General features: G+C 41.1%; 9 protein-coding genes across 23 annotated transcripts in view; 4 read left to right on the top strand and 5 right to left on the bottom strand.

The window, feature by feature from the left end:
* Positions 1-49,010, bottom strand: part of b3galt1b (UDP-Gal:betaGlcNAc beta 1,3-galactosyltransferase, polypeptide 1b) — a 79,147-nt gene extending 30,137 nt beyond the window's left edge. The window contains exon 1 of the mRNA XM_015966546.3: positions 48,888-49,010. The gene's annotated coding sequence lies outside the window, so the exon portion shown is untranslated. The remainder of the gene's footprint in view (positions 1-48,887) is intronic.
* A 5,908-nt stretch (positions 49,011-54,918) lies between these two features.
* xirp2b (xin actin binding repeat containing 2b) lies at positions 54,919-74,153 on the bottom strand. 5 transcript variants are annotated; one of them, XM_054746960.2, is made up of 10 exons: positions 73,928-74,069; positions 73,719-73,791; positions 71,909-72,071; positions 69,965-70,093; positions 69,319-69,405; positions 69,193-69,241; positions 68,973-69,061; positions 56,591-65,819; positions 55,231-55,361; positions 54,919-55,118 (listed from the first exon to the last, which is right to left on the bottom strand). In XM_054746960.2, the coding sequence occupies exons 3-9, from the start codon at positions 71,957-71,959 to the stop codon at positions 55,270-55,272; spliced, it is 9,726 nt and encodes a 3,241-aa protein (XP_054602935.1). In that variant the 5' UTR covers positions 71,960-72,071; positions 73,719-73,791; positions 73,928-74,069; the 3' UTR covers positions 54,919-55,118; positions 55,231-55,269. The 5 variants fall into 5 exon arrangements, with proteins under 5 accessions (XP_054602935.1, XP_015822033.1, XP_015822034.1 ...); XM_015966547.3 differs by lacking the exon at positions 73,719-73,791 and having other exon boundaries at positions 73,928-74,153; XM_015966548.3 differs by lacking the exon at positions 73,719-73,791 and having other exon boundaries at positions 70,001-70,093; positions 73,928-74,153.
* Positions 74,154-92,147: 17,994 nt separating this feature from the next.
* On the top strand, positions 92,148-119,453 carry csrnp3 (cysteine-serine-rich nuclear protein 3). Of its 4 annotated transcripts, XM_070544434.1 has the most exons (7): positions 92,148-92,402; positions 93,024-93,058; positions 96,741-96,844; positions 113,555-113,723; positions 115,858-116,117; positions 116,329-116,625; positions 116,735-119,453. In XM_070544434.1, exons 4-7 carry the CDS (start codon positions 113,561-113,563, stop codon positions 117,812-117,814), a joined length of 1,800 nt encoding a protein of 599 aa, XP_070400535.1. In that variant the 5' UTR covers positions 92,148-92,402; positions 93,024-93,058; positions 96,741-96,844; positions 113,555-113,560; the 3' UTR covers positions 117,815-119,453. The 4 variants fall into 4 exon arrangements, with proteins under 4 accessions (XP_070400535.1, XP_070400537.1, XP_070400538.1 ...); XM_070544436.1 differs by lacking the exon at positions 96,741-96,844; XM_070544437.1 differs by lacking the exons at positions 92,148-92,402; positions 93,024-93,058; positions 96,741-96,844 and adding an exon at positions 109,576-110,090.
* A 151-nt stretch (positions 119,454-119,604) lies between these two features.
* galnt3 (UDP-N-acetyl-alpha-D-galactosamine:polypeptide N-acetylgalactosaminyltransferase 3 (GalNAc-T3)) lies at positions 119,605-128,575 on the bottom strand. Its single transcript, XM_015966551.3, has 12 exons — positions 128,425-128,575; positions 127,753-128,018; positions 127,046-127,585; positions 126,326-126,498; positions 125,065-125,214; positions 124,663-124,897; positions 124,473-124,590; positions 124,162-124,362; positions 121,355-121,486; positions 121,022-121,123; positions 120,785-120,937; positions 119,605-120,690 (listed from the first exon to the last, which is right to left on the bottom strand). The coding sequence occupies exons 3-12, from the start codon at positions 127,540-127,542 to the stop codon at positions 120,577-120,579; spliced, it is 1,875 nt and encodes a 624-aa protein (XP_015822037.1). The 5' UTR covers positions 127,543-127,585; positions 127,753-128,018; positions 128,425-128,575; the 3' UTR covers positions 119,605-120,576.
* Positions 128,576-134,906: 6,331 nt separating this feature from the next.
* On the bottom strand, positions 134,907-145,661 carry ttc21b (tetratricopeptide repeat domain 21B). The gene is made up of 29 exons (XM_054746966.2): positions 145,490-145,661; positions 145,128-145,257; positions 144,941-145,051; positions 144,680-144,846; positions 144,468-144,590; positions 144,065-144,222; positions 143,436-143,520; positions 143,244-143,342; positions 142,572-142,767; positions 142,391-142,488; positions 142,052-142,252; positions 141,736-141,865; positions 141,506-141,663; positions 141,086-141,310; positions 140,759-140,997; positions 140,509-140,581; positions 139,445-139,555; positions 139,226-139,364; positions 138,556-138,662; positions 138,236-138,424; positions 137,933-138,043; positions 137,758-137,839; positions 137,333-137,483; positions 136,426-136,587; positions 136,155-136,350; positions 135,820-136,044; positions 135,622-135,742; positions 135,464-135,531; positions 134,907-135,379 (listed from the first exon to the last, which is right to left on the bottom strand). Exons 1-29 carry the CDS (start codon positions 145,511-145,513, stop codon positions 135,302-135,304), a joined length of 3,957 nt encoding a protein of 1,318 aa, XP_054602941.1. The 5' UTR covers positions 145,514-145,661; the 3' UTR covers positions 134,907-135,301.
* An 8,274-nt stretch (positions 145,662-153,935) lies between these two features.
* scn1laa (sodium channel, voltage-gated, type I-like, alpha) lies at positions 153,936-191,338 on the bottom strand. Of its 2 annotated transcripts, XM_054746967.2 has the most exons (27): positions 191,002-191,338; positions 184,125-184,432; positions 183,922-184,040; positions 182,424-182,513; positions 182,211-182,339; positions 181,009-181,103; positions 180,631-180,822; positions 180,273-180,330; positions 179,986-180,127; positions 176,936-177,142; positions 176,595-176,861; positions 174,653-175,027; positions 174,328-174,460; positions 173,979-174,217; positions 173,724-173,897; positions 171,588-171,941; positions 170,969-171,445; positions 161,682-161,838; positions 161,453-161,607; positions 161,163-161,336; positions 160,948-161,070; positions 158,332-158,613; positions 158,189-158,245; positions 157,612-157,749; positions 157,426-157,530; positions 157,068-157,338; positions 153,936-156,985 (listed from the first exon to the last, which is right to left on the bottom strand). In XM_054746967.2, exons 2-27 carry the CDS (start codon positions 184,377-184,379, stop codon positions 155,820-155,822), a joined length of 5,934 nt encoding a protein of 1,977 aa, XP_054602942.2. In that variant the 5' UTR covers positions 184,380-184,432; positions 191,002-191,338; the 3' UTR covers positions 153,936-155,819. The 2 variants fall into 2 exon arrangements, with proteins under 2 accessions (XP_054602942.2, XP_054602943.2); XM_054746968.2 differs by lacking the exon at positions 174,653-175,027.
* Positions 191,339-193,752: 2,414 nt separating this feature from the next.
* Positions 193,753-198,709, top strand: slc38a11 (solute carrier family 38 member 11). Of its 2 annotated transcripts, XM_015966562.3 has the most exons (10): positions 193,753-193,827; positions 193,920-194,054; positions 194,186-194,251; positions 196,480-196,586; positions 196,662-196,741; positions 196,802-196,872; positions 196,995-197,156; positions 197,250-197,362; positions 197,492-197,623; positions 197,717-198,709. In XM_015966562.3, the coding sequence occupies exons 1-10, from the start codon at positions 193,767-193,769 to the stop codon at positions 197,954-197,956; spliced, it is 1,167 nt and encodes a 388-aa protein (XP_015822048.2). In that variant the 5' UTR covers positions 193,753-193,766; the 3' UTR covers positions 197,957-198,709. The 2 variants fall into 2 exon arrangements, with proteins under 2 accessions (XP_015822048.2, XP_054602947.2); XM_054746972.2 differs by having other exon boundaries at positions 196,995-197,362.
* A 161-nt stretch (positions 198,710-198,870) lies between these two features.
* Positions 198,871-241,661, top strand: cobll1b (cordon-bleu WH2 repeat protein-like 1b). 4 transcript variants are annotated; one of them, XM_015966560.3, is made up of 14 exons: positions 198,871-199,587; positions 199,789-199,872; positions 233,818-234,006; positions 235,562-235,766; positions 235,838-236,063; positions 236,157-236,201; positions 236,309-236,406; positions 236,530-236,763; positions 236,836-236,965; positions 238,900-239,116; positions 239,203-239,282; positions 239,357-240,759; positions 241,113-241,168; positions 241,243-241,661. In XM_015966560.3, the coding sequence occupies exons 2-13, from the start codon at positions 199,811-199,813 to the stop codon at positions 241,140-241,142; spliced, it is 2,919 nt and encodes a 972-aa protein (XP_015822046.1). In that variant the 5' UTR covers positions 198,871-199,587; positions 199,789-199,810; the 3' UTR covers positions 241,143-241,168; positions 241,243-241,661. The 4 variants fall into 4 exon arrangements, with proteins under 4 accessions (XP_015822046.1, XP_054602945.1, XP_015822047.1 ...); XM_054746970.1 differs by lacking the exon at positions 198,871-199,587 and having other exon boundaries at positions 199,742-199,872; XM_015966561.3 differs by lacking the exons at positions 198,871-199,587; positions 199,789-199,872 and adding an exon at positions 203,203-204,258.
* Positions 241,662-245,799: 4,138 nt separating this feature from the next.
* Positions 245,800-272,041, top strand: grb14 (growth factor receptor-bound protein 14). 3 transcript variants are annotated; one of them, XM_054746971.2, is made up of 14 exons: positions 245,800-246,154; positions 247,002-247,119; positions 263,562-263,718; positions 264,743-264,864; positions 264,954-265,028; positions 265,098-265,235; positions 266,409-266,519; positions 266,632-266,727; positions 267,055-267,117; positions 269,482-269,598; positions 269,704-269,755; positions 269,845-269,932; positions 270,460-270,553; positions 271,510-272,041. In XM_054746971.2, exons 1-14 carry the CDS (start codon positions 245,976-245,978, stop codon positions 271,654-271,656), a joined length of 1,557 nt encoding a protein of 518 aa, XP_054602946.1. In that variant the 5' UTR covers positions 245,800-245,975; the 3' UTR covers positions 271,657-272,041. The 3 variants fall into 3 exon arrangements, with proteins under 3 accessions (XP_054602946.1, XP_015822053.1, XP_015822054.1); XM_015966567.3 differs by having other exon boundaries at positions 245,802-246,154; positions 269,704-269,773; XM_015966568.3 differs by lacking the exons at positions 245,800-246,154; positions 247,002-247,119 and adding an exon at positions 257,733-260,447 and having other exon boundaries at positions 269,704-269,773.
* The last annotated feature ends 16,317 nt before the right edge of the window (positions 272,042-288,358 follow it).

Genomic DNA, 288,358 nt, shown 5'->3' with positions numbered 1-288,358 from the left:
TACTACCGGCTATGCGGACCAAACTCACGCTCCTCTGGTAAAGGGACTGAATGGCCCTTAACAGAAAGCCACCCACCCCATACTCCTGGAGCGTCCCCCACAGGGTGCCCCTGGGGACACGGTCATAAGCCTTCTCCAAATCCACAAAGCACATGTGGATTGGTTGGGCAAACTCCCATGCCCCCTCCATCACCCTTGCAAGGGTATAGAGCTGGTCCACAGTTCCACGGCCAGGACGAAAACCACATTGCTCCTCCTCTATCTGAGATTCAACTATCGATCGGACCCTCCTCTCCAGTACCTTGGAGTAGACCTTTCCAGGGAGGCTGAGGAGTGTGATCCCCCTATAGTTGGAACACACCCTCAGGTCACCCTTCTTAAAGATGGGGACCACCACCCCGGTCTGCCACTCCCTAGGAACTGCCCCCGATGACCACGCAATGTTGTAGAGACGTGTCAACCATGACAGCCCTACAACATCCATAGCCTTGAGATACCCAGGACGAACCTCATCCGCCCCCGGGGCTCCGCCGCTGTGTAGTTGTTTGACTACCTCAGCAACTTCTGCCCCCGAGATCGGACAGTCCATCCCCAGGCCTCCCAGCTCTGGTTCCTCCTCGGAATGCGCATTGGTGGGATTGAGGAGCTCCTCAAAGTATTCCTTCCACCGTCCGACTATAGCCTCAGTTGACGTCAGCAGCTCCCCATCCCCACTGTAAACAGTGTGAGCGAGTTGCTGCCTTCCTCTCCTGAGGCGCCGGACAGTTTGCCAGAACCTCTTTGGAGCCGATCGATAGTCTTTCTCCATGGCCTCACCAAACTCCTCCCACGCCCGAGATTTTGCCTCGGCAACTGCCACTGCTGCACCCCGCTTGGCTATCCGGTACCTGTCTGCTGCCTCCGGAGACCCACAGACCAGCCACGCCCTGTAGGCCTCCTTCTTCAGCCTGACGGCTCCCCGAACCTCTGGTGTCCACCAGCGGGTACGGGGGTTGCCACCACGACTGGCACCGGCCACCTTACGGCCACAGCTAGCAACAGCCGCCTCGACAATCGCAGAGTGGAACAAGGCCCACTCGGACTCAATGTCCCCCACTGCTCTCGGGACGTGGTCAAAGCTCTGCCGGAGGTGGGAGTTGAAGACCGTCTTGACAGGTTCTTCTGCCAGGCGTTCCCAGCAGACCCTCACTATGCGTTTGGGTCTGCCAGGTCTACGCGGCATGTTCCCTTGCCATCTGATCCAACTCACCACCAGGTGGTGATCAGTTGACAGCTCCGCCCCTCTCTTCACTCGGGTGTCCAAAACATACGGTCGCAGGTCAGATGATACGACTACAAAATCTATCATCGACCTGTGACCTAGGCTGCCCTGGTACCAAGTGTACCGGTGGGCATCCTTATGTTCGAACATGGTGTTCGTTATGGCCAAACTGCGGCTTGCACAGAAGTCCAATAACAAAACACCGCTCGAGTTCTGATCAGGTGGGCCGTTCCTCCCAATCACACCCCTCCAGGTCAAGCTGTCATTGCCCACGTGAGCATTGAAGTCCCCCAGCAGGACAATGGAGTCCCCTGATGGAGTACTATCTAGCACTCGTCCCAGGGACTCCAAAAAGGGTGGGTACTCTGAACTGATATTTGGCCCATAAGCACAAACAACAGTCAGGACCCGTTCCCCGACCCGAAGGCGCAAGGAAGCTACCCTCTTGTCCCCCGGGGTAAACCCCAACACACAGGCAGAGAGTCTCGGGGCTAACAAAAAGCCAACCCCAGCCCTCCGCCTCTCACCCGGAGCAACTCCAGCAAAGTAGAGTGTCCAACCCCTCTCCAGGTCTCGGGTTCCAGAGCCAATGCAATGTGTCGAGGTGAGTCCGACTATATCAAGCCGGTACCGCTCAACCTCTGCCACAAGCTCCGGCTCCTTCCCCGCCAGCGAGGTGACGTTCCATGTCCCAAAAACTAGTTTCCTTGTCCGGGGATTGGACCGCCAAGGCTCCCGCCTTGGTCTGCCACCCGATCCACACTGCACCGGACCCTTCATGTTCCTCCTGCGGGTGGTGGGTCCACAGTTGGACGAGCCCATGTATCCGGTTCGGGCTGGGCCCGGCCGGGCCCCATGGGCGAAAGCCCGGCCACCAGGCGCTCGCTCACGGGCCCCAACCCCAGGCCTGGCTCCAGGGTGGGACCCCGGTAACCCTCCGGGCCGGGTACTCCGACTCTTCGTTTTCACCGCCATGAAAGATCCTTCGAACCGTTCTTTGTCTCACCCTTCACCTAAGACCAATTTGTCATGGGAGACCCTACCAGGGGCACTAAGTGCCCCAGACAACATAGCTCCTAGGATCATTAGGGCACTCAAACTCCTCCACCACGATAAGGTGACGGTTCAAGGAGGAGAGGGCAGCTTCTATTAGAGCAATCTCACCGTTGGCTGGCTGTTCCTATGTTGTGTTTCTGCCCATTGCCTTGCCATTAGCTGCAGTGTTTTGGAGAATTGGTCAGAATGGCTGAGCTGATTTGTCTTAATTAAAGCTGCATTTATATTGTAAAAGGAGAGGGTCAAACACCAAAAATTAGGCCATTTATTAAGATGCGGTTTCTTCCAAAACTTTAGAACTTTTGAAACATAACAACCTCCCTTTGGAGAAAAAATGTTTATATCTAACTGGACTGATGAGCTCAAAAAAGGTCAAATTTATTGATGCTGCCATAAAACGGCTCTAATCACAAAAATTCTAAACTGATACATAGTTTTAGGTTTTTTAATTTATACATTGCCTCCAGTGCTACATTACACAGCTATTTTGGCAGAAAGATGAACAATTTCAGCTTGAATTTTTACTCTTAAGCCTGGTTCACACAGCAGGGTGTAGCAGTGAGGATTAGCTACATTTATTAAATGCCCAATAAGATGTGATATTTCATATAATATGAATCACCAATCTGCAATGGACTGGCTCTCTGTCCAGGGTGTACCCCGTCTGATTGCCCATTGACTGCTGGAGATAGGCACCAGCCCCCCCCCCCCCCCCCCCCCCCCCCCCCGCAACCCTACGTGGACAAGGGGGTTCAGAAAATGGATGGCTGGATGAATTATCAATCTGATTGGTCTTTGAATATTTGATTTAATATTACCTTAGGTTCTTTGGCTATTCAGGGAACACACACTTCATTTTAATTTAGACAAAGTCAAGTATATAGTTTATAAAAATGAATTTAATTCTATATTTCTTATAGTGACTGTGACCTTGGTCAAAAGAGCGGATGGTCCCAAACGCGTTGCTCACCCAGTCGGCCTAATCAAGTGAAATGGTGAAGAATGGAGGGATCAGGAAGTGACCTCCATTTTTATTAAATGTTTGTTGACAAATTTAGACAAATCAGAATTTGACAAGCTTGAAGGGCGTTACCAAAGACCTCAGGAAATCACTCCCTCACTCCGATACTTAGAGGTTAGGATAAGGGAGTCAAGAGTAGGACTTATTATGGCTCCCTACAGGTTGGTTTATGCTTGACGCGTCCGCGAGGTCCGCACGGCCCCGCGCAGCGAAATTGCGTCATTTTAACAACCACGCCCCTCCACCGCGTCTCCGCACGGCCCAAAATTTCCGCAACGCGCAACTAGGAAAATTTCTAACCACCCGGACGGTCGGACGCGGAAAAACATGGCGGACCGGCAAGAGCTAGTTATGGCAGAGGTTCGTAAATACAGACATTTGTATGATTCAGCTCTCAGAAATCACAGTGATCAACATGATGTTAATAATTCTTGGAGAGAAATAGCTCGCACTGTCGGAAAAGACGAGGATGCTGTTAAAAAATGCTGGAATGCCATGTTGTAAACAGCAGTCATTTTTACTTCTACTATGGTGTAGTGTTGGATGCATGCCGTAGAGCTCCATGCTGCCCCCTACAGTTTGGGAGAATTTTGGCTCACCGCAGAGACAAGCCGCATGAACCATAAACGCTGCGAGTTGTGAAGCGCGTTACATCCGCGAGCCGCATCACCAAGCGGAAAGTGAATGCGTCAAGCATAAACCACGCGTTATCTGGTAACAAGGTCATAGAGCAGTGTTTTTCTGCTTTGGAGACCAGACAGTTAAGATGTGGCACACCACTTCATTACTTCAAATCGGCACCATGGTTTCAGATTGACCTGCATGAAGAGGTAGTTTGGTCCTGCAAGTTAAAGGTTAACTTCTGGTCATTTTGATGAAATACTTGGCCTTTTGGTACGCTACAGCATTATAACGATTTTTAACTTAACCTTAAGGTTGGACACGTTCCTAGTGATGCCTCTAAAGGTTGTCCTACCAGATAATCCTACATTTTGTGGTGTGTTCTGGGTTTTCAAGCATGTTGGATTGTTTTGATCTGGTTTTCAGGAAGGTGCTGTCTATTGAACTTGACGTCTAGCACATAAAAGTGATGTGAAGGAAGTGTGCAGTATGCTCCTCCTCCACCATGTCTATGTTTACTTCAAAGTTACGTTTTATCTCCCAAGATTTCCTGTCTGAGCAGGGAACATCCGTGAGTGACAGTGGTTTGTGTGTGATGGGTAGTATTTGCTGCGTTTCCGTGATTTATTTTATCACCAAGTCTTGTGGTCTCTTGCTCCAACTATTTAAAAATCCTGCCGTGTGCTTAGATTTAGCTTCTGCTGGTGACATTTGCACTGAATGATATGGAAATAAAAATATTAATGGCACTTTGAAGGTTTACATGAGTTTTTGGTAGATATGAGCGAAGGTCCACTTTGGTCTTAGCTGCACTGGTACTAGCCATTAGCCTATCTATCTTGTAGTGTTTGAAAACTTTCTTTTAACAAAGGTCATTGTTGAAGCTTTGAACAAATAAGATATTAAAAATGAGACTTTTAGACAAAAACACACTTTTATATGACTTGCATATCTTTTCAACATTATTTATTGGCTTCAGCTGTTTGCTGTTTTAGTTGAGGTATGAGAAGGTCAATGTCGAAGAAAAAAAATCTGCCTTTTCTTGGGCGAAAAAAACAAAATGTCTTCAGAATATGTTAACAGACTGACCTTTTTTCTAACTTTGCAATCTTAAGTAGACACCAGCATGCTCTCAGCATGAATAGCTTCCTGCATAGATATTGAGCTAAATGGCAGGCAATTAATTTAAAAATATAGCAAGATTGCAGAATCTATGTTATAGCTATGCCTGCAAAATGACAAGTAAGCAAGAGAATGTCTGTGTCGGTCTAAGCTAAAATGTTTTAGCAGAAAAAGACCAATTATTAGGACACATATGCTCTAGACCCAGTACTTTATTGATGTGGCACTGATTATGTCACAAGCTGAACCAAATCTGCTCCAGCCGAGTGCAAACTGTTCATAAAACATTCCCAAACAAGATGCACACTTCTAAATAAACATGTGCTCAAAATCACACAATACCACATCTAAGTTAATAATGCAGCAGGTGAAGGTGTTTATTTGCAGCAGGTGGTGCAGGGCCTGTCAGGGTGCAGCATGACCTTCTGGAGCTTGCAGAATAAATACATAACAAATATGCTTGATAAGGCCACCTTATTGTATGAGATAGGTTTGTGTGGAGCAGCTCAAGCTAATCCAAGTGTCTCAATTTACACTGGGTAAACCACAGTCAAAGAGGAGAAACACTATAGAAAACTGAACATTGTGAAGCAACAATCAAATGCTAACAAGGAGTCAGGAGAGCTTTACGGTAATAGTTGTGCAGTTGAATTTGTCAGAAAAGTTTCTGCTCTGCAGGGAGACTCAGTCCCTCTTTAACGACCATTTAAATCATAGTGAAGTCAACAGAAGCAAACATAAGGAGGAGGATGTGTGTGTGTGTATGTGTGTGTGTGTGTGTGTGTGTGGGGGGGGGGGGAATGGAGTTGCAGCAGCAAACTGTTGCAATGAAAATGTCTGCAGAAAATTCAATCGCTGTGGTAAGACATGTAGCTGGATCCTTTGCACTTTTTGCACCTTTTGCTCAATTTTCTTCTTATTTTACTATGTTGTAATAATGCAGGAACAGTTATTTTTTAAATAACAGAGCATGCATGTCAGATCTTGAGGATGCAACCTAACCTGCTTCTGAAATAGCTTGTTGCGTGCAGGACTTCTCCTGACACAGGTGTGGTGCAGAATGAACAAGCAGCTTCTTTCTGATAGAAGAAAGTCAAGAAACTTCAGCTTTCCATGGGTGAAGGCTGAATGCAAAATTTAACATTCACATAATTATTCCCACACAGATGTGTTTTCAGAGTCAGTGGGTCATTTCTCCATATGGCCACTGAGCTGTCGAGTGACCTGGATCATTTAAACTCAGGGGGGCAACCACGCTTTTCTGCTGCATAAAATAGAAGCGCTGCCACCACTGCAAAATGGGAGAAATGGTCAGGGCTCAGAGGTGAGAGAGAGTTCCCAAAACAAACTTCAGTTTCCTGACTTGATTTAACTGCACAAATATCTTTGAGAAGTGTTGCCATTTTCATCAAACTGTAAACTGCTTTGCATTTTGATTACATGTTGAGGATGGCAGCAGCAAAATCTAATTAAAGTAGATGATTCTGCACATTGGCATGCAAAATCTGTTCATGGTCTGCTCAAAAGACGGCCATAAATGTGTGTTTTATAAACAACATTGATAGGTCGAAGGCAGCTGTGGGAGTTGCACGAGACAGGAAGACATCAAGCTTCCATTAAACAAAGCTGCTCATGTCTGCACATCACTAATGCACAGCGACGATTAGCTTTTTGTCTGCTTCAAACACGTATGGACAGTAGAAAGCCGAGGTTGACCTTGCTGCCACCGTTGCATTCCTCCTCTGTGGCTAACATCAGCATTAATAATGAATCATCATGCAGATAAATCAGGCATTACCCATCTATCCTAATCGTCCTGCACTTGTGCAAGACAACCCCAAAAAAAAAAAACATTTTGAAGTTATTCAGCACTCCCTCTTATGCACCCACACAGATCAGAAAATGCAAAACAAGCTTTGCAGCAACACTTTTCTGCTTTCCTGCATGCTTGCTGCTCAAAAAGCACAGGTGCTCTTCATTGCACTGACCCCTCTCCCCTTTGCCACTCCCAATGGTCTGTCATGAAATATGCATCCAAATTCATTAAGTCAGCTTTCAGAGTCAACACACAGCCCTGTTTCTAGGTCCAGCAGTCAAACATGCTTCATATGTTCTGGGGCCTTTATCACAGCAGCAGAGTGTTTAATTTATGAAACAAATTAAAGCAGTGGGGAAAACAGTTACATCTGACTATCATGAGTCATGCTGGCACAGAATCAAACCTTTTACCTCCATCTTTATTGGAACAGAAGACTGAAACACTCTGATAGCAAGCTACCTTTCAATGTCCTTTGTTAATTATCATTTCCATTGCATAGATTTTACAAAACTATGCTATATAAGTTTGTTCAATCCAATCCAATCCAATCCAGTTTATTTATAAAGCACTTTAAAAGACCCAGCACAGGAACAAAGTGCTGTACAGAAAGTACATTAAAACAATTGACTAGACAGAAAACAGCAAAGATAAATAAAACACATGATACATAAAATTAAACTAGCCCTATATTAAAAATAAAAACTTGATAAAACTTGATAAAACCGCAGTTCAATGCCCCTGAACTGTCACGCTGGGTGTGTGTTTGACTCAGCAGGAGATGCAGCAGGGATTTAAGAGAATGATTCAACTTCAGGGCTCTGATTACACATAGGGATCTTTACAAGACACATGGCAGTGGGGCAGTTCTTTCCTGAATAAATAAATACATGAAAATATAGTTAATGTAAATCCTCAATGAGAAATTTCAGTGTTAAAAAAGAAAATACAAATATTTATATTAGCTTCTCCGTGCTTCTTATTTTAAAGGGGACATATTGTGCAAAATTCACCTTTTGCATCATTTTATGCTGTCATGTGGGTCCCTACCACCTTTATAAACACTCCAAACTTGAAACAAAACAAACAAACAAACAAACAAAAACCATCCATTCATTTCTCAATGTTTAGTTCAGGAATTATGTACCTAAAACAAGCAATTTTAAAAAAGTCTCTTTTTGTGATGTCACAAAAGGAGAAACTTGCTCTCACCTATCCAGGCTGAAGGAACGAACAGCTGCTCTACTCCAGGCACTTCTTGAATATCGGTGCTTCTCAGCTTATAGAGACCTGACTTGGGGATGGGTGTAGCCAATTACAGCTTGTTTTCTTAAAGTGAAATAGCCCTGAAATGGTTCATTATGGAAGGTACTGAAACTGTTAAAATATAAAACATAATTTTATGTCAGAGGAATTTTTCACAAAGAACTTACAAGTTTTGTATTAACCATCAAACTATTATAAAATAAAGGTGTGAGACACTCATTTAATCAATACATTTTCAGTGATCTCTAGTTGGAACGAATGCCTTGTCAGTCCTACTCTGGGGAAAAAAAGCTCAGATGCACTAGTTTCAGGAACTAGAAAATTTGGAGTCTTATTTCTTGATATTTGGACATCTCGTCTTGGATTACCTAAAAACAACACATCTCTATCTATTACTCTGATGTGTTATCCAAACACAAGCCTGGAGGAGTTCTGCCCTGTGGTAGAGTTGCTAACGCTAATAGTCAGCTTCTACTAGTCGAGACGTTCCCTGCTGTTTCCTGGATGCTAAAACAACAGCCTTCCCCGTCGAGATGATTGAGTCCATGCATGTTAAGTGACAGTGTGACGTAGATCTGTCAGGTTTTTCTAATCCTAGAGTTTCACTGTTTATTTTCTACCAGAAACTAATCCTGGAGAAAGGTGTAGGAGACTATTTTCACATTCAGCTTGCATGAAAAACTCCGTGACTAATTATAATCCGAAATAATAATTAAAGAAATATTTTTCAGTGTTTCACACCTTTAAGAAATAAGTCGTATGTCTCCTTTAAAGGGAAAAGCAGTGTGGTGGTTGTCACTGTAACCTCACAACAAGAAATAAAAAATATCTTCAGCAGAACTTTGCTACAAACATAAAAAAAATAATAATTGGAAACCACTGTGTGAGGGTCCAGGGTTTGCACTGCAATGGAAGTGTTGTCAAAACACAAACCACACGTTCTAAATGCAATTAAAGAGCACCATTTTCAGACCATTCAGAATAACTGTTGAGGATGTTCTTACAAAACCAGTCCACACACTCCTAAAACCAATGTGTTTTAGAATTGCAGCAATGTTTTAAGCATTACTGCAAAATGTCACCTGCGCTATCGTCAAGAAATCTAACAAACTCTATAATTTAAAATCAGTCAATATTATTGAGGCTCTCTGGAATGAACCGTGTGATTTATATCCACATCATAGATTCTCATCATAGAAAATGCTTGTACACTTTGAAGTGTTGTTCAAGGTGATGCATTTAGTTCAATGTGCCCAGCAGCTTTTGATGATGAATGAAAGAAATCGTGGAGACAGACTTTATAAATGTTGCACCAAACCTGCACGCCTTATTCTGTTTCAAGCGTTCTTTCACTTGAGACATCGATGTACAGATGCACACAAATCTCATGACTCAAAGTAAAAGAACCTGGATTTTAAAAAGGGTTTTATTTGTTATTTTTGCAAGGCTGGTCGAGGCGTGCAAACCCTCCTCTGCTGCTTCAGAACTGCAGCTACTAATTTTGGAGTCAAAATGTGCATACACTGATAATAAATACTTCAATTGAGCCATTTTGGCGTGCTGCTTCAGCTTGTAATGTGGTGTGCTAATAGAAAAAGTGAAATTTTTTTCTAAAAGAGACAGGTGTAATGTCCAATAATGGTCAGTTTTCATGTACAGTTTGACCCCTTCAGTATCTGGTCGACATGGAGACAGGAGTCTGCATGTGTTGCCTTTAATCTTCCGGTTCCTGCTATTCCATCAGCTGGAGCTGGGCTCTCTGCAGCTCGAACACATGATAACAAAGAGTCAACAAACTGTTCCCTTCCCAAAGCCCTTCTGTGCCAAGCCTTCCTGGGTATCTAGGCCGGACTGGACTGTTATAAGAGTGGCTGTTTTCAGCTTATATGAGTTAATCATTTGTTGAATAATAATAATAATAATAATGTTTTGATTAATCTGTGCTCAAATCAATAAGGTTGATTGATCTGTGCTTGAATTACTGAAATGAAATTAATTATTACATTGAATGGTGTATATGGTAATCAGTAATGTTTGATATGACAAGGCAATCGTCACCCGAACTCAGACACAAGGACAAATTAAAGTTAAGTTAAACTCATGACACATAGATATTTCTTTACCCCAGATCAGAGCATCCAGTATATTAAGAAGGTGTGATGTCTGAGGTTGTCTTGGTAATATCCCTTAACATGGCACGTTCCGATTGGCCAAGAATTCATAACATGAGAATATTAAAACAGAATCACTCTGGTGATTTGAGAGTCGCATTCCAGCTTCCCATCATCCAGCCTAGAGTTCTAGAGAGCGCTTCGGAACGGCCGGCCAGAGCGACACCTCTTTAACCCTGAGCATTTTTGGCCAGCTGCCAAAACCCTGCTAAAAGCTGCCTACTGCTGACATAGCAAACAGTTCCTGCATAACAAAGCTGACATTGCTCCGACTCCTTAAGAGTCCTCCTAGAAGCAACGGTTCCATCCATCTGTCGTGACACGGAACATCTCTGGACTGGAGGGTCAGTGCTATGGGTATTCTACAGCCCTGGGTGCCTAGAGGTCATCGGACCTCCCTGACCTTCGGATCCACGAAGAGGGTCTCCAAAAAAGGGTGAAGTAGAAACACAGATAGCGTTTGTTGCTTTTTGATAATAATCAACTCCAGAGCTTAACGCAAACCAAATTCTTCCCTTTTGCACCCAGAACTCAGCTTTTCTAGATACGAAAGTTCTTCTAACATCATATTCACACATAGCACCATACATCACATTTAATAAATTCTTACTTTTATAAACCTGACTCTTTCCTTGAATCAAGACTAAATGTTCTACAATCGCTGAATAAACAAAGAATCCTAGAATCTTCTGATTAAACATCCAAAGACCAAGCAGGTTGATATTCTATATTTATATAGAGTATCACAGCTTATCGGCCATAAGTAAAGGTAAAATATTAAATTCTTAAAGCACTAAATTTACCAACAGTAGAAGTACAAATATGAATGTGGAAAGCTGTTCAAAACATGTAAAATGTACAAAAGGTAGAAAACAATCTAACTGGATGGTCTTTGCAATAACCTATATGTAAAAAAAAGAATATACTATAATTTGTTTGTAGATTTACGATAAATAAACTACCTTCCCTGAGTGCTAGAGAGCAACAGAAGCGCATTTTGACTAGAATGCTAACAAACTTTTGCTTTTGAAGTGCAATAAATCACAAGTATCATCATCTAGCAGCAGACACAATGAACAAATGGATAAGTTATCAGTTTTTCTTTTGCAAACATGATTAGACTACAGAGGTCACAAAAATCCAAATGAAATAGCAATCACAAAAGCCAGAGTTTGATTTGTCGATTCTGGGCTTCTGTGGAAACATCACAATGCAACGTGGACTCGTGCAATGAAAGAGTGTTAAATATTTGTAGGTTAAATTAATACATTTTCTTCTTATTTTTTCCCCCCGTGTCCTGTCTGGCTGTGAAGCAAACAGAATTGATGTCTGAATGCTGGTAACATTCAGACATCACAGATTTACTCTCAGGTGGAGCATCAAAGCTTCTGCTAAATAAACAATCAATGATGAACAAGAGTCTACTTCAAGACCTGCAGAAGGAGAGAGAGAAAAAAAAGAAAAGGGACACACAACAATACAACAGAAGCAAACTAACTGCGTCAACCTGATGAGGAAATATAAAATCAACATTGATTTACTGAACAATCACGATAATAAATCACAGTGTGTTAAGTGCCAACCACAGTCTTAAGACATGTGTTGAACGTGCCCAAGTCTATACTTATGAGAGCACCATGTGAGCACCTGTGTGTGTACACGCGCTTGTATATGTAAGGTTTCTCTATAGGAGCGTCCAATAGAGAGTGTGAGGGGCCACGGATCTGCCCTCCAAAGATGCGCAGGAGATGGAAGGAGCTCCAAGTCTCAGAGATCCAGGAGTTGCCCCAGAGCACAGGGAACCCAGGGAGACTGCGACCAGAAAAGCCCCTGCCCCCCCTTGAGAGGCGCAGAGGATTGCCCCAGGGGCCACAGCCGGCAGCCGGCAGAGTCCCGGGGGATATCAGAGGCAAGCCCACAGGCCCGCACGCAGCCTCCCACCCCCAAGCTGGCCGAGCCCGGAACCCAGCGACCTGGGCCCCAGGGGCGACCGGCCCCGTCGGGGACCCAACAGAGCCCAGGGACTCAGATCCCACCAGGCAGCCTGCGGGATTAATCAGGCAGACGCCAAAAATCTTAAACCCCCCTGACCCGGGAGCCACAAACACTGAGGCAGACCAAGGCACCACACTCCACACCTAGTGTGGCAGGGGGAGGGGAGACAAAGATGTATAGCAGCAAAAGAAGTCCCAGGAGAGGGTAGGAGTCAAAGGCCCAACCTGACATATACAGTCATACACAAACACAGTCACACACTCCCTCCCTCATGCTCACACATACACATACAATCTAAGACGTACAAAAATGCACTCCAGACACCCACTCATGCTCCCCATACACAGCCTAATCACTCTGGTCCCGGTACTGCTGCAAAAGTGTACAACCATCACCGGTTCCCAGAGTTCGACCCTTTCTGCTGGGGTGCTGATGAGCAGGCCCCCCCCGCCCAATGCTGAGCAAAGCAACCCACCACCCGAGACCCCAGCAAGATGGCCAGATCCCCCTCCTAGCCTCCAGCCCCGGAAAGCCAAGCGAAAACAGAGGTGTGCCAAGTCCCCTAGTCTCCCTCCGCCTGCTCCAATACTGTGTTGGTGCGTGTTGATGAGGCGTATTCGTGGCTGTGGTGAGCGGTTAGTGTAGGCATCGTCTGGCCGATGCCAGCTGATGCCAAACCCCCCCCCCCCCCCCCCCCCCTCTGTGTCTAAGTGCAGTTTAAAATTGGAAGTGGGCACTAGCACTTGGGATGAGGCTGAAAGATCCCCTTGCCAAATGCTGTTGAATGTGCGTGGAATGTCGTTGGTGGAAGTGTTTAATGTGCAAATAAAATTGGGGGGCAGATTGCCACAGGAATGCGGAAATGGGGTCCATAACCACACCCCAGCAGGAGGAGAAAAATGTGTGGGGATGGGGAGGAATGGCTGGTTGGCCTAAGGCCTCCAGGAAGCCAGCTCCCCCACTGGCCCCAATAGGCACCTCTGATGCCAAAATGCCACCCAGGGCATGGAGACCCCAGCCCATCTCGCCAGGGCCCAAAGCAGCAGCATTGCAGAGCTCCATGGAGTTCGAGGGAACCAATGCAGCCCCACCCCAGCAGAATATCTACTCCCATCCCTGCATTTGCACAGCTTCCAGAATATATAAGACATAGGACATCCAGGTAAGGTTGGGTCCTCCCCCTCCCGGACATCCCCCTCCCCCGTGATGGGACAGCAGAGGAGCCAAGGTCTACCCGAGGCCCCTGAGCTTGGGTCAGGCACTGCAGCATATTCCCACCTTCTTCCCAGCAGCATACATGTCAGGACCCGACCCCCAAGGGTCCGCCTAGATCCCCAAATTTATGTAAAGTTGCGAATAAGAACTTCCAGTTAACTCTATCAAAAGCCTTTTCTGCATCTAGAGATAATATACTAGTTTGATTCTACTGCAACAGAAATCTATCAAATTAAGTAATCGACGTGAGTTTGTGGATGACTGTCTACCCTTAATGAAACCAGTTTGGTCAGGGTGTATTATGAAAGGAGTTACCTTCTCTAATCTTTTTGCCAGGGCTTTACAAATTATTTTGAGATCAACATTAATAAGAGAAATTGGGCGATAACTGGTAGGAAATGCAGGGTCTGTTTTCTGTTTTTTTCTTATATGATGAGAAAGAGATTATTTTACCTCTCATCACTGCCTTTCCTGCCTCCCAGAGAACAGATGCTGATGTTCCAGGCAGGTCATTATGTTCTAAATATACAGCCCACTCCTTTAAAAAAAAATCCTATTAAACGTGTGTCTTTCAGCAGTGATGTATTGAACCTCCAGTTTTTGCTTGGTGGGATTGTCTTCTTGTTTACCAGAGTTAAAGAAACCGGAGCATGGTCGCTGACAACTATGGGGTGTATCTCAGTGTCTGAAATGTCAGCCAACAATGAGCTGCTGACTAGAAAATAATCCAAACGTGAATGAGAGTGATGGACGTGTGAAAAAAAGTATACTCTCTACGGTTAGGATGAAGAGATATCGCCATGCATCACAACGTCGCCCATAATCTCTCATGTATTGTTTAACTATGTTAATGGATTGCCAATTTCGCTGAGGTTAAATTAATAAATTTTCAAATAGAGAAATTTTAACAAACCCATTAGCAGCATTTAAATCTCTTCTTTCCAAAACACTTATTAGGAAAATATTTAAAAGTTTTAAAATGGTACATTCTGACATATAAAGTAGCATTTGCATTCATGAGGCTTGCATTAACATGCATCCAGGAAGACCATCTGATCACAAGAGGACAGCACTAATTGCTGGTTTAAATGCACTCAGGGTACATTAAGAACACACCGAGACGAGACAGACTCACTTAAGGCTGCATTTCTAAAACAATGTATGAAGTGTCCTGGACTGAGCAGATAAATGACCTGGAGGCAAGTTCCCTGTTTAAAATGTTTCCTTTTAATGTAAAAATAAGAAACAATATTCAGAATGATTCCAACACACACTCATGATAAATAGAGGCTGTTTTAAAGTTTGTCCAACCTCATTCATGGTAGGTGACTTTGAAATAAGAAAAGGCAAACCCACACAAAGTTTTAAACACCTCAGATTTACAATTGTTTAAGACAATTAGCCAACTCAGGCTTTGGTTGGCTGGTCAATAACATAAATGCTTTTTTATTTTTGGTCTCTGTTTTGAGGACAATTAAAGAAGAACATTGCTGGTACAGTTGTGTACATTCACTCTCCATGTAACTTCATAATCCATGACTTTGTTCTTTTTTTACACAGTAAAAAAATTAAGAAAATTGTTTTTTATCTCACATAAACGGAAACTGAAGTGATGCCAACAACACCGGTGAACTCCGATGATGGATAGCATCATGTAAGGTAAAAAACATTTTTTTTTACTAAGTTGTGATTTAAAAAAAAAACTACGTAATGAACTGCTGATACAGTTCATTTTTTAAAGATGTAACAAAATTAGGACGGAAAAAAAAATTGTAGAATTTTCTAGATTTTTTTGCTAAACTGACATTTTTCACTTTCCTCCAGGATTTTTTGTGATCTTTTGGGTAAACATGTGGTAACTTCATATACATGTGGGGTAAAAGATATAAAACTACCTCACTAGTACATAAAAAACTCAATGGTAAATAAAAATTATGAAAGAAAGTCATTTAAATATGTATATGCAAATGAACTAAGATGCATAAATTACACAATTAAATGCACCCTCAGCATTTTAAATCTGAAGGGCTGCTTTACACACTCAGGTTTAGCTATACTGTTAGTGAGCTTGAATCTTCATGATGTTTTGGATTATGATTTTAAAAAAACATTTCAAACTGAATTTCTTTTCTGAACATCAGGATCAATTATTAAAGCATTAAAGAGATGTTCAGTCTCTTTTAAGTGAGATTCATTGTAAAATTTACTGTTGGGAAATAACTTTTTTTTAACAGACTTTGTTCAGAAAAACAGAGCTTGCTTCTGAGTGAACTCATCGGTAGTCTAATTTGGATTTGTCCATGCTATTTTACCAAACAAGGGTCATTCAGGATGCTGTTTATGACTAACGTAGAAATGTTTTAAATTGAGAACTCTATGCTGACCAGAAACCCATGAGGTCTGGGCTCATCCTCAGCTTCATGGCAAAAGCTTTTTCTGCGATTACGCCTGTTTAGCAGAACTTCAAAAGCTCATCAGTCGTATCTCATTTCTTGATTAAGCAAGTCACAATAAACAATTATGTAATCACAACTATCAGAGATACTTATAACCAAATCTGTATAATTATCCTAATCATCTACACCTGTGCAATGCGAATCGGGTGGCAGACCAAGGCGGGAGCCTTGGCGGTCCAATCCCCGGACAAGAAAACTAGTTTTTGGGACATGGAACGTCACCTCGCTGGCGGGGAAGGAGCCGGAGCTTGTGGCAGAGGTTGAGCGGTACCGGCTAGATATAGTCGGACTCACCTCGACACATAGCACTGGCTCTGGAACCCGAGACCTGGAGAGGGGTTGGACACTCTACTTTGCTGGAGTTGCTCCGGGTGAGAGGCGGAGGGCTGGGGTTGGCTTTTTGTTAGCCCCGAGACTCTCTGCCTGTGTGTTGGGGTTTACCCCGGGGGACAAGAGGGTAGCTTCCTTGCGCCTTCGGGTCGGGGAACGGGTCCTGACTATTGTTTGTGCTTATGGGCCAAATATCAGTTCAGAGTACCCACTCTTTTTGGAGTCCCTGGGACGAGTGCTAGATAGTGCTCCATCAGGGGACTCCATTGTCCTGCTGGGGGACTTCAATGCTCACGTGGGCAATGACAGCTTGACCTGGAGGGGTGTGATTGGGAGGAACGGCCCACCTAATCTGAACTCGAGCGGTGTTTTGTTATTGGACTTCTGTGCAAGCCGCAGTTTGGCCATAACGAACACCATGTTCGAACATAAGGATGCCCACCGGTACACCTTGTACCAGGGCAGCCTAGGTCACAGGTCGATGATAGATTTTGTAGTCGTATCATCTGACCTGCGGCCGTATGTTTTGGACACCCGAGTGAAGAGAGGGGCGGAGCTGTCAACTGATCACCACCTGGTGGTGAGTTGGATCAGATGGCAAGGGAACATGCCGCGTAGACCTGGCAGACCCAAACGCATAGTGAGGGTCTGCTGGGAACGCCTGGCAGAAGAACCTGTCAAGACGGTCTTCATCTCCCACCTACGGCAGAGCTTTGACCACGTCCCGAGAGCAGTGGGGGACATTGAGTCCGAGTGGGCCTTGTTCCACTCTGCGATTGTCGAGGCGGCTGTTGCTAGCTGTGGTCGTAAGGTGGCCGGTGCCAGTCGTGGTGGCAACCCCCGTACCCGCTGGTGGACACCAGAGGTTCGGGGAGCCGTCAGGCTGAAGAAGGAGGCCTACAGGGCGTGGCTGGTCTGTGGGTCTCCGGAGGCAGCAGACAGGTACCGGATAGCCAAGCGGGGTGCAGCAGTGGCAGTTGCCGAGGCAAAATCTCGGGCGTGGGAGGAGTTTGGTGAGGCCATGGAGAAAGACTATCGATCGGCTCCAAAGAGGTTCTGGCAAACTGTCCGGCGCCTCAGGAGAGGAAGGCAGCAACTCGCTCACACTGTTTACAGTGGGGATGGAGAGCTGCTGACGTCAACTGGGGCTATAGTCGGACGGTGGAAGGAATACTTTGAGGAGCTCCTCAATCCCACCAATGCGCATTCCGAGGAGGAACCAGAGCTGGGAGGCCTGGGGATGGACTGTCCAATCTCAGGGGCAGAAGTTGCTGAGGTAGTCAAACAACTACACAGCGGCGGAGCCCCGGGGGCGGATGAGGTTCGTTCTGGGTATCTCAAGGCTATGGATGTTGTAGGGCTGTCATGGTTGACACGTCTCTACAACATTGCATGGTCATCGGGGGCAGTTCCTAGGGAGTGGCAGACCGGGGTGGTGGTCCCCATCTTTAAGAAGGGTGACCTGAGGGTGTGTTCCAACTATAGGGGGATCACACTCCTCAGCCTCCCTGGAAAGGTCTACGCCAAGGTACTGGAGAGGAGGGTCCGATCGATAGTTGAATCTCAGATAGAGGAGGAGCAATGTGGTTTTCGTCCTGGCCGTGGAACTGTGGACCAGCTCTATACCCTTGCAAGGGTGATGGAGGGGGCATGGGAGTTTGCCCAACCAATCCACATGTGCTTTGTGGATTTGGAGAAGGCTTATGACCGTGTCCCCAGGGGCACCCTGTGGGGGACGCTCCAGGAGTATGGGGTGGGTGGCTTTCTGTTAAGGGCCATTCAGTCCCTTTACCAGAGGAGCGTGAGTTTGGTCCGCATAGCCGGTAGTAAGTCGGACCTGTTCCCAGTGAGGGTTGGACTCCGCCAGGGCTGCCCTTTGTCACCGGTTCTGTTCATCACTTTTATGGACAGAATTTCTAGACGCAGCCGTGGTGTGGAGTGTGTCGAGTTTGGTGGCAGGAGAATCTCGTCTCTGCTTTTTGCGGATGATGTGGTCCTCCTAGCTTCATCCAGCTCTGACCTTCAGCTCTTGCTGGGTAGGTTCGCGGCCGAATATGAAGCGGCTGGGATGAGGATCAGCACCTCCAAATCTGAGACCATGGTTCTCGACCGGAAAAGGGTGGCTTGCCACCTCCGGGTCGGGGGAGAGGTCCTACCTCAAGTGGAGGAGTTTAAGTATCTCGGGGTCTTGTTCACGAGTGAGGGTAGGAGGGATCGGGAGATCGACAGGCGGATTGGTTCGGCGTCTGCAGTGATGCGGACGCTGAGCCGATCTGTCGTGGGGAAGAGGGAGCTGAGCCAGAAAGCCAGGCTCTCGATTTACCGGTCGATCTACGTCCCAATCCTCACCTATGGTCATGAGCTTTGGGTAATGACCGAAAGAACGAGATCGCGGATACAAGCGGCCGAAATGAGTTTCCTCCGTAGGGTGGCCGGGCTCAGCCTTAGAGATAGGGTGAGGAGCTCGGACATTCGGGAGGGACTCGGAGTAGAACCGCTGCTCTTCCGGATCGAAAGGAGCCAGTTGAGGTGGTTTGGGCATCTGGTCAGGATGCCTCCTGGACGCCTCCCCGGGGAGGTGTTTCGGGCATGTCCTGCCGGCAGAAGGCCCCCGGGTCGACCCAGGACACGTTGGAGAGGTTACATCTCCAATCTGGTCCGGGAACGCCTTGGGGTCCTGCCGGAGGAGCTGGTGGACAAGGCCGGGGAGAGGACGGCCTGGAGCTCCCTAAATGGGATGCTGCCCCCGCGACCCGGACCCGGATAAGCGGAGGAAGACGAAGACGAAGACGAAGATCTACACCTGACTGAAATCAGCTGAATTTACGTTTTCACACTATTACCCCTCGTCTGATGTCTGATGTTTGATATTCTGCTGCAGACATGCCATGTCGGCTATTATCCATTAATATGAAAAAAAAAACAAAGTTTTTCATTTCTTCTAAAACTAATGTGTTATTTAAAAAAAGATAGATTCATTACAACCACAAAAACACCATTAATTAAAATTTCATATAAATGAGAGAGACAATAATAAATCATAGTTGTTTATGATAATTAGGACTGTGACAAATTAATGAAAAACTTCTAAATCAGAGCTTTTATTTTGCCTCTTTGTTTCCAATAAGGTTTGTTCATCTCACTTTAAGCTATTCCTATATTTTCATGTTTAGACACTAGAAAAAGTCTAATCGTCTTTTCTCTTGACAAAAAAAGTTTCACCTCATGTTTTTTTGTACACATCTCACCAAATTAAAATGTGATCTTTAAGATTTCTACATGTGAAGCTTAAAAAACTCAATTCTGATGGCTCCACAGAGAAAATCTGAAGTGCATCCATCACAAGATGAAACTACTCCCAAAAGGAATAACATGCAGAACATAACAACCTCCCATTCATCAACAGCTAACGCTCGGAGTTCAGAAAAATGTGGTTTCATGTCAGGGGTGAAGGACGAGGCAACTGGTTTGTGTACCTCAAACAAAAAGCTGAGAACGGATGCACCTCAGGGCTGTAACATAAAAAAAGAATCTAAACTACAGATGCAACATAGGAATAAAACATCCTTTTGCAACTGCATTTCCCACCATTTTTAACACATTCTGCTTGTACCCAGTAGAGTGACACTGCCCCTTGTTCTTGGAAAGGCACTGCAATGTTTGCTTTATTAAGGGAGTTTGGCAGGCTTACCTGCAAGAACAGCTAGAATTTACTTCCTCTGCAGACTATGTACCTCTGAGACCTGGCATATGGTGAATCTTTTAGGATGTGTTCAGCTGATAATTACGGAAATCTGCTTTGTGCAGAAACTTCTTTTCTTTTTAATCAATTAATTTAAATCTAGTTTCAAAACTGAGCAAATGTGCACAAACCAAATAGGGACAGACATTAAACCTTTAAAGAGCAAGTCACCCTCAAATCAACTTTTTTTTGTTAATAAACTATATAAATGAGTGTCTAATTGCTCTGTAGACACGTTCAGTCAATAATTTGTCACTTTAGTTAATCTTAGTTAAAATTTAAGTAATCTGCCTAAAACTGTCAGCGATGTGCCGTTGTCAGGTTAAAACTCTGCACTGTATTTTAATTTAAATCTGCCACCACTATTGGCTAAGTGGTATGCTATGATGTAAACTGGTACATTATGATGTCACAGTGCTGTTGTGAGCCTGTGTGTGTGTGTATTTGTTAGCAGCTCCGCCTTCTCGGTCTGCTAGGCAACAGCATGTGTTGCATTTTTCAAACATGAAGTGGGAGTGGAGTTAGACTCTGGTAGGGGTTGACTTGCTCTTTAACTTTGCTATGAACATGAAATGCAGGACATTACTCCCACCAGGTGTTTTATGCCTGCTTACATATATGTTCCATATTCCATTATACAGCGTGTGAAAAGGTGTCATTCACTCTTTTTTTTTTCAATAAACCTGTCATGGGCTCTAATGAATGCCTTGTGAGTTGTTTTCTGTGGAAAAAGCTCTGGTGCTCCTGTTTTAGGAAGTAGAAGTTATCTAGAGGAGTAAAGCCAGGCAGACACTGTGCAACTTTTTCACTCATATCATTCAGCTCCATCTCAAATTGTACGACTTCCTTGCAGAGCAAAGCTCATGAGTCATGTTCACACTTTACAAAACAGTTCTTGGATGCGACCTGACTGCTCACACTGTACGTCTAGTAGCAACACGTCGAAACTAAAATGTGCTAAAAATAGTGAGTCCGAAATCCCGGAAGACCCGGAGACTGTTAGGTCATTTGTCCTTTGGGCTTGCCGTAGGATGGGCGTGCAGGGGTACATGGGGTTTGGAGAAGGAAGACAAAAGAAAGGAATTATAAAAATGTTTTGGGGTCCGTTTTATTTTACATAAATACGGAAAACTCGCATTTTTGATCATCCTCGCCATTGTGTGTGGAGTAAAGTTAAAAAATAACAGGAAATGGCATGTGATGATGCAGAAATACCAGTGGAGCCGGGTTGGCGCCTCCTGTCACCCCCTGTATACACAACGCACGGCGCAAAACCCGCCCCGATTTCAAAGATTCTCACACAGCTCAAAATAGTCAAAAAGTTGCAGTGTCTGCCTGGCTTAAGGAGTGAAGAAGATGGCAGGATTTGGAGTTTTGCTAATTTATAATCGTGATATGCAAACAATTTGCTTCTGATTGGCTAAAGCGACACAACTAATTTGCTGCCTCTGTTCGCAGTCTTTCTTGAGTAAATGTTATAACCTTGATGTGTTCTCTTAATAATTAACACAAGCTTGAACAGTTTCTGCCACATTGTGGAGATGCAACTACTAATGGTTAGCTTCTACTAGCCGACACAAGCTCTGCTCTCTCCCGGCTGCTAAATTAACACAACCTTCCACGATTGCAACTAAGGTGGCTGAGTCCATGAACTTTTCCCTGTGACATAGAAGAGACAGGCTTTTTCTGACCACACCATTTCCCTGTCTTTTGGTGGCTAATGCAGAAAATGTGGTTTAAGACTATTTTCATGTTCACCATGCACATGAAACTCAGACTGACGATCGTATTTCAAAGAGAACAATTATACATCTCTCAGGGAATCTCGTTAAAGGTGCAGTATGTAAGAATATAGTGAGAAATTTACAGCGAGAAAATCCCAAAAGAGTCCAATGTTTCTGTCATTTTGGAAGGAAAGTTACACTGAAACATATTTCATATCCAGCTGGCTGTGAGGATTGTCAGTTTTTGTCAGAAGGAGGGACATAACGACTTTATCATCAGTGAGTGTGGGGTAGCCCTGTGTCCTGCGAGCTAATACTGCAGCGCCAACAATTGTGTAGCGTCATGAATGGCCTCTAATTTCTGACAACGGTCACATTTTCCCAGCTGGGTCAAGCTGGGTCGACTGTAACTTTGCCCCACGGATTAAACATGCAAGTAGCCATGATGTCTGCTGAAAATCATCTTTATCTGCTGCTGTTCTGTCCCAGGATGAAGGACACTTCAAGTTCACAATAATAATTTAAATAATAATTTTAATAAACTTTTGACTTTATTACTGTTATTACAATCATCATAAATAATCTCTTGGTTCAGTATAAATGTATTTTAATTACTGAAATGACTTATTATGCATTGGGTATAATAATGATTATGGTTGATAATCCTAATGTGTGTTCAGCAAACCAGAAGGTCAGCTTTTATTTATTTATTTATTTATTTTTTGTGTGTCCTGTCTGGCTGTGAAGCAAACAGAATTGATGTCTGAATGCTGGTAACAAGCCTTACAGATTTACTCTCAGGTGGAGCATCAAAGTGTCTGCTTTTATGTCACGCCTGATGCTTAAAACTTTATTGTTATTGTTTTTGAATGCTTTTTAATTCCGACCGGACACGGAGACAGTGGTGAAAGAGAAGGGAAGAGACAAAAAAAAAAGGGGGGGGGGGGGGGGGGGGGTTGTCCACAAAAATAAACAATAATGAACAAGAATCTGCTTCTAGACCCGCAAGAGACAAGAAAAAAAGCAAAAAGAAAAAAAAGGGACACAACAACAATACAACAAGATCAAGCTATCACTGCATCAACTTGATGAAGTAATATATAATCAACATTGTTTAACTGAACAGTCACATGATAATACATCACAGTGCATTAAGTGCCCACCATAGTCTTAAGACCTGTGTTGAACGTCTCCAAGTCTATACTTATGAGAGCACCATGTGAGCACCTGTGTGTGTACACGCGCTTGTTTATGTAAGGTTTCTCTATAGGAGCGTCCAATAGAGAGTGTGAGGGGCCACAGATCTGCCCCCTAAATACGTGCAGGAGACGGAGGGAGCTCCAAGTCCCAGAGATCCAGGAGTTGCCCCAGAGCACAGGAACTCCAGGGAGACTTCGACCAGAAATGCCCCTGCTCCCCTTGAGAGGCGCAGAGGATCGCCCCGGGGGGCCACAACCAGCAGCCGGCAGAGTCCTGGGAGATATCAGCGGCAAGCCCACAGGCCCGCCCGCAGCCTCCCACCCCCAAGCCGGCTGAGCCCAGGGGCGACCAGCCCCGCTGGGGACCCAGCAGAGCCCAGGGACCCAGACCTCACCAGGCAGCTACCGGGATTGATCAGGCAGATGCCAAAAATCTTAAACTCCCTGACCAGGGAGCCACGACCCAGGCAGACCAAGGCACCGCACCCCACCAGAAGGTCATCTTGCACGTAACCAGCCTCACTCAGAAGGGATATCCAGGGTAAAGGGTAAGATCATCACATGTCTTTACTCATGACCAAGCTTCCTGATGCTTAGTGGGCGTGTTCTGAGGGTTTTGTTAAAACCGAATTCCAGCAGCAAAAGTTCAGTTCTTGAACCCACCAGGAGACAAAGAGACAGCCCCCCGAGTCTCTACTAAGCATTCTGTCACACTGATAGAATTGCTCTGAATAAACGCAACGATAACCACCTGATGCAAAACTCCTTCAGAGTTATTGATTTTGAGACTTAAATAGTTCCACCAGTCGAGTGACCCAAGGAGACATCGCAGGACCGATTTGGTCTCACTAAGGTCCTTCTACCAACCTCGTACCTGGAGGAAACCATCTCCACCTGACATCTCGGATCCAGCAGAGGGTCTCCTATACTGGGTGAGGTAGACATTTTGACAGATTGTGTCTGATGCTGTTCTTCCTAAGAAACGACTCAGTTAGCTGCAAAACATCATTTCCAACCCAAAATGCGCTTCTCTCGCTGAAAGAAACCTTCTGATATTCATTCACACATCCAAAAACTCTCATTTTCATTTTTAGCTTTCATTCAGTCACAGGTTTGCCTTTAAAACAAGTTTTAATATCAAATTGTCCGTTCAAAATTGTCATTTCTAAATTGTCATTTTTAATTGTCATTTTTTTAAAAAGTGTTAGTAATAAATTCTTAACTTTAAAAACTTGACTCTCTTCTTGAAATTAAACACAGAATGGTGTGTATTTCTGGTTATTGAAAAAGCAAAGATTCCTTTAAACTTCTGATTCAATAAATAAACTTTTGCTATTAAATTTAATTATCTTAAATTAAACATTATAAAAATAGACCAAGCTCGTTGGCATATGAACTTCTATCGAATATATAATATCCTAGATATTTATATATAATAGAAGCTTCATTGTTAACTCATTTGGATCTTTTCTCAGAATCCAACAAAACTGATAGCAAACAGTGTTGATTCTAATCTGTAGTTAAACACGCTACAGTGGTAATTTGACGAAGGCTGATAAAAGCTCCAGAGTGGTTTAAAGTGGTTGCAGTAACCAGATTTTACCACATGATGGACTTTTTACTTCATTTCGACGTAATGCACCTTTAAAGTAATAACAGAGGCAGCCAAGAAGCTAGCCAGAGTGGAACCACTTAAAGCCCTGGAAGATTTGACCTTTTTCTCAATTTATTATAACTTCGATTCCATCATTATCTCAACAAACTGCTTCATAAAGATCATCAATCCTCAAGAAACATGTACTGAAAACAGGAGCTAGGTGCATTCAGAAAGCGATGCATGCTCCTCTCAGATAAGAGAAAAGAGGACTACGTGATGGAAAAGTCCAGCTTAGAAACTCCAGACCTCAATTTGCTCAGCTTCTGTCCACCAAGCCGAGCTCAGTGATTCTGGATCTTTCTCAGCCTCTATCAGCTCTGTCTTGTTCTGTCTATTTACGGCCCTTTATATGTCTAAACAGCTTTGGGAGTTGGTTAATTTTATGAAGCGTTTTAGTTCATGAGGAATAGAACCTGATTTACAGAACTGCATTAAGTTTGAGAGTGTAACCTACATTTCAGTTTTAGTGCAGCAGTTTACGAGCCACATAGTCTAGTTTGTGATAGACTGAAGAGGAGAAATTGCCATCTAAAGTCTGGTCTTCATCCTGAAGTTAAGCCTTCAAAGCTTTGAAGTTTTAGCTCAAACATCTGAGACCATTTGGCAGATGCTTCATAGTATGTTGTGTCACATTTTTATTCAAACATAATATAGGACAAATGACAGTTTTTCATAGATTGTACAACATCCAGTTGTAAATCCAAATGTATACAGTTTTATGAAAGGTGAAGAAAATGTTTGGTTGTTTTCAGTTTAATTCTTAGTGTAACATGACTGAGGCATAAATCTATTAGGATTTATCCTTTTCACCTGCTGTCCGCTACTCATGGGAATGCCTCTTTCACCCTGACGGACATCAAAATAACTATTTAAGGTAATAAAATTTTTTGTAAAGCTAGTCCAAAACAAGCCAGTTTGTAGCCCCATATTGCCTTTATTTTGGTGATTTTCATGAATGATAATAGCTTGTTGTGCAGTTGGTTGCACTAACATTCAAGGGTGTAAACCCAACTTGCCTTGCGATGGATAGCAGCTTTCAATCAATCAATCAATCAATCAATCAATCAATCAATCAATCAAAAAGACTAGCAACCCTCAAAGTATGTGCAGATTAGCAGCAAACTCTTTTAAGGTTAGGGTTAGATTAGGGTTCATACACTCAACAAAAATATAAACGCAACACTTTTGTTTCTGCTCCGATTTTTCATGAGATGGACTTAAAGATCTAAAATTCATTCCAGATACACAATATTACCATTTCTCTCAAACTTTGTTCACAAATCAGTCTAAATGTGTGATTGTGAGCACTTCGGCTTTGCTGAGATAATCCATCCCACCTCACAGGTGTGCCACATCAAGATGCTGATCCAACATCATGAGTAGTGCACAGGTGTACCTTATACTGCCCACAATAAAAGGCCACCCTGGAATGTGCAGTTGAGCACAGGTGCTCACTATCACACATTTAGACTGATTTGTGAACAGTGTTTGAGAGAAATGGTAATATTGTGTATCCGGAATGAATTTTAGATCTTTAAGTCCATCTCATGAAAAATCGGAGCAGAAACAAAGGTGTTGCGTTTATATTTTTGTTGAGTGCATATTTCATGAGTAAGACAGGGACTGATAAAATCATGAGAGCACAGCAGCAAGAAGAAAGAAATGGTCAGTTTTAAAGCTAGCTAACTAACTTTTGTAGATGTGTTCTACTTTTTCTAATAAGTGAACTGGGCTTGAAATAGTAGAAAAAAAGAACAACCTTATTTGCCACTTTTGCCCTCTGTTCAATACTCATGTAACTCACTGAGGGCAGCAGTAGCTCAGGAGGTAGAGTGGGTAGAGCAGGGGTGCCCAATCCTGGTCCTGGAGGGCCGGTATCCAGCAGGTTTTGTGGTTTTTCTGCTCCAACACACTAGATTAAATGGTTGAATCACCTGTGCAGCATCTCATCAGGCTCTGCAGAAGCCTATTGATCACCTGCTGATTGAAATCAGGTGTGTCGAAGCAGAATTAAAACTAAAACATGCTGGATATCGGCCCTCGAGGACCAGGATTGGGCACCCCTGGGGTAGAGTAATCATAGGGTTTTAGGGTCGATCCTGGCTCCCTGCAGAGAATGCTTATGTTTATGTCACCCATCCACACTACACAACATCGATGTCCATTGTCCACATTTCAATCAAAGTGAAAGAAAAATCCTCCCGTGAAGAACAGGATTTAATTTTGACAAGACAGGTTCATGCAAGAGGGGCAACGTGTTTAAGAGGAAGGCATGGTGCTTTTGGCTACTCTGCCCCCTTTTCAGACACATCATGCAGCAGTTTGATAAGAGCAACAAGCTCCCCGCTGATTTTCCCCAACCAAAAACTGATGCCTGCATCTGCTGCACAGTGATGTGTATACTGACATTTCCAGTTTCAGACCAGAGTTGATCCAATGTAACACCATGGACATGCACATGTATAGCAGGATTCCTTCTTCATCACAAGACAAATCATTACATAGATAGAAATCTGAGCTGACAGTCAGTGATGAGTGAATTTCAACTGCAGGGTAATTGCATAAGTAGATTCATCTTACTTACTGTCCATAATGAAGTATTGGCTGTGTTACAGTTGCTCTACAATGAGGCACATTACAGAGAAGAAAATATGCAAGAGGAAGTAGAGAAATGTGTGACAAAACACCTTGTCCAATTAGAAAGCACTTTCAGGCCATGCAGTGACACCTAATGACATGTAGCGTGAAATGTGTGCTTAGTGTTGAAATCAGTGGCTTTTATCATTTTTTGCAACTTCTGCTGCTTTTGTGTACATTGTAATCCCTTTAAAGGTGTGGTTCACTCATTTATTTAATACATTTGCAGTGTTCTTTAGCGTACATCAATGCCTTATGAGTCATTAAAAAAAGCTATGATACTCCTGTTTTGAGATGTGCAAGGTTGCTGGTGCAGAGGTGGGCTGAAAACAGCAAAATTACTCATTAATATTGATATATGCACACAGCTCGCTTCCGATTGGCTAACAGAACGCATTCCGTCATGTTGCAAAGTCAGAAGCTAAAGCAGGAAATAGGTGTAGAAGACTGTTTTCGTATTCAGCCTGCATGGAAAAACTCAGCGTGTCTGATTATAAACAGAAATAATTTAAAATTTGTCTTTTTTCAGTCAGCTACCCCTTTGAGTTCTAAATAATTTGTATCTGATATCCTAATCAGATAGAATTAGAGGAGATGTCTGATCTTTCCTTCAGGCCAAATCAAAATGAAACAGTGGGACACAAGCTGGTGGCAAACTGAGGATTGACACAAGATTCACCTCTTTGTTCCAAAAATAAACCAGCCAAAAACCTCGAGGGCATGTTGGTTCCCCACCGACATTTCAATATGGAGTCTTTAAAGTCAGTTACAAAAGGAAAAGCCTGAGGTTAGAATAACAGTTTTACGTAGAAAATGCAGGATAAAGTTTAAAAATGTTGTTTTTGTACAACTTTTTGAACACAAGCCTAAGAAAACTGGTAAAATCTTAGTTGCAGTTTATGCAATTACAGTGATCCCTCGCTACTTCGCGGATTCACGACTTCGCAGATTTTTTCTTTGGAGCCTTATTCAAGGGAAATTCGCCGATTCGCGGTATTTTTCTATGCGAAATATCAAGAAATTCCTGTTTTTTTCATCAATTTCATCATAAAATACACTTTTTGTAATAAAACTATAAAAAAAAAACAAGTAAAAATACAGTACTATGTAAAGGGAGGGTTTTAAAAGTCTGAATACTGAATACGTACCTGTTAAATAAATACTGTAAATATGGTGTCCCTACTTTGCGGATTTTCACCTATCGCGGCCAGGTCTGGAATGCATCTGCCGCGATAAACGAGGGATCACTGTATTTCAGATTTAAACAGCAGCTTTATTACTGCCTGAAGAATAAATAAAAGGAAACAGCACTGGGGTATAATTAGGTGCAGCCCTTGGATAAATGAATTAGGAAGAGAAACTGTTCGGCATCCTTGAGAGCAAAATCCTTTAACACTGCGGTCATTACCGACACAACAACGTATCCTTTATCTTTACCGTTCCTGAAACATAACCCATCTACTAAACAATTAGGGAGGGAAATGAGCAGCTGCAGGTACGCTCCTGGAATACTAACAACTTCACTGCAGGAAGGACTTTGGTCTTTGAGCATATGGACACAGAGTAATTAACCTTTATCTGTCAACCTATCGGGCATCAACGCTGAGAGGATGCTCACAGAGAAGATAACCAAAAACAAATAGAATGCATGTAGAAACACACATTTAGTCAGCGTTTAAAGATAACATTGTTGCTCAGGATTCAACTGATTTCATGTCACATTTTCAAGCCATTGTTTTGTTTTCATTTCATTAAAGAGAAGTTTAGTTTTGTCTCCGTATTCAGAGCATGGGTCGTGAAAACCATAAGCAGATTATGCTATGACTTGAATCACATATGACAAAAAACTCACAGGCACAAAGAAGAATGCTAATAAGGAAACGGTGGCAAATAGACAGCTTATTTTACTCAGAATGATCTCCTTGGACGTGCTGGTTGTAAATCAGTTGGGTAAACATGTTCACTAAGAGGCCATCTTCCTACAGAGTACTTTTTATGCTGCATCTCTGTCCACTACTGCTCGTCTTTAGAGAAGACAGTGGAAAATCCCGTCTGCCCATTGAGTTCTACTGTTTAATATTACTTTCCCAGTCAGTGAAACCGACGACACACGTGTAGAAATCCTCGCGGGCCTCATTTGACATTTCCCGTTTAATTGAAATCAATTTTCAATTAAACTTTTCAACATTCTTTTTTCTCCTCGTATTCAAAAAGAACAAGAGCAGGTCAAAAAGGAACGTTACATAAACTCGTTAAGGTTTATGGATTTTTCTGTAAGGCTTTAATCATTTCTACTATGTCTTTGGTGAATTCCACTTCACATTCTTGTTTCACTTTCTATTTTCTGAGAATGTGTCTTGGAAGTTTTCTTATTCAAGGCAAAGTCTTAACTGTCAAGATTCAGATAAATAAAGGCCTTCACCACCTGTCTTGGCAGCGTTTAAAGATCATCTCATGTTAAGATAGAATAGAGTCAGAGGAGCTGCATGCTAATAGGCAAGGCAGGAAATTGCTTTGAATTACTGCCTTAAAAAGGTCCTTCATTTATATTTTTAATGCATTTGCAGTGGTCTATAATAGAAATGAATGCATTGTAATTTGTACTTTGGGGAAAAAAGCTCCGGTGCATGTTTATTTCCTGATATTTGGATATCTCCCCCCAGATTGGATAACAGCAACAAGTCCCTACCACTGACTCAGTTTGCTCTGCAACTTTGATGTTTTCATCTCCACAAATAACACAAGCCTGGAGGAGTTCTGCTGTGTGGTGAAGTTGCTTATGCTAATCGTTAGCTTCTGCTCATCGAAACATTCTCTGCCATTTTCTGGACGCTAAACAAACGACAGCTTTCCCCGTCACAAGATGGGCGAGTCCATGAATATTAAGTGAGATCTGACGGGCTTTTCAAATCCTAAAGTGTCTATTATCTATCAGAAGCTAATTTGGGAGATAGATGTAGGAGATTGTTTTCACATTCAGCCTGTATGTTAAACTCGGAGTGACCGATTATTTTCTAAAATAATAAGTAAAAAATGGTTTCTCAGTGAAATTTCTCTTTATATAGACCGAATTCGGATTTTTAAGATGTGTGTAAAAACTTTAGTCTGGCTGAAGTCAAACAGAATCTAATCGAGCTGAAGTAGCCAGATGATGCAGTTGGAACCTGACTTCCTCTGCATGTAAACGGCTAACCCCCAAATTCCACTACCTCCGCTCCGCTCCGCTCCGGTCCGCCCCCGCCTTCCGCAGCCGCTCGCTTCCGAACTCAATTTTTACTGGTACCCGCTCTACAACGGCTCCGCTCCGGTGCGGAGACCTGAGGGGGGCAAACAAGCATGCGCGGGATTTTCAAGATCTTGCGATACAGTCCGAGCAATAAACGCGGAAGTTAGATCCAAACACCCGTTGTGTGGGAGAAGCATCGGCATGAGCTGTTTAATCTGCCCATCATTTGTGTAGAGAGACCAGCAGTGTTTGGATCAACAAAGTGTGACTACTTTGATAGTGGAAACTGTATTGGCTTACTTTTGTGCATTTAAAGTTCAGCCGCCATTGATAGTTGTTAAAAGTTGTTAAACCTGTGCATATGAAACAAAAAACGCCTTTTGTTTATCGATTTATTGTGAAAAACGGAAGTTGTGCTTGCTCCTTTTCCTGTTGGGCCGTTGTGATTTCTGTCCATTGACTGCGGAGGTGCTCCGGCGTCCGGCAAAAATAGGATCGATTCTATTTTTGCCGGAACAGAGGGCAGCGCACGGCGCCGCACTGCCGGAGCACGGCCGCAGTAGTGGAATTGCTCTGATTGACTACAACGGGACCGATTTTGCTCCGGCGTTCGTGTTGGAGCGGAGCGGAGGTAGTGGAATTTGGGGGTTAGTCAAGCTGTGATCAGTTGGACACTCATCTTCTGGAAGTGACGAGACCACAGAAGCAGTCTTCTAATAATGCACAATGTAACACTATCAAACCGTACGTTATCTACCAAATAAGCTGTGCTGCATCGTTGCTGTTGTCCTTTGGCCACTATGCATACCCAGTTTTTCTCCGTCTGCTTCACGTCTGCCAGTGTTTGTTTGCTATTTGTGTCGCTATAGGTAAATGAGAAGAATACCAACGCAAAAGAGTGCATTTAGCTAGCTTGGCCTGCCAGACTCATCCTCTGTTTAATTCTTCACAGAGAACTACAGTAATCTGGTAACTCGTCAGGCAGAGAGGAGCATGAATGGCGGGACTAGACAGCTCAAAAATAACCAATCAGAAAAAAGGAGGAAATGCCGACTGTACCGCACGATGCTGTAGTTTTTTTTTATAGCTGTAGTCAAAAATGGCATCTGGCAACGGCTCAAACATCTTTTTTAGAAGAAAGGCTTTTAGCGCTTCTACTTGTTGTGGTTAGTTGCTCATGTAAAGGCAATGAGTAAAAAGCTGTAAATTAACAGCAATGTTGGCCTCAAACCCCCTGATGAGGCCCTCCCCCATCATTCTGACTATCAGACAAAGAAACAGCTGCACAATTCCTCATTTCTTAAAATCCATTCAGATACTTTGCAGACAATTAAATGATTGTCTCCTAAAGTCCTGGAACCCCCCAAGGCGCTCTACAACACAGTCAGCCATTCACACATTCACACACACATTCACACCCTGGAGGGGATGAGCTACAATGTAGCCACAGCTGCCCTGGGGCACGCTGATAGAGGCGAGGCTGCATAGCACTGGCACCACTGGTCCCTCCGACCACCACCAGCAGGCAAGGGGGGTTAAGTGTCTTGTCCAAGGACACAACAGCAGCAACAGACTGACCGGGCTCAAACCTGCAACCTTCCGATTACAGGGCGAGCACTTAACTCCTGTGCCACCGTCGCCTACATCATCATCCATCAGAGAATTCACAAGGACTCTTATAACTGAACAGTTTTCCTCCATGAAACTGCTCTGAATGTAACTTCCTCAAGCCTCCTTGGCTTTTTCCGTCTGCATCCTTAAGTGTTGAACATGTTAATGAACAATTCATTGATCTGTAGAGGTTTTCCCCATTCTTAAGTAAAAACAGCAGGAATAGTTTTTTTTGTTTGTTTACTATTTTTGTACCTCAGGCTGGTCAGACAATCAAGCCTTTCAAAAATATTTTCAGTTTTAAAAATTCCTTCCTTGAAGCTCAGAGTAACAGTCACTTCTTCACTCAGTCTCAGACTTAATTGTTTAATCCCCGCTTATAATAGTTCACATCAGCTCTCAATATCTTGGTAATGCATAAAGCATTATAGGAGAAGGCAGCAAACCTACTAGATTATTGCCTCATAAAATACATATAGCTTAATGCCTTATAATACACATTTCAACTGTAAATGTATTCAGTTCTTCAACAAATCTAAAAGGACTTGAAGAATTTTCCCAGGCTAGGTCCAATTATTTCTGGAGCAGAGGCCTTTTTGGCGAAACCTGAAGCGACAGAATACTCAAGTTTTGTACTTTTTATTTAAAGACCAAGTTCACTTGTTTTTTCAACACATTTGCAGTGTTCTCTTGTAAAAATGAAAGCCTTATGAGACAATGTCAGTGGGGGGGAAAAACTCTGGCGCTCCTGTTTCAGGAAGTAGAAGCGAGTCAGAGCAGAGGTGAGCAGAAGACGACATTATTTCCTTATATTCAGAAATTTTGCTTCTAATTGGCTAACAGCAATGCAACTACCGAGTGGTTGATTTGCAATGATGATGTTTTATTTCCACACACAACACAAGGCTGAAGGATTTCTGCTATGCTAACAGTTAGCTTCGACTAGCTGAGACATGCTCTGCTCTCTCTGGGACGCTCAATCAACAACAGCCTTCCCAGGTCGTGAGCCATAAGTGTTAATTTTCAAAGTGACGTAGATCCGAGTGGCATTTCTAATGCGAGCGCTTCTATCAATGGCTAATGCAGGAAATGGGGTAAAAGACTATTTTGACATTTAGCCTGCACGCGAAAATCAGAGTGATTGATCGTATTCCAAAAATAACAAGTGAACGTGGTCTTCAAAAACTGAAAGTTATTGAAAGAAAACATGCATGATAAAGAGTTGTTATTGATTGGTTGTGATGGTCCGTTCTGGAAATAATTGTTTAACGCTGACAATTTTTTGAGCAAATCACCTAAAAAATTGGCCACACGAGTATTTTTATCTCAGTAGCTTCGAGTATGAATCTTCAAAAACATGTTACATTTGATTATGTTAGATTTTTTCTTTCTATATTTGTTATATTATGTTATAAAGCAGTCTTTGCAAGAGGAAACTTGACTGCTTAAATGTTTCCCTTTACCTCTAGCTTCTGTAGGAGTTTTTCTTTAAGCAGTTAAACCTTTTTTTAACCCTCCCACCAATTTACAGATTAAACACATGAAGTATATGTGAGACTGATTGTCTTCCTTCCAAACTAACGTTTAGATGTTTTATGTATTCACCTCTAATGCTTAACATCAGTTATTGCCAATGAATTCTGAGAAAAATCAATGCCAGCCAGGCGGTGGATTTCTTTTTCTTTCTGTGAAATGTGTTGTATAGTGTCACTTCACAGATTGTGTTCTTGCTCTGTACCCCTGATAGATAGAAATACCACTAAAATGATCCCTTGATAGTTTTTTTGTGATAAGTGTCCTGTTGGTAAGAGAGGAATCAGAGGACAGCTTTCTTTAGTAACAGTGCAACGTGTAGCATTCCTTTATCTGGCTTTAGAAAAATCGACAACCATGTCTGTGAGCCAAATGACATGTGCAGCGAAAAACACAAAATATTTATCACCTCTTTATCACCTTTGGAAAAGTCATTTGTTCATTGACAGATTCTGCTCTGTGTGCAGCTTTGCTTTGTCTAGATGTCAAGTTGGGCCCTTAAGGACACCATCCTTTGAGAAATCAGGGTGCAGCATTACCCGGAATGTAATGAATCTCCTTTAGACCGTTTTGTTGAGGTCAGAAACCTACAAACTCATAACTGTTGGTGTTTAATAGATCTCAGGATGAATCATTTTGTATTATCAGGTAATCTATATCTGAACCTCTGAACAAAGACATTTATTTGGCAATAAATACAATTACTGCTGTGTGTGGTTTACCTTGTAATGTATTCTTGGTTCAAGAGATAATTTAATGGCAGTAAAGTATCTTTACGAGTCATTGTTTGGCTGTAAGTACTTTACAAATTAAATGGTATTTACCCAAATTCTGGAAAAAAAAATGTCTTTAATATTTTTAAGAGGAAAAAGTGTGACTAATCCTGATCATTTCTTGGTCAACTATCAAAACATGACCCATGTTGAGGAGAAAATTCAAAAACTGATGGCACTCGTCCTTTTTTAAGCTTCATACAGCAGGGTTTCCACCGGAGGCATAAGGGCTACAAAACATAATAGATGTGTTATCCCCACAAGCTCAGCAGCTCTGCCCACCAGGAGCGTTTCCGACGTGAATCGGCAATGAAAGTGTTCCGAGCAGCTGTCCGCAAGGTCATGAAATCAGCAGGGAATTTCAAGATCAGGCGTGATTTCGGCTGTTCACATGACAACAAGCAAGGAGAAAGATGGCAGCATGTAGCCAAAAAGTCCGTTTCCCATGTGATTATTATTTTAAACTAATTAAACAATTCAAAATCAGCAGATGCCTTGTTTTCAAAATTGCCGCATGGTTTACACTGGTGAGTTTGGCGTGATCTGGAAGCATTGCATGTAAAAAATAAATATAAAAAAGGCCCAAAATGCACATTTTGCAGAGCTAAACAAGAGTTTATTCCTGGTATGTGGTCAGTGGAAACACACCCATTCATTATAACAGCGGCTATTAGATGTACTACGTTTTGTGGACCCCATGCAACGATTACGCAACTGGTGGAAAGCCAGGGTAAGACCGTGCCCACACTACTACAGGTAAAGCTTTTGAAAAAACAATGTTTAGTTTTTACCATTAATCTCTGGAAATATCCACTAAAGCATTGTTGAAAATAAATAAAATGTTGTGTAGTTGTTGAAAAATATTGGCGGCTTTGTACCATACAACCATAAAAATCTAGTCTAAAGTACACAGGGTGAAGGGGTCTAGCGTCTTTGGGGGATGCCATTTTAGACACCATGTTTCCTTCTGGTCGGCTCGGGGTCCTGCGTCCCTCGATGACATCACCCAAGACGATTGGCTGGACACATAGATATGTATATAAACACTAGATGACTCATCCCCGCTGTTCGCCAATGGGATACAATATAGCAACGAGGCGGCCATCTTCCCTCAGACAGCTGCCCCCTTTCTTGCCATTGGGGTGTATGGTGCATGCACTATTGAAATAACTCTAACTTGCTCAATTTTCAACCGATTTTCAAAAGGTTTGATTCGTTATAAACGCCACAGACGTGTCTATGAAATGGGATGGGTTTGGCCCAGAAATTCCTGTTATTTCACTCCACAAAGCATTTAATCTTTCATAGATAACACATTTAATTGTAAGCTACAGTAATTTAAAGTATACATAGCCTATTATTATATTATATAGATTTATCTATATCTATATATATATATATTCCTGGTTTGTGAAATAAGATTTGTTTAGAGATTAGATTTCAAGGTTCTTTTGAGGTAAAGCCCACATTAACAGAACACAGATACAAAATGTGCACCCCAACAAATAAGACAAACAACACCCAAATCACATCTGTCAGCCAGAACCGGCCCGCCAGCAATAAAATTTCACCCAGCAAATTATTTTGTATTTTCACAATTTCTTAACTTTTGTTTTCTTATTTATTGACTTTCATTTATTAATTATAAGCTCTTTCGAAATACTTTCTGAAAAAGTTAGGAAATAATCAAAAGATAGATTAGGTTTATAAATAAGATGGATTACAGTAATAAATAAGATAGATGGATAATGGATTGATATTGTGAAGGAGATTTTTAACATTCATAAATCCAGATAAACAATGTATAGAAGAAGGTAGCAGCAGCAATGGAACAGCAGTTTCAAACAATTTTATTTACATAAAAACAATTAACAGACTGAAAGATGTACAAGTCTAGGTTTTCTTTGCAACAGTTACAGATGAAAGGTGATCCCACATTGTCTCAGTTTGTCACAGCGGAGATTTGAGCAACCGCAGGCTGCACGAAAGTCAGGCATGTTGACCCTCGAGCTTCACAATTAATAAAGGTGTATTTCTGCAAACATAAATCCAGAAATGTCCTGTTTTAATATATCCCAGTATAAGTTTTGTGTTACAAACCAAGATGTTTGAAAATCACAGGCAATTTAGCATTAATTTATTTAAAATAAAACGAGTGACTCCCACTGAGGTAAATAGTTAACTTTGTTTTGCTAAGCAGTGCACACCGTAGCATCGTCATCTCTAAGCCAAGTTAGACAGCTAATAAATACAAAAACATTCACAAACACAGCCATTTACACAACAATTGGGCTGTCATGAAATCGTTATTGGTTTTGTAGAACCACATAAAATATTGATTGTGGTCTCAACCTGAATAACATGCAGAAGGCCTAGGCGGGACACATGGTTCACAATTAAGCCACTTCCAAAAGCAAAAGCGTTACTTTCAACATGTGCAAGTATGTTGTCTCAAGCCCATGTGTTCTAAGGTTTGTAATACGGCAAACCGCTTATAAATCCTTTAATATTTCATCGAGTTAAGAGTGCTTTTGTTTAAGCTGATCACTCATCTTTCAGCTGCTACCATTGAGAGCGGAGGGGTCTGTTGTCTGAGGTAAGATGGCCACCGTTTAGCTATGCCATCAACTCCCGCTTTTGTCATCTAGTGTTTATATTTATACATGGCAGAACGTACAAATTACGGAAGTTACGTTACCGTGTTTGAGCACGAAACACAAATTTAATAACAAAACTGCTAAACTCTTTCCAAAACATATGTGAAAGAACAGAATCAAAAAGGAGATGCAATATATTTTGGCTGAGTGGCATTGCCGTCATATGATGTCATCGGCAAGTGCGGGACTCTGAGCAGATCTGGAAAGTACAGCGCCAGAAAACTACAATCAGCACAACATTTTATCGATGGAATTAAAGGGACTCTAAGGAAGTTTGACAGTGAAAACATGTATAGAAATAATACATTTCTTCTTCATACATTCTGCTGCAATGCCCTGGTCCTGTAGAATGAGCCCTGGCATTTTTACTGTGATTGCGTCTGTTTTTCTGTAAAATCACAGAAAAAGAGAGATGCTTGGGACGAGCAGGCTGCTTCATGCACGTTCACGCTCAGGCATAGCCCGTAGCATTTGCTATCCGTAGCTTTAGCAGCTTTTCCTAGTGACAAATCTAGCTACATTTCTGAGGGCCCTTAGTTACTTTCTGTAGAACTTTCTTCTAGATATTTTGTGCAAATTAGCAACAAAATAGCCATTTTCGCTCCGAACCGTTCTTTGGATTGACGCTGTCATCAAGGATATAATAGTTACCCCAGAATTCCACTACCTCCGCTCCGCTCCAGCACGAACTCCGCAGCAAAAACGGTCCCGTTGTAGTCAATCAGAGTTGTTCCACTACCGCGGCCGTCCGGCAAAAATAGGATCAATTCTATTTTTGCCGGACGCCGGAGCACCTCTGCAGTCAATGAACAGAAATCACAACCGCCCAACAGGAAAGGGAGCAAGCACACCTTCCATTATTTCACAATAAATCGATAAACAAAAGGCGTTTTTTGTTTCATATGCACAGGTTTAACAACTTTTAACAACTATCAATGGCGGCTGAACTTTAAATGCACAAAAATAAGCCATAAATACAGTTTCTACTATCAAAGTAGTCACACTTTGTTGATCCAAACACTGCTGATCTCTCAACACAAATGATGGGCAGATTAAACAGTTCATTTCGATGCTTCTCCCACGCAACGGGTGTTTGGATCTAACTTCCGCGTTTATCGCTCGGACTGTATCGCAAGATCTCGAAAATCCTGCGCATGCCTGTTTGCGCACCTCAGGTCTCCGCACCGGAGCGGAGCCGTTGTAGAGCGGGTACCAGTAAAAATTGAGTTCGGAAGCGAGTGGCTGCGGAAGGCGGGGGCGGAGCGGAGGTAGTGGAATCTATGTCACTCGTGCTTTAGCTCACCTAGTAAGATGTCTGACTTTCATGCAGAAGACCTGGGTCCGATTCCAGGTGTGAACATAATTTATTATTTGGAGTTTCTTTTTTACATTAATGATATATTTTTTTTACAGTAATAAGACACCCAAATTATTATTTGAGACTCGCCGAACGGCATTGAATTCACGGATAAAAAATATAGACGCGGCCGACTCGCGCTGCTGACGGCTCAGGTGGAAAAGGTTCTGTTGACCACAGCGGTTCCTATCAGCAGCTATGACGTGTTGCTGCAGTAACGTGCTGCTGACGGCTCCGGTGGAAAGAAGGGGTAAGGAGGAATAGGACTTGGAAATGAATGGCTGAGGGGTGAATCCATTAATACAACATGTCATTAGTTTGAAAATGACTTAAAGTTCTTGAGATTCAGTGGGTTTCAAGTCATTTGATGGTAACAGTTGGTTATAAAAGTAGTTTAATCATTCAGTCAGAAATTATTTTGTTACCTGAACATACACGTCGGGTTTTGAGACACTCAGATGTGTTAAAGGAAGAATAAAATAGCTTAGCCTGAGTTCAGACTGTTGAAAACTAAAAATGTGCTCATCTGAGACTGTTCGTTTCAGTCAGATGAGCAAATATGTCGACGGATTACAACACAGCTTAGTTTTGGTAGACTATACACATGGTCTCAACTAAAGACGTCAATTCAGAATTTCTGTGTGTCGAAAATAGAAACTGAACAAGGAATGAAAGAATAACAACCAAAATACAAACGTATCTCAATGTAGGCGTTTTTAAAATTATCTTAATTTGGAGTCAGAAATCACTTATGTGGTTCGTTTTGACCCCAAAATAAAAAACTTTCTATTTGACATTAAAGGAAAGACAGAAAATCTGTCAAGACTTGAGCTGTTAAAGCTGGTTTAGAAACTTTTTGTCACTTGAAGGTCATTGTCGTTTGAAGAATTTGTTCTTGGTCCTTTTTGTTACGGCAATAAAACGGGAGTCGTTTGTGGGTCACTAGGGAAATCAAGTCACACTACAATGGGCCCCAGTTCAGACTCGTTCCTATAATAAGGTGCCTCCAAACAACTTTTTTCACTTCAGAGAAAAGCAGACTACCGTGATTTTAAATGGTTTAATAAATCACCTATACATATATTTTATGACATATTTTAACATAATCTTGCAGCCATTGCTGTAATTCAAATACCTAAAGCTGAATAAACAATCATTATATCTATTCGAACACTGTATCATTTTGTGGACCATTTATTTTAATAAATGATTTTCTGCTAATCAAACAAAAAACGTTAAAATGCTAAATGTAAACCACAGAAATGCCTTTCAGATTGTGATGGCTTGATACACTTTTGTGGGTAAAATGTCATTAACGTGGGAAAAATGAATGGCTGTGCCAGAGTTTAACTAAAAGCTTGAAAACAAAAAGTAATTACAGAAGATGTGTAGGAGGATCTGAATGATTAAAGATGGGAACACAGTCAGATACAAATGCATTAACTAAACAATATAGAGCAAATGCTGATTGTGATAAAAAGGTCAGGAACGTAATTAAATATGCAATTACCATGGATCAGATTAACCAGGCATGGTTTCACTAAAACAGCAAGTTTCTATATTTGTCTCTAAATGAGACCGTCTGTTCCATCAGTGTGCAACATTTGAGTAATTTAGATCTCTGAAAACAGGAAACACTTCTAACTGTAATTTCACATTTCTGACTCACAATAAACAGGTTTGAATCTTGGCTCTTCAGGCTGACTGATGTTTTGATGATCTTTCTGTAAACGTGTGGGTGTTTCTAGCTAAAGGAGCTTGTTTTTATCTTTGCCGACACGTTTCGTCATCTACTGCAAGCCTTTGTCAGAGCAAATGCAGATGGTGGTGGTGTCATTTCCGTTTATCTGCGGGCAGCAAATGACTATATCACCCTCTACTGCCCACGCCTTCTCCGTTGGAAAGAGGGATCAAAGAAACGATTGCGATAAGGAGACCTGCACCTAGGACCATACACGCTGGACCACTCATGGGACTGGGTCATCAACAAAGAAGGCGCAGGCAGTGGAGGGCGATATTGCTCGGTGTTTACACTGACGAAGGCTCTGACGAATGCACTGGGGACGAATGGAGACCCATCTAAGATGGCGGCCAGCCACTACGGCAGCTGTAATAGGCAGCGCCAGTCCATGGGACACCTATGTACATAGGAGCTTAAGACCCACCCATATACTTCTGTGCCATGGGTCCCAGAAAAAAAAAAAATGGATACAAGTCAATGGGGCTAAAATTGCTATTTTCTAATCCTGTTTGTTTTGTGCCATGGATTTCACATATGATATTTATGAATTTTAAAGACGCATTTTGATACCAAGAACGCACTTATTTTCAAACGGGGGGAAACAATATTTTAGGTTTTGTGTGAAAATAGGTCCAAGACTACAAATACGCTTCACGAAGGTGACGTCATCGAGCCAGACATGGAGAAAAAAAAGGGAAAATGGCTGTAAGTTCAGCAAACCTCAAACCATTCCTTCAGAAGGAAAGAACTACCGTAACTTCCGGACTATAGAGCACACCTCAATATAAGCCACACCAACAAAAAAAAAAAAGGTTTTCTACACACACACACGCCGCACTCGAATACAAGCCGCGGCGCAGCAGCCACATGCAGGTCTGCGGCACACAGCGCATGTATGGCCATAACATAAGATAATTAGACAGGAAGACGCGACACGGAGGTTTTTCGTTGTTGTTTTAATTCAACAAAACGAATTTTAAACACGGGTGAACGTGCCTGCAAGTTTAGAAAAGAAAACAGCACTGATAGCATTCATATTTCTGGATGGTTATAAAATAAAAACAGAACTGATACGTTATTACCAGTAATTTGCATGTTTAGAAGAAAAGAACAGTGCTGACACAGCATTAATGAGCCCTGGATGATTAGAAAATAAAAACTGCACACAAAACTTGCCTGGTTAGGAAATAAAACACACTTGCCTACCAGAAAAAGTCATTCGCTCTCATCTTCCTCTTGCACACTAAAGCCATTAAAGTTCTTTTCTTCAGTGTCGGAGTCGAACAGCCTCAGAAGAGCTTCGTCACATACCTTTTCTGTGGCGATGTCAGTGTCGCTGTCCATGAGTTCTTCCCGCTGCCGTCTCCAGCGCCGAACCATGGATTCATTCATGCCAAGCTTACGTGCGGCAGCACTGTTTCTCTCCTTTACTGCCAGATCGATGGCCTTCAACTTAAATGCAGCATCATATGAACTCATTTGTGTAGTTACCATGATGAGGGGGTATTGATTTGAAAAAAAAAATACTTTGTCGTGCCGGCTGCTTGCATGTGCCAAAATAAAATGAGCACTTTCTTCGATTTCCACTTTTGACTTCCACTTGTTTCACTTTCTGCTAAAGCGCTCCGTGGCAGGTGAAGGAAAATCGTCAGTAAAGCCGCACCTCATTATAAGCCGCACGGTTCAAAGCGTGGGAAAAAAGTAGCGGCTTATAGTCCGGAAAATACGGTACTGTAAATATGGCCATTTGGTAAGTAGCAGCTACGCTAGTGGAGAAGAGAATCTGTGGTGATGTCATATACAGTATGCAACATGCCGATTTGTGGTCATGCTAATTACGAACTTTTACAAGCTGATAAATCTCAAAGTACATGACAGGCGTGGTCAAAACAACCACCATTAGTTTTCATTTAAATTGAAGTACAGCATATGTGTGATCCAGGCCGTAAGGCAAAGCGGATTAAAAAATAGCGTTTTTAGCTCCATTGACTTGCATTCATTTTTTCATTTTTCCAGGGACCTATGGGCTGACCAGAAAGGGAGGAGACTTAGGCTCGCTATAGGTCTGTGGATAGTGCCCCTGCTACAGGAAATAGCCAGCTATGACATTCTAGAAGGTGCTGGATCTCCTTTATCCTCTCTCTCACGCCCTCATTCACACTCACTCACTGTTGAAATGAAATCATATCTGTAGCTGTTTGTTTATAAATTTCTTTATTTCTACTCATTTTATGTAATTAGAATGTTCAAAACAGTGTATAATTAATTTCCATGTCATGTTAGTGACACCTAAAGGTGGAATTGAATATTGCACTTTGAGATGTACACACATTTTTGGAGAATGATGGAAAACAAACTAAGGACAAAATTAAATGTGAATAAGGCCACAGTCTAATTTATCTATTAATTTGATGTTTTACTTCTTCAGCAAAACTGTTTATATGGAACAGGAAAATAAAATATTGCTTTGGAATTGTAGCCATTTTCCAACTGTTCATTTGAATATTTATGATGGACTAAGAATGATAGCCCCACCCAGAAGAGCCGTTGGCTATAGGGGTAGTGATTAAAGTTATTGAAGGTGAATACTTTGTGTTTTTCTGTCATTCTGCCACCTTATCTAAATTTTAGGTTTAAACAAACATGTGGGATCAAGCTGTAAAAAGGGAGAAAATTACACTTTATTCGACAGACAAGACAAAATAAGAGCATGTTGAGACCAAATTATTTTAAATGACCAGCCCTGAGTCAGGGGGGTTGAATTTTTCTGTTTTATGCACCTTTGCAACGGTTCTGTACTTTTGGGAAAAGATGCTCGGTTAAAATACGTTTTAAAAATGAGAAAAAGAAGTAGGAAAACTGGCTGAACTAGCACAGACTGTGTCTACTTGGAAGTGTTACAAAATGCAAAAAAAAATAATAAAAAAAATAAATGTAATATCAAAACACGCACAGAACTATGTTGACTCTGTGCCATCATCACTAAGAGAATCTGAGCTGCAATAAAACTGAATATTTTCAGAGATGGGAGCTAACAGCCCTCTGAAGTGTAATACATGTGATCATAATGATGCCTGAGAAAGCGCACTAATCACTACTGTGACTGAAGAGAGTACGCACTCATCACCCCTGCTAAAATAAACATGTTGTGGGGTTGTTGCTTGCCTTTTCAATAAATATGTCTATTTGCTTCCTAATAAGGTAAATTACAGCATGGATGATCATTAAACTAAGAAAAACACAGTAGGTTCTGTCCTTTTCATGCTGAGAGAAACATGCAGCTGCTGGAGAGGAGCTGAACACCACAGATCAGAATTCTTCTGACAAATACGCTCAAAACAAGATAACCCAAAAGATCTACTTAAATGCAAAATTGAATTTAAGTTGTTTTCTTTACAACAGACTTGTTTTGTGGGCTTAAGAAAAAGAAGAAATGTGTTTAATTGCTTATTGAAATCTACAAAAGATCAAGAGATGTGTTTCACCTTTTGAACATGCATGTCAGCCATGATAATTAATTAAAATTTAAAAATAAAAGTTGTTTTTTATACAGTTCTACGAGAAAAAGTGCAGTTTTTAAAAACATAGGTACCCAAAATGTAATTTAAAATAATGTTTATAATTTTGGCAGCACTAACATATAATAAATAAATATATCAAGCAACTTTTTTCCATTCTCCTACATTTAATTGAGTAATTAAGTCTCTCTTTTCCAGTTACTCCGCAGTTTTCTTAATAATATTACAAACCTAATTTCAAAGCAATTTTGCTTTTTTTTTTACTGCAGATCTTAAACCCAATGCAACAATGAAGGCAGCCCTGTACCTTAAACCAGGGATTAAAGCTTTAGACTCCTCAGACACTTTGCTGGAAAGTGATTAGTGAGCGTTAACACACACACAGACACAGACCTGCAACCCCCCTTGAATGATGAGGTTTAGCATAAATCATTAAAATGGTGAAAATTCAGTCAAACATGAGCAGATTGAACACAAAAACATCACAATGTTAACCAGGAAATAGAGCTTAATCTCAAAATAATAAGTAAACACTCATTGAATTGATATAATTATGCAGAACTAATTTATATGAACAAAAATAAGATTTTAAAACATTCAATGGGATGGCGATCTAGCTGCATCTGCAAATCAAATGAATGTCCATCATGAATACCTGCAAAAGCTCTCCATCTTTTCGAATCTGGCATCAGCAGAATCTGTATGTTGTTGCAAATACCACCGTATGCTGAAGTCTAATCCAAAAAATATTTTTGCTTTATTTCTGCAGCAATTGTAAACTTTGCAAGCACTCGGACTTAGATTTTTGACAACAAAATATTGATAAAAGGAGAGAAAAAAAGTCCCAAATTGGCAGATTTTATACAGTAAGCCTGTTCGAAGTTGGATTGCGGCTCATTTGGTTGTCGCCCAGCAGGACAATTAAAGCCTTTTTTTCCTATAACGGGCAGCAGAGGTGACAACGAAGAGGAACCAGGACAAAGATCAGGGCGGTCAGATTGCGTCCAAGTACCCGCATCACCAAAACCCCAAATGTGTACAACCCCAACGCACTTAGTTAAAGATCAAAGGTCCACAATAGAGGAGACGCCCGAAAATCTCCGGATGAGCGCGCTCAGGAACAAGGACAGACACATGATGTGGAAATCAATGAACCCCTCACACTGCAGAACAGGGCCGTGCAGAGACCTTTGGCGGGGCGGGTGCTCAAAGTATAAAAAAGGGCACCTATAGAGCAATCCAACAAGTTAGAAAATTCAGATAATGAGACCCTTGGGTTCAAACAACATAATAAAAATATATAAATTAGTGTCATTAGTGTTAATGTTAGTTCATAAATAATAGTTTTAGTTTTTAAAGCTGACTAATCTAGAGATGTTACAACCACATTTTTGCCCCTGATCCGAGTCCAAGTTGTTTGATTTTTGATTATCTTCCAATACTGAGTCCTGTTCTGATACCAGGTGGTGATGCAACGCATTATAAAAGAAGAAAAAAGTCGTCCTTCTGTATTTGTCATTTTGTTGTTTTAGCCTGAAAAGGTCACTCATTCAGTAAGTACATTTAACAGGAATCAAGATACTTTATTGCTATTGCACAGGTGTACAACCAAAGATATTTTGTGCTTACTAAAGACAGCTCTAGTAAGAGGTAGTAAAATAAATGTAAAATAAATGCAACCACAGAGACTTATCCATGTGATCTACAGCTATGTTAGCTGAGATCTTTTTCCTGTCAGTAGAAAATTCTTGATCCCGTTCTATGATCTCACTGAACTTAACACTAAACATGAGAGCTCTGCTACCAACCCAACAACAACAACCTTCACACAAAGGCACCATCATCACATACGTGGCAGGAGTCGCAGAGAAACTTAGAAGAATCTTCTCCAAACACAACATCCCGGTAAGCTTTAAACCCAACAACACCCTCAGACAGAACCTGGTCCATCCAGAAGACAAAACACCCAAACAGAAGCACAGTGGGGTCGTTTATGCAGTCCAGTGTAGGAGGACTGTCCAGATGTTTACATTAGAGAAACTAAACAACAATTACACAAGAACATAACACAACACAGGAGAGCCACCTCTTCAGGTCAAAACTCTGCAGTCCACCTTCACCTGAAGGACAAGGGACACCTTTGAAGATGACAAAGTCCACATTCTGGACAGAGAAGATAGATGATTTGAGAGAGGAGTAAAATAAGCTATCTATGTCAAAACGTAAAACCCCTACTTTAAATAGGGGCGGGGCTTAGATTTCACCTTTCCAGAACCAATAATGCAGCTTTGGTCAAGGTCAAGGTCAATTTTACTTACAGAGCGCATTTACAGCAGCACAGCTACACCAAAGCGCTGTACAAGGTAAAACAAATCAAGATACAACAAATCAACAATAAAAACCTAAAATAAGATGAGCACACAACAGTCACAATCTATGATAAATACTGTTAAAAACTATTAAGATGCTCAAGTCAACCTGCATTAAAAGCCAAATCAAAAAATTGCGTCTTAAGAAGGGATTTAAAATGCTCTAGATTCTGTGTGGTCCTGATGTTAAGAGGTAGCTTGTTCCACAGTTTGGGCCCAACCACAGAGAACGCTCTGTCGCCGCGAGTCTTGTGGCGGGTTTTTGGAACTGTTAAAAGAGCTTGAGAGCTGGACCTCATGGTTCTGGCAGGGACGTAAGCGGACAGCAGCTCAGAGATGTAAACTGGGGCCAGGCCATGAAGGGATTTAAAAACAAAAAGTAAAAATTTGAAACGGATCCTGTAAGAGACAGGAAGCCAATGGAGAGAGGCCAGAACCGGGGTTATGTGTTCCCACTTGCTGGTTCCAGTCAGCAAGCGAGCTGCTGCATTTTGGACCTGAAGTCGGTGTGGGGAGGACTGGCCCAGGCCAGAATACAGGGAGTTGCAGTAGTCCAATCGGCAAGACACCAACAGGTGGATGACATGTTCGAGGACATTAGCAGGAAGGTATGGCTTCACCTTTGCTATCTGCCTTGAATGATAAAAACCTGATTGGACCACTGCACTCACCAGTCTGTAAAGATTAAAAGAACCGTCTAAAAACACACCAAGGTTTTTAACACAGGGTTTTAGAAAACCAGAACAAGGACCAAGAGGACCAACAGCGTTGTTTAAAAGATTAGAACTTTTTTTTTGAATCTCATTCAGTTTCAGTCTAGGTCACACCTTCCTGCATCTAATCAACACGATGACTCACCATCAATAGAGGCTAACGACTCATCAGGAGATGGAGAGGCGGGGTACTCAGAGTAGTTTCTGCTCTTTAAACAACAACAGACAGCTACAGCTTATGAGCTTGACTCTCCCATATTCCAGTTAGAACTGACAAAGCTCCTCAGAGGAGAAGTGAAATGTTTTAAAGAAACCAAAGAAGTCCAGTTGCCTTCATCTGAACTCTTTGGAGTAATAGTCAATAATAAAAAATACACAATAAAGTAATAAAACGTATATAATTATGCTCACATTCACTTTTACCATCTCTTTGTGGGAGGCAGAAAATTTATCACGTTTAACCCTCTTATGACCATAAATATAACAAGTATTTTTTTGTTTTATGGCTTTAAAATTGTAATAAAATCGTAAAATGTTTGTAACTCTGCTCCTTTTTTCAGAACAACCTCAGCTTTCAGTGTCTGGTTTGTATTTAGTGTTTATGTTTATTAAAGTCTGTAAAACTGCAGCTTAAATGAAAAAAAAACAGATTTGAATTTTCTTTACATTTATTACTAAACAGGAACTTCAAAATGACTTGAGCAAACTATGTCAGACGAACTTCCGGTATTTAAACCCAGAACTGTGTTGCAAACACTCAGAAAACAGTGTGACCCCTGACCTCATGTTAACCAGTTTAATGACTGCAGCCTGTCTGTGACCACAGGTCTACGCTCTGGTTCAGAGAACGGGATACAGTAAAATAAATACTAGGTATCATAAAATAACACTCATAGGCTACTTCACAACTGTAGCTGCATTTCTACCAGCATTATGAAGATCAATAAGCAGATAAAAGGTTAAATCTAAACATTTCATTACAAAAAGTAAACTAATAAAATTCTGCACTGATAAAATGATATTTTCAGCTAAATAAATATTTATTGTACGTATAAATAATGCTGGAATGAAGCTGAATCATTTAGTAAACAGTGGAGTGTTCAAATAAAAACCAGTGTGACTGTAATCCGTCCCTCCTCATGTCACCATCTACAGAAACAGCCTTCTGGGACACCTGACCAACCAGGTGGATTTTATTTGTGACGTTTCCATAACTTTATAAAAGCTGCTGATGAAGAGGATCAGATCATCTCCTCCTTTCGGTTCTCGCTCTCCCGTCGCGGTTCGCTATGTTTCTTTCTGTGACGCTGCAAAGCTGGTTTCCTCCTAATAGCGATTTTTGGAGTAACATGAATTACATCATGTAATACCTCATTGGAAAGCTCGTTTTATGTACTTTTAGAACCCGTTTAAGTATTTTTATTCGATTAGTAATTCAGAAGTTATGACCTGGAGAATCTAGAGTGAGACATTGATTCTTTGAGTTTCTGCAACACTTCAGGAGAAGTCTCTCTCATGTCTCATTTTCTGTCCCAGACATGCAGCTAACTGACTCTGCTCCACACACACTAACCACGGACTCAAACGCGCGTAAACAAAAGCTCTGATATTAAAATCTATCCAGCTGACGTGAAGCAGGCAGAAAAGAAACTTACAGGTAGATGAACGCAGACTCCTGTCCGCAGGGAAAACACCGGTCTGTCGTCTCCATGGCTACAAGGTAGAGCGACAGCAAGGACAACCAATCACGCGTTAGTATGATGCGGCAGAGCCAATCAGTGAGCTTGTAGGCGGGTCTAAGGGAAAATAGCCTTCAGCTTGAGGCGGCTGCCTCTGCATGGTCCTAGTGCCCGATTTGTATCACAGTATAACAGTTTTGTACGTTAAAATCTGACGAACGACCGGAAAAAGGGCACTTTGGGCACTTCGGACAAAAGGGGCAGGGTCTCAAGCACCCTCCGCACCCCCCTCTGCACGTGCCTGCTGCAGAAATTCCACAAACTAGTACGATCATCCCCACGCGCTGCATTCCACCAGACAAAAACAGCACTGCGCTCGCGGTGTCGTTTGGGTTTAAATCCGCATCTCCATCTCACCTACCTCGCTCCGCATCTCCATCCCACTCACACCCGTGGTCCAGGGCGATCCGCGGCTGCTTTGCCTCAGCATCTCCAAAAAACACTGCTGCTGGTCTGCTGGAGGTGGGGTAGGGTGGAGGGGGGGAACCATGACGGTGACGCAATGAGGCTGACTCGCCGCTCGACGAGGAGGAGCCGACCAATGAGAAAGTAATCCAATAAGCACCTCGCCAATCCAATCAGAAGCAGGGAAAGTGAGGGCTGCGCTCAGCCGCGACCTGGGCAGCAAGGTAGATTGACGCTGTGAGAGAATTTCTGGTCAACTTGTTCAAAATGTTTCCAGTCACGTTAATGCTGCAGATGGAGGAGCTACAGTAAGTTAATCTCATAGGTGGGTGATGAGAAAGCATCTTAAAGTTTAATCAGTAATGCTTACTGAAGCTGATCATTGCAATAATGATCTATTGCAGAGCAAAATAGTTTGCATGAACACATTTATTGCACATTCAAGGAAAAAGGAAAAGGCTGCAACACACATTTTGCAGAAAAAAGTCTGTGAATTTCTGCTGAAATCAAGATTTTAGACTCTCAGCCCTCTGATTTGTTGGATTATTTGTGTATTATTTGTCCTGGGTCACTTTGCTCCAACCTTTGATAAACTAGTTAAAACTTGCTGGAATTGCCTTGATCTCACCTAGGCCTATATCAGGCGTAGACACCATATCTATTCAAAGCATTTTTTGTTTCCTAATTCAATCTGGGATTGCCATGACGACCTGGGGTGAATTTCCCCCACAGGGTTACATCAGATGTCGGCCGCATGAGAGACTCTTTTGGAAAACTTCAAAGAGCCGTGAATTCCTATATTTGTGCTTATTTGCTCTGCTTTTTATAAGATAAAACCGAATCACTGCCTCATCTTTTTATTGAATTAAGTCAGTTGCCATACTTGAAATAGTTCAAAAGCTCTGAGTTTCTCTCCCCTGTGAGGAAAGAACCAGAGGTTTCGCAGTGCCGTTTTCTGTTTTTCTGACCATCTGCTGAGATTTGTTCAAAGAGAATTCAGCAGAATTATATAATTATATTACTGAGTTACCGTGAGTTTCCAGTGTTCTCCTCCCATGTGAAATAACTTTTAAGGTCAAATGACTTAGGATTGTTTGAGAGTTATTTTCCTGGTTTTTGTATCATTTTGTTGGAGGTTGTCTGCCTGCTTTCTTTGTTTCTGGCTGGCACAACTGAATGAAAACCATGAAACTCTTTAAAACCAAGGCCTTATTGTTCTTGTTTTAAAGCGTACACGTTCTTGGTTTTGGCTTTGTTTCCTTTCATTAGGAGTCCCCACTTGTACTTTTGTTTTTTGCACTTTTTCACCACCTGGTTCCAGGGGCGGCGTTAGGCCCGGCTACTTGGGCTGAAGCCCCGGATGTTTAATGGAAAGCCCCAGATCTAAATCGCGGAAGTAACATGCAGTACCAAAGTCCAACAGAGAGGGAGCAGCTGGCAGTAGTTTTTATACAGCTTGCCTGAGCCTCCACCACTGAAGAAGAAGCCCTTCAGCAGCCGGCTTCTTCTGCAGTCTCTGCCTGAAACGCATGAGTGAAGATGGACATAAGGACGTTTTTTAGACCAAAAGTACGGCAAGTTCTTGAATCACCTGCTGATTTAAATCAGGTGTGTTGAAACATCTATAACATGCAGTGTGGTTAAGGGTTTCTGATTTAGGCATGAGCATTTTTATGTAGCCTTGCAATCCCTAAAAGATTTTCACAATAAAATGCACAATGTTGAAAGACTTAGGCTGCACTTGGAAATATCTTTGTAGCATAGCAGCTGATGGAAGAAATATATTGAGCCATGATCCGTCCTAACCCGGAAATAACAGATTTGCTGTGAGTGCTTGATTAATCCAGACACAGCCTTTCATCAATTGTGTGTGTGTGTTCTATAATACTGTCTCCTCTAACGCTCTGTTAGAGCATGACATTTAGATTTGTTGTTTACATTTTCCACACATGGTGTAACAAAATGAACTTGTTAGGGCATCAAGTTGTTTTGCATTTTAGAAACTTTAATAACAATCATAAAATGCGTCTATGTTTGTGATTTTTCAAATGTTTGTCATCTACTTCACATGCTTAGCTTAACGAATCACAAAATTAAAGTTTATGTTTCATTTTGCAGGTGAATCAGAGGTCAGCACCAGGACACGGTAGTAAGCAAACAGGAACAGTAAGAGGATGAACAACTTCATTTAGACTGAACCTATAGATTTGCTGTGTAATTCCATTTAAGCACTTTATATTCACTGTTCTGCTGAAGGTAACCATTATCTTTTTTATTATTTAATTCTCCAAATCCTCATATGAATGCTACAGCAGCCCAGTCAAACTTCTACAGCTTGTGCTCTAAAATCCCTGTCAAGGAGAGGATAGCGTGTAAATGAGATTATACTGATGACCTGAAAGGGATCGGGTGGCCTCCACGTATCAACTAAAATCATCTTAACACACTGAACTAAATCTATAGCACTACTTCCCCTTGGTGACCAACATAGTTGCATCACATAGTTACAACTACTAATCTTCCCAAAATAAACCGGTGATTGCTAGGAGTTATATTTACTGTAAGGAGCAAGAAAATGCTGTCGTTTTGCATTTGTTTTAGTTCAAAAAACATCTCCATTTAGCAGCTTAATCTAAAATGTCCTGTTGGAATCCTGCATGCCATTCTAAATGATCTACTCTTCTGACCATTTTTGTACTATTAAAGAGATAGTTAGCATCTTTTTCATATTTTTTAATCTTTTTCTTGAGCCAGTGTGTGCTAAAATTACCCTTTACATGGTTAATGAAATGTCACTCAGACCTTTATGCTGTCTGTGACCAGAATACCGCATTTGCAACTTCAGAGTGCCACTGAAACCTGTTGGATTTATGGGAAAAAAAACATACCTGGAGCTGCAGTCTGCTTCCAGCACATGTTCTACATGTTTCATTTTAGGGATAAACTGCTCCTGTAGACACTAATGAAGGCTGGGGAGAGATTTCAGCTCTCAGATTAAAGTGTTAAGAAAAAAAATAACACACAGTTAGTAAATACGTTTTGCTGTCTGTTCTAACTGGCACGAGGGGGTGCTAAAAGCAAGCCAAAACTGCCTAGTTCCCCTTTAATGCATTTATTAGCCTGGCAAGCCATCCCATATATCATACCCAATCACACAAATTCTACAGTTGCCTTTCAAACTGTCTGCATACAATTGGGTGGCATTAGGGCCAATCAGAGCAATGAAAAATGTTATGTACTCAACCCTGATCCTAATCCCATGCACAATGGGAAGACAAAAATACATAATTTTTCTAAATCAATAACGTTAGTATCTCTATCTGCTCATAGAAATCATGTCTCAAAGAAATGCACATGTCTAAATAGTCTACAATTGACACCAAAACTGTTTCAAACAAGCTCTGTACCTGAGCTGACACAATCTTTGTTGTTGCAGCTCTAGCATTAGGTGCACCTAACAAACATTGAGCACTTTGATTGGCAAGACACATAAGTGTTTGGGCCAATGGGAGACCTGCTGGGGGAAAATAATTTGCTACTGCAACAGTTGGTCTAGATCTCTACTTTAAAAAAATCTCTTAAAACAAAAATTGAATTCTTTCAAGGCACATGAAGTAAAAATGGCATCATGTGGTCAAATCTGGGTACTGCAGTCCATGTTTTAAAACAAACAAATGACTCTCCCCCTCCTGTTCCGTGAGTTTTATGTATGTTACCGCCCAGCACTAGAAAATTCTAGAAAACAAGTGAAGACGAGTCATGCAAAGTAAGCTGATAATTAGGTAAATACATTTCACTGTAATATCAAGTTTTTGCTAATTTGAAAAAGTAGCTTGAATATTTTTAGAGCTGAATGTGTTTCTAATTCACCGTTAGCATTTTTAGCTCAACGTTAGCCGTTAGCCTTCTTTACCCGATATTAGAGTAAAACAAAAAGATGCAGTGGCTTCTTAAGGGTACAAGAAATAACTTCTGGGTCGACTCCTTTATCTGGTATCGGCTCGTTTAACAACTCTGGATCTTTTTGTCGGCAAGTGTCAAATTACAAGCATTGGTGCAGCAGCATTAGACTCGGCAACCCTGCAGGCTGACAGATCAAAGACTACATCCCTCTTTGGCCTTTTTAAAAGGAGAAAAACTGGCCTCCACCTGACTGACAAGGACATCTTCTATAACTGAGACATTAGACTGTTTTGTGATGATTTCACTATAAAATTTGTACATTTAAATAAAGCATTTCACTATAAAATTTGTACATTTAAATAAAGTATAACCATGTAACAAACATGCAAGAATGTTGCCTGGATAAAAATATTTCTTACAAATTACAACAAGCAGATCTGGGCCCCATGAAAGATGTTAGAACACCATGCAGTATTAGACTTAAGCAGAACCACAGGCCTACATTAAATCTGAAAATGAAGAAAGGAAACAACAAAACTTAAAATTTTATTGCACCAATATAAGCAATTTAATAAGTGATCCAGTCTGACAGTATGACATTATCAGAAATTTTCTTGTTCAATGGAAAGTACAGAATGATGTCTAATCTAAAAAAATTATTTATCACTGAAAAATATTTCTTGCTGAAAAATAGGACACAAATATCGAAAACAAACATGATTTCCACCAATTTACTCATGTATATTATATACCTTTAACGATACAAATAAAATTATTCCAAGAATATTTTAGTAACTCTGCACACCAGGTGCTGAAAAATATGCAAGATTGTAAAGTTGAAACAGAATAATAAAAAAACAACCTGAGACCATTTTAATAAGCCAATTCATTTATGATCCACATTTTGTAGGTTTAAAGTTCAGGAGCAACAATATGATTTTTCCCCAGTTATTTTAAAAGTAATCCAACTTAAACCTCATTTAAAAAATGCCAATCAAATCCTAATTTTTGTCATAATAATTAAAGGTGCATTATGCAGAAATGAAGTAAAAATGATATCATGTGGTAAAGTTTGGTTACGGTACCCACTTTAAACAACTCCGGAGCTTTTTGCCCGTCGTCATCAAATTATAATTGTCGGCGCAGCAGTGTTAGCTCCCAGATGTGGCCCTGGAGATTAGGTTGGTACCAGAGGGGTAATATGTGGCAGGGTGAGCGCCCTGGCTACTTGGCCTCGGGGATATCCCTTTGGCTGACTGGTTAGCATGAATGACTCTCACCCGGCAGTCTGGGGATGGGATCCCGCCCTCGTTTCTCCACCTTGCCAAACTTCCAAAATAATTGAAACATCAGACTCTTTTGGGATTTTCTCACTGTAAAATTCTCACTATATTCTTACATACTGCACCTTTAAAACCAAGTTCCTAAACCCGATGAAATAAGACTTTTAAGACAAAAACATTTTGTCACAGCTGCTGTAAACTTTGACTTAATCTTGTTGCATTAAATACCAAGCGATGTGCCAGCATTAGCTGTGATAATCAGACAACAAATCTAAGATAATTTAGAAACTGATACACTGGATAAGCCACACTGCTGCACAGGTACACTTTTTCAGTTATACATCCACTTTTTACACTTTGTCCAAAACCACCTTGCTCTCACAACCTCTGTTTCCTCACAATTTACAAATATATACATAGTTTACTTTCCTTTTCTCACCTGCACGGTTCCCTTTTTAAAATCACATAACTGCATGACCTTCAGCTAAACACTTTCTCATTTGTATCAACAAACTTCCTTCTCTTTTACCATTAAAGCATCCGTGGTTCTTCTTAGAATGTATTTAACTAAACTCTGTCTGTGGGAGATGATATTTCAAAGGACACTTCTGGGAACAGCCTTTCTGTGTTGGTGTTTGGGAGATGAAGGGGCGTTGTCTCGAGGTGGCCACTGTGGTTTTGTTAGCTGAATATCTTCCTCCATTTTAAAGGCTTTCTTGGGTGGATCGCCCTGCGGGGGCCAAACTACTAATATTTTGTTGCTGTGTGGTTTGCTTTCATTAAATGTTTTTGTTATTTCACCTCTGTGGATTCTGTCTACTGAATTTCTGCTGCTCATGGAATATTTTTGTTCGAGGGTGTCATCTAAGGGAATGGATCTGCCGCTTCCTGTGGGAGGTTTCTGTCCAAGACTGTTGCTGTGATTCCCTGTGGATTTGAGGAGTTGTCTGTAATGGGGCAGGCAGTACAAATGTCCATGGAGAGAGACGTAGTTTCCCAGGCTGCAAAATAAATAAGTAAAAAAAAAAAAATCTTTAAACTGTTTAAACAATAATGACCAGCACAGAAGTTGAGATGTCACATGAAAAGACAAGTTGATGGATGTTTTTTTACCTTAACTTGTTGTTGCAGTGTTCACAGCAGAAACAGGATTTATGGTACTTTTTTTTGTCTACTATCACAGCATCCATCGGATAAGCTCTCCTCCGGCACATAGTGCAAAGCTCCCACTTCGGGACTCGAGCCTGTGCCCCCAAAGACATAAAGTGCAAATCAGTCTTGAGCAATTTAAGCAACATTTTTGAGATGCAACTCCAGTTCAAGTCCAGGTAAAAAAAAGCAAAGCAGCAGGTTTCACAGCGGATTGAATTTACATATTTTTTTATTAGTGATACAAATACATGTATGAAATCTCTTTTTTCATTAGTGAAACATGCAAATTTATTAATGCATCTCTCAAACACACCGTGGAAGAAGACTGAGGCCCTGCACTGCACTGTCTAATGAGCCATTCCCATCTGTACCGGGTCGGCCCGGGCCGGGTAGCGTAGGTTGTTTACATATCTGGGTGGCCTGGTATTTTTCCGGGCCAACCAAGGCTCATTCTCAGCTCTCTTCTCGAGGGGGTCTGCTTCAGGCCGACCAGGGCCAACACACCCACTGCTGACAGAAAATTCACACCTTCCATTAGAGCAAGCCTCTGATTGGTGTGTAGAATCAGCCCACATGGGCTTAAGACAAGGATGTGTGGAATCAACCGGGCCAGGCTGGGGCCGACTGGGGCTACCCGGCCCGGGCCGACCCGGTACAGATGGGAATAGCCCATTAGAAGCCTGTCTTGTTTTACACATTTAGGTTTAAAGAGGTCAAATCAAGAGAAGCACTGGAACATGGCAGCACATAGAACATTGGCCTGTGTCAATCTGACCTTCAGCAAGAAAAATATTGTGGCATTTAAGCTAGACAAATGGACTTTCATGCCGTTTTTGTTATAGCTAACAATGCTTTCAGAGCTAATGCTATAGCCTACACTGGTTGAATTGTAAGCAAATACAGTAATAGTTTGCACCAGCAGAGATGGTCTGATACAACAGATTGAATCTCAAACTAGGCAAAGTAAAATAACAACGAAGTGGTGCAATTTGCAGTGGGGAGTCTTAATCTTTTAAATATTTTAGCTTCACTCAATTGCAAAGCAAAATGTCGTGGGTCATAATTTGTGTGTTCAATAGCTATAAGATAAGCTCCAAAAGCAAAACAACGAAGCAGATTTGGGCCAACGCACCTGGTTGCCTCATACATTCTGGAGACTTCCTCCAAGTGGTGGCAAAATGCAATTACTAAAATGTGTTCTCCAAGGTTTTTACATAGTTTTATTATACAACAGCTTGCACAAACATCACTTTTCTTACAACAGAAAACACACTCATCCATGCTGTCAGTTTTCTGCCGTTTCATGCTGTGAACTTTTTACCCGAGGAGGCCTTCTCCATCTGACGTGACTCAGCTTGTGACGTTGCCTCCTCTGACACCGTGTACCCAAGATTCTTGAAAACCACCTCGCTTTCTGTCCATGTTTTGTGGAAATTTCTCAGTAACTGTTCAGTAGCGTCTTCATCATACGTTTCTGTTCCCTTGGCAGCTTTTCTTTTCACCACATCGGCATAAGAAAATGGGACTTGCTGGGTTGAGATGCTTTCAGAGTGTTGAGTGAAAGCAGTCAGTGTTCCGGTGACCTTGTTACCAAATTCATCAACATTTGAGAAATGCTCTGTGATGGTTTTGGTTTCGGAGAAGGGGCCTGGCGGTGCAGGAACAGTTTCTGCCTTGTTTTTCTGAAACGGGAGAGGGGTGCTCTGCCTTGAGCCTCTTTTTGACTCACCTGGACTTTCCGGCTTTGAAGTGTCTGCTGCTGTTTCACTCAGACTCGATAAAAACTCCTCCTGATCCTTTTCCTCCACTTTGAATGAAGATATTTGCTCACCCAATTTAAAAACATCTTTAAGAGCCTGAATGTTAAAAGACGGCTTTTCCTTTTGTAGGATGTTTGTTCTTTCCTCATCACAATCTGCGCTCTCGGTGCCGCCGTGAACACGCTCAGCGAGTTTCTCCTCTGGGAATTCAAATTTGTTTACAAGACCAGACAAGTCTTCCCTGAGAGGTTCATCTTTTTCTTTGTTCTTACTGTCATCTTCACATAGCTCTATCTCAGGGCCCAATCGCTCTGTTATAGTGATGGGTTCTTTACGCACATAAACCTTATTCCTTTCAGCTTTCTGTGCTTCTTCAAAGAAATTCCTCTTTTCTTTGACAGATGCAGCAGATGGTTCAAAATCATCCGGATCTTCAGCAGGATCTGACTCGTTTTGGTCTTGTGTCATGTGATTGTTTGAACTACTCGGTGTACTGTTTAGCTCCAGCACATGGAATTCATTTACCCTGGTGTCAATCCTCTGAGTGTTAGTCAAAGTCTCTGAAGCATCTAATGTCTGGGAATCAATTTTGATTTGCCGGTGGAACGTTGTAGGAGATTCCACAATCTCCGATTTCTTTTCTGGAATTTGATTGGAGAGTATTGGTGGTGGGGTGACGACCCGCGACAGTTTCATAGTTGTGTCTTTAAGCCGAGCCAGATTCTCCGCCTTATCAAAAGTTGGAGAAGGTGTGATTCTCGTGATGCGTGACGTTGGGGTGTCGCACCTGCGCGGCGGCGGTGTTGGAGGTGTGGGAGGCCTGTGCAGCAGCGTGGGGGACGGAGTGACTCTCTGGGGGGAGTCTGTTCTCCGCATGGACTCGATGGTGATAAATGTTGGAGAAGGAGGCCGCACCCTGAGTGAAGGCGACGGAGCTCGAAGGTCAACCGATTTGCAAAAACTCATCTCCTCCTTCCTGATTTCGTGTGAGGTTGTTTTCTGAATTTGTGTCTCAATTTTGGTCGAACCAATGCTAATCTTGGATATTCTGGTTGCTTCTCCAAATGCTTTCTCAGAACCCAGCTCCCATTCATGCTCATCTATTGTTTCATTTGACAAAGGCACCACATTTTCTTCTGCAAGTGTCCTCTCATTTGAAATAATGTCTTTGTTTTTCTGAGCATCGCTTTCTGCAACACTTTGCTTCATCTCACGTTTGCTTTCAGGAGTCAGCAGCCAGTCTGGCAGCGAGTTCAGCAGACCTTTCACAGATTTAGACTCCGTCTTCTCTAAAGTACTTTCTATCTCTGTGATTTGAGAGATTAACACTTGGACCTCTTGTGCCTGAGGTTCCTTTGTTCTTTCTGTGGTGGATTTTACGAGTTCATTTAGTTCTGGCATGGCTGTCATTGTAATTGGGGCATCCCTGATTTCTTTTGGTTGTTCCTCTGTGCTCTGCTGAGTAACCGTCCCTTCTTTTTTTTGAGTTTCCCTCTCTAGCTTTTGAAAGTGTCTTTCCTGGTGGGAATTCTGATCATCCTTTCTATCAGCGGTTTTAACGTCTCCTCTTATTTGCTCTTCTTTGAAGCTTTTTTGAAGTTGTTTGACTGCAGTTGTTTCCTGGTTTTGTTGGATTGTTTCAGATGTTTCTTTCTTGGCCTCTTTTGTTTCTATCTTTGAATCCGACAGGGTTTCTTTAGGCGGACCTTGCTGTGCACCCCCTTTAGACTTTTTAGATTTCTTTTTCTTCTTTGCTGGAGTCGGGGTCCCTGGTTGGTTGTCAGCATTGCTTGCGGGAGGCGCTGGAGTAACTTTGTTTATCTCCTGTTTTGTCTTTGCAGCTTCCTTCACTTCTACTTTCAAATCTTGGGAAACGCTCTTTTTCTCACTCTCAGTAGACACTTTTATCTCTGCTTGCTTCTCTTGTTTGCTGCCATTCTTTTTCATCTTCTGTTTGCCCGATTTCCCATTTGTATTGAGAGTTGTCTTCTCTGTTTGAGTAGGCTCTTTAGAAACAGTTCCTTGTCCATTGGAGGAAGCGTGTGTTTTCTCCTTGTCATCTCTAGGTGATTTAGATGCATTTTCGTGTTTATCAGTTTTTCTCGGAAAATTGTTGGGTTTTGTTTCTGTTTCAGGTACTTTTTGGTGATGAATGTCATCTTCATCTTTTGATTTGCTTGAGTCTTTTGTTTTATGACTTTTAGACTCTTTCTTTGCAGCATCAGTGACTGAAATCAGCACTTCTTCAGAGAGGCCAGGCTGAGCTGATTGTTTGGATGAAATAGAAAGCGCTTCCTGTGTGCTGATTTGCATGCGTTGTTTAACAGCAGAGACGGATGACGTCTTTTGAACGGCAACAACTCTTGTCTCGTTTGTTAGGATTTGCTGTTTTGCAGAAGAAATGGCCGTAGATTCTGCAGCGATTTTCTTATTGCTTTGGGTGTTATTTGAGGCCACAGCCTGCTTGGAAAAATCGCACAATGAAGTGTCCAAATGAGCACCTGCTGTTACTGTTTCATCCCCTTCCTGTGCGATTCCTGCGGTGCTGTAAATCGAATGCTCTTTATTAGAAAGCATTTCAAGAGCAGCACTGACGGAGTCGTGCATGAAGGTGGGAGATGGGGTAGTTGGAGGTGTGTTTTCCTCCTTTAGATTCCGGAACTTCTCTTCAGCTTTTATTAACGGTGTGTTGAATTTACTGCTTTTCCCTCTCATTGAGGGAGGAGGGGAAGGTGGGGGAGTAAATTTCACTGGAGTGATGTAAACCTTCTTCAAAGGCTGTGGTGATTCGGACGATAGAAGCGGGATTTCATGCAGAATGGTTTTAGATACATCTGTAGTTGTTTTAAGATGATTTAGGTCAACTTCCACTTTTTTCTCTGTTAATTCAACTTTTGTCTCCAGCTTTGGAACTTGGTGCAAAACTGGAGCTTTAACTTTCTTGACTGTCATTTTCGTTGCTTTCATTGGTTGAGCTGGCATACTCTCCAGCTCTTGTTGGGATGGAGGAGGTGGGAGAAAGTCCTGCTCACCTGTTAGAGGTGGCGGTGGGGGAGGAAGGAGATCAGCATATGTATCAACAGAGGCAGGAAGAGGACTGGGAGGTGGAGGAGGAAGAAGGTCAGTGTCTGTCATCGGTGGAGGTGGAGGTGGGAGAGGCAGATCAGGCTCTGGTGCTTGTGACTTGAATGTGTAATAATCAGTTTTGACCTTGGTTTTTCCCATTTTCATCCCCTTTGGGTTGGATTTCAGATTGCGAAACTCTGTTTTTACAGTCTTGATGCCGTGGTTTTGGGTGATGGTTTTGTGCTCCACCACCGTTGATTTCTTAGCAGATGTCTCTAGAGAACATACATTTATTTGGACATCAGTTTCGTTTGTGATGGAGTGATTTTCATTAGTTGCAGCCTGTTTAGCTGTTTTTATCTTTTGTATGTTCCTTTGTCCGTCAGGCTTCATGTTTTTCGCTGAAGGACCCTGCTTAACTTTAACTCTTCGGTACGCTCCATGTTTGATTTTGGAAGCTTCACGTTGGGCCGTTTCCAAAAGTGATTTAATAGTGCCTTTAACGTCACCCTTTATCACTTCTTCTTTCTCCATCTGGGTCTGCTCCTGTGTATCATACAATGACTTGATTGACATTTTGATGTCACCCTTTATGTCACCCTCGAGGCTCAGGCTCTGCTGCATCGTCGGCGAGGGTGGAGACTCCATGAAGAGCTGAATCGTCCCTTTTACATCTCCTTGAACATCTATTTCCTGTTGATACTTTCTCCTCTCAGTGGAGGCATCTTGTAGATTTAGCATTGCTGTTTGAATGTCCCCTTTCACAATTTCTTCCTTTTCAAATTCCTTCACAGTTTTCGTTGCCAGTTCGAGGGATTTTAGTGTGGCCTTCACATCTCCGGGAACCAAATCCTCAACAGCAGCTTCGACTCTCGATGTTGCTGATTTCTCAAGAGATCTTAGAGCCCCTCTGATGTTTCCTGGAATTATGTCCGGCTTTTCCACCTCCTTGTAACTTCTCTGAGCCTTCTCCAAACACAGCAGAGCTTTCGGGATGTTGCCTTTCACCACCTCCTCCTTTTCCACTGTAACTGTCTGCTTCACTGAGTCAGACAAAGAGTTCAAAGCAGCCCTTAAATCTCCTTTGACTATCTCCTCTTTTTGGATTCTTTCCAGTGAGACCGTTGGCTCGGACATGAAAACTTTCAGTGCATTGTGGACATCTCCCGGGATAACATCCTCTACTGTGCGCTCAATTTGCGATTGATTGCGACTCAGGATGGATTTAGTGCCCTTGATGTCTCCTCCAATGATCTGCTCTCTTTTTGCTGCATCAAGTGTCTCAGGAGTGTCCTCAGGGTCTAATTGGAGCTGTTTAAGATAGTCAAGCGCCCCAGATTCAATGCATGTTGAGTAAAAATTAACATTTCCTTTTTCAGTGTCATCCACCTTTATTTTCAGAGCCTCGTCTGGCTTGTCTGAGCTTGACAGCCTTTCAAGAGCGCTCTTTATGTTTCCTTTTACAATTTTTTCCCTTTCAACATTAACATTCTCATGTTTATGCAAAAGGGAATATATTGTCATCTGCACATCTCCTTTTTCATCTTCCTGGATGAGTATCCCCTGTTTTGCTGATCCACGCTCATTGAAGAGGTTTGTAAGAGCGTCTTGGATATCGCCACGCAGTATTTCCTCTTTTTCAACATTGCTAGCTCTTTCTTGGCTGAATAGTTGTTGCACTGTTGAGCTGATATTTCCCTTCTCCTCCGAATCAATGACTATATGCTGCTCCTTTTGTTCGTGTCTATCCAGGAGGTTCATCATTATTGTCTGCAGATCTCCCCTGATAATTTCTTCCCGTTGAATCTCTGGAGCCTCCTTATTCATTAGCTTGTACTTTGCCATTCTTATATCACCAATTTCATCAGCCTCAATTAGTATTCCCTTTGACTTCACCATTTTCTGACTATAAAGTTCCTCAAGAGTTCCCTTGATGCTTTTGCCCAATATTTCAGTCTTTTCTATTATAGTCTCATTAAAGTCATTTAATGGTGTGGTTTCAAAGAGCCATGTTGTTGTCTTCACATCCGCTTTGGGAATCTCCTTTGGATTAAGAGTTGTGTTCTCATCCTCTTCTGACTCTTTAATGTGGTCAAGAGGAGTTTTCTCAAAGAGCCAGACTGATTGTTTGACATCTCCCTTTGCCACATCCTCCTTTTTAACCGTTTCAATAAGATTTTCAGAGCTCATGCTTCTTATTTGATCAATGGACTGGGTTTCAAATCTCCATTTTGCTGTCCTGACGTCACCTTTTTGAATTTCACTGACATTAACTGTCCGAACAGATGCCTCTGACGTGGCGTCAGCCTCAAAACGCTGTTTATTCACTCTAACGTTGCCTCTTTGGATATCCTCCACTGTTTTTATTAAAGGCTTGCTTTCATCAGCAATCTTGTCGAGAGGTTGTGTCTCAAATTTCCACTTAGCAGACATGACATCTCCCTTTTGCATGTCCTGTTGTGTTACGGATTTGATTACGTAAACTTCGTCGGTGTCTTTGATGGCATCGAGTGGCTTGGTTTCAAACAACCATCGCGTTCCAACGACATCTCCCTGTTTTACCTCCTCGCTTGTGACAGTTGTGACCTCGTGGTAATGGCCTTCTTTGTCCTGAATGGCATAAAGAGGCAGGGTTTCAAACATCATCGTATAATTTCTCACGTCGCCTTTCTCGTCCTCATCGCAGACGATTTTTTGGATCTTCATCCCTTCTGTTTCAGAGGAAACCTCATGGATTTTATCCAAGGAAAAAGTCTCAAAAATAAACCGACTCTTGTCCACGTCTCCTCTTTGCACATCATTCACAGTGCGGTTAATCATATCTTTCTCTTCACTGTCATGTATAGTGTCAATGGACTGGTTCTCAAAAAGCCATTTGCAGTTTACAACATTCCCTCTTTGTATGTCCTCATTCTGAACTCTCTTGAGCTTTTGCATCACTTCCTCAGATGTAGAAGACATGATATCAAACGTTTGGTTCTCAAAAATATACTTTTTCCGTGACACATCTCCAGACTCAATGTCTATCTCTGTGACGCGTTTATAAGACCCTTTCTCTTCCCCAGATAGGTCCTCCAGATTCTCAGTTTCAAAGAGAAAACAGGCCGTTTTCACATCCTTTCCTCTGATCTCCTCGTCATTTAAAGTCCGTGTTTGCAAAACTGTTTCTGTTTCTTCATGGATCGCATCTAGTGCTTGCGTCTCAAACAGCCACGTGCAGGTTTTGACATCTCCCTTGCGTATTTCCTCAGATTCGCCTTTGCCTTTTAACTCCACTCTTTCATACAGGATGTCCATTGGTTTCGTTTCAAACAGCCACTTACAGGTTTTCACATCCCCCTTCACAACATCAAGGTTTTTAGTCATTCCCACAGTTTCTTCTTCTTCAATATTGCTGAAGTACTTGATAGCATCAAGAGGCTGCGTTTCGAAGAGCCACTTAGCAGTTTTAACGTCTCCAGATTCTACTTCTTGCTTTGATATACCCTTTATAATCTGGTACTTTTCAATACCATCATCAAACTGATCAATTGGCCGTGTTTCAAACATCCATTTGTAGGTCTTTACATCCCCTTTCACAACCTCCTCACGACGCACAGTTTTAACTTCGTGGAAATGTCCAGAGCTGTCTTGCATGGCATACAGTGATGAGGACTCAAACAGGTTCTTATTTGACTCAACAGAACCTGATGTAATACCCTCAATGTGAATCTTTTGAGATTCTACATTAGTGTTTAAATGTGTGCTCTCAAAGATTTGCTTGTAATTTGACACATCCACTTTATCAATTTCTTCCAAATCAATTGTTCGTACAATTTCTTTCTTTTCCTCTCTAATTTCCTCCAGCGGTTGGCTTTCAAATAGCCACTTTTGATGCCTAACATCCCCTCTCTCCTCATTAAGATCAAATGTTTTCTTTAATTTGCCCACTTCTGCCAACTCCTTCATGTCTTCACCCGGAACCATTTCAAAGTATTCTCTGGCCGATCTCACATTACCCGCAATGACTTCTTCTTTTGTTGAAGGACGGGTGTTTGAATCGTCTTTTAACGTATCCATCGGCTGTGTCTCAAACATCCAACAGTTCCTGCGAACATCTGCCCTGCAGCTTGTGCCATCCTCCTGTGTGAGGTCTTCACTGACATTTATCGTACGGATTATATCTTTCTTCTCCTCTCTTATTTGCTCCAGAGGTTGACTCTCAAAGCGCCATTTTTGGTGTCTCACATCCCCTTTCACTTCTTCACCTTCTGATGCCTTCTTTAGTTTTCCGACCTCGGGGCAAATTTTCCTGGCTGTTTGAGGGCTGCTTTCAAAAAAGTCTCTTGCCGATCTAACGTTGCCCCCAATAACGTCTTCAATAGACTGAAGTCTGGCGTTGGAGTCATCCTTAAGAGAATCAGCTGGCTGTGTTTCAAAAATCAAGCAGTGTTTACGCACATCGGCTCTGACGATCTCGTTAGTCTCCATTTGTAAATTTTTCCATTCACTGAGAGAACTTAAAGTCTTTATCTCAAAAAGCCATCTGCCCCAGTCTCCTTTACTGTTGTCCTCCATGGAAAGACTACACACAAGTTTCAAAGGAGCAAACTCCCCGTTTGCCAAATCTAGGGGTTGGGTATCAAAAAGCCACCGTGAAGCAATTGAGTTTTCCAATTCTGTTTCAATTTTGCGCACAGACTTTATTTCCAGCATCTGGCCCGATTGCCCCATGATGGCACACCTAAACTGAGTGTCAAATGTACTTGTTATAGTTTTAAAATCTCCAGTAATTTCCTCTAACTCTGACCGTAGGTTCAGAAGGTGGCTCTCATCAGTGGTCTCAGTGTGGCCAAGACCTTCCATGAATTTATTCTCTATCATGCAAATAGTAGCATTTCCATCCTCTTCAGTAAACACAACCTCTTTTGTTAAATCCTCCTCCTTGTGCATTTTGTTCAGAGTGTCCATAGTTTGGGTCTCAAACAGCCATGCTGCAGCACGGACATCACCCTTGTCAAATTTGTTGAATTTGTTTCTATATTCTGTTGAGTTGGTCTTCAGTGAGCCCAGCTCATCTATTGACTTAGTCTCAAACATCAGTGCTGTGCGTCTCACATCTCTTCCAACAATTATTTCCTGTTCGGTTATTTTCTTGCCGTCTCCATCCTCATCGGGAGTTTCGTCTTTAATGGCATCCAGTGGTTTATTTTCAAACATCCAGCGCATAGCTTGTACTTCCCCTGGAAGAATCTCCTCCCATTCCTCATATTCCTCATCATTCATTTCGTCGGGGCTGCCGCCATCATCCTCGTACGTGTATTCCTGGTTGTCTGCTTGGTTGTTCTCACCTTCACCGTATTCACAGTAGACCTCTTTCTCAATATTTTTACGAACCTCTGGATGAATGTGTTTGTAAAGACGTTTCAGCTCAGACATACTCTGCTGCTTAAAGTAAGCTTCTCTGTTGAATGGTTGTCTGGGCGGGTTTACCGGCTCTGGAGGCTCGTGTGAGTAATGGCCTGCTGGACTATTTTCACTGTCTGATGGCATTTGTAATAAGTCTGGAGGAGGGGGTGGAAGATACTCAGAGTCCTCAGCTGGAGGGGGTGGAAAGTCTTCATCCATCACTGTGACTACGCCTTGTGTTGCTTCACTAGTGAATTCTTTGTGTCCTTCACTGGTCCCTGTGTTGCTTTGAGTCACATTTGAGGACCACTTAGATTGACTGATGTTGCGTCCAATCTTTGTGAGGAACAAAAAATATTTTTTGTATAAATGAATCGAAAACCTGTTCATCACATTTGAATGAGTGTGGCAGGTTAACCAACAATCAACATAGCAGAATGTTCTGAGAAGGTTTAGTCCGACTTGTATTTTCCCTGCCCTCTTTTCAGCAGCAATAAACTTAATCTCCAATTGAACATCAGTAAAAATATTTGAAATTTCAGCTCAGGAACACAAAAGTGTGTAATAGTCTAGTAGGTGAACGACAGGAAATTGTGTTAACATCACGTTTAGTCTCTCTGAGACATTACTTTACTTTACATTACTTTAACTTTATTATTTACCAGTTATTTAAGAGGGTTCAGACTTTTTTAGTGGGTTTCTGTGGAGAGGTTACAAACAGACAGTAGCTACCCTGCAGTGGACAGCTGTTAAAAAATCTCAATTTGTACATCCATGAATATTTTTTATGCGTTCATTCCATGTGTCTCTTCTAACTGCATTACTTTTATTTATTTATTTTTAACACAGAAAGGAGTAGTTTAACGTTTTTTTGCTGACGTTTCGACTACTGCTACAGTCTTCTTCAGAGCTCACCAGAGAAGGAACGGAGAAGGAAGTGGCGGCGAGCTCTGAAAAGACTGCAGTAGTAGTCGAAACATCAGCAAAAACAGGTAAAAACTCCTTTCTGTGTTAAAAAGAAAGAACCAAGTAATACATCCATGAATATTTATAGATCTTTTCATTGTTCTTAAGTAATGAACTGGGAGTTTTTATCCTAGTTTACATGTACGTTAACTCTCAAATGAAGTTTGTTCCACTCTGCTGTGGTAGTTGACGACCTGCGCTCTTTTGTGTCAGCATTCTACCAGTTGGCTTATAGACCCTTTTACTACCTACGTCATCAAAAGTTGCGCGAGCAGCCTGGCAACGAGAGTGAAGGCTTCCTCATTCACACTCGATACTAAAACAGAGTTTTAAACCCTTTGTTTTGAAGTTCTGAGCACATGAAAATGTCGGGTTGTTGCGTGTATGGAGGCCAGAATCGCTTCTCTTCAAGCAGTGGACTGAAACTTTACAGAATTCCGAAGGGAGCACATCCATTTCAACAGAATCCGAGGTGTCTGTGGCTGCAGGCCATCAAAAGGAATCAATGAAAACTGGAGTGAAAACACGATCCGAAATGCTCGAGTTTGTAGCGCCTATTTTATATCAGGTAAGGTAATTATGTACTAAGATTACACCAGAAAGCTGGTGAACGTGTGTTCTATTAATTAAAGTAAGTTGCGTTAGCTGGTTTGCAAATGAAATTAACATTTCATTCTAATTCATCTGTATTTTCCCACTGCATATTAGTATAAACTGTATTTCTCTAAAAATTAACACGGTTGTAGTCTGAGCACGCCAAAAAAAGAAACCTATGCTATACTCACCCTGCCATGCAGGTACGTAGTTCTCTGGTTTGTTTACTATGACCCAAGCCTCGTACATAGCAGTCTTGTGTCCTTGTCTTTGGCTAGGAAGGACTTCTGCCGTCAAGACGCAAAACTCAGAGTCTATGTCGTGATATTTTACTTTCTGTACGTGGCCACAGACAATATAGTTGTATGCATCTAACGATTTGTATGCCCGTAGCTTCTCACGTGTGTACTTACTGGGCCTCTCCACTAAAAACGTATTTATATATCGGGCCACTGGATATCTGGCCACGCACCTACATCTTCCACCCATTCCGTAATGCCACAGGGATCCGGGAGTCTGTTGCCATTCGTTAGAGTTTAATAATATAACATTCAAGATTTGCCGGTGATAACCCCGCAGCGTAGCTTGATAAAGCCCGACACAACGCCATTCTCTGTTGCCAAGCTGCGCGCGCATTCTTGCTGACGTCATATTGTTTACAAACAGTAAAAGGGTCTATAGCAACACAAATAGTAAACAAACACTGGCGGGAGTGAAGCAGATGGAGTAAAGAAAGGATCTGCACAAAGGCCGATGGAATGGACAACAACAAAGCTAAAGCACAGCTTGTTTGGTACGTACTGTACTGTTTGATGGTGATACACGTGGCAATTTGTGGAAGTGACATTATCAGAAGTCCACTTATTCAGTCTCGTCACTTCTGGATGTAACCAGTACCAGCTCAACGGAGCTGTTTACATGCAGATGAAGTCAGGTTCATTCCCACTGCATTTTCTGGTTACTTAAGCACAATTAGAACCAGCTCATCTTAAGCAACACTAACGCGTTTGCATGCATCCTCACTTCTTCAGTTACCGTGTGGTACGCTGGTGCTACCACCAGGAACGAGAAGAGGCAGCAGCATGTCATGCACTCTGCTGAGAAGGTCATTGGCCTCAAACTCCCCTCCATAGGACCTGTAGACCTCCAGGACATTGAGGCGTGCAGGTCAGATCACAGCTGACCCATCTCACCCTGTCTGGATACAGTCTCTTCGACTCGCTCCCATCTGGCAAGAGGTTCCGATCCATTCGGACCAGAACCTCTCTCCACAAAAACAGTTTCTTCCCCTCTGCTGTCAGACTCCTGAAGGACAATCGTAGACCTGCCCACTCCAGCTGCTTTGTTTTAGTCACATGACCCTAGTGTTGTGTTAGCAACCGAATGCTATTGCCATTTCATTGTGTTTATTTCTTAATTCTAATTTTGCTTATCATTTATTTTTTCTTGCACCAAGTACCACAGCAGTTTCCTAATGTTGTGATTCTTGCACAAATGGCAATAACACTTTTCTGTTCTCATTCTGATTCTATTTCTTTTAAAGAAAAGACGCCAGTCTATGTGGGGCAATAGTCTGGTTTTCTGATGCACATGTAAACACACTGAGTCTCTCATCCAATGTTTAAGAAAGCAGTGGGTATTTTCATGAAAGTTGCCAAAGTGTTCCCAAAATACTGATCTGAGTACTTGTGTGAAGCATAAATAATGAGGTGCAGCAATCACATGAACTAGCATAAAAATTCTAATATTTTCGGAAGTCAAACTTCTATTAGCTTCCCTTTACTGTGAAATGTTCTTCCCAATTTTTCTTCCGTCTGCTGCAGGTTAGACACTAGCTACTCACAACCACACCACCAAAAATCCAGTCTGTTTCATAGAGATGTCACAGATGAGACACAGAATAATAAATAACACAGGCAAAAGAGTTACCTTCATTGGTTTTTGAGAAGCAGCTTCTTCTATTGTTCTTTCAAAGTGATCTCTTAGCTCTTTAGTGGTGTACCTGGGAATCTCCTCTTCTAAAAGAAAGCACAGCAACAACAACAAAAGCCAAGTTTAAAAGAGCAAAGCGGGTACAATCATTCTTCAATCCTAGTGAAGATAAGTGGTGAATGAGGGTGATGTAAGAATGTTTCTCATAATTTTCTACCTGCTTCATTTTCATAACTGGATACCAAGGCGTTGCCACCGCTTGTCACCTGTGTGCGTTTTAAAAGGAAATGTTAAAAAAAGAAATGTTGCTGTATAATCCTCAATGTGTTGAATAAAAGTATACCATAGTTTCTTGGAAATGTAGCTGTTGACTGCCTGGGATGACCTGCCTGCTGCCACCTGACACCGTCACCTCTGAGGTTGACATTTCCTGTGAGGACAAGAGTGTTTGTCAAACCCAAAAATGTACATGCGTCACACTGAACACAACTCAAATGGCTCAAGCCCCCACATTGTTTACACTCTCTTTATGGCCACTAATTTGCATTTACTTCAGTCCAATTTCCTGTGCCAGTCAAAACGTAGCCATGCACAAGAGAACGCCATGCAGAGGAGATGCTGGACCAAATTGCTCACTGCACATTCAAACGACTGATCACAGATGGAGGCAAAATGACAAAGAATGTTCCAATCTGTTCACTCATGCTGTTTTGTTGCTAAATTAGCAGATAAAAAGTTATTTTATCATGTTTTCTTAACTTTCTGTTTGCAGGCTTGCAAGTCTACAAATGCTGCCTCGGGTGCAACAAGAGAAGCAAACCTCACTGTTTTTTATATTTTTACCTGCATAATTCCCATGCATTTAAATATGGAATGCCAAATGTTAGAATAGAGCAGAATCCAGCCCAGGTCCTGACAAAATGTTACCAGTTATCCCTCTCAGGCACTTTGTGGGCTCCTAACGAAGCTAAATGCTGTGAAATTTGTACCTGTTGTGTTCTGTGGTGGAAATGAAACTGAGTTACATTTTGGGATGTTGCCGTTTCCTGGCTTTGAAATAGTTTCCTCACGCTTGCAAATCCCCCAGGCAGAGAACAGACGTCTGACTCCTCCATGACCTAATGAAGCAGGAAGCATCATTATCTACCTCCACTTCTACACGACCTGAAATCAAATGCTCGATAATTGCACCTTTTTTGAATGGGCATGCATGCAGTGCAGGCTGCTGCATGGAGAATTGTTTTTCTACTGTGGATTAATTTCAGAACGTGATAAGAGTTGCTGGAAGCTTTTCTTAAACATGTGGTTTACTCATTTATTTAACACATTTGCAGCAGAGCCCTGCACTGAAGCCCTAGGCCCGCGGGTCGACCCAGCCCGACGGCCCGAGGGCCGGGCTTCGGGCCAGCGACTGTGTAATTACCTCGGACACGGGCCGGACCGGGCCGGGCACCTTTATTTTTAATCAAATTCATTAAAAAAAAAAACACTTAAACGCAGCAGCATCTGCCTGCTTTTCACGCACCGTCAGCTCAGTTAAGGTCTGTGTGGTTTATAAACGCACCCATATAAACGAATTCTCAAACTGCTGATTGAAACATGTGCCCCTTTTCTAATATGCCATTTTATGTCCACTTTGATGTCAGAAACCATTCGTTTATTCTCATGAAAACGGCAGCATTCTATTTTTTCTGTGAATAAATTCGCTCTGCAGTAAAAAAAAAATACAGCTGTCATTGCTGGGGGTTTTTCTAACTGGAGAGCGCATTTTCAGAGCGGCAGATTAAATTTACAAACGCTTTATTAATTGGGAAAGTTCTGAAAATGTGCTCGCAGTTAGAAAATTAGAATGCTGCTTGTTTTTCTAATTGCACAAGAGTGCATTTTCAGAGCAGATTAAATTTACAAACGCATCCAATTAATATAGTGTTCGTAAATTTCATCTGCCGTTCGAAAAATATGCTCTGTTAGAAAAAATAAAGCTGCATTGATGCTGTTTTTCTTTATTTTCTTTTCTTTTTCTTTCTGTTTTTTTTTTACTGCAGAACGCTTCCCACGGATAATTAGAATGCGGAGCATTCTATCACGCTAAAACATTATGAAAGGTTAAAAAAAAGTCGGGCTCGGGTCGGGCCAGAGAATCCTGAAAACCTTCTCGGACCGGGTCGGGCTGGGGCTCCACCCCCTCGGGCCGGGCCGGACACGGGCTCAGATTTTAGGCCCGTGCAGGGCTCTAATTTGCAGTATTCTTTAGTGTAATTCAATGCCTTATGAGTCATTAAAAAAACTATGATGCTCCAGTTCTGAGATGCAGAAGTTTGCTGGTGCAGACGTAGGCTGAAAACAGCAGGATTACTCATTATTATTATTATTATTATTGATATGCACACACCTAGCTTCTGATTGGCTAACAGAGCGTGTTCAGCCATGTTGCAAAGTCACAATCACATAGACACACTCTGCTCTCTTTCTTCTCTGCAAAACACTTTTTAAAAAGCCTTCCCGTGGGTGGGAATGAGCCAAGATAGGTGAGACCATGAATGCAAATTCTCAGTGTGACATCACATTGTGAGGATTTTCAAATCCTAGCATTTCACCATCTATTTTGTATCAGAAGCTAACGCAGGAGATAGGTGTAGACTAGTGTTCAGCCTGCATGAAAAACTCAGAGCGACCAATTATAATCAGAAATAATCATTAAAACTTGTTTTTTTAGTCAGCCACTCCTATAAATAAATCAAGCAATAATGTCCGTTTAATTCCATTTCATTTAGAATACAATGACACAACACCTTTTTATTTGTGTCACACGAAAATAGAACAAATAAAGCTGATAACTATGAATAGCAATGAAAAGTTGAGGTTTTGCTGCAGGTTGCTTTTTCAGGTTGCTGGAATTGATGCAATGCTAATTCATGCAGAAGTCAAAGTACCCCGCTGGGGATGGTGTTGTCTGCTCGCTTGGAGACAGCTGCCCGGTACATGGCCTCGCAGTTAGCCAGTGGGATGACGTCTGAGGCTGCAGAGTGAATCCTGATTCCTCTGGCTTCAAACTTTCAGGATGTCCAGCCCTGGTTTAACCTGTGCTGCCTGCAGCTGAGGCACAAAAAGCCAACAGTTGGAGGAAATGTGTTTTTGAATCTATATTTTTAAGAGCCAGCTCTCTGTACACTACTGTTTAATTAGCACGTTCAAGGGAAAGCACAGCTGACGGTGTCAGTTCACTGTCATAAAACTAAAATGATCACAGAGAAACTCATGTAAAATTCATTCAGCTTCTGATTACTAACTAAAAGCACAACAGCACCAATCTATCAGTTAGAAAATCTCTAACTGAGTGATATCAGAGTCGCTGTGATGCAGGAGGCGCTAACACGCACAATGTTCCCCTGAAACATCATTTAGATCAATCACACGCCTGCATGTGTCCTGACATTTAGTTTCTCTAAGGGTTTGTGGAATTCATTCAAAAGGTTGTAAACAACTAAAGTCAGCAGGGATTTTTGATGCGTGCATTCGGAGGGTAAATATTTAGTCAGTCATAAAAGATGTGAATGCTGTCTCCAATTATAGTTTTTACCTTCAAGGATTCATGCATGCTTCAGTAGTCTTCAGACTTTTGATCATTTTAAGTATTTAAGAAGTTTGTGATGTTCTTTTGGGTAATCACTTATTATTGCCCAGTTCATAGATAATATTTTATTCCCAAATAAGAGCAAATATGGAGTATTTCTTTAATATTTGACCCTTAAGACAAATTTATTTCAATTGTCTGAAAAGAGAACTGAGCGATCATCCCTGCGGATTCTACCGGCAGCAAGCCCTATTTATCTATTCCAGGAATTTAAAGTATTCACTCCCCAGTTCTATTTAACATGAAATGTGCTGATGCACAGAAACTGACATTTACATTCAGACTCTCATGTCTAGAGAAAGACTAAATATTCCCGTAATACCAAAAGGAATTTCTCCTGCAAAACATGAAAAAGAAAATATCTTTAAAACACCAAGAATTCATTCAATAAATTATCTGTACTCATCTTTAAATGATTAGTGGCAGAAATTAGCATTTTTAATCAGAAAATATATTGTTAAACTCTTTAAATTCAGCACAGAACCAAAGTCAGTGATACTCTAGTAGGCCCATAAATTTGATTTAATATATAACGTTATATGGTTGTGAGCCCGCTAATCATACTAATTCAAGCTTATTTAATTTCGCTCTAATTGCCCTACTTGGAGTAAATTTTTGCACCGACACATAAATCTGTGGATGACTTGTAGGAACTACGCATTTCAGTCGAATCCCTCAACAAGCTCGAGCTATCGCATGATGTGTCAGGTTGGGTTGAGAGCTCGAATAACAAGAAAGTGAATTTATCTCGGCGCCATGCACTTGCGAAAATAAATCAAGCCTATTTTAGACTTTACCATGGTGGGTCGTGTTTCTCTGTGAATTACAGAGGAAAGCTGGGAGGTCAAGGTTTTACTTTCTCCAAAAAGCGCTCAGAAAACTTGTGCTGATAACCTTCTGCTTGAGTCTAAATTTTCAATTACTCTTTAGATTTTTTTGTTTGGTGACCCAGCACTGAGGAGATTAAGCTGCTTGACAGCTAGCAGAAATGGCCTTTGTACAAATAGCTTTCTTTGTTTGGAATGGCTGAACAGAATGAATCTAATCTCTCCTCGAGCCAAAAGTTCACCCAATTTAGCATTTTAGTCACAGCTTGATTTATGTTTTACCTCCAAATCCTTTAAAATGAGAAAACGTGCGCCAGTATCAAGGATTCAGACATAGCCCTTTAATCTTGTCTCCCTGCAAATGATATAATTCATCTTTATTCAAAGTCATTAACATAAAAATTGAACCTCAAGGCCAAAATCTTTTTTCGAATGTTTGCAAACTTTGCAGATCTGTGACAAACAGCACTCTGAAAGTGTTGATTACCTACCAGGAAAGATGCTGATTTAAAAAAACAAATTCAGAAAGTAGAATCCCACTTTAAGGCCGCTGTTCCAGCAGGGTCTATCCAAGCCAAAATCCCAAATCCCAGACAGGGATGGAGACCAGCTCCAGTGTTATGCGTTCACCTCTGTCCATCGAGCAGACAGTGACAGCTGATTTTATTTTAGACCCTCCGCCCACTTGCACAAGATGGTCCTAGGGTGTTTCTTCCTTCTTTTTTTAGGAAGTATGCCTCCGATGTCCAGTCCCAAGAAAATCCATACAGAGATTCTTCCTCTGACTCCTTTACAGACGGTTGTATAGTTAAATCAGGTTACGCTAGTTTCATCATCACATCTTGACTCCAGCGCATACCAGCCAAACTCCAGCAGCTGCTGCCGCCTGTCACGATAAAACTACAAGCACATACCATCCCAAAACAAATATTCTGAGAATCTACCATCAACCTACAGGCTCCTGGTAACCCTCGAAGCAGAAGAAACTGCAAGTCAAGCAGGTGCAAATACACGAGACATTAAAGGGTGTTTTATGTATGTTGAGCCCGTGCCTTTGCAGCTGGTCTGAGCTGGGATCGGTGATGTAATGCCATGTGTTTGGGAGTTAGGAGGGCTGTAAATACAAGAGACACCTCTTAAGTGTGGAGAAGCGGGCTGCTCGTCTTGTTTAGCCAAGCTGCAGACGGAGGCGCCAGTCTGGCTCTGGTATCTCCTGGAAGGTGGGTCAGAGTTTGGAGAGCAGGCGTGTGTGCCAGGCATCCGGCACGGCCCCGATCACCCAAGGCAAGTGTACCTCATACCTGCATTTCAAATGACCACCTCTGAGGAGAAGCTCTAGAGTTTTGGACTTTGGTGTTTGGGATTCATGTCATGACTTCTGTCTCGTTTGAACAGAACTTAATTAGCTCAACAGCTTTTACATCTGCTTTGCTTTCCTGTTTCAAAATATGCTAATAAACACATTTCATCTGCGCAACATGCAAGCTTTTTATAGGTGTGAAAAACTATTGTTAATGATTATTTCTGATTATAATTGGTCACTCTTGAGTTTTTGCATGCTGGCTGAACATAGCCTTCTACACCAATCTCCTGCATTAGCTTCTGATAGAAAATAGACGGTGAAGCGCTAGGATTTAAAAAGCCGGACAGATTTACATCACACTGCCACATAGCATTCATGGACTCACCCATGACTCATGGCGGGGAAGGCCATTGTTCGTTTGGCATCCAGGAAACAGCAGAGAACATCCCGACTAATGTCAGCTAACCATTAGCAATAGCAACGCCACCACACAGCCGAATTCCTGCAGACTTGTGCTATTTGTGGAAATAAAACATCAACGTTGCAAAGTAAACTGAGTCAGTGGTAGAGTTGCACTGCTGTTAGCCAATCCAGGGCGAGATGTCCAAATATCAGGAAATAAATCCTGTACTTCTAGTACCTGGAACTGGTGCGCCGGAGTTTCGTTTCCCCAGAGGAAGACTTACAAGGCATTCATTCCTACAAGAGACCGCTGCAGATGTATTGATTAAACGAGTGAACCATACCTTAAAAAGCAAAACTTTGATTTTTATATATAGCTTTTAAATGTATGCCTTTCTAAACATTTTTTCAATCAAATAATTATTAATTATTATCATTATTACCTGATGAAAGGGGCACTATGGATGGCTATTAATAAGTCATAGAAAAAATACCAGTACGCACCACGTGCAAGATAAAAGTTCAGATTCACTGAGCGTTAACATTTAAAATTGCCAGTACTGTGTACTGTTGCATACTGAGGACTACAAAGTAATCTATTCATCCTAGTTACTATTTCATGGTCTCATATTTATCCCATAAATGAGATTTATGTCTCAATCCAGTGTGGAAGGGCCTTAATGTTTGCAGCCCAGTTGCTTAACTGTATGCATGTGTTAAAAATGTATGATGATGTTTATTTTTGTTATTTTCTATCATTTTCTAAACTTTTTAGCTATGTTTTTGGGTTGTCCGAAATATTGGCTAAAATTGGTATTATAATATAAAATCGGAAACTATCAGTATTGAATTTTGACTCGTTTAAAGGCGAAGTTCACTTGTTTTTTCAACACATTCGCAGTGGTCTCTAGCATAAATGAACGCCTTGTGGGGCGATCTGTTTAGAAAAAAAAAGCTCTGGCGCTCCTGTTTCAGGAACTAGGAGTGAGCCAGAGCAGAAGTGAGCAGAACACGGCAGGATTTGAAGTCTCACTTCCTGAAATTTGAACATGTCGCCTCTGATTGGGTAACAGCGACTCTACCACTGACTCTGTTCACTCCGCAACATTGATGCCTTTGTGGTGGCGTTGTTAATGCTAACGGTTAGATTCTACAAGTCGACACAGGTGCTCCGCTCTCTCCTGCATGCAAAATCAGCAGCCTTCCATTTTGCTTGAGTGAGTCCATGAAGGCAAATTTTTGATGTGATGCACATTTGACAGCTTTTCTTATTAGAGGGTTTCCTCCATCTATTTTTTTATCAGTGGCTATTGCAAGAACAAGGGGTAGAAGACCATTTTCACGTTTAACCTGCATGTGAAACCGATCATATTTAAAAAATAACGAAAACTCATCACCCTGCAGGTTCTTGCTGTAAATGTCTTTGAGCTTTTTGTGTGAGAGCCTGATTAATTAACTGAAAAGCCTAAAGCGGAAGTCTGAGCTGTTTACTTTATGGCGTTTCATTAGTTTCCAAAAGAAACAAAGAAATTGTCACAATAACAAAGGCTGGTACGCATCTGTGTGAAGTGAACAATCAAAATCAGCACAGTTATAATGTCAAAGGCAATATTAAGGCTCTAAATAAACAATGTCCTGACCTGAAGACACAGAAGCCACAATTTAAATGTAAAAACATCCGTATATAGTCACATACTCCCTTTATATATGAACTATATGATAAACTTCATAACTTGTTTGATAGATAATACACTTTTTTGTAAATTCAGTAGAAATGTTACCAGCAATTTTCATTTCAGCCCTCTTCTTAGCTCACATCAGCGACTGCGTGTGGACCACTGGCTGATACAACCACGGGGTGCATGACAATGAGCCACGAGCCTATGCTGAGACAAGGATGCACACAAAGAAACACTTTGTATCTGACGAGTCTTCAAAACCATTATACCTAAGCTATCTCATAGAAATGAAACAGTTTTTAGCTCTTTTATTATTTATGTGACTCTTTTCTACTAATTTGCTTTAGTTTTGGAGGTGCAAAAAACACATTTTACAAGTGAGAGGATATGCAAAGGGTGATTAAACCCTAGCAAGTGTAACAGATGAGGTCAGATATTAAAAAGCAGTACGATTTCAAAGTGGATTATGTGGCTTTTTGCAGAGTAGCATCAGCTCTAAGCCCGTTCTTCTTGTGTTTATGCCCACCTCTCAGCGCTGATGGCATTCACACACTTACCAAGCCCACTAGAAGAGACATAAAAATGCAAAGATGAGTTTATTCCAAGAGGCTCATAAAAAACTTTTAATTCAGCAAACTAGAAGAGTTAAGTAAGAGAGAGTGAAATGAGGAGACCAGCTGGACAAACTTAATAAAGCAGGCAGACCCATATGAGAGGAAGTTGTTGGCTCATTATCAGCAGGTCATTCTCTTTAACAAGCTCTGCTGTTGTCCACAGAAAACATCATAACACGACACTCAAAGCTGCCCACACTAAAGAGTCTCCTTTGGGGGGAGACATGTGGACAATAAAAACAACTTTAGGTTCATAGACTCCATTGTTTAATTAGTCTGCGGCGTTAAGATGATGTGAGACTAGTCCCATCATCTGGTGCTGATGCAGATGGAGATGTTCTCACATGCAGATTATTATGTTTATATAAACAATATAAAATTTCCAATTTTTAAATCAACATTTATGATCAATATGTCAAACGTGCATAATTGCTTTAGCAAATTTTAGTTAAAGCTACTGAAAATCCCATAAATAAGGAAAAGTACCAAAACAGAAATGACCACATCTGACAAGCTAGATGTGCCTAAACCACAAAGAGACGGTCGTTTTTCATAGACAATAATGTGCATCTTTCCTTGTGTGTGTAAATTCTCTCAGGGAGATCTGACAATAAGCTCTTAATCATCTTCACAGGGTTTGTAAAACATCTTGACTTGGCATTTAGAACTGTTTGCAAACCAAATGAGACCTTCAAAGCACTTCCTTTGCTGCTTCTTTGGAAAATGAGCAAGAATTCTCAACCTGAAGCAGAACCACGCCTTTATGGGATGTGTGTTAAAGCTAAAGCCTTCGCAGCAACATGGCTGGAATAAAGAGGAGTTTTCAAACAGGCCACTTTCAAATTGATAATTCAATCTCATATCTGTCATTTTTAGTTAAAGTAATGCAATATTAATCCATACTGGGAGCATTCAGACTGAGTGTCTTGCAGAACATCACACCAACATGCCTGTTAGTTACATTAAGCTGCTGCTCGCAGCTCAGCTGTTCGTTTTAGACCCAAAGTAGTTTCAGTAGTTAAAACTTTCCAGACTCTAAGTTTGTCCCTGATATATTTAGTTAGGAGCTGGCTCGTTGGCTGCTGTAGAAAGGTGGTTTCCAAGAGGATCATTAAGTCACTGAATATAAGCTGTTTACAACGGCTGAAAATAAAAATAAATGAAAATTTGTTTGGGTACAAGTGGTAAGTTTAGTCATTTGCACAAATTTTGTGTGTTCCTGACAAATAATATCACATATTTTAAAAGTAAGTTTAGCAATGTTTAGCTCTGACCGTCAGTTTATTTAAAAACTAACATTTGTGGCGACTTTCAAACATTCGTGCCTGTTGTTTTAACCGAACCTTGGTCTCAGCAGGAACAGGATGCAGCGATGAGCGTAGCAGCTTTGTCCCCGGAGACCCACAGCTGTTACTGCTTTACTTTACATCACAGCCAGACTGAGCTGCAAGAGTTCATGCCTCAAAAGACACTGAAGACAGAGGGATTTCTGTGAAAGCTCTCATTTCCATCTGTCAAAAGCTGGTCTGCAGAAGAAAAAAACTCACTGGAGGATTGTGGTACAAGGAACTCGAGAAGGAATCCTTAACAGTAGCGGTCCAGATTTATGTAACAGCTTTTATGTAATATTTCATGTTGCATCTAACATTCGTTTTGTTCTGTGCAGAAATTTAATTTGGTTTACATTTACAGAATGAACCCACTAGTGTACAAGACAAGACAAGACTACTGTGTTGGATGGAGACAGGGGCAAACAGTTTGGGACCGTGCTGAAGCAGGCTAGATGATGTTGGAGCTTACAGAAAGAATTGGTCAGTGGTGGGCAGTCAGGGCCAGCAAAGCCTTCTCTGCTGGCCTAAACGTACTCAAAAACGTAAATGTATATATTTTTTTCCTTTGGTAAATATTTTTAAATAAAAAAATGAAATAAAACGGCTAAACGAAATTATTCTGTGTTCTCTATGCAATTTATATCGTGTATAACGTGGTGTGTGCAGCTGCGCCAACATGTTCAATTGTGCCATTTTCTCCAGAACAAATGCAAATAATGTGTTTGCTTTACTTATTTATTTTATTGTCTCATCACTTAAACCCGTCTTTCATTTTTGAGATTTGACAGTATCCGTGGTCTTAGTTTCCTACTCTCAATTGGGAATGCGAGTTTGATTTTAAAGGCTCCGGAAATTACGTGTCTTGACCAGCCACTGGTGTGTGTGTGTGTGTGTGTGTGTGTGTGTGTGTGTGTGTGTGTGTGTGTGCGTGTGTGTGTGTGAGGTTTTTCCAGCTGTGATGTCCTATTGATGGTATTTTAAGGTGTATTCATTTAAATTGGACTGAATAGGAAATCACTGAAGGCCCAGGGGTGGAATGCACTGTCCGCCACTGGAATTGATTGACTATGGGAACAAATGTCAGATGGAGCTGTAAGAAAATAAAGAAAATAAAAGAACAAGATTTTATTTCACCCCACGCGTCAACTGTTCTGTCCTCTTCCATCACCTGTGGTGGATGGGTTTCGTTTGGAGAAGCTTTGGCCCCACACAGAGGCTTCTTCAGTTTCGCTGCAACACTGACCGCTACTCGAGATCCTTCCTGCCAACAGCCGTTGTAATACACAACAACTCTTTGATGACTTGATTGTTATTATTATTATTCTGAGCTACTACAGCAATCAATTTCCCTCTGGGATTAATAAAGTATTTTTGAATTGAATTGTATCAACGAAAAAAAATCAACATAAACAAATTTTTTTTCCCATTTTTCAAATTAAAGGCATCACAGTGGCCCGCGAAGGATTTGATTTCACGATGTTTGCCCTCATCTTCCAAAGTTTGGACACCCTTGTAACAGATGAGTAACATCCTTTAATTGGACCGTCAACAAGAGTTTTCTATGAAATAGGACTAAATTCTCTACAGAGCTTCTATTAGACTCCGCCCACTGCCGTCCCTCGTTTAGTCACGTTTCAGTAAAAAATCCATCAAAAATGTTTTCTTAATTGCTCAACATTGTGTTTTTAAAGTTGTGATCATATAAAAAGCAGTCATGCAACAGAGGGTGAAAGAGCCCAAATGTAAACAAGTTGTGTTAATTGACCTGAAAATGTGCCACATAATAAACACAATAGTTGATCCAGTCCTGTTAAGACTCAGATTCCTGCTCAGGAACCGTATGTGTTGACTAAGCTGCTGAGACAATGGCACAATGCAAAAAAAGCCTCGCCGACATTCACAGCAACAGGGCATAAATTTAGCTGCTGCTCAACCTGTGACATAGTAACGCCTGACACCCAATCTTGGCACCAAGAGCCACGACGGAAATGCAAAAAGTACCTAAAAATATCTGTCTCAAGTGACAAAAGACGAAGGAGCGTGACTCAAGGAAGAGTGACCTACATTAGAGTCAATAAAACGTTTTTCCTGAACTGAGAATTTTTTGTTGACCTGAATGAGGATGGGTTCTGGATTAAACAATATACAATGTTGAATGAAAAAAAAGTCAAAAGCATGATTTTAAATATATCAATCCTAGTTTTTTACCACTTTAAAAGTTGTTTTGACCGCTTACTTATAAAGCTGACTTTCTTTGACTGTTTGACCGTTTCCTTTCTTGATATTCTGTTTTGCCCTTTAAATCATCAAAAATCCTTTTAGACATTGTTGATCTGTTTTATTGCAGTCATCATATACTAGAAGCAGTCAAAGGGCCAAACAGCTCACATCCTTTTATTCTGTCAGCTTGTTTGTTATTCAGCCTTGCTGAAGAGAACATGAAGCTGTTCATCCAGATAATAATTATACAGAGTTGATGTTTCCACATGCAATCTAATAAAGTTTTTTCAAAGCTTCTTAGTTCACTGGGGGTTTGACTTCAAACAAGAACATTTCAGTTTTGTGCCCCTGCTGTGCAACAGGCCAACGTGTCATTGTGATGGACATCATGTCCACACTACCAACATTCCTGGTGTGAATGAGAATGTTACAAATCTCTTTATATCAGGAGTGGGAAACCCTGGTCCTCGAGGGCCGGTATCCTGCATGTCTTTGCTCCAACCCTTCTGATTCAGTGGTTGATTCACATGTTCTGCAGCATTTCAGGCTCTGCAGAAGCTTGTTAATCACCTGCTGATTGACATCAGGTGGGATGATGCAGGGTTGAAACTAAAATATGCTGAATAGCGCCCCTCGATGGACCAGGGTTCCCCACCCCTGCTTTATATAAAGATTAAAAATACTATATAAAAAGAAACATGTTGTAAATGCTTTTAATGGAACATGGATAAAGTAAAAATGAAAATGGCAAAAATTCACCAATTTACTGTTGTTTTCCTAGATGAAGAAACTCCCCAAATGTCTAAATACACTATTGTTTTTTGTTAATGTGCATTCTTTTTGAACAATTCCATAATTTGCTTTGTGTCATAAGATAAAAATAAGGCAAATGTTTGCTTTTGCTAATTCAAAAAGCATAAACAATTCAGAACACTGGAAAAAAGGTAAAATCTGATGATAAAACATGGTATTTCTTACTAGAATGAGATTTAGAATTTATTTTTTTTATAAAAGTTGCCAGGTCTGTTCTTTGTCACACATCGTGCCATGTGTCATTTATCAACGACTTCCACCTCCCGACCGGCCTCCATCTGGCCGGCTTCTCTCTAAAACTTCATTTCCCATTCTCTGCCAAATCTCCCCACAGACTCAGCCACGTCATCACGCAAGTCCATTTCAGGAAGTCAACCACGTCAATTCATCACTCAGTCATTGTTCCAATGAACCCATGATCAGAATTCTGAGCTGACAAGCAAATTCAACCTACGAGTAAGTCGGTCTCTCTTACCTGGAACATCACTGCGTTCCCGTTTCCATTCGGGTAACACACGGGTGTTCCTATTTTAAACCGTTTGCCGGCCATATTCCAACGCATAGCCAAGCACACTACAGCTCAACTCCAGCCAGTCACCCACTCAGCCTGACACAAATATGGTTCACTTATTTGATTTATTTTAAGTTGACCAAAAATGTTTAAAGGGAACATATAATGACTTTTTTTCATAAGTTATAATAGTTTTATGTTACCAGGCATGTTTATGAAGTTCTTTGCACAAAATCCCTCTCATAAAATGATTTCAGCAGTTTTGTTCTCGACATTTTCAGAACATTCCAAAATGAGCTGTTTCCAAGTCCTGCCACTTTAAAGAGTAACTAAACCCCAAAATAACTTTTTTTGCTCATAAATTGTATAACTGGGTCTTTAAAAATACAATCTTTCTGTTTCTGTGCATTCTTTGACTTGTTTGTGTAAACTTGATCAAATCTAGAATCTAGGTCTAACAACGTCTCAGTGCTGCCCCCTGTGAGTTGAACTGTGGCTACTGCATTTTAAATTTGTGATTGACTGTGGCTGGTACAATTTCACGTCATGGGTACAGTCTCCTCCCACTCCCCCTCCTTCCCAAGATGGAAATTCCCCACACTTGGCCATGCCACTCTGTGCCTCCTGGCAATGCCCATTTTCATGGCATTTTTCAAACTGACTAGAGGTGGAGTTACATTTTCTGATGGTGTGCAGTCCTTGTTTAAGAAAACAAGCTGGAGCTGGCCACTCCCACCCATCTCCTGCTCAAGTCTTTATGTGCTGAGCAGGGGCGGCGTTAGGCCCGGCTACTTGGGCTGAAGCCTCGGATGTTTCATGAAAAGCCCCGGATCTAAATCGCAGAAGTAACATGCAGTACCAAAGTCCAACAGAGAGGGAGCAGCTGGCAGTAGTTTGTATACAGCCTGCCTGAGCCTCCACCACTGAAGAAGAAGTCCTTCAGCAGCCGGCTTCTTCTACAGTCTCTGCCTGAAACGCATGAGTGAAGATGGACATAAGGACGTTTTTTTAGACCAAAAGTACAACGACAGAACCCCAGCTTTGATGGGACTGGTGTTGACTCAGGTTTGTGAGTCTTATTTGAAAATATTTGTTGTGCTGCTGGTTTGCCTAAAGTTAGCTTACTATCAGGTAACGTTGTTGGAGAAAGAAAGGGAATATTTACTATCATCTCACACTAAACACTAACAGGAACAATACTCTGCCCTTAATATGCTTAATATGTAGCTTCAGATTGAAAATTATGTGGTACAAGACATATATGATGTTGACTAGTGCGTGTCACGTGTGTGTGCGCGCGTGCGTGTGTGCATGCGCGTGCGTGTGTATGTTAAGCCCCGGATCTTCTTCAGTCCTAAATCCGCTCCTGGTGCTGAGAATCTTCGATATCAGGGAGGGGCTTGAAGTAGCTGCAGCTCCTCCTCCAGCAGCAGCTCTCTCTTGCACGTAAGAGGTGATTCTACACTAATTTCCCCGTTTGTGATGTCACAAATGGGGACTTTATGTGAAATGGCTTGTTTTTAAGCAGGGGCAAGACTGTGTGTTTCTCACCGGTTGCAAAGGACTGCTTCATGTCTCACAGTGCAGACTCTGGAGAGATGGCACACAGCATGGCCCAAGGTTTCAGTGAGTCAAACTGCGTGATGTCTCACTCTAGCAGGACACGCTAACATCATGAGCATACTCACCAAAAAGCATACGCAACATAAAGCCGACAGATGCCCAAGTCAATAAAGAAAAGAGATAAAAGTGCTACGCGAACACTTCTTTCATTGGACTCTGAACCAAATTTCAAAAAGGAGTGGTCCACATGTTCTTAGGTGGGGCCTCCACTGTTCCTAATGTTGCTAATGCTACTCTCATCACTAGTTTTTCTCGTCATTCCCTGGGTGTAGTGGCGATTCCTTGTTCTTCCAACCAATTTCCTTGTTTGTTTGTCCAGCCAATTTCCTTAGTGTTTAAAATCCTTAAGCCACTGCTGCACTGAAATTATGTCTTGTACGCAGGCAAAAGAAGTCCAATGTACAAACGATCTTGACTGTTGAATATTTTGTGTTTATTCATCCAACTTGGAAAGTACATACATCTCCATTTCCTGCTGCTTCTCCTGCTCTGATAAAAAACTATAGGCCCACCCCAGTGCATGCTGGTCCAACACCAGTCCCCATATTTATAGAAAACAAAACACCTCTTTTCTTCCTGACGGATTCTCACAGGCAAGACTAAAATAAATAAATAAATTCATCATTAACCAACAACCAAACCCAATAAATAACCCAACAACTGTAGCTAACCCAAATAGCTCCAACAGTGGGTATATTTGTATTGGTCAATTGCAGACTGGAGTCATAGGTTTTCTGACATTACTTGAAGTTTGTCAGAGGCAGGATTTGTTCGTGAGAGTGCTGAGCTGTTGCTGGGCCAGTCTCACTAGATGGCCACAAACCAGCAAATCACATTCACATTCAACGTTTTTATCACGACTCTGCGCACAAGGAGAGATTTGTCTAGAGAAACTGAAAAATGCAAAGTGTGGTCCAGGCTTAAGGTACGTATCTCCTAAAACCAAACACTAAAAGAAAATGAATGGAGGTGGGTTTTTTTCACAGTTGGAGCGCTTTTAGAAGCAGTAGAGACCTACGAGGTAGCACAAAAGGATGTGAAAGGTGAATTTTTCATAATATATCCCCTTTACAGACCAAACGAGGGACTTTATGTGAAAACTCAATTTGTAGAAGTGATGTAAAGTTATATATGAGCGACTCTTTAAGAGCGATAAGCCACTTCAGTGTCTCAGTGGTACAAATCTTAAAATTAGAAATCAAAATGGGTTCAAATGAATGAGTAGTTATTTAATGCCTTCATTAAAAAGGTTAAATTGAAAGATTTGATATCATAAATACATCACCGCTGATTTACAACACCTTGGCCCTCGTTAGCCGTCGCACGAGGCTTTAATTTAATGCAGCATTAAACTGTTTTATATAAGAGCTGCAGGGAATAATTGGAAATAATTTTCAGTGAAAGGTTTACTGCTGATCCACAGTGGCTGGAGCAAACTCAAAGATACTCAGAAGTCAGATTTTTCTTCCTACATCAATTATCTGACTTCCCACAGTGAATTGTGCTTAACTGAATTTGTTGGCTAAACACAAGAGCGCATTATGCAAAATGCATCACACCAAATTAATCTTTGTTGAGGAGCTTTTGCATTAAAGTTTAAAATAAGGAAGACTCAGAGGATTAGACATGGGCTCTAATGCATGTTTTAGTCGTGTTTCTTTTAGAAGTGCATGTTTACTTTCATTAAAATGAAAAAATAAAAACTTTTGATTAATTAATTTTAGTGTACAGTGGTGTGAAAAACTATTTGCCGCCTTCCTGATTTCTTTTTCAAGTCTTGATTGAAACAGGTGTGGCAGTAATCAGGCTTGGGGGTGGCTACAGAAATTGAACTCAGGTGTGAAACACCACAGTTGGGTTATTTTTTAACAAGGGGGCAATTTCTTTTTCACACAGGGCAATGTAGGTTTGGATTTAGTTCTCTCACTAAATAACAAAAACCATCATTTCAAAACTGCATTTTGTGTTTACTTGTGTTATCTTTGACTAATGGTTAAACGTGTTTGATGAGCTGAAACATTTTGTGTGACAAACATGCAAAAGAATAAGAAATCAGGAAGGGGGCAAATAGTTTTTCACACTACTGTATTCAACGTTTTGTGGAGAGTGAGAAAGATTGGTAAAGACAAGATCTGGTTTGTAATATTTAAATAAATATGGGCAATCAAAGCACACGATCCGGTAAATAAAAACAACATTTTATTCAGCAGAATATTCTTCCAAGGCAGGCTCTGGTGTCTTTGGTTAGTGGAGAACGAACAGCCATCTTGTGGTAAAACGCAGCTGCTGCACCACATTAGGGCTTTCTTTCTCCCACAATATTTGTAACACAAGAAAAATGGAAAGCTGCACTTTTATGAAACTAAATAAATAAATAAACGTATTCCTAAGAGATGCTAATTCCTGAATCTAAAAGCTAAATCCCCTGAGTATAATTATAGGTAAAGTTGATCCTCGATCACAACATCAACCAGTCATGAAATGACGCATCTTACACTAACATGAAAAGCATTTCCTATTGCGATCACTTACATACATATCAGATTGATCAGAATGTGTCTGTTTATCATGGACATGTTGCAAATAAACATGCGTGAAGTCGGCCAGCCTGCTGAGAATAATCCACTGCTCTGCTGCATCACAGTTGTGTTCGGATTGTTTCATTTTTAAAAACCACTCTGGCTGCACACTGTCAGGCTAGCTAGCTGAGTGCTCGGGGTGGGGGTGGGGGGGGGGGGGATATCCATAACATTCATATTCTGCACGGTCCATTTCACATGCATTCTTTGAGCACAAACCAAATGAGGATTTAAGCACTGTGCACAATCTCGTTTGTAATAGTAATCACGGACACCCTGTCATTCAAATTCATCAGCAGCTTACGGCGGTGGAATATTATGTTCAGGCTCCGACAGGACGCAAAATCCCGTCTCTGCTGTCTCCCAGATGGTCTCCTCAATTTAAATCACCCGTGTTGGACTGATTGTGTCCATTGTTCTTTTCACTGTGTGAAATTACAAGAAGCCACTCACATTTTGAAAAATTAGTATAGCAACATGTCTACAGCTGTGCAGTTCATTACAACTTCTACCTATTTAGCTTCGACGTAAATTAAAATGTATATGTGAGTTAAAGCAGCTGCATTCTTTTTTATTTCAAAGCAATGCTCTTTTTTTTCTTGATGTAGAAACTGAATGCAATGCATTAATTCCCTGTAACACACTTCTGTTCCTCACTTTTAACCCAAACTTAACCTCCTACCTGTTTGGGTGTAATGTGGTCAGGTCCACTTAAACCAACAGGATGAAGAAAGTGTTTGGTTACTTGTTTGGTTTGAAAAAGACAAGAAATAGTGGCAGCTTCATCAGCAAATGAAGCGTTGTGACGAAATCCTGATTTCCAATATTATTCAAATTTTTTTTGCAGAAAATTAAGTAAATGATGTAAAAACAACAATGAGAAATATTTAAAGGAAAAAGTGTCATTTTCACTCCTCTGTTGCTAGTGTGTGAATATAAATGTAGGCTCTATTCCAGATTAATAACAATGATCCTTCCATTTTATTGATAACATCAGAGATTTCCACTCAAAGACAGCTGAAATGACCCACCTTTATAGTGTTACTCCTCAATGAGTGAACCTTTTACAAAGCATTCGTTTTCTCCTATTTCAAATGTTGTACCTAACTATTTCTGTGTATCTCTGCCTCGTTCTGCTCTCTTACATGAGACGTATTAAACCTTAAAGCAATTTCAGCTGTTTTATTCTTAACATTTTCATTACTTTCCAAAATAAGCTGTTTTAGGGTTCTGTCACTTTAAGAAAACAAGCTGGAGCTGACCACGCCCACCCACTTCCCCGCTCAGGCTGCTATAAGCTAAGAAGCTCTGATATCCAGGAGGGGCTTGGAGTAGAGCCTCTGCTCTGCCAACTCTCTCTTGCTTCTATTCCAATTTCTTCACTTGTGACATCACAAAAGGGGAATTTTTGAAATGGCTTGTTTTAGGCACATAATTAACCAATCTCTGACAGAAAACAGATGGAAACATTTTTTTCATGTTTGGGGTGTTTATAGAGGCAGTGGAGACCCACTGGTGAGTTTTGCATATTATGTCTACTTTAAATTAAAGCTTGCTGAGAAAGATGGCAGCCCTTTGTTCTCAGTTAAAGGAAGTTCTCTGATCCCTGCTGCAGCATCTAAATGTAATAGTCTGAACTAATTAGATCTAAAAAGGTTATAGTTAAACTGCTTACTTGTGCCATTGATAAATGTTTTTATTTATCTATATGTGCAGAATATTTTCCATCTGCGGATATTATTAACACATAAAGTGTTCATGAAATAACTCAATAACTGATTTTCAAAGCCTCCATCTGTGTGCTTGTTGCTTCCAAACAATGGTGGAGCGCTGCACTCATGTGTAAATGTGAAGTGTCTTCCACAGCTGCTACAATCATTAAAAAAAACCTGCTTCTTTGCAAGATGACAGCAGGGAGAGAAAAATGGTTTGGATGAGAGCAACTAGATGGGGCTGGTGGTGGTGGGAGGGGAGGGGAGTCGTTCCGGAGACAATGACAGGTGAAAATTCCTGCTGACAAACAGCCATGTGTGTTTCTTCCTTAAAAGCTGCCCTGCTGCTCTGTTCTGTCTGGTTCTTGTTACAGTTTTGACAGCCAGTCTCCAAAAGTCCCTCTGACAACAAAACTCGTGTACATACAAAGCATTTCTGTCACAGACAGAAACATGTCAAGCCAGCCAGCTGCTGCAGCATAAACCCCAAAACAAAAATATTTTCACTTTAGTGAAGATGATAATTACCTCAATGGCTTGCCCTTGCAGCAGTTTTATCCAGACACAAACACACACACACACACACACACACACACACAGAGGCATTTAACGCCGTGATTGTACTCACAATGACAGAAAGTGGGTTAATTCTGCAAACCGTCCTGAGGCTTCTTTATTCCAGATGTGTTTAAAGTTTCCCTTTTGATCGATTACTAGCCGAGCTGAAGAGGGACAGGGCAGCAGCTTCTACTCTCGCTGTTCTTCCATCTGTTGATTGAATTTCCATTGTGGTGCAATTGTATCGCCAGGAATACAGGAGGGAGTGGACACAGGTCACCACACTCGAGAGGATTCTACTTTCTTTGCAACCTTTGGGGGCCTCTATCAGCAGCTCTGTGAAGGCAGAAAATTGGCACAGAAGCTTTCTAGAGCTCCACAAAGAGGCACACTGAGTGACTCTGATGCTACAAGTATCATAAACTCTCACACTCACATACGCAGCCTGACAAGCACACACACATGAAATTATGCGGCACAGAACTAGGTTTCTGGTTGCAGGGTGAGAACAATTTATTTTTATTGGTGGATCTGAGTTTGCTGTGGCATGTTGAGTGAGTGACACTGGATATCCTCTGTTAACCTGAGAGGAATGCATAATTCAGACCAGGGCCAAGAGCTGAGTGCCACATGTTACCCGTGTTTCCTTTTTATTTTAGTTTTTGCCCACAAGCAGCCATCTGATTACACCAGAACTTCCAACTCACAGCTGATCACTTTCCTTCACCTTAGCTGGCTTTACCACAACCTTTCTGTGTCCTGCTGTCAAAGAGAGATGAAGAAATAAATGTTTATTAAATCAAAATGCAAACTAAGATGATTATGTTTGAAAGTTTGAGTAGGATGCTTATTTTATTTTGTAAAAAGGGGCAGATAATAAAAGATATTTTCTGCTATCTGCTCCTTTCCTTTCCATTCAAACTGTTTTATGCTGATATGCATATTCTGTTGTTTTCCCTTTGAAATAAAGAAAGAAAGAAAGAAAGAAAGAAAGAAAGAAAGAAAGAAAGAAAGAAAGAAAGAAAGAAAGAAAGAAAGAAAGAAAGAAAGAAAGAAAGAAAGAAAGAAAGAAAGAAAGAAAGAAAGAAAGAAAGAAAGAAAGATATTAGGGAGTTTTTCTTTCCTTAATTGAATGAAACAATTTCTCATCAGCATATTTGAAAATAGCAAAGAGGTTCATGGTAAAAAGAAAACTGAATGAAATTTTCTAATAATGTCTTTTTGGATCATTGCTTTATTCTTCATTTTGTGGCCTTGTCAGTTCATTTTATTAAGACATTTTTTTTCCATTTGAAAAAATAGTGAAAATTCTTAGAAAAAAAAAGGAAAAATAAAGTCAATTTCTGTTTTGAACATGCAAATATGACATTGCGTGTATTCAGTGATTCGTATTTCAGAAAAAAATATCAGATTACATACAAACGTATTTAAAAACACTTTAAAAATTCCAACCTGGAATATTTTTAAATACAAATATTCTAATCTGACCAAAAAAATATACAGTTTTCATTTGTTCAAGAGTCTTAAACCATGAGTTTGTCCTGTAGTGATCAGTCTTTGAGTGTTTCAAATTTTAGGATATCTTTACTAAAATCAAACCTAATTACAAACAAATTCGGAATATTGTGTGTGTGTGTGTGTGTGTGTGTGTGTGTGTGTGTGTGTGTGTGTGTGTGTGTGTGTGTGTGTGTGTGTGTGTGTGTGTGTGTGTGTGTGTGTGTGTGTGTGTGTGTGTGTGTGTGTGTGCACGCGCTCTACATCTTTAGCATCATCTACTGTTCACTGTGTAAATCAGACACTAGAACACCCAGTTCTGCTAAATTATTTAGATTTCAGTGGAAGAGTGGGGATTAAAGCGCTTACAGGAGAAGAAGAGAAGCAAGTATCTGACAGGTGAAAGTCCATGATTTAGAATGATCTGCAACAAAAACTACATTTTCACTGTAAAATTTCTGGCAGAAAATCAGCATTTGTGTATAAATGAATTATAACTGAATAGCATCTAGCTGCTTCAATTTTTAGACTTTTTTCATGATAAATTTAGGAAGATTTTCAATGTATAGAATAATATTTATATCTTTTTCAACAAACTGCTCACCACAATTAAAAATACATGTTAAAATGACCCAGCTTAAAAGCTGATTTTGAATAAATTACAGGCAGACTGGACAACAGGAACTTGCAATAATGGAAACCTTCACAAGATGGTGCTCCCGTCCCAGCATGCAACACAGCAGGATAAAGCTTCACACCATTTGTTTTATGGAGAATGTCAATCTGGCATCCAACTGCCTGAAAGTGGCAACCTTTTTTGTGCAGCACAAGGTGCAGAACATGCTCACTGCTGGAGGAAACAGGTCAGTGTTGAGATAAGGAGTCTGCAGCTTGATAGACCAATGTTCATAAGATTAATCAACCAAACACCAATAAATAAATATTTTTACTATAAAATGCTCAGATCTGCACAATTTTTGCATATCTAGTTTTATTCATTTTTTAAATTCTGACACAGTAAAAACAAGACTTTATTCTAACAACAGATTGTAAAATAAAATCGCACACCAATGTACAACGTTACAGCTTCATTTTATATTTTATAAATAAAATGAAGTTGTAGTTACTGCAGATTCCTTAGTTTATTTATCTTACTGAGCTAAACTTTGGGAAATTTGTGTTGGTATATTGTTTATTTATTTTAAAAACTTAACTACATTATATCTTATACATTTTATTTAATCTTCATTTTATGATATTTAGTCTGTTTGTCTCTTGCATGAAGTTTTTGAATAAACTGGAAAACATGTAGTTTCAAATAATGTCCACGAGGTAGCAGAGTGCACAGTTACACTTTTTTCCTCAATCTTTTTTTGTTCAATCGTGTCGTGTGCTCTTTTATTTAGTGTGTGAGATGGAACAATTTATGTTCACTAAGTTTTTAAGCATGCTTATTTTATCCTAATGTAATAAGAATAAACATTAATAATAAACTATGTTTGGAGCTTTGATCCTTGAGTATTTTCAAATAAAGTGATGCCTAAGAGCCCCTTCTTATCATATTAATCATGCAAACATGACATGTACTCATATCTAGGTGTTATTTGATGATATGTCATTATTCTGTTTAGTTTTTAGGGAAATAAACAAAGGAAACAAATTGAAAACAGATGATAAAAGAGAATCTGACATAAATTTACAAAAATAATACATGATATCAACAGAAATGCAATCTAAACTATTCACTTATGGATGAAAACGGGCTGAAATAGTGACGCACATGATTCAGTGTGATTTGGCTCCGCTGCGGCTGATTCCTGCTTTAATATCTCCTGATTGGTCGGATAGAGTCACGTGGTTCATAAAGACATCGGTCTGATGCTGCACCATTGTTCCCTGAGCAGCCGGAAGCGGGGCTGGTTGGAGTCCTGCTGAGGGCTGCAGCCGTGCCGGTTATTCCAGTATTGTTCCGGGAACCGGTACCGGGGGGAGGATTTAGTGGGTACGCATCGGTGGAGGATTTACGCAGAGGAACCCTGATCACGGTTAAAGGGGGGGAGCTGTAAAGTCCACTGAGAGCTGCGTGGGTAGTCAGGCTGGAGACTGATGGGAATAAAGAAATGAATGGTGAGTAGCCCCAGGTGACCGGCCTATTTCACACGCAGATATTAAAGATAAAACAATAAATTGTTTTTTCCACATTCGTGGTGTTTTTGTTGTTGTCTGCTGCTGTTTTATAACTTCCAAATGCTGCAGAGAGCATCTGCACGAGTCAAACTCCACTGGAAACACCACCCCAGCTGTCACTGAAGTGCAGCATCTGCTACAACTAAGTAATATTTAAATTCATTCTATTATAGTCAAAGGTTAGGTTTATGGATCATTGGAGCATCCACTAAACCAACTGGACCATGCATACCGGTCATACAATTAAAATAAAATAAATCCAGCTGCGGTTTTAATAGATTCAGACACAGGAAGAAGGCCCGGGAGACACCAGCTCCCCTTTACCGCTCCCGTGTTGTAGAATAAAGGTGTCATATCACTTCTGAAAAGGCGAAGTTTCTCTGACGAAGCTCACGTGATAACAACAAGCTTTACAGAACAATAACTTTTGGTTACTGCAATTTTTTCTCTCGGATGATGCAGGAAACAGTGCAATCCATTTTCCTCCTGAGGCAGCAGTGTGTGTGATCTCTTATGTTCAAATTTGACTTCTTGTCTATTTCTCTTCTTTGTTCTTCACAGAACTGAAGCGAGCTGATCCAGTTTAACTCGTAAAGGTAACCTTCAAAAAATCTATTTTCTGTGCCTTTTTTGTTTTATGTGATGTCTTTCTTTTTAGTTTGGAGAAAAAAGATATAATAATTTGACAATTTAGAGCTCCTAAAGTGAACAAAAGAATGAATAATATGTTACCTGTTATGAGTAGTCCCCAGTTTGGAGAACCACTTAAGTCTAACAGGTAAGATTTTTACAGTGACATGATCACAAACAGCCTAAGATCTCTATCGTGTTAGAAGGAAACAGATTTCCTTCTCAGCCTGCTGGGGGTTGTCACCTTTTCTCCTTTTAAAAGGGACAAAGAGGAATGTGGACTTTATTTAAAATCGTTTCTACCTTCATACTTCCTGGTTCCAGAGCCAATCATATTTGAGCCCATGGGGGTTGCCAAGTCTACGCCAGCAAATGCTGCTGCACTGGCATTTGCGCCTTGTGAGTTTTGTCTTGAGAACTGCTAAATAATTTTTTTTTCTTCTTCTAATTCGACACCAGCCAGCTAAAAGCAGCGGCGTAGTGGAAAAAGTGGAAGCCCGTAAAAGGAGTGGCCCAGAAGTTATTTTTGTAAACCTTAGAAGCCACAATGTCTTTGTTGTTCTTCTCTAATATTGGAAAAAGACGGCTAACGTTGAGCTAACAATGCTAACAGTGAATTATAAACAAATAGTTGTTACTTTTATCATGAAATGTATTTATCTACTCATGAACTTACAGTGTATGACTCGTCTTTGCTCGCCATCTAGAACCTTTTGGCGCTGATCTGTTTTGACACCTGGACTGCAGTACCCATGTTTGATCTCAGGATGTCATTCTTGCTTGCTGCACCTTTAAGTGCTGGCTGGATCAATGAGTGCCGAAGACAACTAGCGGCAGACCCAGAGCAGAACGATGTTTTGTGAAAAAAATTCTAACAATATGAACGTTAATACAACCATGACTTAAGTACAAAGATACACAGAAGAATTTTTTGTGTGTCAGGAAAGTAGGGGAAGCGTGGGGTTGGGGGTGGTGGCTGAATAAAGAGGTGGAGGAGAATGACAAATTTGTTCCTGTTAACACAATCTAAACACACTTGAGACGTGACTGTAATGATGGCAGGTTACCCCAGAAAAGAGCTACACCCCATGTTGTCCTGGGAGAGAATTCCTTCACAACACTGCCACCAGCTGAGAAGTCTAAAAGGAAAATGTCTCTGTCTATATGTGTGTGTATGTGTGCAACTTCTTGACGGAGAAGTATAAACTAGGCTGTATTTAGAATATAAAATGTAGGGATGGGTACCTTTGACATTTGAATCGATTCGGTACTATTTCCCGGTACCTACGAATCGATACCGGTACTTAACGGTACCAATTTTCGATACTTTTGAGTGTTTATTATTTTAATTCTCTTTTATAATTAGATATATATTAATTCTCTTTTATAATTAGATATATATTTTTCTCAATATATAACAATATTTGATATATATCAACATAAATAACATTCAACTGTTTGTATTTTAACATCGTCCTTGTAGTTTTATAAGCTGATATTAAACTGAAGCAAACATCTTTACTGTGAACTAAATTTACTGTGTATCTTCATTCCTTTTGCCGTCCTTTTCAATTGATTTTTCCTACTGGAAAGTTAGAATTTCCGAGGAGAAAGTGAACGCACCATTAGCTGATAACAATGGTAGCAATGGAAGCTAACATACCAAGCTAACGTTATCTTAAACAATTTATTTAGCTGCTGGAGCAGATTAAAACGATGATGCCTCACACTTAGATCGTTGTCACTGGTTTCGTCTTCACCCGTCACATTTAGTAAAGTGAAGCCAAACTTTAGAGCGTGTTCATGTTCTTCTAGTCGGGAATTCTGAGTTCCGAGGAGAAAGCGAACGCACCATTAGCGAAACGGAAGCTAACATATCAAGCTAATTATATTTACCTACCGGAGCAGATTAAGATGAGGATGTCTCACTTAGATCGTTGTCGCTGGTTTCATCATCACCCAGTTACCCATCACATTTAGTAAAGTGGACCCAAGCTTTAGCCTGCGTTCTTTCTACCATGCTGCTCTGTTTACAACTGGCTCGCAGCGAACGACGACATATCGCTCTTGCGCATGCACAGCTGTCTTGGCAAGTTCTCGTTATGATGGACGGGTACTGAAACGAGGCACCGTTTGAAATGACGTGAATCGTTGCTCGGTCGGTACTTTGGAATTCGGTCGGTACCTTAAAAAGAACCGAATTCGGTACCCATCCCTAAATGTATGAGCATCACATTTACATGAACATCTGTAATGGGAATTATCATGTTGTACCACTTTTGACTGGAATTGTATCATATTAATGCTAAAATACTTATAAAAAGTGTATAAAAAAATATAACCTCAGCAATATGTTTCACATGAAAGGTTGGATATGGAACACGAACACCAAAGTGGCATCTAGTGTGTGTAGGTTGTAGTTGCAACAATAGAACAAGGTTTCTAGCCATCTGGATATCGGGTTCGCTGCCGATACGTGACCAGGGTTTCTCCCAGCGCTTTATAAGCCCACCCGCCAGGCTAAGCATCAAGCCCCGCCCTCCTCCCCGACCCTACCGTGTCCGCTGACACGACAACACGAACGGCGCAATGAAACTAGAGCCCTCCATCAGCTGATACTAGGGCTGGGCGATATGGCAAAAATAGAATATTACTATTTTTCCAATATTTTATCACGATTTCGATTTTATCACGATTTTTTATCCATGAATAGCATAACTTCAATTGCGTATTAAAGAAGAGAAACATTGAATAAATAAACATTTATTCATATTAGGGATAATCAACACAGTGCTTACACACTGCAGCCGCAGGCTTTTTAGCTTTAACTGCCAGCTGGCTCTCATTGTATTGTTTGGGATGCCTTCTTTTCAAGCAATTAAACAAGTTTGTGGTGTTGCCATCACTTGCCTTGACGCTCTCCTTGTAAATGACGTTTCGCTGCTCTTTGTCATCTGGTGAAAAACCAAACCAGTTCCATATAATGGACGAGGCGTTCCTCTTCGGAACGAAAACCTCGCTGTCGCTCTCAGCCGCGGCCGATGCCATGTTTGTTCACACACAGGTGAAAACAAGCGGGCCACTAATATATTACTATGACTCACTCTGATTGGTTAAGGGTCAAACAAAGGCGTGCCATTCGCCTGGGGTAAGTTCCCTTTTCATTCAGAGGCAGAATTTCAACAGCAGAGCTGTGAATCGTGATAAAAAGGTCTCTCAAAAATGACAGACCATCAGATGTGTAGATCGTAAAACGGTCTAAAATTGTCATATCGCCCAGCCCTAGCTGATTCTGGTGAGAAACGGCAGCAGAATGTGTGCAACCACCCCACCCCCGCTCTCACAGAGGAGCGCTGCGGGACGCCCCCCCCCCCCCCCCCCCCCCACCCACCCCCCACCCGGCTTGTTTGTCCAGTCAGAATGAATCTCAAATTCCCCAAACTGAGGCCTGTTAAAGAGCCATGGTCTCAAATGACTAAATAACCCAAATAGGAAACATTTTAATATTCAAGATTTAAGTACAGAAACTGTGTTGTTATTGTAGCTTTTCAAGTCCTTAATATCAGTTTTAGGTTTTTAACACAACAAACTTGAACATGGACACATAATTCATTAACAGGACCACCTTTTGTGTTGTTCCTTTCCCAGTGTCTCCTGTCAGAAACAAGGCAGGCCAACGATCCATAGCTGCAGGCACCATGCAGACGTGCATTTACTAAACCATCCCTGTGTCCATGGTTGAGATCTGAAAGGTGAGGAGCTGGGCTGTGCGAGTTTGTGTTATTTGATTTATTTATTTAGGAGAAATGGGTTCTCTCTCATTGTAACTGTTTGGTTTTGCTTTTTTGTTTCTTCAAGTCTGTCAGCACCCAGCGCTTTACAGGGAGCAGAGTTTAATCAGTACATGTGGCTCAGAATTAAAGGACGTTGAAACATTAAGGAGATGTGTTTGCTTGTGAAAAGCTGCAGGCTTGTGAAGAAGTGACTCGGCAATGCTGGTATTGATGGCTCAAGCTTGATGACAGTAGTCTATTAAAGATTCATGGGGAAGGTGGCGTTGCTTAGCGGCGTCAGGAGGCCAATGCGGGTGAGTTGTTGGCACAAAAGTTCACGCACATAGACGGTTCCTCTTTTGTTTCCGTTTACAGTAGAGCAACAAGGAGCTGGAGTCTTGGTGTGACCAGGAGGTTCAGGAAGGGAGGTCAAAGGTCAGATTGAAGTCGTGGTTAGAGAGAAACATATAATTTAGTGTGTTATGTGTGATTATAGTCTACTTAAAATTTTTGCAGTTTTCTCAGTGAATATTTGTGTAAAATATCACATTCTTTTCATGTTTTATAAATATCACCATAGAAAAGACTAGAATTTAAAAAAAACACAGAATTGAGTTTATTTGTGGGTTAGAGGCCAAGCTTCATATCTGACCGAGTGGAAAAATAATCTATGAAAATTTCCATAATATATAAAAATGTATAATAAATGTAACCCTAATTGTAAACCTGATCTTTTGTTCTCATCATAATTTCATCAACTCGTTAGGCATCGCACCAACTTTATTGACATAGCGCTCTTTAACAACGTGACATAAAAAAATGAATGATCTCTTTCAGTAATTCTTCCTTTCATATTCCACACCGTTAAGTGGCTTTGCAGATTTTATTGGCTCCTCATAAATATAAAAGAAGTATACCATCAGCTGGAGTTGAGTGTGAACTAATATCTGCCTTTTAGATTACACAGTAGCTTTGCGGGACTCTGCAGGGTTCATGTTTCCAATTTAGGAGCTTTAGATGTGACTCTTTTTGTGTGTTTGGCTCCTTCCTGGCTGAGCGCTTTCTGGGCTTTCATGCTTCAGGACTGAGCTCACTTGAGTTGTTGCCATGACACCTATTAGGAATGTTTGGTCTGCCGCCAGCTAATCAAATGTCGAGGAGAAAAGAAGGGACACATTCTCTAATGGAGTTTGTTCTTCTCTTCAAGATGAACTATATTATGCTTCATATAGGCAGTGTTTAAAATAGATCAAATGAAATTAATTTGTGTGTTTTGGAGTTTTTTTTTATTTTAACCAACTGTAAAATGCGATTGTAGAACACAGAAAACCCATTTTTAAAATGTTTTTTTCTGATTATTATCGGCCACTCTTCATGCATGAACATGAAAATAGTCTCCTACACCTATCTCCTGCATTAGCTTCGGACAGAAAATAAACGGTGAAGCTCTAGGATTTGAAAGGCCTGACAGATCTAGGCTAGTAGAAGCTAACTGTTAGCATTGGCGACTTCACCACATGGCAGAACTCCTTCAAACTTGTGTTATTTGTTGAGATAAAACGTCAGAGTCGTAAGTCAGTGGTAGAGTATTGTAGATTCAACTATTATGTTGAATCCATTCCACAGTTTTCATTGGTACACTCAATCCATCCACTCAATCCAATTGTGTTTCACACATTTGTATTTTACCGGAATGTTTCATGTATCTTGTTATTTACATTTTGTATTTTGTAATTTGTATTTTGTAATTTGAATTTCTTTTATTGTTTTATTCAGTATAATTACTTACAACTGTACCATGTTCAGCGCTTTGGGCTTCCTGACAGGGTTGCGGAAGGCGCTTTATAAATAAAGCTTTGATTGATTGAGAGTCGTGTTGCTGTTCATTACTCTGGGGCGAGATGTCCAAATATCAGGAAATAAGACTCCAAAACCTGCCGTCTGAAGCTCAGCTGTGGTGTGGCTCATTTCTAGTCCCTGGAATAGATGCACTGGTGTTTTTCCCCCTACGACTTACATTCATTTCTATAGAGACAACTGCAAATGTATTGATTAACCCTCCCACTGTCCTAATGGGGGTGACCCCGCGAGGAAAGTTGACCATTGAGCAGGATTGATGGTTTATCCCTTGAGGTCCACGTGGCAGGGGTGAGGTGGTGCTCACTCCTCAGACCAACTTTCCTCGCGGGGTCACCCATAAAGGCAGTGGGAGGGTTAAATGAGTGTTCCACATCTTTAAACTGGATGTATTTTGTTGAAGAGATCCTTTCTCACATAGAAGTATACATTATATGTGATGAGCTTTAATTCTAAAATGTTCTCACAATCTTGGAGCAATAATCACTTTCCTTTTATATCTGAACTACTGTGCAGTGGCAGAGACGTGCTAAACTCTTAAGGATGTCTTCAGTCTTAAATAATCTACAACACAGTTCTCCACGGTCTTTAATTTTTGCATCAGACTTCATTAGAATCATAGAAATTTGAAAGCGTCTGAATGAAATTTAACATAATCTGTTATCCGGAACAGTTTTCACACGGCTTAAGTTCATAATGAAATGTGTCCATACGCAGATCTGGCCTACTTTACCTTTAACTTAGTTTAGATAAGTATGAACAGTTTCCATGTGAAATAAAATCAAGTTCACTACATAATACTGGTGTTACACACACACTCACACACGCATGCTCTCTCTCTCACACACACACAAACACACACACACACACACACACACACACACACACACACATTAAGGTTGGTTTATGCTTGACGCGTCCACGAGGTCCACACGGCTCCGCGCGCCGAAATTGCGCCATTTTAACAACCACGTCCCTCCACCTAGCCTCCGCACGGCGCAAAATTTCCGCAACGCACACCTAGGAAAATTTCTAACCACGCAGACGGTCGGACGCAGAAAAACATGGCAGACTGGCAAGAACTAGTACGGCAGAGGTTCGTAAATACAGACATTTGTATGATTCAGCTCTCAAAGATCACCATGATCAACATGTTGTTAATAATTCTTGGAGAGAAATAGCTCACACTGTCGGAAAAGACGAGGACGCTGTAAAAAATGCTGTAATGCCATGTTGTAAACAACAGTAATTTTTACTTCTACTATGGTGTAGTGTTGGATGCATGCCGTAGAGCTCCATGCTGCCCCCTACAGTTTGGGAGAATATTGGCTCACCGCAGAGACAAGCCGCATTAACCATAAACGCTGCAAGTTGTGAAGCGCGTTCCGGCCGCGAGTCGGATCACCAAGCGGAAAGTGAATGCGTCAAGCATAAACCAAGCTTTAGGCATGTTACAAAATATTTATTCACTGAAATATCACAATACTTCGTGTTATGATACTGAATCAATATTTGAAAGCAGTGTGTCGATCATGTTATTCCGAATTTACATGCAAACATTTACTGTATTTCTGTTGTGTGGTGCAATTAGAACTCCCAGCACTAGGTGGCAGCAGTTGTTACTGCATTTCTTCTGATAGAAAAACGAGATCTCCCGATAACACTTGATGTGTAGAAGCGTCTGGCTAGCTGAGTTTTCTAGTTAAATGCAGTTATGCAAACTGCAAATATCAGTTATCACAACATATGATTGTATCGTCTCCCCTGTATTTGGTATCATATTGCCAGATTCTTGTGATATATGTACAATATTTATTTTTATAGAATTATTTATTTATTAATTATTTATTTTAAATAGGACGTGTCTGCAGAGTTGAAGCTCCACACCTCACAGATTCCCTCAGCCCGTGTGAAAGATGAAAGCAGAGCCCCGTCTTCGTTTGAAACTCTTTGGCATCTCTGTTTCTGCCAGCGAGTCGGTTATTCCTAACTTTCGGGTGGCATGGGAAAATCTCGTCATAAATAAATTACTGAGCTATGAATAATTTAGGTGTGCGTTGTGATTGACGTGAGGGCGAGAGGAGCTGATTACGCCTCAGCAGCGTGAGACTCGAATTACAGCAAATCAAGACATCAGTCTGAACCCGAGCGTCTGCCTTTGCCTGCTTGTCAGCTGTTGTGGATTTTGATCACTGCTTGTAACAACGCAGGCGGCTGAGATGTCGAAGGAAACGCCGCGTAAAGATTACGCGTCAGTTGAGGCACCTGTCATTAAAAACGCCGCCGGTGTTGTTTGATGTGAACGACTGAAAGGAAACTCATAAGTGTGGAAGCTCTGCAGCTCAGGGCTTTGCAACCAGGCTGTTAATTTCCAGAAGGACTGGTGGCTACCTTTGACTCTTAATTATTTGATGAGATGTTAGCGGCGCTGATGCTGTAACACACGAGTGCCTTCTTCCTGGTTAATCAGGAGCTGCACTTCTTTTATTGTTGTAAGATGAGAAAGAGAAGATCAATCAGAGGAGAGGCTCCAGCAGGCTTCACCAGCCTGCAGCTCATATGTGTGCTGAGTGTGGAACCGGGGGGGGGGGGGGGGGTCTGCACTCCCCCTCCACCCCCACACCCTGCCCCCTCCTCCCTTTCATGTGTGTGTGGAGCGGAACTGTCTGCAGCCTCAGGCAAGTGCAAGTTAACAAATGTACAGCGTGCATGTGAAAGCTCATTTGCATAAATCCATGAGCGTCGCAGCGTTTCCTTCAATGGATTTCTTTGTTTAATTGAGATTTTTTTTCTCACGTTTGCATATCCTCATTTATATAATGAGTGTCTGCCTGCAAACACTCTCTCGCCTATGCAATGAACAATAGCAACAAATGGTTTGTAAATAGATTTTTTATATTCTTGCGTCTGCCTTTTGTAGAAAACGCTCTTTATAAGATCTCTATTTGATCTTAATCACTCACTGCTTTCATATTTGCTGCATCTGCGTCCTCCTGAGACAGAAGAGGAATGTTTTATTAAGTTAACCGTAAACGTGACGACTGCACGAACACATTAGAGCTGACAGCACCCCTGACCTCAGTGGCCTTTTCATGCGTAGCTTTTAAACCAAACATTTAAAAAAAAAGATGCATTCTTTTTTACTAAACGGAGTCCTCTGACATCATCTGCAGCTCTATAATCATCCAGGCCACAGCCTTTCCTCAGGGGAGTCCAGCTGAGACCCTCTGCTCACTCTCTCTCTCTCTCTCTGCTTCTACCCCTCGTCTCTCTCTCTCTCTCTATTTCGCTTTGCCGTTTACGGCCGAGTGTGACACTCCTGATGGATGAGTCCAACGCACAACCTCATACCGGCGGTGTGGATGAGCAGCTTTTGTGGTTGCGGGGTTTTTCTTTGTGCTCGCAACACTTGGGTTTACTGGAATGCATCCTCTGTTATTCTGTTAGTTTGAGAAAAATCATGTTAAAAAGTAAGAAAAAAATGAATATACAGTAAAGGCTATCTGGGAGGGGTGTGCTGCATCACTCTGGAAACACCGTGTGATGTGACCAGCTTGAATGACACCGGCGTTTAGAAGCAGAAAGGACAAAGAAAATACCATTTCTACAATTTATACCAGTCCTTATGTCCTCCGCCCTTCCCCCACACAGGCACAGGTTGCTTCTTAATGTGCAAACAGTATGTGTAGAAGTCTTGGGCAATTTATCAGTCTTTTGTTTAGAAATGCAAGTTTTTGGTGTAATGCTTTTTAAGTTTGCCAATTTTCCTTCAGTTTCAAGTTACATTTGTTTCCCCCTCTTATGAAAATTAGGGATGCACCGATCAGGTTTTTTGCTGCCGATCACCGATACCGATATCAAAGAATGCTGATCACCGATACGATCACCGATACCGATCACGTGGATTGGCCAGAAATTTTCTACAACATTATAATGAGTGCTACAAACTACATAATCTGGGAATAAAGGAAATGTAACCTAATCTAAAATGGTCTGTATTAGGGTTGTCACAGTGTGAAAATTTAACCTCACGGTTATTGTGACCAAAATTACCACGGTTTTCGGTATTATCGCGGTATTTTTTTTAAACGTGCTACATTTTCACACAATTAAATAAACCCTGTATGTCAGGAAATATTGTCCTCACTTTGTGTCTAAATTTTGCCTAAATGTTGTTTATTTGTTTACATTTTTTCCCTTTAGTCTTTAAAATACCAATATTTGCCCATAACTTCTTATTTTATGTCTGTTTGATGTCATCATTTTAAAAATATTAGATCAGATGATACTCAGTACTCAAGTAGCCTTCTAATCAGATACTTTTTTTACCTTTACTTGAGTAATAAACCCTACATCAGGAAATTATTGTCCTCGGTTTGTGTCCTTCCGGTGAGCTTTGCAGATGTGGGAAAATGTCATCAGGCAGTAATCATTGTTAAATTCATAATTATTCTCAGAGAGAGACCAACTCTTATCTGCCCCTGGGAGCCCCGTAATGCATAGCGTCATTTCAATATGGCGGTGTCCGCGACACGGTTTATATGCAGGTAGCGGCGCTGCGGCTGCTTTATATAGCGACTCGTTGCATTCTCCCTCAACCCAAATCCTCGGATCATGCATTTTAGCTAAGACGCTAACGTTAGCTTGCCTTGCGTTTACTGTAGAGTTGTGGGTGATGGTCACGCAGATTTGTTATGAGATTTGAAGCGTTGCTGCCTTTCACAGACACTTTTTCTGTACGTGCTGCAAACAGGATAGCCGTCTTCTATAAACTCCCTCGGCATTCTTCAAATATCTAAAATATGCCCGTACTTCCGACTTTGTCTTCTTTGAGGGATAATAAATGTCCTCCTGAGCGCTGCCGTCTCCTCCTTTGGCCATTATTTCAGCTTTAGCTTCAAGAAAGTTTTGGTTGTAAACAACAAAGTGCGCATGTGCCGCCGGCAACTTCAGCAGATGATACGGTGGCTGGTAAGGGTCACCGCGCCTACACCGCAGCCACGGTAAACCCACCAAGATAATATAGTTTTTTAAAAAACAAGACGGTTATTATTATTGTCAACTTTTTTTTTACCGGGGTTTACCGCTACATTGGTTACCGTGACAACCCTACCTGATTGGTCTGCTTTGATCTATTTTGAAAATTCCGATCAAAACCGATAGGGGCGCTATCGGCCGATTACGATCAAATGCCGATCCATCGGTGCATCCCTAATGAAAATGCATATTTTTGTTCCTGCTTCTTTCATATAACTCTACAACAACAAAAAAACAAGCAACAAATCAAATCTCTTTGCACCATAAGAGCGTTTCGATGAATAGCTGGCATATCTCAGCACGACGGGCTGTTTGTTCATATGAAAAAGGCAGAAACTGGACAAAAGAAGAAGTGGGAGGCCAGGAAAAAAAATATTTTATACCGAAAGCCCTTCTGAAGTTATGTTTTGAGAAAACTGGATAGAAAAAACAAGTCCAGCAAAGACCTGAAATAGGAGCCGAGAGATGCAGCTGGCCTTTGAGCCGATGCATTTCATGTTTGCTGGAGCTCATCAGGAGGTGGTAGAGGAGACGGGAAAGGTTTGGTTAAGCAGCAGAAGAAATGGACTGAACATCGAGGGCAGCAGGCTTTACGGGGTGTTTAATCTACATTAGAATTTTTTGGCTCAGATTAACCAAAAAAAAAAAAGGCGTAAGACTTTTTTTCATATTAGTGCAAATATTGCAAAAACAATGAATGAGGAATTACTTCAGAATCTCATCAGATTTCTGTCTTTACGTTGAACGTGAGTCCAGTTTTCAGCAGTCTGTGTCCTTGGGTTCTCAGCTTTCCAAACCTTTTTTCCATTGTTTACTTTTGGATCTCTGCTTTTTCCTGCTAGACAGGTACTGTGCACCTAGATTACCCAACGAAACAGCAGTGAGTGTCACAAACAGCCCACGCAAAGCTTTTTATTATGAGAACTCTCTTCAGAGCTTAGAAAGACTTTAAAATGATTCAGTTTCTATTTCCAAATCCCACAAAACAATCCATCTCACGGGTAGATTTAATAGAAAATATCGGGTCTTTCTTGGACTTTGCTGGAGATTTTTTGTTTTTAGCATGATTTGTCCTCAGGCCACTTTTTCTAATCAAAGAGCCTGTTGATGAAACTTTTAACAATCAAAGGCAGTTGATGTCCGACCTGGAGCGTTCTAATGTGCTTTAACACAACGCCAAGTGTCAGGATTATTGATTTTCTGAGAACAATTTGGATTCCATCGCTCTACGGTTTAAAGATGTATTCATGAGTGAGAAAAAATTTAAATTGTGAAGTTTTGCCGCAGGTCAGACTGCATTGTGCTCAGAGGAAATGTACAAAAGCTTCATCTCAGACTTTGCAGGACCCAGTGTGTGTGTTAAATGTCAAAGTTCATGGTATAAATATGTAAACTTTGGTTTGTTTGGAATGAAAGTGGCAACACCCCGTAGGTTTGCAACTAAACAAACCTTTCCACTTTCAGAGCTACATTATCGAGCTGATTAAAGTGAAAACGTTCAGAATAAACAGCACACCAGCACAAAACATTTGTTAAATTAGCCCAGATTATGAGTATTCTGAGGCCTAGTCTACACGTAGCCGGGGTTTTTTGAAAACGAATATCCGCCCCTCCAAAAACTTGCATCCACACCACCTCGTTTAAAAAAATAACTCTGTCCACACGTACCCGGATAAATACGTTGTTTAGGACATGCCAGACCTGTAGGTGGCAGTACTTCCCCCGTTCTTAACCTCATCCTTCGTCTGTGGTCTTCCGCAAGGAGCAGTAATTCCTCTTGCAAAAACAAACAAGCAAAAAGCGCTTGGACAATTGATAAAGCGAGCGCAGCTTTGAGGGCATCATGCTGTCGGCTAGTGTAAACACAGGTCGCACACGTGATGTCAGCATTTTTTTGTCACGGAAAGTGACGTTGCGGACCTTAAAACTCCAGTTTTGTCTGTCCACACGCAGACACCCAAAACGGAGAAAACGCAGATCTTCACTTTGGCCGGAGTTTTTAAAAAGATCCGTTTTCGTGTGAAAAAACTCAGTTTTTGTGTGGATGACAGGCCAAAACGTAGAAAAATATCTACGTTTTGGCAGATCCCCGGCTACGTGTGGACAGGGCCTAAGTCTTTTAAGGCTAGTCACCAGTGGGTTTAGCACTGCCCTGTGCGGACGTGTGGGATAAACACACTGGCAACTAGCCTTAAAAAGTGAAGCTGATGTGAAATGGAACTACTGTTAAAGCAGAAGTCCAGAGTTTTTTTTAGAGGGCACCATCTGGAGGCAGAAAAATGTATTGCACCTTAAGCCCCACTACCTGCTGGAAACAACACCTCTCATTAATGAGCATGCACCTCTAGCCGGCCAACAGATCTTAAACATGTTGCTTTATTTATTATTATCATGTGGTGCTGTTTATTTATGGGAATATATTTTAAAGAATTACTTGTCTATAAAAAAAATGTTGCCAACTCTGCATCAGTCCAGGTACTTCCGGATAAACACACACACACACACACTCTCTCTCTCTCTCTCTCTCTCTCTCTCTCTCTCTCTCTCTCTTTGCTTGTCAGCTTTATGTAACTGAACGTCTAACTCTAGTGGCTAATGCAGAGCGGCACTCAATTCAAATTGCATGGAGCTGTATGGGACAGGAAGTGGGCTTAGCAAAAAAAATGGAAGTATCGTCTACATTATATCCGAGAACAGGGTCAGACTTTCACTTGAACGAATTTCTAAAAAAAAAATCATGCCTAATTCTTGAAAAAGGGAAAAGTCCAGATTGCTGCTTTCAGCATGGGGGTGGAAAGACAATGATTTGTGCTGGCTTCGCAGGATCTCAGAAGGAACGTCTCTCTGCACCAAAGTGTCTAGATTCAGATGTGAGGACATCTCTCATTTAGATTAAATTTGAACCAAACCATGTCATAAAAAAGGACAGAGCACCTAGCATGCATGCGGAATATCTGAAGGATACAAAGAATGATGTGTTGCTATGAGTCTTTCAAAGTGCAGACTTCAGTAAAAATTACCCGTTGTTAAGGTAAGGATAAAATTAAATGTCCTTGGAGCTGGATAAGGTGCACTTGCTTTTAGCATGACTCAGTGCAGAGGATTAAATAAAATCTCCCATCTGGACTTTATGATATTTGAACATACTGTGAGATTGTCATGTTCTGCACCGAGTGGATGGACTGTAATGAAGGTGATAAACAAGGTGGGTGCAGTGACTCAGAGCTGTTCCATTCCAGTTTCCTTCTCTGCCGCTTAAGTAGCATTCAACTGTTGAATTTTACCCCGACACATGCACTCTCTGGCCCAGTTTCAGTAATGTTATCTGAAAGATCTGGCAAAGCCAACTCTCTTGTTTGCCCTAATAGAAAATAAACTCTGCTTGACAATGTCATATTTTTTCAGTGTACTTCGAATTTGCTACATCTTGAAAATGACCTCAATTAGGCAGCAGCTTCACGCGTAAAATATGATCATTTCTGAACCTTTCTTAGTTTATTTTTGCTCACTGTCTTCAATTTCCTTCTTTCGGATGAGGGAGCCTCTTGAAGTCAGAGCAAATATAGGTCACCGTTGCTGGTGCGATGGTGTAACAAATGCCACCACCCCAGCTCACGTGTTGAATTTTTATGTAAGAGGGTAGCGTATATGTTTGAAGTAAATCCTTAAAGGAATGCCGACATAAGACGGTTTATTAATAAATATGGCCAAAGGTTCTAGAGAACATGATAAGAACAGCAAACAGCATACAGAAGCATTAAAGGTGATTTTATTGTAGTAAATCTTCCTTGTAGTTTTGGAGAAAAGTAAAAAAAAATCCACCGTAAATCTGGGATTCGTGGTGTTTTTTTATGCACAATGATGTAATTTAGGTTAGAAATTGCTTGAAATGTAGGAACTTAGCTTTTCACGATTTGCCAGGGTAATTATTAAATCCAGAGGGTATGAATCACTGCTGCTCACCTGTCAGTAAGACACTGGTTTTTACAGAAAATGTTCGAGTGGAGAGAGCAGCACTCCGATTTAAAATAGATATAGTTTAGTAACAGTAGCATGTGACCATTACATCAAGCTTGTGTGAGGAAATGAATAAAAGCCAGTTTTGATTATTAGAAATTAGGAAATTGTGAATGACATTAGAGCATGCTTTCATTGTGTCTGTGCAGCACTTGCATTTGTTCCCTGCTCCCTTTGTGCTGAGCTCGTTCCATGGTCACTCTGATTTCGATGCAGTGAGCTTTACAGGCTCAGCGAGCTCGTTCAGAGTACAGGCTGTACTCTTCCTCACGGCTTTCTGTTTGCAAGTTTTCCAATTGTGATCGCCAGATTTAAGTCTCTGAATAAATACTGAAGTGTTTTACTTTTTAGTCAACTGCTGCTACTAAGATGTCCCCCGAGACCAACCCCTCTGCATGGACACCCCCTCAGCTCTTCAAAAACCTAGTGCAGGGTCAGTCTATGGTTCACACAAACCACACATTCGTCTTCTTTATTCATTGCATAAATGTAAAAACCCAATAAATAATCAGTAAATACATAAATCATTATGAAACATATATACGATGCTGCTGCTCAGCGTTTTCAAACGGAAGTATAAGACAGCAACAGGTGAATAAGCGGATGAATAAATTAATGTTGCTATAAAATCTAACTTGAAATGACTGAAATGTTTTAGTTTCTGAAATTTGAGGTAAAGTGTTGGATGCGTCTTGTGTTTGAGCCCTAGTTACCACAAGGACCACGTTGATATGCCACCCTACAATTTTCACTCGCCCCCCCAGAAAAAATTCTAGGGGCACCACTGGCCTAATGCTGTGAGCTTTGCCAGACTGTTGCAGCGCTGACTGCTTAAAGCTGCATTTGAAAGGTCTAATGGAGGCACTCTTATGTTTCTAATATGACTCATCGGCTCGGTGACGTTGAAAGGATTACGAGACAGAGGTGGTTTGAGGAAACGTGGATGGGGAAGTGCACCGAGAGAACCAAGAGCAAATAGTTATCCTGCGGCTGAATTAAAGAAACAACGAATCCGCTCAGATATTGATGACTTTTCTCACCAAAGATCACGCCTCCTTTAAAAGGCAAAAGCAGGATCTTTAAACAGTGGTATTAAAATATCCTTTCCTGGAATAAACTGTAGAAATTGCCTCTATTTTCTGCTGCTTTGCACTGTTCCGTGTGCTGCCTGTGTGCTCAGAAACTGCAGATTGTTTTTAATGACTGGACGCTGCATTAGCTGTCAGGGAAACAAAAGGTCCTGCTTAAAGCGATCCTAAGAGGAAGTGCTGAGCCTTTTATGTTGACATATGATCCTACGGAGTGTAAGAATGGGCTTGTGGCTGTTTGGCTGCATAAGATGAGGCCCCACTAACTCCATCGCATAACTTCCTGGCATAGGAAGCATCAGGAGCTCATGCGTTTCAGTGCAGACAAATCTTATTTCCTGTGGATGAGGTGCTTTATGTGGGTTTGTCAAACTCCAACAGCATTTTAGCAGAAAACTTTCCCCGCGATGCGGTTTGCCTTACTGATGTCACTTTGCAAATATTTTTTTTAACGAATGGCATGCAGCGATGAGTTAAATTAGAATTTTTTACATTCAGTTTCCCTTGTTTGTTTTCTTTGTGGTGAACCCCCACCCCCCTCCCAGTCATCTCTGTGGTGTTGTGCTTGGCATTTCTTTTCCACTCCTTCCCTTTTCCATTCGTCTTTTAAATCCTCTCATCTGTGCATTTCTGCCCCGTTTTCCCACACCTCTCTTCATCTGTTCCTCTAACATTTTGTTTCTCCGACCCCCCCGTACCCCTCCCTTCTTTTCCCTCCTCCTCTCCCTCCCCATGTTGGTAAAAATATCTGCAGACGGCAGTAGCATGCCTGACTCTCTCTCTCTCTCAGACATCCCACCCATGTGATCTCACAGGCTGCCTCTGCTCTGCTCCAGTCAGACTCCTGCCTTTCAGCCGGCTTGCAGCTAATGAGCCTTTGTGTGGCCAAAGATAGAAAGAGAAGAAGAGTGCAACACAGTGACAGAGAGGGAGTTAAAGTGAGAAAGACTGTCGTCCCGCAACAATAAAGCACATGTTACCGACAGTGCAGCCAGAGCTGGAAAATTACCAGTCTTCCCTCTCACTCTCCTGCACACTTCTTTCTTTCTCATGGCCGCGGAGCTCAGGGGTCGCTACAAGTCAGTGGACTGAAACAGAGAAGAGAAAGAAATGAGAATCTCTTCATTCATCACGTTTCGGCTCTTTTGAATAACCACATTTGTGACTGTGAGGCTGTGCTACTGTGAGAAGAGGTGAAAGGAGTCACTCTCTGCCAGTGGATACAGGTCAGTTGTTCCTGTGAGGGCACACACACACACACACACACACACATGCACACACACTCAGAGACATATAATGTGGTCGCTGTAAGATTGATGTGTGATGACTTGCTCCAGATGCTCCAGGCTCGCCGGCATCACTCAGGATGAGCGTTTTTGAGCCTTTCCTGGTCACTTTTATTGGGATGGTTTGTAAATAAGCTGCGTTTGATCTGAACATTTGTTGATCACGGATAAGAAGTTGGTGTCCGCACTTGCTGTGTGTTCACTCAGAGGCAAACACAGGGAGGGGCTTTCCAAGCTGGATTTTTTGCTGCATTGCTTTCTCTGGGATTTTCTCCCCCTTATATTTGTATTTTTTCACTGTGCTCTGCCCAGCCGTGATTAGTGGCGAGGCAACAGCCAAGACAAAGAAGGAGCTGTTGCTGGAAAAGGAGCAATAATGTCAGCTTTTTATTTAGCCCCGATGAAAGAGGTTGTCCCCAGATTACCCACGGCCTCTGTGGTTTCCGATGTCATGTGCATTCAGCGTCAGGATTTTAACTTTTCACGCTGCCGCACCAGAATGCAGACGAAGCCTTGATTTCTGGAGGAATTCTAAATTTCCTCCTCAGTCAGCGCTTCATCGCTTTGAGCCCTCATGCACAGTATGTAACACTGGAAGCTCGGCCATATGGGGAAGCACTATTTGTGAGAGTACATTAGAATCTCCATGGAAACCACTTTTGATATCAAAGCCTGGTGCAGCATCAGCTATGGGCTGTGCATACAAAAAAAAATTCAACAACGGTATCTAATTAGGACTCCGATTAGGAAATGGAGTGAAATTGCACAGGTCATCTCTGGTGGAAAATTCCACTCCTGTTTGCCGAAAAATGGAGTGCACCATGAACCGAGTCCATTTTTGATGCAACTGTCAGACAGAATGACCATTTGTCAAGCACATCTGAAGACACTTCTTCTAGTTCAGGAGACATCTGTGTGTTTTTCATCTAAATTATTATAAATTCCATTTGAAGAGAAATCTATGGCTTTGCTCTGAGGATGCTCCACATTCCTTAGTTACAGATAGAGCTGTTGACTCTGGAGATTCTCCAAATGCAGCCTGTGCCATGTCACTGCACGGAAGAAGCACAGCCTCCGGGGAACAATGACCCTCCTGCTGGCAGTGCAGCTCCTCTCCAGGTTGTGCACCTCTCTTTCTCTTTTAAGCAGCATTTGCATCTGTAATGACTCTATAGCGGAGCCCAGATGAAACGCAGAGGCTGTCTGTGAATGAAACTCCCCCCCACAAGCTGCTCTGGCAGATAGGCAGCGTGGGACTGGCTGGGGATGCAGGCCATCTTTGCTGATTCCAGGTTCTGAGAGGAAAATCAGTGAAGGAGGAGCTGCCAGTCTTTGCAAACCCTAGCTGTGCAATCGCAGCGCTGCTTTGCTTTTTCATAATGTGACACAATGTTCAAAATACTTCTGTAAAAACCGAACACAAGGCTGCAAACTTTCAACAAAATGAAACCAGTTTTTAACAGTGATAACAGGAAGATTTTTGAAAAGAAGCCTATGAATAAATAATCTGTTTGCAATGTTGTTTTTTTTCTTAGAGGCAGATTCACTGTGATTGCAGTTAGTTTCAGTGCGTTTGACTGATGGGTCTGTTCTTGTTTATATGTCTAATTGCAACACCAGTCAGGGGACTTAATGGACTATATTTCACTAGACGTCAATGCAGTTTTGCAAGAGTATCCTTTGCATGTCACACAAACTAAAAACATTTAACAGGATATGAGGTAGGGCTGCACAGTGCATCAAAGATTTATTCTCATTGCAGCATCAATATTGCAAAGAATTGCAATTCAAATGCAGAAACAAACACCAAGTCAGCTATATATATGTATATATATATATATATATATATATATATATATATATATATATATATATATATATATATATATATATATATATATATATGTATATATATATATATAATGTGTATATGTATATATATATATAATGTGTATATGTATATATGTATATGTATAGACATGTATATATGTATACGTATATGTATATATATATATATATATATATATATATATATATATATAATGTGTATATGTATATATATAATATATATACATATATATACATATATACGTATACATATATACATGTCTATACATATACATGTATATATATATATATATATATATATATATATATATATATATATATATATATATATATATATATATATATATATATTGTGTGTATGTGTGTGTGTGTGTGTATGTCTTTGTCTGCCTGCTCTATCTTCTCGATCCCCAGTGAGTCGTGGAGGATGGCTGCTTATACTGAGCCAGGATTCTCTGGAGGTTTCTTCCTGTTAAAAGGGAGTTTTCCTCTCCACTGTCGCTGCATGCTTGCTTAGAGATCTGTATTGTCACTGACACTAGTCAGTGACTTGATGCAATTTGCTGGGTTCCTTATATAGGAAACATTATTTCTGATTGGCTTAATGAACTGTGAACTGGAATGTTTATTATGTGAAGTGCCTTGAGACGACTCTTGTCGTGATTTGGCACTATATAAATAAACTTGAATTGAATTGAATTATATATATGTATATGTGTATATACATATACATGTATATATGTATACATGTATATATATATATATATATATATGTATATATATATATATATATATATATATATACATGTATATGTATATACATTTAATAAAATTAAATTCACATTTAATAAAACACATTATCATGTCTATTACATATAAACTGCCCACTATAGCACATAATAGTCATTCTTCCTGTAAATGTAATCCTGATAGGTGGCAGAGGAGGATAAATTGGTTCAGTTTCTCTTTCCTAAAACATTCCAATCAAACTCCAAGGAATGAACTTCCTGTGAGCCAGATGTAGTTTGTAATTAGCAGCTATATCGTTCCCTCTTTGCTCCTTTGTGCCAAGGTGATCAATGGCCCAGGGAACGCTGGGAAGCTGGGATGGCAGAGAGAGAGAGAGAGAGAGAGAGAGAGAGAGAGAGAGAGAGAGAGAGAGAGAGAGAGAGAGAGAGAGAGAGAGAGAGAGAGAGAGAGAGAGAGAGAGAGAGAGAGAGAGAGAGAGAGAGAGAGAGAGAGAGAGAGAGAGAGAGAGAGAGAGAGAGAGAGAGAGAGAGAGAGAGAGAGAGAGAGAGAGAGAGAGAGAGAGAGAGAGAGAGAGAGAGAGAGAGAGAGAGAGAGAGAGAGAGAGAGAGAGAGAGAGAGAGAGAGAGAGAGAGAGAGAGAGAGAGAGAGAGAGAGAGAGAGAGAGAGAGAGAGAGAGAGAGAGAGAGAGAGAGAGAGAGAGAGAGAGAGAGAGAGAGAGAGAGAGAGAGAGAGAGAGAGGATTATGAAGGTCCTAAACTGGATATTTAATAATGCGTGGCCCCCTTTTTGCTGTGTTTCGGTTTCAGGTGCAGATGCGACGGGCCATGAGTGGAATACTGAAGAGAAAATTTGAGGAGGTGGAGGCCTCCTCCTCCCCGTGCTCCTCTGTGCGGGAGTCTGACGATGATGTCTCCTGCAGTGAGAGTGGGGATAGTAGCGACAGCGTTAACCCCTCTGCCTCGGGTCCTTTCACCCGTGAGTGCGTGGTTCTTTTAAATGCGTGCATTTGTTCCATAAAATGACAGCAAGAATAATGTCAATGTTTCATGTGAAGGAAAACAAAGGAGAAAACCCCAGAAAGGGATTTTTTTTTAATTAAGATGGGCTGCTCAGAGCCAGGAGTATTTTGTAGCTCACAATTATTACAAGACGAAAGTCAAAAACAAAGGGAGATATTATATGAATTTGAAATTACAGCTGTGCGTTGGAGACGAGAGGAGGCACGGTGCTGTGATAAACGGGAAACGTGCACTGGCAGCCTCCCTCATTAGGAGCAGCATCAGTGAGCAGGTCAGGCCAGATGAATGAGCTGATGTCAAGCTGTGTGTGTAGCTCCGCTGCTACTGTACACATCTTGTAGATACACACTGCTCTCTAAGAACAGTCGATCGATCTAGGGTTTGGGACTTGATAAAAAAATAATCAGAGGCTTTGTAACTAATTAATCTTGATTAGTCACATTTTAATTATTCAAGAAAAAATTCCTCTAAGCTATTTTTTTAATTAAAAATAATGTTAATTATTACACAGATGACATACCCACACTTAAATGAGTAAATTTAATTAACCACAAGGTCTATTTTATAAATTTGGTCTCATTATAAAGTTAAGCATTGTAGAATTTTGTTGGGAGGTCTAAATATTAGTATATGTGTTGCTGATGAAGTGTAAATGAACATGGACCATTGTAAATGTTGTGTACTGAACTGAACACTAGGTGGCAGCAGAGCAAATCTAATATATAAAGGTGTAGTGTAGAGTTCAGGGAAAGTTCTGCTGAGGGTTACAAGATGAAAGCTGTGTGCTTGTCCCTCCTGCTGTACTAAAATTCATATGGAAAAAGTTACTTCCTGCCTGCTTTCTACCAACTACAAAACATAACAGTTAAAAAAACGTTTTTTCTTTCTTTCTTTTCTTCTTGAAGAATGATTTGTCATAATTAATATAATTGTAGTTGTATTGTGTTTGGAGCTTGCCAGACAAGGTCCATATGGTCTTGTAGCTCAGGCTATGCAGTTTTGTAAAGGTGCAGTTTGGTTATATTTATTAATGGGGCTAAACTTCTTCACCCCTCTATTGGGGGCACTCGGGCTCAAGTGCTTTTTTTAATGTGTTACTTTTTTCTAATGAATTAATCATAATAAAAACATTAGATTGCAACCCCTAACACACACACACACACACACATATATGTATATGGGCCCCTTAGTGCCAATTGATCATCGTTGCAACGCCACAGCCGACCTAAGTTTGTTTGCTGACCATGTCCATCCCTTCATGACCATAGCGTACCCATCTTCTGGCTACTTCCAGCAGGATAATGCACCATGTCATAAAGCTTGAATAATCTCAGACTGGTCTCTTCAACATGACAATGAGTTCACTGTACTCACATGTTCTCCAAAGTCACCAGATCTCAATCCAAACGAGCACCTTTGGGATGTGGTGGAATGGGGGATTCTTACCGCGGATGTGCAGCTGACAAATCAGCAGCAACTGCGTGATGCTATCATGTTAATATGGACCAGCATCTCTAAAGAATGTTTCCCGTACCTTGTTGAATCAATGCCGAAAGGATTAAGGCAGTTCTGAAGGCTAAAGGGGGGTCCAACCCTGTTCTAGCAAGGTGTGCCCAATAAAGTGGCCAGTGTGTGTACATGCTCTATGCTGTGTTAGGGTCTAAAAATATCCAAAATTTTAAATCAATACAACAGCTCGACATCACTGATGAACGTGGTCGTTTTTACTGCCCTGGGTAGAGAGCTGATAACCAGATGGTTTCTATTTGTCCTCCCTGTCTGGGAGTGTGTGAGACTGGGAACACTGTGTGAACCGGTGCTTTTCCTCTCCTGCCAGGCAGGGGATTATTTATGCTCCAGCGTTGCCCTTCTCTTTGCACCTCCCCCCGTAGAGTTCTCCTTAAAAAGTCACTGGGGACTCTCCTGGCAAGCAGAAGGCCTGAAAATCTACGTAAAAACTTTCTGTAAAAGTGGAACTTTTAGCTTTTCCCCTGCTGTAGCTTTTATTTTTCCACTTGCGTTTAATTGCGTGTCATAAATTATAGGACCTAAATCAGGAATCCCATGCCCTGTCCCATCTTTGTTTGCAGCCGACTCAGTACTGAAGCGGGAGAAGCGCCTGCGGGCGAGGAGGGTGCATTTTGAGAACGTGACGGTGTACTACTTCTGCCGGCGGCAAGGCTTCACCAGCGTGCCCAGCCAGGGGGGCAGCACACTGGGCATGTCCAACACGCACACCTGGGTCAGGCAGTACTCCCTGGGTGAATTTGCCCTGGAGCAGCAGAGGATCCACAGAGATATGCTCAGAGATCACTTGAAGGAGGAGAAACTCAACTCAATCAAAGTCAAGGTAAATGGAAAAGAAAACGATTAAAATGATTAATACAAAAGCTGAGATTACCTCCACGCTGAAGCGGATGCTCATAACCTGAGGCTAAAAAGAGACTTTAAACTGTTTTCCTTTCTCTAAATATCCCTAATAACTCTTATTTCAGTGCTTGTTCTTCAGATTTGTATTTAATTTTAACATACAGGTACGCATCTCCCGTCTTGTTTTTCAGCTGACTAAGAACGGGACAGTGGAGTCCGAGGAGGCCGACACGCTCACGGCTGAGGACATCTCCGATGATGACATTGATCTGGACAACACTGAGGTGGACGAGTACTTCTTCCTGCAGCCTCTGACCACTAAAAAGCGGCGAGCACTGCTGCGCTCCTCTGGGGTGAAGAAGATCGAAGTGGAGGAGAAACACGAACTCAGAGCCATCCGCGTGTCCAGGGAGGACTGCGGCTGCGACTGTAGGGTTTTCTGCGACCCAGAAACTTGTGCATGCAGCATTGCAGGGATCAAGTGTCAGGTAAATGCATAAATCTTCAGGGTTGGTTCTTTTTTGTGCACTGGAAAAGTAAAGTGGGAATTCATTTAAAATAAACATGCATTACATGATGAATATCGTGTTTTTTTAGGTGGATCGGATGTCATTTCCGTGTGGCTGCACCAAAGAAGGTTGCAGCAATTCAACTGGAAGAGTGGAGTTTAATCCAATCCGTGTTCGGACCCATTTCCTTCACACCATCATGAAGCTGGAGCTGGAGAAAAGCCGTGAGCAGCAGCAGACATCCTCGGCCAATGGTTACTGTGGTGAGGCTAACGACCCAGGAAGTGGGAACCTTTTTGCTCCGTCACAGCACCGTTTGGAGTACTCCCTGTCTGACACGGTCCCTCAGACGACCGGTGTGCACTTGCATGCCTCAGATGAGATGGAGGAGCCACTGGATGATGAGGAGGAGGAGGATGAGGAGGAGGAAGATGAAGAGGATGAGGAGGATAGTAGCAGTGTTTGCAGTGGGTTATCTGACTCCAGCACACAGAGTTTGGCTAACAGTGACTCTGAGGAAGAGGAGGAGGAGGAGGAGGGTGCAGGGAAGAGTGAGAGTTTTGAGGACGACATCATTCCTCTAGCGGTTTCTCACACCGAAGTGGTCCCGTTGTCCTCGGCGATGTGTTACAACGACAACCACATCAACGGAAACCCTTACTTGATGAACTCTACCTCGGCTGATTACTATCAGCTGGGGGGCTCCAGCGCCGACTCAAATGGTCAAACCAGTCAACCCAACGAATCCTACGGAGAAGCCTTACCATTCCAAGATCTGGTCAGTAACGAAAACGCGACGCAGGGACCGTTCAGCATGGCTGCCGAGCCATACACCAGCTACTCTGGTCAGGGAGAGGAACAGTACACAGCCGGTCACCCTTTCACTCTGAATGGTGGCGCTCCTCCATCCTCTTTGAGCTGCTACACACCGGATCAGAACAAGGTCCGGTCCAAGGCCGCCTTTGTGGAGCAATCCAAGAGCCAGACTCCGTTTCAGGACTTTCTGAACAATAACAGTCAGAGCTCCTGCAGCAATCACAGTGCATGCACGACAGCTGATCAGCCTCCAGAGGAGGCGAGTGCTAATGGACACTCCGACTTAACCTCACTAGCTAACACCAAGACCCTTCCTTTACCAGACCATTGCCCTGAGGTGGCAGCCATTTGACGGACGCCACCTTCCTCATTAAGTGTTCTTTCATGATTATGTCTTCACTTGAGCAAGTGGCACCTCTCTGAAAAACGATCGTTGCCTTTTTGTTCCATTATCTAACCTTGAAAAGTGCAAAGCAACTTACAAAGAGGCGCCGCATTTCCATCTGTAGCTACAAAGCTGCAACAGGTTTGGGCTTTAATGCCAAAATGCCACCGATTAGAAGAATAAACATCAAACTGACGTCGTGCTGTGCAGCATATTCTGTATTTTTTGGGATGTAAAGTTCTAGTTTAAAGCAGATGTTGTACTGTAGATTGAACTTTTCTATGTCTGCTATGTGTCAAATGTGCAAAACAAAGTTTAATGTCAGTTTATTTATTGTAGCTGAATTAAAGTGGAAAAGGTTTTGATAAAAAGTGCATGCTGATTTAGACATTTGTGATATTTGTGAAATAAAATTTTTTTTTAATATATATGTATATATATGAATATGAAAAAGTAGTTTTCCTGCATTAGTCGTCATAATTTAATGTTTTTTTTGTGAATTCGAGTACAAAAAGCCTGAATACTTTTGAATCCAACACGGATATCAGTTGGTTTACATTTTGCAACTATAGGGGTTCTGTAGCATGCATTTGGTTTTAATACTCGTTTCCAACCTTCCCCTTTAACATTTACAGACACGTCATGATGAGTAAAAGTGATTCTTTCAGGCTTTTTGTGAAAGTGATAACGGAAGAGATGCAGCTCCACGGTAGAGCAGAGAATGAAAATGTTCACAAAATCCTATAATTACGATAAATGTTTTAATTTGAGATGCATTCCACTAAAATCTAACAGGGTTATTCACGTGGGTTTATTATTCATCCCACTGATGTACAACAGATATTATATATTTCTTCTTTTTACAGTACTGAAGTTTTTATCTAAAGAACTGCAGTTTTTCTTTTGCTGTTTTTAACAAAGATTGGTGATTTAAAGACTTAACTGTCAAATGTTCAATCTTGACAATCAAAGCTCTTTTTTTAAACATATAAAACTGCCGAGTCGTGTCAGGCGTTAAAGACAGAGTTGGAGTGACAAGAAATCTCCAATAATCAGTGAAATGCTCTAATCTTACAAAAATTGGAAATTTTCCCTTATTGCTCCTGCATGAAAGCAAACATTTGCCTTTTTCAAGCATGCAATAACTACCATGACGAGGTGACTGCTCAAGTTTTCGTCATTCTTTATGTTCATTTATTATATCATATTTTCACATAAAAAGGAACCACTTTCAAGTGCCCAACGGCATAAACACGACCTATAATAGATGTTATTTGTGCCAAAAGGTGCAGTATGGAGGCTACTCGATGACATAAGAGCATCCAATTGGAATTTCGAGTTAAGATTCATTTACAAGTGTTTATTATGAATGAATTATTGAAATGTGTATTTACTGTGGAAGTCTGTAATGAGTAAATCGCTTCACTATCTTAAGATGGTCTTTTGTTTCATGCTTGTGAGTTGTAACGCTTCATGTGCCTGATTATGTAGTTCTGTTTCATATTTAGTGAAATGCAGAAGATTTGCACACACTTTTTTCCCCCTCCGATGTGTTTCAGCTGTAAATAGAACGGACATGATTTTCAAAATAAATTTTATAAACCTGTTTTTTTTTCTTTTTTTGTGAGGTTTGTCCATTTATGGAGCATTTTCATACCATGAGCTCCATCACAGTTGAGTCAGTGAGGGTCTCCAAGTGGTCACTTTTAAGTGCAGAGCGCCATCTGCAGGTCACAGGAGTAAATGTAAGACAAAGATGAAACTCAAGAGAATTTATTGGACTCAGCATCTCAGAATCATGGCATTCTAACAAAATGGTTTCCATTGAGAAAAGCAAACACATTCATTGAATCTGATCTCCAGCCAGTCATAAAGAATACACACAAAGAACATTTCACAGCCATCTAATCACTAGTGCCTGCACCAGAAATTCATTTGTTGACTCGTGCCAAGATGCACACAGAGAGAGTTTGAGGTGTTTGATGAGATACTTGGATGGAATAAACTTTAAAAGTATTATTTTTTTATTATCTAAACACAGAAAGGTAGAGGTTTCAATTATACTTAAAGATGTTGAGTTCTTTTTCTTATTTTCTTATTAAATTTGGGTTAGACACCAGCACCTCAACATTTTAATCCAAACCGACAAAAACGATCCATTCTGTTCTCCCGAGACTTTTTAAAATAACCTAAAAATTAATGTATTTGAACAGTTTGATCCGAAATCTGAAATCACCCAACCTCTGCCACGTCCATTCCCCAAACCATAAATAAAACATCCTAAACACTGGATGGTCCCAAATAAAACATGTTATACTGACAAAGAAAAAAAAAGCACACGTATCCTAATATTTGTGTTTTTGGTGCGTCTCTTGTTCTTTTGGCATTTTCCATAAAATTCATATCAAATTCTCATTAAATGGGTTTGAAATAACTGATACTGCATTATTTTTTGACTCAAAGGAAAGAAGACATCTAAAACAAAAAAGAGGCACTTGTTTTGATGTGCATCTTAATTTCTACAAGAACTGTGTGCTTCCTTGCAGCAGGGGCACACGACGGTTTCTTCCAAAGACCGGTTTCCAAGCAGCAGTAGTTACGTATAAAAATAAATAAAAAAATCTATGTGGTTATTAATCTAAAAAACCCCTGCATGCATATTGGAATACGCATGTCCTCGTACGCTCGTGTATACAAAGTAGATTTTCGTGAAGACGTGCTTCGCACACTCAGATGAAGGTCCAGTGCTGGTATTTGTCGGAGGGGTTGCAGTGAGTCAAAGAGGGGTGCTCATGGCGAGCACTCAGACACAAGTTCCATCCTATCAAATGAAGTAACTGGTTCTGGAAGGAAAAGAAGTAAACAAAATGAAAATATTGATAATCTAGGCATCTGAAATCATAAAATTAGCTCACAGGAAATGGGAAAATAACTCACATCCTTCAATCCCCATTTCTGTTCTGCACCTACGAACGTATTCCTGCCTTTATACTGGCAGTCCTCCAAGCTCACAGCCGCGTCCGAGCCGTGCAAACACAGCTCCTTCTGAATGTTGTGTCTAATCTCGTGACGTGTGGAGTACTCAAAATACTGAAGGATTGGAAACATTACAAATGGAATCAAATGATGAGGTGAAAGTAAACCAAGGGGTTTTGTCAAAGGCGATAGGCTGACCTGATTTCCTCCTAGTCCATGACATGGGTACATAATCAGCGGTTTCCCACCCTCGTTGCTCTCGCCAGCATCCAGGCATGAGTCTCTGCCCACATTTTTAACCTACAGAGAGAGAGAGAGAGAAGGGAAGCAGAGAGTGGTAAGAGGAAACAAAATGAAAAACTAACATCCAGCCCAAGCTGTTCAAACAACTTGAGCCCCTGAAGTGCTTTCAGTGGTGTTAAATTGGAACAGCCTTGCACCCTCAGGAGGTCCCAAGTGGAAACCCGCGGCGACTAGACAGAGCTGAGGGGTTTGGAAAGAGGAGGGATGTTGGTACGCGTATGATCTTACCGAGCCAAAGTGGACTGGGTTGAGATCAGGCATGAAGACTTCTGGATAAACGTTATTCAAATACCACGAGAAGTTTTTGCACTGCAGCCGCTCTCGGAGGTCTGTGCGTTTGGAGATGTCACCAAAAGCTCCCTGGAAAGAGCAAGACCATCCACGTTAGCACTAATGTGTTGGTTACACGGTGAAAAATGATACTCGATATGAAAATATTTGTGTTCTAAACTTCTACAGTTAATTAAAACTCCAAAATGTATGTCCTCAAAAAATGGAAAAGCATATTTTAGAAAATTTAAGATCTCACAAACAAGGTTTTCAACAAGTGCTCATGTGTTGACTTTGTTGAGTAAAACACGTGTTCAACAAAATGTTGGCCTAGAAATCTAGACAAACCGTAGCCAATGGTTTTTTCGGCAGGTTGGTCTAGCCGTGCTCCATTGTAGCCTCAGCAGGTCTGCCATTGGCTCGGCGTAGTCTTAGGCCTAGTCCACATGTAGCCGGGGTTTTTTTTTAAAACGAATATCCGCCCCTCCAAAAACTTGCATCCACACCACCTCGTTTTAAAAGAAAAAACTCTGTCCACACGTACCCGGATAAATACGTTGTTAAGGACATGCCAGACCTGTAGGCGGCAGTACTTCCCCCGTTCTTAACCTCATCCTTCGTCTGTGGTCTTCCGCAAGGAGCAGTAGTTCCGCTTGCAAAAACAAACAAGCAAAAAGCGCTTGGACAATTGATAAAGCGAGCGCAGCTCTGAGGGCATCCATGCTGTCGACTAGTGTAAACACAGGTCGCACACGTGATGTCAGCATTTTTTTGTCACGGAAAGTGACGTTGTGGACCTTAAAACTCCGGTTTTGTCTGTCCACACGCAGACACCCGAAACGGAGAAAACGCAGATCTTCACTTTGGCCGGAGTTTTTAAAAGACCTGTTTTCGTGTGAAAAAACTCCGTTTTCGTGTGGATGACAGGCCAAAACGTAAAAAAATATCTACGTTTTGGCAGATCCCCGGCTACGTGTGGACAGGGCCTGAGACCGGGCCAATCACGGAGCTCTGTTTGTAGAGAGATGTTGAGCTGGCTTAGCACCATCACATCAGAGCTGTGACCAACCAAAACAACAAAGATGGAGTCGATTCAGGAACGGCGCTTGTCTGAAACAGTCCTGGCATCAACTTTGGACAAAATACACTTGGCCATTTCCTAAGTCTTTTATTTTGAAAAGGGATGAATGCCATACTCTTTGACAGTGTATAGAGGACTACCCCATTGACTGATTTCCATCTCTACATTTTTCGTTCTCCGATTGGTCCTAGTGCTGTGTGCAGAGACCGTTTGAAAAACAACGGTAGATTTCAACTGAGCTCTGTCTATGGGTCATGGTGGGACTATATATTTACACATATAGGATGGCTTGCCAGGCTACAAAAGCGTTAAACTAACCCATAAAGTTCAACACAGTTGTTAATGGAGTTTCTATTCAACCAAAACATTTTTGGAGAATTATTCCCAAAAGACATTAAGATAGAAACTGAGATGATGCAACAAATAAGTTAGGCTTTTTTGGGACATGTCATTCATTTTTTAATTCTTAATCTAATAAAAAAAAATACTGTTTTATTTAAGCCACATTTTTAACAAGTGGACATTAAATGGCCTGTACTTGATTTAGCTCCTTCTAGAGTCCTGGAACCCCCCAAGGCGCTGTACAACACAATCAGTCATTCACCCATTCACACACACATTCACACCCTGCTGGTGATGAGCTACACTGTAGCCACAGCTGCCCCGGGGCACACTGACAGAGGCAAGTCTGCCGCACACAGGCACCACCGGCCCCTCCGACCACCACCAGCAGGCAAGGGGTTGAGTGTCTTGCCCAAGGACACAACGACAGCAACAGACTGAGCGGGGCTCGAAGCTGCAACCTTCCGACCACGGGGCGAGCACTTAACTCCTGTGCCACCGTCGCGCCGGTGCCATTTCATCACAGAGAAATAAAAGAAGCAAACACAGAGGGAAAATAATTAACTTTTAGTTTTAAAACGAGCAGAGTTGTCAACTGTTTCTCCGGGTACCGCTCTCTGTTCCAGCGCTACAATGACTCATTTGTGTAACTGACTACACAAGACTTTGATCACCGATTCTTTTAAAGCTGAAGTGCAAAAGCACATTTTAAATGATCTGGAGCCACCTTATGCTCCCGAGAGCCCTTAATTACTATAATGAGGAGAAATTCTGCTAACACCAATGAGCACCGACGGCCCTGACAGCAGAATCTGTGGATGGCAGCGTGTCTGTCTGAAATAGCAGGACAGGGGCTGGCTTCATCTGAGAAGCTCAGCCATGAGGGGAATGTTTATGACCCTTATGAGACCGCACGTTGGCAAACGCCGAGAGGCTGTCACGTACCAAAGCTGACCCCCTTTAGAGCTTTTCTTTGTCAGTTAATAGCGTTCAGGCCTTTGATAGCTGATCTAGGTCTCCTGGTTTTGAAGGATGTGTTTAATTCCTGCTGAGATATGTGGAGAATGGTAAATAGTTCTCCTGGAGCACGTGTGCGTCTCCCTGCAGAGCATGTTAAGTAACTTATAATCAGACCTAATGCTTGTTGTGTGCAATTCAGGGACAGGGGTTGGATTTGTTCAAGCTTGTCTAAAGACAGGATAACAAGTAGCCTTCAAAACACTTATTTACAGCCGTGAGTAAATGAAAGACCATGCCCTGAAGCAATTCTCTGCTCCTTCAGAATAAGTAAATTCAGCTAATTCAGTTTGAGAAACTAATTAGAGCTGAAACAAGTGCTTACATCTTTGGCGATCTGTGCAGCTTGCTGGTTACGTCGGTAAAAGAGCTCCTTGTACTCATCCATCCAGACCTCGGCCAGTCGTACCTGGTTTCGAGCGATCACCTGAGTGCCTTTGGGGAAGGTGTGGGGGCTTTTGGTGCGGAAAACGTGGCCGACAATGGAGCAAGGGATGATCTCCAGCTGTCCGCCACACTGCCACACCTGCGGGTTGAAAAGAAAAGCTGGGTTAAAGCCAATAGAGGAAGACATGCCTTACACCACACCCATTAAAACGAAAAGAGAAAAGGTTTGGCAACTCTGTGGCATCTTACCCGGAATGACATTTCAATATTTTCACCACCCCAGATTTCCATTTCTTCGTCGTAGCTTCCAATGTGGTAGAAATAGCCTTTGGAGATGGAAAACAGGCCGCCAGCAAATGCGGGAGTCCTGTTAAATCAACACATTTGGTTAGTTTAAAGGTTCAGTGAAACCTTTATTTGCAGTGACACTGATGCAAACCTAATGGGATACGTTTCATCCTTCCTCCTTTGTTTCTCGTGATCCGGTAAACTCTCCCAGCCAAAAGAAAGAGCCCAATCAAAGTTCCCTCGGTTGTGATTCTGTCCAAACGGGGACGGTTTTATGAACTCAAATGTGTTGAGATCAATGGTGGTGATATCAGGGCTCACTACGGCAGTGTAGTTCTCAGCTATCCTCGCCAACAGAGGCTCCAACCATCCATGAAAGCATTCACCTGTTGGCACACAGGCACAGGACACCGTCACAACAGGATCCTTAATAACTTGTATTGTGTCAAGGCGTTTAGAAAAGAGCAAACATTTAGTAAGGATGTGGGTGTGTGCATCAGAGGGCGTGTGAAATATTTTAAATGAGTGAGTAATGTCAGAGGCGTGGACTAACAATGGGCGTCAAGAAATGTGAGCGTGTCACCGGTGGCCACAGAGGCACCCAGCAGCCGAGCGGTTATGAGGCCTTTCCTTTCTCGCTGGCGGACCACTCGGACAATGCCCAGCCTCTTCAAATACTCATCCAGCTCATCCTTCAGGACATCTGAAAACACATTAATCAGACATCACTGTGTATGGTTTCATTCGTGGCACACACTCCTTACAAATAGCTGATTTTAAAGTGACAGCGTTCCCTAAAACCTAGTTTTCTTATGCATTTATTGCTCCCTTCCAAATGCTGCATGCATGAACCTGTGCAGGTCCAAGGTCATTAACTTTAGACAACACTGATGGAGTCCACCCAACAAACTCAAAAGAAAGCCAAATGCCCTCAAAGGACCCCACTGATTTCTGTCTAGGGATGCTTGATAAGTCTTTGGACATTTTTTTGGACCTCGTTTTAGGAAACTAACACCATGCACACCTAAACTTTAAACATCTATGCAAGTTCGACCAGTTGTGCCACATAAACAAAAATATCTCAAAACCTCAGATCCGTCATATTTTGACATTCTGAGTGAGAGTAGAAATAGTTGTAGACTTTGATGTATCTCATATATGTGCATAGCAGAGGTGCGACCAAGTCACTGCTTTGCAAGTCACAAGCAAGTAACAAGTCTTTCCAGTCAAGTCTCGAGTCAAGTCCAAGTCAAATCCAAAGTCAATGATGTGGAAGTCCAAGTCCTTAACTTTGAATTTTCAAGTCATATTCAAGTCATCTGTCCAACTTCTATTTAATGACAATGATAATAAATAATTTCCAAAATTAAAGCTTCTTAAAGCTTCATTGATTTGCTCAAACAAGCAGGAAGTGCGACTGAAATGGATGATAAACAAAGCGCTGCTGCATTTAGCAGTAAATCAAACCCAGAACCAAGAATGATTTATGATTTTTGTCCTTGTCGTGCTACTTTTGCGCTAAAATATCAATTATGCTCAAGTCATCATCAAGTCAACAGATGCGAGTCGATTCAAGTCGCAAGTTATTGGCGTTCAAGTCCGAGTCAAGTTGTAAGTCTTTATAGATTTTATCAAGTCAAGTCAGAAGTCATTAAAATAATGACTCGAGTCCAAGTCATGTGACTCGAGCCCACACCTCTGATGCTTAGTATGTAAAAGTTGGCTCATTAAAAGAGAAAAATGCTGATACAGATATTTCTGACATTACGTTTTAAAGCCAACATCGGCCAGCGATATCGGATATCGTTTCTTACCGTCCACGCTGGCATCATCCACAAGAATGATCTCCTTGAGGAGAATGGCGGGGGAGGTGTGGAGGACACTGTACACCGTCCTAAGCAGAGTGCTCCAAGCTTCATTGTGAAACACAATAATCACACTGGTGGTGGGCAAGGGGGGGCATCTCTTGAAGGTTTGCGCGACGCATCTGCATCGAAAAGAACAAACAACAAACAAAGTTCTGACTAACTTGAGTGGTTTCTCAGAGGTGTACTAGTCATGTTATTACATCAGCAGGCTCTCGTCTGCGGGGGAGTCCATTACAGCTGTGACACTGCATGTGTGGCAGCGTTTGAAATACCTGCCATGTTGCGACTAGAGCAGATTTAGCAGTTCAGCCCAGAACGTGGACGGGCATTGTATTGAACTCGTTAAAATAAAAAGTCATGCCAGGTTTTGATGTGCTCAGATGTCAGAAATCAGCGTTTGTGTCTGAATCTAGGCGCAGTGATTCAGCAGGCGTGCTGAAACAAAGTCTCAGTCAGCATAATCATCTCTGCGGTTTCTCACAGACTTTTCATTCGGTTACAAAAAAGCAAATCTGAGAAATTTGTTTGTGTTAGGCTGTCATGTCATATTACCTTATCTACATTACAACAACGCAGAAACTTTTCTGTACTCTGTGCAACAATGAACTGGATGGGTTTGTGTGAGTACAGATTAATGTAGATTTAGAAAGCATTAAGGTCACGTACTCTGGTGGTCTTGTATCTGCCCCCAGGTCTCTGCTTAAAGAGATGCGGTCGCTTGCGTAAACGTTAAAGCAGTGCTTCTTTTCCCCCCTGTCCTTTTCATTCTTCTCTTCTGGGCTCAGGGAGTCCGTGTGAAAAGGCTTCCCAGCAGCTCCAGGAGAAAAGGGGTTCTGGGACGGCCTCTCCAGAGCCGGTCTGAGCTCGGCAGCTGAGTAGTGACCCGGCAGACAGGAGGCCCTGCCTGCTTCGCCCTGCTGCCGTACCGGAGCTTTGATCTGCATCTTTGGCACTGCATCCCTTAAATTATTGACAGCTCCCATCACCATCCCAAACACGGTGTCCCGCTTCACTGCCATCTCCTTCAGCCAAGGGTCATCCTGTTGGCTCTGGATCCCAACTTCCCATTGTATGAAAAACAAAAATGTCACAAACACCAGGGCCACCGCCAAAAATGTGAGCGGGTGTAATTTCCTCCGGAGAACTCTGTGAAGAGCTGTCATTCTTTTTTAAAGGAGCCCTGGCAGGATTTGGCCTGAGATTGAGCTGCAACACATATTTAGAAACAAAAATAAGGTTTTAAAAGCAATACTAAGAAAAACGTGGAACATGATGTGCTCAAAATGAGCGTCATTAGAAAAAAAACAGCACATTATCCAAACACCTTCTGCTCTGGATCCCATCAGATTAAAGAAAGGGGGAAAAAAACGTACCATGAGTCGTTGAAGATTACATTTGGCAATCCCTTAAAAAGTTTTCTGAAAATCCACTGAACGACATCCTGGTTTGGCTTTTTTTTTTTAGTTTGCCGCTTCAGTTCCAGGAAAATCAAACGCTGGTCGAAGAGACAGAAAGTTTCGCTCTGACTTCACTAAACTTCCGTTTTGTTGGACCCAGGTGTGCTCCTCTCAGGTAGAAGGCGGTGACGCAACGCGGCGCTTGCGCACTGAGGACTTCTGCGTCCCAAAGCAAGTCATACCTGGAAGACAAACCAGAAATCACTAGAGATTAGAAATAATTTGTTGTTGTGACTTTTTTTCATCATTAAACTTCAGTCAAATGATCGCGACAAACCCCGATAAATAGAAGTTATTTTCGGCTTAAGGAGAAGAAGCGGCTGTAACGGTGTCATTAACAGGATTTGTGCAACTGGTCATTGACTGGGACAGTTGCTGGGCTACAAAAACCCAGAGGAACGCGTTAAAACGCCGTATCCACTGATCCAATCAGATCCGCGAGGAAGCACATCCTGCTCTCACGCAGATTAACTTTAATGAGCGCGCGCCTTTAAAAAAAACAGGCTAAGCATTGAGAAAATATTACATTTCAAGTCATCGTCTTGTGGGCGATTTTATGGTGAAAGTTGTGGAAAGATCTGCACTCACCGCCGACGGTGGCTTCCCTGAAAAAGTCCTCGGCTGAAGCTCACAATGAGCTTACAGAAGCGGCTTCCACCCGCGGTGCGCCTATTGGAGCCCGATCGTCTCGCTGTCTCTGACTTGCACGGTGACTCCTCCATCTGTAGGGACCGTGTCCCCCCATCGCTTCCGCGGCGGGCGGCCGGTTTATTATGGCCATTAAAATGCTCTCTGTGTCCCCAAAGTTGCGCCCGTAACGTGGCTGTGAGCTCATCCTTAATCAGGACGAGCTGGGAGGTTTCTATATAAAAAGTTAATGTAGGCTATAAGAAAAAAAATGCATATTGCATCTATAAACTGTAAGAAGTGCAACTGAAAATCAAAAGAAATGTTAAAGCTGCTGTCAATGACTGATTATGGTCACTAAGGTAACCAAGCATCTTCAAGCAGCAATCTGGAGCTTTCTCCCTTTCAGGACTTATGAATAGAAATCTGTAAACATGGACGTAATTATCACTTTAGAAGTGTGTGTGTGTGTGTGTGTGTGGGGGGGGGGGGGGGGGGGGGGGGATCTTTACAGTATGCTCTAATGGGGAACAGGCTTCAACACAAACTGTTGTTTTCCGCTTGGTCCTAGTGCTTAACCAGTGTCAATTTAATATAGCGTAATATTGTTTTTGGATGGTAAAAAGTGCAGGGGTCAAACCTTGACTTTGGAAAAAGTGGGGGGACATGCCCCCCCCCCCCCCCCCCCCCCCCCATAAATTACGTCCATGTCTGTAAAAGTGGTAGTCTTACCATTTTCTGTGGAATAATGCAGGAAATATCTTAGGTGTGTTCTTGCTGTGTCTTTCTAATTCCATGCTTTCGTTCTTTTTAAACACAGAAACAGTTTTGTTTACCTGTTTTGTAGCTACAGTTTCGCCGACGGCTGCCGGCTTCTTCAGGCTGACGCTGATGGTGGCGCGTCACTTCCTTCTCCGTTTATCTGCGGGCAGCAGAGGACGTTGTCGCCCTCTACTGCCCGCTCTCCCCTCTCCGACGATGCAGTCCCATGCGTGGTCCAGCGTGTAAACTCCGTCGTCCCTGTTCATGGTCCCACATCCACGTCTCCTTATCTCGATTGCTTCCTTGATCCATCTTTTGTATTTTTGTTGTTCAGTGGTTTAGATCTGTGTGCTGTCCCAGTCCATTATATGGTTTTCTCTTAAGCAATGATCTGTTACGGCTGACCTTTTTATTGTACTTTCTGCTTCTTCTTTTGCTGCTCTTGTGTATTTTCAATTTGCCTCCTTCTCGCACTCCTTTCTGTGTTCTATTGTCCGTGTATTGAGTTGGCGTCCGGTTTCTCCTATGTATGTTTTATTGCATATTTTGCATGGGATTTCGTAGATGACTCCACATTTTTGTCCGGCTGGTATCTTGTCTTTTGGGTGTACTAGTCTGTTTCTAACTGTTGTGTATGGTTTTGATGGTGTGTTTATGTTGTGTTTTTCATTGTTGCTCTTATTTTTTCTGTTATGCCTCTGATGTATGGTAGGGTTATCACTGGTTTTGGTTCTTGTCTTTCTGGGTTTCTGGTTCTTTTTTTGGTTTGTTCTTTGCTTTCTGTTTTTGTTTGTTGTTTTCCTTTGTTTATCGCCCATGTCGGGTATGCGCAGGTCTTTAAAGCGTGTTGTATGTGTTTGTCTTCCTGTTTACGGTCTCTCTCTTCTGTTATTATGTTTGCTCTGTGATATAATGTTCTGATTACTGACATTTTGTGTATGGTGGGGTGTTCTGATGTCCATAACAGATATTGGTCTGTGTGCGTTGGTTTCCTGTATGTGTTTATGTTTAGGGTCCCGTCGGTCTGCCTGGTGATTTTCATATCCATAAATGCTATGCTGCCTTCTGTTTCTGACTCATAAGTGAATTTTATGTTGCCCGTGTCGTCAATGTTGTTTAAGTGTTGTGTTAGTGTTTCTGTTTGACCTTTTGGTATGATTTCCAGTATGTCACGTAGCGTTTCCATCGTTTTATTTTGCAGTTTGGGGGGGGCGGTGGCTATGGCTTTTTGTTCCAGGTCTTCCATGAAAAACTCGCACAGGGTGGCTGATAACGGGTTGCCCATGGCGAAGCCTTCCAGTTGTTTGTATATTGTGTTATCGTATGTGAAGTAAGTGGAGTTAGCTACCAGTCCTATCAGTTGTGCTATGTCATCTGCTGTGAGGTTTGTTCTTTTGTGTAAAGTTTTGTCTTGTCTGATTCTGTTAACTACTATGTCTATGGTTTTTTGGGTTGGTGTTTTTGTGAACAGAGATGTGACGTCATGTGAGATGAGTATGTCGTTATCTTCTATTGTAATTTTCTTTAGTTCTTTTGCCAATTCTATACTATTTTTGCAGTGTTGGTCTGTATTTCCTAATAATGGGCTGATGATTCTGCTGATATCTTTTGCCATGTTGTATGTTGGTGTACCTATGCTGTCAACTATTGGTCTAAATGGGGTGTTTTGTTTATGTATTTTTGGCGTTCCATATATTCTTGGTGTTATATTCGCCGTGGGAATCCAGTGTTTATACATTTTTTCTGTTATTTTGCCTTTTTCGTGCAGTGGCTTCAGTAATTTTTTCATGTTTTTCTTAATGTTTTCTGTTGGATCTTTTTTAAGTATTTCATATGTATTTTTGTCCTCTAGCATCTGGTTCATCTGTTGTTTATATTTTTCTCTGTCCATAACTACTGTGGTTCTTCCTTTATCTGCCAGTAGAATAATTATCTGTTCATTTTTGGATAAAGCTGTCATGGCTGATTGTTCTTCTTTTGTAATATTGCTGTGTTGAATTTGGCTGTTTTTTAATATCCCAACTATGTTATTTCTGAGTTCTGCTTTCTTTCCCTCATCTGTGATCTGTTGACATGCTAGTTCTGTTGCTACAATAAATTCATCATATGGTATTTCTTTTGGTGTAACTGCAAAGTTTAAACCTTTCTTTAATATGCTTTCTTCTGCTTCTGTTAGTTTGTATTGTGAAATGTTACGTACCCATGAGTTTGGTGTGGAGTTGCCTTGTATTTCTCCCCTCTTTTTCTTGTTTATGAGTCTGTTTAACTTCTTTATGTGTCTTTCTTTTACTTTTATGAACTCTTTTTCCTGTTTTTCCATCATGTGTCCTTTAATTAGTTCCTCCATTTGTTTATCAAGTTTGTAATTCCTTTTCAAGTCCAGGTGTCCTCTTTCCAGTTCGTCCTCCACACGCCTCTGTTTGGTTATGACGTTCCTTATCCTCTCCTTGAGCAGTGCTCTCTGTGCTCTTTCTATTATATTTTGTGCTGTCTTGGTCCGGATCGGTGTTTTCAGCTGTAGGCTTGTGGGTGTGATGTTTTCGTCCCGGCATCTTAAACAGAAGCGAAGGTGGTTTCTTAGACGTGCGCGTTTCTGGTGTAATCGCTCCAAACGGCGGAAGTCCTTCGTTCCTTCTTGTCCGTATTTCTCTTTGAACATCTTAGCACAACTGATAGGACTGGTAGCTAACTCCACTTACTTCACATACGATAACACAATATACAAACAACTGGAAGGCTTCGCCATGGGCAACCCGTTATCAGCCACCCTGTGCGAGTTTTTCATGGAAGACCTGGAACAAAAAGCCATAGCCACCGCCCCCCCAAACTGCAAAATAAAACTATGGAAACGCTACGTAGACGACATACTGGAAATCATACCAAAAGGTCAAACAGAAACACTAACACAACACTTAAACAACATTGAGGACATAGGCAGCATAAAGTTCACATAAGAGTCAGAAACAGAAGGCAGCATAGCATTTATGGATATGAAAATCACCAGGCAGACCGACGGGACCCTAAACATAAACACATACAGGAAACCAACACACACAGACCAATATCTGTTATGGACATCAGAACACCCCACCATACACAAAATGTCAGTAATCAGAACATTATATCACCGAGCAAACATAATAACAGAAGAAAGAGACCGTAAACAAGAGGACAAACACATACAACACGCTTTAAAGACCTGCGCATACCCGACATGGGCGATAAACAAAGGAAAACAACAAACAAAAACAGAAAGCAAAGAACAAACCAAAAAAAGAACCAGAAACCCAGAAAGACAAGAACCAAAACCAGTGATAACCCTACCATACATCAGAGGCATAACGGAAAAAATAAGAGCAACAATGAAAAAACACAACATAAACACACCATCAAAACCATACACAACAGTTAGAAACAGACTAATGTACCCAAAAGACAAGATACCAGCTGGACAAAAATGTGGAGTCATTTACGAAATCCCATGCAAACTCTGCAATAAAACATACATAGGAGAAACCGGACGCCAACTCAATACACGGACAATAGAACACAGAAAGGAGTGCGAGAAAGAGGCAAATCGTAAACACACAAGAGCAGCAAAAGAAGAAGCAGAAATTACAATAAAAAGGTCAGCCGTAACAGATCACTGCATGAGAGAAAACCATATAATGGACTGGGACAGCACACGGATCATAACCACTGAACAACAAAAATACAAAAGATGGATCAAGGAAGCAATCGAGATAAGGAGACGTGGATGTGGGACCATGAACAGGGACGACGGAGTTTACACGCTGGACCACGCATGGGACTGCATCGTCGGAGAGGGGAGAGCGGGCAGTAGAGGGCGACAACATCCTCTGCTGCCTGCAGATAAACGGAGAAGGAAGTGACGCGCCACCATCAGCGTCAGCCTGAAGAAGCCTGCAGCCGCCGGCGAAACTGTAGCTACAAAACAGGTAAACAAAACTGTTTCTGTGTTTAAAAAGAACGAAAGCATGGAAATGAAGGAAATACGTTGATTTATTTCTTGCTGAACCTGCTGCCCATCCCATAAAGCTCAATTTGAATTGAGAGCCACTCAGCATAAGCCAGTAGCGTTGGACATGGATGTCGGTTGTGAGCCTCAGTCACGCCCATCTATTTCTGGATCATGGGTCCCCGGAACTAAGAAAAAATGAAGGCAAGTCAAAAGGGCAAACAAAGCGAATCCCGTTTGATATGTGCCATGGAGTTCACATATGATGTCTATAAATTTTAAAGACACATTTTGATGCCAAGAAAGTGTCTCTCGTCTCGTCTTATTCCGCCTATCCGGGTCCGGGTTGCGGGGGCAGCATCCCAACTAGGGAATTCCAGACCGTTCTCTCCCCGGCCACCTCCACCAGCTCCACCGGTTGAACCCCAAGGCGTTCCTGGGCCAGTTTGGAGATGAACTTTCTCCAACATGTCCTGGGTCGACCAGGGGGCCTCCTGCCAGCAGGACATGCCTGAAACACCTCCCTGGGGAGGCGACCAGGAGGCATCCTAACAAGATGCCCAAGCCACTTTAACTGACTCCTCGATATGGAGGAGCTGCGGCTCTACTCCGAGCCTCTCCCGAATGTCCAAGCTCCTCACCCTATCCCTAAGGCTGAGCCAACCCCGCGGAGAAAACTCATTTTGGCCGCTTGTATCCGCCATGTTGTTCTTTCTGCCATTATCCAGAGCTCATGACCAAAGGTGAGGCCTGGGCGGTAGCTCGACTGGTAAATCGAGAGCCTTACTTTCCGGCTCAGCTCCTCCTTCACCACAACAGACCGGTTCAACGTCCGCATCACTGCAGGCGCAGCCTCAATCCATCTGCCGATCTCCCGCTCCCTCACTCGTGAGTTCAAATGGCAGCAAAAGTTATATAGGTTATTTTAGGGAGACTTAGGTTCCCTATCAGTGTGTGCGCGCGTTTGCAAAAGTACCTAGACTGATGCAGTTGGCAACATTTCTTATGGAAAAAATAAATATATATTTATACATAACTGAATAAATAGCAGAGAATGTGAATATTTGTAAAACAATGTGTTTTAGCTCTATTGTCTACTAGAGATGTGCTTTCACCAATGAGACATTGCTTCCAGACTTAACCAAGTAGGAAGAGGGGCTCAAGGTGCAATACACAATTTCCGCCTCTAGATGGCGCTCTATAAGAAGAAACTGGATTTCTGCTTTAGATGCGAAGCATGAAAAAGCCTTGAACAGTCATTATGCGAAAACCAACGCTTTCATGTAGTTCCTAAACTACACATGCAGTTGTCACATGTCAATTTGAACATGTTTACTTTGTTTCCTATGAACTACAAGTGGCTTACAGATTTGAAGAGAAGATTCAGAGCTCAGACTATTTAGGTTTATGGGGCTTTGCAAGATTAGAGAGAAACGGTAATAAGAGGCACTCTTGCTGAAAGAAGACAAACATGCATACTTTTGAATGGAAAGAAACCGTTTATATCTTATTTACACTAAGTTGAACATTATCTGTTGAAAAAAACACACTTTTCCTGATTGAGCTGCTCATCTTGATGTTTTTTGGTCTTTAGCTGTCTGACAAATGACAGAAACAAAAAGTACGCAGGTAAATTGTGGAAAAGGGGCATTAATACTTGTGCTGCTACTTCTAAAACATATCGTTAAAAAGGACAACCACAATCTTTAACTTGAACATTTATTAAAATACAAATGAATAGTTAACAGAGATCACACGAATACCTCATGTAGGAAGTAAAAAGGTAAACAAACACAATGATAAAAAAAAAAAGCTTAAGATTTTCCCCACATGTCCCTCCTTAATTTCCTCTAAAAACATTTACTTAGCTGTTTTATGTCTATGGGCTCTCAGATTTGTCCGCATGTCTCAGGTCTGGATTTTCTCTTTGGACTGCCAGCAGCCTAGTCTTCATACGCTCAGAAGACAAGAAAAAAAACCTACGCAGTAATGTGTTTGAGCTTTGTCCCAAAGCATGACTGTACATTTTCAACTTGACAGAACAAATATTCAAACAATAAAATCTTTGCTCTCACACACAAATACCCACGTCCAACGTTAAGGTCTCAAGGCAGAGCGAGCTTTGTCCAGGATCTCCTTTCGCATTTTGGGATAATTTGGATATGTAGCCAGAACCTGTGGACAACAACAGAGCCGGCTCTAAACAGAAAACCACACGGAAGGTATTAGAGCAAAAACATCCACCTGCAGACGTCTCACCTTATGACACACATCTATGGCGTCAACGTGCCTCTTTGCTTTTAGGTAGTTAAACGCCAGCTTGTATCCTGAATAAAAAGCAGATATTTGAATGTTAGAAATATGACTCCTTTAATGCTATTAATGAAAACAAAGAAGCAAGAATCAGATCTTCATACCGATGGTTGGGTTATTCTGATTTCCATATTTCCAAGCCAGTTCATAGCTGACAGCGGCATCGCTAAACGCCTGCTCTTTTTCCATTATGTAGCCCTGATATTCATAAGCCTTGCAGCACGACTGAAAGAAAAGTACAGTTTATATTAGATTTAAAGAAAACAAAAAAGATGTGTTGATGTGGCGCTTTAAAGTCTGACCTTGTTGTGATTGTGGCATCTCTTTAAGAGTTCCCCAGCCATGTCGTACTTCCCCGACTGGATGTAAATATCTGCCAGGAGAAGCCAGCTCTTCTCGAACTCGTCGGCATCTGCGATGTTCCAGTTCATCTTAGCTATGCGTTTCAGCTGGTTCCTTGCTTGAGGAGTTTGCTTTTTTACCATGTGAGCTGTTGCCAAGGCCAACAGCGCGGGTACGTGGTCTTTCTAAACGAAACCAAGAAAAGCAGGTGAAAATGAACAGCATATAACCAGCCGGTGCTAGAGCATGGAACGACGCACAACTCCTGGTGCGGGCACTTTAGGAGTTTACTTACATCATTGCTTGCGATCTCTGTGAAAACACTGAGGGCAGCCTCTATATTGTTTTTCTGTTTAGTTGCAAGCAAGCAGTAGTTCTCTAGGATGCGAAGCTGTATGTATCCGCCCGGCGTCTGAGGCTTTATCTCCTTGAGCAGCTTCTCGGCTGTTCTCACAGCAAGCTGCTCGGACTCCTGCTTCTCTGTGGAGTTGCTGCGGGAAGACAAAGAGGAAGCATCAGAATACAGTCTGTATGCGTCTCAGACTAATTCTGTTGGGTCCACTCACCCGATTTCACCGTCTAAATTCTCAAACACTTCTCCACCGATGGTGTCATTGTCAGGATTTAAGTAGATTTCAATCATGTTATAGACAGCGTTCTGACCCCAGTCGTTGTCTTTCCGAGCCTTGTTAAAGTGTCGAAGAGCATCGATGGGGTTTCCTGTGTACCTGAGGGGGAAGCACAAATGTAGCCGTGTTTCCACTAAAGGAGTTCTGGGGATTTACTGGGAGGGGGGGAAAGGTTACAGGAAAAAAACAATGGCTCGGTCCTCTCAGCTGTTGTGTCCAGACGAGATTGCGACCGTTACTGCGGTGAGTGACATCTCTGATCAGCTCCAAAAGGCATCCACGAACAAACGCTTTATTCTGTCAAAGTACACCTTCTTTTAATCTATTTGAGGAACTGAGAGGGAGGTTGTGTGACATAAAAAGCCTTCAATGACCAGAAGATTTGCAGTTTTTAACAGCGCTCCATAGAAGATCACTAAATCAGCAAAAAAAAAAAAAAAAACGGTGTTGCCGGGGGGATTTCCACTGCATTTTTCAGCGTTGGGCGGTTAGAAGCTGCTATTTTAAGGTAACGTGGACATTATGTTTTATTTTTTTGCTTCTTTCTGCTTCACCAGCAACCGTTCCAATTTTACAAACATCAGTTGTCTTGGTGACGTCTGCAGATATAATTGCATGAGTTAAGCACAAGTCCCGCCCAGCAACGCCACTGGGCCATTTCCGAGTGCATACCCCAGTTCAGGGACTCGGTTCCTGAAACGGCCCAGAAAACGTTCCTTTTGGGAGGCCAGGTGACGCGGACACATGTACACAACGTGAAGGTCCGGTCCGATAGCGGAAACGGGCCTGTAGCTTGTGAGAACAAAAGAGCCCATAATCTCAGATTAACAGAACTGTGACTTACCAAAGATAAAGGCCTTTGCAGTAGTTAAAGCCAGGCTCCAATCTAGTCCTGGAAGAATGCTTCTCAGCCATTTCAAGAAACTTGGGGACTTTTTCTAATTCCCCAGCCCTCCTTAACAAGTCTATAAGACGTGCCAAAGTTGGGTAGTTGTCTGAAAAAACAAACAAACAAACAAACAAACAAACAAAATGAATATCTTAGGTGTGTTCTTACTGTGTCGTGGTTCTAATTCCATGCTTTCGTTCTTTTTTAAACACAGAAACAGTTTTGTTTACCTGTTTGTAGCTACAGTTTCGCCGGCCGGCGAAACTGTAGCTACAAACAGGTAAACAAAACTGTTTCTGTGTTTAAAAAAGAACGAAAGCATGAAACAAAATGAATCATTTAGCTAATTTTGCTACTGAAAATGTAGAAACCAACTGTACCTGGTTTGCGCCCCAGGAGTTGTTCAAAATGAGTTAATGCTTTGACATACTCTTGCTTCTGAAAATTAATGTCTGCCATCATCTAAGAACAAACACATGCAAGAAATAAATTATTTTTAACATATCATAACGATTTTTGATGAGAGAAAAGAAAGAAATACAGCAAAAAACCAACCAGGGTTGCTTCTTCATTAAACTTATCATTCTTCAAAATTTCCCAGCATTGCTCCTGGCATTTATCAATGTTGTCCAGAGTAAGATACAGCCGCGCCAACTCCAGCATCACCTAACGAACGGGAGGAGACGTTTGTCTAAATGATGCTAAAGTCACAGAATTCAACTTTCTAAAATTAAATCAATTCATCAACAACTGACATCAAGTAATGTAACAAAAAACAGGGTCAAAACAAAAACTACCACTGCTTGCCAAGCACCGCTGGAGTTAGTACACAGGATGGTTTGATTCAGCTGCACTGACCTTGTGGTCTGTCTCACAATACACAAGAGCTTCTTTGTAGAATTTGACCGCTCTCTCATAGCCCCTCTGACTTGTGTAGTGCTTGGCGATCTCGGCACAGATCTCAGCAGCAAGTTGCTTCTGCGCGGGGACAGCATCGGGCTGCTCCACATGCACACGCTTCAGCACCTTGGCTTGCACATCCCGGGCCTTTAACAGGAAAGAGATACAGCATCAATATGAGAACAATAGAAAAAGCGAGCATTACCACCGTTGGATTAAATTATTAAAAAAAAACAAACTATGAAAACTGAAATGTATATACTCCTAGAATAACTTACTTTTTGTAGTGAAAGCAAAGCTTCTTCGTTTTTTTCAACTTTATTTTGGATTTTTGCCAACAGGACCAGATAACGGCAATCATCTGAGAGCGAAGGCAGCTGGTTTACTGGATTTAACAGAACAAAGAAGGAAAATACAGTAAATACATTTAAACAAACATCCCTGGAAGCAGTGGTGCACACTCAACAATAAATGGGGAGAGTTTGTGAGCTACTAGAAATAGGGTGCATACTGCAGCTCCCCCTAGTGGATCCTTTTGTATGAGCAGCATGATGTTATTTGGTATGAATAAGATACAATAATTAATTCACAGCTTATCTGGCTGATTTACTCGCAGTTTTAAATAGCTTTGGTAAATCAATGGCCTTTTTAATAAATGCTGACGAAAATAGTTTTTGAAAACTCAAAAATAGGTTGATCTAAGACAAGAATGAATAAAATCCTTTTTAAATAAAAGGTAAATATGTGAAATAATAGGAACACTCTAGAATTCAACAGCTACAAAACACGCGGTTCCTTAAATTCACTGTCAGAAACAAAAATTTGCTCTAGTCCAAAAACTGTTTCAAGTATCCCTTGAATGATGCCCCTGCTTGGCATTTGGGAGTTGCAACCCTCGATTCGAACACTTGTGAGGCTCAGTCCTGACATCATAACTGGTTTAAATACCTGGTTCGTGAGCCAGAGCATCATGCAAGACTCTCTCACAGCGGTCGTACTGCTTCATCTTCATCAGAAGCTCAGCCAGGTCGTAGCGCAGGAATTTCTGTTGCTCAGTCTTCAGAGCTGCTTCATAATAATTAATTGCCTGTTTGATAATGACACACTTGCTTCAGCGTGTGTTTATCTGAGTGTAAGTTGTGTTTAACCTTTCCAAAACAGGCGTACCTTGTTGTAGTGGTGCGTCTTGACCAGAGCTTTTCCCATTTTGCTGGCTAAAGTACCATCTTTGGGGTTTTTCTTCAGGGCCTGCTCGTAAACCTCGATGGCTTTCTCTGGCTGAAGATAAACACAAGCGACGGTAAGTACGACAGAAATTTATTGCAGCTTTTTGGTCATTGTAAATATTATAAGTAGCTGGGAACATGAGGTAAACAGCTCTTCAGCTCTTGCATGACTAACACTCAAGCTGTTAAAATATAATTACAGATGGTCAGAAGAGGGCTGACTCATACTGCTGTTGTAAATATCATCACAACCAAAATATGTCAACATAAGGAAGCCTGAGTTACCGTCTATAAACTCATTACAGTGACAATATGTCCTGGCTTTTGATGCAATGAATTCTCTGAAACCTATTTAGCAACAGTCCGTCACTTAGCTGCAGGTGCATGCGGTCTGTTTCCACTCTCTTCATTTACTATTTATTTCATTCTTCTGTTCTTTTGGCTTTTTTGAGGTCCAAAAAAACATCCCGATTTCAGATTCGGGACTCTGCTGCATACACCTAAAACCCCGAGTGCAGCTCACAGGGAACGTAAACGGCACGTTTTCTCATAATGAAACAATAACAAAGCCAAAATGTACATTTCTTATACCTGCCTGCTCATTAACAGCCTTGCACCGGCTGAATGAATTCTCACATATTGCTACAAGATCTCGAGTAACAGTCAAAACTTTTAAGAAGGTTTTGTGAAAATAATATTTGAGCTCAATATCTGTAAAATCTGAGTTTGAACAATTTTTGTATTCACTAAGCTTGGCCAGCTGTGGTGATAATTACAGGAAGGATGGCTAAAGTGTATGTTAAAATGAAAATGACATTAAAAAGAAGAATTTCTTTACTTTAAATGAATGTGTTGGTGCTATTATTGAATAGAGTACCTCGTTTAACAACGTGCAGATGATTAAAAATGAAGTTGTGGTTTTTAGCAATAATGTTTTTTTTAATAATAATGTACAACAAAGATGTTTTGAGATGAGGACAAAGTTGAATCATATTTTCCACCCACCTCCTGAATGTTCATGTAGGCATCACCAAGTAGGAGATATGTGTGAGGGCTGGGCAGCTTCTCCACCATTTCTCTGTGGGAAAGGACGGGTTTGAAAACGCTTAACTTAACTTAACCAGATGAAAAACGTGGGCATTATTTAATGACCGTGTAAAATATAGATTGTGTATTTTTATGCAGGCTTGAGCAGACAGAGTAGCAGTCTAATAAACTGATGGATTTCAGTGGTATATTTTTGGTGATTGCTCACCTGTAACAGCTGGCATACAGCCATTTCTCTCTCCTGTGTTTCAGATAGATGTCTGCCATTTTCTCTTTGGCTTGGACATAATAAGGCTGTTCAGGGGTAATGTTTCTGAGCATACTCAGCGCCAGCTCCGCGTCCCCACGCAGCAGGGCTAGGTCTGCGTTAGCAATAGTGACACGTAGCTCCTCAGGTGTACCAGAGAACTCGTTGATGGCATCCTGCATCACCTTTGCTGCTTCGTGCTGAATTACGAAAGAAATTCATCAGATTAATTACTCGTCGTTTCAAAGCCAGAAACATGTGAGAACTCTTGATCAACTTTCATTTCACCTGTTCGCCGTTGAGCCACAGGGCCTCGGCTAACTCCAAGAACACAGAGACACAGTCTGCTGAGCTCAGTTCTGTTTTCTTGTGCTTGGATTTGGATGAGGATCCTGCTCTACGGACACCCGGGCGATTCATGGCCATGTGCAACGTCTGAATGGCCTCCACAAGTTCGCCTGTTTTCTTCTTAGCTTGAGCTTTAATCAGGTGGTACAATGGGTGATCTTGAATCTAGGAAACATTACAACTTATGTCTTCTTTCAACATCACATCAATGGATCAGCTGGTACAGGGTCGGGAGGGTCAACCCCAAATAGGGTTCAAATTTACAAGCATTAGGCTCATGCAGACAAAAGGCTTTAGCCACAATTTAGCCCAAAGCTGCAGATACAAACATTTATAAACTGGTTTCATTCATGTTTTTACCTCAAAATTGTGGCTGAGGCAGACTTCCAGCGACTGAGTGCACAGCGTCACATTACCCTGCAGCAAATGGATCTGAGCCATTAACAGGTGAGCCTCTGCGTGTGAAGGACACTGTTCCAGGCAGTGGGTCAGACTGCTCTGAGCGGCATTTATGTCACCTGAAGGAACACAGCCACCAAGCCGATTAAAACACCACCTACATTAATATGGATGTCAAGTGTGAAACTCACCAGACTGAAATCTAACTTTGGCTAGCAGGAAGACTGCCTGAAGGAGGCCTGGAACAATTTTAACCACAGTATCCAACAGTGTGGCACAGTGCTGCAGCTGAGGAGCAGGAGGCTGGCCAGGAGGAGGAGGCTAAACCAAGATTAATAAAGTTTTTTTTTATTCATGGGAATCGTTTTAAATGATTCGTACATGACAATACAAAGGAAAGAGAAAAGCACATCCAGATATAAAAAAATCATGCCTAATTAACTAAGATCCTTGGTTTTCTCTAAATTTGACAAGCCATCCTATCAGTAACGGTTCCTTTAATTGTACCTTAGCAGGACAAAGAGCCAGATACTCCTTCACAATCTCCAACAGGAAGTCCGGATTCATCTTCTCTAGATACTCCACTCCCAGAGGCAGACCCTGCAGAGAGGAGAAGTGTGTATCCACCGCGTCGTTCAGCAGGTTGGTCACTTCTGTTGGAGGTCGCTGCTTTTTTCCTGCCAGCACTGCCTGGAGGTACAACAATTCCTAAAGGAGTGTGGAAGAAAAACAGATAAATAAGTGAAGCACAAACAGTTAAACGCACAAAAAAGTGAGATCAAGGGTGTCTGTGGAAAAACAACTAATCTGCTGATTCAAGTCAAACTTCTAATAAATAAACATTACCCCCGATTTTCCAATAGACTGTTGAATTTCTGCAAGAAACTCCAACTGTTGTTCTGCATCTTCAAGCTGTCCCTCGTGTAATTGGCAACGGGCTATACCTGGATAAATAAAAAACAGTAATTAATGATCTGCAGAAGATTTCTGGACACAAAACTGAAGAAAAAGAGCTCAAACATGTTACCGATAAAAGCTGACACATTAGTCTTCTCCTTGTTGGTGACAGCAATCTTGTACCACTTCAGAGCATCCTTCATTTTACCCTGAAGCACCATCTGGTAGCCCAACTCTGTGGCAAAGTCTGGGTCCCCCGAGGACATAGAAAACGCCCGTTCCACCATCTTGAATGTTTGCTCGATCACTTTCTCACTGCGTCCACACTGCAACAATAGATAAAAAAAAAGAAAAACATGTATTTTCATGTAAAAAAATAAAAGGTATTTTTAATCTAAATGAGATCTATTTGAGTTCAATTCATGACACAAACTTAACAAATAAATGATCCAAGTGTTAAAAGTTATTGAAATGTACATCCTAACTTTTTATTTCAAGCATCTTTTGAGAAATGATTTATAACAGAGCAGTTTGTCGTAGACTTCACTGAAAGCTATGAGTATAAATAGAAAATCATTTATTCTAGTTTATTCTAAAAAATTATTTTATTGAAAAATATATTTTAAATTTGATGTTCGGTATAATATTTTCATCCAAACAAGTGATGGCAGAACAATTCATGGAAACTTATAAAATACATTTTTAACCTTTCAGAAAAAAAAGATCAAAAATTGGGAAAACTTAAGAGATGAATTCGTGAAATATCAAAAAATTTAAATATCTAAAAAATAAATGGTCTTACAACACGTGTGAAGGCAAGAGACATTCTGTAGAAAAGGTAGGTGTTGTGTGGCTCCAGAAACTCTAAGCTGCTGATCAGTTTTGTGATCTGCTTCCCTGCCTGTTGACATTCAAAAGAAAATAAAAACATGAATGCACATTAATCTTGTTTTGTAAACCTCAAAGAGAAAGTATGAAAAAATGTGTGAGTTACCTCAGCGACGTCACCATCTCTGCATAAAGAGTGGAGAGCGAGCATCTGCTGAGCCTCCAGGTTATTTTTATCTTTCTGTAAAAGCCTGAAACATGACACAAGGTACTGTGAATACAGTCCATCTCCAACACGGACAGGCTAGGCTTTCTTTGATTTCAATACTCTTGCTGTACTGTGTTAAGCTGCCAAACAAATACTGTTAAAACTAAAAGGAAAGGAGAAAGTGGCTAAAAGATGGATAGAATTCTGTTGGCAACTTGTTTCTCATTTTAGATCACAACATCAGGCATAAAGGAGGCCCTGAACCTGATGTAATTAAAGAAATCATCCTCCCGGTTGTTTTGTTAATCCTGATCTTAGATCTGTAGTGGAGTCTAAAATTTTGACTCCTGCTCTTGGTACTCAATGTGGTACTTAGAAGCAAACATAAGCAATACTTTAGTATGTTTTTATGAAAAAACAACAATCTTTTCATCTTGGGTGGATGGAGAAGGATGCAAATAAATCTAGAACTTCCAATCTTACTGGAAAAAATCCAAATATTCACGAGTTGTTAAAGAAAAGGAAGCATAACAATGCAAAGAAGTATGATTTGTAAAATATTAGTGATTAACCAGATTTGTTTTTACCTGTGTGCTGCATCTATTGTTTGGTCCCAGTCCTGCAGGCTCAGCAGTAGTTTCATTTTCTTGATGAGAGCCGGTGGAAACTCAGAGAAACTTACAATAGCTTGGTTAACAATTTCCAAGGCTACGGAGTAGTTCTGGCGATATTCATTGTAATGTGCCTAGAATGCAAAAAGGAAAAAGTCACAACATTTAGAATGAGCTGGTTTGCTTGAAAACACATCAAATGTTTTAGTAGTTCTCTATTTCACAAGGATAGGTCCCGGGAATAACCTCTCCTCAGGGAGTCTTGACTGAGATAGGACCATCGGACGGATATTTTTGACAAATAAATAACTTAAAATTGAAAAAAAATAATAATAATAATAAATAAAGGGTCCATTGAAATCTTTATTTCTCATGTCACCTTTCCCATTAGAGCAAAAACATCGGTTTTCTCTTTAAGGGCCTCATCAAAGTACTTCCCAGCCTTCCTAGCGTACGCATCCTTCCCCGAAGTAACATCAATCCAGCCTTTCAGAATTGTGCCCTGAACAACAAAGATCAGTGTCGATTAAAGAGCACTTACAAGCCTACTTTCTTTACATAAATTTGTAAAAAAGTGAATACAGAACTCACTTCTGTAGAGCCATTAGAAAGTTTGATCATTCTCTCTGTGTACTCTCTTGCTTTATCATTTCGCCCTAATAGCCAAAGGAAGGTCCCTGCATGGTACAGACTCTTGGGAGGTGCACTTTTACGATCCTCTTTGACTTTTGCTTCAAGTTCTTGAATAACATCTTTATCTGTGAATAAAAATCAACAAGCAACAAATATGCCCAATCCATTAAAGCGATTAAAGATTAAAAATAATTAAATACAAGGATTGATCGGACTTACCTGGGTTTGCTTTTCTTTTCTCAGCATAAGAAATGCCCATTAACGCACAGAGAGACAGGTTTCGGTCATCTCTAATTGTGTCCAGCTCAGCTATAGCTTCTTGAATCTGACCTGAGGTGATAAGGATCACCTTATTGCATGAATGAGATTTGGCACAATGATCACACACAATGAACGGAAAACTAACCCAGCATAAGAGTTCCGTATGCATGGAAAAAAACGTAGACGGGGTCGTTGCTATACTTCCTTTGAGCAGAGTAGGCAGCGTCCACGGCGTGGTTAAAGTACTTTTCATAGCAGTAGTACTTGATCAAAGACTGAGAAAACAACGAGGGTAAAACCAACAATAATAAATGACATACAGTAATAGTGTTCACAGCGACTAGTCAAAGAACTAACATGCGATTTTTGTAGTCAACAGGTCAACAGCTTGTTTTATTGCTAAATGTTTACATCTACTAATACTGTTCTCATAATTTACAGCGAGTCCCTTGACATTAACTAGCTACTATGCTAATGCTACGCGTGTTTTAGCTACGGTTAGCTTACCAGTACGGTGTCTTCATCCTCCATCTTGGCGACAGCGTTTTGTCGCGTTAAAATAACAAATATAACTCTAACAAATCTTCATCTTCCCCGACATTCTTTTAAAAACGGACACAGAAACTGCCTTTTATTGTGAACACCACTGCGTTTTCGCCATCTTGAATCAACAACTCCTTTAGCGTTGCTTGGTAACGTAGAAACGGTAAAATGAGAATATTTTTCTCCCCGCCTTGACTTTCAGGTCGTAGAGTTCGCACTAAAAAAATCTACTTTTTCGGTGAACCGCTGACTAAATTTCACGAGTAAAGTTTATAGATAATTATTAGGATATTTTGATATTTCTAGAAGACAGCGAACGGATTAAACAAACCAGATAGTGACTGTTTGTAGCCTAGCAGACCAAACTGAGGGATAATTACTTATACCTAAATGGGATGTAATTTCCTCTTTCTATCCATAAGTGTCACAATCAACCTTTAATTTTTTTGTTTTATTTTTAACACTTTGGACTTCCATATTTTAGATAAAAGAGGGTAAAATAGTATTTTTTTAAATAGCTAAAATTAAAGAGCAAGTCAACCCCTACCAGAGTCTAACTCCACTCTCACTTCATGTTTGAAAAATGCAACAAATGCTGTTGCCTGGCAGACCGAGAAGGCGGAGCCGCTAACAAATACACACACACAGGCTCACGACAGCATTGTGACATCATAATGTACCAGTTTACATCATAGCATACCTCTTGGCCAATAGCGGTGGCAGATTTAAATTAAAATACGGTGCAGTTTTTACCTGACAACGGCACAGCACTGCCAGTTTTAGGCAGAATATTTAAATTTTAACTAAGATGCACTGAAGTGCCAAATTATTGACGACACGTGTCTGCAGCACGATTAGATACTCGTTTATTTAGTTTATCAGCAAAAAAAAAGTTTATTTGGGGGTGACTTGCTCTTTAAATTGTAGTACCACGTTCCAGACACTGAAGGGCAGCAACTCCCCATGTTCCCATCTAGTGTTGTTCTGTTTGTTGCCAGTTAAGGGCGCAAATTCCCCATTCTGTCAAGGCAACAAAGCAGTGTTTGGAATAATTTAAATGAAATGTTCTATTAAGGAACTCTTCGTTCTTATCCTTTTCCCTCTTCTCCTCCTTAATATTAATTCTCCCAAGAGGACAAAAAGAAGGATTAAGATTTTTTTTTGTTTTATTGCTTTATCATTGCCACTGACATCTATACGTGTTTTTCTATGAAAAAACAAACAAAACCAGTATGAAGTATTTTACTGTTTACATATTTTATTCGAAAATAATACGTTATTGTGTACAGTTTAGGAACTCTGAGTTTGAGAGACTGTAAAAAATTTTCCATTGTTACTTACACATGACAATACTTTTATTATTTTAATTAAATTCAGATATTTTTATGTAAAAATTTCAATTGCTACAAGATAATCTATATGTACAGAACAAACACAAGTATATCAAGAACAATAGTTTCACACATCAAAATAAAGTAGGTGCTCTGCATCTTTTTACCAGCAGCCGATTTAGCTCATTTTACGACTTTTTACTACTACTTTTTGTATATTTTATTGCATTATTTGTATATTTAAAAAATCCACATATTCAGAAGAAAATATAATAAAAACATCTGACAGGCATATATTTAATAGAGTAAAAATAACTTCATTCTATAATACAAGTTAAACAGAATTATATTATGTAGCTGAAGTGCTTAATTTACATGGTTTAACAACTGTCCAGTGCTTTAAAAATACACAGGACAAAGCATGTACAGCCTAGTTTGAATGAATGCAAACGATGTGAACAAAGTCACAATCTCAAAGGTTGGGCAAAGTGAAAGGCTTTTTGTGTGACTGATGATCTGACTGCAGATCAGTTCAGCACAACCAGAAAGACTTAAGACATCCTCATTCAGTTGTGTAGTATCAACTGATTTATCTGCCCTCAGTGTCAGTCAGTGACACATTTCATGGTTTATTATGCAAAATGGAAACATATTTCTGCCCAGTCAGTGGTAACCAGAGGCTTTATGTTACGCAACACCATGCATTGACTGCTAAGTACAGCACAGTATCTACAGTGATGATTCCCTGCTGCAACTGTTCCAACAGAGACCTTTCCATGCCTCGTCAGATACGATTTAGCACTAATCCTGGCACATAATCATTATCCTCAAAAGAACACATCAATGGGCGAGTAAATCAAGTTGATATTGAGCCTCGTGTGCAGTTATGTGCCACACAAGTTATTTGGCAGTTTTAGAATCAGTAATGGAGACTGTTTATCAGGAATAATGTCAAGCTTGTATTTATTTACACTCTTTTCACAAAGTGAATTAATTTTAATTTTCAGTAACAAATACATATCAGAGCCACATGGCAGACAACTGAGGTGTTGTAGTTTGCAAAGAAGAATAAATATTGCATGTGTTGTTGCACTTCTAAAGAATGCATCTTAAAACCTATTAGAGGACGAGGCAGTACAGATCCCCTGGGATGCTTCGCTCTAGCGTTTTAATGGCAGTATCCATTGTGGTTTGTACAAACCGTTATTGATCAAAGCAATATGACCAATTATACAAGCTGCTCATTTGCTAACAAGCTCTTTTATTTCAACTTGCATTGGAATAAAATACAAATGTCTTGCTATTCGGTTGCTTTTCTAGATGCAATAAACAACTAGAGAAAAGAAAGAACGAACGAAAGAAAGAGTGATGGAGGAAATAGGTCAGTTTTTAGCTCTTTTTCTTGTCTACATTTTGATGTTTTGATCACGTTTCATCAGGAAACTGAGATCAAAGAGCAAGTCACCCCCTGCCAGATTCGTACTCAACTCCCACTTCCTGTTTGAAAAATGCAACAAATGCTGTTGCCTAGCAGACCGAGAGGGCGGAGCCACTAACAAATACACACACTCACGACATTGTGACATCATAATGTACCATCTAACAGCATAGTGTACCTCTTAGCCAATAGTGATGGCAGATTTAAATTCAAATGCAGTGCTGAGTTTTTGCCTGACCACGGTGCGTCGGTGATGGTTTTAGGCAGATTATTAGAATTTTAACTAAGATTAACTAAAGTGCCAAATTATTGACTACATTTGTCTACAGAGCAATTAGACACTCATTTATATAGTTTGTCAACAAAAAAACGTTGATTTATGGGTGACTTGCTCTTTAAGCACCGTGTGTGTGTGCGTGTGTGTGTGTGTGTGTATTAGCACGTGAAAAAGTAGAGTAGAACTCCCCTCTGTCTAATCTAATAGGATTTTCTGTCCATCCATCTGCAGAAAATAAAATTACAGAGCTGTTATCAGTAGCATTCTCAGATTTCCTCTTGAAATGCTTCCCCCCCTTTACTATGCCCACCTTGCACACCAGTGGCCAAATCTACATCTTTTCACATAAACATGATCACAATTTTACTATCCTGCATGCAAGACTCATGATGGGGACAGCAGACCAACACCTGACCTTCTACCCTGATGTCATTGAAACAATGGAGTTCCCTGTCATGTTGCTGGGCAACCAGCAGGAAGAATCTGCAGAATCATTCCTGATTCAATGATCATTAAAACTGTTGCCAGTTGTAAGTAGTGAACCGGTTTCAGCTGCATCTCACAACATGCCATGTTGGGTTTTTGCTTGTGGCATAACAATAAACGTCACTGAGAGCACGCTCACAATCATCCAGCTCTAATGTGCTGTGGGTGTGGCACAAAGAGATTATCACAGTTTGACAAAACTGCAGTAATAACGAGCACTCTGCTTTCAGCATGTTGTTTACCTCCCACACGGTTCAGCAACCACAACTGACAAGCACGGTGATGGGCTATATCAAATATTTGGATTGTTTTAAATAATTAATAAAAATGTTCCATCCACTTGAGATGCTAATAGTTTCCGGCAATGCACGCCCATAAAGCAGATCCTAACCTCATGCGTTTGCCAGAACACGCTGCAATGCAAAATGAAAACATTTCTTAGAACAGGTTTTCATTTCTGATCATCCAATCTCAACAAGAACAGGGTGAAATCTTTAGAGGATACACGGGTTTTCATGAAAAAGCAATTAGATAAAAGTCAGAGAATTCTAAGTGCTTTCTACATTGCTGGGAATTCAAGAACATAATGCGCTGTAAGTTGAACCATTTACAGTTTGAGTGCTCATTAACTGTTGCACAAGAAATGGACACTGACAACTTTTACAGGTTCTGAAATGTCACTAATGCTAATTGTTTGGTTGTTGAAAGCATTGCAAGAGTTTCACAACATTACAGTAAAAGTTTGTGATTATTGCCTTTGAGTCCTTCATCAATCGTGATTTTTGATTTAAAGATCGTTGAAAGTTTCTGATCTGAAACAAACGCTTATCTTGGACTGCTTGATTCTACCCCTGAAGACGATCTTGACGTGCGTTAGGTCATCAAAACGTTGGAACAGATCACAAAAAAAGCATCAAAAGCTTTGCATTTTTAATGTTTTAGAGATTCTGAGTATAAGGACCAATTTAATGTAAATTCAAATCAATAGCAGCACATTCTTACTTGTTCCTTTCCACAGATATCTGATTCTACATTTACCTTCAAAGTGAAAACCCAACTCCTTCAAACTTATCTTCGGTTGAGATTTTTGCAATGTATATGATGCATAATGAAACAAATGTTGTCTAAATGTCTTCCCACAGCCCAACATACAGTTTCAAAATGAAAGCCTATCTTCTATTTAAAATTCTTTTTATTTGTTATTATTTTTTATAATATTTATTTGTGTTTTTAATCAAAAATAAAAACATTTTAATTTCACAAATATTTTTATTTAATCTTTTTAAATTCTTTATTGTGCTTGTGATGCACCTCGTGATTTTCGTGTGGAAAGGCACTATTTAAAAAAAAAAGCATGTTTGTCCTAAGTTAAGGTAACACTCAACATAGCCTGTATTTGTATAGCACCTTCTTAGGGATCAACAATCCCCCAAGGCGCTTCACAACACAATCACTCATTCACACACACATTCACACACTGGTGGGGATGACCTTCGATGTAGCTCAGCTGCCCTGGGACACACTGACAGATGCGAGGCCTGCCGAACACTGGTGCACCGGTCCCTCTGACCAGGGGCGTCGGACTGGGGGGGGGAAGGGTACTGTTTACCCAGGGCCCACTGCAGGGAGGGGCCCTGAGACAGCTTTAAATAAAAATGTTTTATTGTTATTGTTTTTTTCCCCCAACTTACTTAATGTCTTAATAAACTTCCCGTTACCTGGATAAAGGGGTTCAGAAACAGAATTTCGCCTTAAAAATAATAACTGAATAATCTCCGAGGCATCTATCACCCCTTAAAAATGTGCAAAGTGGTTTAGTCCACACCAGCGGCCAGGGGCTGCACGGCCGCATGTACAGCTATGAGACATCGCAGATGCCGACAGCCAGAGCTGGAGGCAGGAGAGTCAGGCATGTCTTTTCCCAAGAAAGGGAAATCTGGCTTCCAGAAAAGAAAAGAAAAGAAAGGAAAAGAAAAGAAAAGAAAAGAAAAGAAAAGAAGGAGAAAAAGTTAACTGAACAGAAGCAAGTATTGACTAGGGTTTTCAAGAAGGAAGGTGAGCAGCCAGCAGCAGAACACAGTTTTAGCTGATATTAGCTAGCTCTCAGAAGCTGCATTCATGTTAGGTGTTCAGTGTTAAACGCCTTTAGTTTCACCATCAAGATCAAATATAAATTAATTAGTGTTATCAGTGAAAACACTAATTTATATATATATATTAATCAGAATTATTATCGTGGGCGGCCGCCGCCAATTAATTCGCGGACCTCGCAGTAAAAACAGGTTCACTCTGTGTGGATATTTCAGCTCCTTCCCAGTCATGGACCAGGACAAACTTGGTATCGATGGATTCGTGGTAATCTCAGGAATGAGAAGCTGCCACTGTTTTTCGTATAGCATGATGACACTGGTGTTAGAGGATTGTTATTGACTTGGTTAGATATTTTAAGCCTATTTTAAATTTCTTTATATTTGATCTTGAAAACGGACAATCTTATAATTTGGCTGATAATGCAGGGATTATAAAATTTAGAGTACATTACATTCACAGAGAGAACCTGGTTTATTTCATGTCATATGTATTTAATATATCAATGCATATCAGCAAAGCTTAACATCATGAACCATGACAGACATGACTGAAGAGCAGATGAAGATATCATGCCAGGCACTGATGAGAAAATATTACAAGGATCTCACAGCTGAATTTGAGAATGAGATGCTACACCTGAGAACAATATATGGTGCCACATTTCCACACATTTGGTCTCCTCTTGAGCTGCTTAATGCCATACAGGATGCAATTACAGAGCATTTTTGGAGAAGTTTGTATTGGACTGAGGATATTTTGCACACTACCTGTGACTGTTGCTGGGAGTGAACGGGCTTTTAGCAAACTGAAACTGGTGAAAAATTATTTGAGATCAACAATGTCCCAGGATAGACTGAACAGCCTAGCTCTTCTTTCTATTGAAAGCCAATTAGCCAAAGGACTGGACTTTAAAGATCTCATAAGTGATTTTGCTAACATGAAGACCCGTCAGTGGGCATTTACTGGAAAATAAATTCCAGGATTTTTGTTTGAACACATTGTTGGCAAATAAAAATAATTATATGTGAAGTCTGGGCATTTCACTTTTATTATGCTGGCATTTGTATTTGCTCAATATAGAGGTTAAACTAAGATCATATTTATTATCTTGTCTTATGGCATGACAAAAAATGTTTAAGAGAGATATTAAGTAATTGAGCATGGGGGCCCACCTAGAAGACTTGTACCTAGGGCCCAGAATTTGGTGCTACGCCCCTGCCTCTGACCACCACCACCAGCAAGCAAGGTGGGTTAAGTGTTTTGCCCAAGGACACAGCAGCTTTTTCTAGTCAGAGCCGGGATCAAACCTGCAACCTTCTGATTACTGGAGAGCCCTGCTCTACCTCCTGAGCTACTGCTACTTTTTAAAACTTTAAGCTAGAGCTTTAAAATTGATCTCAGCGATAGTTGGGTTAGAAACTTGACCAGTTTCACATTTGACACCCCTCTACAGCCCTCTGCTGGCCACAAACTGCACCTAATAGTTTTGCGCAGTGGGTAGGTGTTTTAGCAGGCGCTCTTATACCTGCATCACGGCTGTTAGCTGTTTTTTGTGCAGCTAGCTATTTCAGTTTTCTGATTGTCAATAAAAGCACAAGTAGAAGAAAAAAGTTAGCGTTTCTGTTGGCACCATGGCAGAACCTGGTAGTAAGTGAGTGATGTCTTTGGAGATGAAGAAGAGTGCAGCCTACACTAGTTTGAGGAAGCTGAAAAAGGCTATGAAATCACGGGTGGATGTTGACCTGGCTTTGTTGCTACTGGACTTAGAATTTTTAATATTGTTTGTTCAGCAGTGAGGATCTTTTTGATTTGTGGCTTATTTAGTAAGAATTGGCTCGAGTTAGTGTTAGCTTGTTGGTAGCGCTAGCCACAGCAGGCTGCTGTAGGGTTGTTTACGGTAGTTGTAATTCCAACTTCAACCAGTAGGGAGAAGCAGGAAACTGCTCTGTGTTACTTAAATATACTTTTAAGTGTAGCATATCAACCTATCATTTAGAAAAATATACAGTTAATTGAGCTATACTTGATCCAAATTTGTAAAGTTGCTAAAATTTCGATTCAATCAAAACATTATCTATTATTTCCTAGAAATTGCATTTTTGGTTATGTAAATAAATCAACGAGAAAGAATAACACTTGAACTCTTGAACATTCAGTCCCTGGTGTTAAGCTAAAGTACAAATACATTGATAATAATACTGACATGGTGTCAGTCTGTATTTGTCCTATCACACGAAACAACATTAATACCTCCAATGAAAGTATACCTTTATTATGACGCCGGTGATGTAATGTTAGTCTTGTTAGATAAGCTAAATCACATATTTGGCATTTTGTTAAGGGAATATAAGGAACTTTAAAGCATGGGCATACAAAATAAATAGGGGAAGCAATAATGTTGAAAAATAACAGTTGGTATTTCAAAAATGCATTGTCAGGGGGAGGTGCTCAGTGGCGTGTCCAGATTTTTAAAAATGGGGTGGCCCAGATAGGGTACTCTTATGTTTTTTACCCCAAGCTTTTGTGGACAAGTTAATGTCTATTTAAAGGTAACTCGGTGGGGTGGCCAATCAGATTCCAAGGGTGGCATGTGCCACCCCAGTTCACTCCCTGGACATGCCCCTGTAGGTGCTGAAGAAAAACGAAGTTGAGTTTGAAAGACTTAAAAAGCTTGTTTGAACAAAGAAAGCAAAACAGAAAGAAATCACACACACATTCACAATTGTAGACTGTCCCAAGTGTCACATTCAACTCAGACAAAAATAAAATCATTTGTAGGCAAACACGACACTTGTATATTCTTTATTCAGTCTACCTTTTTAATAAAAGGAGTTATAACATCATGCATGTAGTTTCTCATACACCACAAATATTATGCATATAAACAATGCTACTTTATTTAAAAAGCATTCTTTAACTGTGCATAATGTGTAGCATAGGTGTGGGACCTTTTGATGACATGCAAAAACCATCCCATGAATGGAGTTATGCTTTCATAACATACAGCTCACCGTTTAAAGTAGCTGTTGCCGTCAAAGACAATAACACATGTAAACAGAGGCAGGAAATAGCACATGGGTGAAGCCATTTCCGTGAGATCTTTCATAAAATCCTGAGCCATCTTACATCCATCTTTGATATTTATCAAGATACATTTTTTTAAGTCAACGGGAAAATTAAGCTTACAAAGTGCACACGTTCCCAACCCCACCTGTAATCTAATGCAGAGCTGTACCATCACTTAATACATTTCTTTAATCTTATACAACAGAACAGAGTTCTCTAAGTTTTATATTAGAAGAAATTAATACTCTGACAGTATGAAATGATTTAGTGATTAATACAGAATAAGTACTAGTCAACAAAAGACAAAGACAAAAAATTGACATTAGAGATGATTTTCTACTTGTCAACAGACATTTTATCAGTAATACAAATGATAGTCTGACAACAGTTTACATTTACAGATGTAAAAGCCACAGAAGACCATTGTTTTAGAAAAGTTTTAGAACAAAACACAATAAACACGACTGTAAATAGTACACAGTCATTGTTTTTAAAATTTCTTTGTAAAATTATCCATTTTAAATGTTCAAATATTACCTGACTGATCTGTGTATCATCCAACTAAAATGACTGATGAAAAAAGCATTATTTAGCATGCATAGCAAGGGAGAAACATTCATGCAGACCTAAATGTGGGTCTTAAGCACAATCAGTGAGCACGACAATCATTAAAGCTGTGCATCCAATAAAAAAAATTAAAGACCAAGTTCACTTGTTTTTTTAAGCATTTGCAGTGGTCTCCAGAATAAATGAATGCCTTTTGAGTAAATTTATGTGGGAAAAAAGCTCTTGCTCTACTGTTTCAGGAACTAGAAGTGAGAGGCTAGCAGACAACAGCAGGTTTTAGAGCCTCATTTTCTGATATTCAGTCATCACACCTCTGATTGGCTAACAGCAACGCGACTCTACCACTGACTGTTTGATCTGCATTGTTGATGTTTTTGTCTCCAAAAATAACACAATCCTGAAGGAGTTCTACCATGTTGCTAATGCTAACAGTTAGCTGTTACTAGCCAAAACGTGCTCTGCTCTCTCCTGGACACTAAATCAACAACAGCCTTACCCGTCGCCAGCCAAGATGGGTGAGTCCAGTTTTCAATGTGACACACAATTGACTGGCTTTTCTAATCCGAGCATTTCCCCGCCTATTTTCTATCGGTGACTAATGCAGAAAATAGGGGTAGAAGACTATTTTCATGTTTAGCTTCCATTTTAAACTCAGAGCGAGTGATCAAATTTCAAAAATAACAAGTAAAAAACAGTTTCTCAGTGAACTTGGTCTTTAAATGAAAGGGAGTGTTCCTCAGCAATAAAGAGAATTGTATAAAAAGGTAACTGACCAGAAACAAAGTCCTAAATAATAAACTTTATTTTGTTTAAAAAATAAATCTGGTTTGTAATCGTTTTTAAAATTCTGAGATATAACAATAATTTATGAAACAGGACAGCAAGACTAGCTGTTCTGAGTGTCTGCGAACAGTCAGGAGGAATCACACATCTGGAATTAGTTCAAGTAGTCCAAATAAAGGAAAGGAGGCAGTTTAAAAAAATGTAAACTTTTTTCTCCTCTTTCTTTAAAGTCTTTTCTGTGCCACCAACATTTGCTCATACATCTCCAACATCTTTTCCCGTGACCTCCTTTTGGCTTTTGTCTTTTTTGTGTGTGTGTTTCCCTTTTGGTGTCTCACTGTTGAGCGTGGACTGGGAAGCAGAGGCAGGCGTGGGTTCTGTTTTACCAGCACTTTCTTTCTGTTTTCCTTTCAAACGGCCTTGTTTCTCAGTGGCCGCTTTTTCATCTTTCAGGTTGAAAGTGAAGTTGTCAGTGAACTTACTCTTACAATAATATCTGAATGCTCTCTGAATCACGGCAGCTGATGTTTCTTCCTGTTTGCGGCGGAAGGTGGTGGTGATGGGTTCGTACGACAGCTTGGAAGGATTTGAGGCCATGAAGCGCTCCTCCATTTGTCCTCTCAGATTGTCCATTTCTGCGCTCTCACCCAGGACACGTTTTGTGAAGGCAAACAGGATATCCAGGCAGTGGATACGATCCCCACTCACAATCGGTAAATCCATATTCATGAGGTCCCTTTTGTTAGGTTTGGGGATGCGAAGTGGCGGGTTTAGACTGTCAGCAAAGTCAGAGAGCAAATTGTACGTAACAAACTGAGTCGCACGGGGATCAAACCTCTCCCAGACCTCATAGAACATCTCAAAGTCATCTTCACTTAATGGGTCGGCGCTCTCCTCAGTCGCCACGCCAAAGTTCTCCAGAATTACTGCAATGTACATGTTCACCACAATGAGGAAGCAGATAATGATGTAACTCACAAAGAAAGCAATTCCAATGGAAGGATTTCCACAATTTCCTTTAACTAAACTCCCAGGATGCTCCATTTCTGGGTCACAATCCTCGTCTTTGTTGAGTATGGGAGCTAAAAGGAGATCCCACCCCGCTGAGGTGGTAATCTGAAACAAACAGATCATGCTGTTGCCAAAGGTTTCAAAATTGAAAAGGTCGTCGATGCCTTTTTCTCTCTTGACATAAGCAAAGTTCGACATGGCAAAAATGGCATAGATAAACATCACTAAGAAGAGCAGGAGACCAATGTTGAACAAGGCAGGAAGTGACATCATCAGGGCAAACAAGAGTGTGCGGATTCCTTTGGCACTTTTAATAAGGCGGAGGACACGGCCAATTCGAGCCAATCGGATGACCCTGAAGAGGGTTGGTGACACAAAAAACTTCTCTATCAAATCAGCTAGAAACATGCCTGAAGACAAAAGAAAGAAAAACACATTAGATACCACAAATAAAGCAAGAAAACAATCATTTTGAGCAGGGGAGAGTCATACCAGCGACTGATAGGATGACCACTATAAAATCAAATACATTCCAGCCATTGATGAAAAAGTACTGACGAAGTGCAATCATCTTCATCAAACATTCTCCAGAGAAGATGACAATAAACACTAGGTTGATGTTCTTCAGGACTTGCTTCTTTCTATCATCGTCTTCTTCTGTTTCCACCATCATGGTTACCATGTTAAGCCATATTAGAACCATAATCACAATATCAAAGGCTTGCTTTGTGGTTATGTCAAAGATGAATCCTTGGAATTTGTTCTAAAATCAGACATACAATAAAAATGCAATTAGACAAATATAAAGATTTTATACTGTCAAGTTGAATGTATTATAGATGTCCCATACTGATGGCCTAGGGATAGGTTTTTGTGGTTTCTTGGATCCCAGCTTTTTCATTGCATTGTAGTATTTCTTTTGTTCTTCAGTCATAAAGATGTCCTGACCTCCAAAGTAAAGTAGACACGCAAGGGATGTTAGATAACAGAAAAATAGAAACAGAAAACGTGTTTAGAGGGAAAACACAATACTTATCTTTTTCTTCTGCTGATTGAAATTGTCTATAATGACACCAATGAAGAGATTGAGGGTGAAAAATGCCCCAAATATAATAAAAATGACAAAATATGCATACATCACAAAGTTTTGTTCAAACTTTGGTTGATCTGATAGCTATAATGGAGACATAAAACAGAGAGATTTTAAATGCAAAGTTTAGATCATAAAATGTTTCAGCTCTGGTTGATTCAGCAACTGGCAATAAAAGAAATGCAACACCTCCGAGGAACAGCAGCTTTCGTCATATTAAATGAATTTCCTTGAAAATGAAACTTTGTTTTTTTTTCAATTGTAGCTAAAATGTATAAAGGTAGAAAAAAAGTCATTAAAATTCTAAAACTAAATTAAAAAAAGTTGATTTTAGTGCAGTTAGTGACAACCTCAAATAGTCAAATAACCATTCAAGATGTAAACAGTAAAACCAATTAATATTAGTAAAAATATCAACTGTTATATAACCGCAACCCCCAAAAAATCAAATAACTGTAGTGTACAATGCTTTTGCAATTTGCACATATGTGTTAATGTTAAAGTAAATAAAATATTAAAGTACTTTGCTCGGAGAGTCCACAGCAGCATACATGATATCCATCCATCCTTTGAATGTAGCCTGGAAAAGAAACGATTGCAACAAAAAAGCATCTATGAGTAGGAAAATGGTCTTACTTGCAACTAGCATTTTATCTAGTTACTTACAACTTGCAGAAGTGCAAGGTAACCCATGGCAACATTATCATAGTTGACTTTGATTTTTTTCCAACGGGTGTTATTATCTTCCATAGCCAAATCCATGCAGACTGATTTGTTTTGCACTTTTGATGTGTTGTAATTGATTCCTGTGGTTGTGTTGACACAACCGTAGAACTTTCCTGCAAACAAGTTGACCCCCATGATGCTGAAGATGAGCCAGAAGATGAGACACACCAACAGCACATTGAAGATGGAAGGAATTGCTCCCATTAAGGCATTGACAACCACCTGCACACAACACACACACACACACACACACACACACACACACACACACACACACACACACACACACACACACACACACACACACACACACACACACACACACACACACACACACACACACACACACACACACACACACACACACACACACAACCCCACACATGAGTAACCAAGGTAGGCAAGACCATGTAAAAATGATGCATAGAAAAAAATAACCCTTGTAATTGTAACAAAGGAGCACACAATAGTGAACAAATCAATGACAAATAAAACATAATTAAATCATTAAACCAGTAATGCTTTGGTGAGTGCATGGTAAAACTGGGAAAAGAACAAGGAAAAGAGACACAAGACTAACAAAGATATGCTAAATCATAATTCTATGAGTACTTTTAGACAAACACCAAAAGCGAACACCTTGTAGAGGACGTAGGATGTCACAAAATTTGATTACTGTAAACTGAAACATAAAATAAAACATAAAGAAATCATGTTAGATATTGCATAAAACAATAATCAAAATGAAACTGGTGTAGAGCTGATATATCTTAGAATACGTGCATGCAAATAGGCAAATTCACTGGAAACCACGTGAGGAAAAAAAAATCATAGTACTTATATAAAACTGGACTACAAAATGACAAGAACCAGTCAATGCATGCTTTATAGATTCTAGCAGCTGACAACTCAGTGGCGTTTATTATGCAAGTCATCCTCAGTTTAGACTGAAAACTGACTGAAAACACAATTAAACTAAGGGTTCTCACGCCTGCTAATCATCATTAACCCCTTAGCATTCCAGAGTCCCGCCCGTGGCACAAAACCCTATTGTGTTCATTAAACCTGGAAATTTAAGGCTTTAATATTAAGTCTACATACAATGATAAATACCACATAATTTAATGGCAGCAAGGCACAGAAACATAAGGTTAACTTGTATTTTGGACAGTAAATGTTGCTTAGGAGCCACAAATTCAGTCATTGCCTCTCAATGCAACTAACCTATCCAGAGAGAATCAAACTTTTTGAAGCTGACTTGCAGCAAAAGCGAAACAAAACAACAGAGAATATAACATTACAGCAATTTATATCACATTTCATTGCCTAAGTTTTGATTACATGCAACACATTTTTGGAAATTGCAAAGCGGGACACACTTAAGGGAGCTCATTTATAAAATTTTGCTTAAAGGTGCATTATGTAAGAATTAAGTGAAATAAATATTTTTGCAGCAGTAAATGATCTGAGTGTGTGGTGGTGGAGCAGCAGCGAGATCATGGGTGGACTTAAAAAAAAAAAAAAAGAAGTGATGGAGGCAATGAGAAAGATGGCAATAGTTTTGTTAATGATGCCATCTAAAACGGTTGCATTGTGGTGCTGAGGGACTACCGAGAAATTCCAAATCTGAGGGTGACAGCTAATTTAACCCAAACAGGCTTTAGGCAACAAATTCCATAGTTTGTCCATCATATCCGAGAAATATCAGCCTGTCTGTCAGCTAATTACTGCTAGAATGAGCCGATTGCCGGAAACCCAAGAGAGAAGTAGCCGCAGGTGTGCAGGGGCCGTTCCAGTGCATTTCCTCTGGTAATAAAAGCTTATTGTTTTATATTTTGATTAGCATAGGATGCATAACACAATTAATGCACCAATAAATGATTTCAAGATGTATGTTTGAATGTGGTGTGCTATCTTAATAGCAACATATTTTCATTCTAATTCTCATTTTTTATCTCCGTGCAGAGACGGGAGTAGAGGCTGACGGTTTGTTTTGTGATGGTCTACAAGTCTGAAAATGTGGCTCAAATTGACCACTTGCCATCTAACCGGCTGCAGTGCCTGTTTTCAAGTCTCAAAACTGTGCTTACGAAAGGTCCGAAGTTAGCTTAAAGTTGTGCACATTTTCCTTTATAATTCACAAAGTTTACATTAAGAATCACTTACGGAATACTCAGACACTGTTTCATGCACAAGAAAGCTTTATAAATGAGTTCCCAGGTCAGTTTTTATAGTTGTTAATAGTTTAGTATCAAGCCCAGTATGCAATAATCCTAAACCGTGCTGATCTACAAAATGATCTGTATTCTAAAGAGACCATGAAAAGATGTTCATTGATTCTATGTGGGTGAATTATGGAAGGATCGTTGTGTCTACACCTCTCAGGAGCTAATTCACAAAGCCATACATTTCTGCCACACCTAATTTAACAACATTCACAGAGTAAATCCACCCCATGGTGTTTAATTACTTCATGGTGTACTCAATCTATCAGTAAATTTAGTTGGTGGTTGAAAGTTTCCTGAGACTAAGAATGGGATACTATAGTATTCTCACCCTCATGCCCTCAAACCGGGACAGGGCTCTTAGGGGCCTCAAAGCTCGCAGGGTCCTTAGAGACTTGATTGCACCAATATCAGAATACTCCAAAGCATTGGCCACCAAACTGACCAGTGAAACCTGAAAGAAACAGGAAGAGACGACACATCATACAAATGGAAGGAACAAGTTTAGTTTATGTCATCACATTAATTGCGTGTATTTCAACCTACATCAACAATAAAGAAGTCCAACCAGCACCAAGCGTTTGTGAAGTACTTGGCAAATCCATACGCCACCCATTTTAGTAGCATCTCCAAAATAAAGATGACAGTGAAAACTTTGTCCGCATACTCCAACATTATTTTAACGGTCTTCCTTGTCTCAATGTTGACATCTTCAAAAGCCTGGAAAGAAAACGTGGTGTGTCATAATTTGCACAAATGGAATATTCAACGGTGACAGAAGCAGCCATTCGAGCAGCCTGACTTTAACTAGCAGAGAACGACTCTCCCAGACTTACTAGCGCTCCACTGCTGAGCAAAATCATGAAGATGATGAAACTCTCAAACCAGTTGTGCTCCACGATTCGATAGCAGGTTTTTCGGATTGTCCACCACACTCTCCACCAGCCCTTTTTCACATTCACTTGACAACACTTATACTTTTGCACACAGCCTGAGAAGAGATACAGACCTGTTAATGTAAAATGCAGAATGAGTTGTACTTGAGAGTTAGTTTATGGTTTTCACCTGCAGGAAAGCAGTCCTTCGGTTCTTTGATTTCCTCAAACACAAGTTCAATGGCTGGTATCTCTCCAGGTGGCATACCATCCACTGTGCTACCTTCTGAAGAGCTGGACCGGCCATCGTCATTGTCATCATTGTCCGCACCATCACCCTCCACAGCCTGTGGGGGAAAACATCCATGGCAAATGTGACACTGAAATGACACAACTTGTTTCTGTAATGAAGCCAAACTTATGGTTAAGGCTTAGAGGTGCATGAAGTAAGAATGAGGTCCTGTGGTCAAATTTGGGTAGAGTAGTCCATGTATCAAAACAAACAAGCCTACTCTAAGGATCTCTTCTCCCCATTGTGAGCTTCATAAGTTTTATGGCAGTTGCCAGTTATTAATCAATGCCAGAAGATTCTAGATGAGAATGAAGACAAAACAGGTCGTACACAGTAAGTTGGTAGGTAGAAAAATACACAGAAGCAGCACCAGAATTTTTTTCCCTACAGCTGCTTTACAGTTGCTTTCTGAGTGTAAGGGGTTGCTGGTCTCCATCAGCGCGGATTGAAGAGCTGGGGGTGCGGGTGTAACCCATCCGGTGTCCGTCAGCACAGAATTAAGAGCGGGGTAGGGTGTTCAGGATAGGGATGGGTACCGAATTCGGTACTTTTTAAGGGACCGACCGAATTCCATAGTACCGACCGAGCACCGATTCACGTCATTTGAAACGGTGCCTCGTTTCGGTACCCGTCCTTCATAACGAGAACTTGCCAAGACAGCTGCGCATGCGCAAGAGCGTTATGTCGTCGCTCGCTGCGAGCGAGTTGTAAACAGAGCAGCATGGTAGAAAGAACGCACGCTAAAGCTTGGGTCCACTTTACTAAATGGGATGGGTAACTGGGTGATGATGAAACCAGCGACAACGATCTAAGTGAGACATCCTCATCTTAATCTGCTCCGGTAGGTAAATAAAATGTTTAAGATAACGTTAGCTTGATATGTTAGCTTCCGTCTCGCTAATGGTGCGTTCGCTTTCTCCTCGGAACTCCGAATTTCAGACTAGAAGAACATGAACGCGCTCTAAAGTTTGGCTTCACTTTACTAAATGCGACGGGTGATTGGGTGAAGATGAAACCAGTGACAACGATCTAAGTGTGAGGCATCATCGTTTTAATCTGCTCCAGCAGTTAAATAAACTGTTTAAGATAAAGTTAGCTTGATATGATATGTTAGCTTCCATTGCCACCATTGTTATCAGCTAATGGTGCGTTTGCTTTCTCCTCGGAAATTCTAACTTCCCAGTAGGAAAAATCAAATGAAAAAGACGGCAAAAGGAATGAAGATACACTGTAAATTTAGTTCACAGTAAAGATGTTTGCTTCAGTTTAATTATCAGCTTATAAAACTACAAGGACGATGTTAAAATACAAACAATTGAATGTTTTTTATCGTGATATTTATCAAATATTGTTATATATTGAGAAAAATATATATTTAATTATAAAAGAGAATTAAAATAATAAACACTCAAGTATCGAAAATTGGTACCGTTAAGTACCGGTATCGATTCCTAGGTACCGGGAATTAGTACCGGATTGATTCAAATGTCAAAGGTACCCATCCCTAGGAGTTCAGTCATTACTTGGCCAAATCTTGCCGTTGCTTTAGCAATTCCAAGCTACTGCCTGGTGCCACCCATTAAATTTCACTGTAATTAATTTTTAGAGACGACTACTTTTTTTCTAATTCACTGTTAGCATTATTAGCTCAATGTTAGCCTCTAGCCTTCTTTACCCAAAAAGTAAAGAGTAAAAAAAAAATTGTTTCATTGGCTTATGTTCTTAACTTCTTTCTTTTTGTTTTGGCCACTTCTTTTACCGGCTTCAATTATGTCTACAACGCTGCTGTGTTTCGCCGGGAAGTGTCAAATTACAAATGCTGGCACAGTTTTTGCCAGCACAGACTTGGCAACCATGTTGCAGGACATATTGTAAACAAGGACTATGTTCCTCTTCTGCCATTTCAAAGTAGAAAACCTGGAAACCACCCGGCTAGCTGATATGGAAATCTGTTTCAATGTAACCTTCCTTCCAACATGATTAAGACATTAGACTGTTTTATTCATTTCACAGAAAAATCCTTACTATGGAGGTGGCATTTTGGACTCTAATTAGGCTTAATGTTTCTATTTTTTGGCAGGGTGTGTCTCATCATTGATTGTGTGTGAACAGCTTCAATGCCTTCTTAGAGGACGTTGGCTGTCCTGGGACCAGCTAATGCAGTGCAGGCAGTGGCGTAAATATGCTTGTGCAATATTCTAAATGCACTGTTGATGTAATGATGGTGTCTTCCTTAATCCTGTCATTCGGACGCTATGAGAAACATCATGCTAGTACAGAAATAAAACCGTGCATCGGATGCAGTGGAATGTTTTTGAATACATGTACAGAAATCTGTGAGTGAATGCTGTCATCCTTATTAAAACAAACTTAAACACTCCACTAGGAACACTTTCGCAGAACATTCCCCTTTTTATTTCTGAAGTTGTGGAATACTTGTTTGCCCTAGATAAAATGTTTTGTTTTAATGTTAACAAGCTCTACAGTACAGAAGAGGATTGGGGCCACTAAAACAAAAACAAAAAAGAAAAGAAAGATAATTGTTTTGTCTTTTGTTTCTTCTCACTTGTTTTTCTGAGATTAAAGTCAGAATTCTGAGGAAAAAGGAAGAATTCTGAGAATTAAAATCAAAATTCTGAAAAAAAAGCCAGAATTCTGAACATTAAAGAGCAAATTGCAGGTATTTTTTTTCTAATTCATATAAAATGCTGTCCAAAAAATACTATTTTAAATGCTTGTGAATATTTCGTTTTAAAATACATAACAGCAGAGTTTTTCTAGTAGAACGTGACCTTTCTCAGCAAAGCTTTTTTCTAAATCTGAACCTCTGACGTAACCAGAGAGTTAGAAGCTAGGACAGGGAGGTCCGCGCTGGGCTCCGGAGACCCGAGGCGGGGTTTAAAAAGTGAAATGCAGATTTCTGGAGCTCAGATCACTGTCAGAATCAGGTCAGAACTGACCACCAGAAGAGATGCGCGGCTCAGCGGGCCAGCTGGTTTCCGGGTTGGAACCGGATCAGAACCGCCGCCTGGTGGTTGGGATCCAGCTCACCTGGATGAGCTCCATAATCGGATGACAGGCGTCTCTTCCGCTCACTAAGAGCTAAGCTAGGTTAGGTGAACGGATATTAACGAGTATGAGACAGCTGACAGACGCTCATTCGTATTAATGTTGTATTAACTGACTGATGCTATTTTAATCGTCTGGTACACGATAGTAATCTGTACAATATTGTGATACTAGCACACGAGTTTAGGCTAACATGGTTAACTCACCAGACACCTGCTGCTCCCCCGCTGCTTCTCCTCCTTAATCCCTCTGGTTTGTCTCTGCTCTCTGAGGCGTGCAGCAAACTCATACCTTTATGGTTTTGGTCCATCACGAGTAAAATTGTAAACATTTAAAGTTTCCTCTGTGTCAGAGCTGGCATTATAATCTATATTTTTTACTGGATTAAGCTAACAGGACTCCATCAGATGACGTCAGTTGGTTTGGCCAAAAAAAAACTTTCTCACAAAAATGACTCTAAAAGCCTAAATAATTTATGTTTGTGTAAAAAAAAAATGTTTAAAACGAGTTTACATTATGTTTCTCTAAACATTGGTTTATGGGAGTCTCTAACCTGCAATTTGCTCTTTAAAATATAAATTCTGAAAAATAGGGCAGAATTCTGAGAAAAAAGGCAAAATTCTCTTTCTTTTCCTTTTTTATTTTCAGTTTTTTTCTTTTTCTTTTGACTTCTGAGAAAAAAAAGGCAGAATTTTGAGGAAAACATTGTTGTTTAAATGTTAACAAGCATTAAGTGACAGGTTCGTTGGCAGATCTGAAGCGTGACTGAGAGTTCTGTTGCCCAGACGCGGAGAGACGGAGATAACCGGCGTGGTTATCTCCTGTAGGTGTAGCTTGAGGGTTTAGAGGGCTGGTAAGCCTGGAGACTCGATGCAAAGTCTGGTGAGAACGATGACTGAGCAATGAATGAAACGCCGGCACTTCCTTAAGTAGTGTCGGCGTGATGACGTCAGTCGCCACGTTAGTGGCAGGAATGAATGGAATGCAGTCAGCTGGAGGAGTTCGTGACAGGACCCCCCCCTCTAGGGACGGCACCCGAAGTCCCAGGACGGCGGGCCCAGAAGTCTGTTAGCAGGGCAGGATCGACAAACGAGCTCGTGGGCTCCCAAGAGCGTTCCTCAGGCCCGTACCCCTCCCAGTCCACGAGGTACTGCCAACCTCGTCCCCGGCGGCGGGCGTCCAGTATCCTGCGGACCGTGTAGGTGCGATCCACCTCAACACCGCGGGGCGGAGGCACCCGGACCGGTGGAGGGTGGAGAGGAGAGGAGATCACCGGCTTAAGCTGGGAGACGTGAAAGACCGGGTGGATCCGGAGAGTAGCCGGGAGGCGTAGACGGCAGGTGACTGGATTGATGACCTTGAGGACAGGGAACGGACCCAGGAAGCGAGGAGTGAGCTTCCGGGAGCCAGCCGGCATCCTCAGGTTAGCGGAGGAGAGCCACACCTGGTCGCCAGACCGGAAGACGGGGCCAGGCCGGTGGCGGCGGCGATGCTGACGGGCATCTCCGTGTTGGCCCGGGTGATGGCCGCACGGGCCCGGATCCAGGCGAGCCGACAGCGGCGGACCAGCGTCTGGGCAGCAGGGACCACCACCTCGGGCACCTGATGATCAAACAGAGGAGGCTGATAACCGTAACAGGTCTCGAAGGGAGACAGACTCGTGGCAGAGGAGGTCTGGAGGTTGTATGACAGCTCCGCCCACAGGAGGAAGCGGGGCCAGGAGGTCGGCTGGGACGAAGCGAAGCAGCGCAGGTAGCGTCCAAGCTGCTGGTTAGCTCTCTCTGTCTGACCGTTTGTCTGCGGGTGGTATCCAGAGGACAGACTGGTGGAAGCACCGACCAGGCGACAGAACGCCTTCCAGAAGCGTGAGACGAACTGGGGTCCTCGGTCGGAAACCACGTCCTGAGGGAAACCATGGAGCCGCACCACCTGTTCCAGGAGCAGTTCGGCCGTTCTCTTGGCAGTGGGGAGGCCGGCTAGGGCCACTAAGTGCACGGCCTTGGAGAAACGGTCCGTGATAGTCATTATAGTGTCCAGGTGGTCGACCACCGGCAGTCCCGTGACAAAGTCCAGCCCGATGTGTGACCACGGCCGTTTGGGCACAGGGAGAGGCTGCAACTCTCCAGCGCCGGGTCGGTTGGAGGACTTGGAGCGAGCACACACATCACATGCAGCTGTAAACTCGCGGACGTCCTTCCTCATGGACGGCCACCAGAGAGCCCGACGGAGGAACTGGAGGGTACGGGCTTGTCCTTGATGTCCCGCGAGCCACGAACAATGCCCCCACGTGAGCGCCTCTTGCCGGCAGGAGGCGGGAACGTAGAGACGGTTCGGTGGGGTCTCCGGCGGCGCTGGATCGCCAGGAAGTGCCGCCTGTATGGACTGCTCCAACGGCCATTGGAGGGAGGCCAGGAAGCGTTGAGTCGGCAGAATGGTCCGAGGCTCCGGGGAGGCGGCATCTGGTGCGAAACGCCGAGAGAGAGCGTCCGCCTTGAGTTTCTTGGAGCCGGGCCGGTAGGCGATATGGAAGTGGTACGGCTCGAAAAAGAGGGCCCACCGAGCCTGACGTGGGTTGAGCTGGCGGGCAGTCTGTAGATGAATGAGATTCTGGTGGTCGGTCCAGATCAGAAAGGGATCGGTGGTCCCCAGGAGCCACTGCCTCCATTCCTCCAGCGCCCATTTTATTGCCAGCAGCTCTCTGTTGCCGACCCCGTAGTTCTGCTGTGTGGGGGAAAACTTCCGGGAGAAGTAGGCACATGGGTGGAGCTTAGAGTCTGGACCCCGTTGCGAGAGAACGGCCCCCGCTCCCACATCTGAGGTGTCCACCTCCACGACGAAGGGCCGGGTCTGGTCCGGGTGGAGGAGGATGGGTTCCTTAGTGAAACGTCCGACCAGCTCATGGAAAGCACGGACAGCCTCTGGAGTAAGGCGAAAAGGGCGAGGCTGATTGGTGGTTTTGGTGAGTGAGGTCAGTGGTGCTGCGAGGGAGCTGAAGTTGCGTATAAACCTCCGGTAAAAGTTCGAGAAACCCAGGAAGCTTTGCAGCTGCTTCAGGGTCGTGGGTAGAGGCCACTGAGCTACGGCCTGAACCTTCTGGGGGTCCATCTTCAGGCCCTGGGAGGAGATGGTAAAACCCAGGAAGGAGGTGGACTCCTGGTGAAACGCACACTTCTCCAGTTTGCAGTAAAGTCCATGGTCCAGGAGGCGGGACAGAACCGCTCGAACATGACGGATGTGCTCTTCGGCCGTGCGGGAGTAGATGAGGATGTCATCTAGATAGACAAAGACCCAGCGGCCCAACATGTCTCTCAGCACATCTGTAATGAACCGCTGGAAGACGGCGGGGCTGTTGCAGAGTCCAAAAGGCATCACCAAATATTCATAGTGGCCAGTGGGCGTGATAAAAGCGGTCTTCCACTCCTCACCTTCCTTAATACGGATGAGGTTATAGGCGCTGCGCAGATCCAGTTTAGTGAACACTGCGGCTTGTGTGATGGCGTCCAGAGCGGTGCCCATGAGAGGGAGAGGGTGACGGTCCCTGATCGTTATTTTATTTAACCCTCGATAGTCTATGCAGGGCCGGAGATCCCCCTCCTTCTTCTTAACAAAGAAAAACCCCGCGGCCCTGGGGTATGTTGAGGGTCGGATGAATCCCTTCTGCAGGGCATCAGTTATATAATTGTCCATAGCCCGGGTTTCCGCCGGAGAGAGGGAGAACAGGCGACCCCGAGGGGGGGTGGTGCCGGGCTGGAGCCTGATCTCCAGGTCGTAGGGTCGGTGAGGAGGTAACCTGGTAGTGGGTTCTTTAGCGAAGACCTGAGCGAGGTCGTGGTATTGAGGAGGGATGAGCGTCAGGTCTACGTCTGTGGGAGTGGCTGCTCTGGTCCGAGGTGCAGGGGAGTCCCGGTGGTTATGGCAACCCGTGCCCCAGGCCAGGACTTTACTGGTGGACCAGGAGATGTGAGGCTCATGGCGGCAGAACCAGGAATGACCCAGGATGAGTGGCGTGGCCGGAGCCTGGATGACCAGGAAGTGGAGGGTCTCCCGGTGTTGGTCAATAGTCATGTGGAGACCCTGAGTTCGGTGGGTGAGAGGGTACGGCATGATGGGCCGGCCGTCCACAGAGGTCACGGGAATGGGTCGGTCGAGGGCGGTGAGGGGTATCTTGAGCCGAGTAACCAGTCCGTGATCGATAAAACACTCCGCAGCCCCAGTGTCTAAAAGTGCCTCCAGTCTGGTCGGGCCTTGGTCCAGGTGGAGGGAGACCGGGAGAGTGGTTCGGTGTGGAGCCGGAAAGGTGGAGACTCCGGGTGGGACAGCTCCCACTCCGACCCGGAGGGACCTTTTCCCGGTCGTTTTGGGCACGTGCCACGGTGGTGACCCAAATCCCCACAGTAAGCGCATCTTCCCTCCTGGTAGCGCCGTGCCCGTTCCTCAGGGGGAAGATGTCCCAGCTGCATCGGCTCCTCCGTCAGTTGGTGAGCCGGCCGGCGGGGTGACGTCCTGGTGTGTACGGGGGCTGACATGGTGCTCGGCCGGTTCAGGATGCAGCGGTCCAGTTGGAGAGCCAGATCCACTGCCAGGTCCAGGGAGGTTGGGACCTCGTGCCCAATCATGCCCTCCCGGATTCTCGGTGACAGTCCCTCCAGGTAAACGGCCTTTAGGGCGGCGTCATCCCACCTCAACCGAGCTGCTGTCGTCCGGAAGCGAGAGGTGTACTGAGCCGCCGTCTGGGAGCCCTGGCGAAGCTGAAGCAGCCGCGTCTCGTCCGAGACCTCGCTGCTGGGGTGCACAAAAGTCTTTTTCATCTCCTTTACAAAAGTCTCATAGTCATTGCAGGCAGGAGATTTCTGATTGTAAAGAGCCGTCGCCCATTCACCGGCTCGACCTGTCAGCAGTGAGGTCAGCAGGGCGACACGAGAGCAGGGTGTGGGGTAACGTGCTGGTTGGCACTCGAAAGTCATGGCCAGGGTCGCCAACATGCCCTCCGGGGATCCCCTGGTTCCGTCCCACTTCTCTGGAAGGCTGAGGCGTGGTTCCATCCTGTCAGGAACAGCTGCGGTCTGACGTTGCAGAGCGGTGGTCAGCTGGAGTACTAGCTCGGTGAGTGACTCGATCTTAGTTGCTTGGCGATCAGCTGTGGCGCGGAGCTGGTTCATTTCTGCCGTATGCTGATCCAAGGTTGCGCGCTGTTGAGCCACTTCGGCACGCAGACGCGCAAACTCCGCTGGGTCAACTTTGGGCTCAGTCATCCTGTCAGGTTCGTTGGCAGATCTGAAGCGTGACTGAGAGTTCTGTTGCCCAGACGCGGAGAGACGGAGATAACCGGCGTGGTTATCTCCTGTAGGTGTAGCTTGAGGGTTTAGAGGGCTGGTAAGCCTGGAGACTCGATGCAAAGTCTGGTGAGAACGATGACTGAGCAATGAATGAAACGCCGGCACTTCCTTAAGTAGTGTCGGCGTGATGACGTCAGTCGCCACGTTAGTGGCAGGAATGAATGGAATGCAGTCAGCTGGAGGAGTTCGTGACATTACGTATGGAAAAGTAATGGGACTACTAAAAATAAAAAAATAAAGATAATTCTAAAACTGAATTGAGAAAAATGCAGAATTACCTTTCTTTTCTTTTTTCTAATCGGGTTTTTCTGTTTTCTTTTTGTTTTACTTCTGAGAAAAAAAAGTCAAAAAATGTATTTCTTTTTTTTTTCCTTTTCAGTGGCCCCAATCCTCCTTCATAATAAAGATATAAACCCATATAGCAGCCCATACAGGGTTTAATTCATGACAACGTCTTTCATTTTTGACTCTCTAACCATAAGCTTACTCTTCCTAGGAAGATTCAGCTCCCCAGCACTCACACTTAAATGGTTCATAATGTAATCTATACACTGGCATTTCCTTGTCATGATAGCTTCTCCTTGGTATACAGGATCTTCAGCAAAAGCCTTATGACGTGTCATGATTTCACTTTGGCTGCAGGATGCTTTTTTTTTACCAGAAACATTTACAACACCATTTCTTAATTCCAAGTTCTGTGTTAATCCATGAAACATTATCTTGATTATTGAGCAGAGTAAGCTAGTAAAAATTATTTGATCAATACACAGAAGTCCTTACCACATTACATTCTGGCAGGTTAGATGATGCGCTGCTGAAGTCTTCAGTGTTGAGCATTTCAAAGTCAGACTCTTCTGCAGCAATAGGAACACTAACAGTCATACTTGGGTTGTTTATGAAGGACATGATAGAGTCATCACTCTTGCTGTAGACTATGTACTTGTCACCAGCTTTGTCTACACCAGTCACATCTCCGTTCCCATTCCCGGTAAAGTGTTTGATGGCGCTGTTTGGTGTACCGTTTTGCCCAAAGTTCATGTGAAGTTTATCTATGGATCCATCCTCACTCTTCTTCTCCTTTTTATCCCTGAGACATGAACTGCTGCAGCGACTTCTAATCCATGATTTGATGAAAGCAATGCCTCTGCGAATCCGTTCAATTGCAACCTGCAAATTGTTCGTGTCGTCATCTTCTGCAGCCGCCAGATTGTCTGCGCTGAATGAACTCAGCAACAGGGCCAGGAACAGGTTCAGCACCTTCAAGAGGATGACATTACAGAAAACGAGGTTAATCTTTAGTCTGCTGCTCTTGGACGATAACTATAATATTTAGACAGCAAAAATGAATTTTGTAGTTATTTATTATTGTAATGAATTCACTATAAAAGATGCAATATACCACAAGATTCCCAATAACCATGACCATCATGTAGAGGATGAGGCACTTGGTGGTCCCAGCCACCTCCATACAGTCCCACATCGTCTCTATCCACTCTCCACAAAGCACTCGGAACACAATGAGGAATGAGTGCCAGAAGTCTTTCATGTGCCACCGAAGATTATTGTCCTGTGAGATTTTTTCCAAATTGTCCTTGTAGCTTTTTCCAAACAGCTGCATGCCCACAACAGCAAAGATGAAAACCACAATGGCCAGAACCAGGGTAAGGTTGCCCAAAGCTCCCACTGAATTACCAATTATTTTGATGAGTTTGTTAAGAGTGGGCCAAGATTTTGCCAACTTGAAAACTCTCAGCTGTAAAAAAACAAAATAAAAAAATTAAAGAAATAAAGTAACAAGAAAATGCATGTAATGCCATCATCAGTCCAAGCTTATGAACTTTACAATTAAAGCATATTTCATCAATCTCTCTTGAACAAGTGAGATTATGCATGCTCTGGAAAAAAGTTGAAACATTTAAGTAGTTAAACATTGTTAGCAAAAATAGAAGAAAAAAAAAGAAATCGTGAGTCAAACTCAAGTATATCTATCTTTTCAAAGTTTAGGGGGGAAGTTTTACTTGGCAGCCAGCCAACTTAGCATTAGCCTAAAAGACAGCTTGATTGAAAGGGAACTTCTTTTTTGAGTTAGCGGTGATGTTGATGAACTATACAGACCCACTGGCACCAAAAACATGCACTGAGACCAAATTCAACAGTTTTTTGCTGTTGTCTCTGGTATAAACAAATGCCGTGTGAAGGCAAAAAGCTCTCATGCTCCTGTTTCAGGATATGGAATTTGGTTGGATCAGAGGGGAGGTTGCCTAGAAACCTAGACAGCCCCTAGCAAAAGGATTTAGCTCTGTAAGTTGGTCCAGTCATGCTCCATTGGAGCCTCAACATGCCCAAACAGGCTTGTGTCTTGTCAATTACAGCGCTCTATCGGTTTGGTGGGCAGGATGTTACTGCGACAGAGTGAAACAACAAAGATGGCGACGGCTCATTTGAAACAACTTTGGCATGAACTATTTCCTTTAACTCAAGAGCTGATAGGGGTACTTAAGTTCTTTATAAAAAATGTATTTGCGTCTTTTTTGACAGTGTATAATGGACTGCCTTGCTGACCAACATCCGTACCGGTGAGTACATCACAGTTTGAAAGACAGCTGCAGATTCTGCCCAACAACAGAGCTCTCTTTATGGGTCGTGACTAGACTATTTATTCATATATGGCTTGTCAGGTTAGAGGGAAGCAGAAAAAGGCATGGTTTGTAGTCTTACTCATCATTTTTTCCATATGTTTGGAATTGTCTCCTCTGATTGGTTAACAGCAACACACCTCTACCATCAACTCCATTTGCTTTGCAATGTTGAGGTTTTATCTCCACAAATAACACAAGCCTAAAGGGGCTCTGCCATGTTGTGGAGTTGCTAATGCTAATAGTTAGCTTTTCTTAGCTGATACGTGCTCTGCTCTCTCCTGGACGCTAAATCAACACAACCTTCCCTGTTACGAGCCATGATGGCTGAGTCCATGAATGCTTATTTACAATGTGACGTAGATATACGTGTGGCCTTTTTTTTGACTCAATCGTTTGTCTATTTTCTGTCAGAAGCTAATGCAGGACATAGGGGTAGAAGGCAATTTTTTATGTTCTCCACAATGGTTTAAATATGAATGAGTACCTTTAAAATCTAAATTAAACAAAGGTTCAAGATACATACCAAAAGGATTGGTACTTTTAACCCCCAGAGACCCACGGTTGCAATATTACATCAGATTTAAGTCTACAAAAATAAACCTTCCCCATTTTTTTTTCTTTTTAAAACCACATTTACATTGCTAATAGGTCCTATTGTTCAGTTCTGCAACACTATTGGCTGTTAAAATGTGTAAATAGGCCCGCTTATCTGGCCTCCTAGAACAATATGTGAAAGGTTAAAAAAAGATTTTGCAGTTGTTTTCTAAATTTGGGTCTCTGGAGGTTAAGTGCATTTTTAAGTTCCTTTTTCAAACACAGGAAATGTTTTCTTACGTTAAGAACTTAAAAATGTATTCAGAAGAAAAACTTTTTTGAATTTGTAAAATTATACTCACCAGTCTGAATGATCTCAAAATGGACATGCCCTTCACATTAGTCAAACAAAGTTCTACCAAACTTAAACAAACAATAACTGCATCAAAAATATTCCAGCCCACTTGAAAGTAATAGTACGGATCCAAAGCTATGAGCTTGAGGACCATTTCTGCTGTGAAGATCCCAGTGAACACCTTCAAGAGAAAAAAGAAATTACATTTTACTTCGTAAACCAGAAACAAAACTAAAATCATAGAGGTGCACGGCTGACTTACCAGATTGCCCACATACAACATGTAGCTGAACGATGCATTCATTGGATCATGTTCCATGGCCATAAATAATGTGTTGAGGACAATGCAGATGGTAATAGCCAAGTCCATGAAAGGGTCCATCACAATAAGACTAATGATTTTCTTGATTTTCAGCCAACATGGACAAAACTCCCAGATGAGGAAGGTGTGAGCAAAGTCATACCAGCAAGGAGGACACTTTTGTCTTGATTCTTCAAGTTCTAATGTCAAAGCAAACAAAACGTTTTATAAAAAAAATAACTGTTAATACTTCCATAGATCCATAACGATAGGTAATAAAATAATTAGGCATAGCATAAGAAATACATACCTTCCATGGTGCTTGTTATGACACTAGCGATACTGTGAATTCTCTGTCTGGCTTCTGGGCCATCAAGTACATCCAAAAACTCCCCATAGTTTTGTCCACTAGCCTCTCTGTACTCTGTATCAGTTGTGTCAGCCTTGATAAAGAAATGGTTGTTATGAATGGATCAGTGTCACAGAAAACAGGCTGCAAAGTTTGCCAACATTTAACTTAATAGCTACATAGAACTTAAAACAAAGTGTTTTTCTTCTTGATTTGGAAGAAGGTCGTACAATAAAGTAAATTGCAAAAGAACCAGTGTGTTCTCAGCTAATTAAATGTTTCTTACATTTTCTCCAGTGTAGACCATATCTACTGACAATTTAGGCAGATGGAATCCCAAAGGTGATGATGATGGGAGTGAATCCCCATCCACTAGAGCGACTACCCCATTGCAGTCTACAGAGCTGTGCCTGATACTATTTGGTTGAAATCGGAGATGAGGTAAGAAGCTGCACTGACTCATACTGCTGGTGCGTCGATCACACCTCTGGGAATGAAACAGGGATCCCCTCCGACTCAGGGTGCCTTCAAAAATGCTGTTCTCATCATCTGCAAACTCATTTTCTGAGCCCACATCTTGCGGTTGGCTTTGGAAACTGAAAAAGCTGGTCTTGCTGTTTCGTCTCGATGAAAGCAGCGGTCCACGAAAGCTCAGGAAGGACTAGGAGAAAAAGATATTGATATCGCTGATCTTCAAAAGGAAAGAAAAACAATGACAATAGGATTTATATATGAATTAAGGGAAAAATGACGACATGTCAATAAAAGGGTGTTGACGAAGATGAACACCGCAAGGAAATTGACAACTTAAAAGTTACATTGTGAAGAAGAATGAGATGGTAAAGAAGATGATCATGATGACGATCACTGAGATGAAGACAAAAAATGACGATAATGATGATTATGATGGTCATTCATACTGCATGACAGTGACAAGAACAAGCAAGAAATAAATGATGATAATGATGATGATGATGATGATGATGATGGTGATGGTGATAATCAAGATGATGTGAAAATGATGAAAAAACACAATTGCACCTGTGGACCAACGTGAACTTTCTGACATCTCAATGTGTATCCTTTTCTAGACTCACTCTAATCAGCTGTTTTCAGCCAATAACAGCTTCATTTCCTCTGATAAATTTCAGGTCTGCCAGCGTTTGAAAAACTCAATCACTAATATATTTTTAGAATTTCCTTATGCTTTACTGTCTCATTTATTATACTGTTGACAAATAAAAGCTCATCAAAGATAATATATGAAATTGTAATCGACCTTAAAGCAATGAAGATGACTTTATACGCCTTTTTCTTGACTTGTCATGAAGTACTCATTAAAAACTGTAAAGTTCCATCATTGATAGGCAAGTAAATGAATATAAAACAGACAAAAAAAAACTAGAAACAAACATTTCCTAGTATCAGTTGACGTATTTAACCAGTTCAGTGGCCTAGTGGTAGAGTGGACTGAGAGATCGGGGTTCGAATCACGGTCTGGTCATACCAAAGACCCTTCCTGCTTGACACTCATTTTAAGGGGTTGGATTAGGGGGTTAAACCACCAAATAGTTCCCGAGCGTGGCCGTGTCTGCAGCTCACCGCTCCCCACGGGGATGGGTCAAACGTGGAGGACAATTTTCACCACACACCAGTTTGTGTGACAACTATTGGACTTTAACTTTTAATATATCTGAAGTGCATTTCTGCAGGAAGGTTAAGAACAAAATATAGCCCATCTGCTGCTGCTGGTTCCTTAAACAGTCTCAGTTTGGATAAATAAAAATAAGTTACAATCAAATTTTAAAAACTAGCTCGTTCAAGTGGAGCCTGAAGTTGAAATGTTAGGCAATTCCCGTTGTAGATGTCTCTAGATGCACGGGAAGTGCCTCATCTAGCTTTAGCTATTTGTGCAGCAAATAAGAAAGTGAAGAGAGTTTGCATAAATCAACCTGATGTTTTTGAAACTGGAGTTGTAATTCAGCAACAATCCAGTTTGATTTTGGCCACACAGACTTGTGGTTAGATCCCCACTCTGGTCAGGATTAAATTATTTGCCCACAAAGAGGCTTATCAGAGTGCTACCAAGAACAAGCAGGATATTAATTGTTCAGAATATTTGACAGAAAAGAACTCTGCTTCCAAACATCTCATCATAGCTGAGAGCAGAGTTCAGGATGAAGGGAGAGAAGTGTAGCATGTCATAGTCAAAGTATATAATACTGCACCTGGTGCATGGATGAGCATTTCATGTCATAGTTGAGCATGTTTGCATCCACAGAGAATCTGAAACGAGCCTTCTTTATGCTGTCCAGAGAATCTGATTTAGGGATTTTTTCCACTTCTTTTTCCTCTGAATCCTTTTTTTTCTTCCTTCTGTTGCGCCTCTCTTTGGCACTTTTGGAGCTCAGCTTGGAAGCATCAGAGGAACTCTCAGTGGCCCCACCTTTGCCGAATCCATCTCCACCTTCTGCCAATGCTGCTTTTGCTAATGCCTAAAAAAGGGAAGGCAAGCCTGTGAGGATAAATAGATGGAAAAAACCTTTCTGTCTGTGTCCCGTCCTCATACCTGAGCATCCTCTTGCTGCCGTTTCAGCTGCTCAAGCATGGCCTCAAACTCCTCCTCTTTCTCTTGAGCTTTCTTTATGCTGGCCTGGCACTGCTCCTCGTAGGCCATAGCTACCACAGCCAAAATCAAGTTGACCAAGTAGAAAGAGCCAAGGAATATGACCAGGACAAAAAAGATCATGTAGGGTTTTCCAGCAACTCGCAAAGTCTGGAAATAGAGAAAAAACAAGGTCATTTGTAAGCAGACTCATGCTTGTTAGGCTTTCATTCACACAAGTAACTGACATGAAAGTTGCTTTTGAGAATCAGGGTTTGAATTATCACGGTGTTTTGTATAATGAACAGAATATGACTCTGAAGGGAACTGTGTTGTGTTGTTTTAAAGACCAAGTTCACTCATTTTTACACTTAAGAGTGGTCTTTAGTATAAATGAAGGCCTTGTGATTCGAGCTTTGTGAGAAAAAAGCTCTGATGCTTGTGTTTCAAAAACTGGAAGTGAGCCAAAGTGGGGATGAGTAGATCACATCAGAATTAGGAGTCTTATTTCCTGATATCCGGACATCTCGCCTCTGATTGGCTAACAGCAATGTGACTCTACCACTCACTCCATTTGCTTTACAATGTTGATGTTTTATCTCCACAAATAACACAAACCAGGAAGAAGTTCTGCCATGTCATGGCATTGCTAATGCTAATGGTTAGCTTCTACTAGCTGGGATGTGCTCTACTCTCTCCTGGATGCTAAACCAACAACAGCCTTCCCATTTAGAAGCCAAGATGGGTGAGCCCATGAATGCCAACGTGACAATGTGGCTTATCAAATCCAAAGTTTCCTCATAATAAACTCTAAAACTAGTAAAAAGGAAATAGGGGTAGAAGACTATTTTCATGTTCAGCTTGCATGTTAAAGGTGTGGTTTACTCATTTATTTACCGTATTTTACGGACTATAAGACGCAACTTTTTTCCCACGCTTTGAACCGTGCGGCTTATAATGAGGTGCGGCTTTACTGAAGGTTTTCCTTCACCTGCCAGGGGGCGCTTTAGCAGAAAGTGAAACAGGTGGAAGTCAAAAATGGAAATCGAAGAAAGTGCTCAATTTAATTTAGCACATGCAAGCAGCCGGCACGACGAAGATTTTTTTTCAAATCCATACCCCCTCATCATGGTAACTACACGTATGAGTTCATATGTTGCCGCATTTAAGTTGAAGGCCATCGATCTGGCAGTAAAGGAGGGAAACAGTGCTGCCGCACGTAAGCTTGGCATGAATGAATCCATGGTTCGGCGCTGGAGACGGCAGCGGAAAGAACTCATTCAAGCCAGCTTCAGCCGGGGATGATGATAGCAACACGGACAGCGACACTGACATCGCCACAGAAAAGGTGTGTGATGAAGCTCTACTGAGGCTGTTCAACTCTGACACTGAAGAAGAGGACTTTAATGGCTTTAGTGCACAAGAGGAAGATGAGAGCGAATGACTTTTTCTGGTAGGCAAGTGTGTTTTATTTACTAACCAGGCATGTGTTGTGTGCAGTTGTTATTTTCTAATCATCCAGGGCTTATTAATGCTGTGCCAGCGCTGTTCTTTTCTTCTAAACATGCATGCAAATTACCGGTAATAACGCGTCAGTGCTGTTTTTATTTTATAACCATCCAGAAATATGAATGCTATCAGTGCTGTTTTCTTTTCTAAACTTGCAGGCACGTTCACCTGTGTTTGTTTTGTTGCATTAAAACAACAACGAAAAACCTCCGTGTAGCGTCTTTCTAATTATCTTATGTTATAGCCATACATGCGCTGTGTGCCGGAGACCTGCATGTGGCTGCTGCGCTGCAGCTTGTATCGAGTGCAGCGTGTGTGTGTGTGTGTGTGTGTGTAGAAAACCTTTTTTTTTGTTGGTGCGGCTTATATTGAGGTACGCTCTATAGTCCGGAAATTACGGTAATATATTTGTAGTGTTGCCAAGATGGGCGGAGCCATTAATGCAAATTCACAGTGTGACATAGATATGTGAGAATTTTCAAATCCTTGCATTTCACTGTCTTTTTTCCATCAGACGTTAATGCAGGAAATAGGTTAGCCTGCCTTAAAAACTCAACTGATTACAATCAGAAATAATAATAAAAACTATTTTTTTCAGTCAACCACACCTTTGAACTCAGAATAACCGACATATTTATAAAACAAGTGAAAAACATTTTCTCATTGAACTTGGCCTTTGTTGCCAAGCCTTTCAATAGTCAGAACAGAGTCATTTTTCATGCGTCATTCAAGTTGTTTGTCTGAGCCACATAGGGACTCCTCATATAACCTTTGAGCAAAATGCACCTGCACCGATGCTTGTTTAAACAAGATGCTTTGTAAATTTCATTCTGTTATTACACTCGACAGAATTTCAAAGAAGGCCTGGTTCGTGTGGCAAGTAACTATTCAAAATGTTACCTGATTCAAATAAGATTTTATTTTATTAATGTTCATTAAAGTCATGTATACTAACAATCATTTGCAAACCAAAATTTCAAGGTAAAGCATGAGTGATGTGGAAAATCATCCCAATAAATGAGCCATCTGTAAATGGCCTGTATTTGTAAAGCACCTTCTCAAGTGGGTCCTACAACACCCCCAAGAAAATTCACAACTAAATCAGTCATTCACACACACACACACACACACACACACACACACACACACACACACACACACACACACACACACACACACACACACACACACACACACACACACACACACACACACACACACACACACACACACACACACACACACACACACACACACACACACGATTTTGAGCTAATGTAGCCACAGCTGCCCTGGGGCGCACTGACGAAAGCGAGGCTGCCGTACACTAGTCTCTTTGGTCTCTCTGACCACCACCAGCGGGCAACATGTGTGACAGACGGTTGAACCTGCAACCCTCCCGTTATGCCACTGTCGCACTAATTATTTAAAGAACCTACACACCAAGTCCAGAACATGACAGATTTTATCGTTGTTCTTTAGGTTTACCTTTATCCACTGCTTACCTGCTGGTAAAGGTATTCCCAGTAATCCTGTGTCATCAGCCGAAACAAAGCAAGGAAGGCCCAACCAAAGGTGTCAAAGCTGGTGTAGCCATAGTCTGGGTTACCTCCGGCCTTAAGGCATTTATACCCCTCTGGGCAATTCCTGTAGAAAACTCTGTTAGGCTCATAGCAGATCGTAGCTTTTATTTCCTCTGCTTGGTTTTGTTAATACTGTACAGCTGCCCATAACAAGGACTGTTTCCTACTTTAAAACTAGAACTCTAGGAGATGAGGAGCAATTTAGTTACCCAGCTGAACTGCTGTGTCCACAAAGCAATGGCTTTCCAGAAACATTATAATAATTATCTGAGAATACAAGAGGGAAAAACAGTGTTAAAATTCATGTAGAGGATTGTGGAGCTCAGTAATTGTAGCATAGCAGCCCAACAGTCAATCTAAATTAAATTGATTATTTTGATGGGTACAACTTTGTAATGAATTGAATAAAGCAAATAACATCTGCTTGTCATCTCCGTGCAAGTCTTAAACAATCTTTTCTTAAACAAACACAAGTAACACATATTATTCACTCATCCAAAGATACTTCGATACTTTTCTCTCCTCGGTAAAGCCACAGAAGAAGCTACAATCACATCTAATACTCACCCGCGTCCTTGAGATAACTCTCAGTCAATAATGTCTCGTTATCGGCGTCCTTTACACACTTATTCCTTAAATTGCCCATGAACAGCTGTAATCCTACAAGTGCAAAGACGCTCAAGCAGAAAACAGTCAGGATCATTACATCAGCGAGTTTCTTTACTGACTGGAACAAGGCACCAACGATAGTCTTCAAGCCTGTAAAACAAACACAAAACAACTCATGCTGCTGTTTCTTCGTACCCATCGATTCCGCTTAACATTATTCCATCTCTTCAGTTGGATTCATATTCTATCTCTACTAATCATCTTTTGTTCTTATTTTGGCTGTTGCAGAAAGGCAGGAACTGCAGGGGAATAAAGCAGCATGTGTGTACAGCTTACCTGGGATGACTGAGATTGCCTTAAATGCTCTGAGCACTCTGAACGTCCGAAGAGCCGACAAATTGCCAACTTCTTTAGAAAACTCTGTTAAATACCTGCAGAAAAACACAAATTGTTGTGGGTTACATGCTTCTTAAGGGTGGCTACAAAACATCAGAAACCATCACTGTTTGTTGGATGTATGTAAGTTACAAAAACAATCGATAAAAATAGGCAATGAGAGATGTTATTTGTCCAAATTTGGGTGGAATGCAGGGGTGGACTGGGACCAAAATTCGGCCCTGGCATTTTTACGAATCGTCGGCCCTCTCCATTGGGAGAGCGGTGGGGGTGGGGGGTGTTGCCGCCTGCGGACTCGTCTCTAGGCCGAATGTGAGATCTAATATGGGCTGGGACTGTTAAATTACAAGCAGGGTCCGACCGCTGCGACCGGGAGCCCTGACCTTCAAGATCAGCTCATTCTCCACAGGCGGAGATCAGCAGGACATTAACTACATGCTAACTCCTACGTCATCGCTCTACTGCGCTTTTCTTGCTAAAAACACCTGGAAAAACTCTGTTAGCTTCGGGTTACCATGTAGCTAATGTTCTGCAGATCACCAGCTGTGGAGTAGTGTCGGCCCATGCTGGGCAAGCAGCCCACTTGGCTAAGCGGCCCACCGGAACACTGCCAGAATGCCAGATAGGCCAGTCCACCCCTGGTGGAATGTGTTGACTTTAAACGTCATCTTTATTCATAATACATTTGCAGTGGTCTCTGGTAAAAAGTATTGCCTTGTAAGTCATACTCTGGGGGAAAAAAAGCTCTGGTGCACCTGTTTTAGGAACTGAAAGTGAGCCAGATCAGAGTTGAGCTGAATACAGCAGGATTTGGACATCTCACCTCTGATTGGCTAACACCAGCAACTCTACCGCTGACTCTGCTTCCTTTGCAACGTTGATGTTTTATCCCCAAAAATAACACAAGCCTGAAAAAGCTCTGCCATGTGGTGGAGTAGCTAATGCTAATGATTAGCTTCTGCTAAATATAAACTAGCCAAATTATTTGAGCAGTAAATGTAGGCTTCAAGGTATAGGAACACATTTTATCAGTTACCAACAATGAAACTAATACACAACAACCACAAACTCCAGATTAATTAAATAATAAATAAAAAGATATTTCCAACATTTATCCATTGTTCCTTCTGTGTTGCACTTACGCCAGGACAATGACAAAGAAGTCCAACCAGTTCCAGGGATCTCTCAGAAACGTGAACTTCCCTACACAGAATCCTCTGGCTAGAACCTTAACTAGGAACTCACCAGTGTAGATTGCAGTAAATGTGTACCTGTTTGAAAACAAAAATTTTCTTTTTAACAAAATTAACCATACAGATATGAAAAAGTATATATTGATATGCTGGTGAACTTACTCTACATTTTTCGTCCATGCAGGAGGGTCATTTAGAGTCATGAATCCACAGTTGATGAGGATGGTGCACATGATCAACATGTTGAACCATTTACAGGCAGTTGTCAAGGAGGCAGATAATTCACTAATGGAATTAGCTTTTTATTTAATTTCATGTTTAACATTCACAAGCTTTGGGTACTTTTTAAAGGGGACGCATTATGGCATTTTTGTTCAAATTGTTCTATTGTCATTACAAAACTTGTACATTAATTTCTTTGCTTAAAATCCCTCTCACATAAAGCGAGCGCAGTAGCTTTTTTCTTGACATCTTCAGAGTCTTCCAGAGCCAATTTAGGGCTCTGTCACTTTAAGAAAACATTGGTAGCCACGCATACCCATCCTGATAGGCCGCTTTGAGGTGAGGAGTTTGGACATCCAGGAGGGGCTTGGAGTAGAGAAGCTTTTCCGGCTTCAGCAGGTGGAGTAGATCTATGTTAATGTTCCTTATTGTGACATCACAATAAGGGACTTTAAGGAAATGGCTAATTTTAGGCATATATTCGGAGTGTTTATAGAGACAGTAGAGGCCCTCATGGCAGCACAAAAAGATGCTAAGTCAGATTTGCAAGATATGTTAACATTTTATGTAGGGCTACAATGAGTCATCAAATGGTTCAAATTTGATTCAGTAAATTCCTCAAATCATTTTTTACTGATTCGATGTGTGCGCACCACTGTCTGAACATAATTTACTGGTGCACAATGTGGTAATCTAGGGGCTGTAGAGGAAATAGAGAAACCAGCAAAGACACAAACCTTTGTAAAAGGCAGAAACGGTCCAAAGTTTGGGATCAAGAGTGAATTACGAGCAGATTCGCTAATGCTAATGACACCACGCTCGATGATACCACGTTCGATCAAGGGGTTCCGAAAAAAACTAAAGAATGACCAAAAAGATACAAAACACTACAGTCATGAGCTTTCTCCTCTGCGGTTTGGGGTATATCAATTAGCGGCGCAATGCATTACAGGCTACTTTGCTGTCCCAAGTCCGCAGAAGGATGCATCAATAACCCTAAACTTAACACGATACAATGGGTGGAGCAAGAATACATCCGGGAACTTTGATCAAACTTGCCATGATGCATACTTAGAACAGTACTTGGGCCATCGACGGTGTTTCACAAAGATGTGAGTACACAAGTTCTGATAAGTATTCATTTTGAGAAACGGTCCAGCTCTGTTTTGTGTGAGTTAGTTCTATTCTACTTTTCCTGTTTGTGACATCACAGGGACCTTTTGAAACAGCTTGTTTTAAGCGCATAATTCCTAAAACCAAGCACTGACAGAAAATGGACGAACTGATTTTGTTTTTCTGTTTAGAGTGTTTATAGAAGCAGTAGAGACCAACATGGCAGCACAAAAGGATGCAAAAGGTGAGTTTTGCTTATTATGTCCCTTAACTAAAAACAGACCTAATCAATGCTTATGAACTCCGTTGCTTATTGAAAGGATATGAGTGTACCAGGATCTTGATTGATATTTTTCTTATGAGATTGAAAGGACTCAGGATCCACAAGGCAGGAGTGGCGTTGAAGCGAAAAATGTACTTACCCTTATTTACTACTATAAAAGTCTGAGAGAAAAAACAATTTAATTCATCCAGAATTATTTGGTATACTTGACTTTGGCTTTAATGCTGGGGTTTACATGAACCTACTTTCTGGTTTTTGTAGTAGGGATCTAGGTCTTCCAACAACTTAAACACCAGGCCTTCAGGAATGTCGTACATAAAAGAGAGAGGCTTGCCCGCTTCAAGGTCATGGCTTGGTTTGGGCTTGAACTCCTTGCGTTTCTTCTTTTCTTTAGGTTTCTTGGCTTTCTCCTCGGCAATCCGCTCCTCGATGGCTTTAAGGGACTCACGGGTAAAGGGACGGAAGCTGTCTGGACCTGGTGGTGTAAGGAAATCCTCCATCTTTTCATCCTGCAGCTTCAGCGATAGTAATTGGCCTCCAACTTGAGAAAAGTCTGAAAGGAACATTCCAACAAGTTAATAACATTCATTGTTTCAATGTGACATTAAATGGCATGTATCGATTCACCTCTGGCCAATACAGATAAATAACTCCAAACAGTTTAGACGGGAGATGAAAATGGTGAGAGATCACCACCCTGAGAAAAGCTAAAACGAGCCATGGAAATGGCCGTCATGAACATAAATTCCTTCGGTGGTAAAATTAGATCTAATTATCCTCTCATCTGGAAATAAAATGAAAGTTTGACATGACATTGATCAATTCCAGGTGAGATTCTTGCCCCATTCCACCATCATTCAAAATGGAAGCAGTTTTTTTTCACCCATCGGTGCCTGACACAGAGCAGACCTAGGAAAAGATCCATCCTGCTAATAGGCCTGACTGGTCAGATGTGTTACGAAGACCTATGCAGTATTAAATATGAATGCACTGCATATTGTACTGCAGATCTCCACCTCAAAGAGTTTCTGTCTGATCTGATCCTCACAAAACGCTACGGAACCACCACGTCAAAACATAAACCACAAACACACTTAAGCTTAATTAAAAATGAATAAATAAGTGCTAATTTTGCTACTGACAGTTTTAACTGGCATACAAAAATCCCAGTTGATTGTTTTTGTGATGAATAAGCAAGAATGTAAACTTCACACTATGTTTATGTGATCATTTCTTACAAGCTCGTGTTTCTAATGTTTTCTGCTCTATTTTACACTTTGAGCGAAATAGAAACTAGTGTCACATTTGTTTATGTCATAATTTGTTCTACGTATTCTTAGAAGGGATCATATGCCATCATGTCATTTATTTTTATAACCAAGCAATTACAGATTCAGCAAAACAAATTAAGGAGTTGCAGAACTTGTTAATGAAATCTAACAAATCTGATTTCTTCTTGACAGCCTGCAATGTTTGTAACTGACACGATGACGTTTACAATGAATACGACTTATTGTAGGAGCTGAGGAGAGGATCTCCATTGCTGGCTCACAGCATCCAACACATTTAAGACACATTATTTTCAATAAATCTGCTGTGGTCTTTAGTATGAATTAATGCCTTGAGTCGTTTTCTGTGGAAGAAAAGCTGTGGCTCTCAGGTTCAGTTTCAGGAAGTAGAAGATAGTTGGAGGAGTGGGGTGGAAAACAGCAGGATTTTGGGTCTAACTCGTTTATATATGTGCAAACATCTTGCCTCTGATTGGCTAACAGCAATGTGAATCACATTGCCTCACTTTATTCCTTTCTTGGGTGAAAATGCAACATTAATGTTTTATCTTCCCATATAACACAAGCCTGACGGAGGTCAGTCATGTTGTGGGGTTGCTATGGCTAACGGTTAGCTTCTACTTGCCAAGATGTGCTCTGCTCTCTCCTGGATGCAAAATCAACAAAGCCAAAGAACAATTAATGCAGAAAACACCCTAAAAGCATCTACAGGAAATGTATTTTTCAGTACATTTTTACAGTGAAAAAATAAACAGAACCAAGACCCACTTTCAGCTAATTCACCCACATTAAAAATATATTAATCAGAATTAGCAGAAAATGTCTTCTATCATGTTATTCATCACATCTGGATAGAAACAACCTATATTAGAAAATACAAATTTGGTCATGTTGTACAGTCCTATTCTTCATTACAATCCTCTGTTTTCCTGAAAGATTATTTTGTATGGTACACTGAAACCAAGGGTCAGCCAAAAAGGTAGACTATGTAATTTAATTACTTGTAAATTTTCAATGTAATTGTATTACATAAAGTCAATAAAAGATCCACTTTTAAGGTATTATGTTCTTATGTTTGTTTGACTTGTCCTCGACTATTTTAATATACAAGAGTTGCAATTTTAAAAATATTATTACATGGACATTTTAGTTGGTGACTACTAGGGACAAGAATTTTTTTAAGGATGCATGTACAGTTTCCTTCTTTTCTCCTCTTCAGCCAAAAGGAAGAGCAAATGACAAACTTTAAAAGTTGCAAAATGGGATTCGATAAAGAAAGATTAGGAATGCTCGATATTGCATTTTTTAACCGATATCCGATACAACGGTATAGTTAACTCTTAATTTCCGATACTGATATAAACCGATATTTGCTGTGTTCCACTCTCATAAAAAAAGAAAAGCTTAAACATTTTAGGTTACTAACATCACATATCTATCATGCATGCTTAAATTTTAAAAAAATTCTGATCAAAATGTAAACTACCTGAATTTAAATTAGTGATAGAGAAAGTGGCATGTTTAATCGATCTCCAGCAGCAGCTGAATCTCATTTTCTCTAAGCGTGACATTAAGATGTATCTAATAATGCATTTTTTGTCTTATTCTGTATATTGCAGTTACGATGATAAAACAATTATAAAGATCTTCAGAACAGTGTTGCCAACTGTTTTTGACTGAAAGTAGCTGAAGTTCCCCCAAAAGTTGCTAGATGTCGCCAGGTGAGGTCACGTGCTAATTTGCATATTGATGAAGTCATTACGCCACATAGGCGTTCATTTTCCCCATAGCATAACTCAGACCTTCTGCTCTCCTCATTCTCACAGCCATTTTCCTAAAAAGCACTTTTTTTACACCTCATAGTTTCTCAACTTCTCCGTTGTGTATTCTCTCCATCGTGATAATAACGGCGCACCGAGCAAAAGGGAGCGGGAGTCTCATAGTATAACCATCCCTGTGTCACTGAAGGAAATTCAGATGAGCCACAGAGCTGCGTGTGTAAACGGGACGGTAGTTGAAACTCCTGTTGACTTTATTTGCCAAATGCAGGAAAAGCCAAAGTGTCTGACGGCTGCAGAACCAGAGATCGCAGTTTGACGCCTGTGCCGTCTCTAGTAGAAGCGTGAGTCTGCAGCAGCAGCAGCAGACGTCGGCGGTCTCCAGCTCTGCAACTGTACCTTTGTCTTCGGCGAATCAGCCCGGCCGAAAATGGTTTATGATTGGTCAGTCCTCATGCACATGTGCAGATTATCGTTCTCTTTCCTTACTCCCGGAAGAACGGTTCAGAGTGCAAATGGTTTCTTTGTTGCTAATCTGTGGGGAATATCTACATGAAAGTTCTACAGAAAGTAGCAACGGGTCCTGACAAATGTCGCTAGGTTTGTTGCTAGGTGCTTTTTGGAAAAAAAGTCGTTGAGGGGGGTCAAAAAGTCGTTAGGAACAGCGACGAAGTCGCTGAGTTGGCAACACTGCTTCAGAAAAACGAGCCTTTTGAAGGTTCTTGTTTTTGTTTTAGTCGTTTGTTAGCTGTTAGCTACACATAGCTAGAGCTGTGAGGACAGCATACGTTCACTACAGATGGGAAATTTCTACTTCACAAGTTGTGTCGAATAAACTAAAATATCTCAAATGCTTTACCTCAGATCTTTCATATTTTGACATTTTGAGAGAGAGGAGATAGCTGAAGAGTTTTATATATAATATGTGTATTGTATGCAAAAGTTGGTCATTAAAAAACTGAAAACCGATACTGACATTTTACGATATTAAATTTTAATGCCAATATCGGCCAATATTAGTGGTAGTCCGATAATATCGAACATCTCTACTAAAGACGCTTAGTTTAGCGTTCCATTTAGTACATTTGATTTTAGTTGAACCATTTTGATGAATCACAGATGCGATTTAACAATTTTTGTTAAATCTTTAATAAAAGTCTTACCTTGTGTTTTCTTGTGCCAAGAATCATTTTTGAGTGTACTTAATTTCTTATGTGATGCATTGAAGTTTTTCTTTTGCTAAGTAGTGATCTTCATCTTCGATTTAAAGACTTTGACTACAAGAAAAGCTTTATGAGCCAAAAACAATCAAGTAAAAGTTCATTTCTGAGCCTCTGAGGAAAAAAAAAGAGATGGTACACTGAAACCAAGGGTCGGCCAAAAAGGTAGACTATGTAATTTAATTACTTGTAAATTTTCCATGTAATTGTATTACATAAAGTCAATAAAAGATCCACTGTTATGTGTGTGTGAATGGATGAATGATACACTGTAGTGTAAAGCTCTTTGGAGTCCTTACTCTGAGAGGCGCTATACAAGTGTGGGTCATTTATCATTTAACTAAATAAAAACCATTTACGTGCAGCTTTTATTGCAAAATACTGACATTCTCCTTATCTGCATCAGTTCAACAGATAAAAGTCTAGCTTCTTGTCCTAATGGGTTTGAAAATTTGTCAAATTAGAGCTGATAAATTATACTGTAATTACACAGCAAAAGCAAATGACAGCACTCTTTGATTAACCCTTTCAGACTTAAGACGTATTTGTTATCTTTAAAATGTTACAAAACATAATGCTTTTGTCTACAATTTGGAATTAAGTATAAGAAAACGTAAATTTAATTATTAAACAAAAAAAAAAACAACAACAATTATTTTAATTTGACAATCCTCCATGAATGTAAAATGTCATTTGCAACATCTGAAGAGGTAATCATCATTCAGTCAATCTGTCTCAATACACCCTGCTTTAGATATGAACTCCCACTTTGAAGCCTCAAATAGGCCCACTTCAAATTATCTACAACCTGTCTGCATCATGACCTCGTGCTGAACGACCTGACATAAACACATCAAGTTGTGTTGGAACAGAACACCATCAAAACTACTTTTGTTATGCATCACACTTTAAACCGCCTGATGATGGCCTTTAAGCCATAACCGACACTGGCCTTATGAGCCAAAGGGTCAAATGGAGACAGAAGCTTTGCTTTAATATTTAATGTCACATCAATCACTTTAAACTTTTGTTTCTTTGACCTCTGAATGCTCACTGGTGCTTCAGTGTGGCAAGAAATAGCTTTTGGCAGATTGTTGCCTAATGTGTCTGTGTTTTAGAAGAAACTAATGGAATCATCGGCTAAAATAATAAAAACTGTGTTTCAACAGATTTTTAAAAGCTGTAAATTCACTCTTAAATTCTGTTGTGAGCTTAGAGGCTTGAGAACTTACTGACAAAGTCAGAAGAATAACATTAGGTGTTCCATGGCATTTTAAAAGAACCAGCCAGCATAGTTCAACTGGTGCACCCTTTCCAGGAGCTAGAAGTGAGCCATATCACAGCTGAGCTTCAGACAACAGGATTTAGAGTCTTATTTCCTGATATTTGGACATCTCGCCCCTGATTGGTTAACAGCAATGAGACTCTAACACTGACTTGCAACGCTGATGTTTTATCTTCATAAATAACACAAGACTGGAGAAGTTCTGCCGTGTGGTGGAGTTGCTAATGCTAACGGTTAGCTTCTACAAGTCGAGATGCTCAACAACAGCTTTCCTTGTTGCGACTCAAGACGGGTGAGTCCATGAATGTTAAGTGACAGTGTGATGTAGATCTGTCGGGCTTTTGAAATCCTTGAGTTTCACCGTCTATTTCTATCAGAAGCTAATGCAGGATATCGGTGTAGGAGACTATTTTCATGTTCAGCCTGCATGAAAAACTCAGAGTGACTGATTATAGTCAGAAATAAGAATTTTAAAATGATTTTTTTTGTGTTCCACACCTTTAGAATAAACGAAGAGAGGTTTCAATATGCTTTAGATCTGAAAATGTTCTTATTTCAATAGAAAGAATTCACATTTTTTCCATTGGTGCATCACATTTGGAGATCAGGATGCAAATATAGGGAAAAACTTCATGGATAAAAAAAAACGTTGTCCTAAACCCTCAAATGTCTACTCAAATAGCAATATGTCTGAGTTGTCCTTTCTTAGTTGCAGAAAGAGCAGGGGTGGTGCTCAACACAAACACATAACACTTTTGACCACTGTTCATTTGCAAAGCTGCTCTCCAAGAAGAGAAAGAAAGCCTGAACAAAGATTAATAAAGCTGAATTATTGCTTTAAACAATATGTGAGGTCAAATTTTTATATTTTTTCTCAATTTTTTGCATCCAAAGTGAAAACAGTTCAATGCCTGTGGCTTCCTGTGGGACCAGCACACTCAAAACACTTAAGTGCTCCCAACTCATACATGGATCTGCCTCGTTCCATCAACAGAATCAGAACCCTGTCTGGCCCACTCAGGGCGTTGGCGTGCCATGGTGAGAGGCCGTTCTCATATAGTTCTCCGGAACCAGTTTATGCTTTTATGAACAAGCTGCTAGGCTGCACTGTTTGCTCACTCATAATGGAAACAGGACAGTAATTTCTAATTGCCAGCAATCTAATAAAGATGTGGACAGCCATGCAGGCAGGAAGTCATCTCAGATGGAGTGTGGGATAATAATTGCTGCCTTGTCCCATTATCTTTTACAGGTGACTACAGCTTGTAGTTTAGTATTTGTCAAAATGCACATAAAATCAATCACATCTTTACACACACACACACACACACACACACACACACACACACACACACACACACACACACACACACACACACAAACTCCACCTTTTATTCTAGCATGTAATAGTCTGAAATCCAATGGTCACACCTGAATGAAAAGACTAGAACACCACTGGTAGGCTTATAAATAAAAAAAGAAATACTTTTCGCTCAGTTGAACATCAGTCAATTTGCCACAAAGGCGATCCAAACGCTGTTTCCACTCACCAGCAGTTTTCCATCCTCGACACTTGTTAGGAACAGCCTAAGCCTGAGTAAAATGTTTGAAAAATTAATACTAGAAATAAAATAAAATAAAAACTAATAGATAACAAAAAGTTTAAGGTGTTTCAAATCCTTTCAAGGTGTTGGGATCTCCTTCCGGTGAAAAGCTGCCCATTTCTACAGTTTCTAAGAGGAATACACCGAAAGAGAGAGAGAGAGAGAGAAAGCGAGAGGCAACGTCCACCCTTCCTGAGCACTTGGAGTACTCTGCTGCTGCGCTTCCGGATGTTCCTGGGCACCTGATGGTTTGGTTCCAGTCAGAGAGCCTTCAGATGCTGTTGTCGGAAACAGGATGTTGCTCTGTTGGCAACTAAAAAATAACCACATCTCTGACTGTGTGTGAGGGTGGCTGTAGGCAGTAGGGCAATGTTTTTTTGTATGTTTGACATCATTAATTGCCTTCAAAGTCGCATGCGTAATAGACATCACACCAACTTAAAGTGCAATAGAGGAGTAAGTTGTCTTCATTCATAGCGACTTCTGTGTTTTTGTAGCCTTTAAAATATATTTTAGTTTCAAAGTTTCGGTAAAGAACGTGAGAGTAGTTAGGCATGCTGCCCCCTGGTGGACACAGATAAAACTAGGCAGACTAGAGAGGAAATCATTTTTATTTTGACTAAACTGTGAAAAAAAATACAAATTGAAAGGAATAAAATATCTAGCTAAAACTAGCATGAACACCAAAATGATAAAAAAAAACAACAGCGGAATATTAAAATAATCAGAAAACTAGCAATAGTAAATAGGCCAGTTGCAGTGGTAATATTTTATTTATTTATTTTTATAAATTGGCAAATCTATTTCACAGTATTGTAAACAACAAATATAATAATAATAATAATAATAATAATAATATTACAAACAATAACAAATAAAATATAAGAAGCAAAGAAAAACATGAATTATATCACATATAATGTGAATGGAGCTATTCTTGAATATATTAACAATAAAGTTAAAAAAGTAACTAAATAAAATTTGTAGCACAATAGAAAATGGCAGATACAACTTCCATATTTCTGTTCTTTTCCAAACATTGTTACATTTTTATTCAATAGTTCAAAAACATTTTACATACTAAGCAACTCTGCAAAAAAGAAAGAAATCAGTGTGAAAGTAAAAACGTTGAAAGAAATGCCTTAAAAAGATGCTAGATGTAAAACAAATTTTCAGAAGACAGATTATTGTAAAACACTACCAAATCTAAACAGTTTGTTAGCTATTAATAGTGTAAAAATAAAGGAAAAATTAGTTTTAAAGGAACAAATAAACATCTTTTTAAACATTGTTAAAACGCATATAAATGTCGAAACATGTAAATTAATAGACACATAAAACAACAATGCATTGAGACAGAACAGAAAACTGATGTGTATCATGTCATCAAATTATTTACGCACAGTGTGTTATTGTTTTGTTTTTTAAAACCGTGAGTTGAACCATTAAGGTTGGTCACATTTAGAACCAACTGATAACCTTTTACCGAGACTCACAAAAGATCCTTGTAAGGGTTCAAAGTGGAAAAACATCATGTGTTAATTTTCCATCTCCTATTCGCGACTTTTTCCATCTGTGAACAAAAGAGGCTTTTAGTAATCAGCTCCTAATCTGCTGATAAACCCTTGGAATCCTCCCCCCAAATGTTCCATCAGAAAGCCCAGACGTACTTTCGGGATCAGGTGTCAAACCTATTTCTCTGACGTTGGAGGATCATATATAAAAGTAGTATGAAACTATGTGGGCTTCAGTCACAGATCAGCACTTGTGCTGCAGATCTTCCCCGCCTGTTTGTTTCGTTTGGACCAAAAGAGGCGCTGTTGAGTTGCATTTTGAAGTTTTTTTTGCCTGAATTGAAAATATTTTCTCTCACACTTTCTCCAACTCTTGTCCCAACGCCTAAAGTTAAGAGCTTAGCCTGAGAGCATATAGAGACCAAGGATCAGACCCGAAATGGCTCAACAGGTAGGTGTGATGCTGCTCGTCTCCCTTTTTTCTAATCAATAACAAACTGAAGGACTATGGATTTATTGTTTTATTCATCTTTCTTGTAGCAGATCTGGGAAGAAGGAGGCATGTTAATAAATCCACTAAAAGCTGAAAGAGTCTCGAAAGGTTCAACCATATCTGCATGCTTTAATTTCATCAACTCCATAATAGGATCTGGAATTATTGGTAAACATTGGCGTTGAGACGCTGAGATTCACTAACTTCTGAGGTGAAATAAGTTTACTGCAACAAGGAGATGCATTTATTCAAGTCCTGCAGCTGTGTCTTATGACCAGCACCAGCTGCCCACATTTATTAACCCGTTTGTTGTGGATATAAAACAAGTATGTAATGAATACACTAAATATTTGTCTGACAAAAGCATTTTGTTTTCATTCAAGACTCTGTTTTAGTTTACATCCCTTTTTTGTGTAATGCAAAACTAATGATATTTCTGTATTTTCCTGTTTTTTTTTAAATCCACACAGTATTTCTAATTTCTAAATCATACAAATTTGAAAATTTAAGTATAATCAAATTTTAGGTATTTTTGTGTCACGTTTTCTTTATTTTACTCTTTAATTTTCACTCTCCTATTCTGCTCCTGTTGTGAATGTAGTTGCTGCAGTGTCACCAAAGTGTCCCCACTGAAGGACAATAACATTCTATTCTATTCTATTCTATTCTATTCTATTCTATTCTAAACAGGTTTACCATATGCAATGAACCAGGCAGGTCTCCCATTGGGAATTATTCTTTTGATTGCTGTTGGATTCGTCACAGGTATTGAAAATATGTTTTAGTTCTTGGAATAAAAAAATCTTTTATGAAATAGATTTTATTATTTTAATATTTCTAATATTTTTGTTTCCTAGACTACTCAATTGTTCTGCTAATCAGAGGAGGGAACCTTTCAGGGACAAGTAGTTATCAGTCTCTGGTGCAAAACACATTTGGGTTCCCTGGATTTATGATCTTATCTGCTCTGCAGTTTCTTTATCCTTTCATTGGTGAGTTGTTAAGGTCCCTGTCTAATTTTCTGTGATTTAAGTAAAAATTTCTCATGTTTCAAATTTGTACAAAAGAAAATGAAATTATTAAAAAAAATAAAAGCATTGATATCCTCATTCTTGCCCTTCAGCCATGGTCAGCTATAACATCACAGCTGGCGACACGCTGACAAAAGTGTTTTTAAGGATACCAGGAGGTAATTCATTTTAAACCTTAAAGGTACAATATGTAAGAATTCTCAGTGAAATAATCACAAAACAGTCTAATGTCTAAATCATGTTGGAAGGAAGGTTACAATGAAACAGAATTCTTTCTCAGTCGACTGGGAGGTTGTCAGTTTTTTTTTCTCCTATCAAAAAAAGCTAAAGAGGGACGTAGTCTTTGTTTACAATCTGTGAGCCAGTGGGCTTGCTGAGCCTGCGACAGCTAATGGGCTCGACACACGGGAGGCGACAAACAACTGCGATCAGCAAAATTTGTCGCAGTCGCTTTTATTACCTGACACACGTGAGGCGATCTGCGGCAGCGGCAAAGCCGTCTACGCGTTCTGTTCCATGGCGAAATTGAAACTTCCATTGTTTTGTTTGGCTGTGTCAGGTTGGAGGGAATTAAGGTTATTTAAGCGGTTCAGAGTTTAAAAAGCGGTAGATATGATGTTTCACAAGGTGCTGCTAGAGTTATGTGAAATCTTACTGCTGATTTTACTATAAAACATAATAATAATCAACTTCTCCTCCATGTTTGCTCGGAGATGTACGGAGCATCCTGTCCGCTCATTGGCGAGTGAATGAAACCTCCGTTGATTGGTCCTCGTCCGAGCGACAGCGATGAAAAGTTGAAAATATTTTAACTTTCTGGGATCGCGTCGCTGGGTCGCCTGTGCACTACACGTGCATGAGCGCGAAATTTCACACGCACGTTTTTCGTGTTTCGCTTGGTAGGAGGGAGACCCGCGATTATCGCTTTGTCGCGCATGTCTCATTGAAAATGAATGGAGGAGAGGCAATGTCGCCTCCCGTGTGTCGAGCCCATAATGCTGCTAAACTGGCGCCGGCCAGCAAAAGCTGCATGTTAGTAAAGATCCTAAGCCAGTAAACCGGAGCGACCCAGAAGTTATTTCTTGTACCCCTAAGAAACCCTAACAACCATGGTCTGTGTCTGCGTCTCACCTCATGTGTCTCCTTTTGTCCTCATTCGTCTCTAGGTGCTCCTTTTGTGTCTTCTAGCGCCCGCATGTGTCGTGTCTACATCTTCCTCATGTGTCTCCTGGTGTTCCCCATTTGCCCTCTAGGTTTCCCTCCTCAGACTTCCCTCTCCTAGGCCCTGTGCTCTCTTGGCCCCTTCCTAGCCACACCCCTGTAGTTTATTTCTGTAGTGTTTTCCTTTAGTGGCAGCTTCCCCTTAGAATATTAGTTATGGTTCATGCCTTCTGGTCTTTTGTTTTTCTCTTAGGTCATTTTCCTTTGTTACAGCCTTTCATTATTTAATGTGTTTTTTCCCACCAGTGTTTTCTTCCTCCTCCCTGAGTTAGTAATTGTGTTCACCTGGCCCCTCTCCCCACACACCTGCAATTCATCTCCCTCTCATCTTCCCAGTCTATATAAGCCCTGTCGTGTCTCTGTGTGGTTGTCGGTCCATTGTGTTCTTGTCAGCGTTATTCGTGCTCTATGTGAGCTTGTGTCATCAGGTTTTTGGTGCTGTTAGTGAGCTTTCGGTGTCCTGTGTCCCAGGACCTTTTTTCCCAGACTTTGGTGCTCTAAGTGAGCTTTTGGTGTCCTGTGCTCCAGGACTTTTGTTCCCAGACATTGGTGCTCTAAGTGAGCTTTTGGTGTCCTGAGCTCCAGGACTTTTGGATTTTGGCTCGCTGCCTTATGGATTTATTTTGTTTTCATCCTGCCAAATAAAGGATTTTTACTTTTACCAACTCCTACCTCGAGTCATCCTGGGTAATCTGCATTTTTGGGTCCTAATCTTCCCCTCAATGTGACACATAACAGCTTTTTGTTTTACTCTAATATTAGGTGAAGCAGGCTAACGGCTAACGTTAAGCTAACAATTCTAACAGTGAATTAGAAAAAGTAGTTGGCTCAAAAAATATCTAAAGCTACTTTTTCCATTTGCCCACAACTTAATATTACAGTGAAATGTATTTATCTACTTGTCAACCAACTGTGTATGACTCGTCTTCACTCGTCATCTACGATCTTCTGATGTTGATCTGTAGCTGGAAATAGCCATGAAACGCATGGAACCGTAGTGAGGAAGTCAGTTTTAGTTTGAAAATGAGCTGCAGTAACCAAATTTGACCACAGTATGTCACCCTTACTTCATTCTTACATAATGCACCTTTAAAATAGTTGTAAAAATCTATATCCTCAATTTAAAGAGATTATTAATGAATGATGTGTCGGGCTGTCTTTGCAGTTGGACCAGATCACATCCTAGCAGAACGTCACTTTGTGATCCTCTTGTCGACCTTACTGTTCACTCTGCCACTGTCACTTTATCGAAACATAGAGAAACTTGGCAAGGTAAGACATCTGATCTCTGATCTGTCAGTGTGTTACAGTGATCCTACCTGTGTAAATACATTCATGCATCACCAGGTGTCCTTCCTGTCCATGGTCCTGACTCTCAGCATCCTCGTCATTGCTGTCATCAGATCAGCCACACTCGGACCCCAAATGTAAGAATGAATACTTTGCGATTTGATGCAAAACAGAAACTGAACTGACTTTTTGTTTAGTGAGCCTACAGAGAATGCATGGTCATTTGCAAAATGGAATGCCATTCAGGCAGTTGGAGTCATGTCTTTTGGTGAGTTTTTTGCATTCAGCGGTGCAAAATCTAATAGAAATGTTTATTTTTTGCTAATCCAAACAACAAAAAACTATTCGTAGTATTTTATACTTTAATACTTTGCTCGTCTGTCTTTTTAGCTTTTATCTGCCACCACAACAGCTTTCTGATCTATAACTCACTGGAGCATCCCACGTTATCAAACTGGTCTCGGGTCACCCACATCTCCGTGGGCTCGTCTCTGGTCATCAGTGCTGCGTTTGCCGTTGCAGGCTACACAACGTTCACTGGCTACACACAAGGTACAAAGCAAAATGTGCTGAGTGCTATTCCTCAAACAGATTTCTGGGTTATAAATAAATACGCCTTATTTTTATTTTTTTTTTACTTTTCAGGAGATATATTTGAGAACTACTGCAGAGACGATAACCTGGCAACATTTGGCCGCTTCTGCTTTGGCTTCAGCATAATCACCACGTTTCCACTTGAGTGTTTTGTTACCAGAGAGGTAAATTGTACTGTTGCTTGGGCCAACCTACAAATTCAACAGCTGAGAGTTTATATGATCTGGTGAAAGTTGGTGACAGAGGTGCAGGTTGGTGCTAAGAAGGTATAATTTCTCTGTCTGCTTCTCCAGGTGGTGTCCAATGTCTTGTGCAGACGTGATCTTTCAAAAGCTGAACATGCAGCCATAACCGTGCTCATAGTTACAATGTGCACAGCAATATCTCTGGCCTATGACTGCCTGGGAAGAGTTTTGGAGCTAAATGTAAGTGATTTCAACTCAGCATGGTTGTATCTATTTGTTTTAGATCATTTAAATGTATGCTACCTCAGTGTTTGAATTTCTGTCCTCATCCAGGGGGCTCTGAGCGCCACCCCTCTGATCTTCATCCTCCCATCTGCCTGCTTCCTCAAGCTCTCCCCCGGTCATTTTTACCAAGGTGAAAACCTGATTCCCACCTTGTTGATAATAGCCGGCCTGTTTGTCATGATCACTGGTCTGACCTCAACTTTAATCAACCCTGACGACTGCTCACACGGTGTGGAGATGTTCTACTGTGCAGATGCTAACATTACCAGCACAATGACACCTGGATAAAAGAATTCATTTGATTAGATTTTTTATATTACTGGCAAACCAGTGTTCTCATCTGCTTTTGTGGACATTTATCATGCTACATTGTCGGAATACGGGTCTTTTTGTGTTGTTTTGTATGATGTAACAGTTTGAGGGAGATTCTTCCTTTATATTTAAATAAATCTGTATATTATTTGATGTTAATAACCATAAAACAGCAAAATATCACAGGGTGAAATGCTGAAGGCAACCATGAACTTGGTAGCCCACGTACCTTTGGTCTTCCTAATGCTCTTGAGGCTAATTGGAACCAAAGGTTTCCTACCAGAACATCTTATGCAGTATTTTTTGGAAAGGGGAGCCGGAGAAGCAGCATATTATTATCCACAGTTTAAGAGAGAAAAAAATCTTGAGCAATCAGGTATACTGGTGCAAGATTTAGCTGTTGACATACTTTGAGTCATGTATGAGATTAATTGCAGAAGGGGATTGGCTTGTTTTCCCCTCAGATTTGTACTTACAGCACAGGGTTTGAGTTAAACGAGTAAACAAAGAAGTGCACACAGGAAAGAGAACTTTATTGCATCAATATGAACATGTGTAAAAGCAGCATGTGTGTGTAACTGGATGCAGATGAAAAAAAACTTTTAAAATGGGCTACAATTTACAGCATTCACCATTTTTTATTCAAAGTCTTTGTTCCTTTTATATTTTTTTATGCATAAGTTTCATACTGATGAAGTTTAAGAGGAAAATCAATAAAACACCCTAAAATAAATGTGAAGTTTTTATTGAGTGAAAGCACAAAAACTCAACTTACAAATACATCTGTGTGGAAATTAAGAAAAAACTGCTTCAAAATATTTGGTTGTTTAGACTGCAACAAAGAATTAATGCATATAATTAAGACCACATGTCCACATATCATAAAGGACAATTAAAACGTATGCAAGATGCGTGTGAAAAGAGATGTTGAGCTTTTCTAGCTGTTTAAATTATTAATTTGTGGAAGATTACTTGTATTTTGCAGGATTTAAAAAGCAGAACATATTTAGGAAAATCGTTTCTTACAATAGTGGAGTTCTGTAAAAATTTACAACCCATTAAAAACTCAACACCTCGTTTTTCTCCACAAATGGAGAAAACGTTGCAGTTTCCTCTTTGACCACAAGATGTCGCTGCGGACAAACACCAGAAAGTGTTGTAAATAAAGGTGTTTTGGCGAGTTCCAACATATTTACTGTTTCATGGGTGGACTTTACTTGAGTTTGTTCTGGGATTGGTAACGAAACGGGTTCCAAGATGAAAAGAAAGAAAGTAGAAAGAAAGAAGTAAAACAACGACAACAACGTTGGGAATTCTGACTGACTGAACGTTTGAGAACCGCCCAACTTTCCCAGCTCTACGCCGCGGTGCAGAGCAGTGTGTCTGTGATGATACAGATCAAAGCTGGCACAGTTCTGTTGACAGTCCCAGGAAATGGATTTCTGATCACAAGAAGTCACCCAAAAAGAAGAATACACACCGGAATGTTTTTCGTGAAGAAGACGCATCCAACCGACACGATGTGTTCGAGTAAAATCTTTTTGTAGCGGTTTACTTTCCGTTTTCCCCCTGAAGACTGATGGAAGTTGACATCTGCTGGATTCCTGGTAAGAGCAATAATAAAACAACGGATACTCTTCATGACAGAAACGGTTAATAACACTATAAGAGAAGGGTGGCCTCGCCCACATCTGGATTTTTGCCGATTTTTGTGTCGCTTGAGGAGTTCCTGCTTGAAGTAGCTTTTGCAACTAGTGTGAAAGTGCACTCTAAAAAATGAATTGTGCTTTCTGTTTGTGCTTGACCAGTCCAAAGGATTTTGTTAAGCCAATGAGTTCAGTCATCATGGATGATCGTGGATCCCAGTCCCATCTGCGAAGCTCTGGTCTAAGGTAAGTAGGACAGCAAAAAGCTGCTATAATAACAATATTCACTTGAAGAATGACATCATTGTGACGTCTTAAGAAGTCATCTTGAAAGGCGCCAAAGCAGCGTCTATCTGAAATTACAACATCAACTTCTAATTGATCAAAAGACATGTTAGAGCTGCAGCCAGTGCCCCATGAGGTCACCGTGGTAACCACACACCTGCATCATAGTCCCTGATAGCAAACAAGATGAGGTAGACAGGAAACAATAGTTCTTTTCATCAAAACCCTAGCACATTATTCATGATTAAAGTAGCATGTTTTGATGATTCATCAGCATATTTTTTTCAAAACAGCAAGATGTAAAAATGGTCACGGGTTCTATCAGGAATGCAAACAAAATCATAAATACTCAGAATAACTTTTTCACTGTTGGAAATAATTGTCATCTAAATTATATATTTGTGCTCTTTTAGAGAGGAAATGTGTTTTATCTAAGGATGCCTGCATTCCATTTACCTTGTAAGTCAATGACTGGAACAGGGAAAATGCAGTCGGAAAAGTCAGGGTTCCAATACGGATGCTTGCTTCCCTATTATGATGTTTTGTTATTTGCAGCCTATCTTTATCTTACTTATTCCATTTCCCCCTCTACTCAACACTCAAGTTGTTATTCAGAGCTTTTGTGACTAACATATGCTTTTTTATTAGCATTGTTAATCAGAAACACATGTATTTGTAAAAAATGACAGCTACATGTAACACTGATTTTAGTTGCACCCTTGCATAACTGGATTTGGAGTAAAAAAAATAAAATCTGACTTTTTGATTGAGAAATCCGATTATGGGATGGGGGTGGGGTTCCAGTTGGATTTTCCAACTGGGAAGTTGGCATTTCCAAGTTCTGAGCACAAATGGAATGCATCATATCTCAGGGACAATGTGATTTAGCTGCAGTTGGAGACAAAATCAATATGGCACCTTTTCCATTGCATAACTTAAACTGAAGTATTTATCATATTTTGCACAGATGATAGCAACCTAAAATGATTTGGTTTTTCTTTTTTTGAGGGAGGGACCTCACATATTGTAGTTAATTTCGGTATTGTAAATGACTTGGTATACTGGAGATCAGAAAAAATATGTTTGACATTTTTTTGTGCACAAACATAATCCAACTTCTCATTAAAAAGTGCATGCTGCTGTTCTCAACACCTGGCAGCCCACAGCCAGCTGTTTTCTCAGCTGTTTGACACGTGAGAGCATAATGCCACCTTTGTCACATCGGTGCATCCACATAACCAGCTCTTGACAAACATTCCTTCCACTCATTACATCTCAGCGGAGTCACGGTTGTTGCAGATGCTTCAACCTCTGAACCCTCCTCATTTCCTGCTTACAGAGGTTTTACTGAGAAATTCCCTCGACCATGTGCAGGGGTCATGGGAACTATTTTGGAGGGTAAACATCCAGCCTTCTCTGTCACCGTGATGAGTCCATTGATTGTTGCAGAAGCCATGCAGTCAACTTGGGTTTGAAGCTGAAATTCTATCATATACACAAGCCGTCCACCAGTTAAAGAAAATTACCCCGGAGAAGGGCTCGGAGTATATGTGACTTGATGGAAATTCCCATCAGATTTTGGTCCGTGGAGTCTAAAATGAAGTCAACTGCTTGTATTCCAGCGGTTGGAACCATTAAAAGCGAAGAGTGAGTTTCCAGGGCATTTTTTTACAGTCTGTTTTGGCATTTAGTGGCAATCTGAAGAGATTTGGAGGTTTTTTTTTATTTGAGGTGAGACGGAGACTTTGAGCCCATGATGATTTCAAAGCCAGCAGTTCACAACAGCTGTGAAAAGTTTCCAATCCTGCACCGTACTTTGTCATGTCCAGTTTGTGCAAGGCTTTGGAAAATTATACTTAAATCATTGGCATTTCACATTTTCAAAAGTATTGCATAATCCAAAATTACGGACACACTTCTTGGCAGAATAGGGTGTTTTAGACAACTAAATTTTCTTGTGGTTTGTGTCAATTTCAAAGTAAACCACAATTCCATACTCTGCTGGGGTGTGTAAGGAAACATGTGTTTTCTGTCTTAATTCTGGCTTCTTTTATCTGGGGGTGACTAAACTTTCTTAACGCCTCCTTTCCCCAAATGCAGTCATATTAAAAGATTTAATGCAACGGTCCTTCACAGCCTTATCCTTAGGCCACATCCACCTGAAACTGGAACCTGCATTGCCAGAGGAAACAAGAGCGTGCTAAACACCAATCTCCATTTTCTAGGTTTGAATGTTTTTTGTTGTCCTTGACTTCAACTGGTGGTTATTTATTTATTTATTTTTGGCCCTGCAAAAAACCCAAAAACAAAAACAAAACAGCATAGCTGTTTAGCAGGATTTTGTGTTTTGGTGCTGGTATGATGATCCAGCAGGATAAACCATGCATCCCATGCTGGACCAGCATACCAGCACCAAAACACAATTTATGCTGGTAACCAAGCTATGCTGGTTTTTTCAGCAGGGGGGAGTCTGGTAGTTAGTTAAAATTTGAAGTGGTAGCAGCCGGCTGTTTCTCCTTCTCTGATATATCATTGAGCTGTGAACTTCTCACACCAGTGGTGTTCTGTTGCTAAATGTTTGAGTGCGTAATGAGAGTAGGCACGGGAAGTGCGTGGTTTGGTGAGACCAACAACCGGATGGTCCAATGATTGCGTTTGGTGTGACCCACTATTAATGGCTGATGTTTAGACAAATATGAGAGAACCACTTCATTATTATTATTATTTTTTTTTTTAAATCTCCACAATATATTTATAACTATATTATGTTAGATGGATGTTAAGAGGCATGAAAACAACGTTTTAAGCTAGCTTCTTTATTATATCTGCCATTGTAGCTTTAATTCACTTCAGGAAGTTTGAACAAGATTTCAAAGCTAATGTTTGTTTGTCACATTTTTGATCTGTTGTTAAAAACAAAAAGAGTGCATTCACTAAGCGCAGTCCTTCGAGTTGGCCGTGCTAATTCGACACACCTAAACCATGATCTCACGCGGCTGGCTTTCCTTTGGGCAGAATGTGGAATCAGTTAAGGTATTTTGAATCCCCACAGCTGTTTCCCGACACACAGGCAATCCCAGAGCACAGCTGTTCACACGAGTGAACAGATGAGAGCCGTGGCAGGACCGTCGACTCGAGCGAGAGGAGAGTTGTCAGCGCATAAAGTTGAAAGACCGTGACCGTACTTAAGATGTAGAAATCACAAGGCCCCGGAATAGAATAAAGCTCATCAGTGTTGTGTCCTCATGTCCCCCCACCCCCCCACCCCCCACCCCATCCCCCGAGGCAACAAGGCTGCCTTCGTTTGGAATAATCCATAATTTGGTCGCTGCCTTCAGGGAGTCCACTTGCATCCAGTGGGCTCATAAGAGTTTCATTGAGAAATACCCACCCACGAGATGAACTAAAGTAAGAGGAAAAACAGCGTAAAAGTTCAAGCTGCACTGAAAGAGTGTGTGTTTGGACACTGGAAAGTTTTATCTCATGGATGATTTCTCCCTCACAAGCATAAAGCAGACTGGCTCACACTCAGGGAATAATGGCTCGTCTTTGTTGCATCTCCGTAGCCAACGCGTTGGCCATAAACAGCATTTATGGATGTAGATTAATTTTATTAGGCATTCTTTTTCCATTAAAACCTACATTTTCTCTTTATTTCTGGACATTATATCGCAACAACCTCGATGTATGCGTACATCTGCTGCACAGGTCTCGATTATGCACCAGTTAAATAGACTGGAAGACTTTGGCCCCCACTTGTTTTCTGTTGTGCTCTTTTCCAGGCCATAACAGTTTGGTGCTTCCCACTCTTGGCCCACGTAACATTCACAATGACCCTCACTTGAATCAGTCCTTTGTTTGCTCTCAATGGAAAATTTTGCATATCTCCAACAAATTCAAAAGTTTACGGGAAAAAAAGGACAAATTGGTTCAATTTGCTTGACCTTTTTTTTTCAGTGCTTGTCTTGTTTAGATGTGATCTTGACAGAGAAAGGCCAGTCTTGAAATACTAACTTTGCCACCAATCTGTTTTTAAATGAAACCGACAAGGACTTTTTGCAGTATTTCTGCAATTTACCGGCTTTAATTTGGTGTTTTAGGAATCAAGTAGCACATTCAGAGAAATAAAATAAGAAACTGTAAGATGTGATGTGTTTCCCTAGATGGCACTGTCACAGTGCATGTACATTCTGGCACTGGTTCCCGTGTTGCATTTTGCATAATATCACATAGCTAAAGTGCAGACATAGTGAACCTTATCATCTCCCTACAAAGAGAGCAGTAAGCAAACGAAACACAGCATGACACAATCAGCCAGCTGGACCAGTTTCAGTGAGGACAGACTTTGTAAGTAAAAGGGAGCTACTTTATATTCTAGATACGTGTAATTGGTCATTTTGAGCTTTGTATCTCAATGTAAACAGCTTTGAAAATGACTTAAATGAACTTGTTCATTCTTATTATTTTGCAGTATTTGCTATAAGATGCATTTAGATAGTGTTATTGCATACTCAAGCATTTACCTCTGCAAGACTTACCACTTTCTTTGTTTTAGCAGTAAACCACCTTCCACAGTCACTTTGTTAACCTCAGTTCATGTGATCATCAAAAGATGGAGCATATGCTCTTGCGCCATAGACACATGCCCCACTTTAGACAATGCTGCATTGTTTCAAAAGAATTATGATTGTGAGGAAAAACTTCCTCACTCACCAAGTTGTTTTATCTAAATATTTGTCTGGCTTTCAAGAAAACAAATCCTCATATTTGGTCAAATCTCCAGAGGCCAGAGTGAATTACTGCACCTTATCTTCTCTGTGCACTTTGAGTGGGGGCTTTTCTGTGTGCTGTAACATGGGTGAGACTTCCTGAAGGCCCAAACAGCCTCTTTTGAGTTCACCCTCCTTCGATCAGTGCATAAAATGTGCACAAACTGAAACATGCATTCTGTTATTTATTTTTTTTTTTAGCAGAGTTTGATTTTTTTTGCAGTTCCATGAGTTTTCTATGGTGCAACATCTAGAGGGGAAATATTTGAGTTGCACAGAGATAAGGTGAGGGTAATGTACCGCAGCAGACCCCCAGATCAGGGACCAAAGTGTTTTAGACAAATCACAGTGAAGGATCTAACGTGTGGAAGAACACAGGGATCCAACAACATATGAGGTCTCTGCTTTAGTATTTAAAGTTAAAAGGGGGGGGGGGGGGGGGGGTGTGAATCATGACAAGTGGACACGATGAAAGCTAATGTCATTACTTGATATAATAATGTAAAATGACACCGTGTGACTTTGACTGGACTTGTGTTAGGAACTTCTGTGGGAAAAAGCGTTTTTGTTTAGCCTAAATGACACACAGGAGGTGGGAAGTTCTCACAAGGGTCCCTGTGCTTTTTTTTTTTAAATACGAGTCCCCTCCCATCCCACACTGTTTGTAACGTAATGGCCTATCCAGATCCTCTTTAAAAGTTTGTGTTTACTGTGAGGGACCTCCTACCAGATTACCAGCTGTGGCTCTGGGGCCTCATGTTTTGTCTTCTCTCTGGGACCCCTAGTCTCCACTATCGTGCCTCGGACATTTTTTTCCCCTTTTAAATTAAACACACAAAAAAGCCATTTAGACTAAACTTAGCATAAGCTCAAGGATGACTGAAGAAGACACGTTGTGGAGGTGTGGATGATGAAGTGAAGTTGTGTTAGGAAGAGATGACGAGATGCTAATAGAGGAGAGAGTTTTGAGTTTAATGTGGAGAAAACTTAAAGGTAGGGGTTGCTGTAAAGGCCGGTTGCCAAACACCAACAGCACACGAGTAGTTGGTAACAGATTGTGGTGCACCAAGCTTCCAGAGGGAGGGGATACATTCTCAGCTCTTTCATCATATTTGCAGCAGGTCGTTTATGGCTTTGAGAGTAAAGGAGGGATTCTTACCTCATAGCAGGGAGGAAACTGACTTTGGCAAGAGATTATCTGTAGGTGTAGAAAATAAGCATTTCATAAAGAAAAATGGACTTTATCTTTGCTTAAACCAGGAGATTTTTTATATTGCACAAGTTTTATTAGTTTTATTTTTTTCTGGTGTTAGCTTAAGTGCTAATCATGTCTAAGCAGCCATTTGTTTTGACATAAATGAATACATCTTTTGTACGTTCATGCCGTGTGTTTCATCCAACTGCAGCTCAGTGGCCTAGTGGTAGAGTGTCTGCCCTGAGACTGGGAGATCAGGGTTCGATTCCTGGTTGGGTCATACCAAAGACTTTGAAAAATGGGACCCAATGCCTCCCTGCTTGCCACTCAGCATTAAGGGGGTTAGCTTGGGGGGTTAAACCACCAAATGGTTCCCGAGCGCGGCTGTGTCTGCTGCTCACCGCTCCCCCAGGGGATGGGTCAAATGCGAAGAACAAATTTTGCACACACATCATTGTGTGTGACAACTAATGGGACTTTACGGTTCTTTTTTCAACACAGTAAAAGTGTTATTTTTACCTTGTTTTTACTGATGTTTCAACTACCACTGTATCAGCAGGCATGACGATGCCGTCCTCTGCCGCTCTCCTTGTTTATAACACAGTCCCATGTGTGATCCAACGTGTAGACCCCATCCTTTGCTCATGGTTGTGTGTCCACGTTTCCTTATTTCTATGGCTTCCTTAATCCATCTTTAATATATTTTAAAAAAAATTTTTATCCTTTGTATTTTTGTTGTTCAGTGTTTATGATCTGTGTTCCTTCACCATTATATGATTCTCCGTTCCTAAAATAACGAAATCAGCTGTAGCAGACCACTGCAAAGGGAGAATCATATAACGGACTGGAAAGAAATATGGATCATAAACGCTGAACAACTAAAATACAAAAGATGGATCAAGGAATCCTTAGAAATAAGGAGATGTGGACACACAGCCATGAACAGAGATGATGGGGTCTACACATTGGATCGCGCATGAGACTGTCATCGGGACAGAGAGCGCGGGCAGCAGAGGAGGACACCGTCCTCGGATGCTCGCTGATAAACGGAGAAGGAAGTGACGCCACCAACATTGGCAAAACTCTGAAGAAGGCTACAGTGGTAGTTGAAACATCAGTAAAAACAAGGTAAAAATAACACTTTTACTGTGTTAAAAAAAGAACCATAAATGAATGCAGTTCAAAACATCAAAACCTTAACCATACATTTGATTCACACCTACTCAAAGACTATACTGAGATGTCAGCTGAAAGCTTCACATTTAAGCCTTTAGCTGACAGGGCGACCTCTTTTCAAAGTACATTTTAGGCCCTTTAGCATAACCCTTTAACTTCCAACCTAAAAGGGATGGAAATAATTGTGTTTGTCTTTTTAGAATCATTTAGGGCAAAGATGGTGATATCCATCCATCCATCCATCCATCCATCCATCCATTATTTTCTTCAAACATCCTCATATTTTTCAGAAAATTTAAAATTTTATGTATATATATATATATAATTTATTTATTTATTTATTTTTGCCAATTTAAGTTAAGTGCATGTTTAAAAAGAATACAGGGATAAAATTAGCTCTACCAAGGGGTCGATCTGCCAGTTAATTAACTTAAATGAACCCCTACCCCACTCCCAGCCCCAAGAAAACGTAACAAAACAAAATAACAAACAAGCAAGAAAATGTATTAGTGCAGAAATTCAGAAAAAAAATCTCATGTTTGAATTCAAAGGTAAACATCATCTTGCATCCCATTAAAATTCACTTTTAGATTGTTTTTATTATTGATAATTTATTTTTTTAATCAAAACCCTTAATGCCTCTAATGAATTAAAATAAAGCTAATAAAGAATAAAATAATGGCAGATTGTTTTATTGTTGGTTCAAAAAGTACAATATTTTTAACAGATCATAAAACAGCCAACCAGTACAGCTCAGTGTAACATGAAGCTGCATGTAAACTTGATAAATAACTTTATCTGACCACAATGGATGGACTGATATGCTTCTATTAGCTGTTTAATTCCATTGAAACACGATGTGCAGAGCTTCGGTATATTTTTGGAAACACCCCGTTCTGTAGAGGAAGGACACGACGGGTTTTTTGTAGTTTCTGTTATTAAAAACTCTTCTAATAGGATACTCTAATCAGTGTCAGCTAACAGAACAGAGATTTCACTTCCAAATAGTCATTTTTTAATGTGTTTTCCTTCATTGATGCTTCTACATAAGACTCCATAAGTAAAATAATGTTTTCAGTAAACTTCCTGGTATTAAATCAGTGATTATATTATATTAATAAAAGCAGATGTTTTTTTTATTTTTGGGGGGTCTAACTGCCAATTTGATTTAATTAAATTGGTTTTAATTATTTTGTATATCTGTCAATAACACAGGCATGCTCTGACATAGCTGTTAAAATGGAAAAAGCAAAGTAGAGCTTCATAAATTTAAAATCAAAGTGAGGTGGATAACAGTTTGACAGTGAGGGAAGCCCAGTGTTTGCTACACGCATGCAGTGTTTTAAAGATCAGATGGAAAGCTGCGACTTTTGAAGGGGAGATCCACGCAGCAGCAGCAGAAACCAAGATTTTCACATCTGATAAAAAAAGATTAAGATTTAATTCTGCGTAACGTCTGGCCTGCTCTCATCTCCATTCACCACCTCTTATCATTTCACGGTGTTTGGTGATGGTGTTTGCAGAGTGGGCTGCACATTCTTAGGTAAAAGCATAAAACTACAGATAAAAAGCTGGCACATGACCCGCATTTCACAATGGAAAGTTTATTCAAGATTTATTGCTTCTGCACCAGACAGTGTGCAGAACTGAGAAGTAGCTTTTGCATCACATGAAGAATGGAGCAGATTTGCAGTAAGAAGATATAAACTACAGACAAAGCTTTTTGTAACTTCAGGTCATAACTTCCTGTTTTTGTTCCAAACTTAAAAGGGAAAAAAATGATAGATTTTAAAATGTGTCAGTCAAAGTGTTTTATTTAAAAAAATTAAAAGTACAGTGTTTATTCTTGGAAGAAGCCGTTCAAGCAAGCTACATTTTGAAAAAATAAATATATATACAGTATATATTTAGACTTGTACTCTTCATTTAAGTCGAGAGCAGATAGAGGTACTTAAAGTGATGATGTGTATTTTCCCTGACGACAAGGGCAGTATATGTCTAAATCATTGCAAGCAAGTGGTATTTTTGTGTTCGAGTAAGACCTTACCAACAGATGGCCACTAGGGTCAAAAATTCTTTGGAGCGTAACCTCCAGCAAAATGAAAAGCACATCAGACTCCCTTTCATCACTGACAACGAGTGTAGATGTAAATGTGTAAAACAATGTTTATGAATGGTGAACGTTTTGTAACTGTTTGTTATAAATCAGTAAATGCATTTTGTCCTCACGGGACATAGAAGAAAACATGGCATCCAATATGGTATCGTCTACGTAATTTAGACCCAATTTTTATGGTTATATGTTACAAAGCCGCCAATATTTTTAAACGACTGGACATCATTTAGTTCATTTTCAACATTTCAATGAATCTTTCCAGAGATTAACGGCATTGTCACTTTACGTCCTTAATGTAGAAAAATGTTGTATTTGGTCTTCTTTGACAGTGTATCGCAGACTGCCCTGTTGGCTGACATCCGTAGTGCTGAGTATCACATTTTTCGTTGTCCAATAGCATGCGGAGAGTGTTTGACAGACAACCGTAGATTCCACTCCACACCTGAGCTCTCTCTATGGGTCGTGGCCAGACCATTGGCCTGGCCTTTCGAGGCGATGTCTTGCTAGGCCAGGCGCCTTGCTTACGAGGACACTGTCCTTCCATGGTCAAAGAAAATGGTTAAATAGAACAGACTTGCAACACGTGACTGCGGCTTCCACGGCGGTCACGTAACGTCACGTGAAACGGGAGATAACGTTATATTTTATACGTATAAGTTTCAGTATAAATATATAACGAGCCTTTTACTTTTTATATTGTGTATATGTTTATGCAATAAAATATATAAGTGAGTTACTATCTGCTAGCCACCGAAGCTGCAACTACTAAGCATCTAACCAACCATAGATAACTTCTTAAGATGTAAAAAAAAAAACATTTTAAATTAGTTGACTTATTTTTAAACCAAGCCCCCACAATACGGCTCAAAAATTGAAGCAACCCCGGAAGTACCAAAAAATTGCAGTTCCACCCTCATCCGCTGGGGGGCTGGTGTCAGAAGCGAGCAAATTCTATGGGATTAGATTTGTGCCAATAGGATCAAGAAAAACACTTTGGAGAGCAAACAAATTTTAAGACATTGCCACGACAATCTGGGGAATCTCCACCACCACTATAACTTCCAGAACATAAACTGAACTCTCCTTTCTGCCTGCTCACTTCTCGCACGAACAAGAGTTCAGACTTATCTGCGTTTCCAGACAATAACTCTGTCACCTAAACGTCTCCCGTGTAAAACAACTTTTTAAATGAGATTTGTAAATATAACGGGGCATTCTGTTTGTGGCAGCTCAGCTAGCTTCCTGTTGTTTTGCAAAGAACGTGCATTTTGTGAACAGAGGGTGCGATGTGCAGCGGGGTGACATATGTTTGAAGAAGCAGTTTGATGGATGGATTATTAGCCAATCATTTAGAAAGGGGACCAGCACTGGATTGGATGAGGTTTTTCCAGGATTTTACATTTTTACCATCGATATGTGAAGAGCGTTACAAGCAATATGGCACCTTTAAGAGGATAATCATTAATCCACTTGCATGTTTGGACATAGATAGCACCCACACAGTTTGGTAATTCATGTTATTTCATCCCTTTTGTATAGAACCACTTTAATTATGGTTTTGCTCACCTGACAAGTCCTCGAAAGTGCTTTTGGAGTGAGTCAGTTCTGTAGAAGTAAGGTGTGGTTGTTTACAGTTGGAATATTTTCTTAAAGTGAAACCCAAATGCAGGAAAACTACCTGATTAAATCAAAGATACCCTGAAAGAAGGATCGTGATTAGAGGTCCCTTTTGTTTGTTTAACCTGACAATTACATCATTGCTAGCGTGAGCAGAATACAGAAGACACAAACCTGATCAATCAGCAGATTCACTCCAGTCTTTGTCTGAGCCTACAGTGTGTGTGTGTGTGTGTGTGTGTGTGTGTGTGTGTGTGAGCTACTCCGCTGGCCCCACCCTCAGGCTCATGTCTTCAGAGGGAGTCGTGCCAACCTGCTGCAGCTCCCAGCAAAAAGGCCGTTTGGCTGAGTTGGTTCAGGCAGTGGAGGCAGAGTTCTGATGTCACGGATCTGGGCGTGGCATTAAGGTGGACTGTTTTAAAGCTATGCTGATAGAGTTGAGTCTGTTTGGCTACTCATGGAAGATCACAGCAGAGTGGAATTTATGTGAGCAAGAACAGCCCTGGGTAGAAAGGTAAGGAAAGGAAGTCCTGGCAGAAAGAGTGGAAAAGCAGGTCTGTCACCTGCTTTCCAAACTTCTGAGTCTGCTGTTTTATGCAGTGATTTCTCGAACAAACTTAAAACGCTTTTGGGTACAGTTTTTCCCACATAGACTGATCACTCACTGTGTGTGTTCTGACTCGATGTGGAGGGTGTATTGCTGCTCTGTGGCGTGTTAAAGCCTGTACATCTGACTGTATATAGCTGAGCTACAGCTAGTGGACTTGTGTTTATGGTCAGTGGAGCTTTTAGTTGTGGCTCCTGCTTCCTAAAATAAATGGTGTTGTCTGAAAGTGTGACTGGAGGAAAATATTCAATAAGAAATTTTTTTTTTAGCATTTGAACTTAAACCCATCATTCCCCAAGGGGCCATGTTGCTACCCAGCAGCTGCTAGCATACCACAGAAGGCATTTCTGCTAATCCTTCACATACTGCCTCAGGGGAAAGTCATTTCTGCCAGTGGTGCTATTTATCTTTTTATCATTTTATTATTTAATGTGTAGGACTTTTAATAGATGAACCAGAATGTCTGGTTAAATGTTGTTTTCTTCTCAGCAGATTTATGTAAAAAAAATTCAAAAAGCCAGATTTCCTCACATTCCCACCTTTTCCCTCTGTCTTTCATTCTGTCTTGTCACACCTGATTAAAGAAGTATTTGAGGTATTTTAATGCAAGAAGGAGCACCTTTTTTCATCTTTTCAAGGTTTTCAGTAAATGTTATGCCTTAGGAAATCATAGAAAAATGAATTTACAAATGCAACACGCCATTTCACTTGATTAATGTATTTTTAAAATTGTTTTAATAATAGGTCATGTTGTCTAGTAATATTCACATCTTGTGGCTGCATTTCCAAGAGTTTCTGTTTATCAAAGCAACTCGGAATGCCTTTTATTTAAGGGACAAAACGTTTGTTTTCCCTCTGTGAGAGATCACAAGTTGATCTTATGACAAAGTGTAGGAAATGACCCAGCGACAGCCAACCTGTTATTTGCTGGTGATCATGTCTGCAAAGTGTGTTCTGAGGTTGTTGAATGGGCTTGTTTGTGGGTGTTGGAGCTCCAAGGGGAAGCCTGTGAATGAGGCATCAGCACAGTCAAGCTGCAGCATGTCCCACCTCATTCAGCAGCACACCAACACAGACACGCATGGATAATACACACACACACACACACACACACACACACACACACACACACACACACACACACACACACACACACACACCACTGTGTTCATCACCTGCCCGAGGTGACTATTTAAAAACACATCTGTGATGACACAGACCCTGAGGTGGGCATTGTCGAGTTTTCAGTAAGAATGTGTTAAACGCCTGTTTCGGGGGGGGGTAATCTTAAATAGGCTGATAAGCATTGCAATAAATAAATAAAATTAAAAAAAATATATATATTAAAATGAAAATGCATTTAATAAATAATCAGATAGTTCACTTCCAAACCCATTTAATGTGTGTGTGCATACTGCTTTGATTTTTCCAGCTTTTTATTACTTTTTTAGTGTTTTGCACCTTTGGGGCATCTTTTTTTCAGTTTACCAGTTTTCTCTGTTCATCATGCAAGCTGAATCACAACGCATGTGTGTTTCACAATGTCTTTAAAATGTGAGGAAACAGAAACAAGTTTAGACTCAAACATGAAGTCAGGGCTTTGCCCTCATGCCCCGAATGCAAGTGGGAGCTTAGCTTGTGTTCATGTTGACTCGTGAGAGAAAATGTCATTCTGTTTGCGGTGGTCCCACATGAAAAGTTTTTGACCCAGCTGTTGTTGACATGGCCTTTCATAGTGCTGTAAACGCTGCACCACTCTGTTTTGGTCTTTTTCTTATTTAGATAAAAGTGACAGATTGATCTCACAACAGCAAATTCAGATGGCCGAATTTGGCAGAAAGACACGGTTTCTCTGAAAGAGATCATCACAACCTGAAAGAAAAAAATTAGTTGATGTTTGAGCATAACTGGACCAAACATCTTCCTGTTTGTGATAGTGTACACAGATTATGATGTTTAGAGCAGATCAGGGCTAAATAAGCACTCTTTTGATTTTAGCCTGACTTATAGAGCATCTTTAATGTTCTTTAAAATGGTAGAAAAACATCATCTAAGGTCCAAAAGTTACCTTGGTGATCCTTCCAGGTTTTCAGGTAACTAGCAGGTGTTTAAAAATACTAAATCATGGGAAGTGAGCAGGCTTCCCTAAAAAAATGCACATTATTTTTCCAAGTCATATAAACGGAGAGGCAACATGGGATGGGGCTTTCTGTCCACACTGGTGTTACTCAAGTCCCATAATTCGGGTCTGCAAATGAAGCCAACACGGAAGTGAGAAAAATTGCAGCTCCACCCTCATCCGCTGGGGGCTGGTGTCAGAAGCGAGCAAATCCTCATTGACTCCCATGTTAAAACTACCAATTTCACAGCAGAAATAAACATGTTTACGGCCTGGTACCAAAACATGTTTTAGGTTTGATAGTTTACACTCATGACAACTCTGAGGGGGATGAATTTTTTTTGTCAATCTTCTGTTTAAGTGTATTAAAAGCCTAAACTTCTGTATAATTAATGAGCATCAGACCCACGTGACCGCAGAGCTAGCTCCGGGGAAAGGCCTCAGCCTGAACATCGGCCTCGCCTGAAAACTGTTCCGTCATTTTCAGTCTCTCAACTTAGACCAGTAGTTGTAGCGTTTGTGCGTTATTTTTTGGATATTATTTGTGTAATTGTTGGACAAAATGACTTGCTGTGGCATTTATTGCACTAATAGAGCATCCAAGGAGTCTCCACTTCATTTCTTTTTGTAAGTAAAATTATATTTATGTATTTTAGGTCTCTGCTGAGCTTAGATTTTAACATGTACTGTTTAACCATGGAATTTAAATGTAATAGGGTAAAACCCAGTGCATTTAACATAACGCTGCATTTTTTAAAATGGATTGAAATTAGGGCTGCAACAACTAATCGATAAATTCGATGAAAATCGATTACTAAAAGCGTTGGCAACGAATTGCGTCATCGATTCATTGTGTCGCACAACTCTTCCAAAAGCGCCCCCCCCCTTCCCGCCCGCCGTTGCGCGCAGACCAGAGCAAGTCAGATCAGCGCGAGGGAGAGCCGCAGATCAGCGCGAGGGAGAGCCGCAGATCAGCGTGAGGGAGAGCCGGTACCGGCAGATCAGCACGAGGGAGAGCCGGCAGATTTGCGCTGCTGCGAACCGGTTCTGCATTGTCGCGCAGCGATCCAGGCAGCTGCTTCCAGCGCACGGTCCATTCTCAAAGTGGCGCAACCAAAAAACTATAATTAGCACACGATCGTTCATGTCCGCACATGTTCTCTATTTTCTGTCTTATTTGTGCCTGAAGCTCGCTACTGCGGAGCTCATCACCTGTGCTGTGGTGATGTCACCTCACGCAGCATCGAAAACGCGCTCTGAGCTTTTCGGTCAGGAGATCCCTTTGATCTGCTCAAAAGTAACTGATGAGGTGAAAAGGTAAGAATCCAGGCAACAGATTTTCTGGAGAATTATGAGGAGATGCAGGAAGATGAGAGACAGACAGGACAGGAAAATAGTTCAATAAAAACAAGAAAACAAAACAAAGTGTTGAAAAGTCAAATGACACGTTTTTACCAGTAAAAAACAATAAGTTATACACATGTCATATTTATACATCTGATACAATTCAGATCACCTTCAAAACTCAGTCATACACCCAGGGCCGTTTCAAGACATTTTGGGGGCCAAGGCAAAATGCCCCCCCCCATAACTGGGCTCCCCAGAAGCCTCTGTGTAATTCATGCCCTCTCCAGTAGTGTTAGTTATATGGTGTTTATAAAAGCCCCTCAGACATTACTGACATGTTCTAATATTATCAGATGAAAAACTAAATTATCAGACATGCTGTCTCATCTGCTTCTTTTATAAACTTACAAAAAGTAACAAAACCATTTGAAAGCCACTTTTTGTGGATTCTCTGAAAGTTTCCATGGAGTGTGTGACAACTTATTTTTTCATTGATCCTATCGTCTAATCTCACAGCTGAAACAAGCATCCTTAATCATCTGTGCACAGGAAGCTTACCGATGCTGTAGTAAAACAAAAGGTATAATAATTTATTATTAATAAAACCTTGTTGCAGTACTAAAGCAGAAAAATTAGATTTTGCATTAAATATGCAAAATATTTACATATTAATTGTTTTAGAGCCCTTTAATTGGCAGAATCTGATATTAATTTAGTTCTTACAAAAAATGGGTCCCAACATGGTTTGTGTGACGTTGCCATAGTGTGACGTCATAGGCACAGATCCCCTGTCCTCTTGTTTGGAAATGGAAATATGGTCACCCTATATTAAACAAACAGTCCACCCGGGCTTTTGCGCTGCACAGAGACGCTTCGCTGCCTACGAATGAATGTCAGTTGAGAGTCAGTCTCATGCAGACTAACCAATGAAGAGAGGGCCTCAAGTTAAGACCCTCTCCTCATTGGTCAGTCCACACGAGGTGGGTCACAGGTTACTCTGGGCGGGTTACGTGTTGTCAGGCATTCAAGTATTGAGTATATTTACTGCATATTACAGTAAAATATTCTGTATGTGACCACATTATGGTGATCCTTGGGTCGTGATGATGGAGCCCTTGAATATTTTTGCCCAGGGTACGACAAAGTGTTAATCTGGCCCTGGTTCCGCCGTCACATTCCCGCAGAAACTGGTTGATCACACCGGGGCCAGACTACTAGCATGTGGTTTTACAACCACAATGTCCTCAGAAGCAAAAATGCTTTTAAAAGGGAGGGAGGAGTCCTAACTGTTGCTGCAGGCGTGTTGTGTGAGAGTGCAGTTATATACTGGTTAATATATTTTTGGGTTCAGTTGCTTTCATGTGGCCTAATGTGAGTCTATTTGGGATCATTGGAATGATCAGCAGCATTTCTTGATGTGACTTTATGGCAGTTGCCCAGGGCATCATTGCAAGGAGGATGGCATTCATTTACTTTTGTTTTATTTGGTATTTTTTCAGTCAGTTTTGGAAATAGTGATCAATTTTGATTAATTCACAGCCTATGTTTAATTACATTTAAAATAAATGTTAACAGATGAGATCAAACAAAACAGATGAGAACTGCCCTTAAGCTGTTTAACTTGGACCAAGCATTTTAGGTCACAGATAGATGTAGCTTAGGGTCTCTGTCTATACACCTTATAAGACAATTTAGGTGATGGCATGTTGTTTTTCTGCTATTGAACTGTTTTCTAATAATGTTGTGTTAAATAAAGTGAAAGAAGGAGAGAAATAACGTTTCCCTAGCAGTTTTTAAGAATTTCTCCATGTAATCCGATTAATCGTGTCGAGACCCCATCCGATTAATCGATTATCCAAATAATCGTTTGTTGCAGCCCTAATTGAAATATAACATGTTGGTGGAGCTGGGTTCCGACTATTGGTATGGACTCCCTTCAGCTGCAGCTCTGCGCATCTCAGATCGCAGCGGCGCTTGTCTGCTGTGCGGCTGCCGGCTTGTGGAGCTCTCGGAGACCTCTGTGTTCCACCCGGTTTTACCCAGCGGTCAGCCCGGCGTATCTCTGACTCAGAAGCTCTGGTGTTGTGCACAGTTAACTCCAGTTGTAACTACGCAGCTACCTCAGTTTGCTTAGCTCCCACCTCCGCGTTAGCTTTGGGTTAGCTTTTAGCTACATCGCTTCAGTTCGACGGGTGTCGTCATTTGATCCCAGCCTTTCAGCCCCACCCCCAGCTCCACCAATTCAATTCAATTTTATTTACATAGAGCCTTATCATGACAAGTCATCTCAAGGCACTTTACATAATAAACATTCCAATCCAGGTCAGTTCATTAAGCCAATCATATAAGGAACCCAGCAAATTGCATCAAGTCACTGATTAGTGTCAGTAACTTTACAGCAATCCTCATACTAAGCAAGCATATAGTGACAGTGGAGAGGAAAACTCCCTTTTAACAAGAAGAAACCTTCCTGAGGATCCTGGCTCAGTATAAGCAGCCATCCACCACGACTCACTGGGATCGAGAAGACAGAGCACACACACACACACACACACACACACACACACACACACACACACACACACACACACACACACACACACACACACACACACACACACACACACGCACACACACACACACACACACACACACACACACACACACACACACACACACACACACACACACACACACACACACACACACCAAGCAATGTGTCTATGGTTGCATTGGGATTTCTTAGTAAATATTCTATTTGGCGAGAGATAAACTTTATTGTATTTATCCTAGTGAATCTATAATTAAACGGGTAAACTAGCAGTTAGGGATGGGTACCTTTGACATTTGAATCGATTCAGTACTAATTCCCGGTACCTAGGAATTGATATCGGTACTTAACGGTACCAATTTTAGATACTTTTGAGTGTTTAATATTTTAATTCTCTTTTATAATAAAATATATATTTTTCTCAATATATAACCATATTTGATAAATATCATGATAAATAACATACAACTGTTTGTATTTTAACATCGTCCTTGTAGTTTTATAAGCTGATAATTAAATTGAAGCAAACATCTTTACTGTGAACTAAATCTACTGTGTATCTTCATTCCTTTTGCCGTCCTTTTTCTTTGATTTTTCCTACTGGGAAGTTAGAATTTCCAAGGAGAAAGCGAACGCACCATTAGCTGATAACAATGGTGGCAATGGAAGCTAATTTTTCAAGCTAACATTATCTTAAACAGTTTATTTAGCTGCTGGAGCAGATTAAAACGATGATGCCTCACACTTAGATCATTGTCGCTGGTTTCATCTTGACCCAATCACCCGTTGCATTTAGTAAAGTGAAGCCAAACTTTAGAACGCTTTCATGTTCATCCAGTCGAAAATTCGGAGTTCCGAGGAGAAAGCGAAGGCACCATTAGCGAAACGGAAGCTAACAAATCAAGCTAACGTTATCTTAAACATTTTATTTACCTACTGGAGCAGATTAAGATGAGGATGTCTCACTTGTTGTCGTGGGTTTCATCATCACCCAGTTACCCGTTACATTTAGTAAAGTGGACCCAAGCTTTAGCGTGCGTTCTTTCTACCATGCTGCTCTGTTTACAACTTGCTCGCAGCGACCGACAACATTACGCTCTTGGGCATGTGCAGCTGTCTAGGGAAGTTCTCGTTATGAATGACTGGTACTGAAACGAGGCACCGTTTCAATTGACGTGAATAGGTGCTCAGTCTGTACTGTGGAATTCAGTCTGTACCTTAAAAAGTACTGAATTCGGTACCCATCGCTACTAGCAGTAGCACATACAATGTCAAGGAAAGCAAAAAGTTATTATCAGGAGAGGGAGAATGTTTAAGTGGTTAGCAGCAGTGTGCTAGATGATTGCCCCCTCCATGAGGCCACCACAGCTCAGCAGAACATCATTGTAGCTTCTTCTGGGGAGAAAAACACTTAGAGAAAAAATATAGTTAGCTGAAATTGCAGAAAATACAGTTAAATAGCAGATTGTAAAAGAAAGTAGTCGAGTGTGAAAAGTGGTCAGTGTATCCTCCAGCAGTCTAAGCCTATAGCAGCATAACTACAGAGATAACTCTAGATAACCTAACCTTTTTAGATGGAGGCATGTTGGAGGCAGGGCAAGGGAGAGCCGTCTTTACCGACTGTACACTCCACCTCCCTCTACTCCCCCACTTGTCCAGATCTAGGCTAACATCTAATGTTAACCATAGGCCCTATCAAATAAAAATGTATTAAGCCTAGTCTTAAAAGTAGACAAGGTGTCTGCCTCACTGACTAAGGCTGGGAGCTGGTTCCACAGGAGAGGAGCCTGATAACTAATGGGCCATTCCCATCTGTACCGGCTCGGCCCGGGCCGGGTATCGTAGGTTGTTTACATATCTGGGTGGCCTGGTATTTTTCCGGGCCAACCAAGGCTCATTCTCAGCCCTCTTCTCGAGGGGGTCTGCTTCAGGCCGACCAGGGCTAACACACCCACTGCTGACAGCAAATTCACACCTTCCATTAGAGCAAGCCTCTGATTGGTGGGTAGAATCAGCCCACATGGGCTTAAGACAAGGATGTGTGGAATCAACCGGGCCAAGCTGGGGTCGACTGGGGCTACCCGGACCGGGCCGACCTGGTACAGATGGGAATGGCCCATTTAAGATCTGCCTCCCATCCTAATTTTAGATATTCTGGGAACCATCAGTAAACCTGCAGTCTGAGAGCGAAGTGCTCGGTTAGGAACGTATGGAACAATCAGATCACTGATGTATGATGGAGCTTGATTATTAAGAGCTTTATATGTGAGAAGGCGGATCTTAAAATCTATTCTGAATTTAACAGGTGGCCAATGAAGGGAAGCTAAGACAGGAGAGATATGATCTCTCTTTGTAATTCTCATCAGAACTCTAGCTGCAGCATTTTGGACAAGCTGAAGACTTTTAACTACATTCTGTGGACTTCCTGAGAGTAATGAATTACAGTAATCCAGTCTTGATTTAATAAATGTATGAACTAGTTTTTCAGCATCACTCCTGGAAAGGATGCTTCTGATCTTAGCAATATTCCGAAGGTGGGAAAAGGAAATCCTACAAACCTGTTTAACTTGGGATTTGAATGATATGTCCTGGTCAAAGATAACACCAAGGTTCCTTACTTTGTTCTCAGAGATTAATGTAATGCCATTCAGGTCAGGTGATTGGCCAAGCAATTTCCTTTTCTGGATTTCTGGTCCAAAGATGAGAACTTCCGTCTTGTCTTGGTTTAAAAGCAAAAAGTTTAGAGTCATCCAATTTTTTATGTCCTCAAGACAAGCCTATAATCTACCTAACCGATTAGGTTCATCAGGGTTAATGGATAAATAAAACTGAGTATCGTCAGCATAACAGTGAAAGTTTATCCCACGCTGTCTAATGAATTTACCAATTGGGAGCATATTGGGAGTAAAAAGAATTGGTCTAAGCACTGAACCCTCTGGTACTCCACAAGTAACCATGGAGTATGAAGAAGGTTTGTCATGTACATTTACAAAATGAAATCTATCAGACAGGTAGGATTTAAAACAGCCTAACGCTGTTCCTTTGATTGCTACAACATGTTCAAGTCTTTCTACATGAACATTGTGATCTACTGTGTCAAAGGCAGCACTGAGATCTAACAAGACTAGAACAGACACAAGATTCTTATCTGAGGCCATGAGAATATCATTTGTAACTCTCACTAACACAGTTTCAGTGCTGTGATACACTCTAAAACCAGACTGAAATTCCTCAAACAGAACATTAGTGTTTAAACGCTCACATACTTGGATGGCCACTATTTTCTCCAGGACTTTGGATAAAAATGGAAGGTTAGATATTGGTCTATAATTCATTGGGTCATCTGGATCCAGAGAAGGCTTCTTAAGTGAAGGTTTGATTACAGCAACCTTAAAATCCTGTGGTACATATCTATTTACTAAGGATAGATTGATTATACCTAGAATGGGGCAGTAACCAAAGGAAATGCATCTTAAAATATTTTGGTTGGGATTGGATCTAAAATGCAAATTGAAGGTTTAGATGAAGCTAATATTTTCGATAACTCTGAAAGCTCAACTGGATCAAAACGGTTCAAACACAGATCAGATTCTACAGTTACCTCTGATGCGGCCTCACTTACTGAGGAAGAAGACATCACATTAGTGAGGATGCTAAAGATTTAGTTTCTAATAGAATTAATTTTACTTGTGAAAAATCCCATGAAGTCATTGCTGCTGAGAATAGATGGTTCAGAGCTATGATTCTGTGTAAGTTTGGCAACTGCACTGAAAAGAAATGTAGGATTATTTTTATTCTCCTCAATTAACGCTTAGAAATAAGCAGTTCTAGTTTGTCGAAGCTTATTTTTATAAAGCACAAGACTATTTTTCCAGGATAAGTAGGACTCCTCATGGTGCGTAGAGCGCCACGTTCTCTCCAATTTTCTAGAGTTTTGTTTTAAAGCTCGTAAATGAGAATGAAACCAGGGAGCCAACTTCCTGTCCCTAATTAGTCTTTTTTTAAAGGGGCCACACGTGAAGATGAAGTAACATTATGAACTAAGGCATCAATTTGTGAGGGGCTAGAAATGAAAATATTGCCCTCTGCTACTTTCCTCTGAGATGCTGAGGACAGTAAAGATGGAACAGTTGATTTAAAAGATGCAACAGCATTGTCAGATAGAGACAGACTATAGTGAAATTTACTTTCATGTCTCGAGAACTTGGTTATAAAAAACTCAAAGGTTATCAGAAAGTGGTCCGAGAGGACTGGATTATGTGGAAAGATCATTATTTCCTCACACTCTGTGCCATAAGGTCAGCACAAGGTCTAATGTATGATGGCAGGAGTGGGTGGAGCTATGTATTCTTTGAGTAAAACCAATTGAGTCTAAGATATTACTAAAGCTTGCATTGAGGCTATCATTTTCAATGTCCACATGCATGTTAAAATCCCCCACTATAACCTTATCAGTATTTAGCACCAAATCAGATAAAAAATCAGATCTGATCCAAAAACTCAGAGTAAGGGCCTGGTGGACGATATAAAACTGCAAACAAGAGTGGTTTTACAGTTTCGCAATCTGGATTAGGAAAACTAAGAATAAGATGTTCGAACAAACTGTAGCTATTAATTAGTAAGGGATTGATTAATAAGTCAGAATGAATAATGGTCGCTACTCCTCCTCCTCGCCCTGTTCTTCGAGCAATATGATGATTTAGATAATTAGGAGTCAACTCGTTTAACCTAACAGTCCTCTTGCTGCAGCCAGGATTCTGTGAGAGAGAGCAAAGAAATCTGATTATCTCAAATCAAGTCATTAACTAACAAATTCTTAGAAAAAATAGACCTAATGTTCAATAACCCACATTTAATTTTGTGAATTTTCTGCTCAGTTGAATTTGTTCTAATATTTGAGATTTCCATGATTTGCTTTATCAAGCCTGATATTTAATCTGTGTGATTTGGGCTGTGGGCAGGACACTGTCTCTATGGGGTAGTGGGTGGGTACAGAAGCTGCAGAGGGGTGTGTTAAACTATGACTCTGCTTCCTGGTCTGGACCCTGGGTTGTCATGGAGCACTAATAAAACTGGCCATGTTCCTAGAAAGAAGAGCTGCTCCATCCAAAGAGGGATGGATGCCGTCTCTCTGCATCAGACCAGGTTTTCCCCAAAAAGTTTTCCAATCATCAATGTAGCCCACGTTGTTTTCAGGACACCACCTAGACAGTCAGTGGTTAAAGGACAGCATGCGGCTAAACATGTCATCACTGGTCCGATCAGGCAGGGGGCCAGAGAAAATTACGGAGTCCGACATTGTTTTGGCAAATTTACACACCGAAGCAACATTAATTTTAGTGACCTCCGACTGGCGTAACCGGGTGGCGTTACCACCAGCGTGAATAACAATCTTACTGTATTCACGCTTATCAGTAGCCAGCAGTTTCAGGTAAGATTTAATGTTGCCCGCTCTGGCCCCAGGTAAACATTTAACTATGGTTGCTGGAGGCTCTAATGCCACGTTTCTGACTATGGCGCTGCCAATGATCAGAGTCGGCTTGTCAGTGGGTGCGTCACTGAGCGGGGAAAATCTGTTAGAAACGTGGACGGGTTGGTGGTGCCCCATAGGCTGGGTTCTATGCTTCCTGCGTACCGTCACCCAGCCGGCCGTAGGTCCCGGCTGCTCGGGTTCTGCTGGAGGATCACTACGGGGTGGTTCTGGACTAGTTAGCCCTGTGCTAGCTAAGTAGCTATGGCTGTTTATGGGCTTTTCAACAGCGCGGAGCCAGGCTTCCACTTCCGACACCCTCGCCTCCAAAGCTACAAAAATGCTACATTTATTACACATACCATTATCACTAAAGGAGGCTGAGGAGTAACTAAACATCTGACACAGAGAGCAAGAGATAGGAGACTGAGAAGCAGAGACAGAAGCAGCCATAGCCATGCTGAGGCTGAGCTAACTGGACGAGCAAGCTGTTCAACATCAAATAAACTGTGTGCGAAGAACTCAAATGGTTCCCTAAAAACTAGGTGGAACAACAGAAAATGTGTGTTTTAGCGTGCTTATGTGCTACAATAAGTCAAAGATATCCTGGTACAGAGAAATTAAATCAGTTTTAGCAAGCCCCAAACACCAAACAAATACACGCAGTGCAACACTGAAAACCTGAAACAGGAAACGCCTTACCGCCACGTCTTTTCCCTTTTGTGGAATTGTCTGGGCTTGATGGAGCCTGTGACACAGTCAAAATGGTGGTGGTGGCCACCTCCCATTTTGGCTTAAAAACGTATTATTGGTGCCTATGGAAACGCATTGTCCAGTATATATGTTGATGGTGTAACTGCGGGCCGCCATGTTGGATGGGTCACCAGTCGCCCCAGTGCATTCATTAGGCTAGTAAAGTCAATAGTATTCTCTCGTAATCTGTTTTCAACAGTACTGTACTGATGTTGGAACCACTGAGTGCACAAAAACAGGCATAGATGCTTATTCAGATTCAGGTTTTGGAGTGAGGGACCTAGCCAATATGGCAGCGAAGTGGTACACTCCAGCGCTCAATGTCACCTCTACGTATTTCCTTTTTGTTTCACCTTGTTCCCACCTCATGTGACAACTAGCTGTTTGTTTCATAAAAATAGTACATTTATAGTGATTTCAAAAGTAAACTTTCTTCTTCCAAAGTAGACCCGCTTTTTATTCTGATCCCTGTTTGAATGTGGGGCTACTTTCTGTTGAGTGTAATGTTGTGATTTGTAATGTAAATGTAATGAGAAACTAGTAAAGCAGCTCTCATGTGAGGATTTTAGACCATTTAGTAAACTGGAAACATTGCAGCGATTATGATTTAATTACCTTCAAAACTCATAAATTTGAGAACAAAAATTATTTGTATGGAAACGTGCTTGATGCAATATGTCAGGGGACAAGTTTCTGTCAAAATATATTCAAATAAAAGATGCTCTTACCACTGGCGTTACCAAGTTTGTGTGCATTTTGAAATTCCCACGGTTCAGCAGCTCTTCTTTCACCATTTAAATGAATTATCCCTGTTTAGCTGATTCCCATCAACTCTTGCTGCTGGCTCAAAACTGTATGGCTGTGCACCTTTAGTATTTAACATAAATAAATCCCTTTTTATCCTGAGCAGTCAAGAACATTTTCCTTGAACAACGTCACTTTTGGTGTCCAGCAAGAGGCACTGTTTGCCTGAATGAGCTAGGATCATGAATGAGCTATGAGAGCCTAGTTGGAACAGTAATATCACCTTTTTTTTTCCTCAAATATAATATAATAATAATAATAATAAATTTTATTTGAGGGCACCTTTCTCAAACCCAAGTTAAACTTGCAATTAAACAAAGATAAAAACAACAATGAAATGAAAATATAAAGTTTAGACCTGTTACAATATCAGAAGAAGACGAAAATATTATTTCTATAGCGCCTCTCAAGGTAAAAATCACGAGGTGCTTCACAAAAACAAAAAATGTAAAAATATAAAAAAGCACTTAGAAAATGTTTTAAAATATATTTAAAATGAGCAAGAATAAGCAATTGCGATTTAAAAGAAAAATGTTAAGAAAGAGAGAGAGTGAATAGGAAAGAGGGAAATCAGTGGATCCTGAGGAAGGTGGAATAGGTGGGGAGAGCAGAATAAAGAGAGAGAGGTTGAAGAAGGTCATACAAAAGCCAGCTTGAACAAGTGAATCTTCAGCTGCTTTTTGAAGGAGACCACTGAGTCCACTGATCTCAGGCTCATTGGGAGAGAGTTCCAGAGTCTGGGGGCCACAGCAGGAAATGATCTGTCACCTTTGGTCTTTAGCCTGGTGCCCTGCACAACCAGTAGGCTTTTATCACTGGACCTCAGGGACCTGCTGGGGGTGTAGGGACTAAGAAGATCACCAATGTAAGATGGTGCTTGTCCATGTAAGGCCCTATAGACCAGAACCAGGATCTTGAAATGTACCCTGAAGTTGACTGGCAGCCAGTGAAGCTGGAGGAGAAGCGGGGTGATGTGGGTGTGTTTGGAGGACTTGGTCAGAAGCCGAGCACAGGCGTTCTGAACCACCTGTAGACGGTTCAGGGAGGTTCTGCTCAGACACGTGAAAAGAGAGTTACAGTAGTCTTAAGTGGGAGGAGATGAAGGTGTGGAGAACAGTCTCAAGTTCAGAGCGGGACAGAATGGGACTCAGCTTTGCAATGTTCCTGAGATGGAAGAAGGAAGAACGAACAAGATGACACGAGAATCCAGGGTGAGAGCTGGTTCAAAGGTCACGCCAAGATTCCTGACAGAAGGTTTGGTGTGAAAAGCAAGCTGACCAAGAGAGTCTCTGACTTTGGGAACCAGCTTGTCTGGGGCACAGATGAGGATCTCAGTCTTTTCTTCATTCAGCTGTAGAAAGCTCCCAGCCATCCAGGTTTTAATAGAGTCTAAGCAGGTGTGCAACAGCTGCAGCTTAGACATCTCATGGGGCTTAAAGGAGATGTACAGTTGGATGTCATCTGCATAAAGATGGTAGGAGATTCCTTTGAAGGAGCTCAGGATGTGCTGAAGAGAAAGCAGATAGAGGAGGAAGAGCAGAGGCCCCAGCACAGAACCTTGTGGGACACCCTGGGTAAGGGAGGTGGTGGAGGACCTAAACTTGGAGACGGCCACAGAAAAGGAGTGCTCAGAAAAATATAACCACTCCAGAGCAGTTCCTGATGGGCCTACCCAGTCTGTCAGCCTCTCAAGTAGCAGCTGATGGTCAACAGTGTCAAAGGCTGCAGTCAGGTCCAGCAGGACCAGAACAGAACCGTTCCCTGCATCACTGTGAGTCAGAAGGTCATTAGAGACCCCAAGAAGAGCTGTTTCAATAGAATGAGCTCTAAGAAAACCTGACTGGAAGCTATCATAGATGTTCTGTTCATCAAGAGCAGCTGTGAGTTGTTTAGCCACAACCTTTTCCAAGATCTTGGAGATGAACAGAAGTTTAGAGATGGGTCTGAAGCTGCTATGGAGAGAGGCGTCAAGACTCGGTTTTGTAAGGAGCGGGTGGATTACAGCATTCTTAAAGTAAGCAGGGACCTGACCAGAAACCAGAGAAGCATTTATTATAGAGGGCATGCTGGGACCGATGGACTGAAAAGCACTTTTAAACAAAGATGAGGGTAAGATGCATGCAGAGGTCTTCATAGAGTTAACTAGTTTGGTTAACTCAGGCAAAGAAACAGGAGCAAATATATCTAGGATGATGGGCCTGGTTGGAGTCGGGAGAGGCGGCGATAAGGCTGAAGGAGAGATGCTAGATCTAACCTTATTGACATTGTCCACAAAGAAAGACAGAACGTTCTCACAGTCTGCAACAGAGTGGATGGAGGCTGTAGGAGAGGCAGGAGACACGATGCTGCTGATGGTGTTAAACAACACCTTGGGGTTCCCTTTGGTCTGGGACACCAGGTTGGAGAAATAGGCTACCCTCACGTCTCTGACTGCAGAGTTAAAGGATGTCAGAAGATTATTTAGGTGCAGCAGATGGACGTGGAGATGGGTTTTCTTCCACAAGCACTCAATTTTTTTGCATTGGCGCTTCAGGCTGCGAAGGCTGTCATTAAAACAGGGAGTAGGGTTCACTGCAGGAACTGATCTGGTTCTGACAGGACAGATGTCCAGAATGGAGAGGCAGTGCTCGTTAAACTGAGAAGTTAAGGAATCTGGGTCGTTATCAGAAGAACAGGGGGGGATCAAAAGCAGCAGAAAAATTGTTAGCTGTGCTCTCATTAAGAAAATGAGAACTAACCATACGTCGAGCAGGAGGTGGGGACGCAGAAACTGACAAGTTAAAGAAAATGCAATGGTGATCTGAATTATAAATGTCCTCAAGACAAACACTGTCAGCACTTACCCAGGGTAAAAACAAGGTCTAGAGTGTGCCCCCTGGTGTGTGTGGGGCCAGAAACATGCTGGGTAAAGCTGAAGGACTCCATAAAGCTTGGTTTATGCTTGACACATTCACTTTCCGCTTGGTGATGCGGCTCGCGGCTGGAGCGCGCTTCACAACTTTCAGCGTTTGTGGTTCATGCGGCTTGTCTCTGCGGCGAGCCAATATTCTCCCAAACTGAACGGGGCAGCATGGAGCTCTACGGCATGCATCCAACACTACACCATAGTAGAAGTAAAAATTATTGTTGTTTACAACATGGCATTCCAGCATTTTTTAACAGCGTCCTTGTCTTTTCCGACAGTACAAGCTATTTCTCTCCAAGAATTATTAACAACATGTTGATCACGGTGATCTCTGAGAGCTGAATCATACAAATGTCTGTATTTACGAACCTCTGCCATACTAGTTCTTGCCAGTCCGCCATGTTTTTCCACGTCCGACTGTCCTTGTCGTTAGAAAATTTCCTAGGTGCGCTGTGCGGAAATTTTGGGCCATGCGGAGGCGCGGTGGAAGGGCGTGGTTGTTAAAATGACGCAATTTCGCCGCGCGGAGCCGTGCGAACCTCGCGAACGCGTCAAGCATAAACCAACCTTAACCCTTTGATGCATAATTGTCACTACAGTGGACAGGTATGCAAAATTGTTATTTATTTATTTTTGCTATTAAGCACAGCTGTTGAAGACTTTATTGCACGTGAGCCCCTCCATTTGGACTTCAGTAAGTCAAGCCAACATATTTCATGTTCAGAATGCACACTGTCCACCAAGGTGGACATGTAATAAATTATTTGTAAATTATTATATGTCATAAAAATATTTGTTGAAATTTGTTTCATTCACACCTAAAGATGAATGAAAAAAATAGTTTAAAAAATCTTGGTTGAAGATTTCATAATTCATGCATCAAAGGGTTAAGGCTGGAGAAATTAATGGCAAAGTGATCAGAGGGATCATCAACGTGGATGTTAAAATCACCAACAATCACCAGTCTGGACAGCTTCACAGTGGAGGATAGAAAGTGTTACATCCACCAGTTATGCCCGGAGGCCTGGAAGGCCGCGCCGTGTGGTTACAGCTCTGGTTCGGGGAGACGTTTTTTTCAGGACCATGGACAGTGCCGTACTAGAGCCCTGACGGACCACGGCTGCGCGTAGTTACCCTAATGAGGATGCCAACAAAAGCGGATGTGGAGGCTGAACTGGTAGATGAGAGGAGGTGAACTGAGTCACTGGTAAATTGAGAGGTGACGAGAGCTGAGGAAGGAGAGTACCTGAGAGCGAGGCACTAAGAGAGTGTTAACTGGATAAGGGCGGAGAATCTGCACTGAGACGCTGGAGTTACAAGTTGACCTGAACTCTGACGGGACTCCAATGCTGATCCCTGAGCTGAACGAGAAGCCTTCTGTTTCCCGTGTGTAGCAACGACACCCCCAGAGAAAAGCTTCAGGATGATGAATATTTGCTTTCCTGGGTTCTAACAGAATGTGTTAGGGATTATGGTTTTTTTATGTGCGATACCGCTGACTGGTTTTAAGCCCCGGTTGTGTGCTGGTGGACAGAGCTAAATAACTCCCAGTGTCGTATCTCTCTCTCATTTGATATATATTTTAAAACCAAGTGGTGTTCTGACCGTGGTTGGTTTTAAGGAAAGTTCTCTCTCTCGTGGATTTTAAAAGGACACACTGTGTTTTGAGGCCATGCTTCCTCCTGCCCTTTGGTTTAGCGGTTTTAGTTATCTTAAGCTCCTGCCTGTTGATTTCTGTTCATTAAAAGACTGTTTATTGTTTATTGATTTTTGACCCCTCCCCTGAGTTTCAGGGAGATTTTTGGTTGTTCTGTCACCGGGTGCATATGCAGGAGACCCGCCGGAAGAGCTTTAAAAATAAAAACATTTGAAATTACCTTAAATGACTCACTTTGGGCTATGTTTCAACCCCATACCCTCCTGGACTTGAGGGGGTTGTAACAGAAAGTCACTAAACTCCTGAAGGAAAGAACTGTTTGGACCAGGTGGACGATAGACCACAGCACAGTAGAACGGGTTCTTACGCCCGACTTTAATCAGCTGCAGTTCAAAGGAAGCAAAGTGACCAGAGGTTGTAGAGCTACATGGAAGATCGTCTCTGAAAACAACAGCTAGGCCTCCACTACGACCAGAACCCCGGGGCTGGCTAAGAAAAGAATAACCACTCGGGCAGAATTCAATCAGACCAGAATAATCAGATGTTTGCTGCCAAACTTCAGTCAGAATCAGAAAATCCAGGTTTTTAGAGAGAATTAGATCATTGAGCAGGAAGGTCTTATTGTTAACAGAGCGGGTGTTTAATAGAGCCATGCTGAGTGAGGTGGAGGAATCAGAAACTACAGAAACAGCTGGAGTTAGTGGACGGAAATTAGCAGGGTTAGATGCATGGTGTTTATAAAAAACACTTATGGAGGGAACAGGAGGAGAAACCACTGAGGAATGAAGATAAACTGACTTTAAAAAACTGGGATGGAGAAACCGCGCCGCAACGCGGCCTGGCGGGAATGCGGAAGTGGCGCTCAAGTCACCAACCAAAGGACAAGAAGCTAGAAGATCCTGTTGATGTTTACTAGATAAACCACGCTTTAAGAGAAGTCTTATTCTCACCTGGATTTCTGCTCGTTTACCTCTTTTCCTCCGACGGTTTCCCGGGACCGGATAAACGTAGCCGGAGGCGCCCTGGTTGGAATCGTCGTTTGGCTCCGGGCCAGTGCGCCACTCAGGTAAACAAACAGGATGGTACATCCTCGGTGCGTCTTGGGCGATCGTGAACGAACGGAAGGATAAAAGAGTCTGGAAATCATAGGAGATGGTAGCAGGGACACTACTGAAGAGGATCGCAGACAGGAGCAAGGTGGAAAAGAGGAGGTTAGTGGAGGAAAGTTTGAATAAGTGGCCGGTGACTGAGGCTAAGCCAAGCACAGGTGCCATCTTGTTACCGGGCTTCAGCATGTGTTTAACATGGAAGACGCCCTTTAATAGGTTAGATTTATCTAATTTTAAAAAAATCACAATAATCCAAAACTAATGTTTTTTGTTTTTGTTTTAAAAACAGTAAAGGTGGATGAGCCATTTCTGCAGCATTTTTGGCTTGAAGTGATCTTCACACACCGGTAGTAACCAATAACCAGAAATGTGTTGTCAAAAAAAAAAAAATAATTTCATCATGAAGGACTTGTTCTCGGTTTTGAGTAGCTGAACAGGAATTAGAGCCAGGCTGGCATTTTTAACTGACTGAATGTTCCGTTTTGTTTGTGTTTGCATGTTTTCATCCAATTTTTTATGTGTTCTGTTTAAAGTCTGGCTCTGCTCTTGTTGGGAAATGCTTAGGTGGCGGACCTGTTGTCTGTGAATGCAGCCTATCCTGGTAGAGCTGTCTGCCTGTTGCCATGGCAACGTGTGTGTGTGTGTGTGTGTGTGTGTGTGTGTGTGTGTGTGTGTGTGTGTGTGTGTGTGTGTGTGTGTAGCCATCAGAGTGAAGACAGAGAGCCTGATGAGGTTCAAGGTAAATTCCGGAAGTGTTTACCTTTTGTTTGTGGGGTTTTGTCAGATGTTTGTGGCACTGAGTTGCTGTAATTTTGAAGTTGAGACTAAACTGGGAAAGTTAAAAACAGCCTCCTTTTTTATAATATAAACACCAAGCTATATTAGCTAGCATTGTAAATATACCGTTACGCAGATGCATTACATCAGGAATGGTGGCAGAAGAGCTGCTAACGACGCGTTGAGAACATAAAACTGGACCCTTGGGAACAAACATTGAGAGTTCCTTATTCTGGAGGTGTGGCTTTGGGAACACCTGAAGTAAGGGGGTTAGATCTTTTGGGTTGTGCATATTCAAAAAGTAGCATGCTCTAAAGGCTTTTTAATGAACTCTTATCTTTTGCAAAGTAATATAAATTTCAACATTATTCTGTGCTAATTACAAAATATAGTTCAAACATTTTAAACAGAATATTTAATAGATGTCCACCTTCAGTGTATTTACTACATACTCATGCAGTTTAACTTGAATGAACATTTACTCATTAAAAAAAATCTAATTTAACGTAATGTTTAAATGCCATACATTTTCTTTTAGGGGTTTTTCCACTTAAAGTCAGATTCTCAAGACTTTTGTAAGTTTTGTAACTGAGTTTTGACAGTTTGGATGTTTAGAGAGGCTTTGCAGGGATTTGGATTGTTTTATGGATTTAAGAGTAGCTGCAGCAATCCAGTGTGATCTGAGACAGGTAAGCTCTCTTTTGGCTGAGTTTGCTTGACTCTTTCTGTTTATCTTCAATCAGGTTTTTCAACTCTTTACCGTCACGTAGAAGAGGAGAATAAACAAAAACAAGTTAACTAGCTCTTGGTAACCGTACCGTTTCAGTTGTCTGGTATGGCTTCGTTGTGCTGATTGATTTTAGCTCCTAGAGGAACAGAAATCTTTTGTCTGCATCCCATTTTTGGTTCTTTTTAAAACACAGGAAAGGTTTTTCTTTACCTTGCTGACGTACGTTTCGTTTGCGACTGCAAAACATCCTCAGAGCTGACGCTGATGGTAGATAAACGGAATAGGAAGTGACGCCACCTTCAGCGTCAGCTCTGAGGTTGTTTTGCAGTCGGCAAACGAAACGTACGTCAGCAAGGTAAAGAAAAACCTTTCCTGTGTTTTAAAAAAACCCAAAAATGGAATTAGAAACTAAACACAGTAAGAACACACCAAAGATCTTTTGTCTGCAGTTTTGACAAAAAATGTCGAATGGATTTCGTTTTTGTATGTAGATTTTAATTTCTAAAATTCTGGTTTCACCAATGCAATCTTGAAAGAACAGTTTAGGTCCATTTCGTACCAAAACATGGAAGTTGTTCATTGTTGCAACAAGTAAAAAAAACCTTAATACACTCTAAAAAATGTATGTTGAAGTTATGTGAACTGGTTCCTCTAAACCCAAATGCTTAGATATAAATAATAATATACAATGTTCTGTTAAAAATGTATATTATTATTTCCATTTAAGAAACTAGGTTTAGTTGAACCAGTTGACATTACTTGGTTAAGTAAATTCAACATTTTATTTTTTAGAGTGTAGGTTTTCATTCCCTGGAAATTCAGTAATTAAATGAAAACTTTTATTTATTTATTTTAGGATGTTTAGTTTATAAATAAGGACTTAAGAGATGTTCCACCGGCCTCATCTGGCCCCCCAGGTCACATTAATAACTCATGCTAGCCTTATTAAAACAACCTGCATTTAGTTAAAAATACAGACTAATGATTGGATTTAATAATTACTTTACATTTGAAATAAAAAAAATCAAAGAGGCCAAAAGTTATGTTGTATTAAAAATATATTGTGACTTCAGACTTTGAAGTTCCTGGTTTCTGTTGCATCTTGTCATTCCCCTTAGAATAATCTTCATATTTGGATATCTTTGAGTTAATATTCATAGCAATTATTTAATATTGTTAGTTTGGCATTAGATGCATTTTGCAGCTATCTGTCATTTGCATAAAATGACTTTCCTGTGTTTTGTGTCAGCTTTTGAGTTATATAATATACCCAAAATTACCTCAATTGTTCCAGAATAACCTGGAATCAAAATAAACATTTGCCGTAGTACGTTTGTGTGAATATTTATCTAATATTCAAAGTGTTTAAAGGCATCCATCGCCTCAGAGATACCAATAACCCTTTGTTAGACGTGCTTCAGTGCAGCCCGTGACCGTGACGCATTGCTCGAATTCCTCTGTTTGAATAAGCAGGACCAACACGTCAGACTTTACAGGCCATAATTCAGAGCACTAGATCTACAAAACCCTCTTCTGTCAGCGTGCTCACCAACTGGCTGCATGTTTCTAACCTCTCTGGATCCACAGCAGATATGATCTCTTGTTTACACTGTCTTTTCTTTTTCCTGTCATAACATCGGCTGTTTTTCATCTCTGGGCAAGTGGGCCTTGCAGCTAATCTTTTATCGTAGCAACGACGGCACTTTTGAAAGGAAATAATGTTTCTGTTTAGTTGCAAAAGTTGTGAATCTCTATTTAAAACCCACATGTATGTCTATCAGATGACCTAATTACAGAAAATCACAAAGCTGGTGTAGAATGGGATTGCATTTCATTGTTTTTTTGTTTGCATGGATTTCTTTGTGTAATGTTTCTATCTATGTGTGTGTGGTGTCGTAGCTTGCAGACAAACATTTTAAACACATGGAAAAGAAAATATGTGAAGTAAAAAATGTCCTAGCCGATGCAAAACACTACGATACTTTACACTTATTGATAACTTATAATTAAAACCAATGACTCATCTAAAGTCGGTTCTTCAGCCTGAGTGAGCAAATCTGTCCTCTTGGGTGTCATGAGACTTGCAAACAAAGTGGCCCTGACCACTTGGGTGCTGCTTTATAAAACCTGCAGAAAGAAAGAACCATTTTAATTTTAATATGCAGAGCAAGCCCAGCAGTTGACACTTTCTTTTCTATCTGCAGGCTGTCCACTAAAAACAAAGCTCCGTCCCCGCCAGGCTTGAAGAAGCTGGATTCTTCAGGTTTCACCCAGTGGCACCCAGGAAACCCTCATTTAACCATGGACCAGAAGGAGAACCTGATCGATAAAGAGCTCTCTTTGTCCGTGGTTCTGCCCGGAGGAGTGGAAAAAAGGACATTGGTTCATGGAAGGTATCACGGTGGTTTTGCTCTTGCATTTAAATTCCACAGCATGGGGCTGATGGGAGATGAAGTCATCACATGACGCCCTGCTTTGATTAGGCTGAGTCAGATGGGTGGAGGAGCTTTACTTATTCGATGCATTTGTTTTATTTTGACTCTCTCATAGGCAAAAAATGAGTTTGTGAAATAAAAAAAAATATTTTATTTGTGCAAGCCAGTTCAACACGTAAACTGGGACTGGATTTACTAATCAGATCAGCATGTGTCTGTGTGTTTCAGAGCAAGGTCCGATGATCCTTTTCTGTCTGAGTTTACATAAGATATCACAATCTTTCTGTTAGTTTTCTCAGAGGCATCCTTTGCACCTTGGCCTGCTCAGAATAATCCAGTGTGCAGAGATTAAATCTACATTCCTTTGCTCCCTGTGAGGCTCAGTTTGCATCTAAAACAGAGTTAGAATTCTGAGGCTGAATTTCAGATATTTTAACATTATTATTGTTTCACAAAATCTGTTGCAAAGATGCATAATCATACATTTGTTTTATAGTGTTCTTTTCCCACATTCTTGTTGACTTCACCAATAGCCGTTTTTCCACTATTGGCATTCCGGGAAATTTCGGGAAGGCGGAAAGGTGACAGGAAAAATATGATGGCTCGGTCCTCTCACCCTTTGAGTCTACCCGTTAGGACTTTGCTAAGACTGAACTGTTTCAGCAGTGATCACTCAAAGGCGTCCATGGAAATTAATGACATTAAAAAAAGTTTCATTCTGTCAAAGTACATCATAATTGAATCAATTTAGGAGACGCGGAGAATAGTTGTGTGAAGTAAAAAAGTAGCGTTCAACGACAGACGACGCACCGCTTTTACAGCGCTCCTTGAGACATAACGGGATGTAAATGACGACGCTGTGGGGAGATTTCAGCTGCATTTTTCAATGTTGGGACTTTAGAAATGGCGATTTTAATTTACTTTCATTCTGCTTCACCAGCAGCTCTTCCAGTTTTACAAATGCGTACTGTGTTTTTGTCGTCTCCCGATGTCATTTCCTACCGAGTAACAACCAATCAGGATGAGTTGACCTCGAGTCCCGCCCAGCGACACACACCAGTTCCGTTAGTTCCTGAAATGTCCCAGAAGATGGTTCCTTTGGACTGCCGGTGAAACGGAGACACAGGCGTGCCGTGATTGTCTGGTGAAATTACCCGGAAGTAGTGGAAACGGGCCTACTCATTGTGCTAAACAAGAGTGCTTTTAATTTCTTTTTGAATTTATGAACTTAGTAGAAGGAAAATAAGTAACTTTTGTTTGCATATCAATTGTTCATCTTTTCAAGCCAAAAAAATATATGCTGTATATAGTTTCAGCTTCATGATTATTATGTTTTATATTATATTACATGGAATAAATGCATTTTGGTCTAATTAGTAGAAAATATTAAATATTTATTACAATTTTAATGACCGTTTAGCAAAAATAAGTGAGTTGATTCTGTTTCAACTCAGTTTTTTGTTGAAAAATCTTAATTTTAATGTTAACTGTTTTAATTGTATTTTTCTTTCAGCACACCCCTGATGGATCTATTAGTGACACTTTGTGCACAGTATCACCTGAACCCATCGGGCCACACTTTAGAACTGGTCACATCCAACAGGAACAACATCAAGCTCAAACCCAACGCTCTTCTAGGAACTCTGGATGCAGAAAAAATCATTTTAAAACCTAAAGGGGAGGACTCGAATAAGAAAACGGGACCGCAGATGCCTGAGGTGTGTTTAGAAATATAATAAATACATTTGTTGTTGAGTCAAAGATCAAAGTCTCATTGTTTCCTCTCCAGGCTACTGTTCGGATGGTGATAAACTACAAAAAGACCCAGAAAACGATTTTACGAGTTAATCCTCGAGTTCCACTCCGTGAGCATTTACCAGCAATTTGTGAGAAATGTGAATTTGATGTGGAGACTACAGTCCTGTTGAGAGATGTCACATCACTGGCTCCGCTAGACTTGTCCAACTGCCTAAATGATTATGAAATACGGGAGGTTTATGCGAAAGACACTAAACGTGAGTTCTCCCAAACCTGGATCCGAGCTTTTCCGAGCCTCCCTGTGAACGCCGTTTGCCGTGCACTAAATCTCAGGCTTGTTTTCTCTGCAGGACAAGCCGACTCTCCTGTGTTTCGAAACTCTTCAGCGTGTTCTGGTATTTGTCCCCTGCAAGCTGCAATATTGACTTTAACAGAGCTGCTGTTTGTCTGATTCCTCACAGCAGCTTTTCTTTTTTTTGTTGTTGTTGTTGTTGTTTTACAGGAGAAGTGACACCAGGCAAAGATAAACATCAGAAGGAGAAGGAAAATAAAGGCATGTTCAGCATGTTTAGAAGAAGCAAGAAAAAGTCGGTCAGTCAGGTGAATATGGAATTGTTCTGAACGTTCTGAGGGAGGTTTTTGTGCTGTGGCTGGTCAATGTTCACGGTGTCGTTTGGAAACATGCCTCTCGTCACGTTCTGATTGGATGTCTGTTCTTTAAAGCCAACAACAGCCAGCGCTCCAGCTTCCCCCGTGCTTGTCAGCAAGCCTCGACCACTCAGCATGGCCTTACCCAGCTCCAACTCATCCCCGCTCGGCTCTCCCACCATCCTTGACATGCCAAAGAAGAGACGCGCCCCCCAGCCCCCAATCCTGGCGTCTCAGAGCTGTCACTCAGACGTCGCCATCCGTCGGAGACTCAACTCTGAGCCGATCCCCCAGTTTGACAGCGATCAGGTGGGTGGACTGTGACAGCTCCTGTCATTTGAAGCAGTCGTGATCTGATTGTTGGTGAATGTTGTTGTGAAGGTGGCTGGTGTGAACCGATGGTCTACTGGAGAGTCTTCGCTGAGGAGAACCAAACGTAAAGCTCCTCCACCTCCAACTTCTCTAAGTTCTGTCCTCAAAGAGACCATTAGTAACGACGGACTCTCAGGAGGTTTGTCTTTACTTTATTTTGTTTTCCACAAGATTTATTCTCCGTTACAGTGGCTGTTAAACAAATTTGGATCAGATGTTGAAGAAAAGCTGGCCCTTTCAGCTGGGAAAACTAGGACCCATTCAGTCTTCCTTTGGCTTTTGCGCCACCAAGTGGTTGTTCTAGAGATGTGCTGAATTTAAGAAAAATCAAAACTCAAATGGACTCTATCACTGTGTGAAATCGATATATTTTTATTTCACACATTACGTTTGATTTAACTTCATTTAACACGCTCTTACTATTTGCATAAATGTGATTTTTGCTTAAACCCATTACGTTTTTCCTCATTCTGTTATTTCCTCTGTTCCTCAAACAATTTCTAGGAAGCTTATTCCCATAAAGTTTAATGTTCCCCAGCGTAGTTGTGTATAATTTTAGTTTTGATCTACTTTCCTGTGATTGTGTGGACCAGCTGGACCCTTTTGTCCTGTTAATGGAAACTCCACCCGTCCTGTATATGCAGCAAATACTGTAAAGTAGAAATGAAAAGGAATTTCCAAATATTTATAAAAAATACAAAAAAAAGGATCTTTTTAGGCTGGTTTACATTTGTAGACCATATTATCCTTTCTCATCCTGTTACGCATCTTTAGTGCTTTTATTCACAAAGAGCTTTAAAACCTGCACTTATTTTGATCTACTGCAGATTAAAGGGGTTTTATTTTGACTACACGAGGATGAAAGGAGGTTTTACAAGATTTAATCAGATTATTTTCTTTTACTTTTTATGTCTTTCTGTTAAAGGCATACCAGGTAACTTTTTCATATTTTTAAATAATTTTCTTGAGCCAGTACGTGCTAAAACGGCCCTTTACAGGGTTGATGAAATGTCACTCAGGCCCCCACAGCCCTCTGTGACCAGAATATCACACTTGTAACTTCAGAGTGGCGGCCGCCACCTGTTGGACTCCGAAAAAATAGAACTGACACACCTGGCGCTGCAGTCTGCTTCCAACATGTTTCCTGCATGTTTTAGATCGTGAATACAGCTGATTTGTGATGGACCGCTCCTGTAGACACTAATGAAGGCTGGGGAGACATTTCAACAGTTAGATTAAGGTGTTAAAAAGACAAAAGCACAGCGAGGAGAAAAGTTTTGCTTTTGGTTCTAGTAAATGAACACTAGGGGGTGCTAAATGCAAGCCAATACTGCCTAATTTACCCTAACCCTATAAAAGGCTTATTCAATTCCAGGCCTTGAGGGCCATATCCAGCACGTTTTGGTTTTAACCCTGCTTCAACACACCTAATTTCAATTAGCAGGTGATTAACAGGCTTCTGCAGAGCCTGTTGAGCTGCTGCACAGGTGATTCAACCACTGAATCGTGCTGGATACCGGCCCTCGAGGCCCAGAATTGAATAGCTCTGCCCTATAACCTCAGAAATGACAATTTTGAACATCAAAAACACAATTTTCCCCTCTTTGGGATGTTTACTCTACTAAATAACAATAAAAAAGTTCCAGTCTCATTGATTATTGACTTAAAACTGTCTTTAAAACAGTGATGCTCGTTTTTGTCTCTTTTACCAACACATCAGATGTAATTTATAGATTTCTTGATAATAAATTAGAACATTTATTTCCCAAAACTAGTTTTATCAGCCGGTGTTTTTAACACTAACTTTATAGAGCATGACCACCTCCTGTTATGTCACTTGTGACTTTGTAAACACCGAGATCAGAGGCGGAAAACGGTGAGCTTTGTTTAAGTAGCCTTGAAATTCCTGCTGCTCACCGCTCCTCTGTGTTAAGACTTCCTGTAGCGTCCAAATCAACAGGCCTCAGAGGCTGGAAGAGAAACAAACCTAGTGTTCAGCTGGGCCAGACACGAAGTCATCAATAGGAATGCCACACTGGATTCTCTAGACTGACGTGTTTCTGTGTTTTATAGTGACTGCGAATGCTAACACGCTGCAGGAGATCACGGAGCAGGAGGAGACGGGCGGGTCTGTAATATCTGCAGCTGCTTGCAGCAACCGAGAAGAATTCAGCAGCCTCAGCATGTCGTCTGAAGTCTCGCTTCTTTCACCTTCGCCTGATATTGAGTCCAGGAGCACCGTGCAGGAAAATGGGGAAGATCAGTGTCCTGACCTGTCCTCACATGACAAGTACGAACTTTCCTACTGCTATGCATGGTTGTGCGGTATTTATATGTATTGATATCAGCAGGTTTGTATGTTATGTTGTGTTCTAGTCTGCTGGAGAGCATTGTGAATGATTCTGCAGCTCCGAGTGGACAGAAAAGTGACGGTGCAGACTCACTTGTAGTTAGAGGTGAGTATGTCCTTAATTAAAAAGATATTCTCAATACTTTTTTCCATAACGATTTTTTTCTTTTTATTTTGCAGATGGCGGACCCACTGAAGATCTTAGCTCACAGTCCATTAATGAAGAGTTTGCAGCTGATCAAGCTGAAGGGGACAGCAAGGCTCCTCCTGTGCCTCAGATGAAGGATGCTGAAGTGCAGGCCTCCAGTGAAAATAACACCGAAACCCTCCAGGAGCAGAGCGACGGAGCAACCGCTGGAGAAGACGTTCAAGTGCAAACGGATTTCACAAGAATTCCTGCGCCTCCTCCGCAGGAACAAGAGGAGAAAGTTCCTTCATCAGCAACGTCTCAATGCGTACAAACTGTGGAGAAAGGAGATACAGCCACTCTGACAGAGGAGATGCAACCACCTGACCTCAAACACGCCCCGCTCCACCCTGCAAGCTGCACACCGGGTGTGCCTGCTGCAACGAAAGCGCCATCTCTGTACGCCACAAACGCCGAGCCGAAACCGAAGCCTTCCAACGAGCTGACGAGAGACTACATCCCCAAAGTGGGGATGACGACGTACACCATAGTGCCTCAGAAATCTCTGGAGAAGCTGAGATACTTTGAAGTTGCACTGACACTGGAGGCTCCTGCTCAAGCTCCCGTAGAGGGACGTAACGTTGGGTCTCTGAGTTTAGATGAGAACACGACACAGAAGGGACAGAATGAAGTCTCACAAGACACAAGTGAGCTACAATCAGTTTTACCCAGGGAAGACTTGCTGACTAGGACAGTAACCGCCACTACTACTACTCATACTACTAGTACTACTACTCAACACACTGTAAATGGACCTGAACCTACATACCCCTCCTCACTGACTTTACGCAGCCCAGATGAGAACTTGTCCTCCACTAATCTTGCGTCTCCACCAGCCTCGCCAGCAGAGGTCAAGGAAATGAAAATTCCACCTGCAACTAAACCCAAGCCTGCTTCTTTCCGCTTGGCACAGCACAAAAAAACACCTGGATATTATGTAACCTCAGCTGCCGAGAAGCGCCTCAGCCTCAAGGAGACTCCAGAGCGAGCAATGCTGCCGCCCCCTCCTCCCCCACCACCGTCACCTCCTCTTCCTCCTCCTCCTGCACCTCCTGCAGTGTGGGAAGGAGAGACGGCAGAGGCCACTAATGTTCCGCTGAGCCCCCAGCGGGATGATAAGAACGTATCCTTCGCACGAATGACGAGGCAGAGCAGTCTGCCAGCTAGGGAGCCAAACGTTGGGCTGAGTCTGGAAAAATTGAGGAGTTTTGCAGCTCCACGGCCGTTTACTCCATCAACTCCTTCCCGCTTCGCCCAGGCGGTGTCCTCAGCGGTGAAAAGGAGCCAGTCTCTATCCCACAGGCCAAAGTCACCTCCCAACTCTGCTTTTCCACCCGTTTCTCCAGTTACAAAACACCCAGCAGTCCTAAAGTCACAAGGATTATCAGAACAAGAGGTTAGTCCTCACTTTGAGTTCTTTTCCTGATAATCCAAGCAGCTTTTTTGTGTTTATTTAAAGAACTTGACCGTGAAAAGAAGAGGTCTGGAATTCCTCTTTTGGACTTTGTTTAGCTTTAGTTGTGTTGTTTTTTTTTTTCTTTAGTTTTATCTCCTATTTATACTGTAAACAGTGGTGATTCTCATGGATATCATGATCTGTAAAAATAGAAAAGGCATCAGAAAATGTGCTTAAATGACAAGAAATTAAACTTTTTTTTAAAGGGTGTGAAAATATGCTTCCTCTGACCCACCAACTTGATTCTGACCTGATTTTGAAATGTATAACCGATTATACCCATTTGTTTTTAGAATGAAGACGGTGTTCAGGCCGGTCCATAACAATGTTGGAACTCATACCACTCATGGTACGCAAAATCAAGCTCTTTGCCGCGTCTAAAGTTTTTAACACAAGCCTGTAATTTCCTTTTTTTTCTTCCAGGAGGAAATCATCTTCTTTTATGTTTTTTTTTAAATCCCACAACACAAAAGAAGACCTGGTCATTTGTAAAACCTCTTTTTAGTCATCACCAGCCTGCATAAAAGATACAAATTTAATATGCAAATATTCTCTTTACGCATTTTAGATTTATTTTATTTTGTGTAATGTCCGTTGTGCATTTAATGCAAAATGTTGTGAGCGTTAAATAAGAACAAATCTATAAATTATTTGAATGATTTCTGGATAATGGGTTTATTAAAAATATGTATTAAAATAATACTGGATGCATTGGACGGATCAGCTCTGGCCAATGGTGAATATTCTTTAGATGATATTTTGATTTATATTTAAGAATTAGAAATGTCACTGATGTGTACACTTGTTGTCCGTGAGTGTTCTGATTAAAACTTTTATCAAGACTTTTGTAATGTTATTTCTGTATTTTTTTAAATGGTTGTTGTTATTGGGTGTTAAAGCTGGGGCTGTGAAGTCATTGAGGAGAAGATTTGGAAATTTGAGCAGCTGTAGCTCCTGCTCCTACTCCTCCTCGCTTTCTGGAAGTAGCTGAAAGCCACGTCTTATGCCACGCACACAGATAGACTCGTAGCGCTAAAGAAGGGCCGATGTGGCTGCATGTTTATGATATGTTCCTGCTCAGACAAACCTGATTATAACTGCTAAATTATCTAGCCTTCAATGGGTTCTGCAGGAGCTGATAACCACTTGATTTGATAAAATCTGCAGTGTTCAAGCAGGAAAACCTTTAAAACCAATGTAAATCTGGCACTCATGATGCTAGCATACCCCTGCTAACGCTACAACAGGTTAAAGCGATAATCCAAAGTTGAACGCTGCACTAATTGCTTATCTCCAATAAACATAAGATGAATCCCTTTTTGTTCACCTCTCCCTTCACTTCCACTGTTAGCTTGATGTTTAGAGTTGGGCCCGGTCACTATGCCCACACTGCAGCCCACGGTCCTCTTTGAAGTGCTGTTTGTGGAAAAGCGTGTAAATAATTGCAGAATTGGGACTGTGCACTGCGTCATCGACCTGCATCACTTCGTTGTAACTCGACAACTTCCAAATAAAGATGCCGTTTACTGTTTGAGCTAATTTGCTGCTTGAAATATTAAAAGTGATGAAATTGTTTGCATATCCTGTCCAAAAATACACACCGGTACTGTTTTCTGTTAACAATATTTTTCTAAAGGCTTTTAATGCATCTTTACAACAGAGACACATTTGTTGTAATCCTACATATACACAATAATAAAATATTCAATACTTAACTTTAACATACACATTTTTGGAAAGGGCTCTTGAGCCATTTCTCAGCCTTGTCAGCCCAGCAATGGATTGTGGGTAATGCCCGAAATGTGGATCATGGATATAAAAGGGGCGGGGCCAAGGTCCACACTTGATAATCAGGACACCCTACGCAGTCGCACCACAGGGCGGAAACGCGCAAAGATGGAAGTGCGAGTAATGGGACAGGGCATTACAGTAACTTCATGCAGGTTGAGTTAAAAATTTAAGATGTGTTTCTGTGCTAAGCTGACCGAGACTCATCCACAACATCCCCAGTGCAGAGTAGTAGGAGTGCTGGGTACTGGGACGCATTCTTGTTGCTGGACAGCTTCTTATGGATGCACAACTCTATTGGTCATGTAAATGATTCGTGTTGCTGTTGCACCACCGGGTCCCGCTGACCACCACCTGCAGGCAAGGACGGTGAACTGGCATGGATGGAGCCTGAATTCGAACTGGCATCCCACCAGTGAACATCTGACTCCTGAGCCATTGTAATCAAAAGGACATGTAAAATAAATTTACCTTTTAACATGTTTCAAATAAACAAATAAACTTCATAATCTGTTGGTATTTATTAACACAGGGTGGTCGGTGCCAGTCGTGGTGACAATCCCTGAACCCACTGGTAGACACAGATGGTTAGGGATGCCGACAAGCTGAAGAAAGAGTCCTGTCAGGTCTTTTTGGCCTGGGGACTCCAGAGAAAGCTGATGGGTACCGACAGAATGTGGCTCGGGTGGTTGCAGAAGCAACAACCCGGGTGTGGGAGGAGTTCGGTGAAACCATAGAGCAAGACTTCCATATGGCTTCGAGGAGATTCTGGTCCACCATCCGGCGCTTCAGGAAGGGTAAGCGGTGCGCTACCAACACCATTTATAGCGGGGACGGTGTGCTGCTGACCTCTACTCAAAATGTTGTGGATCGGTGGACAGAATAATTCGAAGACCTCCTCAATCCCACTGGCATATCTTCCAGTGAGGAAGCAGAGGTTGGGAACTTTGGGTTAGGCTCTCCAATCTCTGGTGCTGAGGTCACTGAGGTGGTCAAAAAGTTCCTTTGTGGCAAGGCTCCGGGGGTGGTTAAGATGCACCCAGAGCTCCTTAAGGCTCTGGATGTTGAAGAGTTGCGTTGTCTGGCTCAGCTCTGCAATAACGCGTAGACATCGGGGGCAGTTCCACTGGCTGACTGGGGTGGTGCTCCCCCTATTTAAAAAGGGGGACTGCAGAATGTGTTCCAACCACAGGGGGATCACGCTCCTGAACCTTCCTGGTAGATTGTCGAACCTCTGATTCAGGAGGAGCAATGTGGTTTTCTTCCTGGCCGTGGACATGTACTTTGTGGATTTGGAGAAGGCGTTTGACCGCATTCCTAGATGCATACCCCCTATGGGGGCACTTTGGGGGGTATGGGGTACCAGGCCTTCTAATATGGACTGTTAGGTCCTTATTTGACTGGTGTCAGAGCTTGGTCCACATTGCTGGCAGTAAGTCGGGCTCGTTTCCAGTGAGAGTTGGACTCAGTAAAGGCTGCCCTTTGTCACCGATTCTGTTTATAACTTTGGATAGGTTTGGACAGGATATGGACAGAATTTCTAGGGCGCCGCCAATGTGTTGAGGGGATTTGTATTGTTGGCCTAAGGATTGAGTCCCCGCTTTTTGTAGATGATGTAGTTTTGCTTCATCAGAACGTGATCTCCGGCTATCACTGGAACTCCTCTAAATCCGACACCATGGTCTTGAGTCGGAGAAGGGTAGAAGGTCTTCTCCAGGCCAAGGATGAGGTCATGCCCCAAGTGGAGGAGTTTAAGTATCTCGGGATCTTCTTCACAAGTGAGGAAAAGATGGAGCGCAAGATCGACAGGCGGATTGGTGTTGCGTCTGCAGTGATGCGGGCGTTGTACCGATCTGTCGTGGTGAAGAGAGAACTGAGCCAGAAAGGAAAGCTCTTGATTTCTCGGTCGATCTACATTCTAACCCTCACCTATGGTCACGAGCTTTGGCTAGTGACCAAAAGAACGAGATTGTGGATGAAATTAGTTTTAGGATGACTGGACTCTTCCTCAGAGAAAGGCTGAGAAGCTAAGTCATCTGGGAGGGGCTCCAAGTGCTGCTGCTCCTCTACATCGAGAGGAGCCAGTTGAGGTGGCTTGGGCATCTAGTTAGGAAGCCTCCTTAACACCCCCCCGGTGAGGTTTTCTGGGCACGTCCAACTGGGAGAAAACCTAACGGAAGACCCAGGTCACACTGGAGGGACTGTGTCTCTCAGCTGGCCAGGGAACACCTGGAGCTGGCCCAATTAGCTGGGGAGAGGGAAGTCTGGGCCTCCCTGCTTAAGCTACCACCCCCGCAACCCGACCCCTAATAAGCGGCAGAAAATCGATGGATGGATTTATTAGCATATTTTCTCCCCAAAGGAAAGAGAGGTGTCACTTTAAACTATTTTTTTTACTTATTTATATCAAGTTTCCAACAGTGGATTTTTCATTCATTTATGTGTTTATTCATTTAAAATGTACTCAAGCGTCTCGTATTCATTGGTTACATGGAAAAATAAATGTTTGAATAAGCTTCCTTGCATCACTGCAACTGGGATAATGCACCTTATTTTTTTAAAGCTTAATTTCCATTCCAACACATTTAGGTTGAACTGAAGCCAAAAACTGGATTATGTTGAAGCGGTTGTTTAGGAAAGGTGATTCTCTGGCAAATAAAAGCTTCCACGCTGGAAACTTGCTTTAATTATTTTATAAGCTTTGTGGTGTTGGTCTGAATTTCCCCTGGTCGAGGTCTGTTACACATTACCTTTAAGAACGATACTATCATCCCAACCATCCCCCACGTGGAGCCTGTCACTGAGTGACACAGCAAGTAACACAACCAGTCTGTTGCACCGTCTGGCTACTCTTTACAGCTGTCTTCAGTCTACAGTGTAGTAGGTTTAAAGTGCAGACCCGTACAAGGTCCACAAGAAGGGACAGTTGGTTTTACAGCCTCCTTGGGCTCAGTTCCTTTGTCTTGTGTCTTCTTTGTCCAGCTACTCACAGTTTGCAAATAAAGTGAGTCTAAAAGCTTAAAAAGGGGGGTGATTGTTAATAAAAAAAAGTCATGAGGTCAGAGTGAGCAGGGCTGTTGTGAGAGTCATTGTGTTAAAAATATCTTTATTGTGGTGGATCATGTTTGGGTAGGAGGGATCACTTTGCCCCACTGGGCCAGCCCTGTGGGCAGCAGATGAGCTAGAGAAACTTGTGTGTGTGTGTGTGTGTGTGTGTGTGTGTGTGTGTGTGCACTGCTGAGCTGTGAGCAGAAGAGCCCCGCCAGTCAGTCAGCCTGCTCCAACTGGGCACGCTCTCCAGCCCAACAGCTCGCCTCTGCTGTTTGCTCCAGATGATGCCTCGGATCTAGCCAACCCACACGAGTAACATGAATAAAACACTGGAGAAAATCCACACTTCTGGAAGCCTCGGACAGAAAACAGGGATTTTTCACAGTGGTGAGTGTAATGTGAGTGGCTTTCCCAGCCCAGCCCTCATCCCACTGCAAGAGCCTTTACTGACACCAAATGCTCAGAAGCTCGGGACCAAGCTGTGTAAGGGAAACAGGTAAGACTCATTTTTATTTATGCATGCTGTGTCACATTTGCTGCCTGTATTTCAAATTGAAATAAAAATTTTCATACTTTTCTAATCTCCTATATTTGAATCATACACAGTTTGTGTTTGGAGAAGCTGGTCAGAAAGGTGCTGCTTTAGTTGTTCCTTCAGTGCGTTTCAAACATCAAACACCTGTTGCTTTGAAGGTGACAAACGTTGACTCAGTAAAATGCGCACTGGAAAACTTTTACTTACCTTCAGTTGCATTTTATTTAGAGTGAATTATAGTTGATTTTATAAATCTGTCTTTTTTTTGTGTAAAAAAGGTGCACAAGTTTAGCACAATGAGGGCCGTTCCCATTTCTCTTATCTGCTGTTTTATCAAAAGTCTGTTGGTGAGTAGGCGTGTCCTCAGGTAGCTCGAAGCAGGAGGGTTCAATGCAAAAATCCTTCTAGCTTATCACCTACTTAATTCCTAATTTGCACCAAAGCAACATTGAGTCTGTTAATCTCTTTCAAACTCCAGACATAGCTGCAGATTGTCTCTATTTCTCACAAAGTTGCTTATAAAATGTTAATAACTATCTTGATTATCTAATTTACAATCTTTTGTGTGCTACTGCTGCTCTCCTCTGTCCTTGAGCTGTTGCAATAATGTAATGACCCCACTGAGGGACAAATAAAGGTTTTATTTTTCTCATCACTTTACAGCTTTGGTAAACACAATGCAAACCTTAGTGCTTGGAATTGAAAAATAAGAATGTAGCATTGCCAAAACAGAGCAATCCCTCATGAATTATTACACAATATCCGCTAATGTTTCATTCTCTCTGGTGCTTTTGTTGGCTCGTTTCAGGAGCGTTCGAGAAGGAGGAGAGTCCTTATCCTCTCCTGTTCCAAAGCCTTTCCCTGAGCTTCTCCCATCCATCACATCTGAATGTTTATTGCCATGGATGAAAAGTAGCACAACTCAGGTGAGTGTCCTTATTTGGGACAAATTACAGCCTCTGCTTCTCCCCTGAGCACAGATCCTAGGTGTAGTTTAAACAAGGGTCTGAAAGCAATTGCAGGTCATTTCTGAAAGTCACGTGAACTCCTAGTTCCATAGTGTTTGACTTGTAATTTTGTTTGAAACCTCAGGATATGTGGATGGCTCGACCGGTTTTACAAGTATGTAAATCAGTCGCAGAGAGGAGATGAGTGCTGCGTTAGAGTGCACGGATGATCTGCATGGTTTTACATGGGAAAATGCAGGTTTTTACTGCTGCACGGCGGCCGCCAAACAATATGAAAATGAATAAACAAAGTGAGGTGTTGCACCACCAGTGGATGTTATATTTGAAACTTAATAAGTTTATGGCTTACCCAAGAAATACCTGGCCCAGTGCCTGCAGCTCCACTGTTTGTTTTAGCACAGGGTGTGTGATTATCGTGCACTGCATGCTGGGAAGTACTCGACAAGCTTTCACTGCGATACAGATGTTGAGACAGTTTCGGTTGTTTTTATTACACAGTGTTTTCTTAGACTTTTAAAACCAGTTGGCTTTTGGTTAACTCCTGCCTGCAAATGCGTTTTTTTTTTTTTTGCAGTTCACACTATAAATACCCGACTTTGGGCACAAATATTGTTTTGTTTAAAAGCAAATTGATGATTATTTTATTTTAGAGAGACATTTGAAGCATCTAGTGTTTTTTGACTTGGTACAGCAGTTTTTCAAGCAGGGTTTGTTAGATTTTGCTTGGACTCCATCCTCCTTGTGTTGCCTGTGTAGAATAATTTGGGAACAAATGGACTTTTTTTTTGTGCGCCACCATACTTTATATATTTCTTGCTTCAGATCATCAGCAGTTTCATTGCAGTTGTTTATAGTGCTGATTGTTTTTACATTCTAGACATTAGTGCAAGAGAAGAATCTTGATTAACTGATTATTTATGAAAAAAATATTGCTGGGGTAAAATATTTGGGATAGTTGTGGAGGGACACTATCCTGCAGGTTTGAGATGTTTCTCTGTTCCAACACGCCTAATGTATCAGTGAAATCATACCCCTAGCCTGTCATGTTCTGCAGAAATGTGTTAATCCCAGATTTAGTTAGTGAAACCCAATAAACTAGGTGTCTTGAAGCAGGGAAGGTATCTAAAGTATGCAGGTTAGTAGCCCCCCATTACTGAATTGCAGTGTTGGGAGTAATGTGGTACAAAAGTAATTAATTACTGTAATGCATTCCTTTTTGCTGTAATGTGGTAATGTAAGGCATTACAGGGAAAGAAAATGGTAATATTTACTCGGTACAATTGTCAGTAACGCGGTAATTACAGTGCATTTTTAACCCTCAGGAGGCAGGCGTTGCAGAATAGCAACGTTAAAACCTACCTACCTGGTTACTCCACATACGTTTCTTGAGCATTTTTTAACTCAGAAGTATCCCTGAAGGACTTAGTTGTTTGTCCTTTTATCAAGACTAATTTTGAGTCTGAGAGGGTTAAACCCAGGATCAAGATGTGGGTTTCTTAAAAATTCAAATTGTGGGAAGCCCAAAAAAAGATCCAGTATCTATTCTATGAGCAGAGAGGACGCAGCAGTAACAGGTCAGATACTCCAGCTGCGTCCTGCGCGCGGTTGCTGTAACATTCACAAAATCGCTCCACCAAAACAAAATAATTTACTTGCAATCGTTCATCCGTCCATATGCTCTGGTACTTTAAGTACTTTTCTGACGTGCTTTGCCTCAGCTGAGTTCATAATCTGTGCCTCGGTGAGCGCAGCACATATTAAGCTTTTTTTTTTTGCGTTCAGTAGACCCCTTTGGTTGATTAGTTAGAAAGTCAGAAAGCTAGGGAACAGTTTTTCTGGAAGTCTGGGAAAACATGCAGCATGCAGGAGGGTTAGAGAGAGAAAGGGCAGGAAATTATTCAAATGCAATCAAGAAAACAAAACAAAGTGCTTGAAAAGAAATAAAACTTGGTAGATTTATCCCCAATACACACTGAAAGGCAATAATCTATAAGCATAATATTTATACATGTGATGGAACATCACCAGTCCCACATCCAGGGCCGTATCAAGGCATTTGGAGACCAAGGCAAAATAGGCTTGGAGCCCCCACCACCTCACTCCCTGCTCAGTTAATATAAGATGGCAGCATGCTGAGAGTACAGATTGTTGTTACATAAATTGAATAAACAATCATTTTAAAGCACTGTTATTATATCTGACTGTTTTTAACAGCAATCCTAGCTCAGACACCACATCACTTTCCACTGGATGTGTCAAGAGTTCACTGAGCGTCAGATTACCAGATTCATATTGAAGTTGTATTGGTGAAAGTAACTTCAAGTAATGAAAAAGTAGTGTAATGCCTTACATTTTAAAATCAGTAATATTGTAATGTAATGAATTACTTCAAAATGAGGGTAACAAGTAATAAATAATGTATCACAGTTTTGAAGTAACTTGCCCAACACTGCTGAATTGTGCCTTTCTGTCTGTGAACACAAACTCCTTTCTTTATTTTCAAGCTGTGGCTTGAAAGCAACAACTGATAAATCTCTCTAACTACAGTAATTTATTTTTATTGTTGCTCTCTGTAGTTTAAACGTAATCCATCCCAGTGCAAACAAAATAAGTGCATTTATTAATGACTATTAAACATTTCTAAATGCAAATTTTACACTTTACAATTAGGCTACCTTTGATAGTTGTGGAATTTTATTTTACGTTTTTTCAAATAGTTTATCAAACGCTCATTAGGCGTACAAGGTGTCAACTTAGTCTGAAATATTTAATATATCAACTCTAGATGACATATTAAGGTGAAGAGATTTGGCTCACTTTTTGGCAAAAAAAACTGTCATAAACATTTATTAATGACCCGTTTACAGATTAATTACTAACATTTCTAAAAACTATTTATTAGATATTTGTAATGGAAGACTTATTGTAAAGTGGTACTTTACTCGACATTTACTAGCACACTTCTCAAGTTTTCAATAAATAGGAAAATTGTCTCCCATCTGGCCTCGGTCCGAAGCAATGTGGTTTCCTTGTCAGAAGATCCTACTTGTGCATCTTGCTGATGAAGCCTGAAGCTTGTGGGCTTGACAGCCTCTCACCTATTCTTTCCACCAGCGTTCTTGGGAAGACAAAAGGATCATGTCAGTCTGAACAGTGACATCATTGTTCCAAATGTGCAGCGCTCATTGCCTCGCCCACCATCTGATCTGTTCTATAATTGGAAATCTGCCAACCAGTCCTCCCAGTGTGTCTGTTCTCATCAGTTACAACAATATCCAGCCAGAAACAGGCTTATTGTGAAATGCATTAACAAGACCTAAATGGTGCATTTATAGAAGCAGGTGTAGAAACTTTTTAAAATTGAGATGCTTTAACCACTTTATGATTTATACAGTTATACGTCATAACTGAGTCAAGGGATGCTTAAACCAAGACAGATGACACCAGACACAGCTGCATAAAAGACGTGAGTTGCCTGCATGATAATCAAATTTGTTGGGTAAATGGAGACCAGGCAGGCCTCCAGAATTTATAATCATCTGAATTTGGTGGAAGGAAATTTTTGAGTTTAGTCAGTGGTGTGAGGTATACAAAAACAACAAGATCATTGTCAGCCAGGTTACACATAAAAACTATCAGGAAGAAAGTGTGTTGGAATGGAGTAGAAATCATTCAAGGACAGATTGCTCTATTAGAACCTCAGCTATGATAAAATCTCCCACAGATGAAGCTGTGGTCTGTAGAGTGGCATCATCAAAACGAGGAGGAGGAGATTTTGAAATTTGAATGGCACTGCTCTCCCTCCCCTTCCAGAAGGAGCTGAAAGTCATGCCTCATATTGCACACACCCAGGGTAAGCGACAAAACCCGAGAGAGCTAAAACAACAGTTCGATGTAGCGTAAAGCCTAGTTTATGCTTCTGCGTCTGCGTCGGTACGGAGACACACAACGCCATTATCTGTCCCTGCTGGGAATCTCCAGAAGGCTCGCAAGGATGGACGGAGTTGAGCTCACTTTTCTAAACCTCTGTCAAACGAGATGGAGAATGCAAGCCAGTGATTGGTCAGGACCAGGGGTGCCTCCAGAAAATTTTGATAAGGGTGGCCAAATGGGGCCAAAGAAATTTTTGGGGTGGCACACCAAAATGGTCCTTGGGGTAACTCCGGGAGAGTTTAGCTTGCGGGGATGCACTGCATTGCTCCTTTATTTGTTTATATATATATTTAAAAAACTGTATGTATCCAAAACACTTTCAAAATTAATTAATTAATTAATTTTTTAAATTTTAATTCCTCTGTTGCTGTTTTCACTAAAACTATGGAAATAAAACTTTTTTTTAACTGTGAGAAGAAGAAACATGTATTTTTTATTCTGATTATTTCTTTACTCATTAATTGTATAATTTTATAGTGTTTTACATTTACTGTATGTGTTGAATAAATAAGATCAATTTATCATTTGAGTGAATTTTAAAGTCCCAGTGTGTGATTTTTTACCAGTTTACTATCAAATCCCGTGTTTCTAGTTCACAAACTTCTCCTTTTCCACTAAGATTTCTCACCAACATCAATTCTAAAAATTCCTCTCAACTTGAAATTTTACATTTTTAAATACATAAACTGTGGTCGACGCTCCATGGTCATCCACCATCTTAAAATACAGTAGCTGTTTCTGGACATACGAGCTCCACGTTACCCGTTTGGACTATGACTGTAACATGAAAGAACCAGCAGAGGGCAGCAGTGCGCCCTGAAAGCATGAGGTCTGGTAAGTAAAGTAAAACGACACATAAAAAGGCTACTATAAAATACAGTCACAAAATACATAAAACGTAGTATACAGCCAATCCGCATACAAAATATGTTTAGAATGCTGAAGTTCTACTAAAGAATGGTAACTCAAATAAGAAATAGAAAAGAATAGCTACACTGTTGCTGTACTTGTTAGTTTGCATAATGAACAATTAAATCAAAAGACACATAAAATTAGTCAGTTTGTCATCATGTCCAACACAAGGAAGCTGCATATGTTCAGATCCCCGCCCGCTATTAGCTGGACGCACGCCTCCGATTAGTGTCTCTGACTCCCAAACTCACCGCAAGTTGTTCATTCGTCTTTTCCTAGTTTCTAAACTCCCGATCCAGTCCTAACGTGTCAGTACCAGAACTGCAAATCTGGTCCCAACGTGTCAGTACCAGAACTCCCGATCCGGTCCCAACGTGTTCGTTCCAAAGTCCTTCTACTCTAGTCTCCTGTCTTCCTGCAGCCTGCCGTCTCGCCCATCACGCTCCAGAACTCGTCCGCTAGCCAGTGGCTAAATCAGAGTTGTTTACTTTATCTCCACAACACTTTAGTAACTGTGACGTAGTTCTCCACGTGTTCCTGAGATGCTCCGACTCAGACGGTTTCTTCTCAAACGTTACCTTTAGACTTGGGTCTCCTTTTGCTGGTAATCCGTGGGAGTTTACGCACAGCATACACAGCGTCTCCCCGGCTCTAGCCATGGCTAACTAGTAGCTCGTGACGTCCATCTCCACCATGCCAGCCGTGAGCCACGATTAGCTGGTAGATAAGTCAACATCGTTTACTTGACCTTCACAGCGTGTCCCCGGCTCACCAGCCCTCCCTCACCAGCCGTGGCTAACGAGCAGCCAGTGATCGCTCCATAGATTTTAGCGGCAGCCAGCTTGTTTACACCGAGTACACCGTGATCCACGTGAAACGGGTGTTGTGGGAAATTATGTTCCCCTGAAATATTCTGTTTCCCTTAGGCAGTCAAGAGCAAATATTTCCAAATTCACAGAACTTATTGTCCATTATGAGGACTAAACTACCGCAAATAAAAGATGGTTGAACTGAGTGAGATTACATCCTTTTACACAACTTTCAAAAATGATAAATAAGCTTCCCGCAAAAGAGTGAACAAGAATGTTTTTATTGTATCTTTTTTATTGTTTTTAGGAAGAAATGTAGATAAAAAATCACAAGCATAACATTATTACATTACATTACATAATTCTCCCGTAAAAGTTTATAACAAATGTTGTGAAAATAGCCTGAAGTGTGATCTTCCGACACGGGTGGACAGAATATTTCAGGGGAACACAATTTCTCACAACACCTGACCTCCCGGCTGACGTCACCCTTCCTCCGTGTGTGAATCGTGACAGCTTCAAGAACAGAACTAGCTTGCTTCCTTCAGAACTGGTAGGTTGATAAAACAGTCATAATTATAAATATTTTTTAAAGAGGTCGTAGCTTGTTTTAAGCTTTGTGTGGGTTAGGCTTGGAAACTGATTATACAGTCAAACTCATGAGTGGGCCACCGTAGCTGCAATACTTTCTCCAAACTGCATGGCGTTAAAGAGTCACATTTTTTCATTATCATTTCAATGGATTTCACACATGGGGCCTTTAATGTGAGTTATTAACTCATTCACTGCCATTGACGACAAAAGTCGTCATTTTAAATCCAACCATTCACTGCCAACGACGTCATCATTTGCATTTTTTTTACTGTGTGGGTCTCGGAACGAGACCCCGCACCATGAGAACAAACACCTCAGCTCTAAAGCCGATCTTCATCTGCGTACGTCACACGTCACGTGATCAGGAAGCAGAAAATCCATGTGTTAGGAGATTGTTTTGGGCCGCTGCTGTAAAAAAACAAAGTGTGGCACGAACCGGAAAAGCTTCTGCCGATCACAATTCAACAACGGATTATGAAAGAATGGATAACGCTTGAAGCGTTATGAAAGAGGTGAGTCTCCTCTTTGTTTTGTTAGTTTTGGCGTCGACATCATCCTAGCGTTCAACGTTCTGTGACTCTTAAAAAAAACTGTAAAAACGGCGAAAAACGCTGGCAGTGATGGGTTTTCCTGATCAGGAAATGGCTGGCAGTGAATGAGTTAACACCGGCTTTTCCTGGGCGGGCCAGCAATTTTCTAGTGGTGGCCAGGGCCCCCCCTGGCCACCCCTTGGGGGCACCATTGGTCTGGATGCCGTTTTCATCAACAACACCGCCGTTGCGCCCTCAAAAACAAAGTGAGCCGAAGATTTCTAGCAGCAGACAAGGAGCAGCTTGAAGAATACCTCACACAAAAAGTCTAAAAATCTGAATGTTTTATTAACCCACGCCTGAAAGAGTAAAAGGAAATGCAGCAAGTGTTTTATTCATGGGTGGAAGTGACAGAAAACGTGAGTTTAGAGGTGGCGAGCGCATAAGAGGTGGAGAAGAATGAGGAACAAATTTGTCCTTGTTAAAAAGTCTCTGAAATACTAAAAAAATACCACAATATAAACTCACTATCTTGGACTGTATGCATGACAGGATTCCACAGAACAACAGTACGCCCTCTGTTGTCCTGGACGGGGAATTGCTTTGCAACACTCCCCAGGAGACGACGAAGTCCCACAGCAAAACGTATCTCCCTTGAGGAGCTGACAGAGAATTAGAAATCAGTATTAAGGTTGAGCGCTGCACTAATCACTTAGCTCCAATACATAAAAGATAAATCCATTTTCATTCCCCTCTTTCCTCTTCTACTGTTTGATTGAAATTTACAGACTGACATTAATTCAATCCGGGTTGAGTTAGCATTTAAGCTAACACTAGCCTATGGAACACACAGCATGGAATACTATTTTTTGTTTTGTTTAAATACATTTGTGATTGTTTTAGTTCCCTAAAATTTAACAAATTACATAGTTTTTACTTGTTTGAAGGAAACTTTTCCAACTCTTGATCAGCTTTGAGCCCTAGTAGAACACGAAGCTCCCTCCGTCTTTTAAAAGCGCCTTAAATATAAATTCTACTCAATTGTTGTAAACATCTCACGGCGAGTTTTGCAGGACTGTTTAAAATTTTCCTTGAGAAGTAGAAAGCAGTTGAGGAATCCCTTTCTTTGTACTTGTGTTTGTAGCTCCATTGTGAGTCTCCGGCTTCTACTTCTTCTTCGTCGGAGTGCTAAGCTGACGGGAAGACACTCTTGTTAATTGTTGGCTCCCTCTTCTGGAGGCGGGAGGAGGAACTTGGTGGAAATACGAACTGTGAAAGACCTACTTTGTCATAGAACAGTGTCATCCAGTTTAGATGCCCCATCTTCAATAGAAACTTCTTCAAGACTTAATAACAGAACTCACTCTCCATTTTCCCCAAAGTATGTTAACACATGGGGGATGCGTTTGTTGAACTCCGGCCTGCTGTCGTATTTGAATGAACATATCCGTGAAATAGCATTCCAAACCATGCTGGCATCTCTGTCTCTGCATTCCCTCTTGATTCAGGCGGCTGCCTTGCTGGCGTATTACTTGTGGTTACTTGGCGGGATCCTTCTATGAGGCTGATGCTTATCTTTGCTTCCAGCAGTGAGGAAACTTTATTCAAGCAAGCAGACCAGACTCAGCCTCCCTCTTTCATGATTCAAATGAAATTGACTGGTGCATAGCTCATGACTAGTCAAGCTAATGCACTTTGTAAGATTCTGCTGACAAGCATGAATGAACTGGATGAACTTTAGCGCGATAGGCAGTTCGACTCGGGTTGCGAATGACCACAGTCACCAATTCTTGTCATGTATCTATGTGTGTACGTATGTCTGATCTCGGAATTGTGTGTACTGAAACTCTAATTTCCCTCTGGGATTAATAAAGTATTATTGAATTGAATTGAATTGAATTGAATTATAGCATATTGCTTGTTGTGTCTTTAGCTAACCCAGTGTGGTATGGTTTATTGGTAATCTTATCCGTCAGTAACAGCGGGGAGCTCCCTTATGTTGCAGCCTCATGGACTTGCCTCTTTGGGAGACAGATTCCAGGATTTTGGGCATGACGGAGTCCATTTTGAACAACGTCTGAAGCCTGTGCACCCACCGTTTGAGCTTCTTTAACAAAGCCCTTTTGGCAGATTTGTACCACTTGTTTTAATGCTTATCAAACAGATCTTGTGTTGATTGAAGCACAGCCGATGCTTCTCTTTTAGAAATCACAGCTGGGCACAAGGAAATCGCTACTGAAAGTTGATCTTATCAGGGAACACGTGCTGACTTTGAATCAAATCTTTTAATCAAACTGTGCCGAAATGATTCGATTTCACTGACAACTCTTATTTCTTCCTTGGGATCTAGAAGATCTTCAGGCATCATTCTCCTTTGTTGAACTGCTTTGGGTTGCTCATTTGATGACTTTCCCCAGCATTTCTGCTTGACAACAACAGAAAGATAAGCAAACTTCAACAAGCTTTATCAGTTCACTGTGAGTGCTATATGTTCCTGCTCGGTCCAAACTGATACCCTTGCCCCAGTGGGCTGAGCTGCCGTCAGTCTCCTCTGATGAAGTCCAGGAGGTTGAGCACCATTTTTTTTCTGTCTGAGTACACTCACTGTACACCCTGGGCTGTGAAAGTGATTCAGGCATTCACAATAACAAGCGTGCCTGTCCCTTGGGTGTTTCTCAGTCAGTGCTGCAGCTAACTCATGGGTTTTGTGGTAGGACGCTTCTCTTATACCAACCATCACATGGCCAGCACATTTTCTCCTGCTTCTTCTTTGAGGAGTGAGTTGCTGTAGGGACATATTGAAGTTTTAGCTTAGTTAGTTTTATTTCAGGGCATTTCCTTTTACTGTTTTTCGAAGTTTTGCAATTTGTCATTCCTGTTCAGGTTAACTACTTTCAGATTTATCTGTCAGGCATTTTCTTTGTATTTGTTAGGTTAGTCCTGCAAACCAATCCAAGCAGGTTATCTTCCTCTTAGTCTTAAACCAAACTCACCCTCCTCGTCGTTTTTGAAAACTCAGATTTTACGCAGCATTTGCACTGAATTTAGTTAGAGGGAAACAAACCATAAGCAAGAGCTCATATTTATAAAAAGCTATTTTTGACTGTCTGTGTGGAGTTTTTAATTTTTATTTTTAATGCTGATGTGGCGGCATTCATTCCCACTATTGCTGTGCCTTAAAATAATTGAAAATGCTGAATATTTTACTGGTATTTTTTTCGTGGGTATTTATTTACAGTGAGGCAATAAATGTACTTGGCAGCTACCAATTGTACAAGGTTTCCCCACTTATAAGATGAGAGTTCTGTAATTTTCATCATAGGTACACTTCAAATGTGAGAGACAGAACAGAAAAAAATTCGATCTGGCTTTTAAAGTATTTTTTGTGTATTTTGATATGTTGTCATCTGGAGACCTTGTGGAGCGGTAGGTGGTTTCCAGATGTTTTGGCCAAAATGAAGAGAATAGGGCTATTTTCACAAATGTATTAAAACAGGTTTTAAATACCAAAGCAGTGTGGAACATGGACGTAATTTGGGGGGGGGGGGGGGGGGGGGGGAGATGTCCCCCCCCCACTTTTTCCAAAGTCGAGTTTTGACCCCTGCACTTTTCACCATCCAAAACAATATTACGCTATATTAAATTGACACTGGTTGAGCTCTAGGACCAAGCGGAAAACAAACGTTTGTGTCGAAGCCTGTTTCCCATTAGAGCATACTGTAAAGATACCCCTCCCCCCTCCTCCCTCCCCCGTGTCCCCCCCCCCCCCCCCTTCTAAAGTGAAAATTACATCCATGGTGTGGAAAATGCTACTTTTGAAACATTTCATGAAGCTTTATTCAGATAGGCAAAAAACAGGGTGCTTGTATCAACAATGCAGAGACTGAATGACTGAAGAAAAAAGTCACAGCTTTGGATTACATGCTTTTCTTACACTCAGCAAATAATTTATTTACCCATATATCTCATCACTGAAATACCCCATTCCCTAAATAAATGGAATATAATTGTTTCACCAGTGAGTAACAGTGAAAACTGAAAAACAAGCAGTAAATGTTAATGAAATGAAAAAAGGGAGTTGGTTCCTCCTCCGGCAGGGGTCAGTGATTCAGGAATTTCTTTTTGATTTGTCACCCTTTTTTGTACGTGCCGCTGGTTGCTGTTTCACCCTCATCAAGTCTGCAGGGGGGGTCCTAGTTAAATCCGCCATGGTCCAGGACAATGTGTCTGGAGGTATGGTTTGTTATGGGAGCTGTGGAGACTCCGTTATCGTTCTGGCTCCATTAATTCCAATTCATTTTAGTTGAGTGTGATAACTAGCAGCGTCTACTTGTCTGTGCTTTCACAAATCAGTGTGCTGTTTTCAGATAAAGATTGAAGCCTGCTGTGGGAGGCTCCTCATTCCCTGTCTGTTCTCATGAGTTTAGTGAGAGTACAAAAGCAGTTCCTCCAAATTCTGTAACGTAAAGAAATGTGCTAACACAAATGAAATTGAGCTCATTTTGCACTCTTTAAAGACTTCAGTCATGCAAAGTTTTTGTTTGGTTTTTGTGAAACAATTTTCTAAACCAGAGCATTTGCATTTAAAACCAGGCGTATACTTTTAATTGTATATTTTGAAATAAAAGTGCATATAACTACACCAACCTACGGCAGAGTTACTGTAAAGTATTAACTTTTGTTCCACAATTCTCTCCTACTCCTCTTTCTGTCTCATTCTTTATTTTTCACCCACTGAACATTTCCTTCTGTTTTATATTCAAGGTCGATTGTAATCAAAACAGTGCTGGCAGGTTGCTGTATTGGAAGGATAAAAGAGTGCACGAAATTACATCTAATCATATAGAGAGTGGGCTAATAACTGGGACAACACTTTAGCTACCTTTGCATTGTTGACTTACGCGAACCAAAGGAACTCTGTTTCAGTCTGTAACACTGTTTAGGGAGTTCTGGATGTTCTGGGTCCAGGCGGGCGGGAGTCTCAACTTAAAGCTATGTGGAGGAGCTGAAAGTTTTGTTTAGTCACAAAATCTGGACAGGGGAAGTTTATTCATAATTTGTGTAAGGGAGGGAAAGAAATACAAACGGATCAATGGAGGATGAAAACGTGAATGGATGAAAGAATGGATGGAAAAACTAATGGACTGAAGACAAGTAGATAATGATAAATGACCCGCACTTGTATAGCGCCTCTCAGAGTAAGGACTCCAAAGCGCTTTACACTACAGTGTATCATTCATCCATTCACACATGCATTCACACATTGATGGTGATGAGCTACGATGTAGCTACAGCTGCCCTGCGGCACACTGACAGATAGATAGATTGATAGATAGATAGATAGATAGATAGATAGATAGATAGATAGATAGATAGATAGATAGATAGATAGATAGATAGATAGATAGATAGATAGATGATAGATGATAGATAGATAGATAGATAGATAGATAGATAGATAGATAGATAGATAGATAGATAGATAGATTTTTGATGATGGATGGACAGATTAATTGATATGCTGATGAATTGGTTGACTGATTGATTGATGCATGGATGACATAATGAAAGGATGGTTGGATTGAGGATGAGTGCATAGATGGATGGATTGACAGACAAATGAATGGAAGGAATGGTTGGTCTTTGGCTACAGAGGATGGATAGATGGATTTATTGTAGATAAAAGATGAATTATTATCAAATTGTGTAAAGTTTAAAGGTTTTACGGTATTTTGTTTCAGGGCTACGTCTAACAACCAATAAAACAATGCCTGCATTTAATAAAGCAGAAATGTTTTTAAATAATGAGAAAAAGACTGTTATTTGAAGCCAGTAGATTAGTTTAATGTGGTTCCAGTAGTAAACGTTATCTCCACTGATGACTGGTGTAAATATCCATGTTTCAAAGTACACTGCATTATAGAAAGTTTTTCATGGACACACTCAATAATGTTTGCTTTGTGAAATGTATCATGTGTCAGGGACTAAAAATAGCTGTCTGGTGTCTGGGGACAAAGTCAGCAAAACAATCTGATACGTGTCAAACTTTAGGTTCGTGTCTGTTTGTTTTTAACATCTTCACACTGTTGCTTTACCGTTGACTTTTGCCGTCTCCCTGGCTTTGTGCTGCAAATATCAGCTCCATTCACTATGAGAAAAAACATTTATCTGCTTTGTTTTGTTCATGGGAGCTTCCTTTTCTAAAAGGATAGATTTAACATTTTCAAGGACAAAGGAGGAGTTTGCTTTGTGGGGAGGAAACACAAATCCGTTTCTCACACTTCGGTCAAGCGACGCTCACGAGTTAGAGAGTTCTCTGGGATGCAGTAGGGTTAAGATGCAAAAAACATCTTGTGCTGATTAGATTGTAAAGGTGATAATTTGGTTTAGTTACTGTATTGATGGATGTTCATCTTGTAGCTGATTGCACATTTAAGACAGAAGCATGAATTTCCATGCTAGAAGAGTCACTTTGCCTGCCATCACACCTCTTTGTCTGCAGAAGCGGGTAAGAGTCACACATCCATGTAGAAGTCCTGATAGTATGATGTGTTTTCCTGTTTTGTATTGAAAATCCTGCTTTAATTTCCTGTGTAGAATTTAAGCTGTTTATTAAATGTTTCTATTTTAAATGCTTTAATTCTGTAATAAATTTTAAATAATTGGAAAAAAACTGATAAACGTGTAAACTATTGATTCAAAATTTAAAAAAACATATAACTATAATGATTTTTACACAAAGTAATGTCAGAGACATGAGCCATGTAAGTCCAACATAATTAAAGCCTTATTGGGAAAATTACAAGATTCAACAATAAAACTCTGACTTTATTTGTTTTCTGCAGTAAAAATGCAAAAGCAGTGCTCGCATTCTTCAAAAACTGTTTTAAAATAACTCATTAAATGATAGCTTGAAGCATTTTGTAAAAATGTTATAAATAAATAAACTGACTAATTTCCTCAGTTTGGGAAATTAAATGCCGGTTTTGCAGGGCAACAACTAAACGTGTATGTTTTAGCTGTTTCCCTGCTCCAACACACCTGATTGAATGACCAAATCAACCCTTCAGTCTGTCCTGAAGTGCCTCAGAAGAATCCTGTTGATTCAAACCTGACGAGTTGAAGCAGGGAAACACAGAAAACATGCAGGTATAGTGACCCTTGAGGACCAGGCCTGATGCTCCACACCCCAGTCCCACTTTTACATGCAACACCACAGCTCCCTTTTACAGCTGAACGTCTGCTGCTGTTACTCATCTCATGCTGCACGCTGATTGTGCTGCCCTCCCTGCTCCTTTCCAGTAATTTGCACCGAACAGGTGTTAGCAGTTAGAGCAGCTGGCAACACCACTGGCTGGTATTAGTGGTACCTGGTCAGGAAGCCCTGCAGGAATCTGATACCGTCATTTTTTCCCAGTGTTTTGACAGCGGGGAGCTGGGAGGACATTTCTGCTGATTTAGCCTGGAGGCCAACTCCTCACAGCCACTCAGTGACGAAGCCACAGCTGCGGGAGTGCACTTCAAGGTTCAACCTTAGGAGGCTAATTGGCAAAATGGCACACACTGTACTGTCCTTGAGATAAGAAGGTCTAATAGAGGAGTTTGTGTTCAATGAGACTATATTTAGTGCTGTGGAGTAAGGGTCTGGACATACTCTGCCTTGTCAGACTTACGGCACGTAATGTACCGCTGCGTCTCCCCGTGTTCCTTCCCCCCTCACCTCTGTCAGAACTCTCTTTGCATCAGCACGTACACAGGGATCCCACAAATCTGACTTTTGTTCTGAAAACCTGAAAGTGCTCTTTTGCACACTATAAAGCTCGTTGTATGTGGACTAGAACAGGGGTGTCAAACTCAGTTTTGCTCAAGGGCCACATTGAGGAAAATCTAGTCCCAAGTGGGCCAGACCAGTAAAATTAAAGTATGTATAAATTATAAACTGCTTCAGATTGTTTTCTTTTGTTTTAATACGATCAACACAAAACAAGGCTGGAGCCTGAGGACGGCGTATCCAAAATAGTTTAAGCACAACATCACTATTAATAATAAAACACCTGAAGTGTATTTAAAAATGTGAAATACAAAACAAAAAACCCAGACTATTCCTCAGTAATTCAAATAACTGATTCACAGATCACATGGCTGTATCAGTTTCATGCATGTCTTTGACTCCTGATACCTGACATCTTTTAGCTTTCACCAGCAGTTTAATTGAAAAATGAAAGCTTATTTTCAGACTTTACATTGTAAAGTCTGAAAATGAGGTTTACACAATCATCTCACGGGCCGGATTTAAACTGTGTGCGGGCCTGATCTGGCCCGCGGGCCACATATTTGACACCCCTGGACTAGAACATTTTTCCCCTTGGAAAACTTCTAAACAATTTCTGAATATTGCAGAATATGAAGCTTCAAACAGTCCTAGCCTTTATTTTTATCTCTGAACCAAACAAAACAACAAATTCTTTTTTGTTTGCTGTTTTTGTCCAAAACATATTCCATGTTGCTTGATTCAGTAGTGCAAAGAACCTAAACCTTGTAACTTTTGTACTTTGCTTTGGTGCAGTTTGATGTTCAGAACGTGTTTTTACATCTATGTCCAGCATTTTAGCAGCTTTACTTGTTTCACATATAGAGGATTTTTTTTTGTTTACACAAGATCAGCTGACATACTGATTATCTTTACTGATTATAGAACTGCAATAACCTGCAGTCAATGTTGCAAATGTATGAAAAATGCAGTTTTATGATAGAACTGAAAATATTTTGGCCAATTTGTATATTGTGTGTACATTTTTACATTTTAGAAGAGCTGTAAGCAAAATGTTAGTATCCGGACATGCAAAAACACATCATTTATTAAACAAAATAACTTTCTAATTAGTGCTTTTGATTGCCCATTTAATTTTCCAAATTTGTTTTTATAATGTTGAATTATATTTATATTGAAATGTTCTTAATCTGAAGCTGTTTTGATTTGTTTAAATGATACAACTTCTGGATTTGTGCTGATTGAACTCCCCACACTTTGCATAAAAAGGCTGGAGGCATCTATTTCTTAATGACTGCTTAAGAAGCCAGACTCCAGCCCAGTTCAATGGCTCTGGTTTCTTCTCACTCTAATGATGTCAGATTCTTCTCACCTGGCCTGAAGCAGTCTGATGAAAAAAATAATAATAATAAAACACACAGCTAACATTACATTTATCCAGCACATCAGTACTTTTTACAAAAAGATCCACTGGCTATGTGTGAATGTGAACACAAGAGATCTGCAGCCATGTGGAGATTTTTCTCCACCCTGTGAGGTTATTAAGCAGAGTGATTTCTGGCTGGAGGAAAACAGGCAGGGTGAGACAAATAAGCTAGTCTGAGCTGACGTTATAGTGGTGCTAATAAGATGTTTATCATGCAACTCCTTTCTGATTTACACACAGAAATGCATAAAAACTAAAGGATTTCCAGCAAAAATCAAATGTTCTATGCTTATGTTTATGTTTTGCACAATCATTTGTTTTTGCAGAGTTGTAACTCTGGAACTGTTTAGGCATTAAATTTGGAAGTTCTTTGCGTTAGTGCCATGCTTCCGCACCTAATTTGTGTTTGAATGTTTCTGTTTTAGGTAATTAAAATTTATGATGAAAACAACACCAGCAAAGCTGTGGAGGTGCCCACGGATGTCACTGCCCTGGACATATGCCAGTTGTTTGTCTTGAAGAATCACTGCATCGACGACCACAGCTGGACTCTGGTTGAACACCTCACACATCTGGGAATAGGTACTATTTTTTTTTATTTAGGTTAACTTTTGCAGCAGATTTAGTCTGTGGAATAAGAATGTTAAATGTCTGATATCAGGAAAACAGCAGATATTTGCATTTTAATGTAGACAGTAATGTGACATGAAAAATTTGGTCGGATTTATTTTATTGCACAACATAAAAAATGTGTAGATCGTTTTGCCCAGCATATATTCTTTTTATCTAATGTTGGATTAAAATAATTTACTTCAGTACCTCTATGTTTACTTTTAAATCATGATGTTACTTAGAGACGTATTGTGACTTTTTTTCTTAGATTATAATAGTTCTTTGGTCAATACTAAACACGCTGATGAAATCTTTTTGCATTAAGTCCCTCTCACACAAAGCGATTTTAGCAGTTTTATTCATTACATTTTCAGTACCTTCCAGAATGAGTTGTTTCAGGGCTCTGTCACTGTAAATAAAATAAAAAGGAGCAGGCAGCACTAAACTCCTCCCCCGCTCAGGCAACAATTAGCAGAGAAGTTCAGATATCTGGGAGGGGCTGAGGGTAGAGCTGCTCCGAATATGAGAGGTGGTTCTATTCTGCTTTCCCGTTTGTGACATCACAAACTGGGAATTTTTTAAATGGCTCATTTCAGACACATAATTCCTAAAACCAAACACTCACAGAAAAGCCTGGACAGGTGTTTTATTTATTTATTTATTTATTTTTAACCTTTGGAGAGTTATAGAAACAGTAGAAACCCACATGGCAGCACAAAAGGACAAAAAGGGTTATTAAGCATAATATGTCCCCTTTAACACACAAATTTAGCAAATACTTTAGTTTGAAAATACCAACAAAAAAAGAGTAAAATTTGTATTCATATTAATATTAAGGTTTGCAGTTAAGTAAAAAAAAAAATTGGCATATGGATTCTGTCATGAAATATTCCAGTATTATTTTTATACCATGTCTAAATCATGCTGATTGTTAGAAAATGGTGGAAAAAAGAATATTTCCTTAATTTTCCTCTTTATCTTTAAATTTCCCCAGAAAGAACCATCGAAGATCACGAGTATGTCATGGAGATTCTCTCAGGCAGCGGCATGGACTCAGACAATCGTCTTTATTTTAGGAAGAATTATGCCAAATACGAAGTATTCAAGAAACCTCTTGTGAGTTTGAGACGAGACCAGACAAATCCTCTGTCTCTGCACACATTTCCTCCACGTATGAGAGATAAATATTCATTTGAATCTCGTAGGACTTTTTCCCAGATCACATGGTTTCCATGTCTACTGAAACTAATGGGATGGTGGCTCACTCTGAGCTGATTGAGGTAAGTATTTTCACACACCTTATGTACTTTTCAGAGGAAGTAATTTTACTGAACACACTCATCTCTCAGACTTTCCTCAAGTCCAGCACCTGCCCAGAGATCCATGGGTTTCTTCACGTCAAAGAGCAAAGCAAGAAGTCCTGGAGGAAGTTTTATTTTGTTTTACGGAGATCAGGACTTTATTTCTCCACTAAGGGAACTTCTAAGGTTTGTAACTTGAAATGAGTTTCCTTTTATTAGTATGCTTAGTCCAAACACTTGATGATACGGAAATAAAAGTATTTTGTGGAACTTTTAGTTTATTTTTACATACTTCGTGTTAAAGGAACAGAGTATGGTTTTTCTAAGGTCAGCTGCCATAGCAGCTGAGGTGGAAACCTTACTCTCAGAGCTGCTGCCGAGTGACTCTTATACCTGGGCACTAGTCGTGCCAGCACAACCACTTTTCATCTGCTTTCATTTTCTACAACAGTAGACCTTTTGTCCTCCAGTGCAGGTAGGTTTAGAATGGCGCCTGTTCTTCATTCGGCGTGTTTACTATTCATCTGGTGTCCTGGTCAAACACATCGCTGTTCAGTCAGCACAGGCATTAATGGCTGAAACATTACTTTAAATAAGGAAGTGGGAACATACTGTCACATGAAAGCAGAACAATGGAAGTCTTTGAGGTTTTCTTTTTTTTTTTCTTTGAAATCTATCTCAGTACAGAGTAGTTGTTTATGCTTTCAGTGTGTTTAAATGTAAACGTGTCTTTTTATTAAATATTTAACCTGGTAAAATAACTGATAAACAAAATTGGGTCAAAATAAACATTTTTTTTAAACTGACATAGTTCAAAGAGTTTTATACGATGGGCAAAATCAGAACTGCTCACAAACGTTCTGCAGACATGCCCTTCATGAGACCTGAAGCATCGCTTTAACAGATGAAATGATGTAAAAAAACAGTTTAAAGGGATGCTTTGCAAATTTGTCCTATTTTTAAATAATTTTCTTGAGCCAGATGTGCTAAAAAGCCATTTACAGGGTTAATGAAAGGACACTCAGCCCCCATTGCCCCCTGTGGTCATTTATGTGGCTGCTTTATTGTGACAGTCTGCTTCCAGCATGTTTTCTGCATGTTTTAGTTCATGAAAACAGCTGATTTATCTTATTTAGTGATGCTGACACCTGTAGACACCAAGGAAGGCTGGGGAGACTTTTCAGATGTTAGATAAAGGCGTTAAAAAGACGGATGCACAGCAAGGACAATTTGTGTTTGTTTCAACAAATGGACTCTAGGGGGTGCTAAAAGCAAGCCCAAACGACATACAATATTTGCATCTCAAAATCACAATCAAACTGCTCTTTTATTTTGTCATGGACTGTCTTTGTCACACAGGAACCAAGGCATCTCCAGTTTTTTGCTGACTTCAGTGACAGTGACGTCTACACGGTTTTATCTGCCAAAAAGCTGCACAGCGCACCTTCAGAGTTTGCCTTCTGCGTCAAGGTAGTGCCACTTTTATGTTCGGTGGTCAGGCTTTGCTACCATAAAAAGGAAACTTGTTAGAAATCACCTGGTAGCATATTTACTGACATTCTACATCTGCTTGTGACTTCAGCATACAAAGTGCAGTTCAGCTCGTGACTTGAAGCTGCTTTGTGCGGACGATGAGCTGACCAGGACCTGCTGGATCACAGCCATGCGCTTGTTAAAGGTTGGCTTGCTGATGAATAACTCTGGGTGATATCTAAAGAGGACGAATGCTGAGTCAGTGCTGGAATCAGATTTAGCTTTGGAAAGAGGTCAACGGAAACTGTCGAGTGATGCTGGATTAGCATTCCCTCTCTTGACAGAAGCAGCATGTGTTCATTGTCAGGAGATCTGATGGAGCTGTTTCGAGCTTTAGTCACCCCATTACTCCATAAACAGGAAAAAATAAATGAGCAGTAGAGCACAAAAGATTGTTTTTTTTTTTTTTTAATTTTTCTTAAAGTATTTGAGTCATTGGATTCACACGAACAATGTTTGTTTGATTTTTCAGTTTGGGATGCAACTTTACAAAAATTTCATTCAGCCACACCAGAAGCAAAAAGCCTCACCAATGGTAAGCTGGCAATATTGTTTTATTTCTTAAGATCTTATCTCAGCTTTTTAAGGGAGCTCATCAAAGCCACATTTCTGAGATTTGGTAGTAACCACCCAAAAATCCTTTTGCAGAAACCATATTTAGACAAAGGATGGGAAATAAAAGGGTAGAATGTTTTGATATAACTGGACAAATAAAAATAAAAAAATACAAAAATAAATAAATATAATATTGATATTGCCCCCCCCCCCCACACACACACATATATATATATACATATATATATATATATATATATATATATATATATATATGTATATGTATATGTATGTATATAGATGCAGCGATACCACTTTCTTCCTAACCGATACCGATACTTGGATCTGAGGACTCACCGACACCAATTACCGATACCGATTCTTCTACCACACCAAAAAATGCAATGAATTAGAATATGTGTTCTATTTTCTTCTTTGCTTTCAACAGGAAAAGACTGTGAGGTAGATAAGAAATAAAGTATATTAATAGAAATGATCATAAAACTAAAATATTAGGTGAACAGAAATGTCAAGTTACAGTGATACAGTTAACTTATACCGATACAGATATCTGTACCAATACTGGAATCGGTATCAGTGAGTCCCTATATATGTATGTATATATATATATATATATATATATATATATATATATATATATATATATATATATATATATATATATATATATATATATGTATGTATATGTCGATCAGTTGATCCAATGATTGAGTTATGCTGCAGATGGACTTTAACAGACACAGTTGTGACGTGGGAGGTGTTCGTATAACCAGTAAAAGCTCTCATTATCAAATCCTGGTCGCATAGTTCATTTCCACTATATATATATATATATATATATATATATATATATGAATATATATAATAGCCTATGAAGTGTTTCAAACCAGTCCCAGAAGCTGCGTGGTGTATCTTCTATGGAACCAAGGCAGGACCAAGGCATCAAGGCAAGGTTCCTTGACATTGAGAAATGCCCCTTGTTCTCTTTCCCTTGATGACCTCATACTATGGATCACAGCTTTAAGTGAAACCTGCTCTTGCTCTTTAATATTGTGGATTTGTTCATATACTTTAACATTAACAACTCCATTCATCATTCCTATTTTTAAAAAAAATCCAAACAAAATAAAAATGCACCTTCAGTCTCTACACTGTCATGTTCATCCTTCTGCATGCTGTAGGCAGTCGATCCTCTCCTTCATATGTCATGTTGTGAGAGTGCGTCTTCTGCAGAAAACCTCTTGCTGTCAGATACACGTGTGAACATTGACGGGACAAGTACAGATCGAAACATTCTTACACTTTCCTGAATTTATACAGCATTCATGAACAAAAAAGGCTTATAATCATGATTTTTATATTCATTAATCAAACGTATTTGCTCCTGTGCACCGTTTATCAGTGAACATTCACTCTCATTAGATTAAATTAATTACATTACATTAAATGGTTGTTAAAAATAGTCATAGTAGATAAGTAATGGTTGTATGGGACCAAAAACTGTCAGTTGTGTTGTCCAGAATTGTTTCACATAGGAGAACAAAAAAAACCTAAATCTATTTATGATCATGGACATGCTCGGGAACTTGTTGCTTTCTAAAAATACACAACGATCAGCTGCTCTGACATTTGACAGCTCATCCCTTCATTTCTGCTGCCGTAGAGCCATATGTGCCCACCTGGCTTGCCGGGAGGATTTGCTACAAAAATGTGGAAATTGTGCGAACATGCCATATGCAGAGCATTGCTGCGTTCTCACAATACCAGTTCATCCAAATCAGAAAGAGCTGATTCGTGCTTACACCATCAGATGTGGGTTGGACAAGATAAAAAGAGCTATAATGAAATAAAAATAAAACATTTTATTTAGAGCACTGCTTTAAATTGCAAGCTGAGTAGGTGGCACATCTATGAAACTTGTAATTTAAAAGCTTGAAGGTAATCCCCATAAGAAGAATTCTCTTAAGCTTGTGTGCAGTTATTTAAAGCCACTCACTTCATGACAGCTTAAAGGACTAAAATGTGACCATGTGTCATTCTTTCCCAAGCCACTCTAATCCGCTTTTCAATGGAATTTACTGTCAGAAATCATCTGGAAAGATTAGGATGGAGTTATGGCAAGTCCGACGCTAGATGTGAATAGAATACAACGCTGAAGCAGGAAAATCTGTCATTTCTTTTCACAATCCAGGATGGAAAGTGGATGAAAATAAGAAATGTGTTGAGAGTTTTCTGCAATGATTGTGTAAAAATGTGTTAAACGGCCAAAGGAAAAAATAAAGCAATAACAGATTATACACGTGCAAAATCTTTGTCATTTCAGAGGAGCACCTCCGAGAATTCACTGGTAGCCATGGACTTTTCTGGACAAAAGACTCGTGTGATCGAGAACCCGTCTGAGGCTCTGTCTGTGGCTGTGGAGGAAGGACTGTCATGGAGGGTGGGAAGATTTTTACCTGGCATGTTAAGATAAAGTGCTCCTAATTCAAATTTGCCACAAAACATAAAACAGGATCCACCCCCCCCCCCCCCCCTTTTTTTTTAGAGAAGAAGCTGCCACCGTTTGAGCGGTCATGGGAGCCCCTCTGCTACTCAGAGTTCAGTGTCAAGCTTAGGTTTGTCAAATTCTTCTTGAACTATTCACAAAATGACAAAAAAGTTGTAATATTTCATCTTTATGCATCAGCAATCCATTTGTCCCAGCCATGGTTTCATGGTAAACTGTCTCGAGACGAGGCTCAGCGTCTAATAACCCATCAGGGTCCCATTGATGGGTACGTTTTCTGCTTTTTTCCCCCCACACATTTTCTTTTTTAACCCTCTGGAGGCAGGCGTTGCAGATATGCAACAGTTAACCCTCTCAGGCTCAAAATAAGTTTTGATAAAAGGACGAGCAACTAAGTTCTTAAGGGGTACTACTGAGTTACAAAATGCTCATCAAATACGTATGTGGCGTAACCAGGTAGGTAGGTTTTAACGTTGCAAATCTGCAACACCAGAGGGTAAAAACCTACCTACCTGGTTACTCCACATACGTATTTCATGAGCATTTTTAACTCAGAAGTACCCCTGAAGGACTTAGTTGCTCATCCTTTTATCAAAACTTACTTTGAGCCTGAGAGGGTTATGGTATTTTAACTGTTATTGATACAAAATGGCTGTATCATGGCATTTTGTGCATTGGTTTTATGCTAAATGTCAGCGCTTTGGGCTTCCTGACAGGGTTGCGGAAGGCGCTTTATAAATAAAGCTTTGATTGATTGATTAAATGGCAGTGATAAGCCTTTTTTTCTTGTTTCAGAGTGTTTCTTCTGAGGGACAGCCAAAGCAACCCAAAGACATTTGTTCTGTCGCTTTGCCACATGCAGAAAATCAAACACTTTCAGATTCTACCTGTGAGTAAAGCATATCTTTGATTATAAAACACTTTGTGTTCAACTAATTAAATGCCACAAATACAGTGGTGCCCTCAGAAAACGTTAATGGAGGTCCTTGGGCACCCCTGGCCACCCTTTGGGGACACAGCTGCACAAATGCACCCAGCCATTCATGCATCATTTTATTTTTGTAGTTTTTTTGTTTCCAACTTCAGAAAACCTTACCACACTCAACACTTGTGTTTAAGCTTCACCTGTGACGTCATTCTCTTCATAAAACACGAGTGATTCTGACTCATAGATCATTTGTCTGATGTCTTGTTCTTCTAGGTCAAGAAAAATCTTTATCATTTTATTTGTCTGAAGTCACTGATACGATGTGTAGAATAAAAAACCGGGATAGATTAAGTCTGATCCCCTGACAGACCTGTTATCCAGAGGCTTTTGGAACACAGGAATAGTCAGTATAACTTCAGATGAACCAGCATCTTTAAAAAAATAAAAGCTAGAACTAAAAGGTTGATGAATTTTTGTAAGAGTAGTTAGTCTGTGGAATGACTTGGAAGATCAGTTAAAACAGGCCGAAACAGTAAAAACATTTAAAAAGATGTTTAAATTAAATCAAGTTCAGAAATGTATAGCTCAGGATGAATAAAGCTAGAAATCAGTGAACAGCGTTTGAAACAGATCCGTGTAGCAGATGTAATGAATTAAAAATCATGATTTAGTTGAAAATAAATTACTTAAACATGTTCATTGTGAGACAGATTTTTTATGTTTAAAACAATCTTAAATATTAGCTAATATCTCTGTTCGATACCAGATTTGGTTTATTATAAAAGTTTGTGTCTGTTTTTCATAGAATGTTAATCGGGTTAGCCATAATAAGTATTTACTTCAGCCTATTCCATTTAGGTCATGTTGCATATGTAAATTGGATAAAAGTTTATGACTTTCATGATTATATCCCTCAGGTGGATGATGAAGGGCAGGTGTTCTACAGTTTGGATGATGGCCACACTCAGTTCACAGACTTGATCCAGTTGGTGGAGTTTTACCAGTTAAATCGAGGGACCCTGCCCTGCAAGCTCAAGCACCACTGTACTCAAATCACCCTCTGAAGTGGGACTCGAGAGTCTCCAGAGGACCCCAAAGCACCTTAACTCTGGCTTCTGGACGAACAGTCCAAGTGGGCTTGTGCCTTGAAGAAAATTCATGAAAAGACTTTTTTTTATATATGTGGTACAAAACCCACCCTTATTTTGTTATTACTACGTTATTATTATGTTTTTTTAGAAGACCATTTTCAAAATAAGCTGTGTATTAAACGACTACTGGTGCTTTAGATACCATGCAACCATGTTTATGGTTTAGTGATGTGTCGCTTCGAGACAGGAAGTCTGTTTTACAATGTCTAAACTTGACTTCCTGCAGTCACTGTAAAGCTGAATGCATTTTGTAAACAGGTAATGATTCACAATACAATAAAAGAATGGTTTAACCATGGTTTAGCCCAAGGGCGTCAGTTTGTTTTCAGAATTGCTGGGGACAATAAAGTAGGCTAGCACAGGGGTCGGCAACCGCGGCTCTGGAGCCGCATGCGGCTCTTCCATCCATCTGACATCTGTGCTTGTAAAATAATGAATGGATATTTAAATAAAATGCTTTATATTTTACTGCATTAATTTTACATCTGCAAGCTAATTCTAAATGTAAAGATTGTCTGCGTAAACCTGAGCAGGTCCAACCCGGTCTTACTGTGAGACCGGGTTGACGCGTCACGCTTGTGCGTAATCATATGCGCTTTATGAGCTGAAGACAATGTGAGATTCTGGAATTCTCCTCAGACGGCTCCTGGATGCGTCGCCACATTGGAGACAGGAACAAGCGCTATTCAGCCAAAGTTTCATAATCAGGGAACATTTTCTAAGTGACAAGTCTCTCTGAGAGACCGGGTTTGGAAAACACTCGCTTCAGTGGGAGGAACCTTCCCACATGCGCTCTGGTTCTCTGGGTGGCTCTGGGGTTAATCAAGTTTAATTGTTTCTCTTTGCAACAATCTTCACAGGAAGGCAAAACAGTTAAACGGCAGGTTACAGATATTTCCATTTGACTGTTTATTTTGACAGATGAACTCAAGGATGTTGCTTGGTTTGAAAGAATTACCCCGACGCACACTGATGCGCATGGATGAGCTGACATTTTAATCGTTACACACATCGCGGAGGTAAATTATTCCCATCAGAACATCAGAGCTTTATACTGGACTGTTCCGCGCGGCTCGGAGCGCACAGTGGACAGTGAGCTGAAGATCTGGGGTTCGCAGCGCAGTGCAGAACCGGCGCATGCGATAAGATTTCCTCCCACTGAAACAGTCTGGAAACCCGGTCTCTCTGAGGGATGTGTCACTTGGAAAAATGTTCTTTTTATGAAATTATGAAACTTTGGCTGAACAGCGCTTGTTCCCGTCTCCAATATGGAGACGCATGATGCGTAGAGACATTTGATTACGCACAAAGTTTATGTGGAGCAGAAGAGGTCGGGCCACGGCAGGTGAAACGTTCCTAGCCTACATGAAGGGAAACTGTTTAATTGTAACATTAATATGTTACTGGACACGCTGGTCTGGTTGGTTAGACCAGTGTTTGAAGTGGAAAACACACACACACACACACACACACACACACACACACACACACACACACACACACACACACACACACACACACCAATTAAAATAATGCTGATAGCGTGGACTAGAAGACAGGTGATGGTTTACGTATTTAAATGATGATCAGGCTGCTGTAAAATGTAATCTCCATCCACATCCAGACACAATTATCCTCTATTCTTTCTCTAGTTGCTCTGCTCTTGTCTGGGCCGATAGCTGACGGTGCGCACGGCACGCCTAACTAGCGGCTGATGCACATTTTACGCATTTGGAGAGGTGGGCTGGATGCTTTGCATTTACTGGAAGTTGGTCCACTTAACGCACGGGTGTAGACTACATATTAATGACAAATGAATGAAAATTAAATTGTGAGTTTTTACTTCATATTTTAGAAATAAAAATGACGGGGAAACATTTATGACGTCTTTTTAAACAAAATTTTCTAGCGCGACCTGCCTGCTTCACTAAGTCTCTGCTTATTAAGGTCCGTCCAAAATTACCTTGGCCCATGCACCCAAAAATGAAAACCTGGCGCCGCGCCTGTTATAACCTCTGCAAATTGTTGTTATTCACTTTATCAAACTCAGACTTTGTACAGCTAATGTCAAGATGTAAAATTATTCAGTCGAGCTCTTCCGTCCCTCCCTCTCCTGCTCTCCTGGAAACCCGACATCGGCTGTCAGAAGCGGAGGTGAAGAAGGAGATGAGGCAAACAGAGTGAGTGTGACGTAAAGAAACCAGACTGGTGTGGAGGTGAGCAAAACAGCTGGAAAAGTGTGGGTGTTGAATCCCCCACGGGTGCGATGTCCATGGTACCGGCTGCTGTCACCTGTTGTGAGCAGCGCGCTGCTGTCTGAGGGTAGGCCCCGCCCACAACGCTGCGGCTACTGCGGTGTTTTCTTTACTGTGGGAAACGGGTAATAATGGCTCTTTGATGGGAACAGGTTGCCGACCCCTGGTAAAAGATCTGAGCTGGTAAAACAAAAATCCTCATCAGCAGGCTTTTTTGAAAGTGGGGGGGACAAAGCTGCCAATTACAAATTTTGCCGGGGACATGTCCCCAGCGTCCCCGGTTAAAATGACGCCTATGGTTTAGCCGATACTGAGCATCTAGCGTAATATTCAAGGTTCAAGGTAACTTTACAGTCATCAGCAGTTTTGTACAGTTTGAAGAGGAACAAAAGTAAATGTTTCCATGCTGAGGGTATTCCGACTGCTGTCTGATGCAGGTAAGATGCCACATCTGGCCTGCGGAGCATTTTCATGTGGCCTGCGAGATAAATATGAAAAATATATTAAAACCGATCCGCTGGCCGATTTTACCGCAAAGACTACAACTCCCATGATGCTTTGTGGCATTAGCACAGAGCCAAAGCGCCCCCTCCTTTGTGTTTTTCCAGCGTCCGCTGGTGTCTGAAGCTCCGCTGTCTCGGACAAACTAAACACTCCTCTCACTCAGCGCCGACTTTACTGAGCTATTTGCCGACGTTGAAGCCCAGAAACGGAGATTTTAACTGCTCAGTAATGTGTTCACGACTGAAAGAGAAAGTTTTCCAACTAACTTCCAGACAGAGCTGATATAACTCCAGCGAGCAGCGACATGCTCAAATCAGCATGACTCTGTGGCTGCTGTAGTTTTTATTTTTCCTCCCCGACACACAACAACGTGGTCAAGCTGCTCAGACGCGTTCAGCAGCACAAACCTATGAGAGCACCTGTTGTCATCTAATGTTGTCATTATTATGATGAAGATGAACAAAACGTCTCCTCCTCAGCTCATCAACCCCATGATGCAGGTATCTGGCTGGAACAGTGTTGGGAGTAACGCGGTACAAAAGTAATTAATTACTGTAACGCATTGCTTTTGCTGTAATGTGGTAATGTAAGGCATTACAGGGAAAGAAAATGGTATTATTTACTCGGTACAACTGTCAGTAACGCAGTAATTACAATGCATTTTTAAACCCAGAATCAAGATGTGGGTTTCCTAAAAATTCAAATTGCGGGAAGCCTGAAAAAAGATCCAGTGTCCACATATATGACGTCATTTATGGACTCAGCTTTGCGGGCATTCTATGAGCAGAGAGGACGCAGCGGTAATGGCTCAAATACTCCAGCTGCGTCCTGCGCATGGCCACTGTTATATTCACAAAATTGCTCCACCAAAACAAAGTCATTCGTTTGCAATCGTTTATATCAGCCCATATTTTCGTACTTTTCAGCTGAGTTCATAATCTGTGCCCCGGTGATTTCAACTCATTGCTGCTAGAGCGCAGCGCATATTAAGCTTTTATTTTTTTTATTCATAAAATTTTTTATTTTTTTGCGTTCGGTAGATCCCTTTGGCTGATTAGTTAGAAAGTAGGGAATCTAGGAAACAGTTTTTCTGGAAGATGGAGAAAACATGCAGCATGCAGGAAGGTTAGAGAGAGGGCAGCTGTATTCAAATAAAATCAAAACAACAAAACAAAGTGCTTGAAAAGAAAAAAAGTAGGTAGATTTATCCTCAATACACATTTTTACCAGTGAAAATCAATAATATATAAGCATTTAATATTTATACATGTGATAGAATCAGATCACCCCAGAAGTCAGTCCCACATCCAGGGCCGTATCAAGGCATTTGGGGACCAAGGCAAATATAGGCTTGGAGCCCCCACCACCTCACTCCCTGCTCATTTAATATAAGATGGCAGCATGCTGAGAGTACAGATTGTTGTTGCTTTTATTTAATAAACAATCATTTTAAAGCACTGTTATTATATCTGACTGTTTTTACAAACAATCCTAGCTCAGACACCACATCACCTTCCACATATATGTCATGAGCTCACTGAGCATCAGATTACCAGATTCATATTGATGTTGTTTTGGTGAAAGTAACTTAAAGTAATGAAAAAGTAGTGTAATGCCTTACATTTTAAAATCAGTAATATTGTAATGCAATGAATTACTTAAAAATGAGGGTAACAAGTAATAATAATGCATTACAGTTTAAAAGTAACTTGCCCGACACTGGGCTGGAACAGGTGAGCATCACAGTAAATCAGTGGAGCAAACTGAGCTTTAAATATGTTGCTTTTATGCTCTTTTTCTGCTCCAAAACATGAAAGTTAACAGGTGAGATATTGCATTTTCATTTAAGATAAAGTTATATTTTTATTTTGTTGTTGGCCCGTGAGAAAAGATTTAACCTACATTAAACAGGAATTGGAAAGGCTGCAGATAGGTGAATAGAATCGAAAATCCCTTTATTCATCTTAGGTGTGTTCTTGCTGTGTATTAGTTCTAATGCCATGCTGTCGTTCTTTTTTTAAAACACAGAAACGGTTTTGTTACCTGTTTTGTCGCTACGTTAACAATCATGGCAAGAGATATCAGCAAAATCATCAGCCCGTTATTAGGAAAGACAGATCAACACTGTAAAAATAGCATAGAACTGGCAAAAGAACTAAAGGAAATTACAATAGAAGACAACGACATACTCATCTCACACAACGTCACATCCCTGTTCACAAAAATACCAACCCAAAAAACCATAGACATAGTAGTTAACAGAATCAGACAGGACAAGACTTTACACAAAAGAACAAACCTCACAGCAGATGACATAGCACAACTGATAGGACTGGTAGCTAACTCCACTTCCTTCACATACGACAACACAATATACAAACAACTGGAAGGCTTCGCCATGGGTAACCCGTTATCAGCCACCCTGTGCGAGTTTTTCATGGAAGACCTAGAACCTAGATCCACTGCCCCCCCCCCCCAAACTGTAAAATAAAACTATGGAAACGCTACGTAGACGACATACTGGAAATCATACCAAAAGGACAAACAGAAACACTAACACAACACTTAAACAACATTGACGACACGGGCAACATAAAGTTCACTTATGAGTCAGAAACAGAAGGCAGCATAGCATTTATGGACATGAAAATAACCAGGCAGACCGACGGGACCCTAAACATAAACACATTCAGGAAACCAACACACACAAAGCAATATCTATTATGGACATCAGAACACCCCACCATACACAAAATGTCAGTAATCAGAACACTATATCACCGAACAAACATAATAACAGAAGAAAGAGACCGTAAACAAGAGGACAAACACATACAACAGGCTTTAAAGACCTGCGGATACCCGACATGGGCAATAAACAAAGGAAAACAACAAACAACAACAGAAAGAAAAGAACAACCTAAGCAAAGAACCAGAAACCCAGAAAGACAAGAACCAAAACCAGTGATAACCCTACCATACATCAGAGGCATAACAGAAAAAATAAGAGCAACAATGAAAATACACAACATAAACACACCAACAAAACCATACACAACAGTTAGAAACAGACTAATGTACCCAAAAGACAAGATACCAGCTGGACATAAATGTGGAGTCATTTACGAAATCCCATGCAAACTCTGCAATAAAACATACATAGGAGAAACCGGACGCCATCTCAACACACGAACAATAGAACATAGAAAGGAGTGCGAGAAGGAGGCAAATCGAAAACACACAAGAGCAGCAAAAGAAGAAGCAGAAAGCACAATAAAGAAGTCAGCCGTAACAGATCACTGCATAAGAGAAAACCATGTAATGGACTGGGACAACACATGGATCATAAACACCGAACAACAGAAATACAAAAGATGGATTAAAGAAGCAATCGAGATAAGGAGACGTGGATGTGGGACCATGAACAGGGACGACGGAGTTTACACGCTGGACCGCGCATGACTGCATCGTCGGAGAGGGAAGAGCGGGCAGTAGAGGGCGACAACGTCCTCTGCTGCCCGCGGATAAACGGAGAAGGAAGTGACGCGCCACCATCAGCGTCAGCCTGAGGAAGCCTGCAGCCGCCGGCGAAACGTAGCGACAAAACAGGTAACGAAACCGGTTCTGTGTTTTAAAAAAAGAACGACAGCATGAAATCCCTTTATTGTTCCTCAGTGGGGAAAGCTAGACGCCACAGCAGCGATGACACTTATTACAGGAGAAAGAAAGGAGAATAAAAAATAAGAAAAGTGAGTAAACAACTAGAAAACATAAATCTGAATAGATTTTAAAAAAGCTGAATATACCACAAGTAATGAATACCACTGATGCGTTTAATTAAAAATGGACTTGCTCGTGTGCAATTTGGTTATTCCACATTCAGTGTTAATGCAAAAATAAGTTTGTTTCCAAATTAAAAGGTTCAAAATTGCATATATGTTGATAAAGAAAATGTGCAAATTTGCCATCACCTTTTCAAAAAATATTAAGTTCGGCCCGCGACTTCGTCCCAGATTTTCATTTCGGCCCAGTGTGAGTTTGAGTTTGACACCCCTGATTTTAAGTCTGAGAACAATGGTGGACAAAAAGTGTAGTAAGTTGAAATTGATCAAACTTATTTTTACTTTTAACAGAAAAAAGTTACTAAGTATTCAGGTCTTTTTCTCCCTTCAGAACATTTTCTTTTAACTGACCTTTCAGGAAATGTTTCACAACTGTGCTTAAACTTATTTTCAAATGCATTTAGATAAAAATAGTTTGTCTATTGACTCTTTGTACCTTTATCACTTTATCACATGGGTCTACCACATGGGTGGCAAAAGCATGTAAACAGAGAGCGACACGAGTACTAAACAAAGGGAAAAGTAGAGCCTGAAATTGTTTTTTGTGATCTTTAGCATTCCCTCAACTAGTTCAAGCCTAGATCAGGTGTCAGAAGAAGTAGCAGACCTTGGTGGGGCTCATAGAGAGTGGTGGGTTAACTAGCTTAATGTTAACTTAAGTTCTCTCTATAGCTGTTCACTGACGTAAACAAGATGCAGACTTTGCCAGAATTCACCCCACTGGCAGGGTAAGAATCTTGGTCATCCGGGAGGGGCTCGGAGTAGACCTGCTGCTCCTCCACATCGAGAGGAGCCAGTTGAGGCGGCTCGGGCATCTGATCAGGATGCCTCCTGGACGCCTCCCTGGTGAGGTTTTCTGGGCACGTCCAACCGGGAGGAGACCTAAAGGTAGGCCCAGGGCACGGTGGAGGAACTACGTCTTTCACCTGGCCAGGGAACGCCTTGGGGTTCCCCCAGAGGAGCTGGCCCAAGTAGCTGGGGAGAGGGAAGTCTGGGCCTCTCGCCTACTGCCCCCGCGACCCGACTCCAGATAAGTGGATGAAAATGGATGGATGGATGGATGGATGGATGGATGGATGGATGGGTGGGTGGATGGATGAATGGATGGATGGACGGATGGATGGATGGATGGATGGATGGATAATCCTACATTGGAGCAATAATATTGTAAATGATTATCTCGCATTTCCCTACAGTGGAAAGTACCATGCTTCCTCTGTGGTGAAATATCCATCCATCCATTAGGATTATCAGTAAAGAGAATAAACACATTACATTTAACCCAGTCTCTGTCTTCCTCATGAAATGTTTGTAACATGAATGTTAAGTGTACCCAGTAAAAACATGTTCCTGCAATCCGAAGATACTTTGAGGCCTGTTAGTATGTTTGATTGATCGCTGCAGTTCAGCTCCATCCTCAGTCTCCATAAAAGTTATTTAAAAAAAAAAGATGACTTTCCATCCTTGTCTGTTAGTGCAAGCTGTTAGTATTTCACTATGAAATCAACTAAATGAAAGCCAAAAATGGGCTTGTTTTGACTAGCTTCACTGGAGTTTAAACGTGTGTAAACAATCTTTATGCCAACCATCATGGCAAAGGGGGCGGTCCTGTGAGTGGCACGACGTCATGTGCAAAGGGTCAATACTAAGTGACTTATGACAAGACCAATTAAAAACTTCACATGCAGAATATAGGCACAACAGAACTGACTATTTTTACTTCAAAAATCAAAAACAAAGCCTTTATCATCATATATTAGTTTTGATCAGATGTTGCTGCTGTTTGCTTTCAGCACTGCTGTGCGAATGTAAGACTATATTTAAAGGCAAAAAAATGGCAATTTAAATCACGAGTCCAACTTTATTATTTGCAAGGCCATTGGAAGTGAACAAATTGTATTTTTATACAGCAATATCACTAATTACGTATTTAAAAAGCATTAAGCTTACTGTTGCCTGCTTGTTACCAAGTCATCTATGGTTGCATCACCACTAGATGGAACCAGAAGCTTGTATTCTTGTTGGTGTCAAAATTACACATTACCAGCTAAATTACATGTATTGTTTAGAAAAATGAATGAATGAATGAATGGTCATTTGAGCTTCAGAAAAACCTACTTAATAATCAAACAACCATCGATTTTGGCATTATTGTAATTATAATAATAATTAAAATTTCATCAGATATAATTATAATAAAAGCTTAAGTAATCATATTTCCCCCTGAAATCGTATTAATCACAGATATGGATTCCTCGCCACAGAGAATGGAAGCAGACATCTTGTCAATCTTCTCTGTTGTGATTTACTCACATTGCCCCCGTTCTTCCCCTGCTCTACTTCAAGAGCACATTTGGAAACCGTCCTTGCATCCAGGGGAGATGTGCACACACAGAGATGTCTTAAACGCACCCCTGCTTCTGAGGTCTTGTGCTAAATGTTTTTTTTGGATGTATTCCTGCCATTGATCGGAGTCTGGCTGCAGGGGGAAAGACGGCAGCTGGGAGAGACTGCGCTTGCTTTAATGAATTCATCCAGCTCTATTCCAGCTCAAACGGCCTGTGGATACACCATCTCTCCCAGTAAAAAGGAAAGAAAAAAATCCAGTCTCTGCTCTGTCTTGGCCCTCATGGACAACCATGAGTGTTTGTAATTCTTCACGCCAGCACACTGTATAGGATTTATTTTGTCTGCACTCACTCTTATGACTCCAGGTTCAGTGCTTGAAAGCTGTCTACTTTGTTCTTGGATGCCCCTCTTGCCCCCCCCTATATGTCTTTATGTGATCAGCCTAAACTGAATTATCTCCAAATTAAGTGAAAACGTTGCTGTTTGCTCTGCTTCTGATTTACAAAAGACCAGGTTGAAGTCCACAAGGACGTTTTAGAAAGCAATGCAGTGAAGATTGGCTGTTTCTGTGAAAACAGGTTTCCCATGAATGCTCACAAAAAACAGGTGCAAATTTGACAAACTATGGTTAAGTTGGAAAAAAATACAACAAAACAGAAATGTTTTTTTTTTTCCTCCAGCATGTAAAGACCAAACAACACCCCTGACTTCAGACCAGTGCTTTATTTCTAAATCAATCATTACCGGGGAGTTGGGGGCGCTCATGATGAATAAAGTTTTTGGCAAGTAACTAATTGAGTCCACATTTTCAAAGTTAACAAAAAAAAATTTTTCAACACCGGTAGTCTTTACTTCTTTATTCCTCTCTGTTCTCCAGCTTCATCACACAACCCCCTCCGCATGCTGCAGGCTCAAACTCAGTAGCTTGCACCTCTCAGAGTACTTATTTTCCTGCTGTAAACCTGAAAAATGTTGCAAAGAATCATCTCATTTCCTGTTATTCACTTCTGTGGAAGCATTTACTTTACTTTATTTATAAAGCCCCTTTCACGACCTTATCAGACAGCGAAGGTGCTGAACAGAAAGTCAGAAAAAAACATTTATCAACATAAAACTATTAAATATAGTCATGGACGTAATTTGGGGGGGGGGGCAGGGGGGGGGGCAGGGGGGACATGTCCCCCCCCCCCCCCACTTTTCCCAAAGTCAAGTTTTGACCCCTGCACTTTTTACCATCCAAAAACAATATTACGTTATATTAAACTGACACTGGTTGAGCTCTAGGACCAAGCAGAAAACAACCATTTGTGTTGAAGCCTGTCTCCCATTAGAACATACTGTAAAGATCCCCCCGGTCCCCCCCACTTCTAAAGTGAAAATTACGTCCATGAATACAGTTAGGAACTACTTAAAAAAGAAATAAAAGGCAAACAGTAAAAAAATAAATAGAAACTGTTAAAACAATAAAAGTAGGACAATGATGCCAAACCACACCACCTAGTGGTTGAAAGCCAAGACATAAAATGGGTCTTCAGACTGGACATAAAAACCAACAGTGAAGGAGACTGGCGCACAGCCAGAGGCATCTCATTCCACATTCTCGGACCTAGCACAGAGAACGCACGATCCCCACGTGACTTACATAACGGTGGACCACCGACAGCTCTCTATCAGCAGAGCAAACATCCCAAGATGGAGTTTACCTTCTTTAAACACAAATTAGTGGTGAGAGTTAATGGGTAACAAACAGTAACCGGAACGCGCCCTGCTGTTAGACTCAACATGAACCAAGAGACCTGAGCACATCACTCCAGTTCAGTTACCAGTAAACTACAGAATCAATTCAAAGTGCTTCTACTAGTTTATAAATCACACAGTGGCATGGGCCCAAAAGACATGTCGGATCTTCTTCTGGTATATACGCCCAGCAGGGCTCTGAGCCCCGGGTCCGAACCAAACAGGGTGAAGCTGCCTTCAGCTACTATGCTGCTCACAGATGTAATCAGCTTCATCATGACCTCAAATGTGCCCCAACTCTAGTCATTTTGAAATCAAAATTGAAACCTTTTATGTATTAATTTTCTTTTGAATGAATGTTTCTTATGCTGCACCTTCTGCACTGTAACAGCACAGTCTTTAACTTTACCTCTGATTTCATTTTAACATTTAGATTTATTTGTGTATTTTAAAATTGATTTAAAAATTTGCTGCTTTATGTTGACACGTTGATTTTAATGTTTTATCTTCTAGCTGTTCTTGCACCAGGAAAGAACATTGAATTGCCTATGTGTATGAAATGTGCTATGTAAATAAAGCTGCCTTGCCTTTCAAAATAAGATCGTTCCCAGGCCCTGTTCCAGTAGAATTCAGCTCAAATGAAGCCCTGCTTTCGTCCCTTCATTAGAGTGTATTCTCATGAACTGACATTTGAACATTTACATTTGCACAAAGTTCTATGTCAGATCTTAGGCAGTACATAAACGTGCTAGAATGAGCTTTGAAATAAATGCACTTTATTTACAGCACGTTTACGTAAAGGACCTCTTTCTTTTGTCCTTTTTGTCTCTAGGTTTGTGCTATTGGCTATTGTTTATTTGTCAAGGAACCAGTCAAGGGTGGTGTTCAAGGAATTTGATGAGCTTAGAGAAAAGTTCTACATGTGTTTGAAACAATGCAATAGTGCATAGGTGGGCGTTGTTGGGGACGAATGACACAAATGATGCTGAATAGAGGGAGGGGCCAGGAGTTCATGTGACCTTGATGGTCTCATTAGTGATAACAATGGCCTCACCAGTGACTGCTATTGCCCTATCAGCATGTTTGTTTCAGACCACACTTTGTAAAGCCGGGCGTACACTGTGCGACTTTTTCACTTTTTTGAGCCGATTTTCCAGTCGTGCGAGAATCCACGACATCGGGGCGAGTTTTGCGCCGAGCGGTCGTGTAGTGTACAGGGGGTTACGAGAGGCGATTAACACCACGTGACCAGCTGCTGATCAGCAGTCGTGAGGTCGCACGGACTTCTGGCGTGTTTAATATTTCGCTCGTCCCTCGTGAGGGTATCGCACTGTTGAAGCAGCGCTGCGAGCAGCTGCGACCCTAAAAGTATCAGAACCGCTCACGGCGCATGCGCAATCCTGCATCAACGCCGCTCGCTCGCTATTTCCCTAATAACACACGCTGTTCGTTTTTGTTTCTACACGTTTTTTTACTCACAAAGATTGTCAAGAAAGCATGTTTGTCGTGTTCATGTCAAATTAAACTGATCACAAAACACAGATTTACTTTCTTTATTTCGTTTCCTCATCCAACCCCCATAAATCCCTGTGTGTCCTCCTGCAGCGCTCCCGAAGGACAACAGGCAAGACAAGACAAATAGTCTGACGTGTTGAGTAAAAACTGCTATTTTTAGCATATTTTTAGGGCCGACGTGTTGCTACCAGACGTACAGTGTGAGCAGTCAGATCGCATCCGAGAACTGGGTCATGCAGTGTGAGCGCATGACTCGTGAGATCTGCTCTGCGAGGAAGTCGTACAGTTTGAGTTGAAGCTGAGTGCTACGAGTGAAAAAGTCGCACAGTGTACGCCCGGCTTAAGCCTCCTACTCCCAACCCAAGTTGCAGAACTGAAGAAGATTTTTTGATGAAATGGTAAAAAATGGCCTGTGTTTGCATAGTGCCTTCTATCCCCCCCCCCCCCCCCCCCCCCCCCACCACCACCACCACCACCACCCACACCCCCAAGTCGCTTCACAACAAAATCAGTCATCCACCCATTCACAAACACATTCACACGCTGGCGATGATGCGCTACATAGCCACACTGCCCTGGGGTGCAATGATAGAGGCGAGGCCTGTCATACACTGGCACCACCAATCCCTCCAACCACCACCAGGTGAAATGTCTTCAAGAAAAGTTCTGTTGTTTTCCAACTAAACCTTTAGGAAACTGCTGGCTGCTATTCCTTCTACTTTAGAACAAATTACTAGAGTCCCAAAAATAAAACCACCAGTTGAAGTCATGGACAACAGATGTTTGGACCTGGAAAACAACAACCGGAAAGGCAACTCTCTTGTTTTTTCTGGCAATGGAGGTTTCTGGTTTCTGCGGACATGGCCTGCGGATGATACCGGGGCACCCCCCAATTTTTTTAATAAGGGTGGCCAAACGGGGCCAAAGAACATTTTGAGGCGGCACACCAAATTAGTCCTTGGGGTAACTGGGAGAGTTTAGCCTGTGATGATGCATTGCAATTCACCTAAATTCTTCTTATTAAAAACAGCATGTATCCGAAACACTTAACCAAATTTGAGAAACACAAACATTTCAGAAAAATACATTTCAGTTATTTGAAATGCAATTTCAAAACTTATTTTAGAATAATTTTTTTGTATAATTCACCTGGTGCTTTTTAATGGTGTACAGTATACATTTTTAAAAAGTCAGATTAGTTCTTTACTCATTAACTGAATACTTTTTTGAGGGGTTTTACATGTATGTCTTGAGTAAATAAGATGTATTTATGGTTTGAGTGAACATTAATCACACTTGTCTACTCTCGAGGGGAGCAGCAATTTTCTAGGGGTAGCCATGGCCACCCCTGGCCACCCCTTTGGGCGCCACTGGAGAATACCCAACAAGAGGGTTGGGTGTTCTGGGACTGTGTTAGCATTTAAAAGTTAACTTGTTTTTTCAATTCACTATTGCATCCAATTAAACAAATGAAGAAGAAGTGCATTATTGATACAATTTTGGAATCAAAATTGAAATTGCTTGTGTTGCATTGCGCCAATGATGCAAAGCATCATTATTACAAACTAGTACAGCTGGTATTTCTGGCTGTGGTTGGTCCATGGTGCAAAGTGAAACTCTTTGGTGCAGAATTATGTCTGAGATAATTGCCTGGACACTGCTTGCTCTAAAAAGTTGCTTTTCTAACCCCTGACTTTTTTTTTCAGGGGTTCTTAGAAGTGGCTAACAGTAAATACCAAAAACTTTGTTGATTACAAGAATAACACAAAACACCTATCAAACAATAAATATGGGTTTTAATGAATTATAGCAGTGACTGATGCTGAGCATGCTGGTTTGATTTAATCTTATGCAGTATGTTGCTTTATTGCCAGGCTGAACATGCATATTTGAGAAAGTGAGCAAGTCATGTCGATCCAGATTTAAAATAAAGAGTGCACATGTGATTGTTTAATGTTTTTTTTGTATACAGTATATTTTTGAATCACAAAGTTTAAGTAATAAAAAATGTATGACAGACATCTGTTTTCATTTCTAAATATATACCACAGAATAAATGATTTCAGAAGACTCAGCAAAGTAAAATCAGGGCTACTTTTGGGGACGAAACACCAAAACAAAAGAGAAGCAAATTCAAAAAATGTAGGACTTCTCACTAATGTAACTTTTTATTTTTTAAAAACTAGTTTGTCTGAACAGGAGTTGTGTTTGTGAAATAAAACAAGTGTTGCTGTTTTTGTTTTTCGGGTTTTGATGTTGCATTTCATAAAATTCTTGCCTGTTTTTGTTGCTACATTTTGCACCTCAGGGGCACCGAGCCATCTGGCCTCTTTGATCTTTGCAAGCTTGCATTGCCATTGAATCAGTGTCTCCTACTGACCGCGCAGCTCCAGTTATTGTATTCTGAGTCCACCTTTAAAGCTGGAGCATCGCAGAGGCTCTTCTTCACCTTGAGAAATTAACATTGGAGGGCTGGCTTTGCTCTGAGGGAGCCATATTGAGGCCAAGTCTCCTCTTAATCCCCAGCAGAAAGGAAAATCTCACCACATCACGTACAACAAGACATAAAGCAGCTTGTGTCATTCCGATTATTGAAAGGAGATATTTTATGACTTAATCTCTTAAGTTGTAATTGTTCTATGGCCGATACAAAACACGTTCCTGAAGTCCTTTGCACTAAATCCCTCTCACATAAAGCACATTCTGCAATTTTATTGTTGACATTTCAGAATGAGCCATTTAGGGCTCTGTCACTTTAAGTAAACAAGCTGGAGCTGACCATGGCCACACTCCCTCGCTCAAGCTGCTATTAGCTGAGAAGCTCTGATATCATGGAGCGGCTCGGAGTAGAGCAGCTGTCTACTTTCCCTGTTTGTGACATCACAAACAGAGACCTTTTGAAATGGCTTGTTCTGGGTAGATAATTCCCTAAACCCTAACCCTAAACTGGCAGAAAGTGAATGGATGTTTCGCTTATATTTGGAGTGTTTATAGAGACAGAAGAGACCCAGATGGCTGCACAAAAGGATGTAAAAGGCAAGTTTTGCATAATATGTCCCCTTTAAAGCATTTGGTACCTGCAGGTTTTGATAGTTTCATAGTCTGGCACAGAACAGATGAGCGAACAGAGTTCTAAAGTTCAGCACCTTGTGTGGCAGCCCACCAGCTGAACAACACCACGAAGCCTGCTCTCTTTTGCCACAAACTCTAAAGTTTGACAATTGGGCAGCCGCTCAGCAGGGAGGGACACTCACTTGAAAGCATGTGGTGAGTTTTAGACAGCAGGAAGACACAAACCACAGTTTGTGTTGGTGATGGACTGATATTTTAGGTGATCGAAAGGACGGATAAAAGAAGGAAAACGGCTGTGGTGGACACAGGAGGAGGTCTTGGGAAGGAACATATTTCAGAGTGAAGGTAGAACATAAAAAGCAAAGTAAAGTAGAAATGCTTGACAGCAAAGCAGCTGAAGTGAATATTAACCCACACTCTCAGGTTCACTCTGTTTTCTGTTTGCTATCATTCATAACCAAACATGGAGTTTTGCAGATAAACTTCCTGATGTTTATCAACGGGCAATTTATTACAAGGTTACAGAGCACAACTGAAGATGATATATTGTCCTTGCATTTTTTTGCAAAAAAAAACAAGGTCAAAGAAGCCACACACAGACACACGTGCATGGCCAGAACCGCGTACTTCTTGGATCAATTTAAATTCTCTCTTTTTTTTTATTCATTTACATGGTGTGCGAGTGACTCCTGAGCAGAGCGGGAAGCCTGGTAGAAGAATTAGGAAATGGTCCATTTCTGAGAACACAGTGGAATAGAGGCGAAGAAGCATATGTTGGGATTTGAATGGTCAATCGATGAATAACCCAGAGCGATGTTTTCCAGTGCAGACTGGCAGGCATTGTGCAGCAGTATGTGTGTGTTTGTGTGTGTGTACGAAAGCGGCAGAGATAGGGGCATGGAGGAGTGGGGATTCATCTTTCCCCAAAGTATTATGCAGTGGTCAAAAATATTTGCAATGCCAGGGGGTATTTCGAAAAATATTTGAAAAAAATTCAATAGCGCGCTGACCTTTTTGCTGGGCATTTGTGAACAGATTCATTCTCCATCTAAACTGGCTCAGAGTCAGATCCACGTTACTACATTGTTGGTTTTCAGTTATGGTAATACATTCTCTGCTTTTACTTTGAAATGTTTGTTACAACATTTAGTTTTACGATAAATTTAAAAGTCTGTATAATAGACGATTTTCATTAAACATGAACTTGGTGAAATATGTTTCATTCAATCAATCTAAATTAACAGTTTAGTTTTTTAAACAGGATTTATTAAGTGTGATTTAAATGTATTTATTGATTTGTTTATTTTTTTCTTCTTCCACACTTTTCTGTCAAAGCATATC

Source organism: Nothobranchius furzeri, chromosome 14, assembly GCF_043380555.1.
Source record: "Nothobranchius furzeri strain GRZ-AD chromosome 14, NfurGRZ-RIMD1, whole genome shotgun sequence".
Lineage (NCBI taxonomy): Eukaryota > Metazoa > Chordata > Actinopteri > Cyprinodontiformes > Nothobranchiidae > Nothobranchius > Nothobranchius furzeri.
Note: the sequence above shows the minus strand (reverse complement) of the source record. Positions and strands in the feature narration are given on the sequence as shown.

Coding starts and splice junctions, on each gene's coding strand:
- xirp2b (XM_015966547.3), bottom strand. CDS start 71,959: ATGTACCGGGCAGCTGTCTCCAAGCGAGCAGACAACACCATCCCCAGC. Junction 69,242..69,318: donor TACATTTCCAAGAAACTATG/GTATACTTTTAT, acceptor AAACGCACACAG/GTGACAAGCGGTGGCAACGC. Junction 69,062..69,192: donor CAGTTATGAAAATGAAGCAG/GTAGAAAATTAT, acceptor GCTTTCTTTTAG/AAGAGGAGATTCCCAGGTAC.
- csrnp3 (XM_070544433.1), top strand. CDS start 111,183: ATGCAGCCTGTGCCATGTCACTGCACGGAAGAAGCACAGCCTCCGGGG. Junction 116,118..116,328: donor TCAACTCAATCAAAGTCAAG/GTAAATGGAAAA, acceptor CTTGTTTTTCAG/CTGACTAAGAACGGGACAGT. Junction 116,626..116,734: donor TTGCAGGGATCAAGTGTCAG/GTAAATGCATAA, acceptor GTGTTTTTTTAG/GTGGATCGGATGTCATTTCC.
- galnt3 (XM_015966551.3), bottom strand. CDS start 127,542: ATGACAGCTCTTCACAGAGTTCTCCGGAGGAAATTACACCCGCTCACA. Junction 125,215..126,325: donor GGATGATGCCAGCGTGGACG/GTAAGAAACGAT, acceptor ATGTGTTTTCAG/ATGTCCTGAAGGATGAGCTG. Junction 124,898..125,064: donor CACATTTCTTGACGCCCATT/GTTAGTCCACGC, acceptor GTGTGCCAACAG/GTGAATGCTTTCATGGATGG.
- ttc21b (XM_054746966.2), bottom strand. CDS start 145,513: ATGGAGGATGAAGACACCGTACTG. Junction 145,052..145,127: donor ATACGGAACTCTTATGCTGG/GTTAGTTTTCCG, acceptor TTATCACCTCAG/GTCAGATTCAAGAAGCTATA. Junction 142,489..142,571: donor TAATGTGTCAGCTTTTATCG/GTAACATGTTTG, acceptor TTATTTATCCAG/GTATAGCCCGTTGCCAATTA.
- scn1laa (XM_054746967.2), bottom strand. CDS start 184,379: ATGGAGGATTTCCTTACACCACCAGGTCCAGACAGCTTCCGTCCCTTT. Junction 182,514..183,921: donor ATCAAGATCCTGGTACACTC/ATATCCTTTCAA, acceptor AACTGCCTGTAA/ATGGTTCAACATGTTGATCA. Junction 161,071..161,162: donor TGGACTTCTTTATTGTTGAT/GTAGGTTGAAAT, acceptor TGTTTCTTTCAG/GTTTCACTGGTCAGTTTGGT.
- slc38a11 (XM_054746972.2), top strand. CDS start 193,767: ATGAACCAGGCAGGTCTCCCATTGGGAATTATTCTTTTGATTGCTGTT. Junction 194,055..194,185: donor GTTTCTTTATCCTTTCATTG/GTGAGTTGTTAA, acceptor CTTGCCCTTCAG/CCATGGTCAGCTATAACATC. Junction 197,624..197,716: donor GAAGAGTTTTGGAGCTAAAT/GTAAGTGATTTC, acceptor GTCCTCATCCAG/GGGGCTCTGAGCGCCACCCC.
- cobll1b (XM_054746970.1), top strand. CDS start 199,757: ATGAATTGTGCTTTCTGTTTGTGCTTGACCAGTCCAAAGGATTTTGTT. Junction 236,764..236,835: donor CCCAGTTTGACAGCGATCAG/GTGGGTGGACTG, acceptor GTTGTTGTGAAG/GTGGCTGGTGTGAACCGATG. Junction 239,117..239,202: donor GACCTGTCCTCACATGACAA/GTACGAACTTTC, acceptor GTTGTGTTCTAG/TCTGCTGGAGAGCATTGTGA.
- grb14 (XM_015966567.3), top strand. CDS start 245,976: ATGAATAAAACACTGGAGAAAATCCACACTTCTGGAAGCCTCGGACAG. Junction 265,029..265,097: donor CTCACTCTGAGCTGATTGAG/GTAAGTATTTTC, acceptor CTCATCTCTCAG/ACTTTCCTCAAGTCCAGCAC. Junction 266,520..266,631: donor AGTTTGCCTTCTGCGTCAAG/GTAGTGCCACTT, acceptor TTGTGACTTCAG/CATACAAAGTGCAGTTCAGC.